Source organism: Thermobia domestica, chromosome 8, assembly GCF_964235325.1.
Source record: "Thermobia domestica chromosome 8, izTheDome1.hap1.1, whole genome shotgun sequence".
Classification (NCBI taxonomy): Eukaryota; Metazoa; Arthropoda; class Insecta; order Zygentoma; family Lepismatidae; genus Thermobia; species Thermobia domestica.
The window spans coordinates 15216728-15451975 of NC_137461.1; the positions used below are offsets into that span (position 1 = coordinate 15216728).

Consider the following 235248-nt stretch of genomic DNA (forward strand, 5'->3'; position numbering starts at 1 on the left):
ATTAAAAAAAATTCTTTAAGATTTACGCATGAGAATTTAACCCCAAACAGACCCAAAACCAGTCACAGAGGTTTGGGGAGGGGCATGAATAAGTTAGGGGGGGAATCATAGAACATACTCTTACAAATATCTGAATTGTGTGTTTTTGTATTAATAATAGAAATTTGTATTGATGTCTGAAGGGGCCACGGAAAGTTTAGGGGGCAGGCCCCCTAACCCTCTTTGGTTGGAGGCCTGACCCCAAACATGTCGTTTTGTTAAGGTCGATGAGATTTATCAACTGCTAGGCCTACACATATGCTTTATCTTTGAGCAGTATTATAAGTAAACAAAAAGTAAAATGAAATGAAATCTTCAAATTTTAACGTCCCTTGATTATGTCGTATAGGTGAAAGAGACGGTGATGATGAAAAATTAATCAAAATGGTCTAATGAATAAAGTGAGAGGAAACGGAAGAACCCCGAGAAAACCTACAAACATAGTGTTTGTCCAGCACAAAGCCCCCTTGGCGCAGGCGGAAATTGAACCAGAGACAAACGCCCTATCACTGAGCCACCGTGCCCCCAGTGTGTATCATGTGAATCACAATAATAATTTGAGTGAGATTTGGGCTGTATCTAAGTAACCGTATAAGGGTATTCTGTACAGGGGTGGACTGGCTATGTAAAAAGGGCGCGTCACATACTCTGGGAGGGCGCCGTTCATCTGAGGCTTTCGCTTGTCTGGAATACCCCCTCCTAATAAAAGGAAGTGCCGGGGGGCTTTCCCCGGAAAATTAGTACACAAAAAACAACAAAAGACTAAGTAGCTATTGCAGTTAATCACGATAGAATTATACAAATTCAATATTTTCATAAACAAACAAAGAGACTTTGAGTACTAAATACGAGGCGTGTTTTTTAAGTGAGGACCGTTTTGTTGTAGACACTAGCAGTTCGCGCGCATACCGCAACTAACGTGTGCGTCGTGTACCAGCATGCCTCGGGAACAACTGTGCTCAGTTTCAACTCTGTAGCTGACCTGTACGGTTGTGTTCTGTGCTTTCACAATGTTTAAGACTATTAAGTCGCCCGCTGCGTGTGAGGTTCGCTCAGTGATACGGTTTTTGTCAGCAAGTACACAACGAAAGGTCATTTCAAAAAAGTAAATGTATTTTCACAAAGTACATACTTTACTCTATTTACTTGTCTGCTGCAGAAATTCATCGACAGATTTGCGAAGTGTACGGTGATACTGTTATGAGTGCAAGCAAAGTGCGTAAGTGGGTACGAGAATTCAAAAATGGCCGTAACAACGTCCATGATGAAGACCGCTCCGGTCGCCCTTCTTCGATTACAGACGATTTGGTGGCTTCAGTTGAAGCGAGGGTTCGTGAGAACAGGCGCTTCACAATAACAGGTCTCTCAAACGAATTTCCTGAAGTGTCGAGATCAGTGCTTTACAAAATTGTTTCTGAACACCTAAAGTTTAGGAAACTGTGCTCCCGTTGGGTCCCGAAACTCCTAAAGAGAACAACAAAAACCAAAGATTTGAGTGTGCCATGAAGTTGTTGACTCGTTATCACGAAGAAGGTGACTGACAGCTTCTTGAGTCAGATCGCAACTGAGACGAAACATGGGTTTCGCATATCACGCCCGAATCGAAGCAACAGAGCATGGAATGGAGACACACACACTCGCCTGTAAAGGTGAAGGCCAAACAGACTCTGTCCCAGCGCAAAATCATGGCGTCGGTGTTTTGTGATAGGCATGGTGTTTTGTTGGTCGACTTCATGCAAAGAGGAATCACTAGCAATGCAGAAGCATACTGCCAAACCCTGTGAAAGCTACGCAGAGCGATTCAAAACATACGACGCGGCATGCTGACAAAGGGCATTGTTCTTCTCCATGACAATGCAAGACCTCACACTGCAGGTCAGACCCGCGATTTGTTGGACAGTTTTGGCTGGGAAGTTTGACCACTTACCCTACAGGCCTGATCTTGCGCCGAGCGATTACCATCTGTTCCTCCACCTCAAACAACACCTCAGTGGCAACCGTTACAATGTTGACGACGATGTGAAAACGGCAGTGAACTCTTGGTTTTCGGAGCAGGCGGCAAGTTTTTATGAAGAGGGTATTTTGAAATTGGTTGAGAGGTATGATAAATGTTTGAACAAACTTGGCAACTATGTCGAAAAATAGAGTAAAGTATGTACTTTGTGAAAATACATTTACTTTTTTGAAATGACCTTTCGTTGTGTACTTATGTTCAAACGGCCTTACTTAAAAAACACGCCTCGTATATTAGGCCTATATAAATCTGCACACTTTAACTGAGACTACAAAAATCACACCGGTTGTTTAAATTCTTCGGCTACATTTGTTAACAGCCTAATTATAACTGAAGATTTGAGTTAAGTTTGGGGCTTATGCTATTTTTCATACTTCTGTCCTTTTAAAGCTATGTTCATCATAACATTAACTTATTTTTCATCTATTTTTAAAACCGTTAATAAAAAGTATACACTGAAACATTTACTACAAATTAACAAAAGTAAATTTAGAATTATATACCTACCTAGCGAAAAAAGACATTCAAAAACAAAACCGGAAAATGAAAGTAAAGTCACTGCTTTATGCTTGAAGGAGCCTTCGCATCTCGTTGCTTTTTTCACACATTTTGTCAATAATAAGATTGTTTTCTATTTTTGTCAGAATGTCTCTTTCTGAGTTCATCAAGAACAATGATTCCAAATGTTCATCTGTAAGTCTTGAACGGAGTCTTGTTTTTATGAAATGCCACTAGCGCCTCTAACGGCGGGAGTGGAAGGGAGAGACATATAAAAATGATCCAAAATGACCGAGATTAAAGTCAAATCAATATATTTCGAAGTCGCTGAGATCATTAATGGTACCACCAAAGACTAAAACAGAAAGGGCAAGACCGTAGGCCGAGTAAAGACGGGATTCTGGGGGTGGAGCAGTGGGGGTGGGAGGGTTGATATATAAAAATCATCCAAAATGACCGATATTAGAGTTAAATCTATAAATTTCAGGGTCCCTAAGATCATTATAATGACATTCCCAAAGCCAAAATCAGAAAGAGCGAGGCCGCAGGCCGAGCAAATACTGGGATTTGGGGCGGAGCGTGGGATTGGTAAGGGTGATATGTAAAAATCGTCCAAAATGACCGATATTAGAGTCAAATCTATATATTTAGGGATAAATCTAATATCATTAATAGCATTCCCACGCCGAAAACAGAAAGAGCGAGGCCGCAGGCCGAGCAAATACCGGGGCCTGGGGTGGAGCCGTAGCTGGCCAAAGGCTAGCGAATTTACAAAATAATTATGTAGCTTTTTTTTTTTTAATGTGTTCAGAGAGGAAACTGTGCGCCTTCCCGAGGCTAAGACGGGTCTTAGCCCCTCCCGAGGAGGGCGCAAAGGCACTGATGTGAGGAGGGCGCAGCGGCCATCGGGCCGGTAGTTAATTATGGCCAGTCCACCCCTGATTCTGTACAGGGCAAGTCAAAATAATGGACCCTACTCAAGAATTTTTAACATATGTGAAATCTAATAAACAGATGTTATTGTGAGACATGTGCTAAGATAGGTGAACTGTTAAGTTCTTTTCAAACAGATGACAAATGTTCTACACCGTATGTGAGCACCTGGCGTAACACGGGACACATCAAACTGATAATGTCTCTCCTGCCACATCTTTTGTAGCAAACCAGTCGAATGAACCTAAATTTCCAAACCAGCAACCAAACCAGCAACCTAAATTTCCGTAATGTTCATATCACTTACGAATGACCTTCTCCATGCATGGGTCTCTCCGCTATTTGGTACGGAAATGCAGTTGCATACTAATCACAGGGTTGTTTACCTGATAATCTCGTACACAGAAAGACCTCTGTTCTCCAGTCAGCGTCATTTTCCTTAACTGCTCGCTGCTGACTCCTAGCGGTAGAAAGCGGAAACACTGAGTGGAAACTAAACTTTGAATGTTAGCCTTTCGATGTTTCGAAGCGCAGGTTTCACAATAACATATGTTTACTAGATTTCACAGAATAAATTTTGAAATCGGGTTCAACTTTTTCACTTGCCATATACTGCAGTATTAGTTTTACCTCAGTAAGTGTCACTGTTTTCCTTTAGCATAAAGTTTGAGGTTCACAAAAGTCGTTTCCCTGTATTTTCTCGCAAAGTACGCATGAGGTTTCTTTACGGTCAGGCATTAACATTTTGTTCATCTTAAGTAGTTCTGTCTATTGTTGTATGTTCAACTTCGAATATTTTTTTCTCGGTTGAACGCTAATAAGATTGTGAAAGTTCTCTAAAATATGTTTTTTTCAAATCATATTTATTATTCAACTAATAAAGTATGTAACTGTTACCTTATATCTACGAATGAGGATTTGATTTTTCTATCTGCAATTAGATGGGGATGATATTTCTATTATGACCTCTCTTAAGAAAGAGGCCCCATCACGGTGAAATTAACATACCGCTAATTTTACAGTTTCTTTTATCTCCAAATAGATAAAAAGATAATCAAAAAGTGGAACAAGAGCTCGCTAGATAATATTATTTTACATCTGATACCCTTATCACGACTCACTTATCTGTTTTCAATTTCCAGTCATTTAAAAAATCGGCATTTATTTTCGCGTTTATAAATGGCTATAAATGGAAAGTCACTAGGTGACTCGTGATAACGGAACCTCATGCAAAATAATATTATCTAGCGCGCTCTTGTTCCAAATTTTGATTATCTTTTATCTATTTGACGATATCGCATAATTACTGTAAAATTAGTGGTATTTTAATTTCGCAGAGATTTAAAATCGAATTTGTAATTGTGATTGCCCTTTATCGACAGAATTATGTTAAGAAAAACACAGACTTACCTCCAACTTATGTTTACTGTATATGTAGAAACAAGCACACTTTACAGATCTACAACACCTTGTTCACGAATTTCTTGTCGCAGCTAATTCACAGTGCCAGCCACTTGACGTAACCACTCTAATATAATTGACAACAGTTTAACACATATATTATGACGTCTCTTTTTCAAGAAGATCTAATAAGAACCATTATTTTGTGTAAACAAATTAGTTCTCCGAACTCTTCCTCAACGTAGAATCAAAGGTAAATCATTTCTTTTATATTCTATTGAATAGGTCGTTATTGCTTATGTCGTAACAACATTCTCCCAAGGTTCTTCTGGGATCCTATCTTAACTAACTTACTTCAGATGACAACAATGCAAAGATTGCGTTAATAGTTCTTAGTTAGAAATGGAATGGATAGCTCATCTATGGTGGGATTTCCCCCGATGATTCAAAACTCTTTCGGAAGATTATATTTCCTTTCTTTTACTTCACTATACATTTCATAGGTACAAAAGTTGTTCATTTAATTCACGGACTATAATAAATCAAACTCTCGGCTTACATCTATTCGTGGTTTTCTTCTTCAAAGTACTTTCCTCTTGCATTTAAGTTTACATATCAATTCTAAAGTTATCGCCTTCTTTGCAAGAAGTCTTGGAACACCTCTTGTAGAATGTACTGGAGTTTATTTGTCGAAATATCCTACAGGTGCCAAATTATTTACCTTTTGAGGTGGATTTCAGATTAGGAAACACGAAAAAGTCACATGGCGCCAAATGGTGTATGAGGAGGGTGTTTTTGGCCAAGAGATCCTACACAATTCCTGAAACGTGAGTCGAAGCATTGTCATGGTACAAACACCTCTGTACATATGTCTACTTGTTAAGGAATCGCATAAATGTAATAATACAGCTGCGTAGATCTCCTTGACAGATTATCTACGTGGAACATGTTTGTGATATACGATCCCGAATATGTCAGATAAAAGAAAAAAAAAACATCAGTATCAATTTAATCCGGGATCAGACGTGTGTGTACTTTTCAATCTCTTGTGATCCAGATGACTACCATTAAGGCAGCATTAACCTGGTTTCAGAGTCGTACCTGTAAACACATGATTCATCCTCTGTGATTATACAAACCAGAAATATCTGATTGTTAGTGGCTGCTTCCTTTCTTTTCGTGCTGATGGTGACACAAGTGTCCGTTTGGTCCTATGTGAGAACTCTAGGAGCAAATTTCGTGGCAAATCTCGTAAAATTGAAAGATTTCATTTCGAAACGCCTACAGGCGCATTGCGTACAGCGTCGCGTAATATTGTTCGACTAATATGCCATGATTTGGTAATACGGTAAAGTATTAGATACTATCCTGTATTAGCCAAAGACACACCCCTCTAACAAAATTAAATAGAAAACAGCTTAAATGTGTTTGAATTTGAATCAAATAATGTTTTCCCAGTACTTCTTAAAGGGACTCATTTCTACGATGTACTAAAATGAATAATATGGATCAAGAGAATTTTTGAACGCATTTAACTGATTTAGGGGGATACACTTCAACGCATAGAATCCAAGAATAACACTCTCGCTGCAGCGTGTAATACCGTTGAACATACGGAACCTGTATTTGTAAGTTACTTGTACTACCCATGGTACATCCATTCGTTGCTCTTCTTTGATCCACTAATATATATTAATTTAATAAACTTGAGTATAGATTCTAGCAAAAATGGCTTGTCCATGAAATATATTAGCATAACGCACTGCTCCTTAAAAGCACTGCTAGTGTTAGCTTGACTGTAACGTTTACTACAAGCTGGTTCAGTAGCAAAGTTGGGATCTCTTACGATCCAGCACTGAGGACAAAAACGAAAATGCTGTGTCGAACATCACGAACTTGTTATGTCACAGCAGAAGGGAAGCCATTTTGTTTACAATAAGCTTTGGACATCAACACAAAGCACTTTTGTGATTGAGGCATATGTTAAGAGTATTAACTGCGTGGTAGCAGTGCATTGCAGCATAAATTCCGACAACAATTGCCTTTTCCTAGTCCAACCTAGGACGCAAGAAGGACATGGAAGAATACGAAATCAGCACAAAATACGAAGATGGATAGAGTAAATTTGTCTTCTGTGAAAGTAAGGGTTCAATAGAAGGTCGATACAGGCGCTTTCGATGGTTAATTTCATTCTACCAATTTGCGAGTGTATATCACAAAATGGTGGCTATCTATCTGGTCTCGTTTTCAAGAAACAAACGAATGTATTACGTGTATAGTGTTACAAACGGCATTACATCTACTACAGTGTTACAAATGGAATTATATCAATTATCACTCGTTACTCTGTATATTGTTGTATAATGCTACTGGGGGAAATAGATTAAAACGGTCTATAAACTAGACCAGGTATAAACTAGTCACTGCAGTGATAAATATAATGAAACGTTTCAATTTGACAGTTCGAACTTCGAGCTTACATCCATCTCTGAAGAATATATTTTTAAGCTGTGAAAACTAGATATACTTTTACTGTTCCTATTATTATAACAAAATGTACAATATGTTTATATTATTTTACTATTTTCAAAACAATGTTAAATTTATGTACCTGAAGCTAATATGTTATGTACACAATGGGTAATCTTCTTTCCAAAGATCTCCTTAACAAACCCACCTTCGTACTACGATTTAACTAATCAAGCAAGTGCCATATAGGCGTGGGATTTTAACGAAGGAAAGGGGAAAGGAAAACAATAGGCCTGTCTTAAGCCTACTTACAGTGATGATGATATCGAGAACAAGTCACGCTTTTTACGCAGGCAAACGATCGTTTAATAAATACAAATTTATGAGCGGTATAATACAACAAACTTGTTTTCGTCTGGGTACATTTTTGCGACATCACCCATTAGTTTCTTTTACAACATATTTTCCCTTTTTAACAAGTAAATATTTTCCCTGTATATATATATTTAAACTTAACATGAAGACATTGGTTCAAACAATTGAATATACTTTAGCTGTATCATCACGCATTAACAATAATGTATAAACATAATTTACGAATAATTAAATCACAACAAAGTGAATAGAATATCACTTTAATATTTGTTTACAGTTGCCAAACAAGTAAATAACGGATCATAAACCTGTATGTGTAGTTATTTTATACTAAGAGGAGAAGAAGTTTTGAAATGTACTTTTTGTTTCAGAAGTTTCTTGTGGAATATCGTAAAATTTTTCTTTTCGGTTTCGGAAATTATTATAACAAAAATTCTGCTCATAGAATTAAACAATAATTTTAGGAATGATTTTTAAAAAATGAATCAAAAGATTGTGATCTTCGCCAACAATTAGTCTTTGGATCAGGGGCCACAAAACTTTTTGGACAGCCCTTAAATCTAGTTTTTTTTTTTTTTTTTTTTTTTTTACGGAATAAGCACACATCATACTGAGTTAAGTGATAGTTTGGGTTTGGCTACACTATATGTAGTTCTCCAGATATAAGGTCTACAAGAAAATTTTTGATTGAAATATATTCCAGTTTTTTGATGAGGGGCCTCAAAATTTTTGAACAGTCCCTAAATAGAGCTTTCGTATTTTCTACGGAATAAGCACATCATACTGAGTTAAGTGATAGTTTGGGTTTGGCTACACTATATGTAGTTCTCCAGATATAAGGTCTACAAGAAAATTTTTGATTGAAATATATTCCAGTTTTTTGATGAGGGGCCTCAAAATTTTTGAACAGTCCCTAAATAGAGCTTTCGTATTTTCTACGGAATAAGCACATCATACTGAGTTAAGTGATAGTTTGGGTTTGGCTACACTATATGTAGTTCTCCAGATATAAGGTCTACAAGAAATTTTTTGATTGAAATATATTCCAGTTTTTTGATGAGGGGCCTCAAAATTTTTGAACAGTCCCTAAATAGAGCTTTCGTATTTTCTACGGAATAAGCACATCATACTGAGTTAAGTGATAGTTTGGGTTTGGCTACACTATATGTAGTTCTCCAGATATAAGGTCTACAAGAAAATTTTTGATTGAAATATATTCCAGTTTTTTGATGAGGGGCCACAAAATTTTTGAACAGTCCCTAAATAGAGCTTTCGTATTTTCTACGGAATAAGCACATCATACTGAGTTAAGTGATAGTTTGGGTTTGGCTACACTATATGTAGTTCTCCAGATATAAGGTCTACAAGAAAATTTTTGATTGAAATATATTCCAGTTTTTTGATGAGGGGCCACAAAATATTTGAACAGTCCCTAAATAGAGCTTTCGTATTTTCTACGGAATAAGCACATCATACTGAGTTAAGTGATAGTTTGGGTTTGGCTGCACTATATGTAGTTCTCCAGATATAAGGTCTACAAGAAAATTTTTGATTGAAATATATTCCAGTTTTTTGATGAGGGGCCACAAAATTTTTGAACAGTCCCTAAATAGAGCTTTCGTATTTTCTACGGAATAAGCACATCATACTGAGTTAAGTGATAGTTTGGGTTTGGCTACACTATATGTAGTTCTCCAGATATAAGGTCTACAAGAAAATTTTTGATTGAAATATGTTCCAGTTTTTTGATGAGGGGCCTCAAAATTTTTGAACAGTCCCTAAATAGAGCTTTCGTATTTTCTACGGAATAAGCACATCATACTGAGTTAAGTGATAGTTTGGGTTTGGCTACACTATATGTAGTTCTCCAGATATAAGGTCTACAAGAAAATTTTTGATTGAAATATATTCCAGTTTTTTGATGAGGGGCCTCAAAATTTTTGAACAGTCCCTAAATAGAGCTTTCTTATTTTCTACGGAATAGGCACATCATACTGAGTTAAGTGATAGTTTGGGTTTGGCTACACTATATGTAGTTCTCCAGATATAAGGTCTACAAGAAAATTTTTGATTCAAATATATTACAGTTTTTTGATGAGGGGCCACAAAATTTTTGAACAGTCCCTAAATAGAGCTTTCGTATTTTCTACGGAATAAGCACATCATACTGAGTTAAGTGATAGTTTGGGTTTGGCTACACTATATGTAGTTCTCCAGATATAAGGTCTACAAGAAAATTTTTGATTGAAATATGTTCCAGTTTTTTGATGAGGGGCCACAAAATTTTTGAACAGTCCCTAAATAGAGCTTTCGTATTTTCTACGGAATAAGCACATCATACTGAGTTAAGTGATAGTTTGGGTTTGGCTACACTATATGTAGTTCTCCAGATATAAGGTCTACAAGAAAATTTTTGATTGAAATATATTCCAGTTTTTTGATGAGGGGCCTCAAAATTTTTGAACAGTCCCTAAATAGAGCTTTCTTATTTTCTACGGAATAAGCACATCATACTGAGTTAAGTGATAGTTTGGGTTTGGCTACACTATATGTACTTCTCCAGATATAAGGTCTACAAGAAAATTTTTGATTGAAATATATTCCAGTTTTTTGATGAGGGGCCACAAAATTTTGAACAGTCCCTAAATAGAACTTACGTATTTTCTACGGAATAAGCACATCATACTGAGTTAAGTGATAGTTTGGGTTTGGCTACACTATATGTAGTTCTCCAGATATAATGTCTACAAGAAAATTTTTGATTGAAATATATTCCAGTTTTTTGATGAGGGGCCACAAAATTTTTCAACAGTCCCTAAATAGAGCTTTCGTATTTTCTACGGAATAAGCACATCATACTGAGTTAAGTGATAGTTTGGGTTTTTCTACACTATATGTAGTTCTCCAGATATAAGGTCTACAAGAAAATTTTTGATTGAAATATATTCCAGTTTTTTGATGAGGGGCCACAAAATTTTTGAACAGTCCCTAAATAGAGCTTTCGTATTTTCTACGGAATAAGCACATCATACTGAGTTAAGTGATAGTTTGGGTTTGGTTACACTATATGTATTTGGTCTAGGAATTAATTCGTGCGGTTGGTACGCACACATTGAAGCTTTAGTACAAATACAAAATACATAAATACCTTAAGAAAAATATTGTCCATCGCTAGCCACCACTTTCGCCCATCTGTCAGGCAATGTACGGATTCCGTGGCGAAAGAAGTTCTCATCCTTGGAAGCGATCCAGTCAGAGTCCCATGTTTCGATATCTTCTGAAGAAGTAAACCGCTGTCCAATCAAATCGTTGTTCATGCAATCGAACAAGTAGTAGTCCGAAGGAGCAACGTCTGCTGAATACGGCGGGTGGGGTAAAACTTCCCATCCGACATTTTCTAAATAGGTTTTGACCGGTTTTGCGACATGTGGGCGAGCGTTATCATGTTGAACAATAAGTTTATCATGTCTGTTCTCCCATTCTGGTCGTGTTCTGGCCAGAGCTTGCTTCAAACGCATTAATTGTCGTCGATAACGTTCTCCATTCATAGTTTCACCCAGTTGCAGCAGCTCATAGTACACCACACCTTTCATATCCCACCATATGCACAGCATAACCTTTGCACAGTGAATATCTCGTTTTGGTTGTGATGGACCTGGTTCACCTGGTTTCACCCAGGCCTTTTTTCGTTTAGGGTTCTCGTAATGGATCCACTTCTCATCACCCGTAATAATTCGATGCAGAAACCCCTTTCTGCTCTGTCGTTGAAGCAGCAATTCGCAAATGGTTTTTCGTCTTTCAACGTCTCTGTCTTTCAATTCATGTGGAACCCAATGTGACATCTTTTGAATCATTCCCATGGCTTTCAAGCGTTTGGAGACTGTTGTTTCATCAACGCCTAATGCTGCTGCAAGTTGTTCCTGCGTTTGACACGAATCCTGCTCGAGCAATGCTGTCAATTCTTCGTCTTGAAATTTTTTTGGCTGTCCAGCTCGCTGTTGGTCTGCCAAGCCGAAATCACCACTTCTAAACCGTGCAAACCACTTCTGACACGTTCGCTCAGCTAGAGCATGGTCACCATACACTTCCACCAAAATACGATGACTTCCAGTCGAACTTTTCTGCATGTTAAAGTAATGCAGCAGGACACCCCGCAAAAACACTTTATCAGGCACAAATTGCGCCATGTTCACTTAACTACAAACTGCTGTTGTTGACGCTTTAATCCACAGCCCTATACTACGAACGATACGCGATGACAGGGGTTTGCAACACATGTGTGGATACACGGAACTGTGGGACGCTCCGTTCGTTGCGCCATCTCTTGTCCAACCGCACGAATTAATTCCTAGACCAAATAGTTCTCCAGATATAAGGTCTACAAAAAAATTTTTGATTGAAATATATTCCAGTTTTTTGATGAGGGGCCACAAAATTTTTGAACAGTCCCTAAATAGAGTTTTCGTATTTTCTACGGAATAAGCACATCATACTGAGTTAAGTGATAGTTTGGGTTTGGCTACACTATATGTAGTTCTCCAGATATAAGGTCTACAAGAAAATTTTTGATTGAAATATATTCCAGTTTTTTGATGAGGGGCCACAAAATTTTTCAACAGTCCCTAAATAGAGCTTTCTTATTTTCTACGGAATAAGCACATCATACTGAGTTAAGTGATAGTTTGGGTTTGGCTACACTATATGTAGTTCTCCAGATATAAGGTCTACAAGAAAATTTTTGATTGAAATATATTCCAGTTTTTTGATGAGGGGCCACAAAATTTTTGAACAGTCCCTAAATAGAGCTTTCGTATTTTCTACGGAATAAGCACATCATACTGAGTTAAGTGATAGTTTGGGTTTGGCTACACTATATGTACTTCTCCAGATATAAGGTCTACAAGAAAATTTTTGATTGAAATATATTCCAGTTTTTTTATGAGGGGCCACAAAATTTTTGAACAGTCCCTAAATAGAGCTTTCCTATTTTCTACGGAATAAGCTCATCATACTGAGTTAAGTGATAGTTTGGGTTTGGCTACACTATATGTAGTTCTCCAGATATAAGGTCTACAAGAAAATTTTTGATTGAAATATATTACAGTTTTTTGATGAGAGGCCACAAAATTTTTGAACAGTCCCTAAATAGAGCTTTCGTATTTTCTACGGAATAAGCTCATCATACTGAGTTAAGTGATAGTTTGGGTTTGGCTACACTATATGTAGTTCTCCAGATATAAGGTCTACAAGAAAATTTTTGATTGAAATATATTCAAGTTTTTTGATGAGGGGCCACAAAATTTTTGAACAGTCCCTAAATAGAGCTTTCGTATTTTCTACGGAATAAGCACATCATACTGAGTTAAGTGATAGTTTGGGTTTTTCTACACTATATGTAGTTCTCCAGATATAAGGTCTACAAGAAAATTTTTGATTGAAATATATTCCAGTTTTTTGATGAGGGGCCACAAAATTTTTGAACAGTCCCTAAATAGAGCTTTCGTATTTTCTACGGAATAAGCACATCATACTGAGTTAAGTGATAGTTTGGGTTTGGCTACACTATATGTAGTTCTCCAGATATAAGGTCTACAAGAAAATTTTTGATTGAAATATATTACAGTTTTTTGATGAGGGGCCACAAAATTTTTGAACAGTCCCTAAATAGAGCTTTCGTATTTTCTACGGAATAAGCACATCATACTGAGTTAAGTGATAGTTTGGGTTTGGCTACACTATATGTAGTTCTCCAGATATAAGGTCTACAAGAAAATTTTTAATTGAAATATGTTCCAGTTTTTTGATGAGGGGCCACAAAATTTTTGAACAGTCCCTAAATAGACCTTTCTTATTTTCTACGGAATAAGCACATCATACTGAGCTAAGTGATAGTTTGGGTTTGGCTGCACTATATGTAGTTCTCCAGATATAAGGTCTACAAGAAAATTTTTGATTGAAATATATTCCAGTTTTTTGATGAGGGGCCTCAAAATTTTTGAACAGTCCCTAAATAGAGCTTTCGTATTTTCTACGGAATAAGCACATCATACTGAGTTAAGTGATAGTTTGGGTTTGGCTACACTATATGTAGTTCTCCACAGGGACGTACGGAAGGGGGGGACACGGGGGTCCGGACCCCCCCCCCCGAAATTTCGACTTTTTAAAAATTTAGCCTAATTTTAGGGGCAATTTTAGCAATTTTAATATAAAATAGCTTCATATTTAGTTTGAACCCCCCCCGAAATAAATTCCTGGGTACGCTACTGGTTCTCCAGATATAATGTCTACAAGAAAATTTTTGATTGAAATATATTCCAGTTTTTTGATGAGGGGCCACAAAATTTTTCAACAGTCCCTAAATAGAGCTTTCGTATTTTCTACGGAATAAGCACATCATACTGAGTTAAGTGATAGTTTGGGTTTTTCTACACTATATGTAGTTCTCCAGATATAAGGTCTACAAGAAAATTTTTGATTGAAATATATTCCAGTTTTTTGATGAGGGGCCACAAAATTTTTGAACAGTCCCTAAATAGAGCTTTCGTATTTTCTACGGAATAAGCACATCATACTGAGTTAAGTGATAGTTTGGGTTTGGCTACACTATATGTAGTTCTCCAGATATAAGGTCTACAAGAAAATTTTTGATTGAAATATATTCCAGTTTTTTGATGAGGGGCCACAAAATTTTTGAACAGTCCCTAAATAGAGTTTTCGTATTTTCTACGGAATAAGCACATCATACTGAGTTAAGTGATAGTTTGGGTTTTTCTACACTATATGTAGTTCTCCAGATATAAGGTCTACAAGAAAATTTTTTATTGAAATATATTCCAGTTTTTTGATGAGGGGCCACAAAATTTTTGAACAGTCCCTAAATAGAGCTTTCGTATTTTCTACGGAATAAGCACATCATACTGAGTTAAGTGATAGTTTGGGTTTGGCTACACTATATGTACTTCTCCAGATATAAGGTCTACAAGAAAATTTTTGATTGAAATATATTACAGTTTTTTGATGAGGGGCCACAAAATTTTTGAACAGTCCCTAAATAGAGCTTTCCTATTTTCTACGGAATAAGCTCATCATACTGAGTTAAGTGATAGTTTGGGTTTGGCTACACTATATGTACTTCTCCAGATATAAGGTCTACAAGAAAATTTTTGATTGAAATATATTCCAGTTTTTTGATGAGGGGCCACAAAATTTTTGAACAGTCCCTAAATAGAGCTTTCTTATTTTCTACGGAATAAGCACATCATACTGAGTTAAGTGATAGTTTGGGTTTGGCTGCACTATATGTAGTTCTCCAGATATAAGGTCTAGAAGAAAATTTTTGATTGAAATATATTCCAGTTTTTTGATGAGGGGCCTCAAAATTTTTGAACAGTCCCTAAATAGAGCTTTCGTATTTTCTACGGAATAAGCACATCATACTGAGTTAAGTGATAGTTTGGGTTTGGCTACACTATATGTAGTTCTCCAGATATAAGGTCTACAAGAAAATTTTTGATTGAAATATATTCCAGTTTTTTGATGAGGGGCCACAAAATTTTTGAACAGTCCCTAAATAGAGCTTTCCTATTTTCTACTGAATAAGCACATCATACTGAGTTAAGTGATAGTTTGGGTTTGGCTACACTATATGTAGTTCTCCAGATATAAGGTCTACAAGAAAATTTTTGATTGAAATATATTCAAGTTTTTTGATGAGGGGCCACAAAATTTTTGAACAGTCCCTAAATAGAGCTTTCGTATTTTCTACGGAATAAGCACATCATACTGAGTTAAGTGATAGTTTGGGTTTGGCTACACTATATGTAGTTCTCCAGATATAAGGTCTACAAGAAAATTTTTGATTGAAATATATTCCAGTTTTTTGATGGGGGGCCTCAAAATTTTTGAACAGTCCCTAAATAGAGCTTTCTTATTTTCTACGGAATAAGCACATCATACTGAGTTAAGTGATAGTTTGGGTTTGGCTACACTATATGTACTTCTCCAGATATAAGGTCTACAAGAAAATTTTTGATTGAAATATATTCCAGTTTTTTGATGAGGGGCCACAAAATTTTTGAACAGTCCCTAAATAGAGCTTTCGTATTTTCTACGGAATAAGCACATCATACTGAGTTAAGTGATAGTTTGGGTTTGGCTACACTATATGTAGTTCTCCAGATATAAGGTCTACAAGAAAATTTTTGATTGAAATATATTCCAGTTTTTTGATGAGGAGCCACAAAATTTTTGAACAGTCCCTAAATAGAGCTTTCGTATTTTCTACGGAATAAGCACATCATACTGAGTTAAGTGATAGTTTGGGTTTGGCTGCACTATATGTAGTTCTCCAGATATAAGGTCTACAAGAAAATTTTTGATTGAAATATATTCCAGTTTTTTGATGAGGGGCCACAAAATTTTTGAACAGTCCCTAAATAGAGCTTTCGTATTTTCTACGGAATAAGCACATCATACTGAGTTAAGTGATAGTTTGGGTTTGGTTACACTATATGTATTTAGTCTAGGAATTAATTCGTGCGGTTGGTACGCACACATTGAAGCTGTAGTACAAATACAAAATACATAAATACCTTAAGAAAAATATTGTCCATCGCTAGCCACCACTTTCGCCCATCTGTCAGGCAATGTACGGATTCCGTGGCGAAAGAAGTCCTCATCCTTGGAAGCGATCCAGTCAGAGTCCCATGTTTCGATATCTTCTGAAGAAGTAAACCGCTGTCCAATCAAATCGTTGTTCATGCAATCGAACAAGTAGTAGTCCGAAGGAGTAACGTCTGCTGAATACGGCGGGTGGGGTAAAACTTTCCATCCAACATTTTCTAAATAGGTTTTGACCGGTTTTGCGACATGTGGGCGAGCGTTATCATGTTGAACAATAAGTTTATCATGTCTGTTCTCCCATTCTGGTCGTGTTCTGGCCAGAGCTTGCTTCAAACGCATTAATTGTCGTCGATAACGTTCTCCATTCATAGTTTCACCCAGTTGCAGCAGCTCATAGTACACCACACCTTTCATATCCCACCATATGCACAGCATAACCTTTGCACAGTGAATATCTCGTTTTGGTTGTGATGGACCTGGTTCACCTGGTTTCACCCAGGCCTTTTTTCGTTTAGGGTTCTCGTAATGGATCCACTTCTCATCACCCGTAATAATTCGATGCAGAAACCCCTTTCTGCTCTGTCGTTGAAGCAGCAATTCGCAAATGGTTTTTCGTCTTTCAACGTCTCTGTCTTTCAATTCATGTGGAATCCAATGTGACATCTTTTGAATCAATCCCATGGCTTTCAAGCGTTTGGAGACTGTTGTTTCATCAACGCCTAATGCTGCTGCAAGTTGTTCCTGCGTTTGACACGAATCCTGCTCGAGCAATGCTGTCAATTCTTCGTCTTGAAATTTTTTTGGCTGTCCAGCTCGCTGTTGGTCTGCCAAGCCGAAATCACCACTTCTAAACCGTGCAAACCACTTCTGACACGTTCGCTCAGCTAGAGCATGGTCACCATACACTTCCACCAAAATACGATGATTTTCAGTCGAACTTCTCTGCATGTTAAAGTAATGCAGCAGGACACCCCGCAAAAACACTTTATCAGGCACAAATTGCGCCATGTTCACTTAACTACAAACTGCTGTTGTTGACGCTTTAATCCACTGCCCTATACTACGAACGATACGCGATGACAGGGGTTTGCAACACATGTGTGGATACACGGAACTGTGGGACGCTCCGTTCGTTGCGCCATCTCTTGTCCAACCGCACGAATTAATTCCTAGACCAAATAGTTCTCCAGATATAAGGTCTACAAAAAATTTTTGATTGAAATATATTCCAGTTTTTTGATGAGGGGCCACAAAATTTTTGAACAGTCCCTAAATAGAGTTTTCGTATTTTCTACGGAATAAGCACATCATACTGAGTTAAGTGATAGTTTGGGTTTGGCTACACTATATGTAGTTCTCCAGATATAAGGTCTACAAGAAAATTTTTGATTGAAATATATTCCAGTTTTTTGATGAGGGGCCACAAAATTTTTCAACAGTCCCTAAATAGAGCTTTCTTATTTTCTACGGAATAAGCACATCATACTGAGTTAAGTAATAGTTTGGGTTTGGCTACACTATATGTAGTTCTCCAGATATAAGGTCTACAAGAAAATTTTTGATTGAAATATATTCCAGTTTTTTGATGAGGGGCCACAAAATTTTTGAACAGTCCCTAAATAGAGTTTTCGTATTTTCTACGGAATAAGCACATCATACTGAGTTAAGTGATAGTTTGGGTTTGGCTACACTATATGTAGTTCTCCAGATATAAGGTCCACAAGAAAACTTTTGATTGAAATATATTCCAGTTTTTTGATGAGGGGCCACAAAATTTTTCAACAGTCCCTAAATAGAGCTTTCTTATTTTCTACGGAATAAGCACATCATACTGAGTTAAGTGATAGTTTGGGTTTGGCTACACTATATGTAGTTCTCCAGATATAAAGTCTACAAGAAAATTTTTGATTGAAATATATTCCAGTTTTTTGATGAGGGGCCACAAAATTTTTGAACAGTCCCTAAATAGAGCTTTCGTATTTTCTACGGAATAAGCACATCATACTGAGTTAAGTGATAGTTTGGGTTTGGCTACACTATATGTACTTCTCCAGATATAAGGTCTACAAGAAAATTTTTGATTGAAATATATTCCAGTTTTTTGATGAGGGGCACAAAATTTTTGAACAGTCCCTAAATAGAGCTTTCCTATTTTCTACGGAATAAGCTCATCATACTGAGTTAAGTGATAGTTTGGGTTTGGCTACACTATATGTAGTTCTCCAGATATAAGGTCTACAAGAAAATTTTTGATTGAAATATATTCCAGTTTTTTGATGAGGGGCCACAAAATTTTTGAACAGTCCCTAAATAGAGCTTTCGTATTTTCTACGGAATAAGCACATCATACTGAGTTAAGTGATAGTTTGGGTTTGGCTACACTATATGTACTTCTCCAGATATAAGGTCTACAAGAAAATTTTTGATTGAAATATATTACAGTTTTTTGATGAGGGGCCACAAAATTTTTGAACAGTCCCTAAATAGAGCTTTCTTATTTTCTACGGAATAAGCACATCATACTGAGTTAAGTGATAGTTTGGGTTTGGCTGCACTATATGTAGTTCTCCAGATATAAGGTCTACAAGAAAATTTTTGATTGAAATATATTCCAGTTTTTTGATGAGGGGCCTCAAAATTTTTGAACAGTCCCTAAATAGAGCTTTCGTATTTTCTACGGAATAAGCACATCATACTGAGTTAAGTGATAGTTTGGGTTTGGCTACACTATATGTAGTTCTCCAGATATAAGGTCTACAAGAAAATTTTTGATTGAAATATATTCCAGTTTTTTGATGAGGGGCCACAAAATTTTTGAACAGTCCCTAAATAGAGCTTTCCTATTTTCTACTGAATAAGCACATCATACTGAGTTAAGTGATAGTTTGGGTTTGGCTACACTATATGTAGTTCTCCAGATATAAGGTCTACAAGAAAATTTTTGATTGAAATATATTCCAGTTTTTTGATGAGGGGCCACAAAATTTTTGAACAGTCCCTAAATAGAGCTTTCGTATTTTCTACGGAATAAGTACATCATACTGAGTTAAGTGATAGTTTGGGTTTGGCTACACGATATGTAGTTCTCCAGATATAAGGTCTACAAGAAAATTTTTGATTGAAATATATTCCAGTTTTTTGATGAGGGGCCTCAAAATTTTTGAACAGTCCCTAAATAGAGCTTTCTTATTTTCTACGGAATAAGCACATCATACTGAGTTAAGTGATAGTTTGGGTTTGGCTACACTATATGTACTTCTCCAGATATAAGGTCTACAAGAAAATTTTTGATTGAAATATATTCCAGTTTTTTGATGAGGGGCCACAAAATTTTTGAACAGTCCCTAAATAGAGCTTTCGTATTTTCTACGGAATAAGCACATCATACTGAGTTAAGTGATAGTTTGGGTTTGGCTACACTATATGTAGTTCTCCAGATATAAGGTCTACAAGAAAATTTTTGATTGAAATATATTCAAGTTTTTTGATGAGGGGCCACAAAATTTTTGAACAGTCCCTAAATAGAGCTTTCGTATTTTCTACGGAATAAGCACATCATACTGAGTTAAGTGATAGTTTGGGTTTGGCTGCACTATATGTAGTTCTCCAGATATAAGGTCTACAAGAAAATTTTTGATTGAAATATATTCCAGTTTTTTGATGAGGGGCCACAAAATTTTTGAACAGTCCCTAAATAGAGCTTTCGTATTTTCTACGGAATAAGCACATCATACTGAGTTAAGTGATAGTTTGGGTTTGGTTACACTATATGTATTTGGTCTAGGAATTAATTCGTGCGGTTGGTACGCACACATTGAAGCTGTAGTACAAATACAAAATACATAAATACCTTAAGAAAAATATTGTCCATCGCTAGCCACCACTTTCGCCCATCTGTCAGGCAATGTACGGATTCCGTGGCGAAAGAAGTCCTCATCCTTGGAAGCGATCCAGTCAGAGTCCCATGTTTCGATATCTTCTGAAGAAGTAAACCGCTGTCCAATCAAATCGTTGTTCATGCAATCGAACAAGTAGTAGTCCGAAGGAGTAACGTCTGCTGAATACGGCGGGTGGGGTAAAACTTCCCATCCGACATTTTCTAAATAGGTTTTGACCGGTTTTGCGACATGTGGGCGAGCGTTATCATGTTGAACAATAAGTTTATCATGTCTGTTCTCCCATTCTGGTCGTGTTCTGGCCAGAGCTTGCTTCAAACGCATTAATTGTCGTCGATAACGTTCTCCATTCATAGTTTCACCCAGTTGCAGCAGCTCATAGTACACCACACCTTTCATATCCCACCATATGCACAGCATAACCTTTGCACAGTGAATATCTCGTTTTGGTTGTGATGGACCTGGTTCACCTGGTTTCACCCAGGCCTTTTTTCGTTTAGGGTTCTCGTAATGGATCCACTTCTCATCACCCGTAATAATTCGATGCAGAAACCCCTTTCTGCTCTGTCGTTGAAGCAGCAATTCGCAAATGGTTTTTCGTCTTTCAACGTCTCTGTCTTTCAATTCATGTGGAACCCAATGTGACATCTTTTGAATCATTCCCATGGCTTTCAAGCGTTTGGAGACTGTTGTTTCATCAACGCCTAATGCTGCTGCAAGTTGTTCCTGCGTTTGACACGAATCCAGCTCGAGCAATGCTGTCAATTCTTCGTCTTGAAATTTTTTTGGCTGTCCAGCTCGCTGTTGGTCTGCCAAGCCGAAATCACCACTTCTAAACCGTGCAAACCACTTCTGACACGTTCGCTCAGCTAGAGCATGGTCACCATACACTTCCACCAAAATACGATGACTTCCAGTCGAACTTTTCTGCATGTTAAAGTAATGCAGCAGGACACCCCGCAAAAACACTTTATCAGGCACAAATTGCGCCATGTTCACTTAACTACAAACTGCTGTTGTTGACGCTTTAATCCACTGCCCTATACTACGAACGATACGCGATGACAGGGGTTTGCAACACATGTGTGGATACACGGAACTGTGGGACGCTCCGTTCGTTGCGCCATCTCTTGTCCAACCGCACGAATTAATTCCTAGACCAAATAGTTCTCCAGATATAAGGTCTACAAAAAAATTTTTGATTGAAATATATTCCAGTTTTTTGATGAGGGGCCACAAAATTTTTGAACAGTCCCTAAATAGAGTTTTCGTATTTTCTACGGAATAAGCACATCATACTGAGTTAAGTGATAGTTTGGGTTTGGCTACACTATATGTAGTTCTCCAGATATAAGGTCTACAAGAAAATTTTTGATTGAAATATATTCCAGTTTTTTGATGAGGGGCCACAAAATTTTTCAACAGTCCCTAAATAGAGCTTTCTTATTTTCTACGGAATAAGCACATCATACTGAGTTAAGTGATAGTTTGGGTTTGGCTACACTATATGTAGTTCTCCAGATATAAGGTCTACAAGAAAATTTTTGATTGAAATATATTCCAGTTTTTTGATGAGGGGCCTCAAAATTTTTGAACAGTCCCTAAATAGAGCTTTCGTATTTTCTACGGAATAAGCACATCATACTGAGTTAAGTGATAGTTTGGGTTTGGCTACACTATATGTACTTCTCCAGATATAAGGTCTACAAAAAAATTTTTGATTGAAATATATTCCAGTTTTTTGATGAGGGGCCACAAAATTTTTGAACAGTCCCTAAATAGAGTTTTCGTATTTTCTACGGAATAAGCACATCATACTGAGTTAAGTGATAGTTTGGGTTTGGCTACACTATATGTAGTTCTCCAGATATAAGGTCTACAAGAAAATTTTTGATTGAAATATATTCCAGTTTTTTGATGAGGGGCCACAAAATTTTTGAACAGTCCCTAAATAGAGCTTTCGTATTTTCTACGGAATAAGCACATCATACTGAGTTAAGTGATAGTTTGGGTTTGGCTACACTATATGTAGTTCTCCAGATATAAGGTCTACAAGAAAATTTTTGATTGAAATATATTCCAGTTTTTTGATGAGGGGCCACAAAATTTTTGAACAGTCCCTAAATAGAGCTTTCGTATTTTCTACGGAATAAGCACATCATACTGAGTTAAGTGATAGTTTGGGTTTGGCTACACTATATGTAGTTCTCCAGATATAAGGTCTACAAAAAAATTTTTGATTGAAATATGTTCCAGTTTTTTGATGAGGGGCCACAAAATTTTTGAACAGTCCCTAAATAGAGCTTTCCTATTTTCTACGGAATAAGCACATCATACTGAGTTAAGTGATAGTTTGGGTTTGGCTACACTATATGTAGTTCTCCAGATATAAGGTCTACAAGAAAATTTTTGATTGAAATATATTCAAGTTTTTTGATGAGGGGCCACAAAATTTTTGTACAGTCCCTAAATAGAGCTTTCGTATTTTCTACGGAATAAGCACATCATACTGAGTTAAGTGATAGTTTGGGTTTGGCTACACTATATGTAGTTCTCCAGATATAAGGTCTACAAGAAAATTTTTGATTGAAATATATTCCAGTTTTTTGATGAGGGGCCACAAAATTTTTGAACAGTCCCTAAATAGAGCTTTCCTATTTTCTACGGAATAAGCACTTCATACTGAGTTAAGTGATAGTTTGGGTTTGGCTGCACTATATGTAGTTCTCCAGATATAAGGTCTACAAGAAAATTTTTGATTGAAATATATTCCAGTTTTTTGATGAGGGGCCTCAAAATTTTTGAACAGTCCCTAAATAGAGCTTTCGTATTTTCTACTGAATAAGCACATCATACTGAGTTAAGTGATAGTTTGGGTTTGGCTACACTATATGTAGTTCTCCAGATATAAGGTCTACAAGAAAATTTTTGATTGAAATATATTACAGTTTTTTGATGAGGGGCCACAAAATTTTCGAACAGTCCCTAAATAGAGCTTTCGTATTTTCTACGGAATAATCACATCATACTGAGTTAAGTGATAGTTTGGGTTTGGCTACACTATATGTAGCTCTCCAGATATAAGGTCTACAAGAAAATTTTTGATTGAAATATATTCCAGTTTTTTGATGAGGGGCCACAAAATTTTTGAACAGTCCCTAAATAGAACTTTCGTATTTTCTACGGAATAAGCACATCATACTAAGTTAAGTGATAGTTTGGGTTTGGCTGCACTATATGTAGTTCTCCAGATATAAGGTCTACAAGAAAATTTTTGATTGAAATATAGGTCCAGTTTTTTGATGAGGGGCCTCAAAATTTTTGAACAGTCCCTAAATAGAGCTTTCGTATTTCTACGGAATAAGCACATCATACTGAGTTAAGTGATAGTTTGGGTTTGGCTACACTATATGTAGTTCTCCAGATACAAGAAAATTTTTGCCTGAAATATACTGGTTCTTTTGATCCAAAAATATAGGCGAATTAAAGCCCTCCAGGTGAGCTATCCATATTTTCATTCACTTTCTGACTTCTGAACAGGAAACATATTAAATACGCGTTTGAGTTTACTTAAAGAAATCTACATACAGACTTTAATATTTATAGCATTTAAATGTGGTACCACTTTAAGAAGTTAACAAACGCTATTTCAATTCCTTGTCATGTTAAATAATTGGAAAGCAAAAGAAATTAGATTACTCTAAGAGTGTATGTCGTATTTTTCTTTAATATATTATCTATGTATTCCAGTGCTAGGTTTACATGTTTGTGGTCAAGAAAAGTTTATGTTTCTCTCCAATCCTTTCGACAATATCATCTCGGAAACCACAAGTGCTATAAACGTGCCGTTTTCGCTGGTCGATTCCAAATTTTGTAGAGATCGTCCAGTTCTAATTGAATATTTAAAAAAAAAACAAAAAAAAAAAAAAAACATGGTGGTTATTTGTTTATTACATTTTTAGGGGTACACTGGAAGTGTTGAAATTTTAGAAAAGTAAAGCATCATATCCTCTAACTTATACATTCCAACACTACATATTTATATATAGGGGTTATATATCTCTCAGGCGTTTGGTTCATGGCCAAATGATAATGAAAAACACAGTATAACCATTTCTCCCGTCTAAGCCGAATCTTTATTGTTTGGAGTGTTTTGCCCAATGAACACCATATATCACTGACATCATAATTAATTGTGGGTGTAATGTATTTGCTTATTACATACTGCATGCAAGAAGAAGAAAACAGTGATCATACTTGAACTAGAAACTCCAACCGGAAGTAGACTCAAATCTTGCAAACGGTGTGAGATATTGCAGAAAGTAATCGAAAAAATCTCTCCTTTATGGTACTCCTTGCCGATTTTTATCAACACGTCTTTAACTTATGTTTGTAAAGGGACATGTACAGATGTTGTGAGGAATGACAGGGAGATTGATGCTCATATGTGAATGATGCGCTGTGTAGAGAGCGCAGGTTCAGCTAGTTATCATTTTCATTATAGACTTTCCTAAGCCCAAAAATAGAAATGAAATTAGTATTGTAATTCCGTTACTAATACTTTTCACAGATTATTGATTTGAATGCTTAGACCTTTTGGAACCTTAAATATTCCTTTTGTATCAGCACATTACTGGCTTAAGAGAGAGCCTAACATTCTTAATCCTACCCAATAGTTTAGGGAGACACTTTTAAATAACTGGGTATACAATCTTTCTTAATACAGCTAATTTATTATATCGGAACATGAAATGAAATGAAAGGAAATCTTTAAGTTTTACGTCCCACGGTTATGCCGGTTAGGCTAAAGGAGTGAAATGGTGGAATGAAGAAAGTGGGAGGAAACGGAAGAACCCCGAGAAAACCCACGAGCACGATGTTTGTCCACCACAAAATCCACACGGCGCGAGCTGGGAACGAACCAGGGACCCCAAGCACCGGAAGTGAACGCTCTACCACTGAGCCACCGCGCCCCATATCAGAACGTGTTTACAGTCACATCTAACAGACTATATACAGGCTGCGCTATATTGATGGGACATATTTATATTTTGAATACTGCGAGCAATACCAGTCATGCATAGTTTTCATATAGCTGAACAGGAAGTGTAACAATGGGAGTTAGTGATACCTGTTTCTTTCACTGTTGCAGGGAATTGTGATGTAGACCGCCGTTGAGATTTCGTACATCGTGGAAGCGTTATTCAGTAATGCAAACTCCATCATCACAGTACAACGGCGTTTCAAATAATATTTAAAGAAATGGATAGCACCATCCCAAAAGGTCATATTGTATGCTGTTCACAACTTTCGTGAGACCGCAAATGCAAACAAACAACGTTCCCCTTGGAAACTTCGATCGTCACATAGAGCAATAAACATTGAACGTGATCAATGCCATGGACCAAAGTCAAAAGAAATCAAGTCGTCAATTGTGCTGTTAAGTTCATATTCCGCATACCAGTGTGCGGCGAATCAAAAAAAAAAAAAAAAAACTTACAAATATAGCCCTGCAAGCTGCAAGTGATGCATAAATTGTTCAACCAAGATAAGCTTCAACAAACCATATTATGTGATTGGCTGATAACTTTGTACAACACTTTATCACGCCCGACGCTCATTTGCATCTCAGTGGTGGTTATGTCAATAATCAGAGCTGTCAATTCCAGGCTAGACAAAATCCGTAATTGTTGCGCAATGCACTGTGGCAAGGTTACTGTGTAATGTGCAGTGAGACATGCCTGTGTGATAGGTCCATAGGTTTATTTTATTTATTTATTTATTTATTTATTTATTTGAGAACGAACACAACGACAACGTCACAATCACCGCTGAGCGGAGACAGCTTGGCCTAAAAGAGATGTCGATTCAGCAGGCTGGTGCCACCAGTCATACTTCAGTAGTGTAAATGACAAACCTTTTTCGGAACTTCTCATCTCCAGATTCGGTGATATCCGTCAGTCATCAAGAACCCCACGATCTAACTTCAGCGGACTACCTTCTAAGGGATTACCTAAAGGAGAAGGTGTAGGCCTACATCTCAAATTCCACTGCCATCAAGGAATTAAAGAACAGTATGCAAAGAGAGATAGCGATGTCTTAATAGCATCAAGCCTGAAAATTCTAACACATCTTTCTCTACCTCTTGATGATTCATGTCATGTTTCATCTCACCTTTCTTCCAGTCTCTTGTCATTTTTCTTTCCTTCATTGTACTCTATACTTATGTTCCTTTTTCTTTTACTTTTCTTCTTTCTTGCTTCTTTAGTCTCCAGATAACTTTCTACTTATTTTCTGAACTTCCACTTTCAATAGATAACTTTTCTTCCGGGCAAACGCTTTTTCACTATTATTCCTCACTTTTTTAATTCATTTGCTAAAGTCTTTCACTGCCGGTTATAAATTTTGAAAGTTTTTGTTGTACTCACTTCACTTACCCTTTATGTCAATATGGATAATACACAACAAAATTAAATTTGCAATGCTCACGTTTACAGCGCCCAACCACTATGGATAAATGTAGCTGATTGTGAGACAGCAACGCTGTTGGTGATGCTGCAACAGCGAGAATTCGACAAATATCTAACGTTGACAGATATAAAGAATAAAAAACATGATAGAACAATGATTACACTAGTATCGAATATGTTAATTTTAGTAAAACTGTTGTTCATTGCGAGTAGAATTATTCAATAAATAAAATCTCTACTGTATTATACAAAACTAATAATGTATTGTAAATTTACATTTGAAAATAAAAAACGTAGCGTATTCGTAAGTGTTAGAGCCTATAGACAATAAAAAGTAGAGTAAAAAGTAGCGTGTCGGCCAACTTGAAATTTTTGTACCTAGGTCACTCTAAAAAAATCGCCCAATCCGGTACTTGTAGCCCAATCTGGCAACACTGGACCAGAGCAGCTTGGAGAGATAGCTTGGCTTTGAACATGGACTAGGTCTATACCAAAAATTTAACAAAATAGTGTTTTGGCTCGGAGCAACCCCTTACATCTAAACGTTACGACTTGTTCGATTACACTTTGATGATCCCTCGTAAGAAAAACTGTGATTCTCATGGGTTCATACTCTAATAAATCTTGTAGTTAACTTTAAGTGCAATTGTTTCACATATACAGACTCAAACAACAAAAGAGGAAGATAATTATAAATTTAATGAGAAGAGAGAGATACAGGAGATAATTTAATTAGTTTTTAGAAATACATTAACAGTGTCAAAAATTCTTTGCATGTACAAGAAGATATTTTTGTCTTCTCCGAATCACATCGCTTCACTGGTATATCCGAGTCACCAGGTTTGGTGGGTCATAAGTCAAGCAGCTTCAGGGTCACAGATCACGAATTTCGTGGTCGGTTTCATCTCTTATTTGTACAGTATATAAAACCAAATACACTTAATGACTACTTTGGCAATATCTTCGTAACGAACATTTTTAATCTCTAAGATAGGACTCTAGATTAAAAGCTAAAATGAATAAAATGTTGGGTATTCATTGTACCAAATTATGATACTTCTCTTCTATGAGAATGTAACACAATTACACAATCGCAGATTTAAAACAGAAATGTCAATAAATAGAAATTAATATGTATTCATGTATTTCTCATATTCTTCATAATATTTATCACACTTAAAACACACATACATTGTACATTGCAAATTACTTTTGGAACTTTTCTATTTTCTTTTTTTTTCAATTAGAAGTAAATTCATTCTTGAAATTTATATTCGGTAAGTTTTAGTTTGTTTAATGTGTTGCATTGTATTCATGGGTGACAGCAATAATTTGTTTCTAGAGGGATTTAAATAGTATTCGCGTACCCGGTGGAAGACTGTTACATGCCAGAATTGCACATTTCTGGTAACATGACTTTTAAAATTTGTTATTCTATCAAAATCGCTTCCTGGAATACTGGTATTTTTGCCATCTAAGGATTAATTTGTTTAGTTACGTTTCTGCGAAAATACCACCAGGTAGAGCTCGCTTCTCTCTCTCTCTCTCTCTTCACTTTTGAGCCATTATAACTCAAAATTTCCATTTTTTTTTTTTTTTTTTTTTTTTGAGTTGTAACAGTCTTCCACCGGGTGTACGATATGTTGTGATACTTCATACAAAAGATGAAATTTGTTTTCTACAGTTCCCTGTTACAAACTCCTGTTTCTATTGCTGCTTCGAAAATTCACAGATGATTCCATGTTTATTTGTGCTTGTTCATTTCCATTCCATGTGAATTTTTAATAGAAATAAAAGCAAATATTACGGTCAATAAGTCTTTTTTTTAATGTTTAAAAAAACGATTTTATAGTGTCACTTCACCACTTATATTTTCATTCTTATCGCGGATCAACACAAGTTTTCACACCAAACGTGTTCTTACAACATTTAAATTTCCCACGACAATCTGAGTCGTAGTTACACTTAGATGATTCATCGTCCTGTATAATACTTGGACATGATCCTGGCTTCGGTGCAGTTGGATCTATTTCTGGTCTCTCGGGTTCAGGTTGAAAGGTTGGAACAGGATCTAGAACGAACCAAAGAATCATTTATTAGATTTGTTTAAAACAGAGAAGAAATAGTCACGTATCTCTTTCAAGAAGCCTTGTTTATTTTTTTATTCATAGATGGAATTAAAAATTGTGAATCTTATTTATATATTTATGATTTTTCTGCAAATTCATAATATTCATAATTTTTTAAGTACTGTAGCGAGAACAGCCATTACAAGAGAAATAAGTGGCCTGTTTCTTTCGAACAAGACTGTCAAATGCGAAATATCTAACAAGGAACCCTAGGTATCGATCAAAGCCCGATGTTCATGAAAATTTGTGTATAGGGAGAGTGCCTCGGGAAACCCACAAAGCCAAAATTGTAGCTGCAGTGTCCAAGATATTGGGACACTAGGGCTCGCGGGATATGTTGCGGGATATGCGGACACTAGGATATGTTGCAAACTTACACATTATTTTAATAAAGTTTCTGTAACTTGATCTTCTTTGAAACTGTGCCAGCCAATGGATCCATTCAAGAACAGTTTTTTTTGGGGGGAGGGGGGAAATCAGCATCTCCATCTCACACTCTTTATCTTTCTCAATTCACAAAGAAATGATTGTAGTGTTAACTATTATAAAATTAACATTTCATATTTGGCACGCGGAAGTTAAATGTGATTTTCTGAAGCAGAATATAGATCATTCTCTTCTCAGTTTGTAATAATTCTACATAAAAAAAAGTTTGCCTAATGGGGGTGCCAAGGCACCCACGTTGCGCACGCCTGTGAGTATATCGGAAAGAACCTTTCGATTTCAAAAGGCTATGTTTTCTTAAACAAATGAACGTAGACTCCTAGAGAAAGTTTTAAAATGCATGTCTCAACAAGAAGTTTAATTTACAAATAATGTATTTACTTCCTTGCTGGTACGTGTTTCTCTTATGCGTCTGCTATTTCCGTCGGAAATCCGGAGGTGATATGTCGATTTTTTTTTTTTTACTTAAGCAACCAGCGTCATAAACTGTTTGCGATGCCGAAATAAGATGCAGCAATGTGAGAATTAAATATTTTTCCCATGGGAGATGAATTTCACCTATATACGGACCATACTTATTCTCTCTCTCAATACCTTATATTATATTATATCATATCATATCATATCAGATCTATCTACCTACCTATCTATCTATCTATCTATCTATCTATCTATCTATCTATCTATATATATATATATATATATATATATATATATATATATATATATATATATATATATATATATATATATATATATATATATATATATATGTATATATATATCAAATATTTCTGTAGTCTAAAAAAATGTTATTTTTCCCTTCCTGTTGTAAATAAATTCAAGAAAATAAAGTGTTGTTCTAACTGCTACAGAAAGATTGAGAAACGAAATTTTTCATCAACTGTTTTAACTCTTAGTTTTGTTACACAAAGTAAGTTGTTTTTTCCTTTCATCTTTATGACCATTCATAACAATTATAGAATGGGATAGTTGTTACTGCCAGGGATTAAGATTTTCTTCTCCAGAGGGAATTCTAGTCAAGGAGTAATTCCTGGTATCCGCTTCCCCTTCAATTTGCACACCAAGATGCAGCACAGTATTTGTAAATGACAATTCCCCTGTTTGTATTGAAATCACACTTTCTGTAGCGAGAACCTAAAATACTTTTTTCGTTCCTGAGTCGCCATCTTGATGCAGCACGGAAATACTTAAATGTAACAAAGTAAAACAGTATGGTGAATAAAACGTATATTCATACATGTACAATATTTTAAAATTACACTGTATGGTTCTTTGTTTACAAACTATAATCTTTGAAATCCAATTATTCCTTTGATACACCCTGTATACATACAGTACTTATACACAGTCCGAACGATTTTTTATTTCAATCGATTACTTACTTGGCTGTGGATAAAATCCAGGGATGGCATTAAAATTGTAATAAATGGGCGGCATGCATTCCGTGGTGCCACACGCGCTCTGGCAACACTTGTAGTGTTCCACACAACCAGCGTCATTCCAGCAGGTGTATGCGCAGACTCCTGGAGTGGACACGGGGGGACAGTAGCCAGGTTTCTGTGACGCTGAAAATAAAAAAAATAAAAAAATAGTGAATACAGAAATATAGATCGAAAAATTAATATATAATCTATACATACAATAATATATTCGACGTTGCCTTTTCACGTTAAAATAGTGTTTGAAATGAATACCATCTCTCACACCTTAAACGACTAAAATAATAATAATAATAATAATAATAATAATAATAATAATAATAATAATATACCAGCTATGGTTCTGAAATTTAGCATATAAGCATCTAAGACATTAGGCTACAATATCCTTTATCATCCATCCCAGTTCAAGTATTTTAAATCTGCCGGGGACAATATTTATTGAACCTCCCTGGTAATTGTTCGTAATTTTGCATGGAAGTAGTGTAATTGTGAGGAAGAAATGAATAAAACATTTAAAAAAGCTAAAAAAAAAAAAAAAAGAATGAATGCATGTGTGAGGAATGCTCCTAGAAAAGCACCAGGTCCCCGTCGTTAGTAGCGGAAACGGCTTCATAGCTGGCCAAGAATTCTTACTAAATTTATAAAATTAACGTCGCAATTGTTTTCCTTATGCAAACTATCGAATAATAATGTTTTCTCTGAAGTAGTTTTATTCCACCGTTAGGAGTTACTTTCATAATTAGTTTGTTTTGAGTAAGTGACTTGAATCGCTACGCAAAAATGCGATTTTCTATATGCTTGCCTGCATCGATCTTGAAAATTCCTTCAATAATCGATTTCTCTCGTCGAGTACTACAAGAGTCAGTTAAAATCTCGCGGGCCCTTTTTTCTTCCTCATTTTGAACTGGTACATGAAATAGCAATTTTCTCCATGTCTACCTGCGCCGATTTTGAAAATTCCTTCGCTAATCGATTTCTTTCGTCGAGTACTATAAGAATCAGTTAAAAGCTCACAGGCCCTTTTTTCTTCCCCCCAACGAATTTTTGAACGTCAGTACTTCGGTTAAGATGTACTGTATTTTAAATTTCACTTTGTTAACCAACTGTCAGCAAGTAATAATAAGTGATCATTAACACGCTAATTGCATTGCACTGAGACCACACTGACAAAAAAAAGGACTAGGATTTCCGTGTGGATACATCGTATTTACACGGGTACGCTCCTTAAGTAATGTAATTTCATGTATAAAAGTACAGCAGGTGGGAACACCATGCCAAGTCTGGAGTTCGGCGTCGATCGAGACTCGTTGTGATTGGATAATTTCATTCACATGATTGATTTCGTGTTAAAAGCTATTACCCTCGTAAGGTGGGGAGTCACAGATTTAGAAAGAACCAAGAGGGGGCACTCGTAGGAAGGTAGTAACAACATTATATACCTAAGTTACCACCGTCGGAATGGGTATGGAGTTAATTCTAGATTTGAACGGTGGTGTAGATCGTACTACTGATGAAACAACATTACTTAATGTGGTGACGCGCGTAACCTGGTAAAAACAGCATTTACATGCCGACTGGATTATGCATTTTTCTCCGTGCAATTTCCCATTATTGCGGCTGGTCACTGACACATATGCAAGGATTTTAATTTCCATAGATCTTGCACAAACATTGTTAAGAGATAATAATTATGCCAATCATTATATTTTTCATTGTTGAGATATTGCCCTATTATTTACATTTATTTTTATTTCAACTTATCTGTTATATTTTGTTTATTTTCTTAAAATTTTAAGGTTGTTTCATTTCACGTTTTCTGTAATTTTCAGTTAGTTTCTTTCCCTTCAGCAGTGGTGGATCTAGGCCAGAACCGAGTGGCTTAGCTCCCCAGTTTTTTGAGTGACAAAATAATTACACCATTATTTATATATTTTTGAAAGTTTACATATACATATCATAGTTTGGGTACTGGCTCCCCCCCCCCCGTTTTTAACTTCTAGATCCGCCATTGCCCTTCAGTTATATAGATAGAAACACACATTTGACTCGACACACTAAGGTTTGGTGGATCAAGCCCCATATTAGATTCAATTCCCAATAGGTTTACAGTCCGTAAAGAATAGACCCAAACATTATTTCGACATTATGTTATATCACCGTCTTCTTCTTTTCCAGTAAATCCAAGAAGCAGGTGTACGGACCAAAGTGGTCAAGCAGACGTAGCAGGCAAACAAATAATTTTAGTGCCAACCTCAGAAAACAAAATTACCTATTTTCGTCTTTAAAATTATCGTATATTACAAATAATATCACCATACATTATATTACAAAACATAATAAAATCATATCCATAAATAAATTAAATGTCAACTGAAAACAGGGATTTCGTGTTATTATTCAGTTCAAAATCTTTTGTAGTCGTATACTCCAAATTTTGCAATTTATCGAAACGGAATGAGGCCCCAGGTCTCCCTAACGCAATTGAATGTTACTGAAAACCAGAAAACATGTCATTCTTTCATGAATTTTCTATTTGTATTGCTAGATGGCAGTGTACTAGACATAAGAAAACTGCTTTTAGGCCTACAATGTCGACGTACACAAGTGTGCCATCTGGTACCAATCAAACAGAACTTGTTGATTAGAGCTGCCACTTCAAGAGATTTAATTGTAAATTTCAGTGCTGCGACAGTGAAAGCTTAAGAGCTTACGCCTCTCTAAAACTGGTTGAAATATTTTCATTTCAAACTTTCACCTTCTTGCACACATTTCATTTCAAACTTTCACCTTCTTGCACACATTTCATTCAAACTTTCACCTTCTTGCACACATTTCATTCAAACTTTCACCTTCTTGCACACATTTCATTCAAACTTTCACCTTCTTGCACACATTTCATTTCAAACTTTCATCTTCTTGCACACATTTCATTTCATACTGCACACACTGGATATTAATAAGCACAAACTGCATATTAATACGGATATACTGTAATTACAATAGTTATAGCCTACGTCTAATTGTTACAGTTCCAGGAAACAATAGTATTAGAGTATTCATAGTGTTCAGGGTCCACCCGCGGGTGTCCATCGTGTCCAGATACCCACGAAAACTTCCTAACTATTTGTACACTTTCTCAATAAAATGATATTAAAAAAAAAAAAACAGGGAAATGATGGATATAACATGAAAATTTGATCTGCCAGTTCATCTACGAGGCACGTCCAGAAAGTAAGTTCCGTTTGGTAATAAAATTAAATTGTGTACAGATACAGAAAAAATATTTATTGCATAAAATTCTACAACTCTTAAACTACTTTTCCACATAACTGCCGAAATTTTGCAGGCATTTGTCATAGCGTGGCACAAGGTTTTGTATACCTTCTTCATAGAAGTTTGCCGTCTGTGTCTTCAACCAGTTGGAAACAGTTTCTTTCAGCTCGTCGTCATTGTTGAAGTGTTGACTACCAAGGAAAGACGTGAGATGTAAGAACAGATGAAAGTAACCCTGCGGTTTTCCTGGATCTTGTCATCAATCGCGTGAACCAGAAAACGAATCACCGCTCTGATTTCACAAGCGGCGGGATTTTCATTCAACACCGACATTGTAAAGAAGCACAACAAAGCGTACGTGACTGACAGCGATCTCCAAATGGCGCACGTTTCTTCTCCTTGATACAGAGCGTCTACCGCGCATGTGCGGAACTGCGATCGCAGCGCTGCAGCGGAGATAAATTGAAACGGAACTTACTTTCTGGACGTATATTCTTTCTCTTATAAAAACAGTCTAGTTTTTCCCCTGGAAATATAAGTAGAAGTATTTTACAATTACTTATCCTCTATTCCGGTGCAGAATAGTACCCGTTCAATACTACATGGACGATGTGGTTTGTAGTATTGCAACTCCCCGAAACGTTGGAGCCCTGGGTGTGCCCCTGATTCTGATTGAAACTAACGAATATGAGCAGTGGCGTGCGCAGAAATTCGTGGAATGAGGTTCACCCTAGATTCTATTTCGAACCATTTCCGGTTTCATAGTTCAACACTATGGAGCAAAAACGGTGATAGGTGGCGTGAAGCGACATTCTGCCATCCATTAAGTGTCCCATGAATACATTTAATAGCCTTTCTTAACTTTCTGCTACAACCGGAAGTGGTAAAATGTTATTACAACTTCTGGTTTTACATTGATCTACAAAGAGCACAAACGATAAGATATAGCCAGAAGCGATAGTTTGAAATCAGTGTTCGTCTATCGTATAGCCGATTTGACATAAGCGAAGCACTCTACCACTGAGCCACTACACTTAACCAATGTAAGTCTAAACATAAACTGAGCTCCGATATGTCTCTGAAAAGCCGTATAATGTTATTCATAAGTAGAATTATGTCGGTAATTCAGAAAGTAAAGCCTCCAAACCCACTACTTGGCCAATAGTATTGCAAACATTCTGAACTGTTTATCATTAATGCACTGATGTTCAAGCTATAGAATATCACTTGTTTCACCTTCCTGTCTCTTCTCGTTCGAGAGTAATGGAGCAATCCATGGCATCCAGTTGAAACAGAGAGCTGTCATTGAATTTCTGATTTCGGAAGGTTATGCGCCCAAAAACAGTCATCGCCGGTAACGAGTCATGAATACACCCGGAAACGAAACGTCAGTGGATGGAATAGAGCCAGACGTTCTCTCCTCCGCCAAAAAATTCAAGGTTGACCCATCTGCTGGCAAAGTGTTGTTGACATTCTGCCTCATCCTGCCTATAGTCCGGATCTTGCGCCCTGTAACTTCTGACTCTTCCCCAAACTTAAGGATCACCTTGAGAACCAACACTACAGTTGTGACGCAGAAGTCTAAGCAACAGTTCGAGAATGGTGTAGCCAGCAGCCACCACAATTCTTCGCCGACGGCATGAAAAACCTTGTTTGGCGTTGGCACAAGTTTGTTGCCCGTAATGGGGGCTATGTTGAAAAATTATGCTACCATTTGTAGCTGACATTGCAAGCTTTTCACTGATACCTGTTCCATGCTGTCAAACACAAATAAAGGTGTATATATCACCTTAGAGACATTAGGCTACTTTCTAAATCACCCACATAAATAAAGATAAACGAATTCCCTTTGAGAAATCGAGTTACTTTTTCAGTCCAAAGGATTATAATATTCTATTTGCTGTTTTACAATATGGATTTTAAAAGTAAGATGGGTGCCTAGCGTTTCTTGGATAGACCTTGTAATTCAGTACCTACCCCTATACGCTGCTAACATAATTATCAATGGTGAGTAGATACAGGAGTTTGACTGTTGAGGAATACAATATATTCCCATATCAGGTTACGCACGATGCAGGATTTATTGTTTGTGTTGTACCTATTGTATTTACCGTAACTTATGAAACTACTTACAGATGCCGTGGAAATAAAATGTTCTGCTTACCTCCTGAAGTGAACTGCCCTTCTATTCTGACGAAGAAAGATGTCAAGATAATTGTAAAACTAAAAATTATAATTCTTGCCTGTAATAATAAGAAAAGAAAGTTGCTATTAAAAGAAACAAAACTTTTTAGACAATGAACTTTCATAAAATTATTATTATTTGATTAACTGAAATACCATTTATGACTAACAATAAAACGTAGAAATCTTGTTATGCCTTCAACGTTAATCATAAATTAATATAATCTTTTACTATGATTTTAAAAAAGAATCCTGTTGTAACAGCTCTTAGGGAACTAGAGCCTACCAGCCAGCTTGTGGCATTCATATTCTTGACGTAATATGCAATCAGACCAACAGATCCTCTCACCGTTAATGTTGGATTTCTAAATAAGAGTTCGCTATTTCTTTATTTCATATTTGATTTTCTGTTTATCGTCTCTTTCAGCAGCGGGCTATATGAGACGTGGACCTATAGCTTAACGTGGGTTCCGAACCACATGAGCTCCTGCCGAGCATTGAACCCGGGTCTCTCACTCCAAAGGCGCATTCGCTAATCGCTTAGACGTGAAAGAGATCTTCTTTCTTTTAGGAAGCTCCCCAATTGTCCTTACGACTCTGTGTGGGTTATGCAACGCCATCAGTATTTGGCGAGAACGAACGGTTAAGCATCTTTTCTTTGACCAGGTCCAACACTGCTTTGCTCCTTTGATCTTACGAGAAGCGGTACTGCACTGAAACCAGAACGTAGGCTTTTATTATTCTACAGTAGTGTTGTAAAAAAAACGTTTTTTTTTCCTGTGAAGTTTTTCTTCAATAAAAAACATCGTTCTTTTTCATGTTTTTTTTTCAAATGTCCGTTTTTTTTTTCTGGCAACTATTATTTATTGATTTACGTTGCAGATTATTGAAATAATCAACAAAACTTGACTCGAAGCCCTCGTAACTTACAAATCATTTGTTTCTTTGTACATATATACTAGCAAAATTGTGTGATTATTCCTTTCGACCCCAGGTCATTTTTGGCGTTTTCCTACATTTCCAGTTAGTGACTTATTGCTCAAAAACCATTCATTCGATTGATATGGTTAAGGCCTTGTTTTTTAGAAAATGGATGTGGCTATTTTTTGGAGTAAGTTGCATTGCAGTGTTGCCAATGGGTGGGAAATTATTGAGGGAAATGTAGGGGTGAAAATTTACAAAAAAATCCCTAACCGAATTTCAAAATTTTTGTATCTAGTACCACTGCTGCTATATGGGTTCAAGTCACCTAAAAAAAATCTTTGCTGTGTTGACAAGGTACAGTGAAATCCTGAAATCGCTGGCTTCCATTCAAAGAGGAAGAGAAAAAATTCTGTCATACACATGAAATTTGGACACTTTTTACGCCTCACAAGCAAAAATCAAATATGCCGGGGCTACAGCTTCTCTAATTATCCTTTTAAAACTTTTTATGGTGCGTTCTGTAGGGCAAGAACAAAGCTTTCAGGTAGTGGTACGTTTGTTTCAATGTAGCCAGCAGGAGGGTAAAAATAGAGGGAAAAAGGGATGAAATTTTAAAAAAAAATCTCATTCTACCTCAGAAATTCACCATTTTCTTACCATTTCCAGAACATGGTTTATTATAAACCTCAACTGTACTTTCCCTAATTATTCTAGTGAAACTTTTTATGTTGCGCTGTATAGGCTAAGGATAAGGCTGTTAGACACTGGTACGTTTGTTCGAATGTAGCCAACAAGAAGGAAATAATAGAAATAAAAAAGGGATTTTTTCCAAAATTTCCCCCTAAAATCTGGAATTAAAATTTTCTGTAGCTGGCAACACTACTATCAGACACATACAAACTATCATAAAATAAGCTTTGATATCCCTCTAATATATCCTACAAGTATTGTGACGATATCTAATAAAGTAAGCATGTCAATAAAAAAATATATCATTCTACCTTTAAAAAAATCACAGTTATCTTCCCAATTAGAGAACAAGGTCTACTTTAAACCTCAACTGTACTTTCCCTAATTATCCTATTGAAACTTTCTATAGTGCGTTGTGTACAGCAAGGACAAGACTTCCAGATACTGGTACGCTTGGTCCGATATAGCCAACAAGAGGGAAATAATAGAGACAAAACAGATAATTTTTCCAAAATTTCCCCCTAAAATCTGGAATTAAAATTTTCTGTAGCTGATAACACTGCTACTAGACAGACGCAAACTATCTTAAATTAAACATTGGTACACCGCTAATATATCCTACAAGTATTATAACGATATTTATGGAACAAAACTTGTAATAACCAAAAATATATTACGGTAAACAGAAAAGTAGGGAAAAACTAGAAAAATCAAGGGTTAGAACCTAAATACGAATTTTTTGTACGTTCCCTAATTACCCCATTTTAACGATCTGTACTTGCGTTTGTTAAGTAAGGACAAATGTTCGATTGGCGTAAGTTGACTTGCAATATTACGTATAGGTACGGATTTATAAACAAAAATTTCTAATTTTTGCCCAAATTTAGGAAAAGTTTAATTTCCCTAATTGGCAACACTGCACGCAGGCCCGTCCAATTGATGTCAACAGTTAGGTATCCATCCGAGGTATCTACCTGGCAAATCTTAAGGAGGTCTTTCTACAACGAAGGAAGCTACAGGGAAAAAAGAAGTAAAGGAAATTCGAAATTAGAAAATTCTCGAATTTTTGACTGGGGTGAAATTTGAGAAGGAAATTCGACACCAGAAGAAAAAATTAATATGATAAACTATAGTCCAACCATATTTTGCAAGAATAATATCCCGATATCTTAATTAGTGTCCACACAGGAGCGGATTAAACAAATGACACACCCGTGTGTGCCACTTTGGCCACCGAGTATACATTTGATTACATGTTTTTGACTACTAACTCGTGTTGTTGTTGTAGTTATAGTCTCGACTAATAATAATATCGTTGTTGTAAACAATAACTTTATAAGGAAAATTTTCTCTCCTTTTTACATCTTAGTTCCAACACTGTTGGTGAGAAATGCAGGGTGTTTCAAAATGAATTTTGGAGTTTTAAGTCTTCGTAGTACTTATTACATTTTACGTACAATTATAAGCAATGCATCAAGTAAAAGAGCACCTCAAACAGTCTTTGCTACAAGTGTTCAATGTGAGATTCATTCGTCACATGGCACACATTTAGTCGATAGGCGAGAAAGGCCCATAAACCTTCCGCCATATGTCACAAAACACATTCAATTTAGGGGAGTCTCGTTTCAAGTGTACCATCTCCTGAGGATTTGCTGACGGCCAGATACAAACATTATGAGTGTTCACATTAGCTCTTAGGTGAAATGTCGATTTATCACTGAAGACGACATAATCCAGAAAGTCTTAATTGTTATGCAGCAATATTTCACTTGCGAAATTGGCACGTAAACCGTAGTCTGTAGGCTTTAGACCTGTAGCAACTGCAAACGATAAGGACGTAGTTGCAAGCGTCCTTAATATTCTTCACACAGACCGTTGCACTGTACAGATTCAGTCTTTATTAAAATACAAAAAAACTTTCTGCTCTCTAGTCTCCATCTTTGCTGCTTGCTCTTTCTAACGGCAGACAGAAGAAACAATGCATGTACATGCATGCGTACAAAACTGTTTGAGTTGCTCTTTCATTTGATATAATATTTATAATTGTAAGTTAATTGTAATAGATACTACAAAGTTTCAAAACCCTAATATTAATTTTGAAACACCCTGCATTACTTCAAATTGTGTCATCCTATATTCATGTCTTTTATATACTTATCATCAGGGCCGGTCCTAGTCAATTTGTCTCCCCATGCAATGGCAGAATTTGCCGTTTCCCCCTTTCTCCAGAAAGAACAAATCTTAAAAGTCATGATTTTAAGTATGCTACTCCAGCATGAACAATAAAGGTGAGGGTAAGTGCAGTTGCACTCAGAAAGGCTGAAATATTTACTAAAAATGCAATCCCCTTTTGTCTGTTTTATATATATATATATATATATATATATATATATATATATATATATATATATATATATATATATATATATATATATTAATCTATTACGTTAGTGAAAGATAAAGCAAACACACCTGCAGAGGAAAGATGTTAATCCTCTTTATAGAATTCACTATCGAGCTTTAATCTCAATGTATCAGTTTGCGATTCCAGTGCAACTAGCTCTTTTATATTTATTTCTTAATTTCTCTTCTATATCTGTTAACATTTAAAAAAAAAAAAAAAAAAAAAAAAACTTGTTTCTATCTTCAATGATAAGGAACTTGTTTCTGACAAAAACAAGACTAGTTGTCATATCAAAACTGTGATAACTTACTAAATGGAACAGATATTCACTACTATTCGAGAATTGAATTCTTGCATTTGACAACAATCAAGCAATTTGTGCTCGGATTTATTCGACCATTTGCTTTAGCATCGTACATGTGGCCTTAAATTAATGCAACTTAAACATAATTAATGAATGTAGTATTCAAATAGAAGGTCAGCTTAGTAAATGTAACTACCATCATCATGAAGTCTGTTTCCAACAAGAAATATTTCATTTAAATAATATACTTATGAAAGATTTTGCCGGACCATCCAAACTTGCCGCTCCACGCAAATACACGTGTTGCATATATGGTAGAGCATATCATATGCAACTGATATGCATATCATATATATCTATTCGACAAATTATTTATATATGACATTTAGAAAAATACTATTAAGCAAATTAGTATTAGTTTTTACCTTTAGACAAGTTATTTGAATTTTATACTGTTCGTGACATTATTTTCGTACTTATTAAAGGCCTGCTTTCAGGAAAAAACAAAATTCCATTTCTACTTTTATTTCTCAGTTGATATTGATGAAAACTGCTGAAACCCGAATTGTTAATAGGTATGGTATTCATGTAAATTGTAAAATATTTGTAGCGTATCAGTATCTAGTGTTTAATTTATGTTGCATTTTACGGTGATTATGCCTACATAAAAATATTTAATAGTTAAATAGACGTCAGATGCATTACAAATGACTATTTACGAAAAAAAAACGAAATTTAGAAAAAGAAAAAAAAACGAGAGTCAATGTTTCTGAAAAAATACGAACGGTTTTTTTTCTATTTACAACACTACTCTACAGTATTTATTTATTTTTTGTTGTTAAATATGACCTAATATATTTTATACAGGGTGTTTCAAAACAATAAAGACAATGTTCGGGAGGTGATTGCTGATACCAAGATAAGACAATATATATATATATATATAGACCAACCTGGGTGCACAAATGCTTCCTTTCGGAGTTATAGGCTGCCGAGAACATGAAGAAATGAATTTTAGAGGTCCATAGCTCCAACACTATAAGACCTACAGTAATCGGGTCAAGACTCTACTTACGTACTAGGGGACCTATTCAAATAACCATGTTTCAGAATCCTACGTTACTTCAGCAATAATTTTTATAGAAGTTGTGGTGTGAGTACTTCAAATTATATTCCCGTAGCCAAACTGCCTCTATAAAAATTGTTGCGTGAGTACTTTACGATTCTGAAACAAGTACTTTTTCGATAGGATACATATTAGTTCCTAAGTGAAGTCTTGATCCGATTACGTTTGATCCAATAATTTTGGAGTTATGAATATTAAAAGTTCGTTTTTCATGTTTTCGGCAGAAGATAACTCTGAAACGAAGCATTTGTGCACTCAGATTGGTCTATAATTTTCGTCTTACCTTGGGGTCAGGAATCATCTCACAAACGTTGTCGGTGCTGTTTTGAAACACTCTGTATATATGAGGGATTGAGAGTTTAATTGTTCATAGTGGTATAGCTGAACAGCTAACGTGGTCTTGTTATAATCTAGTGATGAGCGCAAGAGTCTTGGTCTTGCAGTTTTTGAAAGAGTCTTGCATGCAAGAACAAGACCAAGACCAAGACCAAGACCAGGAATCCCGATGCAAGACCAAGACCAAGACCAAGGGGTGCAAGACCAAGACCAAGACCATAGCTGCAAGACTAAGACCAAGACCAAGACTCTTGCGCAAGAGTCTTGCACAAGTACGGTCCTACTTAATTTTTTGTAGAATGTAAAAAGGAAGTGGGAAAATCATTAGATCTTTCACGTGAACTTCTTGGCTCCAGTAAAAATACCGCCGGAGTGAATGTGTCCCCAGTAGTATATGCAATCCTTGTGAGTCGATATGCTCCTGTAACATATAGCTACAGTATGTCGTTTTTTTGAATCGGTTGTTCATGAGATGACCGACAGCATAATTCTATGAATTGTTACAAGCTATAATAACTTCAGTGTCTGATTTACTCTGGTCATCATTTGATCATTCACGACGGCCCATGATTGGATTTTGAGAAATCATACGAAGAACAGTTGTGTCCATAAGAAGTGGATAAGCAAAAATAAACTAGAGCATGTTATGGACACGGTAGCTCAGTGGCAGAGCATTCACCTCTGGTACATGGGGCCCTGGTTCGATCGCAGCTTGCGCTATGTGAGCTTCTTTGGTGAACAAACACCCTGTCCGTGGGTTTTCCGGTTTCCTCGTACTTTCTTCATTCCACCATTTCTCTTCATCACTGTTTCCCTTAGCTTCAGTGTAATAATCGTGGGACGTTAAAGTAGATATTTCATTCCATTTCAAAGCATATTAGTGGTGTTCTTCTTCCAAAACTAAAGAGAAATGTAGTATTGAACATCGGAAATTCCGTACACCATAGGTGCCGACTACATGGGTACGACCTTGGCTCTGAATTGGCGTGGGAGACCCGGGTTCGATTCCCGGCGGGAGCTCATGTGGTTCGGGTTCCACGTTAATCAGTAGGTCCACGTCTCATACAGCCTCGCTGCTGAACGGGACGCTAAACTAAAAATCACCTCACCTCACCTTGGCTCTGAAGTTCAAACATCCGTTGAAAATTTTTAATGTGTACTTATAAAATTAATATTGAAATAACATTTTCATGATATTGACAAAAACTTAGCGCATGTGACCGCAAGTTTGATTTCATAGGTGGATGCTTATACGTTGAATAATTGTTTATCACTATAACTTATAGCTCCCTTTGTTATACATCATATCTAAGATCCAACGATATAACATTATACAACAATAAATAATCTATATTCACAACTGAGAGTAATTTCGTACTTATTTCAAATAGCTTGAAGTTTGATGCCGTTGTTATGTATTTCTAATGTAGGTCAAAAGTATTTATATAAATTGAGTTTACACAAAAGACATAGCCAGTTGAGTCGTTTTCGGTTTTCACTCAAATTATTCTAAAATATTGGGGCCGCGGTGGCTCAGTTGTAGAGCGTTCAGCTCTGGTGTTTGGGGTCCCGCGTCCGATCCCAGCCCCCGCCAAGTGAACTTTGTGGTGGACAAATAACATGTGCGTGGGTTTCATCGGAGTTCTCCCGTTTCCTCCCACTTTCCACCATTTTCATTCATTTTTCATCATCACCGTCTCCTTTAGTCTAGCCGGCATAATCGTAGGACGTAAAACTCACAAATTTAATTTCATTTCATATTCTAAAATATTAAGAGGTTTAATTATTATTATTTTAATTTTTTCTCTCTTTTTTGGTCAATATTTCAAAACATATCATCGGCGTCATAATAATAGGTATTCTGCCATTATTGGCAGGTCACTTGCTGCAGCTGAGAAGCTTCGATGAGTATGGTCCTCAGCTAGCCTCTTCGTCTTAACGTAGCAATTTTCTGTCCTAATATCTTTCTTCAACTACAATCTCCTTCGCCCCCTCCCTCTAGCACGTCCCTCATCATACAGTTCCTCCTCAGCTAATGTCCTCCTCTTAATTACATCTAAAATTCTTCTTTTCTCCCCTACTGCTACTATTTCTAAAACCTTCGCATTCGTTTTCCATTCAACCCAGCAGATTCTCTCCCTTTTTGCTCCATGCCCACATTTCGAAAGTCTAATTATTTCATCGTTTTTGCGTAATGTCCTTGTTTCTGCCCCATGCAGTACATATTAGAATCAGTAAAACAAAATTTCAATATTTAATTGGGAGTTTGTTCAATACAAATCGTGGTTGGAAAGAAAAAAATCTGACGCCTTTAGAGTGTAAAAATAATTTTGCAATTTCTGGTATTTCAGTAATCTGTGCCGTCTTGGTTTTCTTTCATGCGTCTCACTGTCAGGGGTAGCTTCCCCAGTTTGGGAACCAGCGGAGTATTCGATCTGTTAAAACATATGAAAATATTACGAAATGTTGTGATTTATCTTATAAGTAGTGAAGCGTGATCACCCATTAAAAAAAAGTAAAGGTCATCGCCTATGTTGTACAGTATCATCACACTTACACGAAGGTAAAATATATTACATTTAGAAACATACATTGTATTTCCCTCACTATTGACGCAATGTAGGATTTATTATCCCTTACATCCAGAGTAAAATTTACTTATGAAAATCATAGATTTCTTAAAAGCAAAACTTGCAAGACTCTTGCAATCAAGACCAAGACTGAGTGTGCAAGACCAAGACCAAGACCAAGACTAGGTGTGCAAGACCAAGACCAAGACCGAGGGTTCCAGTGCAAGACCAAGACCAAGACCGCATGTGCAAGACCAAGACCAAGACCAAGACCACCCGGGTCTTGGTCTTGGTCTTGCATTTGCTCATCACTATTATAATCTAAAAAGTTCGTAGTTTGATTCATGACATGACTTCACACCTATCTGTGAAACGAAGTGATGAAGGATAAGACTCCTATTACGGTAGAACTTGAACTCGGAAATGACATTAAATGTCTAGTTTAACATTCCACGTAGGGATGCGCACGAGACAAGAGTTGTGGCTGTCTCGTCTCGAAAATGTGCTGTAAAAGTGATGTTTCGACTCGAAAAATATATATATCTCTATTGGAAGAACCGTGACGCGACTCGAATTTTGTCAGGAACATCCTGTCTCGACTCGTCTCGTGCGCATCCCTAATTCCACGTAGGCTAAAGGACACATATGAATGATAAGTGAATGATTATGAATAAATCATGTAATGAGAATGTCGGACGAACTGGTGCAACCCTAAGAGAATTCTTGAACATGTTGTTATCCACTGAAAACTCGCGTGGCCAAGAATCGAACTAGGGACACCACACATACACAAAAAAAGATGAGCGCTTAACTACTAAGCCACTGTGCTCGATAACTAGAGACGTTGTACTTCCAGCTGGATTTGAACTAGGATCCATAAGCACTGAAAAAAGAAAACTCTAGAAAGAGGCAATGTGGATCATTGGTAGAGAGCTTTCGTTTGGTGTGTGGGGTCCATGGTTCGATTCCCGGCGAAGTAAGTTTTGGTGGATAACATCGTGCTGGTGGGTTTTCTCGGGGTACTCCCGTTTCCTCCCACTTTCTCATTCCACCAATTCTTCCATCATCATTCACTTGCCTTAAAGAGTCTTCATCCCGGCGAAATTAAAATACCGCTAATTTTACAGTAATTATGTGATATCTTCAAATAGATAAAAGATAATTGAAATATGGAACAAGAGCGCCCTAGACAATATTATTTTGCATGAGGTACCGTTATCACAAGTCACCTTGTGGCTTTCCGTTTTCAGCTGTTTAGAAACGCGAAAATAAATGCCGATTTTCAAAATGGCTCGAAATCGAAAGCAGATAAGCGAGTCGTGATAACGGTTTCTCATGTAAAATAATATTGTCTAGGGCGCTCTTGTTCCACATTTCGATTATCTTTTATCTATTTGAAAATATCACATAATTGCTGTAAAATTAGCGGTATTTTAATTTCGCCGGGATGAAGACTCTTAATCATTATCTCACTTAGCCCAAAGGACATTATCCTGATACGTTAAACTTAAAGATTTTTTCTAGACATGAGACTACCTGGGGAGGGACTCAGTTTCCTCTATACAATTTCTCAATATATTTTCCTCGACGGGGGTTCCTGGTGGATTATCCGTTGAAACATTCTGACTGGAGAATTTTCAGGATTTTTTTCTGGTTCGTATTTATAAAGCTAGAGACATTAGTAGACTTCTTTGGCGGGAATGTGACTGCTGTTATCTCTTAAGATAACAAATTAAATGAAAGTTAAAGAAGTAAAACCGAGAACGAAATGGACAACGAAACCATTAACCAATAAAAATATCCGAAACTATTTCCAGGATGGTACCTAACATATAGCTGCCAGGCCGCTTCTTGCTTCGCTTCCCTCGGATAGTATGATCGAAAAGGGATTGTACTTTACCAGCACTTTACAATCACACTGAAACACTATGTAAATTTTTCATTACCAAGTATGAAACAATATTTTAAAAAATCCAGTTTTTAAAAGTTATTAGAAGCTTTGAATCTGCTTAATATTCCTATCCATGCATTCAAAATACTTGATCGTGCATATTTGTTTAGAATGGAAAATTTTCAAAAATAAAGGGGAAAGTTTTCCGGGAAAATTTTTAAATCTCACATCACTATAGTCAGAACGCTTAGTCGAAGACTGTGTAAATACTGATTTCGTAATCTTGGCCATCTGCGGGATGAACACGCATATTGATTATTTTAACGAAGAGAATTCTTTGATACCCTACGAATAGAAAATGAAATGAAATCTTTGAGTTTTACGTCCCACGCTTATGGCGGTTAGGCTAAAGGAGACGGTGATGATGAGTAATGAATGAATGAAGAAAGTGGTAGGAAACGGGAGAACCCCGAGAAAACCGAAGCGCACGGTGTTTGTCCACCACAAGGTCCACTTGGCGGGGGCTGGGATCGAACCCGGGATCCCAAGCACCAGAGGTGAACGCTCTACCACTAAGCCACCGCGGCCCCACTCTACGAATAGAATCCACGATCAGTGAACCTACTGTCCAGAAATGCATTATAAAAAGGAAATAAACAAACATCTCACTTAATTAGGTACGTACAATGTTCGGATAGTTCCACTGAGGATAAAAAAAATTCAGTCAAGAAATTCAAACCCGGGAATTCTCAATTCCTGCATGAGAAGACTACCTGCTAATTTACTATCTTGGGTCTGTTCTATTTCACTTTCTTAACATGGATCAGAGTGGCTCGGAAGCTCAGTGGTAGAGCGCTCACCTCTGGTGTTCAGGATTCTTGGTTCGATCCCAGTTCATCCAAGAGTTTGTGATGGGCAACTTCGTGATTTTAATTTGTAGGTTTCTCGTTTCCTCCTACACTATAATCCATCAATTCTTTCACAACCACTTACTCTAATTTAGCATAAACGTCGGAAGTGATAGTAAAATTTTCAATTCAGCTTTAAAGTTTGTTATGCAATTGGATTGATTATTAAGGGTGGTCGGTGAAAGGTTTGTATAAAAAAGGGAAAGAAGTGTACGGTATGTGGTATTTATTGATCTAGAAAAGGCTTTTGACCGCGTGAATTGAGAATTATTATTGGAAGTTCTAAAGAAGGTTGGATTGGAATGGAAAGATCGAAGACTCAAAAGAAACTTATATATGAACCAACAAGTAAGTATTAAAATAGGGGGAAAAACGACAGAGGAGAGTGCAATTTGAAAGGGGGCTCGACAGGGATGCTGTATCTCGACTACGTTATTTAATATCTATCTAGAAGAGATAGTGAAAAAGAGCCTACATAAGGAAGAGGGCATTTCAGTAGGAGATAGAATGATTAGGTGTATACGGTTTGCAGATGATATGGCGCTTGTTAGAGAATGTGAAGAGAAAACCAATAAGATGTTAGAAGAATTGAGGAAGGGCTGGGAAGAATGTGGAATGAAAATAAATGTTAGAAACACAAAAGCCATGATGACTGGAACGAAGCGGTTGGTGTCAAATACAGAAGTAAGAGGGAAGAGAATAAAACAGATGAGTATTTATTTTATATATATCTGTGAGTATTGTTAGTGATGATATGAAGTGTGAACGTGAAATGAAAGCAGGTATAGGAATGGCGAAATAAGTCTTTAGGAGAAAGAAAATTCTGTTTTGTGGGATCTTGAACAAAGAGTTGGGGAAAAAATTTATTAAGTGCTTCGTGTAAAGTATTATGCTGTATCGGTCAGAAATATGGCCATTACGCAAAAATGATTAAAAACGACTGGAAACTTTCGAAATGTTGGTGGTAAGAAGAACGAAAATAATTATCTGCGTCGAGCGGAAGACGGATGAGAGGGTGTTAGAAATGATAGGGGAGAAAAGAACAATTTTAGATATTATTAAGAAGAGCACGAGAAACTGGTTGGGACATTGGTTAAGAAGGAAATGTACCATGGGGGACATGCTAGAGGGTATGGTGGCAGGAAAGACAGGGAGCGGGCGAAGCAGACTACAATTAATTTAAGATATTAAAATAGAGAAAACATACGTGTAGATGAAGAGGTTAGAAGAAGACTGTGGGGCATGGAAACTTCTCAGTTGCAGCAAGTGACCTGCTTATAATGGCAGAATACCTATGATGATGATGATGATGATGATGATATAAATGCTGTTAGTGTACCTTGGCTGTAGACATAGATAAGTACTACTTCATCCTTCATCCAGATTATGTAGGTTTTCAGAACCGCAACTCATTACTAGCACACGTGTGTTTTAAATTAGAAACAATTGAAAAACAAAATAATAATGAAATTATAATAGCAAAGAAATAATTAAATCAAAACACTTACCATTTCTAAAGAAGAAAAGTGCTGAAGTACTCTTATTAGACAATTAGCAATATTAACAAATCACAAACACTAAAAAGAATATACAACGTCGCTATTCTATGAGAGACAACACACACACTGTCTGAGATGGGATGTGGATTTCCTGTGAAATTCTTTTTCTTCTTTTTAAAACAACAGAAGAAAAATGAAGGAAAACTAACTCACATATATATATATATATATATATATATATATATATATATATATATATATATATATATATATATATATATATATATAACACACAGACAGGGTCATTTCCACTAAAGAACAGCACCTGACGCCACGCCCTTGAGAGATTCTGCGAACCTTGTACTTGTACTTAAAGAAGGGTAAGCCCACTGGAAAACCAAAATCAGCATTCTTATGCAAATTTAAGCAGATTTTTTTACTTATGTTACTTTATGACTCAGCTTAGATTAAAAGATTAAAAAAGCTGCTTAAAATATTGTACAAATCATCATTGTTTGCTTTTTCTTGGAACAAACATGACAAAAAGAAAAGCTAATATTTATTTCGTTTATGTATGCATAAATGTATGAGCTAGTAGGTCATTGTTTCATAATTCTTGTCTGGAGTGAAATATGGATCTCCTTCTGTGACCTTTAGAGTGACTTTTCAATTAAGTTAAAGATGGGAAACTAAAGAGTAACAAAACACATGCTGTGAAAATATGTTAATACTATACTATTGTTTTTTAATTACTCAGTAATGTTTGTTTTCAAGTTTCTGTATTTGAAACGCCAGAGAATCGTGTTCTGATAGTTAGCACTTCATCAATTTTTAGTATCACATTTCCATTTTACGTTCTAAATAATTACGTCTTTGTTTTCAAAAAAAGTGAAAACTAACTACTAACAGATCTATGTTTATGCAATTTTGGCTTACTGAAATGGTTATGAGCAAGGACGCCGATCCTGGGGGCCGAGCCCCCCCCCCCCCCCCCCCGAAGCTCATGTGAGCCCCCTATTTTAATTATGAATATACAATATTTGGCATAATGTGAGTGCAATTTGTCTTTAAATCTTCATAAATATACCTTCTGCATCTGAATCTCCCCTTCCCCAAATTTACAGAGAAATCGGCGCCCATGGTTATGAGGCCTAATCACTGCGAAATTAAAATACCGCTAATTTTACAGCAATTATATGATATCTTCAAATAGACAATCGAAATGTGGATACAAGAGCTCGCTAGACGACATTATTTTGCGTGAGGTACCGTTATCAGGAGTCACCTAGTAGTTCTCCGTTTGCAGTTATTTATAAACGCGAAAATAAATGCCGATTTTTAGTGATTTTTAGTGAAATATGTAATTGGTAGTGGAATGAGAACGTAAGAGGAATAGAAATAAAACCATGAACAATATTGACTAGCACGAAGTCACATGACCTGGAGTCGAACCAGGGACACCAATCTTCAGAGTTGATATTACAATCACTAGTCCAACGCCTACACCTGAACTAGAGCAAAGAAGGAAATTTTGAGCTAACGTTTTCTTATTTTTTTATTTACTTATCATTTTATTCAATTTGTTTCTCTCTCTTCCTTCTATGAATAAGATGATAAATTAACAAGGAAACTACGATTAATTACTTTTCAAGCTAAGCGTTACTCATTGTGGTTCCATAACAACAACCAGGGGATGGACCGAAAACACGTATATGGTATGGAAAATCCCAGGAAACAAATGACCATGTTTCATTTTCCAAAACATTGAATTTAATGACATTTGTTAATTTCATATGCTTCGAACTCATTCCTTATACTTTGATGATTTTGCCTTACTTCTCTACATAGGGTGTCCCAAAAGTAGATATACAGTACAGTACTGATCAGCTCGTTGCGTTTTATGCCATTTCTTATTCATATCCATCAGGTAGACTTAGTTTCTTTATTATTTGTTCTTAATGTCTTTTTTTCTTATACCTTAAGCTCGGAACAGTCGAAGCAAATAAACCCATGATGTAGAATGGTATACTTCATCTTTGCAGGTGTGTATACCTACTTTTGGGTCACCCTATATATAAAGTACACCAAGAGTATAAAAGACGCACTCTAATATTAAAATTGGATCCTAACTATTCCAGTTTAGGCGTATTACTGGAATTTGTATTCGAGATACTGCATTTTTACCAAAATTAGTCACTCTAATTATGAAGCTCTGGGATAACTGCTTCTAGCACCATTGAATAAGACAATAATTAGAGATTTTTAATATTTCTCAACTTCTTCTGTGCCAACCCGGGTAATCTAATAAAGAGCGCATGTCACAAGAGATTGAGTGAGCAGAGTATCAAGTGGGTTAGGTGGGTCAAACTTTGAAGGCGAGTCAGCGGGTTGGGGCTCAACATTTTCATCACCCACTCTCACTCCCCACCAACCACCAACCACTGTAACCCCCACCTTGTCCGACAGATCCTCAATTCAACATGATCCATTGTGTTTCGTTTGTTACTTAAAAAGCCAGACCCTACTAGCATACGTAAATGGTTGATCGTGAAGTTGTCAATTGCGTATCGTTTGTTACTGGTGAAAATGAACACAAATGGTCGATTGTGAAGTTCGTGTACAATTTGTTTGATTTGTTAAGACAGTGAACTTTTCTCACATTAATGTCTAATGTCTCAGATCCCTTTTTAAACAGAATCACAACTAAAAGGGAGAAAAAGGCGGAATATAAGACATTGGCGCCGAGCTGGACAAGGCTTCAATGGAAAGAGTAATGATTTATTTATTTATTTATTTATTTATTTATTTATTTACTGATGATTTCATTTACGTGGCGAAGCAAAGCCTCTGCAGGCTTCTCGGAGCACTTAACCACGTAGTATACATAGTTTTGTTTTTCAATATCAATACACACACACATACACACAAATGAAGAAAAATCTTTCTGTTTAAAGTTCCACGTTAGTCCTTTAGGCTAAGAGAGACGATAATTAAGCTAAGTGAAAGACGATGGAAGAATTCGTGGAATGAGGATATGGGAGGAAACGGCAGTAGCACGAGAAAATCCACTAATACGATTGTACACCACAAAAAAACTTATTGACAGGGGATCGAATCAGGGACTCCACGGACCAGAGGTAAGCGCTCGACGACTGAGGAGTGAAAGGGTGACTTAACCTCCCCCAATTAAGGAAGATATATCGCCCCCAGAAAGCAGAAAGATGCTAAGAGCCACTTTCCTTAATTTCCAACTAAGTGCATATCCTGACTACCCATTTCATGTTTAATGTTGTGCAAAAAGGAGACAAGGGACAGGAGACAATATGAAAGGTCTGCAGCGAAAACTGAATTCTACAAGAAAGAAAGAAAGAAAAAATCCGAATTAATTGGTGTTTCATTCATTTTTGTTCATCTCCTGGGAAATTTGCATTTTGGCGCTTAGCATCTTTCTGCTTTCTGGGCGCGATATGTCTCACTACAATTTTCGTTAAAAACAATTTTTGATTTTGACACAATACAGCACATATATTCATTGGGGCTTAACAATCATCCCAAGTTTTAAATACGGAGAATACCAAGGATGTTATAAAATAGATGATCTGCCCATATAACAAAATGGTGAAGCCATACGTCACAGCTTCGCCACACCTACTCTGCCCACTCCGCGCCACTAAGATCACAATGTTTCGAGCCAAAAATCATGGCGGAAACGAGAGTAGCCAATCAGACGTGCTAGCTCGGACGATGCTCGTTTGTTTTTTAGCTTCACTGAATTCATATGATGAAGATACGTATGAGCAGATCCTCTATTTTTAACATCCTTGGAGAATACAATCATTGAATCTTTTCACTTATTGATCCCTTGAAAGTAATTAACTTTTCCACACAATACATACTCATTAAACAAGGTATTCTTAACCCCACTTCTAGGGGTTAAATTACATGATTGTATCTGCATTCCGCTGAAACCTATGTACAGTCAACAACAAAAGTTCTTCCCGTTTTGTAAAATTTATTTTGGAAATAACGGTGGTATGGCCGGAACGTACAAAAATACGTTCTTTTTTATTTACTGGAAACTGTAGTCAAGTTGTCGTTCCATTCAGGGATCTAAAAAAGTAGGGGGAAGCATGACGTCACGCCGTCCCCCTTGCCTATCTCTGCCTATTATAATTTTGTTAGGAAGTGGGGGACGATATAGATATTTTATGAAAGCGGAGGGACGACGTCCCCTCGCGTTTCCCCCTCCACTTTTACACCTGGTTCCATTCTGAAATTATTTGCGAAACTAATTTCATCAAACGAAAAAAAAAAACTTTTGTCGTTGACTGTACAACAAATGCAAAACACAGTACCGTAAAATTTTGTTAGGTTTCACAATATAATGAAAGCCTTTAGAAAATATGAGAAGCATTTGTTTTTATTCCCGTTCTTTGTGAGAGTTTAAATAGATTGGATGTCGGCAGATATGTCCACAGCCATTGCTACAGCATTTCTTCATCATTTCACAGTCCCTGTCTGTTTTACATGCCTCCACGCAATCCCCTGCGCCATCTTCTTTTGGACATATTCCAGGATCTAGAACCAAACATTAACAACAATATAATTATAGGAAACGTAATCAGTTGACCATAGTAGATAATTAATTTAGTACACAAAATATTAAAAAAAAAAAAAGACTTCAACAAAAGTGTGAAAAAGTAGAAAATAACAAAAACGCTAAAAGTAGATAATATAAAACGCTGAAAAGTAGAAAAAAATAAAAACTCTAAAAGTAGGTAATAATAAGAATAAAACAGTTAAAAGCACTTGATTGCTATTAGCTATATAAAAAAATTAAGATCTGTGCCAAATTGTAAAAAATTAATCCACCGGTATCTATCTATGTCTGAATAAATAAAAATGAAAGTGACCTTGTTCGTGAGTTAATAACTCTTGAACCACACAATCGATCTCAATCAAATTTTCCACATAGATGAGGTTCGGGTCTGGGATGGGTTTTGTCATTTCACTTTGACGGTGCAACTTTTGGAAGGAGGATATATATATATAAAAGATGATCGAAAATGACATATATTGTTGCCGAATCCATAGTTTTCTGCGTCTCTGAAGTGAACAGGACACTTCTGATGCCGTTTAAATCCTATTTCAGCCCTACTATATGGGAAGGGTGAGGGAAAGATATAAAAATGATCGAAATGACCTATATTAGTGGCGAATCCTTAGTTTTCTGGGTCTCTGAGATGAACAGTGACACTTCCGATACCATTTAAATCCAAATTTAGCCCCACAACTTCGACTCCTTAGTGGCGTACAATATCGCCCGTTACTATGTGAAAAAAGAGGTCATCTCCGCCCTGCCCCCAGCGGGTCAAAAGGTCACTGGCAGCTCTCATTTTTTGCTCTTTGTGAGCGTCTGTCAGCATTTTTGGCATTCACCTTGGACTATAGCCACTTAGTCACTATAGTCGATGAAAAGTAAGTTAAGTGATCTCAGTCAATCTGACTCAATCTGAATCGAAACAGAATACACTTAAATGAGAATGTTTGTGTATTTCACTACAATAGTGTTAGTCACACTTCCGGGAGTTAAATTGTCAATCTCATATGCCTATGTCTGGTACTAGTCTTGTGAACATATTACGAGTATTATTATTATTATTATTATTATTATTATTATTATTATTATTATTATTATTATTATTATTATTATTATTATTATTATTATTAAATTATTATTATTATAATGCAACTTATACTCACTCTGCATAGCTGACACCTTCACCAAGACTAGAAGTAACATCATTGCCAGAAGAATGCAACGCCTCATATTCCTATTATTAAAAGGTGGAACATCTTAAAGTACAAATAATATATTACATTCTTAATATAAATAATAATAATAATAATAATAATAATAATAATAATAATAATAATAATAATAATAATAATAATAATAATAATAATAATAATAATAATAACGAGCCCGGATTTCCATGCAAAAACCAACCCCGAGATATGCATGCAAATATGCAGGAAAAATATCAAAAATATGCATTTCAAATTTTTAAAATATACACTAAGAAAATAAAATGTCAATTTATTACAATAATAACTTATCTGAATGACCTCTGTTGCAATGAATTATGAACGTCTTCCTTAGTTTTTCTTCTGCAAATCCTCATCGATTATTATCAGTGAGAAACGTTTTGAAGATCGAAATGTTCCACTGTACATCAGTATAAGTCACTGGTGCATTTGAAAAACACTGAATGTCTTTCTGTGTTAGATCCATTCCCAATTCCATGTTTTCATCATTAAGTACATTTGTAATGTAATAGATTGTTTTGAATCCACGATTTTTGCCTAATACTTGGCAACGTTTATCTCACACTATTTTCGCAACATCGTGAATTTCACTGGACAAAGTTTGCGATAATTCGCTCAACAAGGAGAGGGAATGCTGCAAAGCATTGTTACGGCTGTCTGATAATTTCAGGTATTCTGGAGAAGTGGTTCTTTATGTATTTAATACTAGCAGCGTTCACCCCGCTTCGCTGCGGTCACCCCGGAACGCAATAAACTTTGTTACTTAGATAATTTTTACTTTTTCGCTTTCAAGTGATATGATAAAAACCATAGAAGATTGCAGTAAATCTTAACATTATATCGCCTGTCATTTATGTTAACCCGCCCCGCTTCGCTGCGGTCATCCCGGTGCTGGCATATTGTAAAAGTGTCTGTAAAAATAAGCAAATCAATTAAAAAATTTTAAACAGAAGATTCAAGCTATTTTCCGCTGTATATCGCCTGTCATTTATGTTAACCCGCCGAGTGACACGGTCATGCGGGTTGCATATAAATACGTTTATTTTTACCTATGATGAACTAATAACAAAGGATTTGTACGTTATGGACACCTGAATGGTCAATTATCTCAAGACACTGGTAATTAAAAATTAAAGTGATATGATAAAAACCATCTAGGGTCCAAATCCTAATAACCCCCCAAAAATGAAAGAAATTGGTTCAGCCGTATTAGCGTGATGAGCGGACAAAAAATTGTACGTTCTCTTTTATATATATAGATTTTTCTCAATGCCACTTGTAGAGAAACATTTTTGTGTCACATAAATAGTAACTACATCGTCGAGATTCAGTGAGTTTAAGTTATCTGCATGGGCGTCTCTGGCGGGGAGACACGTTCCCCCCAATATTTTGAAGTACAAAATATTCAATATTTTATTCTAATTTAATTTATTTACTAACGACAGAATATCATATAAATAATAATAATAATTATATTTATTTGGAATATAATATTCAGGTTGTGAAACGATTGTAATCGAGTTCTTGATATGCCTTAGGGTGTCCGTGAAGGTAAGCAGAAAGGTAACAAATGGAATCGAAGTTAATAAACAGGTTGGGCTACGTAGTACTATTTAAATCACTTTCTTTGATGTCCCCCTAAATTTTACATGTCAGAGACGCCAGTAGTTATCTGAGTTATACGACACAACTTCTAGCCACGAACCCCTTCAAGTTAGAACTCGTTGCGAAGATGCTGGAACATTTTTCGTAATTTCGCGAGATATATGTAGGCGCGATGGAACTTTCATAAATACTTTCTTTATATTTGATAGAAGCGCGTCTACTGCCGGATATTGGGATCTGCTACGCGAAGAAGACCGTGTGCAAGACAAGTCAGGTGGTCTAATTTAGGATACAACACTTTATTCTATTATTCTATACATTTTATTCGACATCTGCGTATATAAAGTGATTCAGTTTACTTTAAATATAACCTACTATCTTGTGATATACTCTGAAATATGCTAGTATGCAGCAATAAAGTTCGGAAATATGTAATTTCCTGCTAAGTTTACGAAATACGCACTTGTATGCGCTATCATATGCGTCTCAAACGAATCCTTACAGGTTCGTCGGAAAGAAACAAAATTCCATACGTTTATGCATGTTACTATAAACATGCATTTTCATATAAATCCAGGCTATAATAATAATAATAATAATAATAATAATAATAATAATAATAATAATAATAATAATAATAATAATAATAATAATAATGTGTACTTTATAACTTAACTTGAAACATAATTTTTATGATCCCCAATTCTTGCCATTAAAAAAAAATCACTTCTACGCAGAAACCTCAAGGAAGATTGTTAAAATGAGTTCAGGCCGAATATAAAGAAGAAAAGCTATTTCAAAATTATGACACATTTCATGTTAAGCACATGCTCTTCAAGAAAATATAATCGTTCTTACAGTTCATATTTTTTTTTAAAATGTATTCTTCTTCATGTAAATATGCTAGAAACACATTATTTGAGATAAAAACAAGTTGATAAATATGAAGGACATATTTAAGGTCAAGAACCTTCATTCTTTCTAAAAATAATCGTTTCATTGTCTCAAATACCGGATGAGCTGCAAAAACTTCCTGCTTTCATTTTCTAATACATATAAACAAACTTATTGTTATCTTGCTTTCCGAAACCATTACGCAACGTAAATAGCAACTGTCGTGTTGATTTGTGTTGACTGAAAGTGGTTTCTGGTTCTAGTTGATTTCAAACATTTGCTGCTTTTAAATTACTTAATCCACGAGAAGTATTATTCCACAATATATGCTCTTTAAACTAAGGGAGACGATGATTAAGACAAGTGAATGATGATGGAATAATTGGTGGAATGAACAATTGGGAGGAAACGGGAGCACCGCGAAAAAATCCACGGACAAGGTATTGTCCACTACAAATTTACTTGATCAGAGATTGAACCAGGGACCCAACACATCAGATATAAGCGTTGCATCGCTGACCCGCTGTGCCTCACCTTATCAACTTTTAATAATAATAATAATAATAATAATAATAATAATAATAATAATAATAATAATAATAATAATAATAATAATAATAATAATAATAATAATAGTAACTAACTCTATGGCCTATGGAACCCGGAGGTTCAATGCCGCGTTCACAAAAACTCTCCACTGACTTCTATCCTTAGCTAACTGCATCCAGTTTCTACTTTGTATTCCTATCTCTGTGAGATCCATCTTAATATTGTCCTCCCATCTGCGTCTAGGTCTTCCTAATGGTCGTTTTCCGATTGGTCTTCCAGTCAAGATTTTGAAAGCGTTTCTACTTTCTTCCATTCTAGCTACATGAACTGCCCACCTAAGCCTCCTAGACTTGACGACCCTAACAATGTTGGGTAAACCGTATAAATTATGTAGTTCCTCGTTATGAAGTTTCCGCCATTCCCCATTCCCGTTTCTCTTGGGTCCGAATATTCGTCTTAGGATCTTGTTCTCAAATTCTTTCAGTCTATGTTCTACCCTCAGAGTAAGCGACCATGTTTCGCAACCATACAGAACAACAGGCATGATTATAGTTTTGTACATTTTAAGCTTCAAATTCCTCGATAGGATTCACGACGGCAAAAGATTTTGAATTGAATAGTAACACGAATTCCATGCTTTTAGTCAACATTTAATTTCTTCGTGAATATGATTTTCCTCTGTTAATATTGATCCTAGATATTTGAAACTATCCACTTTATCAAAAGTATTATTTAATATTTAGACGCACCCATAATTTGCCGTATTACGGTCCCGACGCACTTCCATATATTTAGTTTTCTCTGCATTTACTTCTAAACCCATGTCCCTGCAAGCGTTTATTAAGATCTCTGCATTTCTTTCTATTGTTCTCCTATCATCCCCTATTAAATTTACATCATCAGCATATGCCATAACCTGGTGAATACCGTTCAACTCTAGGCCCTGGTTGCTATCTTTGATTTTCCTTAAAGCGTATTCCAGAACAAAGTTAAATAATAATGGCGAAAACGCATCTAATAATAATAATGATAATAATAATACGAAGAAGAAGAAGAAGAAGAAGAACTTGCAAAGCTATTTCACAGATTCCGAGAAGAAAGAACACAAACGTTAGCTATACTTCATAACTTACGACAATTCTTAGAACAGGTACCAAAACTAGACGAAGACAATCAACCCAGCAATATTGAAATAAAACAATGAGAACTAATTTCAGCTACCAATGGAAGACAATCTTCAGGTTAAATTCCGTAGAAAAACTGTGGGCGGATAAGTAATCGATAACCCAGATTTGGAAGATGAAGAACAAGAAGAATGTTCATGATTAATATGCCTTTTGCTTGAGCCTATGCAATTGTTGTCGTATCTAGCTAAGTTTTAACTAGTGACAAAATCATTTCGTGTTAGAATTATCAGAATTGAATACAATTTACACACACACATACTTGCACAGAATGTGTTAAAGAGTTTGGTGTTTCTTTGGCTTTTAAATATACACAATTTTTGTTAATAGACGTAATAGTATTGAGCAGGGGCGTACGCTGGGGGTGGGTCCTGGGGGTCTGGACCCCCCGAAATCCCTAGTTTTTTGTAAATGTAGTCGACTTTTAGGGGTAATTTTATAAATTTTCATATAATTTAGCCTCAAATTGTATTTGGACCCCCCAAAAGGCTTTAGACCCCTCCCGAAATAAATTCCTGCATACGTCCCTGGTATTGAGAGCTTCATCTTGAAAGTAGCTAATTGGCGTCGTGTAATATGTCATAATATGCTAATAACAAATTAATTGCATAGAAATGATTATCGGGTTAAGGAAATTGATTTATAAAACCTAATTTTGAATTAATAATCATAATACCCAAAACTGATCATTTTTATATTATTTGTACGGTATAATAAAAAATAAATTAGTAGATAGCTTTGGTTTACAGTTCTGCCAGTTATGGCACTAGTACTTTAACAACCTAACTTCATTTTTCCTACTCTACAGTTATTTATCATTGACTACATTAATATGAGCGCTTGGTGTTTAGCAATTTAAATGATTTGGAATGAAATCTGTAAGTTTTATGTCCCACTACGCCGGCTGGGACAAAGGGACGGTGATGATGAGAAATGAATGAAATGGTGGAATGAAGAAAGTGGGAGGAAATGGGAGAACCTAGAGAAAACACACACACACAATGTTTGTCCACCACAAAGCCCACTTGGCACGACCTGGAATCGAACCAATGACCCCATGCATCAGAAGTGAACGCTCTACCACTGAGCCACCGCGGCCATTTTTAAATGATTTGTGTAAAAATGTAAAAATTGAATGTATATTCATAAAAAATACTGTATTTGTCTTATGATTTTGTACCATAGCTATTTTACGAACAATTACAATTTCAGTCAGACAGCGACTGCATAGGCCTTGTGACTTCGGAATAAATGCCCTTATTTTTCATCTATTTTTAAAACCGTTGATAAAAAGTATACATGAAACATTTACTACAAATTAACAAAAGTAAATTTAGAATTACTGCAGAATCACATCGAAGGCGCACTTAAAGCAAGAATTGCACTTCACTCCATCACATTTTATAGACCTTAAATCCACAATATCGTCAGTCGGCCCCAAATATTCCTCCTCATCCTCCATAAAATGTTCAAAAAACTTGTCCTCTTCAATCGTACGAACCTCAACAGCTTCTTGATTCTTTTCTTGGTTCTCATAAGGGGATTTTGAAAACTCTTCCCACATTGATGAAAACGAAAGAAGCTCTTCTTTAAGTTTTCCCTCTTACGAAGCCAGACTTAAATTCTTGAACTTCTTAGGATCAAAACACTCGAAATCTAAGTATAAACTTTGATTTTCAGCAAATCTTTCCTGCATGCTCTTAGAAATTTGGTCTAGAATACAGTTGAAAGCGGTTACTTCAAATCTGTATTTACTGTCTTCAATTACTTCATTAGAAGCTGATTCCCCTGCCATTTTATTTCTTTTTGTACATCTTACCTCAGGCAATTCTCTTTCTATAACTTGTTCTAGACTAGGAACATCTGTAATGAGTCCTTCAATACTATTTGACATTTCTGTTGCAAAGTGTTCTGCTGCTTTGTAGACTTAGCCAAACTGGTCCCTATTCTCTGTACAGTGTAAGCTCTAAACTCCGATAAACAAATTATTTGTATCCTTCCGCTTGTCACAAATACGATTGGCTAGTGATGTATCGCTCCCACTCCCCACGGGGAGGAGCAAATTGTACACTTGCATTTTTACACTACTGTCTGGTGTTGTCCAGATACTTCCAGCAGCATAAAAGAAAGAACAAACTGGAAACATTAAAAAAAATATTTGAATTTCACTGGTAAACAATTGTTGCTTAGTGAGCAAAAGTTTATCTTGTTGATGTTTCACCACAACACTCGCGTAACCGGGATTCATGACAGCCGTCTTTTAGGCTTGAAACCAGAACACGAGTCAACAGTTGAATTGGCGCCATAATTACTGCGCATGCTTAGTGTTTATTGTTTCATTAGCCACACTCGATTGCAGCATTATTCGATAATCAGTATTATATTTTTATCATTTACAATAATGTAGCAGTTTTATATGGAGCTTCATAGTAAAAGTAATAATCAAATCATATTAACTATTTTGCAGAGGAGTAAAAGCGTCAGTAGGACAACAGCAAATCAACGAGATTTAGTTTCACGTGGCTTTGTTTATCGCAGTTTAGAGCTTACGCCGAAAAGGATTTAGCTTCTTTCAACTTATTTTGAGTTGAGGATATCAGGCGCCATGCTTGGACATAGTCAAAGTTTATTGTTTTCAAGTAGTCTGATTAAGGTGTGGTATGCTGAAAAATCAATAAAAACATCATAGCCACAATGATAGTCTCAAAGGAGCACAACTTTTGAATGAAAGACATTGCATCATGTCTGACTTTGGTATTGAATTCTAGTTCCCAAGTTCCATAAAACACCACTTAAAACCAACAATTACAATACATTTCTCCACTGAAATTATTTCATTTCCTAATTTCACTTCTTCTCCACAAACCCATTATTTCTCCGGTCAAGGGTCAATTTTCTAAAGTTAATGAGCTCGTTCAGCACTTCACCCCTCTTAATCATTAACTAACATGAACCTTTGCACTCCAAATTTGATAAGGTTGTATAGCCACTTATCAGCGAAAATAACAATACTACATTATACTTAACAATGTACTTACCAAGTCGTATCAAAGTCTATTAATATATTAGAAAGTTTCTTCATAAGTCACAACATATCATTTTCAAATCACACTTTGATTCGTAACTGCCTTTCAAGCCATTTGATGTGCATGTTAATCACAAACAGTATACAGTTTTTGCAGCATTCTTACTTGTCCAAAGTCATAGTACAGATTTTGCAAGTATTATATTCTATATACGTTATGTATTTGGACATCATATAATTTTGTATATGTATACTTTTTCAATGTGCATATATACGTACAATAATCTATCTACTATATTATAAATGCCACTGTATGTATGTATGTTTGTTTGTCCACATCTCCTCCTAGACGATTCAACCGATTTTGAGCAAACTTGGCATAAATATTCTTTGGTACCAGGTAATCAACACTGTCGGGGTTAGCAACCCCCAATTCTCCCCTTTGCTGAGGGGGAGGGGGTGGAAACGAACCCAATGCTATTTAAATGGGGGTTATAACAGTAGGAATGGTTTTAATGGTATAACGTAAGAGCGAGAAAAATAATTTTAACGAAATTTTGGTAACATATAGGTTATAGTGTGACATAAAACAGCCTTGGTATATAACGCCACTAGCGCCCCTAACGGCGGGAGTGGGAGGGAGAGACATGTAAAAATGACCGAGATTAGAGTCAAATCGATATATTTCGAAGTCGCTGAGATCATTAATGGTACCACCAAAGCCTAAAACAGAAAAGGCAAGGCCGTAGGCCGAGTAAAGATGGGATCTGGGGGCGGGGTAATAAAAATCAACCAAAATGACCGATATTAGTCAAATCTATAAATTTCAGGATCCCTAAGATCATTATAATGGCATTCCCAAAGCCAAAAACAGAAAGAGCGAGGCCGCAGGCCGAGCAAATACTGGGATTTGGGGCGGAGCGTAGGGTTGGTAAGGGTGATATGTAAAAATCGTCCAAAATGACCTATATTAGATTCAAATCTATATATTTAGGGTAAATCTAATATCATTAATAGCATTCCCATGCCGAAAACAGAAAGAGCGAGGCCGCAGGTCGAGCAAATATCGGGGTCTGGGGTGGAGAACTAGCTGACCAAAGGCTAATGAATTTATAAAATAATTATGTAGCCTTGTTTTTTTTAAAAAAATGTGTTCAGAGAGGAAACTGTGCTTCTTCTTGAGGTTAAGACGGGTCGTAGGCCTCCCCGAGCAGGGCGCAAAGGCACTGATGTGAGGAGGGCGTAGCGGCCATTGGGCCGGTACTTGATAATGGCCAGTCCACCCCTGTTCACGTATTAAAAGTTGTTGAGCACTCATCATCACTGCCACCGAAAACTTACTGAAGGCGCTAACGGACTGGCCATCTCCTTGTAAAATAGTTCGCTTGGTCGAAACTCTTGTGCCTTTTGACCTTATACTTAAGAGGCCTCATCCCGGTGAAATTAAGTTCCTTTCCCGGCAAAATTAATATACCGCTAATTTTACAGCAATTATTTGATATCTTCAAATAGATAAAAGATACTCAAAATATGGAACAAGAGCGTCCTAGACAATATTATTTTGCATAAGGTACCGTTATCACGAGTCAGCTAGTAGCTTTCCGTTTGCAGCCATTTGGAAACGCGAAAATAAAATGCTGAATTTTCTAAATGGATGGAAATCGAAAGCAGATAAGTGAGTCATGATAGCGGTATCTCATGTAAAATAATATTGTCTAGGAAGCACTTGTTCCACTTTTCGATTATCTTTTATCTATTTGAAGATATAACACAATTACTGCAAAATTAGAGGGATTTTAATTTCGCTGTAGTGAAGACCCTTAAGGCCTACCACAGCATATACAGGAGCATAGTGTTTGAATTGTGGAAACATTGCAAGACTTATGACACCTCTTTGTAGTTAATGGATCACAATCAATTTCGAGTAGGATGTCGAGGGTCAAAAGTTAAGAATCAAGTTCGGTGGTGGAGATGACAATTCAAACCGGAAGTGGTAAAAATAAATCATTTCCGGTTTTAATATTGATCACTCTCGGATTGAATTGGGTTTGATTGCATAGGATTTGATTGGATTGGATTGGATTGATGACGAGGGTCAATGAAAAATTGATCCATGACCCACTAACCTACCATCCACCGTGACCCACTCTGACCCATCACACAGCAAAACCCACCGTCATCAACCTGTACAATGATCTACGTCCTCCTCTCCACTGCCTAAAGAGTTTACATTTGTAATAAAACAACGCAGTGGAATTATCAGTAATCGGAGTTTGAGTTTCTAAGGTCAATCGGTAAAGCACTGTTCTGTTACAGCACCGGTGGATCTAACCTTTACGATATAAAATGGTAAAGTATTTGTCATGGACCAAATTACGATGAATTTGAATTTAATTATCATATATATATAATTATTTCTTTGTTGAATTACAGATACTTTTCAGTGGAAAATAGGATGAAATTTGAAAGTCTCCAATCAAGGAAAAGTAGGGCAATATGAAAGAAAAAAATTGTAAAATTCGACTGTATCTCAAAAGTCAAGTAGTAAGTCCTATTGCTATTATTACAATTACAAATATCAATATCCAAAAGCTCCTGAAGTTCTTTTTCCATTTAGATATACTCATCGCAGGTAAGCAAATAAAAAAAATAAAAATAAAGATAAATGGAGGCCTTGAAAGTAAAACGTAGACAAATTTATCAATCTTAAGAAGATGTTGTCTACAATGTACTGAGGAATGGATCGGTGAGTCAGAGCGAGTCAGTAAGTCAGAGTGCGTAATGGGTTACAGTGGGTCACGTCCTGTTGACCCATGACTCACTTATCCATTCATAATCTTGACCCACTTTGATCCACTCCATTTCTGGTTTGAGTTAGCGTCTCTTCCATCAGTGAGGCTATATAAGACGTTGACCTAGAAATTAACGTAGGAACCGAAGCACTTGGGCTCCCGAAGGGAATCGAACCCATATCTCCCATGCCAAAAGCACGTATGCTGCCAACTTATCCACAAGGGACCTGTAATCAGTATAAAGCAAAAGTGGTAATGGAAAGAAACCTTTTCTTGTAACCGATTAAACGTCCCAATAACAGTTTCTGTCTATACATCCCTAAGTTTATACTAGGATACGGTTTTATTATTGATCTGTATAGACTAAAATGATAAGAGAAGCTAGAAGCGGTTTTCCGGAATCGATTTATTGTTCTAGGAACAGGTACCATCTTTTCTCTTGAACCTTTATTGAAATCGACAGAAATCAACCACTTTCTACTGTAATGTCGATTAATACAGAATAAAAACCGTAATAGATGGAGAAAAGCTGTTTTTCTGCAATCAGTTAAGCGTTCCAAGAATGTATTTCAGCTCAACTTTACTCTGTCTCTATTAAAACCAAGAATTGTATAAATCTATTACCACTTCAGGTTTCAATGTTGATTTAGAAAATATATGATCTTGTAAAACAAACTCATTTACGTGGTGCACACGTGACACCGCTACTTGTTCCTTTCTTTTGACATAATTCAAAACATAACAACAACAGATATATTGTTTTATTCAAGAAAATAGGATGTATTTCGTTAAAATCAAATGAGACATTTTCACAATTATATTTATCATCCGAGGTATTTATTTTATCACTTTATGAATGCAACTGGTTAAACATATCTCTTTTAAAGGTGCTTTAGTATTGATCACGAACTAGAATAACAGAAGCAAATGTAACTTGTGTTTCGATTTTAAAGCTTATTTCGACCCAAAATATTAAATTATCACCCTTTGGTTGTGGGATTGTGACCTTAAAGGAAGAAACAAAGAAGAAAAAATGAAATCTTTGAGTTTTACTTCTCACGGTTATGCTGGCTAGGCTAAAGAAGACGGTGAGGATGAAAAATGGATAGAAATGCACGCGAGACGAGACACGAGACGAGACTGAAAATTTTATGCGAGACGCAAGACGAGACTAAACCATGCGAGACGAGACGCGAGACGAGACTCAGGTAAGTCTCGCACGAGAAGTCTCGCGAGACTTCTCGCAGTCTCGCAACATTCATGAATTACATGTAATTATATATTTAGTGATTTTACATTTATTGAATTTTCTAAGTTGAGCGTTAATGCCTCCAGGAACAAAAAAGTGATTGGGGCAATAGACATTTTATGAGATTTATTATTATTCAAGGTTGATTTTCAGAATTAAAGCCTTCTTTAGTTTCTAAACATCATTAAAAAGGAAAAGCTTTGTAAATTGGAAATTTATTACAACATCGATTTAGGACTTTATTTTGGGACACAAACACATACACGCGGGCGCGCACGAATACATGAACTTCTGTTTTTGGTCTGAAAAGCGAATAAGACTCCCTATTGCTGCAAAATGTGATATTTGTGTTGTTTCTGTCTTTTTCACATTACTACTAACGATTTATGTTGGGGATGCCGGGGAAATCCCCTCTCGTCAAAGTTTATCCCGGGTCCGGCTCGCAGAAATAACATAATATTTTTACATGGAATAAGTATTTTCTTTCTATATATTTATCAAAAACATCCCCCTCTAGTTCGGAAGTTTAATTCAAACACTGGTTTGGTAGGATGGCCCTATAGGTTTGATGCGAGATGGTAGGAATGGCCCTATATCTGTCAGTAATTTTATTTTCTAGATCTGGCAACACTATATAATTTGAAAGCGAAAGTTGATAAAATGCGATAATGCAACATTGCTACAAGCGCGAACGAACCAAAAGAATTGGGTCGTATTGTGTTGTGAGGAGTTCTTTTGTTGTCTACAAGCGCTTTTGGTGGTATAAAAACATCTTTATAATGGAAAATCACCCTTCAAGGAAACGACCAACACGTGTAAATGTTGGTAGTGGCGACGATATTTTAGAAGAGCCAAATATTGCTGGAGACCTCTAAGCTGGAAAACAATGTTGGATCCAGCAACAATTTATGCTGGATTTGCTGTAAATTATGCTATTAACCCTTTGGAGATCCCGTACAATCTGTACCATACGGGGTGTTTCATGGTACATTGCGTTATAACTCTCCTATTTGAGCTTTTTCGTCCGGTTTTTTTTTTTTCAAGTCCAGAGGCATTGTAGAAGACCTTACGTATGGTTTCACACCTTCCTGCGTCGAGACATAGGAGGTGATGACGTCATAATTCTAAAATATATATTTTCTTTTAATATTGCGGGGCCGGTCTATGTTCATTATTTTTTGGCGGGCTTATTTTTACACGTAGAAGATTGAAATTTTGCACAAACATTCAGTCCACCGAGTAGTATTTACCAGATTTTTTTCAGATTTCTGCGTTAAAACAGGGGGGGATCCAGAGGGGCAAAAAGTTGAAAAAGGGATATTTTACCAAAAAATCACTTTCTTCGCAATTTTCCCGATTTAAATACATAATGGAGACAAATGAATGGTACCGCCTGAAAGGCAGTTCTATTCTGAAGAGAATGATGTGCGATACATGACCCTAGGGTAATTAGGGAAGTGTCAGGGAACTTTTATGAAAATATACTTCTGTATAGGGGAATTTTGGACATTTTCGGTATTATTTCTGGCGGGCTTATTTTTGCACCTAGAAGATTGAAATTGTACACAAACATTCAGTCCACCGAGGAATATTTACGAGATTTTTTTCGTACTTCTGTGTTAAAACATGGGGGTACAAAGGGACTAAACGTTGAAAAAGGGAAATTTTACCAAAAAATCCCTTTCACGGGATTTTCTCGCTCCTAGATACATGATGGAGACAAGTGAATGGTACCGCCTGAAAGGCAGTTCTATTCTGAATGATCCTAGGGTAATTAGGGATGTCTCAGATAATGTTTAAAAATTTTCCTCTGTATACGGGAATATGGGACATTGTCGGTATACATTTTTTTGGCGGACTTACTTTTGCACCTGGAAAATTGGAATTCTGCATAAACATTAAGCCCACCTAGTAGTATTTATGAGATTTTTTCAGATCTCTGCGTTAAAACAGGGGGTCCAGAGGAGCTAAAAGTTAAAAAAAAAAGGTATTTGGACCCAAAAATCCTTTTTTCGGGATTTTCCCGCCTTAGATACATGATTGAGACACGTGAGTCATACCGCCTGAAAGGCAGTTCTAAGCTGAAGAGAATGATGGGCGAAACATGACTCTAGGGTAATTAGGGATGTCTCAGGAAATTTTTTACCTGAGATCATGGTGTTTTACGGTAATTTGGGGCATAGTGGGAATTCCTAATAAAATTTCTCCCGCCCTTACTATTCAAAATAGAAACTTGAAATTTGGCACACACATTTAGTATACCAAGTACTATTTGTCAGATTTTTTTAGATGGCTACGTTCACACAGGGCCGCTAAAAGACGGGCCCAAAGTGCGAGAAAAAAATCCCTCCGTAATTTCCTTTGACATCATTTTTCCCGCTCCTGGTAAATGGTATGAGCATGCAAGTGGTACCATTTGACAGCCAGCTTTATTCTGAAGAGAATGAGGTATGAACCATGATCCTAGGATAAATACTGACGATGCAGTAGCTGCTTGACTGAAAGTCTAAAAAATAGCCCAAAAAGCCGGGTACCGGAAAGGATTAATTTGACGAAAATTAATGGTCCAGGAATCAAATACCAGCACAACTTTTCTTTTAATTTGGAGCGGAGGGGACACAAGTTCGGATACCATGTTGAACTCTAGGTTCCATCTCCTTAGGTTGTTATGAACATTCATCCCATGGAAAACAATGGGAAATCACCAAGGATTCAGCTTGCCAAGAGACTTTTAGGTCAAATACCTGCCTTCGGACAGAATAGCACATCATCATTCATTAACAGCCATAGAATAACACATTGCAAAATTTTGACCAGAATATATGCGAGACTGCGAGACCATGCGAGAAAGTCTCGCGCGAGACGCGAGACGAGACTCAAAATTTTATGCGAGACGCGAGACGAGACTTCACATTTGCGAGACGAGACGAGACGCGAGACGAGACCAACATTTGAGGCTGCGAGACGAGACGAGACTTTTCCATTTCTCGTCTCGTCTCGTCTCGCGTGCATCCCTAAAAATGGATGGAATGGTCGAATAAATACAGTGGGAGAAAACGGGAGAATCCAGAGAAATCCCACGAATACACGGTGTTTGTCCACCACAAAACTCACTTGGCACGAGCTGAATTAAACCAAGGACGTACAGGGTAGGTCAGAAGTGAACATTCCACTGCTAAGCCACGGTGATCTTTTTCTCTAACAAGGCTGTATATGGGCGCACTTCCAGGCAGTATTTAAACTTATTTTTCCCATTCTAACCGATTTTATGAAACAAATGCACAAGTAAAATAGTATATTTATATACTACTAGCTGAACCTGCGCTCTCTACACAGCGCATCATTCACATATGAGCATGAACCTCCTTGTCGTTCCTTACAACGTCTGTAAATATCCCTTTACTGACGCAAGTCAAAGACGCCTTGATAAAAATCTGCAAGGGATACCGTAAAGGGAAGATTTTTCAAATATATTGCACCGTTTGCAAGATTAGAGTCTACTTCCGGTTGGGGTTCTGAATTTATGTATGATCAGTGTTTTCTTTCTTGTTACAAACACTATGTAATAAGCAAATACTTTACAGACACAATTAATTATAATGTCAGTGATACATGGTGTTCATTGGGCAAAACAATAAAGGTTCATCTTAGACTATGATTATCCTTCGTTTTTATTATCATTTGGCCATGAAATAAACGCCTGAGAGATATACTATCCCCATATACAACTAAATGGTGTTGAAATGACTCTTGGATATGATGATTTTCTATTTTTTTTTTTTTTTTAAATTTTCAACACTTCCAGTGTACCCTAAAAATGCAATAAAGAAATAACGGTCATTTTTTTTAAATACTTAATTAGAACTGAAAAATCTACACAAAATTTGCAATCGATCAGTGAAAACAGCATCTCTCTAGAGCTTGTGGTTTCCGAGATAACTTTGTCAAAATAACTGGCCACAAACATATAAACGTCCACAAACATATAAAATTTTGTTAACCAGAAATATATATAAACCTAGCATTTTAATATGCAAATATCTATATACAAGAGTATACAAGTATATTCTTAACTGTATGTTCAAAACGAATTTAATGTTGAATAAAAAAAGGCAGTGACTTTATCAGCTTCCAATAGAGAAATGATGCTCAGATGCTCTAATTTCTTTCGTTGTAAAGTTTAATATATTTCTTTATAAACAAACAAACATACTTAGACATCCTTTCTTCCTTTTAAAAAATTGAGAAACTACCCTCAAACTGCAGACTATGAATTTCACTCTGGTCGACCTTGAATAGGTCTAAAAACAGCTTTTATGTATTTCGTCATTTCTTGATTTACAATTTCTGTTTATCAGGTAAACCAGTCATTACTTTAAACTTTAAATATTTCTCACTTTCACTTCTCTCTTATCATAATTTTTGCTCGAATATTGGAAGAAAATTGCACGTGCTAAGTTTTCTAGGTCACATGTAAACGATATTTTCTAAACATGACTTATCTTTAGTTATTCTTATCATTATTGATTATTAAAAAAAAAAAAAAAAAAAACTATGAAACCTCATCAGCAACAAACATCAACAAACAGGATGTCCCATTTTAAAACGCAAGTTGGAATCAGGTATAGGCTAACTTTTGAACGGAATGAGGTACACGTATAAATGATACACCAATTTTACATTCATCCATGTAGATATTTTTAAACCTAAAAGCAGCTAATGAAATCCACGTTTGTACATGCAGGGTTGCCAAATGTAAGTGAAAGTGTAAAACAATATTTACAAAACATGGAAAATCGCATGTTATACATGTGCGTGGACATGCACTCCACAAATTGCAGCATGGATTTGTGTGTTAGATCGGTAGTTATCATACACGAAGAAGAACGGTTCATTTTAACGATTAGCTTGTCCAAAATTCTGCCATTAATGGCGTACCCGCAAAAACGCGGTTTTTGAAGGTACGCTATGCACTGCCTGAGTTTAAGTGCAACAGTATGTGTATTTAGATACTGTTTATCACATGGAACCATTGAAAACACTAAATAAAATTATTGGAAAAAGTAAAAAAAAAATAGCGTAACTTTCATACACCCTGCAACCCTGTGTGGAAGGAAGGGAAACGTAACTTCACAATAGATGTTGAAAATGCCCGCCATTTGCGTCCAAACAAAGATTTACAGATCTTAGCATATTGGGAACAACTTCACGGAGAGTTGACACGTTCACTTCTTCAATGGCTCTGTGGATGTTGGTTTTCAGATCTTGTAAAGTCCTTGGGTTATTTGTATACACGATTTGTTTTAAATATTCTCTTAAGAAAAAGTTTGGAGATGTCAAGTCCGGGGAGCAACTGGACCACAAATTTTTACTTATTACCCTGTCACCGAAAAACTCAGTCAACATAGCCATAGTTTTATTTGACGTATGACATGTAGCCATATCTTGTTGTAACCAAGAATCGCGTTCATCAGATTCAAGCATGGAAATAAATTGGGTGATTATGTCATGATACACGGTACCGTCAACTGTGAAGTTGAAAAAAATAGACCCAATTGTTCGACGTCGTGAAATTGCATACCACACACCTATCTTCTCTGGATGAAGTGGCTACTCTTGTAACACATAGGGATTATCATTTGAATAATATCGTGAATTTTGGCTATTCAGATACCCGTTTAAAAGGAACCTTGATTCATTACTAAAGAAAACTTTGTCCAAAATATCCATTCCTTGCTCTCTGACGAATGATTTAAACCAACGATACGTGCGACCTCGTCTATCTGCTTCAATTCTTGCACAGTCTGTATCTTAAATGCATGTAAGTGCAGCTTTTGTAAGGCTCTGTGTGCTGTTTTTGGCAAACTTGCTTGTGCAGGAAGTTTACTAACTGACTTTCCAGGTGATTGCGAAATGCGTACTCAACGTTCTGAATCACCTCTTCTTTAAGAACATGCGGTTATCTGTTGCGTGGTTTATCACGTACTGATCCAGTTTCGAGAAATTTTATTACTAATCACTAAATTGTTGATATCTTCGGCACACCGTTATTTGGAAATCTTTCTTGAGACAATGCTATCACATTAGCACACGACTTTGATTGCAAAAAAATGTTAAACAATAAACACCCTCTCCTCTGTGGAGTACATCATGGTAACAAACGAACCTCTCACTACGACACAACACAAAACACACCACACCCAGTAAGACGATGAACTTGCACACTGCCTGTTTACTTCTCCCTTTGCCTATATTTAGCCTCTTCTTACAGGGTTGCAGGGTGTATGTAAGTTATGCTATTTTTCCTACTTTTTTCAATGTTTTTATTTAGTGTTTTCAATGATTCCATGTGATAAACAGTACCTAAACACACATGCTGTTGCATTTAAACACAGGTAGTGTTGCATGCGATTTTCCATATTTTGTAAATATTTCTTTTTTACATTTTCACTTACATTTGGCAAGACTGCATGTACACACGATGACTTCATTAGCTGTTTTTATGTTTAAAAATATTTACATGGATCAAGATTAAAAATTATTGTATCATTTATATGTGTACCTTATTCCGTTCAAAAGTTAGCGTGTACCTGATTCCAACTTCCGTTTTAAATGGGACACCCTGTATTTGTTGTTAAGTCAACAGCAAAAATAACCCTTTTCCCTGACTGCTTTAACTTCATATTATTATTGATATTGTAGTCGCCTGAATAGCTGCAACCCAACTTACACCTAACATTTTTACCAGCCTATCAAAATTTGTTAACCTATGGAACACTGACACAAGCTTTTGTTATTCGTTTGAAGCATGAATACTTCTATAATTTAAATTTAATCTCTATTGTTAGGATCGTATTGTCCAGTTAGTGCTATGTATTACATCCATATATATAAAAATTAAAGTCGCTATGTTTGTGAGTTCGTATCTCTTGAACCCCCAACCGATCTCGATTAAATTTTGAACATATTTGAGGTTCGAGGCTGGGATAGTTTTTATTATTTTACTTTGATGATGATGGAGGGGAGGGGGATATTTAAAACTGATCAAAAATGACCGATATTTTTGTCGAATTCATAGTTTACGGGGTCACTGAGATGAACAGTGACAATTCAGATGCCGTTTAAATCCAAATTCAGCCCCACAATTTAGGGAGGGGCATATATATAAAAATGATCAAAAATGACAAATATTGGTGCCGAAACCATAGTTTTCCGGGTCACTGAGACAAACAATGACATTTCCAATGTCGTTTAAATTCAAATTCAGCTCTTTTTGTCAAAAATGAAACTATTCTCCCCGTGCGAAGAATGGGTATTCTGTTAGTCCATTATAACTCGCTGTGTGTAAAATGTAATATTAATTCATTTCATACTGCATTTGAGAAGAAAGAAAAAAATAAACTGAATATATCAAATCTGGAATAATCCAAGGAAATAAGTTGGTCTCCAATGGCGTTACTCGAATTTCCCGTGATTCTAACGTCTCTTTCTCTCTTCATATGAGAATATGTTGTTTGTCACACTGAGTATGGATTGAAATTGAAATTCAAGCATATTAAAAAGTTTGGATCTCTCGGAAATCAAACCCGGTCTGTGTAAAAATTCCAATATAGTGATGAGCAAATGCAAGACCAAGACCAAGACCCGGATGGTCTTGATCTTGGACTTGGTCTTGCACATACAGTCTTGGTCTTGGTCTTGCTCTAGCATACCCAGTCTTGGTCTTGGTCTTGGTCTTGCTTGCAAGAGTCTTGCAAATTTTGCTTTTATGAAATCTTATGCTTTTCATAGATAAATTTTACTCTAGATATAAGGGATAATAAATTCTACAATGCACCAATAGTAATGGAAACACAATGTATCTTTCTAAATGTAATATAGTTACCTGTGTAAGTATGATGATAATGCACAATATAGACGCTGACCTTTATTTTTTTTTTTCAATAAGTGCTCACGCATAACTGCTTATACAATAAATAACAACGTTTCGTAATATTTTTATATATTTTTTAAACAGATCCAATACTATACTGGTTCCCAAACTGAAGATATTACCGCTGAGACACATGAAAAAAATCAATAGGCCTACGACACAGACTACTGAAATACTACGAATTGCAAAATTATTTTTACACTCTAAAGGCGTAATATATATATATATATATTTTTTTTTTCTTTTCAACCACGATTACCTAATCTTTGTATTGAGCAAACTTCCAATTAAATATTGAGATTGTGTTTTACTGATTCCAATATGTACTCTATGGGGCAGAAACAAGGAGATTAGGCAAAAACGATTTAAAAAATTAGAGGCTTTCGAAATGTGGGCATGGAGAGAAAAGAAGAAAATTATCTAGGTTGAACGGAAAACGAATGAGAAGGTGTTAGAAATAGTAACAGTAGGGGAGAAAAGAATAATTTTAGATTTAATTAAGAGGAGGAAGAAAAACTGATTGAGACATTTTCTGTTGAGGAACTGTATTATGAGTTACGTACTAGAGAGTATGATGGAAGGAAAGAAAGGGAGGGAGCAAAGGAGACTGTAGTTGGAGGAAGGTATTAAAACAGAAAAGTGCTACGTCAAGACGAAGAGACTAGCTGAGGACCGCCGTACATTGAAGCTTCTCAGTTGCAGCAAGTGACCTGCCAATAATGGCAGAATAGCTATGATGATGATGATGACATGTTTAGCAATATTGGTCAAAAAAGAAAGAAAAAATGAAAATAATAACGATTATAATCAAACCTCTTACTATTTTAGAATAAAATAAATAAAAACTGGAAACGTCTCAACTGCCTATGTCTATTGTGTAAACTCAATTTATTTAAGTACTTTTGACCTATATTAGAAGTACAAAGTAACGGCCTCAAACTCTAAGTTATTTGAAATAACCGTACAAGATCACTCTCACTTGTGAATATGGATTATTTATTGTTGTATGATGTTTTAACGCTCAATCCTAGATATGCTGTATACCTAAGGAGGCTAAAAGTTATTTCATAAAAAAAAATATTCAACGTATAAGTATCCGGCCATGAAATCAAATTTGCGGTCACATGCACTAAGTTTTTGTCAACGTTATGAAAATGTTAATTCGATATTAATTTTATGAGCACACATTAAAAATTTCCAATGGATGCTTGAGCCTCGGAGCCAAGGCCATACTCATGTAATCGGCACCTACGGTGTACGGAATTACCGATGCTCAATACTACATTTGTATTTAGTTTTGGAAGAAGGACACAAATAATATGTTTTGAATTGAAAAGAAATATCTAGTTTAACGTCCAAGTTATGCCCCGAGGCTAGGGGAGATGGTGATGATGAGAAATGACTGAAATGGTGGAATGAAGAAAAAAATAGGAGGAAATGGAAAACTCCGAGAAAACCCACTCACACGGTGTTTGTCCATGGCGCAAGCTGGGATCGAATCAAGGGCCAGGAACCAGAGATAAATACTCTACCACTGAGCCACCGCAACCATAAAAAGTTTTAGTTTACTTTTTGTTTATCCGCTTCTTATGGACATATGGGCAGAGCGACTCACATGGATTGCATAAACTACTGGGAACACATTCACTCCAGCGGCATTGCCTAAGAAGAGATTGTATCATGAGGGACGTCCTAGAGGGTATGGTGGCGAGAAAGAGAGGGAGGGGGCGAAGAAGACTACAATTAATGGATGATATTAAAACAGAAAGATCACACGCGAAGACGAAAAGGTTAGCGGAGGACCGTGGAGCATGGAAGCTTCTCAGCTGCGGCAAGTGACCTGCCAATAAAGGCAGAATACCTATGATGATGATCAACTAATGTTCGTCTTTTCATAGGACCTTAGTGGCTTGTTATTAAAAACCATAATTCCAATCCCTATTCTTTCATAGATTCAACTTAAGAAAAAAATGAGTTGCTACTTTCAGCTGTTCACCGCAAACTCAGTCATACGGTGTATGTGCTATAAATAAAACTAGTGTGGAACAGAAAGCCACTTTATACAAAAAATTGAGGTAGCGTTCGAAATAGTCCAACGGTTCAGGTTAATAGTTTGTTAACCACTCCTATGTTGAAACCTTTCTTTCTTTATTGCGTACTCCTAACCTAACCCGGAGAATGAGAACATTTCTTTAAATAACCATTTATCAAATATTTTCTCTTGTTATTCGATTAAGAAATAATATTATAGGAATTGTAAATGTAAAATACCATAGCTGCAAACACGGTATTGGGTATCTTAACTATTCTATCATCATCTTCTCAACCGCAAGAGACCAAAGTTCGATTCGTAATAGAAGCCCAAGTGGTTCGTATCCAATGGTGAATTGTGGGTCCACGCCCCATATAGGCCTAGGTTTGCTGTTGAAGGGGGTGTTAAACATTAATTAATCAACTATTATCCTTTGAGTCTTAACACAAAATCATTCAACAAAGTTATTTTCAACAAGTGGAATAATTATTTCATTTCCCGTTATACATTTTCAATTGATGTGCACTCATGTCCAAAATGATTGTGGTATATCTATAACTGTCTTCTTGTAAAAATATAATTTTATAATGATTTTGCAGGGTACTTTTAATACTGATACTATGTGTATAATCGGGAAATGTATATTTATGATAGATTTCATAGGAAAAGAACTATAAATACGAAAATTAGAATAAGTAAAACAAAATGTTGCTAAATGGACGAGTAAGTTTTATTTTCGTTTTATTGTTCTTATTTACAGCTCTTTTGACTTGAAATTTGCCACATACATGTCTTTGCCGATTATACGCATAACAAATATCGGGCGAATTCGTTATCAAATTATATTCCTACAACAATATATTTATAGACATGCGACAATAATTTTGGATATGACTGTACATTTCTTGTTGTACATTTTCTAATTTTAACTGAAGTATCCTCAATACTATATCATTTCTAACCTTTTAAAATTGAGAATCTTTTCGACATTTCAATCTGATATTTCCCTCTAGCTTGACTCTTTACTTATGCACACTTTCGTTTCTTATAAGCAGTCAAGTATACGCCCCCGGATTGAACAAGTATAACATTCTAGTTTATGGGTTTATTTGTTTCGGCTCTTCCTAGCTTAAGATGTAAGTAAAAACACATTAAGAATAAATAATAAAGAAACATGGATAACAATAAGAAATGGTATAGAATACAATGAGATGATCAGGACAGTACTGTATACTTACTTTTGGGCCACCCTATATATCCCTTCGACTAAGGGCGCCGATTTGTCTGTAAATTTGTGGGGGCCCATTCGGATGCAGAAGGTATATATGTATGAGGATTTTAAGACAAAATGCATTCAAATTATGCCAAATATTGTATATTCATAAATACAATAGGGAGCCCACATGAGCTTTGGGGTCCCGGGCCCCCAGCCCCCCAGGATCGGCGCCCTTGCCCTCGACTCTGCAGTGAAATTATTTAATTGAATTTTCTTATGGCATCTTGGGAGTTGGTCAAATACATGTTCAACATCTTTGTAAAATCTGTCCTATAAATTGCTATCTTTAGATTCTGTTACGGCATAAACTAGATGAAATTAATCCGGCCAAATAAGTTGTGGCGGACAATATCGTGTCCATGGGTTTTCTCAGGGCACTCCCGTTTACTCTCACATCATCATTTCACCCTTTCTTCCATCATCATTCACTTGCTTTATCATCGTCTCCTTTAGCCTGTCGGACATAATAATGGGGCATGAAACAGAAAAAATTCAATTTCAATAGATGATATTAAGGAGAAAATCTGTACATTAAGTTTGAATATAAAATTGTGAGACAAAACCTAAAAATCTTTCCAAAGGAATGAAGACGAAACAAAAAAGAATTGTTCAAAAATCGAGACGAGTCAGTGTTTCTACAAATTTACGAAAAGAGGCGAGAATGTCTTACTTCTTGTCCAGTGGCGCAACCTGGATTTTATTTCCGGGGGAGACAAGACTACTTAGTACAGTAGTCTGCAAACGACGTGCTGCACCATCTAATATGGACAAAATTGAAAGTTTCAATCTCTCTATTACAACAAATTTAGTTATCTCTGTTATTAACATCCCAAAAGGCCTTAAAATAAACATTCAAATTCACAATTGTTGAGACGATATTTTACACGTGATGTGAATTTGCATATTTTAAAAGATATTATACAAATGACAAGCAGTAATGATTGTTTGGAAATTTCACCAAAATTTGTCTGCAGCGCTGCTCTATAAGATAGGTCAGGTTAGTTTCGGAGAGCTCCCCCCCCCCGAGCTCATAGCTGATTGCGCCACTCTTCTTGTCTCGTTTCGTGAGCAACTTTAGAGTTAATTAGAATCATAGAGTAATTATGTAGTATCAGAGGCTTCAGCTACTCTTCCCGCTGAAACTGTGGGGACCGTGGCGCCATCACTCAAAAAGTTTGGTTCCAGGAACTACTAAAAACAAGAATGAATCAGATCATTCAGCGCGCCTGAGTCTGATATAATTAGCCAATGATACGCTTTAGCTACTGCCGTAGCAGACGATGCAGTTAGTTACAACTCTAGCCAGTAGTGTCGCAGAATCACTTTCGTTGCATTGTGGGAAAAAAATAATTTCCATTGGTTATATAGGAAGTAGTTCATCAGGGTAAGAATAATATGAATCCGCATACGCAGACCTCAACAATTAATTCTTTTATTTATTGTTAAGTTTATTAAAATTAGCCTGATTTTTGCATGTCAACAAACAGCCAAAAGAAAATGAAATGAAATCTTTGAGTTTTACGTCCCACGGTTATGCCGGTTAGGCTAAAGGAGACGGTGATTATGAGAGATGAGTGAAATGGTGGAATGAAGAAAGTGGGAGGAAACGGGAGAACCCCGAGAAAACCCACGAGCACGGTGTTTGTCCACCACAAAGTTCACTTGGCGGGGGCTGGGATCGAACCCGGGACCCCAAGCACCAGAGGTGAACGCTCTACCACTGAGCCACCGCGCCCCCCCACAGCCAAAAGAAAGGACTGCGGAAATAAATGTCTGTATACCATATATTTTCTTTATTGAAAAATCAGGAACAGTTTACATACTATAAAAGCAGAAAACAAATCTAATGACTTTTAGCTAAAAAAGATAAGAAAAATAAAAAAAAAATAAAAACCTGATGGTTTCACTTGAATATTACTATAACGACCTTCATGAAGAAGAAACATTTAGTAATTTCAAACAAATGTTATGAAGTTTTTTTTTTATTTGCTTTTATTTGTAAAATAAGCTCTTTTCACTTTATTAAGTTCTTTATCCATAAAAAATCCCACTCACACACGTATTCCCTCCACACAACGGACGATAGCAACACTTCTTGGGCTCAGGGCAACTGTTGTCATTGGTGCAAGATTGTCCACAGGGGAAAATTGGAGAGTCATCTTCCACAGGAGGGCAATTTCCTAAGTGTCCTGAAATAGAGAAGGATTATGAAAAAAAAAATAAGGCATTTTTGTAGTAATAAAATAACTACAAGTAAAGGATTCTTTTACATTGAACAAGTTCTTTTGAGTTTTTCACGATAAGAATTCTATAAAATCTTTTTATTTTGGTTACATTTTGTATTTTTATGATTCTTTAATTGTGGTTAATAGACTAAGCTACCTCAAGGATAACAGTGTAATTTTCTTCCAGAGTTCTTATGGAGAAGAGAGATTACGACTCGATGTTGGATTAAGATTTTATTTAGGTGCAGAAGCTTAATATGCAGGGTGTTTCAAAAAACACCGACAACGTTTGAGAGGTGATTCTTCACACGAAGATAAGACAAAAAAGTATAGACCAACCTGGGTGCACAAATGCTTCCTTTCGGAATTATAGGCTGCTGAAAACACACACACACACACACACACACAAAATGAACTTTACAGGTCCATAGCTTCAATACTATGGAACCTACCGTAGTCGGATCAAGACTTCACTTAGGAATTAATATGCGCACTATCCAATAATACATGTTTCAGAATCCTGCGGTACTCAATCAACAATTTTTAAAGAGGGAGTTTGGCTAAGGGCATATAATTTGAAGTACTCACCAACTATTGCTAGATTAATTTGGATAGGACACATACCAGTTCTTAACCGAAGTTTTGACCCAACTACGGTAGCTCCCATAGTTTTGAAGTTATGAACCTTTAAAGTTCATTTTGCATGTTTTCGACAGTCTATAACTCCGAAAGGAAGTATTTATACACCCAGATTGGTCTATACTTTTTGTCTTATCTTGGTGTGAGGAATCACCTCCCAAACGTTGTCGGTATTGTTTTGAAACACCCTGTATAGGTCTGTTCGCCCTTTGAGATCTTAAAAATACGAATATATCAACACAAATAGTAAAAGATCAAATCATGACCTCAGGTTTCATCTTAACTTTCCGTGCATCACAAGCTAAAATTTTACATTATAAACTAGTCAAGCATTTATAACTATAATACTCATTATAACTTTAACCATAACCGATAACAATAAAAATATTAGACTAGCAAACAAAATTAACAAATTTAAAGTAACTTAATATAACATTAGTACTAAATATTATCGAATACAGTAAAGTCCCGAAAACTCGGCACTCTATTAAACGGCATTCCGAATAACTCGGCCACACCCTAGCAGGGCGAAAAAACCCCGCGCCCTGGCCCATTCAAGGTCATTGCTGGGTATTTTTCTGAGACCTGTCTTATCAGTTTAATTATTGTACAGTGTGTATTCATTAATTTTCATTTCCACGCATAGTAAAGGCTCTATGTCTTCATAAAGTACGTACTTCTCCTTTGTTTAAATGGTAATTTTGCAGTTTATTCTCTGTTGTATTCTCAAGTAAACAATACATACAAGCACAGTACTATATTTTCTGAGGAAACACTTATTCTTTTTTTTTTTTAATCTCATTCCCGATAACCCGACATTTTCACAAACTCGGCCACCCTTCGGTCTACATTAAGGCCGAGTTTTCGGTACTCTACTGTACTACTCCCCCCCCCCCCCAACCATGTTGCATGTATGAATACAAATATGAGCTATAAGTAGTTCTTGAAAAAAAGATAATAAAGCAAGCTCCATTATTTTTCTCCATGTTCAACCAACAGAGCCGCTCGGAGGAACATAATGGTATGTCACATTTTCTAACCTTCGAGAAAACTGAAAAAAAAAAAAAGATCAAAGTTTCCCTGCACTTCAACGCAATGACACGTAGCAGACAAACTTCTTCTAACATCTGCAGGTGTACATATGCGAAATTAAACTACCTACATACTATTCTGTGGTTCAATTCCAACCCATTCTGCCTAATAACTCAATTTCGTTAAAAAGTGGCGCTTAACATTATGTTTACCCGAGCGGCTCCTAAAATAATTTCTCTCAACAAATTTAAAGCTGGGGAAGCCGCTATATTAGCAACTCTCAGCAAAAATCATCACCAAGTTATACTTGTCATAAAAGATAATATTCCTCCATTAATTAACAATCTTCGACTTCCCAGCCGCTCATAAGAAATATTGGTAAGGCAAAATAAAACCGAAGAACATTAACCCTGTGCAATTATTAATGTTAAAACCACTTTAAAAATATTTACAAGTATAATTGAAATCATCTTATTAAATATTAGAAACATAGTGATGAGTAGTACTCAGATTTATATACACTAAAAAAAATGTCAAAGTATATAAGCAAAGGTGCACTATAAATAAAGTAATATGCAGTTAAGAAGCAATTCATCCATTTCAGATTGTTTCGTTTACAAAGGCTACACAATAAATTTCACAGTACAGTACTAGGAATTTTTGCAAGGTTTTCTCATCACTGTTAAAATAAATCCGAAAATTGTATTCCAACATCAACTGCTTTAATGAAAAGCTTCGAGTACATGTAACCTTAGTCATGTTCATAAAATATTTTACATAGTGTAAACTCTCAAAGTACATGCAACACGGGGGCTCAATGATAGAGCGCTTATCTTCAGTACATAGGCTCGCTGGTTTGATCCCCTGACAAGTAACCTTAGTAACCTTGTAGTAGACAACATCGTGTTGGTAAGTTTCCTAGGGGGGTCCGGTCGTTTCCTCCCACTTTCTCATTCCACCAATTCTTTCATCGTCATTCACTTGCCTTAATTACTGCCTCCCTTAGCCTAAATGTCATAAACGTCGGACGTTAAGTTGAAATATTTCATTTCATTATATATACAGGTGCGGATCCAATGGAACGACTACAGGGGCTATAGTTCCCCTTGATGCTCAGGTATACACGGGATAAAATGAGCTTCAATCCTACTTTACACTGGATAAAGCAGCAAACTATGGTTTAGCCCCTTCCTTGATCTTATCCTGAATCCGCCACTGTATATTTAATATATATTTATATATATTTATATATATATATATATATATATGAAGCACGCACTAAACTGAATAATTCTCAAAGGATAAAATAAACTTTAGGAAAAGCGCCCAGTGATGTTAAATTTAGTCCCTTGCTTCAACCTACTATAACGAGAATTAATTTTCGCCTTTTTCATGCCTTTTTATGCATTCATAATTTTTATGTTCTCCTCCAACCCCTTTATGTATAATTACGCCATTCAGCAGAAGGGTCTATCAACAAAAGACTGAAGAAAACCAAAAAAGGAAATCATAGGTTTCACTTAATGAGTTTAGAAAAGAAAATATTTCAACTCTACTACTCACGTCAACATTTTTTAAAGTATAAAACTTCAAACATGTAGGCCTATCATGAGTTTTATAATATGGATGAAAAAGGTTATCTCAATCGGAGTTCCAGAACCACTGGATTACTTCCCAAATCTTTTTTTGAGGGACAGTGGAAGCTCTTCCTCGTCCCAGCCAACACTGAATTCTCAATTGAGACTTTTCCCGTTCTATTTACAAGTAAATATAATTATGGAAAATGGAATTCAAGGACACTTACCTCCTTCAGCTTGGAGAACTGCCACAAGAGTCAACAGCAAAATAACACAAAACGTAGTTTTATCTGTAATTAGAAAGGCATATAATTATTTAAGAATATGCGTATCCACTCTAAGTTCTACGTATTAAGTCAAACCAATTAAGCATTCAATTTTGGACCCGTCCTGGGTTCGATTCCCAGTGGGGACCCTCGATCGAAAGAGTCTGAAAGGTTTTTTAAGACAACCATCCTAGGTGAGATTTTTCTGAGCTTTTGTCATTCGCACCAGGCAAATGCCGAGATGGTACCCCGCATACAGTTCCCAAGTCGCTTCCTTTCTTCCCTTTCCTGGGATAGTGTGATCTCCGAAGATCGTTATTCCTCATACATGACGGGTTAACATGGCCATAGATACCGAAAGCCCATAAATCGAATTGCTAATACTAATTTCTAATCAATTTTGAACCTTCATCACTTCCAGTATATAGATCGTTCAGAGCACAAGGAAGCCAAATCCAGTTATCGAAGTTGTGATAAAAAGATACCCTGAGGTACACAAGGCGCTCTTTATTCTGGCACATTCGACAACAGGGACGTGCCTATTAGTGATTTGCGGATTATCGAACGTCAATGTGATTTTAAACCAAAAATACATCACTCAAGATGAAGAAATATAAGCAGTTACACTATCTCCAAAGTGATATATAATCAACAAGACAGTGGCGGATCCAGCGGGGGGCTATCGGGGCAATGCTCCCCAGAAGAGGAAAGTTATTTTTTTTATTTTACATATAAATTAAACCAATCCCAGAGTTTGGAGCTCTTAAAAGTAGCTCTAAGTAGCAGTATTACAACCCACCGCCCCCCCAGAAGTACGTCCTGGATCCGCCCCTGCCACAAGAAAACTCTACAAAAAAGAAAACAATGAGCTAACTAAAAATGTGGTCAGCGTAGTGGCTCCACTAAGTGGCCAAGGTGAGCAATGTATCTAAATCAAACCGAAAAAAGACGCGACCGACTCGGTCAGTGTCAGATTACAAAATGTGTCAGATTAAAGAGCGCTTACTATATGTGGAAAAGTTAACATTATTTTTCACATTATGAGTCTTATTTACAATGTTTAAACCAAGGTTACTAGAAGGAAAGGTTGGGCTATACGTACAGACGCTTCGCTCCTCGTTTTCCGTGACGTCACCAGCGAGGAGCAGCAAGTAGGTACTATGGTATAGAGGTGTACGAAGTAGCCAGAATGTCTTTTTTCTTTCTTTATGTATAACATTTTCGCTGTCACAACATTCTCCTACACACAAACTACAAACAAATAAATAAATAAATAATAAATAAGCCAGCAATAAATAGAACATCTTCCTAACGCAATTTATATTATAGAAAATTAACGATGTACCTGTGTTGCATGATCATTTATTTATTTTTTGATGAAATAGATAATTGTTGAATTATAATTACATTTTAAAAGTATTTATATCTGAAATGTTACTGTGAATGTATTTAAGCAAAGTTGCAGATAAATATGTGTTTTACCAGGGCAATCTCTGAAATTTTCGGTGCCTGGAGTTAAAGTAATTGCGGAACCAATGATAAGGTGAGTTCCACCCCCGGCATAAATAGATTACTTTGTGATTACTGATAGGAATATCTCAATACATGCTTAAAACCATGGATAATAATAATAATAATAATAATAATAATAATAATAATAATAATAATAATAATAATAATAATAATAATAATAGATCGTCGATGCATTCAGTTGCGGAAGCCCTTTGATGCCTAGCAATTTATTTTGTTCAATATACGCCACACAGGCTTAAAGTTTAAAATTGCCAATTCATATCTTCTCCACATGATTATTAAAACGGAACCCATCCGTGTTAAACGTCATATCGACTATCCATCACAGATTATATTTAATGTAATCATTGTTGACGCTATAATTGCACTTCGTGACATTAATAGTACACAGTCCGGAAAAATGTATTTGGTTTATATCTAAATATTTGTATGCTAACTAGTGTTACGAATCGAGACGAGACGAGAAATTAGGTTTTCTCGTCTTGTAGAATCGATTTTCGAAAAAAAGCTCTTTTCGTCTCGCCTAGTAGTTTCTCTAGCCTCTTGTATAAATTTGTGTACAAAATTTGTCCTGACTTCCTAAAGTCACGAGAGACCCACGAAGGATGAGATATAACAACATTTAAACCACATTTATTATTGGAATATATTGTGTAATGACTTGTGTATCTTTGAATGATCTTCATTGTGTTCTTGCAATCACTTTATCAATTTATAGTTTTGTTTTTTTTTTTAAACGATGAACCATGCAACACTAAACCAGTGTTTAAGGTTTAATACTTGGGTGATCTCGTGTTGCCAATGAGACTCATGAAGTTTCTCATCTTGCCTCGAAAACGAGACGAGAACTCGCATATTTTTAAATTTAAACGAATTTAACACGTTAACTACCGGCCAAAATTAGCTGGTTGGGCACCAGGCGCCATTGATGCAGTATTATGTAACTCTCACTGAAATATTCACTGGTTACTATAATCCTCCTCCCATAAAGTTAGTAAGCAAAAAAACTTTTTCACAGGCCATTAGTTCCGGTATACTGTTGTGCGCCGTATTGGTTCCAAAGCACGGATAAGTAGCTTTAGTTGTGAGCCAACGGCTGGGAATAGAGTCATAAACTCAATATTACAATTTTGGTCCCATCGGACCAATGCGGCGCAGTAGGAAAGTTCATTGTTGGGCCCATCGGCCCAACACGGCAGCCAACAAGATTCTTCTCGTCACGAATTGCAGACGAGACAAGACATTTCTCGCCTCGGTCTTATCTCGAGGACAACACTAATCTCAAGCATGAATTAGAAATAGTTAACCTGCTAGTTTTCCTCAACGGTCAAACTCTTCCATTCTGTGGTGCAAGGCGTGGGGTAACAGCCCCACCTGTTCTACCCACACGACGTCCCGGAGTTTTACTCTGATTTCTAACTCAAATAAACATCTAGAGGACCAATAAGCAGAAAAAATATCGAAAAATAATTTTAAATTATGAACTTCATGCATACATAAAAATTTTTGAAAATGAATAAGGAAAACAAACTTACTTCATTTTACTTTGAAATCGGGAAATCGGCTCCCCCTAGAAAATTTTCTTCGGGTGCCTATGATCCTGATTGAGGACCTTTGTCTTTTCTTCACTATTTTGGCATGGAGGGATTAAAACTATCAGTTAAATATAAATGGTGCAAATCAAAGGCGTGTACATGCATAAAGAAATCGATTGATTGTACAATTGATAATAATTTAGAACAACTTTTAGCTCTAAAAGAAACCGATGAAATATAAGTGTCACTGTTAGTGAAAATAGTTTGAAAAATCTATCGGTAAATATCGGTGTTTATTTGCCAATGCCGATACCGATACTCCCAAAAGTGGCTGATATTACCGATACCGATATATCGGTACATCCCTAATTCTATAAAGTGGAACACTTGGAGATGAAAGACAAATCCACGTAAAAAATACATATGTACACACGTACTCAAATTTACACTATCTTGCAATATTGCATGTCTGTACAGCCAAGCCCACGTAAAGAAATCTTCCGAGATATTGACCCTTTCTCTATTAAATAATATTCGTTTACGTACACCACTAGAAAAGAAAGCAACACAATTCAACATAGCAAAAACCCAAAATAAATAAAGAATTATTTGTGGTCTTACTAGCAAATCTTCGCGCGCCAAGCAGACGACAAGCTCTAAGTTCCTCGCTGGTGACGTCACTGTGAAAAGAGCGTGAAAGTAGAGGTTCGGGACATAGGTTAAGAGCACCCCCTGGTTTAAACATAAATCATTTATGATCTGAAAGGAGTTTCTGATAGAGAACTTAAAGATGGAATACCTATGTCAAAAATTACGAAAAAAGTGGACTTGATTCCATTATGAACCGAACCCGCAATATATGCTAAGCGCATCTCACATTCTTGGGATATTTCGTTCATTGTAATGCGGAATCAAGTGACAAAACTATCATTTTATCCTATATAAAATGAATACATGCCACTTCCAGTTCTGTCCTCAATTTATGGGAGGACAATACATAACATCAGAGTGTACATCTATATCTACCTATCTATCTATCTACATATATATATATATATATATATATATATATATATATATATATATATATATATGTATGTATGTGTGTGTGTGTGTGTGTGTGTGTGTGTGTGTGTGTGTGTGTGTGTGTGTGTGTGTGTGTGTGTGTGTGTGTGTGTGTAATATCTGGTCATGCTCCACTAAATTTAGCTCTTCGGGTGTTCCCCGAAAGGATCTTGCATCGTTTGGCCTAATCCTCGTTTCGCCTAACCAATTATCTGACACTTTTATGACAGATAAAAGATAAGCTTTATTCCCGCCATTTTAGGCGAAATAAGGATACTCGTTTGGCCTAATCCTCGTTTTGCCTAAAATGGTGGACTATAGAAAAAATCGCGGAGATAAAACTGGAGGGAAATTTTTTGAAAAAAAAAAAAATCCCTACTATGTGAAGAACTGAGAAATACAAATTAGTTTTCCCATAACTAATTTGCAATAGGACTATTTGCTTTCGGAAAAGTGTTTCGACAATTGTGCCAGATTTCATTCCAGTTTCAACGCATTTTTGTAACTGTTAATGCATTACAAGGGATCCTATTGTGATTCTATTGTAATTACAATTCGTATGAAATTTGTAGCTATTTCGAGCTACATCTGACAAAAGATCCGTAAATTTGCTCATAACTTAACAATGGACAACTGTGATCGAAATGAGTGATTTGTGACAAATCGCTCTGCTGACAAATTGCACTTTGGATAATTCCATAATTCAAACATCTCAATGTGTCACTGACAAAGAAAGAAGAAAAATATATTTCATTTCTTATTATTACTTTTGAAATTACAACTTTTGAGTTGAATTTCCACTCGTTTCACACCCTACCGGGAATGTCCATAGCATAAGTCTCTAAGATGTACAATGAGACTGAAATCCGGGCTTCTCGGTGGTTGTTTCAGCAGGAAGAAGTTGAATGCTCCTCCAAACAGATGATGGCCAACCGAGATCTGTTACGAGGGTGGTTGTTCTGCTGGTACACTCCATTTCCACTCGTATGACAGAAATAAAGATATAGTTGACTCTGGTGATCTTCGTACTTCGATACAATACGGGTGAATAGTAGGTACCAAAGGTCCAAAACATTACTTACAGAAAAACACTCTATAAATCAACATGGTCTCCGTTATTTTGTACAATTCCAACCTGACATGATTTCGTTGGGCTGGCACCAAATTATAGATCACTATCGGCGTGATGAGATTGAAAACGAGTCTCATTGCACCAGGGTTTCCTGGTTTAAACCAGCTGTTAAAAATAAATAAATATAACTGGTTTAAAGCAAAACACGAAAAGTGTTCGTAAAAGTGTAAGTGTTCGTAAAATCTTGATGAACACACACTTATGGGTTATTACGTTTCACTCCCGTATATTATTCGTATTATATTCAGACCTAAATTTCCCATTCATTACTCAAAAAGATTATACTACAAAAGCAACTTTTGTATTTTTTTTATAAGTTTATGAATGCTTCTTTTGTCATTTTTTAATACTTTGTTATAATTGTTATGCAATTTCAATCAAAGAAAAATTCTAAATATTGTTTCGTTCTAATAATGTTTACTATTGATAAAATACATCGAAATGCTGTAGTTTTGGGGGGAGGAGGGTTCATACAAATCCCACGAGAGCCATTTATTGAAATCAGAAGTATCTTTGGTATTTATTTATGTATAAATAGGTCAGAGCCAAAGTGGACTCAAATAATTCGTATCTTTATTCACTTTTCTTACTGATATGCAAATTAAGTCTATTTCTTCTTCTTCTCGTTGTATTTCTTTACCTTGGACTAATATAAGTCGTAATGAACTAACTTGGACTAAATCAGTTCTTCTGTACTCTGCAGCATTTTGAAATTGTCCATATGTAATTCTGTATAATGGTTTCACTTGTGAAACTGGTTATCTTTTTGTCCTTCTGAAATGACTCTTGACAGTTACATTAACAAGTACCTAAAGAACAGCACAACGTATTTTTACCAGGAGTCGTTCATGAGTGAGTCGGCAGACATATCGCATTTGTGGTCAATTAGTCCCGGTTTCGAGTTCAAATGGAGGACAATTTCTCTCGGATGTAAGCCGAGAAGCGGTTTGATTCCGCTTTAAGCTTATGTGACCTCTTCCAGCATAACCCGGTTGTTGCACAATAACCCAAGATGAAACAAACTTATTTCTCTATATATAAATACATACAGCAAATTATTTAAACAAAAAACCTGGTTCAAACCCAAAAAATACCGGGTTTAAACAAAAAAATGTTTATTGTTTTGCATTTTTAAACATGTTTTTTTGCCAACCCTGCATTGCACCATGTTACTCGTTTCTATGGTCCAGTCACAGCATTCTGTTGCCAGTGTAAAACATTAACGGTAGTGACATATAATGACAAGTAGTAACCTCGTGGGTTATCGGCTTCTGACGTCCATACGATGAAGCGAACGTTGTCTACTAACTATCTGGCTGAACCCCTTATTCAGTTGGGTGTCCGTCTTGGCTAAGGTTTACTGATGTTCGGTGCAGTGAGCAAAGTTATGAAAACATTTATACCTTGTTCTCTTATATGTGAGTTTCTTTTACATTGTTAAATTACTGTAGATTTCCAAATTATGCAGATTCAATATTGAAACCGGAAATATATTTATAACTTACGGCAGGAATAGAGTGATAATGTGAGACATGCAACCTGTTTATCGGAAGCTGAATTCTCATCAAAAACGATTTATCATTATCTTTTACGATTTTAAATATTTAGGAATCAATATTGAAACCGAAAGTTGTACTAGTTCTTACTTTAATAGAAGACTCAAGCTGAGATGAAATATATTCTTAAGATTTGGAATCCATACCATAAATCGTTTGGATCATTAGAGAACGTGTCGATATATATACGATATATGAGTAGGCCAATGGCAAAACCCGTTTAATTCGCTTTAAAAAAAAAAAAAAAAAAAAAAAAAATGAGATAGTGGTTGCTCTGGAAACCTTAGTTAGAAAGCTATTATTTCCAAACAGTATTCAATAGAAAAAGCCATTTTAACTAGTTGAAAATTGAGATTGAAATATGTGCCAATTACCAAAACTTGTTAAATCCATCATGACAAAAGATGAAAAACCAGTTAAATTCCTTTTCCATATTCAGTTTCATAAACTGTTAAATCCCAAATCTGCAAATAACCTCATGAGAAAAGCAGAATCAAACCCGGTTAATTCCATATTTCAAACAATTTGAGGTTTCGTACTGTATAGGATTATCTGAATTTAGTTTAGTATATGAGTTTATGAGTTCAGATTAAACTGTATGAGTTTAGTAATCTGAATATTTATTGCAACTCTTCGTAAATCATTCGAAATTTTATTTGGCAGGATTTGAAGTGTGCGCTTTCATTTTTTTCTATTTTTGGACTGAAAATTGAAAAAAAAATGAAAATGAAATATTTAGTTTTAAGTCTCACGGTTATGCCGGTTAGGTTAAAGGAGACGGTGATGATGAGAAATGAATGAAATGGTGGAATGAAGAAAGTGGGAGGAAACGGAAGAACCCCGAGAAAACCCACGAACACGGAGATTGTCCACCACAAAGTCCACACGGCGCGAGCTGGGATCGAACCAGGAATCCCAAGCATCGGAGGTGAACGCTCTACTACTGAATCACCGCGCACCCTGGACTGAAAATGAAGACACTATATGTCTTAACCTAACTGTTCGTGAAACTTTTCTGTGCTTATATGCTTTTCTCTAATAATTACTAGACAAATGCACGCAAAATCGAAAGAAAACGATACTCTAGGCAGCGATAATCATAATTTTGTTATCAGACAACACTAAAATTGTCTAGAAAACGTACAACACACATGAAAAACTGGAAACGAAATGTAGCCTAAAAGACAAGGTGAGTGGACTATCCTATGCTTAAAAGTCGTTTGTTTTGTATTTCAGAGTAACTCTTTACTTTGAACAGAACATTGTTGGATTAGATTCTTCTCTAAACAGTCTCTTCAGCTTCAGTAGAACCGCTTTCTTAAAATGTCTCGTGCCAATTATCATTCAAAATTTTAACATGTTTCTGGTACATGTTTTTAAAAAATTGCCACTTATTTACCATTTCTGATTCTCTTTCTGCCGCTCTTTTGCTCAAACTCAACATTTGCACATTTTGTTTTGCTATATTTCAAATTCATATATTGGGATAATTGGCAAATTAATATTCACCCTATGTTAGTCCATAAAAAGTTACAAACTCTTCCAAAATATAGTCATTCAGTTTAGAAATGTATACAGATAGGTATCATTAACTCCGCTTGTAGTTACGAAGGGTTTGACGATTGAAAGCAGCTCAAAGCTCACGTTTTACAAAGAGGTTTTTGAGGAATAGAAAACCGAGAAAATGGTGATGCACCAGAGGACGACGACGATATGGATTTCCATTTAGTAGATGATGATGGAGTGGAGGTTACATAAGTCAATTTTTTGCACATTTGAGTCTATTGTTTTCAATCTAGAACAAAATTAATGTAGCATTTATGTATCCATATTCATTTGTGCCAATCTTGTGCAATGTATAGTTGATAAATACATTTCCCCCCATCCCCAATATTTTAGTAGGCATAATACTGATTTCTGACTCTGGCTCCCTTTCTTTTATCTTGAGCCTCAACAAAAATGCTAGTCCAGATGCAAAAGCTGTTATTTCCATTTACATACGCAAAAGCTGTTAAATCCAAACTATTTTCTTCAATAACGCAATTCACAGACTAATGTGATTATACAACTTTCCACAGACCAACACTCACATTATTCTTAATTGTTTAATGTTCTCTAGTTTCTAATGTCATTTTACAATTATGACGTGTTTAAACAGTTTTTCTCGATTTGTCACAAATTTTAAAATGTGAATTTAACGGGTTTTGCTATTCGCTTACTTATATATATTCGTATATATCCATGGTCCTAGTAAATACATAAACAAGTTTTGGTAATCCTAACTCCTCGAAAATAGTTAATATAATATTAATCTATATATTTTGCATTTCTTAATTCTTTATATACTAGGGAATTTTCTCTTATATAATTTCCCTGTGTTGAATTTGCACGGTTTTTTCTTATTGTCCGCCATTTTAGGCGTAACGAGGATTAGGCCAAACGAGGATCCTTATTTCGCCTAAAATGGCGGACACAAATCTTATCATTTATCTGTCATAAAAGTGTCAGATAATTGGTTAGGCGAAACGAGGATTAGGCCAAACGTGGCGACACGCCCCGAAAGTAAGCAGTACATCTTGTAAACTTTACGGCACTGTAGGCACGAACCCATTTTTTTTTGGTGCGCTCGAAGATTTTGGGGGTCGAATAATACAATACATTATGTTTATGTAGTATCGAAGGGGTGGGGTGCTATTTTGCAGCTGAAAATTAAAACAAGAAACTTTAAGTACTGTTACCTACATTCTCACGAAAAATGACAAAACTAGATTGTTTTTATCAGAAAAGCAATAGTATAGATCAGTGTTTCTCAAAGTGTGGGTCGACGGCGCGGTGGCTCAGTGGTAGAGCGTTCACCTCTGGTGCTTGGGGTTCCGGGTTCGATCCCAGCCCCCGCCAAGTGAACTTCGTGGTGGACAAACACCGTGCTCGTGGGTTTTCTCGGGGTTCTCCCGTTTCCTCCCACTTTCTTCATTCCACCATTTCACTCATCTCTCATCATCACCGTCTCCTTTAGCCTAACCGGCATAACCGTGTGACGTAAAACTTCAAGATTTCATTTCATTTTTTCAAAGTGTGGGTCGCGACCCATTGATGGATCGCGGGCCATGCTTTTGTGGGTCAGGAGAAATTAAGTATGAAAATTTTATTTTGATGCAGAAACATATGTTATAAAGCAAATATCATTCAGGAAATGAAAATTCGTAGCGTTTGTTAATGAGGTGAAGAGTAAGTGATTGCTCAGAACCCTGCCTTGTTGTACACATGGGAAAGAAAGTATTTGACAGTTGACAAATTTTCTTTTGTCAATAACTCGGGAACAAATGAATTAATTTGGATCTTTTTGTTGCTCTCTTCAGATTAGTTATAACTTAATAACTTTTCAAAGCGGAGTAGGTATATTCCGATATGTAAACATTCCAAATCTACGTGATACCATTGTTTAATGTATAGCAACGAGTTAAATGTATAGCAGATGGTCTTATGTAGCTGTCTCGTAATTTTATCATTCTGTCAATTAGAGAAATAAGGAGCTGTCACTTAAACGTGACATATGCATGTGTGAGAATAGTGTAACCGTGGGAGGCAAGAAAGAGATGTGAAATGACTATTAGAAACATTGGAAACATAAAAGAAAAGGATAGAATTTGAAATTGACAAGCTTTTTGTAACACTGTTACAATTTGAACCTTGTGTCATTAAAAGAAAGAATATATTGTTACTTAAACGTGACATATGGGTGTCTGAGAATACTTTAACTGTTGGAAGTCAGAAAAGAGTGTTTTAAACTTGTCAAATAATTTAGTTTCATGTATTTAGAAAACATGGGAAACTCTCGATAAAGAACAAATGTTAAAAGCACAGCTATATGTTAGGTTAGAATGGCGGGGGAGGGAGAAAACCCTTTGATGCGTACTAAAGAAAGAAACATAGACATAGCTGTACTGTAATTTTGGGTGGTCTAGAGTGATGGAGTTGGGGGAGCGAAGTGTACTGCCCATGGAGTAAAAGATTTTGTTTAATTGAGGGTGTAACTTGCACCCTACGGAGAGATACCGCTCATTATTTTGAGAACAGAGAATGTAAGAAAGAGATAGTTACGTGTCACTTTGTGAGAGTTATTACATTGCCCCATACTGAGGGAGAGCACATACGTTTGCATGGGAACTGTAATGTCCTTTTGAGCAAAGGACCAGTTTAAATTAACGTGGGACTTGTTAGGGAATAGTTAAGAACCTTAACACGTAAAGGGACATGTAGAAAATTACTACAATAGAAAGCGAAACATTTTTTGTGCAGATGAGAAAACGTCATGTTATTTGCGACACACCTGTATGTCTAACTCTTTTTAGAAAAGAAAGAAAGAATTGAAATAGTTGAAAAAAAGAAGATCTTTTAAGTTGTTAGGATGTAGAAAGTTATTTGAGAAAAAACGTATGTGACATTTATTGTTGACGGTTGAGACCCCCCTGTAATTTTGAGTTGAACGTAACTCTTTTTAGAAAAAAAAAGATTTTTCTGACTTGTTAGACAGAAAAATGTTCCATTTAGCATGCCCTGATAGAATGAAAAAAGAAAGAAAGAAAAAGCCCTTTTTCTGGAAAAGATTCTTGTTAACTTTAAAGAATAGTTTTTGTACTTGTTTTTGTGGAAAAACGGAAGGGTGTGTGTGAACGCTGGAAACACCCAGGTTAACCAGTATATATAAGGAAGTTGAAATGAGACCAGATTATATAGTGTGCTTTTGGCGTTGTGGAAAATTGGCTTCTGTATTTTTCTGTGAGTGTGTTGTTTGGAGAATAATTTTGGAATTACGGGAAGGGAAAAGGTAAGTTAAAATTTACCATTTATATAAATAAATATGATAAAAAATATTGAACTTGGATTTTAAATGTATTTACATGAATTAAAATGACTTGTGTTTGCTTTTATTTATTGCACAAATGTCAGATATAATCGTTGTTATGAATGAAAAAAGACAATGAGATTTGTTTGTGAAGATTGAAATACGCAAACCAGAAATGCTGTGTATTTTGTGGATATTTTAAACGAGAAGAATACCATAGTGAACGGACAGGTTATCTACCTACCTACCAATAGAAGTATGAACGGGAACATATAACAAAGCGAGAGAGAGGGAGGAAAAAAAAAGAAAAAAGTTTGCTTCATTGTAGGCTGCAGTACGGGTTGCTAGAAGGGAGCGGGGCGGAGGTGTGACGGTGGAATTTTGTGCTTGTAGTTTGAAGGAAGGAGCAATAGAGACGCGAGGGGAGTTTGACGAAAAGAGTGCGTGCGAGAGAGAGAGAGAGAAAGAATGTGTGCAAGGATGCCTAAATGCGTTAGTGTGCGTGAAAGACACAGAGACATAAAATGCGGGAAGCACACACACACACACACATATATATATATATGCGTTAGTGTGCGTGAGAGAGAGAGAAAAAAAATGCAGGAAGCAAACATATACATGCGCTGGTGAGCGGAAGAGAGGTGGAGGCGCGGAGTTAACCTGAATGCTGCCTCAGGCCCTTTTTTTATTCCTAACTGAATGGAATGGAATTTAGGTCTTTAAAAAAGAACGGAGAAAGCTTGATTTTGAACACAGAAACTGCAAAAGTTATCGTAACCCATGAGAGAACGAATACCAACTAATTGAATTAAATGAACGAAAACAAATAATTTGATTGTTGATATCAGTGGCGTATATGCGCGCGTTTATTGAGATTCTAAGTGAATATGTAAATGTTTTTCAGTGACTATTTTTTTCTTTAGCGTTACTTTAAAAATATGTGTGCCATTTGAAAGAACACAAAGGGATTTATCAGATATACCTATGTAAAACTACATTATAGTGTATGGGATAGCACATGTGAAGTATAGAAATGTTAAAATGATGATACTTACCTAACATAAAATGCCTTTTTTGATCATTGAAGCACATACGGGAACTGTATATGATGAACTAATATATGGCGGGAAAAAAAAAGACGGGAAACGACAAAATATTTTTCTCGGTAACCGTATGAGGGAATGCCGGTTGTACAAATAAGACGAGACCGATACGGTTTGATGTTAACTGCACAAAAGCATGCATGGTACTGACATGTGTTGCTATATAGGTGGCGTTGATGCAAAAAGACTAAGATTTTTTCCGTATAATAACTTTAAATGGGTGTAACTCCTAAACAATTTATCGTAGAACAAAATGGACCACAGAAATCAATTTATCAGGTTAAAATCTATATAGAAAGACACCTTACATGATAAATTTGAACAATTTTTGGGGGGGCTAACAGTGGCGGCTGGCTATGTAGGGCTTTAACATTACATTTTTGGCTTTTTAGGGCAAACTATTGGTCGTAGAAAGAAAAGAAAGATATTTTCTTAATTGTTAGGACCTAAGGAACAGTACTATACAAATTAGAACAATGTAACTTTAAAATAATTTAAATGGGCGTAACTCCTAAACGATTGATCGTAGGTGAAAATGGACTACAGAAATCGATTTATCAGGTCAAAATCTATATAGAAAGACACCCTACATGATAAACTTGAACACTTTTTATTTTTTTGAAATTTATATACAGGGTGTTCAAAAAGTACAGTTTTTTATTTTTTTGCTTTTTATGGCCAACTATTGGTCGTAGAAAGAAAAGAAAGGTATTTTCTTAATTGTTAGGACCTAAGGAACACTACTATACAGATTAGAACAATGTAACTTTAAAATAATTTTAAATGGGTGTAACTCCTAAACGGTTCATCGTAGGTGAAAATGGACAACAGAAATCGATTTATCAGGTCAAAATCTATATAGAAAGACACCCTACATGATAAACTTGAACACTTTTTATTTTTTTGAAATTTATATACAGGGTGTTCAAAAAGTACAGTTTTTTATTTTTTGGCTTTTTACGGCAAACTATTGGTCGTAGAAACAAAAGAAAGGTATTTTCTTAATCGTTAGCACCTAAGGAACACTACTATACAGATTAGAACAATGTAACTTTAAAATAAAAATTTAATGAATTTGCATAAACAATATGGCGTCGATTTTTTTGAAACTTTGGAAATATGCTTATTAAAAGATATATTTTTATATAAATAGATAAAATGAATAATATTACTAAAATAAATACCATTTTAGCACGTTTTTACCGCAACCGGTGCGCGCCGAGCGTTTTTTACCGCAACCGGTGCGCGCCGCGCGTTTTTTACTGCAACCGGTGCGCGCCGCGCGGTATTTGCGCCCGGAAAAAATTTTTGGCGACGCGGGACGCGTAAAATATTGCTGCCCGGAAACTGCGCGGGGTATTGCCGGTTATAAAAAACAAACACTCGGTAAATTGCTATGGTACATGTAGACACACGCACAGTCTTATACACACTAATGTAAATGTTATGGTACAGGTGGGGTTGTTTCAAGAAACAAACATGGCGGATGGATTTTAATGTGTTTTCTTTACATTAATGATATGTAATAACTTTAAAAATATTTAGTATACGTTATTTTTAAAACACTAATAATTAAAAATTTAAACAAGTTAACACGAACTTAACCGAAGTTTTACGAATATTGCCGAACAAACAAAAATGTATCCACAATTTTCTACATATTGGTTAATGTACCACACAAATGGTTCCGAACTTAACCGAAGTTTCCCGAACATTGCCGAACATAAACATAAGAGTTTATTTACAATTTGTGTACATGTTTATACATGTATTACACAAACGGTTCCGAACTTAACCGAACATAAACATAAAAATGTATTATGATTTACCGTACACGTTTAGTATACGTATACTTTGCATTAAATATAATTTAATTACCGTCAAAAATAATTATAATATTAACACGAAGTATAACACTATTACTTGTATAGGCTACAACACACTTTGTAATCTCGTACCCAAACGCATTTTGTTTTGTAATCTCGTACCCAAACACATTTCGTTTTGTAGTCTCGTACCCAAAAGCAAATAGTTTGTAATCTCGTACGCAGGTGCTTTAACATATTTTAAATTAGTATTAGTAATATTACACAATATGATGTAATTTGTACCTTATGTTAGTGGGTTTAAAATTTCTTTGTTAGTAATGCTAGGAATTTCCTTTGTTTGCTTTGCTGCAGGTGTTTAAACTGGTTTAAACTGGTTTTATTGTTTTTTTTTTGTTAGGCATTGTGTATATATACCCCGTTGCTAAGGAACTATTATCATATGAATGTTGGTAACCGTACCTTCAACACATTATTTTCTTACTGAATAAATTTATACAAACATATATTAAAATAAATATTAAAATATTATATTTAGAGAAGAGTATTAATATTAACTGTATTGTTACAGTTGTTGAAATTGAAAACAACATAAGAAGAAAAAAACAAAAGAAGAAAGGAAGGAAGGAAGAAATCCTGATTTTTTATCAATTTTAGAATACATACCAGATTTACTTAGAAGATCATCGTAAGTATAATTATATATTATACATATTTGAATGATAATGTTTTTATACTTTGATTAAATATAGTTATAAAAAAATATTATTTTTAAATTGTAATGTGATAAATATTTACAATGATACCCCATTTTAAAACATACGAAATTTGTTTTACCATTACACAAAAGGTGTTTTTAATAGATTTACACTTTATTTTAAGAACAAAGTTGTTGCGGAATTTAAATACGATTACATTGTATTTTAACAGCGAAGTTCTTGCAGAATTTTAAAAATGTTTACACATTATTTTAAGAACGAAGTTGTTGCATAATTTTAAAATGATCACACTCCATTTTAATAATGAAGTTCTTGCAAAATTTTAATGATGATCACACTCTATGAGTGTTCTATTAACAGAAAAAATAAGTAGAGCTTCTTAGAAGAAAACTAAATAATATTGTTAACTGAATAACACTATATTGTTGTATTTATTTTAATGTATACTAATTTTTGTTTTTATATTTTACAGATGGAATTTCTCGGTGCATCATACGTAAATGAGTTCAACGAAATTGATGAAATTTACCTGGCTGGTGTTATACAAGGCTTGCACACTAAGGAGCGCGTGTTGGAGACCTGGTGGCGTATTATGGATAAGCAACGCCAAGGATTCCGTGGCAGTGAAAGGTATGATACCTTGTTATCAGCTCTTTTTAATTTTTACCATGATAATCAAGCACTTATATTACAATATGCAATGTCTAGTGCTGACATTGTTGACTTGTTCACACACGGATTTTTCCGTGAGCAAATCATGTACCAGTGGGCACATGATAAATTCATTCATTTTAATTATTTTAATTGCGCACAAGGTGATAGGATGAATGCAGCAGAGGTAGCCGAATTTTGTAATTATGGATCGCGTTTTATTTTGGTTCATAATAATGTGTCACCATCTGTTGAAAATTCCGTAACCTCGGTCCACAAGAAAGTCAACCCTTGGAAAACATACTTCAAGAAGAAGATTTTAATTTAATTGATGAAATTATTAATGAACAAATACAAAATGAAGCAGCAGATGGTACACAAACAAATCAAAATTCCGCAGTTTTAGTAAATTCCGATGAGTTTGGAACATCTGATTATGTGGAGGCTTTATTAAACGAGTTATGTGAAAACGGACAAAATCCTGTGGATGTTGTAAATAATGAACTACAGGTATCAAGTGTAGAATGTTCACGGGATACTCGTGGTTACGGAATGGGCTCTCCACAGCCTAGTACTTCCGGTTACGTTCCTCCAAGTGAACGTAGCGGACATACAGATGTTCAAAATACAGGGGAAGGTAATTTCCAAGTGATACATGAAAGCAGAAAAAGTTTCACTAAGTTTAACTTGGTGGGACATGAAATTGCGGTAAGGCCAATGGGAAATGAAGAAATTAGAAATCCTGCGGCCTATATTGAAAACCTAATGAACTTCGCATTGGATAATGTATTGAACAATGCGAGACCTAATGATTTTGTTGGAATGTACATTGATTCCTCCAATAGTAAGGATAAGAAAGCAGTGTATGTTCCATGGAGACGCCGCAAAGACATTTCTGCTAAGTCCGTTTTAGCTTCTATTACTAGAGTGTTAAATAGTAATGAAGACTTCCTTTTAGGTAATCATGTCCTTTTTCGATTTCATATAGTAAATTCGATGTTTGGTGCTGGAAGAACACGTGATAATAATTCCACACTAAACAAATATTTACCTTTAAATGAATTTTTAGTACAACATTTGGTTGAGCTCCCGGGAACTGATAATGACAAACTTTGTTTACCTAAAAGTATTGCTTGGGGTATAGCAAAGCATAGCGAAACACGTGGAAATTTGAGTCAATTAACAAATCCAACTAGAGATACATTAAAAGGTTAGAGCAATTAAGCTTTGTACTGAGGCAGGTGTTAGCGTTAAAGATGGTTGCGATTTTAATGACGTAGAATTGTTTCAGAAACATTTAACTCCAAACTATCAAATTATTATTTATGAAAAAGTACCCGAAAGCAAACGTGAATTTAGAGTACGTTATCCGGAAACAGAAATACAAAGACCAGAGTTACAAAATGCAAAACCCATTTATATTTATTACGATGAAAGAGGAACTATTGGGCATTTCCGTCCTATTCGTACAATAACGTCATTTCTAAGAAAAAAAGTACTGCTTGCATTGTTTAAAGGGTTTTAATGGTGGCAATCGTTTCCAAAAGTGTGAGTTAATGTGTTCATCTTGCGAACATATACATAAACTTGATGTTACGATGGATAAAATGAAATGCAATGCATGCAATAGATATTTTACTAGGGGTGAATGTTTCGACAATCACTTAAAAGGTAATCAAATTGGCAAGAATGTGTGTGACTATGTGAAAGTTTGCATCAACTGTAATGCACTCTATGATTTAAGAACACGTAAATTTGATCATACATGTGGTGAATACTTTTGTAGTACGTGTCGTGAACATGTACAGGAAGGTCACTCATGTTATGTGAAGAAAGTAAAACCTACTCATATCAAGAGGTTTCTTTATTTTGTCTTTGACGTAGAAACCATGCTCAAACCGGAAAATGAGCGTGGGGAGCGGGAACACGTTGTTTGCTTGGTGTGCGTTAGACATGTATGTCATAAATGTATGAACACAGGCATTGATGAAGCCTGCAGTACATGTGGTGATGAAACCGGTAACCGCTCGTTTTCTTTTAAAACCATTGATGAATTTATTATACATATTTTATTAGATAGACCGCTATTTAGTAAAGTATGTGTCATAAGTCATAATGGTAGTCGATTTGATAACATTTTCTGTTTGAGATCTCTCATTGAGTCCCAGCATATCATTCCAAAAACTTTAATTCAGGGTCAAAAATTTTTTAGTATTTCTATTCATAATAAAATCATTTTTAGAGATAGTTATTTGTTTGTTGGTGTAAAATTATCAAAATTACCGAAAACGTTAGGCCTTTCAGAAAATTTAAAGAAGGGAGATTTCCCATACTTGTTTAATACAGTAGAGAACCAAAATTATGTAGGACCATATCCGGGAATAGAGTACTATGATCCTGAATCGCGATCTGGTGAAGAAAGAAAGCGGTTGGAGGGATGGCACCAAGAACAGGTGCAATTGGGAAAGCAATTTAATTTGCAAAAGGAAATGCTGGAGTATTGTGAAAATGATGTGAGAATTCTCACAGAAGCTGTTATTAAATTTAGTAATATCATAAAAGAGAAAACGGGTGGATTACAATGTTTTCTAGTATCGTCTACGATTGCAAGTTTAGCCATGCAAACATATCGTACATCATACCTTCCAGAAGAAAGTATTTCTGTTATACCACCTTTGGGGTACCATTATAAAACAAAAACCAGTGAAAAAGCAATGAAATGGCTAAAGTATATGGAACACCAATTGGGTATAGAAATCCAGCATGCTGGACGAAACGGAGAACAATCTTTTGGAAGGTATAATGTTGACGGATACAATACAGAGCTTAATGCCGTGTTCGAATTTATGGGATGTTACTGGCATGCCTGTAAAACGTGTTATCCAAATAACCGTAATGCCATAATAGATAATGCACATGGTCCGTACAACACATTTGAAAAAAGGTACGAACATACGGAAATCCGGCGAAAATATTTCACAGAAATTCTAAAAATGAATTTGTATGAAATATGGGAGTGCTCTTGGGATAATAAAGTACGCACAGATGTAGATTTACAAAAGTTCCTTAAAGAACAATGTGATACTACTGCCGACTTTCTTATTCCTAAGAGTTGCTTCAACGGAGGCCGTACTGAAGTATTTCGTTCATATGTGAATTGTGCGGACGATGAATCCATTCTTTATTATGATATTACATCGTTATACTCCTACGTAATGGCAAGGAAACCTCTTCCGGTGGGGGCACCTAAGGTGCATAAGGGGCCGGTTTTCCCAGATGTGGGAAAAATTCATGGGATTGTAAAATGTACTGTATTGGCTCCTAAACAACTCTTTTTTCCCATCTTACCGTATGTAGCACAAAACCGATTAATATTTGGACTTTGTAGGCTATGTATGGAAGGAGAAACTATTGATAATTGCACACATAGTGATACTGAACGTGCATTAACTGGAACTTTTTGTACACCAGAGCTTCAGCGTGCTCTTGAAAACGGATATAAAATCGTCAAAATTTATGAAATATGGGAATTTGAACTCATGGGTTCTGAAGATCGGAATTCACCTAGTTTATTCCGGGACTATGTGAATACGCTTCTTCAGATGAAGCAGGAAGCTTCAGGCTATCCTGCTTGGTGTAAAGAAGACAAAGATAAGTATATTGACGATTACTATGCTCACGAAGGCATAAAATTAAATAAAGATAATATTAGAACGAACCCTGGACTTAGACAATGCGCTAAGTTGTACCTCAATTCCTTATACGGAAAATGGGGACAGCGTACAGATATGACACAGTGTGTAATTATTGATAGTGGGACAGAGTTCCATAGGTACCTTGCTACACCGAGATATGAGGTTCAAGTGTTATTCCAGTTGGTGATGAACATCTTATTCTAACATATAAAGACTTGGAAACTGAAAATGTACCTCTGCAATTTTCCAATGTCATCCTTGCTGGTTTTATTACTTCATGGGCCAGGCTACAATTATATGATTTACTTGTGACTGTAGGACCTGAAGACGTAATTTATTGTGACACAGACAGTATTATGTTTACGTGTAAAAAAGATAGGGAACCCCCGTTAAAACTTGGAAGCTATTTGGGTGATCTCACTGATGAAATTGAAGAAGGGTGGGAGTTTGTAACGTTTATAGGATTAGGGCCAAAAAATTATAGTATGCGGCTTAAAAATGCCGCAGGGGAATTTCGAAATATTTTCAAAATTCGGGGAATTACACTAAATGATAGGACCTCTCAAAGAATAAACTTTGAGAGTTTCTATGGATTAGTGACAGGAAATATTAATTGTACAATTATAGAAAATCCAAATAGCATTGTGCGGAAACAGGGCTTCACTATCTTTTCACGTAAAGAGACAAAACACACCAAGAGGTAAACAAAAAACGTAAACGTGTTGACGATATACAAAGTGACGAACCTGTACCAAAGACAAAAAGTTTACCTCATGGATATGTACAATAATAATTTTAGCTTGGCTTATAAGTGATTGTTTTTATTTATTTATTTATTTATTTTTTTAACAGATCATTAGTAGAGTATGACTATTTATTTATTTATTTTTTCCATTGTTTGCTGTGCAAACTTATAAATTGTAAACCAAAGTATATTCATAACAACAGCTAAGCTGTGATTGTAGTCATTTCAAGCTTTAATATTTATTGTTTAACTTATTTTTAATTTATTTTTAATTTATTTTGTTAATTGTGTGAGTGAGTGAGTGTTTGAATGAATGTATATAAAGTAAAGTATCTATTGTGTGCATTCAGTTTAATACAAGATGTCAAAGTTTCAACATCCATCAACCATTTTAATTGCTGGTCCTTCACGTGCAGGTAAAACATGTTTTGTAAATCGATTATTAAATCAACGTGATCAAATGTTTACTATGAAATTTAATGAAATTGTTTGGTGTTATGGTGCAGTTATACCAAATTTAGATACAAGTTCAGAAATTCGTTTTATAGAAGGAACTCGCTAAAGCTCGCTGGGGGCTCCGCCCCCAGACCCCCGGTCATGGCTTTGCCATAAGGTGTCAAGTTCTAGAAAACTATTCCTTGAGGAATTCACTTCCCTTTACAGCACACACCTGTTACCAACACATACTTCAATTGAACCGGTATTATTTCTTCCATTTAACTTTGGACAGCAAACACACAATTTATAAGAAAGAACGCTATTACTACTTCTATTCTGGCAATCATGTGCATGGCTAATTATATAAACTTTGCGCACATCTATACATGTTAGAGACAATAACATAATTTATTTTCTGAAACATAAACAGCGGAAACTGTCTTGCAATAGCCTACCAATGAAACATTTCATTTTCCGAAAACACTCACTGTTTACAAATGTGAATTTTTCCACCCTTTTAAATATTATGTTTTGCATTGTAATTTAGTACGTACAATGTATTATAATAGTGTCCCTGTTGTTAATTGTACATATTACCTGCACTAAAAGTAATTCACATCTGTGATATAAGAGTCCGAAAATATTTCAGGCTTCCTGCATATTTATTCTTGTATTTACAATGAAGACTACAATTTACTAGGTAATTTACAAATATGAATATTGTTGGAAATTATTTAAATTTTTTTCATATCATTTGAGTGAACACTACTTTTGTACTGTAATGTAGTACAATGGATTATAATGTAAACCTTGGGCATGGTGGTACATATTACCTGCAGCAAGACTTTTTCAAATATTTCATATTTACTGGACAATTTCTTGCAGTCAACCTGTATGTCTCTTCTTGTATTTTCAATAAAGACTACAATTTGTAGGTAATTTATAAAAATGAATTTTGTTAAGGCTTTTTAAACATTAGTTCATAACATTTCATTCAACACTAGTTTTTGCAGTGTAACGTAGTGCATCTTATTATAATGATGTCCTTTGGTAAAAAATGTACTTACTGGGCAGCAAGAATTCTTGAAATGTTTATATACACTGGGCAATTACATAGAGTCTTCGTGTATCTTTACTCTCATATTTTCAATGAAGACGGATATTAACTAAGTAATTTAGAATATGAATATTATTGGAGGCTTTTGAAAATTTGTTTATAGCATTTTAAACAAACCACTTTTTACATAGTAGTATAACAGTGTATTAGAATTGTGTCTTTCTCATTTCTTATTACAATTAAATAACAAGACATCATTTCCTTAACGATAATAAAAAACGCATATATAACCCGATCACTATTCGGATTTTAGAGGTGTAACTCGCTAAAGCTCGCTGGGGGCTCCGCCCCCAGACCCCCGGTCATGGCTTTGCCATAAGGTGTCAAGTTCTAGAAAACTATTCCTTGAGGAATTCACTTCCCTTTACAGCACACACCTGTTACCAACACATACTTCAATTGAACCGGTATTATTTCTTCCATTTAACTTTGGACAGCAAACACACAATTTATAAGAAAGAACGCTATTACTACTTCTATTCTGGCAATCATGTGCATGGCTAATTATATAAACTTTGCGCACATCTATACATGTTAGAGACAATAACATAATTTATTTTCTGAAACATAAACAGCGGAAACTGTCTTGCAATAGCCTACCAATGAAACATTTCATTTTCCGAAAACACTCACTGTTTACAAATGTGAATTTTTCCACCCTTTTAAATATTATGTTTTGCATTGTAATTTAGTACGTACAATGTATTATAATAGTGTCCCTGTTGTTAATTGTACATATTACCTGCACTAAAAGTAATTCACATCTGTGATATAAGAGTCCGAAAATATTTCAGGCTTCCTGCATATTTATTCTTGTATTTACAATGAAGACTACAATTTACTAGGTAATTTACAAATATGAATATTGTTGGAAATTATTTAAATTTTTTTCATATCATTTGAGTGAACACTACTTTTGTACTGTAATGTAGTACAATGGATTATAATGTAAACCTTGGGCATGGTGGTACATATTACCTGCAGCAAGACTTTTTCAAATATTTCATATTTACTGGACAATTTCTTGCAGTCAACCTGTATGTCTCTTCTTGTATTTTCAATAAAGACTACAATTTGTAGGTAATTTATAAAAATGAATTTTGTTAAGGCTTTTTAAACATTAGTTCATAACATTTCATTCAACACTAGTTTTTGCAGTGTAACGTAGTGCATCTTATTATAATGATGTCCTTTGGTAAAAAATGTACTTACTGGGCAGCAAGAATTCTTGAAATGTTTATATACACTGGGCAATTACATAGAGTCTTCGTGTATCTTTACTCTCATATTTTCAATGAAGACGGATATTAACTAAGTAATTTAGAATATGAATATTATTGGAGGCTTTTGAAAATTTGTTTATAGCATTTTAAACAAACCACTTTTTACATAGTAGTATAACAGTGTATTAGAATTGTGTCTTTCTCATTTCTTATTACAATTAAATAACAAGACATCATTTCCTTAACGATAATAAAAAACGCATATATAACCCGATCACTATTCGGATTTTAGAGGTGTAATTCCCCACAGATGCCGGCCGCAACGTACCAGTATTATGTGAGCAGTAAGAACGAAGTCAAAAATCTAAGGAAATCGGTAGTGTAGGGTATTGATGTGAGCCTACTGGCCAGGAGACCTGGGTTCGATTCCTAATAATCTTTTCCTCACTTTTTCTTTCTTTGAAAGTTTATTTTTATAGCATATATTGTTTGCCTATAAGGTTGAGTCTATTATAAAACGCATTTCACTCCAACCGGTACTGTAAACAAACTACTGACCCGAAAGAGGTACTTTTCCACGTATCCCGTATATTATAACTATATACGCTGCCAACGAGAAAATTGTGAAAAGGTGCGTATATATATATGTGTGTGTGTGTGTCTGTGTGTGTATAAAAAGGGAGATTGTTTGCAATTATTTCCGGTTCGAAGCACACACTATCCTTGCGAGACAAAATGTATTTTTGTCTCGTCTGTATACTATATCGTGGAAATGATGCTCAAATTTTTTTTCCAAAATGTTTTTGGGGGGTACACTGCCTCCTTGGGGCTCTTAGAGTGCCCCCGCAGGAGACCAAATAATACGTGTATAATAGAATAATATGAGCAGTGCCCCTGGGAATACTAACTGTGATCCTCAGGAACATTGTTTCTGAAAGAAACACTGGTGTTGCCCCATCTCTAAAGCTACATATGTTTCTTTCTAAATAGTTGAGTATCGTCTCGAAGCTTCACACGAACATACTGCCTAGTTTCGAGACGATATCAACAGTTAGTGTAGAAATATATTTTTTTCGTCTATGTTTGTAATAACGAAAATATTTTGTTCACGCAATGCCAACAGAAACTATTTTGATAAAACGAAGCAACGTGATAAGAAAAAAAACGTAAGATAAAACAAGGTGCGGCGGGGAATCGAACCCAGACCTGCTACTTACAAGTAACACTTCACATCGTTGCTGCCGGTCTGACGCTAAACTATACATTTTCGGAAAGCACTAGTCCTAAATAGGATAACTACACAGTGCGACGGTCAGACGTTGCCGCGTTCAGGACTTATGGAGCGTCAAACATTAACATGGGGTTTATGAGAGTTACAGGAAACGAAGAAGAACACAAGGTTTGTGACGTTTGAATCGACGTTGTCTGATTGAGCACTTGTTTGCGTAAGTTAAAGGGTACAATCAATGTGCAAATCGTCGAACAGAGCATGAGAGATGCAAAGAGTGCGCTCACAGTGTGCACACTTGACGAACGGTAGTTCGCCGCACGTGAAGCACACGTCACCTTCGTCGAGGGAGTCAAAGCAGTACTCGTGCGGAGAGATCCACATTCCCGGCTCCTCGTCCAGATAGCCAGCCTTGTGGAAAGCGTACCGGATCAGGTTCTTGAATCGGGGTGCGCTGAACTGGTAGAGTGAAAACGACTGTAGTGCCAGGAATCGATCGCGATGCCAGATATCCATGACACTGTCCATGGCCAGTGTGTCGGTCACAAAGCGTACAAAGGACTTGTACTGACGGAAGAAATGCACATCTAAAGGCTGAATCTTTCCAGTGCAACCACCAGGAATCAGTCTCTTGTGCAACGCAACGTCGGCAGGCTTCAGTGCGTTCGATAGATTGTCGTCCTTGTTCAGAGTCCACGAGTCCAATAGCAAAACGATCTTCTTCCGATCATCAGGCATGCTTGGCCAGAACACTTGCTCGTAGAAGTCCTTAAGGTCGTCCCTGTTCATGTTGGACGTTTTGCCAGCAAATGATTTGATGTTCGGTGGATCTGCAGGCTTGTTTCCCGGAAACTTTCCACTTGGTTCCGACACCAGTACATACATCGGCCGCAGAATCTCTCCGGCCATGGTGATCACGGGCATGATCATGTAGCTGTGGGTTGTTGCGCTCATGGATCCCACAACCGCTCGCACGACTGTTGTTCCTTTGGTACGGAGAGTGCGAGTACTCTGCAACAACTTCTTGAAGCTACTCTGATCTGCATTGGCAACCTGCGTTGGTGGGATGCTTTCGCTTGCAATGAGCTCGCGAGTCGCTAATACGAAAGCATCAGCCTGCTGCTGCAAGTCCAACTCTTTCAGTTGCCAGGTCCTGCCGACCCTGTGGGTGATTGCACGGTCCACGATGTTGTTGCGCTTCTTGAATCTGTACACCCACGACGGTGATGCCTTGAACTTGAGACTCTTGTTAGGGTCCAGTTCATTAGCTGTTTGCCTAGCCCAAATTCGCAACGTTCGATCGTGAATGATAGCAGTGTGCTGTTTCTCCGCGAACATGCCCCGAACTGCCTCATTGATCTCTGCCATCAGCGTCTTCTTGTCATCTTTGCCTTGTGTTGCCCCAAAGTGACGTAGCACGCCAATGTTCCGAATATACCTGAACTGATTCTGCAGAGTCGAGTGGGTAGCACGACCGGTCTTTGTGTTCCAAGGCCTACCTGTTTTTGGATTTACCGTCCAGTAGGCATAGGCTTTTGCCTTGTACTCGCGCCACTGCTCTGGTGTCATTTTGGAGTCTTCTGGAGGCTGATCCTGGAACTTCGGCTTCTTCACAGGAGAGGGCAGGTATTCTGACGCTGATGAGCCAGATGCGGAAGACGTATGAGACTGCTGCGATGACGAAGGCATCTCTGCATCCTCCTGCTCTTGGTCTTCCTCGTCTCCAAAATCCATGTCTCCGTCCCCCTGGTCACCATCACTGTCACCGAAGCCGAGCGTACGAATCTCTTCAACGACTTCCATCCCTCTGGTCAAAAGAGACTTGATGTGTGCCACCATCCTTTGCTCTTCCAAATTTGGATTGCGCTCATTTGTCCCGATCTCGGCCACCAGAGCCCAAACGACCACTTTCGGATCCATCTTACAACGCATACCTAAAAAACACAAAAACAACACAAATGTTAGCACAGAGTACAAATGCAAGACGAATTAGCATGAAATAATACGACTGCTACAACACAAATGTTAGCACAGAGTTCAAATGCAAGACGAATTAGCATGAAATAATACGACTGCTATGGTTACTCTCATAAACCCCATGTTAATGTTTGACGCTCCATAAGTCCTGAACGCGGCAACGTCTGACCGTCGCACTGTGTAGTTATCCTATTTAGGACTAGTGCTTTCCGAAAATGTATAGTTTAGCGTCAGACCGGCAGCAACGATGTGAAGTGTTACTTGTTAGAAAGCAGACACTTTACCGCGGAGCTAACTTACTACGTTGAATTCTATTTGTTTATTCTCCTCAATATACCACATAAGAGTCCAAATGAAGGCAATTCAAAAATATGGCAATTTTGCATTCAAGATGGCGACTTCTCCAATGATTTGTTTCTTCACTTAAACTGAACTACGTCCTTAATAACATAGCGAAACCTGGCTTACCTACCAAGAGCACAACTTACAATTTTCATGGTTACAAATTTTTGAGCCGCCATTTTGAATCGAAGATGACGACTTTTCCAACATGTCGGAATTTTCCCCTCACATTGGCTGTAATCTACACACTTGAACGCAATTTCGTGATTCCACCATTACTACAAGTTGTGTAGAATTAGACGCCCCCTTATAATATTCCTAGCACTTTCTTACACCGAACATGACTATTTTTTTCAAGTTTAAGGGCGGATTCGCAAACTACGCATCAGAATAAACATCACCTCGAAATTTCAACGTCCTGCATACAGCCATTACAAATTTCACATTTTTTCGATTTGCGCCGCGAAACGAAAACGAATTTTAATGCCCTTTTTTCTATCATAAACTATGTTCCCAGCTTCACTGCCTGACAAAATATGACGTTTCTATGATGTGCAGAACTACTCTAAAAACCAGCATTTCGAAACGACGAAAAATTTCGACATTTCATTTACATGGAAAATATCGCCTTTTTCGTGATATCGGAATTTTCCCATTACTCACATCCCATGACGAACAAGTACGCAAAATTTGGTGTTTGTATGTTTTGTGGAAGTATGCAAACAATTAAGTGTATTTCCGATTATAGAGGTATATAATTCCCCACAGATGCCGGCCGCAACGTACCAGTACTATGTGAGCATAAGAACGAAGTCAAAAATCTAAGGAAATCGGTAGTGTAGGGTATTGATGTGAGCCTACTGGCCAGGAGACCTGGGTTCGATTCCTAACAATCTTTTCCTCACTTTTTCTTTCTTTGAAAGTTTATTTTTATAGCATATATTGTTTGCCTATAAGGTTGAGTCTATTATAAACGCATTTCACTCCAACCGGTACTGTGAACAAACTACTGACCCGAAAGAGGTACTTTTCCACGTATCCCGTATATTATAACTATATACGCTGCCAACGAGAAAATTGTGAAAAGGTGCGTATATATATATGTGTGTGTGTGTGTCTGTGTGTGTATAAAAAGGGAGATTGTTTGCAATTATTTCCGGTTCGAAGCACACACTATCCTTGCGAGACAAAATGTATTTTTGTCTCGTCTGTATACTATATCGTGGAAATGATGCTCAAATTTTTTTCCAAAATGTTTTTGGGGGGTACACTGCCTCCTTGGGGCTCTTAGAGTGCCCCCGCAGGAGACCAAATAATACGTGTATAATAGAATAATATGAGCAGTGCCCCTGGGAATACTAACTGTGATCCTCAGGAACATTGTTTCTGAAAGAAACACTGGTGTTGCCCCATCTCTAAAGCTACATATGTTTCTTTCTAAATAGTTGAGTATCGTCTCGAAGCTTCACACGAACATACTGCCTAGTTTCGAGACGATATCAACAGTTAGTGTAGAAATATATTTTTTTCGTCTATGTCTGTAATAACGAAAATATTTTGTTCACGCAATGCCAACAGAAACTATTTTGATAAAACGAAGCAACGTGATAAGAAAAAAAAACGTAAGATAAAACAAGGTGAGGCGGGGAATCGAACCCAGACCTGCTACTTAGAAAGCAGACACTTTACCGCGGAGCTAACTTACTACGTTGAATTCTATTTGTTTATTCTCCTCAATATACCACATAAGAGTCCAAATGAAGGCAATTCAAAAATATGGCAATTTTGCATTCAAGATGGCGACTTCTCCAATGATTTGTTTCTTCACTTAAACTGAACTACGTCCTTAATAACATAGCGAAACCTGGCTTACCTACCAAGAGCACAACTTACAATTTTCATGGTTACAAATTTTTGAGCCGCCATTTTGAATCGAAGATGACGACTTTTCCAACATGTCGGAATTTTCCCCTCACATTGGCTGTAATCTACACACTTGAACGCAATTTCGTGATTCCACCATTACTACAAGTTGTGTAGAATTAGACGCCCCCTTATAATATTCCTAGCACTTTCTTACACCGAACATGACTATTTTTTTCAAGTTTAAGGGCGGATTTGCAAACTACGCATCAGAATAAACATCACCTCGAAATTTCAACGTCCTGCATACAGCCATTACAAATTTCACATTTTTTCGATTTGCGCCGCGAAACGAAAACGAATTTTAATGCCCTTTTTTCTATCATAAACTATGTTCCCAGCTTCACTGCCTGACAAAATATGACGTTTCTATGATGTGCGGAACTACTCTAAAAACCAGCATTTCGAAACGACGAAAAATTTCGACATTTCATTTACATGGAAAATATCGCCTTTTTCGTGATATCGGAATTTTCCCATTACTCACATCCCATGACGAACAAGTATGCAAAATTTGGTGTTTGTATGTTTTGTGGAAGTATGCAAACAATTAAGTGTATTTCCGATTATAGAGGTATATAATTCCTCACAGATGCCGGCCGCAACGTACCAGTACTATGTGAGCATAAGAACGAAGTCAAAAATCTAATGAAATCGGTAGTGTAGGGTATTGATGTGAGCCTACTGGCCAGGAGACCTGGGTTCGATTCCTAACAATCTTTCCCTCACTTTTTCTTTCTTTGAAAGTTTATTTTTATAGCATATATTGTTTGCCTATAAGGTTGAGTCTATTATAAAACGCATTTCACTCCAACCGGTACTGTAAACAAACTACTGACCCGAAAGAGGTACTTTTCCACGTATCCCGTATATTATAACTATATACGCTGCCAACGAGAAAATTGTGAAAAGGTGCGTATATATATATGTGTGTGTGTGTGTCTGTGTGTGTATAAAAAGGGAGATTGTTTGCAATTATTTCCGGTTCGAAGCACACACTATCCTTGCGAGACAAAATGTATTTTTGTCTCGTCTGTATACTATATCGTGGAAATGATGCTCAAATTTTTTTTCCAAAATGTTTTTGGGGGGTACACTGCCTCCTTGGGGCTCTTAGAGTGCCCCCGCAGGAGACCAAATAATACGTGTATAATAGAATAATATGAGCAGTGCCCCTGGGAATACTAACTGTGATCCTCAGGAACATTGTTTCTGAAAGAAACACTGGTGTTGCCCCATCTCTAAAGCTACATATGTTTCTTTCTAAATAGTTGAGTATCGTCTCGAAGCTTCACACGAACATACTGCCTAGTTTTGAGACGATATCAACAGTTAGTGTAGAAATATATTTTTTTCGTCTATGTCTGTAATAACGAAAATATTTTGTTCACGCAATGCCAACAGAAACTATTTTGATAAAACGAAGCAACGTGATAAGAAAAAAAACGTAAGATAAAACAAGGTGAGGCGGGGAATCGAACCCAGACCTGCTACTTAGAAAGCAGACACTTTACCGCGGAGCTAACTTACTACGTTGAATTCTATTTGTTTATTCTCCTCAATATACCACATAAGAGTCCAAATGAAGGCAATTCAAAAATATGGCAATTTTGCATTCAAGATGGCGACTTCTCCAATGATTTGTTTCTTCACTTAAACTGAACTACGTCGTTAATAACATAGCGAAACCTGGCTTACCTACCAAGAGCACAACTTACAATTTTCATGGTTACAAATTTTTGAGCCGCCATTTTGAATCGAAGATGACGACTTTTCCAACATGTCGGAATTTTCCCCTCACATTGGCTGTAATCTACACACTTGAACGCAATTTCGTGATTCCACCATTACTACAAGTTGTGTAGAATTAGACGCCCCCTTATAATATTCCTAGCACTTTCTTACACCGAACATGACTATTTTTTTCAAGTTTAAGGGCGGATTCGCAAACTACGCATCAGAATAAACATCACCTCGAAATTTCAACGTCCTGCATACAGCCATTAAAAATTTCACATTTTTTCGATTTGCGCCGCGAAACGAAAACGAATTTTAATGCCCTTTTTTCTATCATAAACTATGTTCCCAGCTTCACTGCCTGACAAAATATGACGTTTCTATGATGTGCGGAACTACTCTAAAAACCAGCATTTCGAAACGACGAAAAATTTCGACATTTCATTTACATGGAAAATATCGCCTTTTTCGTGATATCGGAATTTTCCCATTACTCACATCCCATGACGAACAAGTATGCAAAATTTGGTGTTTGTATTGTTTTGTGGAAGTATGCAAACAATTAAGTGTATTTCCGATTATAGAGGTATATAAATAATTCCCCACAGATGCCGGCCGCAACGTACCAGTATTATGTGAGCAGTAAGAACGAAGTCAAAAATCTAAGGAAATCGGTAGTGTAGGGTATTGATGTGAGCCTACTGGCCAGGAGACCTGGGTTCGATTCCTAACAATCTTTTCCTCACTTTTTCTTTCTTTGAAAGTTTATTTTTATAGCATATATTGTTTGCCTATAAGGTTGAGTCTATTATAAAACGCATTTCACTCCAACCGGTACTGTAAACAAACTACTGACCCGAAAGAGGTACTTTTCCACGTATCCCGTATATTATAACTATATACGCTGCCAACGAGAAAATTGTGAAAAGGTGCGTATATATATATGTGTGTGTGTGTGTCTGTGTGTGTATAAAAAGGGAGATTGTTTGCAATTATTTCCGGTTCGAAGCACACACTATCCTTGCGAGACAAAATGTATTTTTGTCTCGTCTGTATACTATATCGTGGAAATGATGCTCAAATTTTTTTCCAAAATGTTTTTGGGGGGTACACTGCCTCCTTGGGGCTCTTAGAGTGCCCCCGCAGGAGACCAAATAATACGTGTATAATAGAATAATATGAGCAGTGCCCCTGGGAATACTAACTGTGATCCTCAGGAACATTGTTTCTGAAAGAAACACTGGTGTTGCCCCATCTCTAAAGCTACATATGTTTCTTTCTAAATAGTTGAGTATCGTCTCGAAGCTTCACACGAACATACTGCCTAGTTTCGAGACGATATCAACAGTTAGTGTAGAAATATATTTTTTTCGTCTATGTCTGTAATAACGAAAATATTTTGTTCACGCAATGCCAACAGAAACTATTTTGATAAAACGAAGCAACGTGATAAGAAAAAAAAACGTAAGATAAAACAAGGTGCGGCGGGGAATCGAACCCAGACCTGCTACTTAGAAAGCAGACACTTTACCGCGGAGCTAACTTACTACGTTGAATTCTATTTGTTTATTCTCCTCAATATACCACATAAGAGTCCAAATGAAGGCAATTCAAAAATATGGCAATTTTGCATTCAAGATGGCGACTTCTCCAATGATTTGTTTCTTCACTTAAACTGAACTACGTCCTTAATAACATAGCGAAACCTGGCTTACCTACCAAGAGCACAACTTACAATTTTCATGGTTACAAATTTTTGAGCCGCCATTTTGAATCGAAGATGACGACTTTTCCAACATGTCGGAATTTTCCCCTCACATTGGCTGTAATCTACACACTTGAACGCAATTTCGTGATTCCACCATTACTACAAGTTGTGTAGAATTAGACGCCCCCTTATAATATTCCTAGCACTTTCTTACACCGAACATGACTATTTTTTTCAAGTTTAAGGGCGGATTCGCAAACTACGCATCAGAATAAACATCACCTCGAAATTTCAACGTCCTGCATACAGCCATTACAAATTTTACATTTTTTCGATTTGCGCCGCGAAACGAAAACGAATTTTAATGCCCTTTTTTCTATCATAAACTATGTTCCCAGCTTCACTGCCTGACAAAATATGACGTTTCTATGATGTGCGGAACTACTCTAAAAACCAGCATTTCGAAACGACGAAAAATTTCGACATTTCATTTACATGGAAAATATCGCCTTTTTCGTGATATCGGAATTTTCCCATTACTCACATCCCATGACGAACAAGTATGCAAAATTTGGTGTTTGTATGTTTTGTGGAAGTATGCAAACAATTAAGTGTATTTCCGATTATAGAGGTATATAATTCCCCACAGATGCCGGCCGCAACGTACCAGTACTATGTGAGCATAAGAACGAAGTCAAAAATCTAAGGAAATCGGTAGTGTAGGGTATTGATGTGAGCCTACTGGCCAGGAGACCTGGGTTCGATTCCTAACAATCTTTTCCTCACTTTTTCTTTCTTTGAAAGTTTATTTTTATAGCATATATTGTTTGCCTATAAGGTTGAGTCTATTATAAAACGCATTTCACTCCAACCGGTACTGTAAACAAACTACTGACCCGAAAGAGGTACTTTTCCACGTATCCCGTATATTATAACTATATACGCTGCCAACGAGAAAATTGTGAAAAGGTGCGTATATATATATGTGTGTGTGTGTCTGTGTGTGTATAAAAAGGGAGATTGTTTGCAATTATTTCCGGTTCGAAGCACACACTATCCTTGCGAGACAAAATGTATTTTTGTCTCGTCTGTATACTATATCGTGGAAATGATGCTCAAATTTTTTTTCCAAAATGTTTTTGGGGGGTACACTGCCTCCTTGGGGCTCTTAGAGTGCCCCCGCAGGAGACCAAATAATACGTGTATAATAGAATAATATGAGCAGTGCCCCTGGGAATACTAACTGTGATCCTCAGGAACATTGTTTCTGAAAGAAACACTGGTGTTGCCCCATCTCTAAAGCTACAGATGTTTCTTTCTAAATAGTTGAGTATCGTCTCGAAGCTTCACACGAACATACTGCCTAGTTTCGAGACGATATCAACAGTTAGTGTAGAAATATATTTTTTTCGTCTATGTCTGTAATAACGAAAATATTTTGTTCACGCAATGCCAACAGAAACTATTTTGATAAAACGAAGCAACGTGATAAGAAAAAAAACGTAAGATAAAACAAGGTGCGGCGGGGAATCGAACCCAGACCTGCTACTTAGAAAGCAGACACTTTACCGCGGAGCTAACTTACTACGTTGAATTCTATTTGTTTATTCTCCTCAATATACCACATAAGAGTCCAAATGAAGGCAATTCAAATATATGGCAATTTTGCATTCAAGATGGCGACTTCTCCAATGATTTGTTTCTTCACTTAAACTGAACTACGTCCTTAATAACATAGCGAAACCTGGCTTACCTACCAAGAGCACAACTTACAATTTTCATGGTTACAAATTTTTGAGCCGCCATTTTGAATCGAAGATGACGACTTTTCCAACATGTCGGAATTTTCCCCTCACATTGGCTGTAATCTACACACTTGAACGCAATTTCGTGATTCCACCATTACTACAAGTTGTGTAGAATTAGACGCCCCCTTATAATATTCCTAGCACTTTCTTACACCGAACATGACTATTTTTTTCAAGTTTAAGGGCGGATTCGCAAACTACGCATCAGAATAAACATCACCTCTAAATTTCAACGTCCTGCATACAGCCATTACAAATTTCACATTTTTTCGATTTGCGCCGCGAAACGAAAACGAATTTTAATGCCCTTTTTTCTATCATAAACTATGTTCCCAGCTTCACTGCCTGACAAAATATGACGTTTCTATGATGTGCGGAACTACTCTAAAAACCAGCATTTCGAAACGACGAAAAATTTCGACATTTCATTTACATGGAAAATATCGCCTTTTTCGTGATATCGGAATTTTCCCATTACTCACATCCCATGACGAACAAGTATGCAAAATTTGGTGTTTGTATGTTTTGTGGAAGTATGCAAACAATTAAGTGTATTTCCGATTATAGAGGTATATAATTCCCCACAGATGCCGGCCGCAACGTACCAGTATTATGTGAGCAGTAAGAACGAAGTCAAAAATCTAAGGAAATCGGTAGTGTAGGGTATTGATGTGAGCCTACTGGCCAGGAGACCTGGGTTCGATTCCTAATAATCTTTTCCTCACTTTTTCTTTCTTTGAAAGTTTATTTTTATAGCATATATTGTTTGCCTATAAGGTTGAGTCTATTATAAAACGCATTTCACTCCAACCGGTACTGTAAACAAACTACTGACCCGAAAGAGGTACTTTTCCACGTATCCCGTATATTATAACTATATACGCTGCCAACGAGAAAATTGTGAAAAGGTGCGTATATATATATGTGTGTGTGTGTGTCTGTGTGTGTATAAAAAGGGAGATTGTTTGCAATTATTTCCGGTTCGAAGCACACACTATCCTTGCGAGACAAAATGTATTTTTGTCTCGTCTGTATACTATATCGTGGAAATGATGCTCAAATTTTTTTCCAAAATGTTTTTGGGGGGTACACTGCCTCCTTGGGGCTCTTAGAGTGCCCCCGCAGGAGACCAAATAATACGTGTATAATAGAATAATATGAGCAGTGCCCCTGGGAATACTAAATGTGATCCTCAGGAACATTGTTTCTGAAAGAAACACTGGTGTTGCCCCATCTCTAAAGCTACATATGTTTCTTTCTAAATAGTTGAGTATCGTCTCGAAGCTTCACACGAACATACTGCCTAGTTTCGAGACGATATCAACAGTTAGTGTAGAAATATATTTTTTTCGTCTATGTTTGTAATAACGAAAATATTTTGTTCACGCAATGCCAACAGAAACTATTTTGATAAAACGAAGCAACGTGATAAGAAAAAAAACGTAAGATAAAACAAGGTGCGGCGGGGAATCGAACCCAGACCTGCTACTTAGAAAGCAGACACTTTACCGCGGAGCTAACTTACTACGTTGAATTCTATTTGTTTATTCTCCTCAATATACCACATAAGAGTCCAAATGAAGGCAATTCAAAAATATGGCAATTTTGCATTCAAGATGGCGACTTCTCCAATGATTTGTTTCTTCACTTAAACTGAACTACGTCCTTAATAACATAGCGAAACCTGGCTTACCTACCAAGAGCACAACTTACAATTTTCATGGTTACAAATTTTTGAGCCGCCATTTTGAATCGAAGATGACGACTTTTCCAACATGTCGGAATTTTCCCCTCACATTGGCTGTAATCTACACACTTGAACGCAATTTCGTGATTCCACCATTACTACAAGTTGTGTAGAATTAGACGCCCCCTTATAATATTCCTAGCACTTTCTTACACCGAACATGACTATTTTTTTCAAGTTTAAGGGCGGATTCGCAAACTACGCATCAGAATAAACATCACCTCGAAATTTCAACGTCCTGCATACAGCCATTACAAATTTCACATTTTTTCGATTTGCGCCGCGAAACGAAAACGAATTTTAATGCCCTTTTTTCTATCATAAACTATGTTCCCAGCTTCACTGCCTGACAAAATATGACGTTTCTATGATGTGCGGAACTACTCTAAAAACCAGCATTTCGAAACGACGAAAAATTTCGACATTTCATTTACATGGAAAATATCGCCTTTTTCGTGATATCGGAATTTTCCCATTACTCACATCCCATGACGAACAAGTACGCAAAATTTGGTGTTTGTATGTTTTGTGGAAGTATGCAAACAATTAAGTGTATTTCCGATTATAGAGGTATATAATTCCCCACAGATGCCGGCCGCAACGTACCAGTACTATGTGAGCATAAGAACGAAGTCAAAAATCTAAGGAAATCGGTAGTGTAGGGTATTGATGTGAGCCTACTGGCCAGGAGACCTGGGTTCGATTCCTAACAATCTTTTCCTCACTTTTTCTTTCTTTGAAAGTTTATTTTTATAGCATATATTGTTTGCCTATAAGGTTGAGTCTATTATAAAACGCATTTCACTCCAACCGGTACTGTGAACAAACTACTGACCCGAAAGAGGTACTTTTCCACGTATCCCGTATATTATAACTATATACGCTGCCAACGAGAAAATTGTGAAAAGGTGCGTATATATATATATGTGTGTGTGTGTCTGTGTGTGTATAAAAAGGGAGATTGTTTGCAATTATTTCCGGTTCGAAGCACACACTATCCTTGCGAGACAAAATGTATTTTTGTCTCGTCTGTATACTATATCGTGGAAATGATGCTCAAATTTTTTTCCAAAATGTTTTTGGGGGGTACACTGCCTCCTTGGGGCTCTTAGAGTGCCCCCGCAGGAGACCAAATAATACGTGTATAATAGAATAATATGAGCAGTGCCCCTGGGAATACTAACTGTGATCCTCAGGAACATTGTTTCTGAAAGAAACACTGGTGTTGCCCCATCTCTAAAGCTACATATGTTTCTTTCTAAATAGTTGAGTATCGTCTCGAAGCTTCACACGAACATACTGCCTAGTTTCGAGACGATATCAACAGTTAGTGTAGAAATATATTTTTTTCGTCTATGTCTGTAATAACGAAAATATTTTGTTCACGCAATGCCAACAGAAACTATTTTGATAAAACGAAGCAACGTGATAAGAAAAAAAAACGTAAGATAAAACAAGGTGAGGCGGGGAATCGAACCCAGACCTGCTACTTAGAAAGCAGACACTTTACCGCGGAGCTAACTTACTACGTTGAATTCTATTTGTTTATTCTCCTCAATATATCACATAAGAGTCCAAATGAAGGCAATTCAAAAATATGGCAATTTTGCATTCAAGATGGCGACTTCTCCAATGATTTGTTTCTTCACTTAAACTGAACTACGTCCTTAATAACATAGCGAAACCTGGCTTACCTACCAAGAGCACAACTTACAATTTTCATGGTTACAAATTTTTGAGCCGCCATTTTGAATCGAAGATGACGACTTTTCCAACATGTCGGAATTTTCCCCTCACATTGGCTGTAATCTACACACTTGAACGCAATTTCGTGATTCCACCATTACTACAAGTTGTGTAGAATTAGACGCCCCCTTATAATATTCCTAGCACTTTCTTACACCGAACATGACTATTTTTTTCAAGTTTAAGGGCGGATTCGCAAACTACGCATCAGAATAAACATCACCTCGAAATTTCAACGTCCTGCATACAGCCATTACAAATTTCACATTTTTTCGATTTGCGCCGCGAAACGAAAACGAATTTTAATGCCCTTTTTTCTATCATAAACTATGTTCCCAGCTTCACTGCCTGACAAAATATGACGTTTCTATGATGTGCGGAACTACTCTAAAAACCAGCACTTCGAAACGACGAAAAATTTCGACATTTCATTTACATGGAAAATATCGCCTTTTTCGTGATATCGGAATTTTCCCATTACTCACATCCCATGACGAACAAGTATGCAAAATTTGGTGTTTGTATGTTTTGTGGAAGTATGCAAACAATTAAGTGTATTTCCGATTATAGAGGTATATAATTCCTCACAGATGCCGGCCGCAACGTACCAGTACTATGTGAGCATAAGAACGAAGTCAAAAATCTAAGGAAATCGGTAGTGTAGGGTATTGATGTGAGCCTACTGGCCAGGAGACCTGGGTTCGATTCCTAACAATCTTTCCCTCACTTTTTCTTTCTTTGAAAGTTTATTTTTATAGCATATATTGTTTGCCTATAAGGTTGAGTCTATTATAAAACGCATTTCACTCCAACCGGTACTGTAAACAAACTACTGACCCGAAAGAGGTACTTTTCCACGTATCCCGTATATTATAACTATATACGCTGCCAACGAGAAAATTGTGAAAAGGTGCGTATATATATATATGTGTGTGTGTGTGTCTGTGTGTGTATAAAAAGGGAGATTGTTTGCAATTATTTCCGGTTCGAAGCACACACTATCCTTGCGAGACAAAATGTATTTTTGTCTCGTCTGTATACTATATCGTGGAAATGATGCTCAAATTTTTTTTCCAAAATGTTTTTGGGGGGTACACTGCCTCCTTGGGGCTCTTAGAGTGCCCCCGCAGGAGACCAAATAATACGTGTATAATAGAATAATATGAGCAGTGCCCCTGGGAATACTAAATGTGATCCTCAGGAACATTGTTTCTGAAAGAAACACTGGTGTTGCCCATCTCTAAAGCTACATATGTTTCTTTCTAAATAGTTGAGTATCGTCTCGAAGCTTCACACGAACATACTGCCTAGTTTTGAGACGATATCAACAGTTAGTGTAGAAATATATTTTTTTCGTCTATGTCTGTAATAACGAAAATATTTTGTTCACGCAATGCCAACAGAAACTATTTTGATAAAACGAAGCAACGTGATAAGAAAAAAAACGTAAGATAAAACAAGGTGAGGCGGGGAATCGAACCCAGACCTGCTACTTAGAAAGCAGACACTTTACCGCGGAGCTAACTTACTACGTTGAATTCTATTTGTTTATTCTCCTCAATATACCACATAAGAGTCCAAATGAAGGCAATTCAAAAATATGGCAATTTTGCATTCAAGATGGCGACTTCTCCAATGATTTGTTTCTTCACTTAAACTGAACTACGTCGTTAATAACATAGCGAAACCTGGCTTACCTACCAAGAGCACAACTTACAATTTTCATGGTTACAAATTTTTGAGCCGCCATTTTGAATCGAAGATGACGACTTTTCCAACATGTCGGAATTTTCCCCTCACATTGGCTGTAATCTACACACTTGAACGCAATTTCGTGATTCCACCATTACTACAAGTTGTGTAGAATTAGACGCCCCCTTATAATATTCCTAGCACTTTCTTACACCGAACATGACTATTTTTTTCAAGTTTAAGGGCGGATTCGCAAACTACGCATCAGAATAAACATCACCTCGAAATTTCAACGTCCTGCATACAGCCATTACAAATTTCACATTTTTTCGATTTGCGCCGCGAAACGAAAACGAATTTTAATGCCCTTTTTTCTATCATAAACTATGTTCCCAGCTTCACTGCCTGACAAAATATGACGTTTCTATGATGTGCGGAACTACTCTAAAAACCAGCATTTCGAAACGACGAAAAATTTCGACATTTCATTTACATGGAAAATATCGCCTTTTTCGTGATATCGGAATTTTCCCATTACTCACATCCCATGACGAACAAGTATGCAAAATTTGGTGTTTGTATTGTTTTGTGGAAGTATGCAAACAATTAAGTGTATTTCCGATTATAGAGTTATATAAATAATTCCCCACAGATGCCGGCCGCAACGTACCAGTATTATGTGAGCAGTAAGAACGAAGTCAAAAATCTAAGGAAATCGGTAGTGTAGGGTATTGATGTGAGCCTACTGGCCAGGAGACCTGGGTTCGATTCCTAACAATCTTTTCCTCACTTTTTCTTTCTTTGAAAGTTTATTTTTATAGCATATATTGTTTGCCTATAAGGTTGAGTCTATTATAAAACGCATTTCACTCCAACCGGTACTGTAAACAAACTACTGACCCGAAAGAGGTACTTTTCCACGTATCCCGTATATTATAACTATATACGCTGCCAACGAGAAAATTGTGAAAAGGTGCGTATATATATATGTGTGTGTGTGTGTCTGTGTGTGTATAAAAAGGGAGATTGTTTGCAATTATTTCCGGTTCGAAGCACACACTATCCTTGCGAGACAAAATGTATTTTTGTCTCGTCTGTATACTATATCGTGGAAATGATGCTCAAATTTTTTTCCAAAATGTTTTTGGGGGGTACACTGCCTCCTTGGGGCTCTTAGAGTGCCCCCGCAGGAGACCAAATAATACGTGTATAATAGAATAATATGAGCAGTGCCCCTGGGAATACTAACTGTGATCCTCAGGAACATTGTTTCTGAAAGAAACACTGGTGTTGCCCCATCTCTAAAGCTACATATGTTTCTTTCTAAATAGTTGAGTATCGTCTCGAAGCTTCACACGAACATACTGCCTAGTTTCGAGACGATATCAACAGTTAGTGTAGAAATATATTTTTTTCCTCTATGTTTGTAATAACGAAAATATTTTGTTCACGCAATGCCAACAGAAACTATTTTGATAAAAAGAAGCAACGTGATAAGAAAAAAAAACGTAAGATAAAACAAGGTGCGGCGGGGAATCGAACCCAGACCTGCTACTTAGAAAGCAGACACTTTACCGCGGAGCTAACTTACTACGTTGAATTCTATTTGTTTATTCTCCTCAATATACCACATAAGAGTCCAAATGAAGGCAATTCAAAAATATGGCAATTTTGCATTCAAGATGGCGACTTCTCCAATGATTTGTTTCTTCACTTAAACTGAACTACGTCCTTAATAACATAGCGAAACCTGGCTTACCTACCAAGAGCACAACTTACAATTTTCATGGTTACAAATTTTTGAGCCGCCATTTTGAATCGAAGATGACGACTTTTCCAACATGTCGGAATTTTCCCCTCACATTGGCTGTAATCTACACACTTGAACGCAATTTCGTGATTCCACCATTACTACAAGTTGTGTAGAATTAGACGCCCCCTTATAATATTCCTAGCACTTTCTTACACCGAACATGACTATTTTTTTCAAGTTTAAGGGCGGATTCGCAAACTACGCATCAGAATAAACATCACCTCGAAATTTCAACGTCCTGCATACAGCCATTACAAATTTTACATTTTTTCGATTTGCGCCGCGAAACGAAAACGAATTTTAATGCCCTTTTTTCTATCATAAACTATGTTCCCAGCTTCACTGCCTGACAAAATATGACGTTTCTATGATGTGCGGAACTACTCTAAAAACCAGCATTTCGAAACGACGAAAAATTTCGACATTTCATTTACATGGAAAATATCGCCTTTTTCGTGATATCGGAATTTTCCCATTACTCACATCCCATGACGAACAAGTATGCAAAATTTGGTGTTTGTATGTTTTGTGGAAGTATGCAAACAATTAAGTGTATTTCCGATTATAGAGGTATATAATTCCCCACAGATGCCGGCCGCAACGTACCAGTACTATGTGAGCATAAGAACGAAGTCAAAAATCTAAGGAAATCGGTAGTGTAGGGTATTGATGTGAGCCTACTGGCCAGGAGACCTGGGTTCGATTCCTAACAATCTTTTCCTCACTTTTTCTTTCTTTGAAAGTTTATTTTTATAGCATATATTGTTTGCCTATAAGGTTGAGTCTATTATAAAACGCATTTCACTCCAACCGGTACTGTAAACAAACTACTGACCCGAAAGAGGTACTTTTCCACGTATCCCGTATATTATAACTATATACGCTGCCAACGAGAAAATTGTGAAAAGGTGCGTATATATATATGTGTGTGTGTGTGTCTGTGTGTGTATAAAAAGGTAGATTGTTTGCAATTATTTCCGGTTCGAAGCACACACTATCCTTGCGAGACAAAATGTATTTTTGTCTCGTCTGTATACTATATCGTGGAAATGATGCTCAAATTTTTTTTCCAAAATGTTTTTGGGGGGTACACTGCCTCCTTGGGGCTCTTAGAGTGCCCCCGCAGGAGACCAAATAATACGTGTATAATAGAATAATATGAGCAGTGCCCCTGGGAATACTAACTGTGATCCTCAGGAACATTGTTTCTGAAAGAAACACTGGTGTTGCCCCATCTCTAAAGCTACAGATGTTTCTTTCTAAATAGTTGAGTATCGTCTCGAAGCTTCACACGAACATACTGCCTAGTTTCGAGACGATATCAACAGTTAGTGTAGAAATATATTTTTTTCGTCTATGTCTGTAATAACGAAAATATTTTGTTCACGCAATGCCAACAGAAACTATTTTGATAAAACGAAGCAACGTGATAAGAAAAAAAACGTAAGATAAAACAAGGTGAGGCGGGGAATCGAACCCAGACCTGCTACTTAGAAAGCAGACACTTTACCGCGGAGCTAACTTACTACGTTGAATTCTATTTGTTTATTCTCCTCAATATACCACATAAGAGTCCAAATGAAGGCAATTCAAAAATATGGCAATTTTGCATTCAAGATGGCGACTTCTCCAATGATTTGTTTCTTCACTTAAACTGAACTACGTCCTTAATAACATAGCGAAACCTGGCTTACCTACCAAGAGCACAACTTACAATTTTCATGGTTACAAATTTTTGAGCCGCCATTTTGAATCGAAGATGACGACTTTTCCAACATGTCGGAATTTTCCCCTCACATTGGCTGTAATCTACACACTTGAACGCAATTTCGTGATTCCACCATTACTACAAGTTGTGTAGAATTAGACGCCCCCTTATAATATTCCTAGCACTTTCTTACACCGAACATGACTATTTTTTTCAAGTTTAAGGGCGGATTCGCAAACTACGCATCAGAATAAACATCACCTCGAAATTTCAACGTCCTGCATACAGCCATTACAAATTTCACATTTTTTCGATTTGCGCCGCGAAACGAAAACGAATTTTAATGCCCTTTTTTCTATCATAAACTATGTTCCCAGCTTCACTGCCTGACAAAATATGACGTTTCTATGATGTGCGGAACTACTCTAAAAACCAGCATTTCGAAACGACGAAAAATTTCGACATTTCATTTACATGGAAAATATCGCCTTTTTCGTGATATCGGAATTTTCCCATTACTCACATCCCATGACGAACAAGTATGCAAAATTTGGTGTTTGTATGTTTTGTGGAAGTATGCAAACAATTAAGTGTATTTCCGATTATAGAGGTATATAATTCCCCACAGATGCCGGCCGCAACGTACCAGTATTATGTGAGCAGTAAGAACGAAGTCAAAAATCTAAGGAAATCGGTAGTGTAGGGTATTGATGTGAGCCTACTGGCCAGGAGACCTGGGTTCGATTCCTAACAATCTTTTCCTCACTTTTTCTTTCTTTGAAAGTTTATTTTTATAGCATATATTGTTTGCCTATAAGGTTGAGTCTATTATAAAACGCATTTCACTCCAACCGGTACTGTAAACAAACTACTGACCCGAAAGAGGTACTTTTCCACGTATCCCGTATATTATAACTATATACGCTGCCAACGAGAAAATTGTGAAAAGGTGCGTATATATATATGTGTGTGTGTGTGTCTGTGTGTGTATAAAAAGGGAGATTGTTTGCAATTATTTCCGGTTCGAAGCACACACTATCCTTGCGAGACAAAATGTATTTTTGTCTCGTCTGTATACTATATCGTGGAAATGATGCTCAAATTTTTTTCTAAAATGTTTTTGGGGGGTACACTGCCTCCTTGGGGCTCTTAGAGTGCCCCCGCAGGAGACCAAATAATACGTGTATAATAGAATAATATGAGCAGTGCCCCTGGGAATACTAACTGTGATCCTCAGGAACATTGTTTCTGAAAGAAACACTGGTGTTGCCCCATCTCTAAAGCTACATATGTTTCTTTCTAAATAGTTGAGTATCGTCTCGAAGCTTCACACGAACATACTGCCTAGTTTCGAGACGATATCAACAGTTAGTGTAGAAATATATTTTTTTCGTCTATGTTTGTAATAACGAAAATATTTTGTTCACGCAATGCCAACAGAAACTATTTTGATAAAACGAAGCAACGTGATAAGAAAAAAAACGTAAGATAAAACAAGGTACGGCGGGGAATCGAACCCAGACCTGCTACTTAGAAAGCAGACACTTTACCGCGGAGCTAACTTACTACGTTGAATTCTATTTGTTTATTCTCCTCAATATACCACATAAGAGTCCAAATGAAGGCAATTCAAAAATATGGCAATTTTGCATTCAAGATGGCGACTTCTCCAATGATTTGTTTCTTCACTTAAACTGAACTACGTCCTTAATAACATAGCGAAACCTGGCTTACCTACCAAGAGCACAACTTACAATTTTCATGGTCACAAATTTTTGAGCCGCCATTTTGAATCGAAGATGACGACTTTTCCAACATGTCGGAATTTTCCCCTCACATTGGCTGTAATCTACACACTTGAACGCAATTTCGTGATTCCACCATTACTACAAGTTGTGTAGAATTAGACGCCCCCTTATAATATTCCTAGCACTTTCTTACACCGAACATGACTATTTTTTTCAAGTTTAAGGGCGGATTCGCAAACTACGCATCAGAATAAACATCACCTCGAAATTTCAACGTCCTGCATACAGCCATTACAAATTTCACATTTTTTCGATTTGCGCCGCGAAACGAAAACGAATTTTAATGCCCTTTTTTCTATCATAAACTATGTTCCCAGCTTCACTGCCTGACAAAATATGACGTTTCTATGATGTGCGGAACTACTCTAAAAACCAGCATTTCGAAACGACGAAAAATTTCGACATTTCATTTACATGGAAAATATCGCCTTTTTCGTGATATCGGAATTTTCCCATTACTCACATCCCATGACGAACAAGTATGCAAAATTTGGTGTTTGTATGTTTTGTGGAAGTATGCAAACAATTAAGTGTATTTCCGATTATAGAGGTATATAATTCCCCACAGATGCCGGCCGCAACGTACCAGTATTATGTGAGCAGTAAGAACGAAGTCAAAAATCTAAGGAAATCGGTAGTGTAGGGTATTGATGTGAGCCTACTGGCCAGGAGACCTGGGTTCGATTCCTAACAATCTTTTCCTCACTTTTTCTTTCTTTGAAAGTTTATTTTTATAGCATATATTGTTTGCCTATAAGGTTGAGTCTATTATAAAACGCATTTCACTCCAACCGGTACTGTAAACAAACTACTGACCCGAAAGAGGTACTTTTCCACGTATCCCGTATATTATAACTATATACGCTGCCAACGAGAAAATTGTGAAAAGGTGCGTATATATATATGTGTGTGTGTGTGTCTGTGTGTGTATAAAAAGGGAGATTGTTTGCAATTATTTCCGGTTCGAAGCACACACTATCCTTGCGAGACAAAATGTATTTTTGTCTCGTCTGTATACTATATCGTGGAAATGATGCTCAAATTTTTTTCCAAAAAGTTTTTGGGGGGTACACTGCCTCCTTGGGGCTCTTAGAGTGCCCCCGCAGGAGACCAAATAATACGTGTATAATAGAATAATATGAGCAGTGCCCCTGGGAATACTAACTGTGATCCTCAGGAACATTGTTTCTGAAAGAAACACTGGTGTTGCCCCATCTCTAAAGCTACATATGTTTGTTTCTAAATAGTGGAGTATCGTCTCGAAGCTTCACACGAACATACTGCCTAGTTTCGAGACGATATCAACAGTTAGTGTAGAAATATATTTTTTTCGTCTATGTTTGTAATAACGAAAATATTTTGTTCACGCAATGCCAACAGAAACTATTTTGATAAAACGAAGCAACGTGATAAGAAAAAAAAAACGTAAGATAAAACAAGGTGCGGCGGGGAATCGAACCCAGACCTGCTACTTAGAAAGCAGACACTTTACCGCGGAGCTAACTTACTACGTTGAATTCTATTTGTTTATTCTCCTCAATATACCACATAAGAGTCCAAATGAAGGCAATTCAAAAATATGGCAATTTTGCATTCAAGATGGCGACTTCTCCAATGATTTGTTTCTTCACTTAAACTGAACTACGTCCTTAATAACATAGCGAAACCTGGCTTACCTACCAAGAGCACAACTTACAATTTTCATGGTTACAAATTTTTGAGCCGCCATTTTGAATCGAAGATGACGACTTTTCCAACATGTCGGAATTTTCCCCTCACATTGGCTGTAATCTACACACTTGAACGCAATTTCGTGATTCCACCATTACTACAAGTTGTGTAGAATTAGACGCCCCCTTATAATATTCCTAGCACTTTCTTACACCGAACATGACTATTTTTTTCAAGTTTAAGGGCGGATTCGCAAACTACGCATCAGAATAAACATCACCTCGAAATTTCAACGTCCTGCATACAGCCATTAAAAATTTCACATTTTTTCGATTTGCGCCGCGAAACTAAAACGAATTTTAATGCCCTTTTTTCTATCATAAACTATGTTCCCAGCTTCACTGCCTGACAAAATATGACGTTTCTATGATGTGCGGAACTACTCTAAAAACCAGCATTTCGAAACGACGAAAAATTTCGACATTTCATTTACATGGAAAATATCGCCTTTTTCGTGATATCGGAATTTTCCCATTACTCACATCCCATGACGAACAAGTATGCAAAATTTGGTGTTTGTATGTTTTGTGGAAGTATGCAAACAATTAAGTGTATTTCCGATTATAGAGGTATATAATTCCCCACAGATGCCGGCCGCAACGTACCAGTACTATGTGAGCATAAGAACGAAGTCAAAAATCTAAGGAAATCGGTAGTGTAGGGTATTGATGTGAGCCTACTGGCCAGGAGACCTGGGTTCGATTCCTAACAATCTTTTCCTCACTTTTTCTTTCTTTGAAAGTTTATTTTTATAGCATATATTGTTTGCCTATAAGGTTGAGTCTATTATAAAACGCATTTCACTCCAACCGGTACTGTAAACAAACTACTGACCCGAAAGAGGTACTTTTCCACGTATCCCGTATATTATAACTATATACGCTGCCAACGAGAAAATTGTGAAAAGGTGCGTATATATATATGTGTGTGTGTGTGTCTGTGTGTGTATAAAAAGGGAGATTGTTTGCAATTATTTCCGGTTCGAAGCACACACTATCCTTGCGAGACAAAATGTATTTTTGTCTCGTCTGTATACTATATCGTGGAAATGATGCTCAAATTTTTTTTCCAAAATGTTTTTGGGGGGTACACTGCCTCCTTGGGGCTCTTAGAGTGCCCCCGCAGGAGACCAAATAATACGTGTATAATAGAATAATATGAGCAGTGCCCCTGGGAATACTAACTGTGATCCTCAGGAACATTGTTTCTGAAAGAAACACTGGTGTTGCCCCATCTCTAAAGCTACATATGTTTCTTTCTAAATAGTTGAGTATCGTCTCGAAGCTTCACACGAACATACTGCCTAGTTTTGAGACGATATCAACAGTTAGTGTAGAAATATATTTTTTTCGTCTATGTCTGTAATAACGAAAATATTTTGTTCACGCAATGCCAACAGAAACTATTTTGATAAAACGAAGCAACGTGATAAGAAAAAAAACGTAAGATAAAACAAGGTGAGACGGGGAATCGAACCCAGACCTGCTACTTAGAAAGCAGACACTTTACCGCGGAGCTAACTTACTACGTTGAATTCTATTTGTTTATTCTCCTCAATATACCCCATAAGAGTCCAAATGAAGGCAATTCAAAAATATGGCAATTTTGCATTCAAGATGGCGACTTCTCCAATGATTTGTTTCTTCACTTAAACTGAACTACGTCCTTAATAACATAGCGAAACCTGGCTTACCTACCAAGAGCACAACTTACAATTTTCATGGTTACAAATTTTTGAGCCGCCATTTTGAATCGAAGATGACGACTTTTCCAACATGTCGGAATTTTCCCCTCACATTGGCTGTAATCTACACACTTGAACGCAATTTCGTGATTCCACCATTACTACAAGTTGTGTAGAATTAGACGCCCCCTTATAATATTCCTAGCACTTTCTTACACCGAACATGACTATTTTTTTCAAGTTTAAGGGCGGATTCGCAAACTACGCATCAGAATAAACATCACCTCGAAATTTCAACGTCCTGCATACAGCCATTACAAATTTCACATTTTTTCGATTTGCGCCGCGAAACGAAAACGAATTTTAATGCCCTTTTTTCTATCATAAACTATGTTCCCAGCTTCACTGCCTGACAAAATATGACGTTTCTATGATGTGCGGAACTACTCTAAAAACCAGCATTTCGAAACGACGAAAAATTTCGACATTTCATTTACATGGAAAATATCGCCTTTTTCGTGATATCGGAATTTTCCCATTACTCACATCCCATAACGAACAAGTATGCAAAATTTGGTGTTTGTATGTTTTGTGGAAGTATGCAAACAATTAAGTGTATTTCCGATTATAGAGGTATATAATTCTTTCTTTGAAAGTTTATTTTTATAGCATATATTGTTTGCCTATAAGGTTGAGTCTATTATAAAACGCATTTCACTCCAACCGGTACTGTAAACAAACTACTGACCCGAAAGAGGTACTTTTCCACGTATCCCGTATATTATAACTATATACGCTGCCAACGAGAAAATTGTGAAAAGGTGCGTATATATATATGTGTGTGTGTGTGTCTGTGTGTGTATAAAAAGGGAGATTGTTTGCAATTATTTCCGGTTCGAAGCACACACTATCCTTGCGAGACAAAATGTATTTTTGTCTCGTCTGTATACTATATCGTGGAAATGATGCTCAAATTTTTTTTCCAAAATGTTTTTGGGGGGTACACTGCCTCCTTGGGGCTCTTAGAGTGCCCCCGCAGGAGACCAAATAATACGTGTATAATAGAATAATATGAGCAGTGCCCCTGGGAATACTAAATGTGATCCTCAGGAACATTGTTTCTGAAAGAAACACTGGTGTTGCCCCATCTCTAAAGCTACATATGTTTCTTTCTAAATAGTTGAGTATCGTCTCGAAGCTTCACACGAACATACTGCCTAGTTTCGAGACGATATCAACAGTTAGTGTAGAAATATATTTTTTTCGTCTATGTCTGTAATAACGAAAATATTTTGTTCACGCAATGCCAACAGAAACTATTTTGATAAAACGAAGCAACGTGATAAGAAAAAAAACGTAAGATAAAACAAGGTGAGGCGGGAATCGAACCCAGACCTGCTACTTAGAAAGCAGACACTTTACCGCGGAGCTAACTTACTACGTTGAATTCTATTTGTTTATTCTCCTCAATATACCACATAAGAGTCCAAATGAAGGCAATTCAAAAATATGGCAATTTTGCATTCAAGATGGCGACTTCTCCAATGATTTGTTTCTTCACTTAAACTGAACTACGTCCTTAATAACATAGCGAAACCTGGCTTACCTACCAAGAGCACAACTTACAATTTTCATGGTTACAAATTTTTGAGCCGCCATTTTGAATCGAAGATGACGACTTTTCCAACATGTCGGAATTTTCCCCTCACATTGGCTGTAATCTACACACTTGAACGCAATTTCGTGATTCCACCATTACTACAAGTTGTGTAGAATTAGACGCCCCCTTATAATATTCCTAGCACTTTCTTACACCGAACATGACTATTTTTTTCAAGTTTAAGGGCGGATTCGCAAACTACGCATCAGAATAAACATCACCTCGAAATTTCAACGTCCTGCATACAGCCATTACAAATTTCACATTTTTTCGATTTGCGCCGCGAAACGAAAACGAATTTTAATGCCCTTTTTTCTATCATAAACTATGTTCCCAGCTTCAATGCCTGACAAAATATGACGTTTCTATGATGTGCGGAACTACTCTAAAAACCAGCATTTCGAAACGACGAAAAATTTCGACATTTCATTTACATGGAAAATATCGCCTTTTTCGTGATATCGGAATTTTCCCATTACTCACATCCCATGACGAACAAGTATGCAAAATTTGGTGTTTGTATGTTTTGTGGAAGTATGCAAACAATTAAGTGTATTTCCGATTATAGAGGTATATAATTCCCCACAGATGCCGGCCGCAACGTACCAGTATTATGTGAGCAGTAAGAACGAAGTCAAAAATCTAAGGAAATCGGTAGTGTAGGGTATTGATGTGAGCCTACTGGCCAGGAGACCTGGGTTCGATTCCTAACAATCTTTTCCTCACTTTTTCTTTCTTTGAAAGTTTATTTTTATAGCATATATTGTTTGCCTATAAGGTTGAGTCTATTATAAAACGCATTTCACTCCAACCGGTACTGTAAACAAACTACTGACCCGAAAGAGGTACTTTTCCACGTATCCCGTATATTATAACTATATACGCTGCCAACGAGAAAATTGTGAAAAGGTGCGTATATATATATGTGTGTGTGTGTGTCTGTGTGTGTATAAAAAGGGAGATTGTTTGCAATTATTTCCGGTTCGAAGCACACACTATCCTTGCGAGACAAAATGTATTTTTGTCTCGTCTGTATACTATATCGTGGAAATGATGCTCAAATTTTTTTCCAAAATGTTTTTGGGGGGTACACTGCCTCCTTGGGGCTCTTAGAGTGCCCGCGCAGGAGACCAAATAATACGTGTATAATAGAATAATATGAGCAGTGCCCCTGGGAATACTAACTGTGATCCTCAGGAACATTGTTTCTGAAAGAAACACTGGTGTTGCCCCATCTCTAAAGCTACATATGTTTCTTTCTAAATAGTTGAGTATCGTCTCGAAGCTTCACACGAACATACTGCCTAGTTTCGAGACGATATCAACAGTTAGTGTAGAAATATATTTTTTTCGTCTATGTTTGTAATAACGAAAATATTTTGTTCACGCAATGCCAACAGAAACTATTTTGATAAAACGAAGCAACGTGATAAGAAAAAAAACGTAAGATAAAACAAGGTGAGGCGGGGAATCGAACCCAGACCTGCTACTTAGAAAGCAGACACTTTACCGCGGAGCTAACTTACTACGTTGAATTCTATTTGTTTATTCTCCTCAATATACCACATAAGAGTCCAAATGAAGGCAATTCAAAAATATGGCAATTTTGCATTCAAGATGGCGACTTCTCCAATGATTTGTTTCTTCACTTAAACTGAACTACGTCCTTAATAACATAGCGAAACCTGGCTTACCTACCAAGAGCACAACTTACAATTTTCATGGTTACAAATTTTTGAGCCGCCATTTTGAATCGAAGATGACGACTTTTCCAACATGTCGGAATTTTCCCCTCACATTGGCTGTAATCTACACACTTGAACGCAATTTCGTGATTCCACCATTACTACAAGTTGTGTAGAATTAGACGCCCCCTTATAATATTCCTAGCACTTTCTTACACCGAACATGACTATTTTTTTCAAGTTTAAGGGCGGATTCGCAAACTACGCATCAGAATAAACATCACCTCGAAATTTCAACGTCCTGCATACAGCCATTACAAATTTCACATTTTTTCGATTTGCGCCGCGAAACGAAAACGAATTTTGATGCCCTTTTTTCTATCATAAACTATGTTCCCAGCTTCACTGCCTGACAAAATATGACGTTTCTATGATGTGCGGAACTACTCTAAAAACCAGCATTTCGAAACGACGAAAAATTTCGACATTTCATTTACATGGAAAATATCGCCTTTTTCGTGATATCGGAATTTTCCCATTACTCACATCCCATGACGAACAAGTATGCAAAATTTGGTGTTTGTATGTTTTGTGGAAGTATGCAAACAATTAAGTGTATTTCCGATTATAGAGGTATATAATTCCCCACAGATGCCGGCCGCAACGTACCAGTATTATGTGAGCAGTAAGAACGAAGTCAAAAATCTAAGGAAATCGGTAGTGTAGGGTATTGATGTGAGCCTACTGGCCAGGAGACCTGGGTTCGATTCCTAACAATCTTTTCCTCACTTTTTCTTTCTTTGAAAGTTTATTTTTATAGCATATATTGTTTGCCTATAAGGTTGAGTCTATTATAAAACGCATTTCACTCCAACCGGTACTGTAAACAAACTACTGACCCGAAAGAGGTACTTTTCCACGTATCCCGTATATTATAACTATATACGCTGCCAACGAGAAAATTGTGAAAAGGTGCGTATATATATATGTGTGTGTGTGTGTCTGTGTGTGTATAAAAAGGGAGATTGTTTGCAATTATTTCCGGTTCGAAGCACACACTATCCTTGCGAGACAAAATGTATTTTTGTCTCGTCTGTATACTATATCGTGGAAATGATGCTCAAATTTTTTTCCAAAATGTTTTTGGGGGGTACACTGCCTCCTTGGGGCTCTTAGAGTGCCCCCGCAGGAGACCAAATAATACGTGTATAATAGAATAATATGAGCAGTGCCCCTGGGAATACTAACTGTGATCCTCAGGAACATTGTTTCTGAAAGAAACACTGGTGTTGCCCCATCTCTAAAGCTACATATGTTTCTTTCTAAATAGTTGAGTATCGTCTCGAAGCTTCACACGAACATACTGCCTAGTTTCGAGACGATATCAACAGTTAGTGTAGAAATATATTTTTTTCGTCTATGTTTGTAATAACGAAAATATTTTGTTCACGCAATGCCAACAGAAACTATTTTGATAAAACGAAGCAACGTGATAAGAAGAAAAACGTAAGACAAAACAAGGTGAGGCGGGGAATCGAACCCAGACCTGCTACTTAGAAAGCAGACACTTTACCGCGGAGCTAACTTACTACGTTGAATTCTATTTGTTTATTCTCCTCAATATACCACATAAGAGTCCAAATGAAGGCAATTCAAAAATATGGCAATTTTGCATTCAAGATGGCGACTTCTCCAATGATTTGTTTCTTCACTTAAACTGAACTACGTCCTTAATAACATAGCGAAACCTGGCTTACCTACCAAGAGCACAACTTACAATTTTCATGGTTACAAATTTTTGAGCCGCCATTTTGAATCGAAGATGACGACTTTTCCAACATGTCGGAATTTTCCCCTCACATTGGCTGTAATCTACACACTTGAACGCAATTTCGTGATTCCACCATTACTACAAGTTGTGTAGAATTAGACGCCCCCTTATAATATTCCTAGCACTTTCTTACACCGAACATGACTATTTTTTTCAAGTTTAAGGGCGGATTCGCAAACTACGCATCAGAATAAACATCACCTCGAAATTTCAACGTCCTGCATACAGCCATTACAAATTTCACATTATTTCGATTTGCGCCGCGAAACGAAAACGAATTTTAATGCCCTTTTTTCTATCATAAACTATGTTCCCAGCTTCACTGCCTGACAAAATATGACGTTTCTATGATGTGCGGAACTACTCTAAAAACCAGCATTTCGAAACGACGAAAAATTTCGACATTTCATTTACATGGAAAATATCGCCTTTTTCGTGATATCGGAATTTTCCCATTACTCACATCCCATGACGAACAAGTATGCAAAATTTGGTGTTTGTATGTTTTGTGGAAGTATGCAAACAATTAAGTGTATTTCCGATTATAGAGGTATATAATTCCCCACAGATGCCGGCCGCAACGTACCAGTATTATGTGAGCAGTAAGAACGAAGTCAAAAATCTAAGGAAATCGGTAGTGTAGGGTATTGATGTGAGCCTACTGGCCAGGAGACCTGGGTTCGATTCCTAACAATCTTTTCCTCACTTTTTCTTTCTTTGAAAGTTTATTTTTATAGCATATATTGTTTGCCTATAAGGTTGAGTCTATTATAAAACGCATTTCACTCCAACCGGTACTGTAAACAAACTACTGACCCGAAAGAGGTACTTTTCCACGTATCCCGTATATTATAACTATATACGCTGCCAACGAGAAAATTGTGAAAAGGTGCGTATATATATATGTGTGTGTGTGTGTCTGTGTGTGTATAAAAAGGGAGATTGTTTGCAATTATTTCCGGTTCGAAGCACACACTATCCTTGCGAGACAAAATGTATTTTTGTCTCGTCTGTATACTATATCGTGGAAATGATGCTCAAATTTTTTTCCAAAATGTTTTTGGGGGGTACACTGCCTCCTTGGGGCTCTTAGAGTGCCCCCGCAGGAGACCAAATAATACGTGTATAATAGAATAATATGAGCAGTGCCCCTGGGAATACTAACTGTGATCCTCAGGAACATTGTTTCTGAAAGAAACACTGGTGTTGCCCCATCTCTAAAGCTACATATGTTTCTTTCTAAATAGTTGAGTATCGTCTCGAAGCTTCACACGAACATACTGCCTAGTTTCGAGACGATATCAACAGTTAGTGTAGAAATATATTTTTTTCGTCTATGTTTGTAATAACGAAAATATTTTGTTCACGCAATGCCAACAGAAACTATTTTGATAAAACGAAGCAACGTGATAAGAAAAAAAACGTAAGATAAAACAAGGTGCGGCGGGGAATTGAACCCAGACCTGCTACTTAGAAAGCAGACACTTTACCGCGGAGCTAACTTACTACGTTGAATTCTACTTGTTTATTCTCCTCAATATACCACATAAGAGTCCAAATGAAGGCAATTCAAAAATATGGCAATTTTGCATTCAAGATGGCGACTTCTCCAATGATTTGTTTCTTCACTTAAACTGAACTACGTCCTTAATAACATAGCGAAACCTGGCTTACCTACCAAGAGCACAACTTACAATTTTCATGGTTACAAATTTTTGAGCCGCCATTTTGAATCGAAGATGACGACTTTTCCAACATGTCGGAATTTTCCCCTCACATTGGCTGTAATCTACACACTTGAACGCAATTTCGTGATTCCACCATTACTACAAGTTGTGTAGAATTAGACGCCCCCTTATAATATTCCTAGCACTTTCTTACACCGAACATGACTATTTTTTTCAAGTTTAAGGGCGGATTCGCAAACTACGCATCAGAATAAACATCACCTCGAAATTTCAACGTCCTGCATACAGCCATTACAAATTTCACATTTTTTCGATTTGCGCCGCGAAACGAAAACGAATTTTAATGCCCTTTTTTCTATCATAAACTATGTTCCCAGCTTCACTGCCTGACAAAATATGACGTTTCTATGATGTGCGGAACTACTCTAAAAACCAGCATTTCGAAACGACGAAAAATTTCGACATTTCATTTACATGGAAAATATCGCCTTTTTCGTGATATCGGAATTTTCCCATTACTCGCATCCCATGACGAACAAGTATGCAAAATTTGGTGTTTGTATGTTTTGTGGAAGTATGCAAACAATTAAGTGTATTTCCGATTATAGAGGTATATAATTCCTCACAGATGCCGGCCGCAACGTACCAGTACTATGTGAGCATAAGAACGAAGTCAAAAATCTAAGGAAATCGGTAGTGTAGGGTATTGATGTGAGCCTACTGGCCAGGAGACCTGGGTTCGATTCCTAACAATCTTTTCCTCACTTTTTCTTTCTTTGAAAGTTTATTTTTATAGCATATATTGTTTGCCTATAAGGTTGAGTCTATTATAAAACGCATTTCACTCCAACCGGTACTGTAAACAAACTACTGACCCGAAAGAGGTACTTTTCCACGTATCCCGTATATTATAACTATATACGCTGCCAACGAGAAAATTGTGAAAAGGTGCGTATATATATATATGTGTGTGTGTGTCTGTGTGTGTATAAAAAGGGAGATTGTTTGCAATTATTTCCGGTTCGAAGCACACACTATCCTTGCGAGACAAAATGTATTTTTGTCTCGTCTGTATACTATATCGTGGAAATGATGCTCAAATTTTTTTTCCAAAATGTTTTTGGGGGGTACACTGCCTCCTTGGGGCTCTTAGAGTGCCCCCGCAGGAGACCAAATAATACGTGTATAATAGAATAATATGAGCAGTGCCCCTGGGAATACTAACTGTGATCCTCAGGAACATTGTTTCTGAAAGAAACACTGGTGTTGCCCCATCTCTAAAGCTACATATGTTTCTTTCTAAATAGTTGAGTATCGTCTCGAAGCTTCACACGAACATACTGCCTAGTTTTGAGACGATATCAACAGTTAGTGTAGAAATATATTTTTTCGTCTATGTCTGTAATAACGAAAATATTTTGTTCACGCAATGCCAACAGAAACTATTTTGATAAAACGAAGCTACGTGATAAGAAAAAAACGTAAGATAAAACAAGGTGAGGCGGGGAATCGAACCCAGACCTGCTACTTAGAAAGCAGACACTTTACCGCGGAGCTAACTTACTACGTTGAATTCTATTTCTTTATTCTCCTCAATATACCACATAAGAGTCCAAATGAAGGCAATTCAAAAATATGGCAATTTTGCATTCAAGATGGCGACTTCTCCAATGATTTGTTTCTTCACTTAAACTGAACTACGTCCTTAATAACATAGCGAAACCTGGCTTACCTACCAAGAGCACAACTTACAATTTTCATGGTTACAAATTTTTGAGCCGCCATTTTGAATCGAAGATGACGACTTTTCCAACATGTCGGAATTTTCCCCTCACATTGGCTGTAATCTACACACTTGAACGCAATTTCGTGATTCCACCATTACTACAAGTTGTGTAGAATTAGACGCCCCCTTATAATATTCCTAGCACTTTCTTACACCGAACATGACTATTTTTCTCAAGTTTAAGGGCGGATTCGCAAACTACGCATCAGAATAAACATCACCTCGAAATTTCAACGTCCTGCATACAGCCATTACAAATTTCACATTTTTTCGATTTGCGCCGCGAAACGAAAACGAATTTTAATGCCCTTTTTTCTATCATAAACTATGTTCCCAGCTTCACTGCCTGACAAAATATGACGTTTCTATGATGTGCGGAACTACTCTAAAAACCAGCATTTCGAAACGACGAAAAATTTCGACATTTCATTTACATGGAAAATATCGCCTTTTTCGTGATATCGGAATTTTCCCATTACTCACATCCCATGACGAACAAGTATGCAAAATTTGGTGTTTGTATGTTTTGTGGAAGTATGCAAACAATTAAGTGTATTTCCGATTATAGAGGTATATAAATAATTCCCCACAGATGCCGGCCGCAACGTACCAGTATTATGTGAGCAGTAAGAACGAAGTCAAAAATCTAAGGAAATCGGTAGTGTAGGGTATTGATGTGAGCCTACTGGCCAGGAGACCTGGGTTCGATTCCTAACAATCTTTTCCTCACTTTTTCTTTCTTTGAAAGTTTATTTTTATAGCATATATTGTTTGCCTATAAGGTTGAGTCTATTATAAAACGCATTTCACTCCAACCGGTACTGTAAACAAACTACTGACCCGAAAGAGGTACTTTTCCACGTATCCCGTATATTATAACTATATACGCTGCCAACGAGAAAATTGTGAAAAGGTGCGTATATATATATGTGTGTGTGTGTGTCTGTGTGTGTATAAAAAGGGAGATTGTTTGCAATTATTTCCGGTTCGAAGCACACACTATCCTTGCGAGACAAAATGTATTTTTGTCTCGTCTGTATACTATATCGTGGAAATGATGCTCAAATTTTTTTCCAAAATGTTTTTGGGGGGTACACTGCCTCCTTGGGGCTCTTAGAGTGCCCCCGCAGGAGACCAAATAATACGTGTATAATAGAATAATATGAGCAGTGCCCCTGGGAATACTAACTGTGATCCTCAGGAACATTGTTTCTGAAAGAAACACTGGTGTTGCCCCATCTCTAAAGCTACATATGTTTCTTTCTAAATAGTTGAGTATCGTCTCGAAGCTTCACACGAACATACTGCCTAGTTTCGAGACGATATCAACAGTTAGTGTAGAAATATATTTTTTTTCGTCTATGTTTGTAATAACGAAAATATTTTGTTCACGCAATGCCAACAGAAACTATTTTCATAAAACGAAGCAACGTGATAAGAAAAAAAACGTAAGATAAAACAAGGTGCGGCGGGGAATCGAACCCAGACCTGCTACTTAGAAAGCAGACACTTTACCGCGGAGCTAACTTACTACGTTGAATTCTATTTGTTTATTCTCCTCAATATACCACATAAGAGTCCAAATGAAGGCAATTCAAAAATATGGCAATTTTGCATTCAAGATGGCGACTTCTCCAATGATTTGTTTCTTCACTTAAACTGAACTACGTCCTTAATAACATAGCGAAACCTGGCTTACCTACCAAGAGCACAACTTACAATTTTCATGGTTACAAATTTTTGAGCCGCCATTTTGAATCGAAGATGACGACTTTTCCAACATGTCGGAATTTTCCCCTCACATTGGCTGTAATCTACACACTTGAACGCAATTTCGTGATTCCACCATTACTACAAGTTGTGTAGAATTAGACGCCCCCTTATAATATTCCTAGCACTTTCTTACACCGAACATGACTATTTTTTTCAAGTTTAAGGGCGGATTCGCAAACTACGCATCAGAATAAACATCACCTCGAAATTTCAACGTCCTGCATACAGCCATTACAAATTTCACATTTTTTCGATTTGCGCCGCGAAACGAAAACGAATTTTAATGCCCTTTTTTCTATCATAAACTATGTTCCCAGCTTCACTGCCTGACAAAATATGACGTTTCTATGATGTGCGGAACTACTCTAAAAACCAGCATTTCGAAACGACGAAAAATTTCGACATTTCATTTACATGGAAAATATCGCCTTTTTCGTGATATCGGAATTTTCCCATTACTCACATCCCATGACGAACAAGTATGCAAAATTTGGTGTTTGTATGTTTTGTGGAAGTATGCAAACAATTAAGTGTATTTCCGATTATAGAGGTATATAATTCCCCACAGATGCCGGCCGCAACGTACCAGTACTATGTGAGCATAAGAACGAAGTCAAAAATCTAAGGAAATCGGTAGTGTAGGGTATTGATGTGAGCCTACTGGCCAGGAGACCTGGGTTCGATTCCTAACAATCTTTTCCTCACTTTTTCTTTCTTTGAAAGTTTTTTTTTATAGCATATATTGTTTTCCTATAAGGTTGAGTCTATTATAAAACGCATTTCACTCCAACCGGTACTGTGAACAAACTACTGACCCGAAAGAGGTACTTTTCCACGTATCCCGTATATTATAACTATATACGCTGCCAACGAGAAAATTGTGAAAAGGTGCGTATATATATATGTGTGTGTGTGTGTCTGTGTGTGTATAAAAAGGGAGATTGTTTGCAATTATTTCCGGTTCGAAGCACACACTATCCTTGCGAGACAAAATGTATTTTTGTCTCGTCTGTATACTATATCGTGGAAATGATGCTCAAATTTTTTTTCCAAAATGTTTTTGGGGGGTACACTGCCTCCTTGGGGCTCTTAGAGTGCCCCCGCAGGAGACCAAATAATACGTGTATAATAGAATAATATGAGCAGTGCCCCTGGGAATACTAACTGTGATCCTCAGGAACATTGTTTCTGAAAGAAACACTGGTGTTGCCCCATCTCTAAAGCTACATATGTTTCTTTCTAAATAGTTGAGTATCGTCTCGAAGCTTCACACGAACATACTGCCTAGTTTCGAGACGATATCAACAGTTAGTGTAGAAATATATTTTTTTCGTCTATGTCTGTAATAACGAAAATATTTTGTTCACGCAATGCCAACAGAAACTATTTTGATAAAACGAAGCAACGTGATAAGAAAAAAAACGTAAGATAAAACAAGGTGAGGCGGGGAATCGAACCCAGACCTGCTACTTAGAAAGCAGACACTTTACCGCGGAGCTAACTTACTACGTTGAATTCTATTTGTTTATTCTCCTCAATATACCACATAAGAGTCCAAATGAAGGCAATTCAAAAATATGGCAATTTTGCATTCAAGATGGCGACTTCTCCAATGATTTGTTTCTTCACTTAAACTGAACTACGTCCTTAATAACATAGCGAAACCTGGCTTACCTACCAAGAGCACAACTTACAATTTTCATGGTTACAAATTTTTGAGCCGCCATTTTGAATCGAAGATGACGACTTTTCCAACATGTCGGAATTTTCCCCTCACATTGGCTGTAATCTACACACTTGAACGCAATTTCGTGATTCCACCATTACTACAAGTTGTGTAGAATTAGACGCCCCCTTATAATATTCCTAGCACTTTCTTACACCGAACATGACTATTTTTTTCAAGTTTAAGGGCGGATTCGCAAACTACGCATCAGAATAAACATCACCTCGAAATTTCAACGTCCTGCATACAGCCATTAAAAATTTCACATTTTTTCGATTTGCGCCGCGAAACGTAAACGAATTTTAATGCCCTTTTTTCTATCATAAACTATGTTCCCAGCTTCACTGCCTGACAAAATATGACGTTTCTATGATGTGCGGAACTACTCTAAAAACCAGCATTTCGAAACGACGAAAAATTTCGACATTTCATTTACATGGAAAATATCGCCTTTTTCGTGATATCGGAATTTTCCCATTACTCACATCCCATGACGAACAAGTATGCAAAATTTGGTGTTTGTACGTTTTGTGGAAGTATGCAAACAATTAAGTGTATTTCCGATTATAGAGGTATATAAATAATTCCCCACAGATGCCGACCGCAACGTACCAGTATTATGTGAGCAGTAAGAACGAAGTCAAAAATCTAAGGAAATCGGTAGTGTAGGGTATTGATGTGAGCCTACTGGCCAGGAGACCTGGGTTCGATTCCTAACAATCTTTTCCTCACTTTTTCTTTCTTTGAAAGTTTATTTTTATAGCATATATTGTTTGCCTATAAGGTTGAGTCTATTATAAAACGCATTTCACTCCAACCGGTACTGTAAACAAACTACTGACCCGAAAGAGGTACTTTTCCACGTATCCCGTATATTATAACTATATACGCTGCCAACGAGAAAATTGTGAAAAGGTGCGTATATATATATGTGTGTGTGTGTGTGTCTGTGTGTGTATAAAAAGGGAGATTGTTTGCAATTATTTCCGGTTCGAAGCACACACTATCCTTGCGAGACAAAATGTATTTTTGTCTCGTCTGTATACTATATCGTGGAAATGATGCTCAAATTTTTTTCCAAAATGTTTTTGGGGGGTACACTGCCTCCTTGGGGCTCTTAGAGTGCCCCCGCAGGAGACCAAATAATACGTGTATAATAGAATAATATGAGCAGTGCCCCTGGGAATACTAACTGTGATCCTCAGGAACATTGTTTCTGAAAGAAACACTGGTGTTGCCCCATCTCTAAAGCTACATATGTTTCTTTCTAAATAGTTGAGTATCGTCTCGAAGCTTCACACGAACATACTGCCTAGTTTCGAGACGATATCAACAGTTAGTGTAGAAATATGTTTTTTTCGTCTATGTTTGTAATAACGAAAATATTTTGTTCACGCAATGCCAACAGAAACTATTTTGATAAAACGAAGCAACGTGATAAGAAAAAAAACGTAAGATAAAACAAGGTGCGGCGGGGAATCGAACCCAGACCTGCTACTTAGAAAGCAGACACTTTACCGCGGAGCTAACTTACTACGTTGAATTCTATTTGTTTATTCTCCTCAATATAGCACATAAGAGTCCAAATGAAGGCAATTCAAAAATATGGCAATTTTGCATTCAAGATGGCGACTTCTCCAATGATTTGTTTCTTCACTTAAACTGAACTACGTCCTTAATAACATAGCGAAACCTGGCTTACCTACCAAGAGCACAACTTACAATTTTCATGGTTACAAATTTTTGAGCCGCCATTTTGAATCGAAGATGACGACTTTTCCAACATGTCGGAATTTTCCCCTCACATTGGCTGTAATCTACACACTTGAACGCAATTTCGTGATTCCACCATTACTACAAGTTGTGTAGAATTAGACGCCCCCTTATAATATTCCTAGCACTTTCTTACACCGAACATGACTATTTTTTTCAAGTTTAAGGGCGGATTCGCAAACTACGCATCAGAATAAACATCACCTCGAAATTTCAACGTCCTGCATACAGCCATTACAAATTTCACATTTTTTCGATTTGCGCCGCGAAACGAAAACGAATTTTAATGCCCTTTTTTCTATCATAAACTATGTTCCCAGCTTCACTGCCTGACAAAATATGACGTTTCTATGATGTGCGGAACTACTCTAAAAACCAGCATTTCGAAACGACGAAAAATTTCGACATTTCATTTACATGGAAAATATCGCCTTTTTCGTGATATCGGAATTTTCCCATTACTCACATCCCATGACGAACAAGTATGCAAAATTTGGTGTTTGTATGTTTTGTGGAAGTATGCAAACAATTAAGTGTATTTCCGATTATAGAGGTATATAATTCCCCACAGATGCCGGCCGCAACGTACCAGTACTATGTGAGCATAAGAACGAAGTCAAAAATCTAAGGAAATCGGTAGTGTAGGGTATTGATGTGAGCCTACTGGCCAGGAGACCTGGGTTCGATTCCTAACAATCTTTTCCTCACTTTTTCTTTCTTTGAAAGTTTATTTTTATAGCATATATTGTTTGCCTATAAGGTTGAGTCTATTATAAAACGCATTTCACTCCAACCGGTACTGTAAACAAACTACTGACCCGAAAGAGGTACTTTTCCACGTATCCCGTATATTATAACTATATACGCTGCCAACGAGAAAATTGTGAAAAGGTGCGTATATATATATATGTGTGTGTGTGTGTCTGTGTGTGTATAAAAAGGGAGATTGTTTGCAATTATTTCCGGTTCGAAGCACACACTATCCTTGCGAGACAAAATGTATTTTTGTCTCGTCTGTATACTATATCGTGGAAATGATGCTCAAATTTTTTTTCCAAAATGTTTTTGGGGGGTACACTGCCTCCTTGGGGCTCTTAGAGTGCCCCCGCAGGAGACCAAATAATACGTGTATAATAGAATAATATGAGCAGTGCCCCTGGGAATACTAACTGTGATCCTCAGGAACATATTTCTGAAAGAAACACTGGTGTTGCCCCATCTCTAAAGCTACATATGTTTCTTTCTAAATAGTTGAGTATCGTCTCGAAGCTTCACACGAACATACTGCCTAGTTTCGAGACGATATCAACAGTTAGTGTAGAAATATATTTTTTTCGTCTATGTCTGTAATAACGAAAATATTTTGTTCACGCAATGCCAACAGAAACTATTTTGATAAAACGAAGCAACGTGATAAGAAAAAAAAACGTAAGATAAAACAAGGTGCGGCGGGGAATCGAACCCAGACCTGCTACTTAGAAAGCAGACACTTTACCGCGGAGCTAACTTACTACGTTGAATTCTATTTGTTTATTCTCCTCAATATACCACATAAGAGTCCAAATGAAGGCAATTCAAAAATATGGCAATTTTGCATTCAAGATGGCGACTTCTCCAATGATTTGTTTCTTCACTTAAACTGAACTACGTCCTTAATAACATAGCGAAACCTGGCTTACCTACCAAGAGCACAACTTACAATTTTCATGGTTACAAATTTTTGAGCCGCCATTTTGAATCGAAGATGACGACTTTTCCAACATGTCGGAATTTTCCCCTCACATTGGCTGTAATCTACACACTTGAACGCAATTTCGTGATTCCACCATTACTACAAGTTGTGTAGAATTAGACGCACCCTTATAATATTCCTAGCACTTTCTTACACCGAACATGACTATTTTTTTCAAGTTTAAGGGCGGATTCGCAAACTACGCATCAGAATAAACATCACCTCGAAATTTCAACGTCCTGCATACAGCCATTACAAATTTCACATTTTTTCGATTTGCGCCGCGAAACGAAAACGAATTTTAATGCCCTTTTTTCTATCATAAACTATGTTCCCAGCCTCACTGCCTGACAAAATATGACGTTTCTATGATGTGCGGAACTACTCTAAAAACCAGCATTTCGAAACGACGAAAAATTTCGACATTTCATTTACATGGAAAATATCGCCTTTTTCGTGATAATGGAATTTTCCCATTACTCACATCCCATGACGAACAAGTATGCAAAATTTGGTGTTTGTATGTTTTGTGGAAGTATGCAAACAATTAAGTGTATTTCCGATTATAGAGGTATATAAATAATTCCCCACAGATGCCGGCCGCAACGTACCAGTATTATGTGAGCAGTAAGAACGAAGTCAAAAATCTAAGGAAATCGGTAGTGTAGGGTATTGATGTGAGCCTACTGGCCAGGAGACCTGGGTTCGATTCCTAACAATCTTTTCCTCACTTTTTCTTTCTTTGAAAGTTTATTTTTATAGCATATATTGTTTGCCTATAAGGTTGAGTCTATTATAAAACGCATTTCACTCCAACCGGTACTGTAAACAAACTACTGACCCGAAAGAGGTACTTTTCCACGTATCCCGTATATTATAACTATATACGCTGCCAACGAGAAAATTGTGAAAAGGTGCGTATATATATATGTGTGTGTGTGTGTCTGTGTGTGTATAAAAAGGGAGATTGTTTGCAATTATTTCCGGTTCGAAGCACACACTATCCTTGCGAGACAAAATGTATTTTTGTCTCGTCTGTATACTATATCGTGGAAATGATGCTCAAATTTTTTTCCAAAATGTTTTTGGGGGGTACACTGCCTCCTTGGGGCTCTTAGAGTGCCCCCGCAGGAGACCAAATAATACGTGTATAATAGAATAATATGAGCAGTGCCCCTGGGAATACTAACTGTGATCCTCAGGAACATTGTTTCTGAAAGAAACACTGGTGTTGCCCCATCTCTAAAGCTACATATGTTTCTTTCTAAATAGTTGAGTATCGTCTCGAAGCTTCACACGAACATACTGCCTAGTTTCGAGACGATATCAACAGTTAGTGTAGAAATATATTTTTTTCGTCTATGTTTGTAATAACGAAAATATTTTGTTCACGCAATGCCAACAGAAACTATTTTGATAAAACGAAGCAACGTGATAAGAAAAAAAAACGTAAGATAAAACAAGGTGAGGCGGGGAATCGAACCCAGACCTGCTACTTAGAAAGCAGACACTTTACCGCGGAGCTAACTTACTACGTTGAATTCTATTTGTTTATTCTCCTCAATATACCACATAAGAGTCCAAATGAAGGCAATTCAAAAATATGGCAATTTTGCATTCAAGATGGCGACTTCTCCAATGATTTGTTTCTTCACTTAAACTGAACTACGTCCTTAATAACATAGCGAAACCTGGCTTACCTACCAAGAGCACAACTTACAATTTTCATGGTTACAAATTTTTGAGCCGCCATTTTGAATCGAAGATGACGACTTTTCCAACATGTCGGAATTTTCCCCTCACATTGGCTGTAATCTACACACTTGAACGCAATTTCGTGATTCCACCATTACTACAAGTTGTGTAGAATTAGACGCCCCCTTATAATATTCCTAGCACTTTCTTACACCGAACATGACTATTTTTTTCAAGTTTAAGGGCGGATTCGCAAACTACGCATCAGAATAAACATCACCTCGAAATTTCAACGTCCTGCATACAGCCATTAAAAATTTCACATTTTTTCGATTTGCGCCGCGAAACGAAAACGAATTTTAATGCCCTTTTTTCTATCATAAACTATGTTCCCAGCTTCACTGCCTGACAAAATATGACGTTTCTATGATGTGCGGAACTACTCTAAAAACCAGCATTTCGAAACGACGAAAAATTTCGACATTTCATTTACATGGAAAATATCGCCTTTTTCGTGATATCGGAATTTTCCCATTACTCACATCCCATGACGAACAAGTATGCAAAATTTGGTGTTTGTATGTTTTGTGGAAGTATGCAAACAATTAAGTGTATTTCCGATTATAGAGGTATATAATTCCAGATATGAATAATTTTGAAATACAAGAAAATTCATTATTAATATTAGATGACTTAATGTCTGAAACCAATGGTGATGTTGCAAACTTATTTACAAAATATGCACATCATAAAAAATTAACAGTAATATTTATTGTACAAAATTTATTTCCAAAAGGAAAACATGCTCGTGATATAAGTTTAAATTATATTGTAGTATTTAAAAATCCTTGTGATAAATTACAAATACAATATTTAGCAAGACAAATTATGCTACGATATAGTAAACAAGTTGTGAATGTGTTCGAAGATGTAACACGTGAACCTCACACTTATTTGTTATTTGACTTAACTCAAAAAACAAATGATGCATTACGATTACGTACAAATATTTTTCCTAATGAAACACTGCATGTATATGCAAATGTAAAAGACAGTAATTCAGTCGTTTACGTTTAGTTTAGTTTAAGATGTTGAAGGTGAAACAACACTTTGATACTCTCCGTGCTTTGTGCAAATGCAAAAGCGCAAAGCGAAAACAAATTATACGACATGCATCTGGTGATTTAATACGTACTATTTCACAAGTTGCTAAAAACACAATAAAAGGAAACATTCCGTTGAATTCGCGTCAGAAGCAACGTTTACGTAGACATAAAAAGATCTTGCGTGCTTTATCTGCACAACGTACAGCACTTAATAAGAAAAAGAAAATTTTATTGCAGAAAGGTGGGGCATTTTTACCATTAATTTTAGGACCATTACTTGGAGCAGTAGCAAGTAGTTTGTTTGGAAGATAAGTATGTCGGAATTTCGTAAAATGATATTAGTGCCTGAAAATGCAATGCAACAAATGCATGCAAATATAAAATCAATAGATTCACATCAATCGCGTTTAGATGAAGAAATGAATAGTATTTTACAACGTCGTAATCTTAGTATTGAAGAAAAATGGAAATTGTATCAACAAGCATTACAACAATATTTAAATTATACTTCATCAGTTTCACAAAATCCAATTACATTACCTATTATTGAAAAAGATGTTCCTCAAACATCATCATCATCAACATCATCTCAAGAAGAAGGAAAAAATAATTCTATTTTACCCTTTGTATCAGACATTTTACAATCAGTACCAAAAACACAACGAACGAAAACAGATCTATTATTAAAACAGTTAACAAGTTCTGATAAAATTCATTGGGATCAATCAGGAACAGTACGTATTCAAGGAAAAATAATACCAGGTTCTAATATTATTGATTTAATAAATGATGTTGTTCGTACACGAAAATATTCAAGAAATCCTATAGGCATTCACGAGTTTAAAAATTTATTGGATGATCTTAATGTACCACGTGAATTTATTTCTACTCCTATAGTGAAATCACATAACAAAGTTAAAAAATCACAAAGTCCAACACTAGTAACAAATATTTTTAAAAACTGGAAAGAATATAAAATGTAAATAAAAATGGGAAAATTGTCAAAATTATATTATGATTATACGAATCCTACTTCTTTATCAAGTATTAAAACATTACAAACAAAAACAAAATTATCAAAAAAGAAAATTAAAAATTGGTTAGCATCTCAAGATGCATATACATTACATGCACCAGCACGTAAAGTGTTTGAACGTAAACAATATTATGTTAGTGCACCAAATGAAACATTACAAATGGATTTAGCAGATATGCAAAATATTGCCAAGTATAACAAAAATTATAAGTATATATTATGTTGTATTGATATTTTTTCACGGTATGCGTATTGTGTTCCCTTAAAAACAAAAACAGGTCCTGAAATGGCAAAAGCAATCAAAAAAATTTTAAAAAATTTTAAAATACCCGTGTTTAATGTACAAACGGATTTAGGTACAGAATTTTATAATCGGCATGTAAAACGTTTATTTAAAGAATACGAAATTAATCATTACAGTGTACATTCAGAAATTAAATGTGCATTAGCTGAACGCTTTATAAGAACATTAAAAGAAAAATTGTATCGTTATTTTACGGCTAAAAATACATACCGTTATATAGATGTCTTAGATCAATTTGTAAAAAATTATAATCATTCCTATCATAGTAGTATTAAAATGGCACCAGCAAATGTAAATTACTCTAATGTTGATCAAGTTTTGAATACGTTGTACGGTGATAAAACGAATAAAAACAAATTAACATGTAAATTTCACCCTGGTGATTATGTGCGTGTTAGTAAATATAAACATAAGTTAGAAAAGGGATATTTACCAAAATGGTCACGAGAAATTTTTATTGTTGATAAATGTATTCCGACAAATCCTATTACATATAAATTAAAAGATTGGAATGATGAGGAAATTAAAGGAATATTTTACACAGAAGTATTACAAAAAGTAAATGTAAATTCAAACAAAACATTTTTAATGGAAAAAGTACTAAAACGAAAAAAAGATATGATGTATGTAAAGTTGTTGGGATATCCATCAAGTATGAATTCATGGATTAAAACAAATTCTGTTCAGTCTTCAAAATGAGTTCAATGATAGAACATGATTTCTATGTTACTCTTCCTTCAAATGCTAGTAGTGAAATTTTTACTAATAATACAACTTCTTCATTTATAGTAAAGTTAGCACAACCTATTCACTTAAGTGAAGGAGAATGGTATGTTGCCTTAACGCAACTTAATGTACCTTTTAGTTTTTATAATGTTGGTAAAAATGAAAAAATTACAATTGAAACCATCGTTAATGATGAACTTGAAATTGTAGATGTTGATATTACACCAGGATACTATACTTCTATTACATCCATTTTAGAAATGATTCCTGAAGAATTACGCATGTTAAAATATTATAAAAATAAAAATCAAGTTGGAATTAGACATTCTTTAAAATTAAAAGATTTTTGTGTTATTGCAATGACACGTGGGTTACAACATTTACTTGGATTTATAAATGAAAATACAACAGAGTTTACAGACGCTGTTTTTGTAAAACCAGTTAATGAAGATGTTCCAACCGTAACACGTGCAAAATTTCCATGCAATTTAGAATATAATATACCAAACGTTTTTAATGTTTGTGTTGATATTGTAAAACAACAAGAAAATATTGGACCAGTACTTCGTAAAGTTAGTGCATATAATATTGAGCACGAATATGTAAAATGTTTTCTATTTCACACACCACAATATGTTAAAGTTGTAAAATCTTATTTTAACACGATTGAAGTAAACTTAAAAGATGAGCACGGTTTAAAATTGCCATTTCAATTTGGAACTTCAAACTTAACACTTCACTTTAAACGAAAATGATTTCTGAAAGTATTGATGATAGTTTTTACATTACACTTGTATCAAACGCAAGTACTGATGTATATCCTACAAATAGTCCAACACATTTTATTAATCAACTAAAAAATAATATTCAATTATCAGAAACCGATTGGCATGTAGGAATAAGTGAATTACATGTTCCTTTAACATGTTATAATGTTAACGATGGAGAAAATGTTATGTGGTATAAAATAAAAAATGAAGAAGCACAAAAAGGTAAAATTGTAAGTGGATATTATCACTCTGCACATCATATCATTGATGAATTAAATAAAATATCAAAAGAGATAAAATTTTCTATATCAAATATTGTACAAGTAGATTGTAGTGATCGTGTTGAATCGGCCTTATTATCATCAACATTAGCAATGCAATTAGGACTTCGTCAACATAAAGATCTTGTCTTGTATAAACGTGGATTTAAACAACCATATGTTGATATTGGATATCCTCATCAAATTTTTATTTATACTGATATCATACAATATCAGTTTCTAGGTGATACAAAAGCACCTTTATTACGTATTGCAACAATATCAAATGTAAAATACGGTAAAGTGAAAACATTAACATTTCAAGATATTCATTATCTTCCACTTGCAAAGTTTTCATTTAACAGTATTGAAATACTATTAAAAGACCATGCAGGACGAAATTTGCCATTTCGTTCTGGGACACTAAGTGTTACACTTCATTTTAAGCGCTCTCCTAATAAAAAGTAATTAATTAATTATATTTTCAAAATGAAATTTAGGCGACATTACGGACATGGTATCCCATACTTTTCAGGACCTGTATATCAACGGGGACATGGTATAGGTAGTTTCTTCCAAGGATTATTTCGTTTTGCATTACCATTTCTTAAACAGGGTGCAAAAACTTTAGGTCGACAAGCATTACAAACGGGAATACAAGTAGCGGGTGATGTATTAGAAGATAAACCATTTAAAGAATCTGTTCGTGCACGTGTAAAACAAGCTGGTGAAACATTAAAGACAAAAGCTGCTAACAAAGTTGGTCAGTTATTAACTGGAAGTGGTAAGAGACGGCCACGCAAGCGTAAAGCTCCGGCAATTATTCGTTTTGGACCTCCAACTAAACGTAAGCGTACAAACAAAAGCAAAAGCAAAAGAAAAGTAAAAAGAAAAATAACTCGTGTTACAGATATATTTTCATAATGGCACTACTTAATTCGAACAGTGTGGAATGCTGTACCAACGATTTCGATTTATTTAGTACTCCAATGACACAAACTGCAATTGAATCTTGCTTTAATGCTGAATACCGTCCAATTTCAACATTAAGTTCTGATGGACCTATTGAATTTTTTATTCCCGGTGAAACAGGAGAATTTATTCATACTGCATATCTTTATCTTTACGTACGTTGTAAAATTACAAAACCTGATGATACACCATTAGCTGACACTGATGTTGTAGCACCAACAAATAATTTCCTACATTCATTATTTAGTCAAATTGACATTTCATTAAATGATAAATTAATTACTTCTTCATCAGGATTTTATCCTTATCGTGCGTACCTTGAAACATTATTAAATTATTCCCGTGATGCTTCTGATACACATTTGAAATTAGGTATGTGGTATAAAGATACTGCTAAACAATTTGATACCATAGGAAATGCTAATGTAGGTTTTCAACAACGTGCTAATTATATTAAAAATAGTAAATCATTTGAAATGTATGGTCGTCTGTATACAGATATTGCTGGATTACCAAGAGCACTTGTAAATAAAGTAGGTCTTCGTATAAAATTACATCGTAGTAAAGATGCTTTTTGTTTATTATCTCCTGTAAATACTTCTTATAAAGTAAAACTTGAAGATGTTACTCTACATATACGTCGCATTGATGTTGCACCTCATTTGGCAATGGAAATTAATACTAATATGAATCATGAAACAGCAAAATATCCCCTTACAAGAGTACAAACAAGATCATATACTATTCCTGCAAACGTTAATTCATACAATCTTGATAATATTTTTCTGGGTTACGTACCTAAATTTGTTGTTATCGGGTTTGTTTCCAATTCGGCATTTAATGGAAAATCTGAACTAAATGCATTTCATTTTCAACACTTTAACGTTAACAAACTGCAGCTACAACTTGGATCAAAATCTTTTCCTCCCAGTCCCCTCACCCCCGATTTTAAAAACAATTTGTACCTTCTAAGTTACCATTCTCTGTTTTCCGGTACTGGTTTATATTATAAAGATGATGCACATACTATTACTCCTGAAGAATATCCACACGGCTATACTCTTTATGCATTTATTCTATCACCTACAGCAACATTAGATGACTGCACTTGGGACCTTGTGCGTGATGCGCCTGTAAATGTTAAAGTTTCCTTTTCTGAAAATTTAACTGAGCCTATAACATGTATTGTTTACGCTCAGTTTGATTCTTTAATTCAAATTGATAAAGATAGAAATATATATACTGATAATACTTTTTAAAAGTATCATTTTAATAAAAGAAGTATAACTGTTCACTTCTAAGCATATGAATTACATGCGCCCTACTGGTACAAAGTGTGTTAAACATTGTATATTGTAATATTTTTGCTTGATTATTCAAAGAGTTGCAAGGTATCATACTATGAAGTTTCTCAAAAGTATTTTTTATGCGTTAGCACCATTCATCGTTATTGGAAAAGTTATAAAAAAATCTGTCATGAATATTTTAAACATATTATTTCGTTTTATGAGAATATTCCATATACTCCACTAGGTCTTCCAACATATACGCGTATAAAGTGATGTAAAGTGAAGTGAAGTGATGTAAAGTGAAGTGATGTAAATTTAAAAAGAAAAGTTATGTACACGGATGATTTAATAAAAGTGTTACTTCGTGATAAACTTACTGGTGCAAATGTGCATGGCATTTATCCTATTGATAGAATACCAAAAACTGTACAACCACCGGCTGGACTTATTATAAATTTAAGCAATTCATCTTCAGGTGGCACACATTGGGTGTGTGTATTCATTGATGAAAATCAAAGAGGATACTATTTCGATAGCTTAGCTTTACCATTTCCAAAAGAAATAAAAACTTTTTTAAATAAAAATTGTAAAATATATTTTACAAATAGTTCCGCATATCAAGATGATAATTCAATCTTGTGTGGACAATTTGTGTTGTACTTTCTGCATCATATTGTACGAAAGAAAAGCTTTCAAGAATGTTTAAATTTATTCAGAAAAAATAATCTTAAACAAAATGATAAAATTGTATTCAATCATGTATCCAATATAATGAAAAAGAAAAACAAGTAGATTAGTTTAATAAATTTTTTTATTTACAATTTAAAATCTTGTATTTTTATTTACAAGAACATATCATTTCCTTTTTACAACTTTGCAAATGCATTAGTTAATGTTATAGTACGTTGAAACTTCCACCAATAACATAACTGTTGTGCATTACGAAATGCACATCCTGATTTTTTCTCAAGTTTAATATTTTGTTCATGAAAAGCACAATAATCATTAAATACGTTTGCATGCATTGTGTTTAATGGTGGACACTGTTTACTTTCCAAATCAATAACATTAGCTAGTGCAAAAATGTTTTTAATCCAAAGTGTTTTTTCTGCACCTTTACAATAAAAGGTTGCATCTTGTTTACAAAGTTGATATATAAGGTTACGTATGTGTGATACAGTATAACCGCATTTATCATTCCAAGTTAATCCATGTAAGTTTAATGTTAACCATTCAATTTGTTTTTGACAACCTAATGGAAGTATATTGTATTCTACTGGTGATTTTATTAAACAATGCAAATTTACTGTATCATCACACGCAGTTAAACAAAATTCACGTATAATAAATTCATGATTTGAAATCTTAAAACCTTGTATGTCAATAATGTATTCATTAACACATGGTGAAATTTTATGTTTACGTTCTAAGAAAAATGGTATAATTTGTCCAACAAATTCAGTGTTCTTTAAACAATCACGCACTTTGCGTGTAAAGTTTATACTTGAAATTTCACTATGGTGTTCTTCAAACACTTCAAATAAATCAATAAGAGTTATGTCGTTGGATAAATATCCTACAGCAAAAGTTCCAATATCATCGTGAAATAAACATTGATGTTCAAGATGCAGCAAACATTGTTCACAAGAAATATTATTATTAAAACGTAAGTATGCACTTATAGTTTTTAAAACACAAACTTCACTAATATGTTCTTCACTACATGATACACAAAAATTATTTTCGAAATACATTATGTACAGTACGTTTTCTTAACACACCTCACTATACTCGTTCGATCTGTCTTTTTCAAGGAAAATACTTAAAAGTTATTTTCGTACATTCACATCCACTGATAGTTCACCAAATGTAATACTAAAATAATCTCTTGTTAATGTTGTAATAACTGTATGTGTTTCTGCATAAATATCAAATAATTCCTCCTGTACACGAGGATTCACTAACACAGACCAAACACGAATGTCTAAAACGTCTTCATTACAATAAAAACATTCATGAGACCATTCACATATATCGTACCAATAGCATGCATAGCATATTAAATAATCATTTGGTTTCCATTTTGCAATGCAGTCTCTTACACAGTTCACATCCACATAGTTAACACCACATTCACAGTTCCAACTTAATTCTGATAAATCAGGTGAACATGGGGGCGTATCCACATTTGATACCACTTCGTCATTTGATTCCGCCTCAAAATCTGACTTATCTTGCGAAAATTCATACACTTCATTATCTATTCCAGCCTCACTATCACTTGCATAAACTTTTATATTTTCGTTTTCATATCTTTCTAATTCATTTTCATCAAATGTACAATCTGGAGAATCTGGATATTCATTCTGACCGTCTAACTTATGCTTCACATCAATGTCTTCTACAAACTGACGGTTCTCCATCGCTAACAAAACTATACATGTCTATTTTTTAAAACCAATATTTAAATAAAAATTTCAAATCACGTCACGCGCTCGCGCCCGCGCACGCGGGTATTTTCCGTTCGCGCCCCCCGCGCCTTTCCGCGCCGCTTCCACGTTTCCGCCGCCGCCGGGTTAAAAACTTTTTATAACAATCAAGTATTGTTCGTTACCTAAATTATTATTCTTTAACGCATACAGCTGCAAGGTTTCTCTTTACATACACCTGCAAAGTATTCTATAGTTCTATTATTCTTTATAACAAGCTTCCCATTGTTCAACAAGTTTTCCAAGGTTTCTCTTTTATTACTCTCTTTTGTGTCACTACTATACACACAATAGTACACCATCCATTACCTGCCATCATATGTCATTTAAACAATAGTGTATTTCTATACAACTATACTTTCTACCTATTGTCTGCGGTGCAACCCGCTGGGGCTTCACTATTACGAATACAATAGGTTTCTATTGTGTTTACCTCCCCTAACAAAGGCACCCTGCGTCGAAGGAATGTTTACATATCGGAATATACCTACTAAGCGGTACTCTAATACTGTCTTTTCAAAGCGATTACTTTTGTTGAGTTATTAGGAAAAGAAATTTTGTCAACGGAAGAATACTTTCTTTCGTGATTGTACAATCAGTAGAGATGCTGGATTAGGATGGAAAGAGAATGGGTGAGTCAAAATCTGTCACGGGATAGAACATTGCGTTGGGAATATTGTTAGCTCTGAGTTATCTTAATGTGGAAAAATTAGAAAATAACTTACAAAATTTAATTGGTTTGGAATTCACCACGATATGTATTTTGAATAAAAGTAGATGGACCATAAAATAGTTTTAATATGTAATGTGGGTCGCGGTAACAAGTTTGAGAACCACTGGTATAGATTATAAGTAAGGTCAAATCTTTATCAAGTATTTCTCAGCTAAACATGTATAGATTTATTAGGAATGTGTGCAAATGTATGTCAAGTTACGAAGTTGAGGGAAGGGGGGGTTGGAGCTTGTAGACCTCTTCCGTAGGTGCGATCCTGCGCCTCTAGTATACTTCTACCCCAAATAGGCCAAAGTTAAAGCACGAATATTTTCTTTTGGTTATGCACAACGAATTCTTATACTTATAAATAGTTTGTTGCCAATTGATTTTAAATAGAAAACAATTCTACAATTTTTCACGTCTGTCTACAATTTCAATTTGACACTTTGGGCACAATAATTGATATTTTACCATTTTACCAGCTTCTTTTTTTGCTATACTTATTTATAACCCACCCTCTCTTGTGTTGCACAGTGGCTTAGTGGTACACCGCTAACCTCAAATCTCTTGTTTGATTCCCGGCCAGGTAAGTTTGAGGTGGACAACATCCTGTTCTTGAGTTTTCTCAGGATAATCTCGTTTCCTCTTACACTATTATTCCACCGATTCTTCCATCGTTATTCACTTTCCTTAGTTATCCGCCTTCCTAAGAATAATAAGCATAACGTGAGACGTCAAACTGAAAGATTTCATTTTCTCCTTTTGTGCTATCTTTGTAGTACATTTACCTTATACTGTGATTCCAATCTACCATTTTCTCATTTGAATTATTTCATTTATTCTCGGAAATGCACACACTCTTTTCTTAATGCATATAATTCTTCCACACAGAGAAAAATCCGTTCTCCGGACAGCGGTATATTGTACAAATATACGGTATCCTCTTGCTTACTATAAATATCAATACCGAGCATACGTTATCCGTATGTTACATAGGCACTGCCCTTAGATGTTACATCATGCCGTTGCAGGATGTCTGACATCTAACAGTTTACGTATATCACATGCATATACTTATGTTACCTTCGTCAGCTATATGTTATATACGTCCATTTGTATGTGAGATCCTGACCGCCTGCGTTTTCAGTTATACGTCTGCTGTACGTTAAGTCCAAAAACTACAGCAATTACGCATGTGACCTATCTTTTTAAGTACGCCAGCTACAATTTTTTTTTCTGAGTGCATACTTTCCTTACGAAAGATTACTGGTTTGCAGCAAAACACTGTTTTTGCTTTGTTGTTTTCGCATTACAGGCATTTCATAAATTGCAGGTATGTCATAGGAATGTAATTTGTTTTCTTCGTAAGTTGTTACCCGTAAACTTTTCCAAATCTTGGCAGTCTTATTCCTTATCGATATTTAAGAAAAATAAAAAAATAAAAAAATGATTAAACTTATTTTAATCAAGACATTAAACAAGGAATGTGTGAAATGTCTTACAATAAGATAATTATTTGTCAATAGATTTACTTACCCATGTGTTTCAATGAACACTTTCTCTCGTGTACAATTAAACTAAGTCTTAGTAAGCAAATAAAAGAGAAGACTATCTTTTCAAAACAGATCTGTGTAACTAAAAAAAAATAATTCTTAATAGATTTCTACCGTTTGTATATATTTATACAGAATTGGAATTCGCTACGTCAGACCTACGTTTGGGCCTTTCATTGCAACATAGTGACGGACAAAACCACCAGGGAATTTTTGATGGCAATGTTTGTCCTTCGTAACTGAAAGTTGTTTATGTCGGCTATTGTCATCAAATCTTGCAAAACAGGAAACAATATTGATAATTGAAAAATTTCTTTCTTTTCTTAGATTATTTCAACATTTTGTAAATAGCAAAGTAATAGTTACTCAGCTTTGTTCATATTTAGAACATTTTTATCATAGAATAAAGAAATCATAGGCGAATATTAAGGTCTTATGGGACTTCACTACCCTCTTCCAATCCCTTTCTTCAGTTTGGTGAAACTCAGTAACAACAAATCAATTACAATTTCGGTTGTATTTGAGCTCAGCATCTGTTTTTAAAACTGACACTATATGAGACCTGGACAATACAGGATTTCCCACGAACTAAACAAGACAAGTTAACTACGTACGCAGAACTAAGAGGAACCGAAAAAAAAAAAAAAAAAAATAAATAAAAATGAAAACTCAACACTTGGAAAAATTCATTTTTCTGAATTATTATTGTAATGTTTTTCGTTTTTTGTTACTGTTAAACAGTCTGTCTGTAAAGCAAAACTGTCGAAGATATGTTGCAACAATTTTTTTGGTGGACAGCTTATCACGGGGTGCTATAGTGTCGGGGATGAGAAACTTCCGCCAATAAACTGCTTAGGGCCGTAAGATACCTAATGCTCTATTGGTCGTGCACCTACAATGTAAGATACAATCGGAACCGCCGTAGTCTTTCCCCAATAATGTCACTTTGAAACTGTATATCTAGACTGCACGGGAGAAACGGTATAAGTCACAAATTGGGCACAATGAGATAAGTCAAAATTGGAGATCTATGTGTCATACTCCACCTCCAGTTAACTTGGTGTAAGTCAATTTTAAACGTAAATTGAATAATCGCGTTATTCAGTATAAGTGATTCACACTTATTCTTGGGAAAATAAAAAATAAATAAATAAATAAATAAAATAAAATTAAAAAAATCACTTCCTGAAAACCTATGTTTTCTAACTTAGGCCTATACTGTTTCTCTCGCGCAGTCTAGATATATGATCTAGAGTTTGATTTCCGGTTGGAGAGCCTTAAAATCTGATTACATTTCGGTGGTTAGTAGTTTAGTTCAATAGAAGTTTAGCATCCCTTTTAGTACCGAGGCTATATAAAACATGAACTTAAAATTTCAACTAGAATCCGAACGATCGTAATAAGTTCAAATATCTAGGTTGTCCAACTCCGAACCTTGAATTAAACCTGCACTGAAAGAAAATGTAGGTGGCGTACTTAAAAAGATAGGTTACATGCGTAATTGCTGTAGTTTTTAGACTTAACGTACAGCAGACGTATAACTGAAAACGCATGTTTTATAATCCTTTCTGTATAAGTGTTCGATCTGTACGTACTTTCTGTATGAAACAATATAAGCGGTCAGGATCCCACATACAAATGGACGTATATAATATATAGCTGACGAAGGTAACATAAGTTTATGCATGTGATATACGGAAAACTGTTAGATGTCAGACATCCTGCAACGGCATGATGTAACATCTAAGGGCAGTGCCTATGTAGCATACGGATAACGTATGCTCCGTACTGATTTCTATTGTAATCAAGAGGATACTGTATATTTGTACAGCGGGGGACACTTCTAAATGGTACAGCCATATGGAGATTTACAGCTAAGGTGTCCGGAGAACGAATTTTTCTCTGTGTGGGATCCCGAAACCAATGGTTTGCGCGCTAGCACAAGACCAGTTGAGAGGGCGATAATTTTGGGGAAAATAAATTGAATGAGATCAACTATTTTGGATTTTCTTGTTGTCTAGCTTTGGTTTGAATTGATGGATTGAGCGCAACAGTGGTCTAACTCATATTTTTTTAAAAAATTGAGAAAAATCAAGTTAAACACATGTGTTTTTTTGTACAATATATGTATGTACGATGTATGTCACATTCAACCACTTGTGCTTGCTTTTAGTATATTGTACAAACAACACATGTGTTTAACTTTAACTTGATTTTTTTTTTCATTTTTTTTTCAAAAAAATATGGGTTAGACCATTGTTGCACTAACCCCCTCAATTAAACTTTAACTTTCAGATTTTATTAAAAAATTTAAATATATTACAATTAACATGTAATGAAAGTAATGGAAGAATTAATTGATTAAATTAATGGTGTTTGGCTTCCATTAGTTTAAGTAATTATTGAAATTTTAAAATCTTAAAGTTTTACGTCCCACGTTTATGCCGGCTAGGCTAAAGGAGACGGTGATGATGAGAAATGAATGAAATGGTGGAATGAAGAAAATGGAAGGAAACGGGAGAACTCCGAGAAAATCCACTAACACGGTGTTTGTACACCACAAAGTTCACTTGGCGCGAGCTGGGATCGAACCAAGGGTCCCTTGCACCAGAGGTGAACGCTCTACAACTGAGCCACCACGGCCCCTCTTGAAATGATATTTGTTATAAATGATATATTTAAGTTTGTAAGATATGATATCTTGGCTGTTATCTAATAATTAAAGGTTTTTAATGAACTTCTATATCTCTTCTGCCAAAATTTTGTCCTCCATTGTAAATGAAGATCAAAGATGACTTTTTTTTTGGTGTTGTCAGATCTCTTATCCTGACTTTAAAATTGAGAAACGAAAATCGCGAAATGGCTTTGGCGAATCCTTCTAAGTTGAGTTAACTCCAAGAAAACTTGGTCAATTTTAGAAACCTGCAATGAGAGTCGATTTTCTCGATCCTGATTTTCAAAACAGATCTACTTGAATCTTACTTCAGCATACGAAATGTAACTCCTCATAGAAAATGAGTAAATTTAATGACATTCAACATTTTCTAAAGTAGAATCATTCAAAAGAAAAGAATAATGATTAATCGTATTTTCGTTATGTTCTGTGATTCTGGATAACGTTTAGGTGTGTTTGACAAAATAAATAAATAAGTAAATAAATAAAAATAAAAAGTAAATAAATATGTGGAAAGAAAAAATGCTATTTGCTATATGTTTTATTTCACTAAATAAATTTCAGAAAGAACGTCATGATAAAAGCAGAACTTCAACTATAGGATTAAAATGAAGCATTTTGAAGAAGAAACATGACAGCATTTACAATCAAACGCATTTCAAAAGGAGTATTCTGAAAGCTATCACCTAAAATGGCTGACAAAACTACACATAAATGAGTTTGTGTCCACTTTCAAATGACGTTCAAACTTCTCATCCGTAAAATATGACTTCTTCACATGTGTATCCTGGGCAGCTTGGTCGGTTGCAGCATCTCATGAAATCAGGACAGCTATCATCGTTGACGCAGGATTCTCCACATGGTCCGAAATACTTGTCATCGGCAGCCGGTGGGCAGTTTCCAGCGCGACCTAAAACAGGGAATGCGTAATATGCTAATTAGAGGAATCTCATATTCAAAGAAAAAAAAAGTATAAAAATTTTTTGATAACATTTTATTTTTCTGAGTTGTGACGGGTAACGTAATAAAGATGTGAACAGCAATTCTACAGGGTGGTCCAAAAATGTGAAAATACCCAAATAAAATCCAAACCGTTCAGAAATGGGAAAACTGATTAAAAGTGATGATAACAGACGAGAGGAAAATCTTTGAGACATATGGCACAATCGGCCACCATCTTGAAATGGCGGGAGCTTTTATAAATGGAAACCTTATCGTGTAATACATCAAATAGGGCTGAAATTTTTCAAGGAATCCCATTTAAAAAAGTTCCCGCTATTTCAGGATGGCGAATTTCAAGATGGCAGTCGATGGTGCTGTATGTCTCAAAAGATTTTTCTCTTTGTCTGGTATCATCACTTTTTCCCATTTTCCCAATTCTTAACAGTTTGGATTTTATTGGGTGTTTCCACACTTTTGGACCACCCTGTACAATATCATTAGTGTTAAAAATAAATAAATAAATAAAGTTCAAAGATATCTACAGATAAGACATATATGAATTCATATATCTCATTGAGCTGAACTAAATTATATAAGTTAGTGTAAATTTACATGTTAGCGATTTGTTAAGTAACCTCAAATTTCACGCTATGCGATAAGCACGCCACCTATCATCTATCTAATGGATTACACACCCACCATCAAGCTTTTATTTATGACACTTATAAGATGACAATAAACCTTATGGTAAATGCGACTCAAATTACGCGACTATTCGGAGCACGGGTTGATTGTTATTCCAGAACTGAAAAATAGACATCTTACCAAATAAACAATTAACAACTATAGTTAAAAGGCAGAAAGAATCAGTTGAGAATGCTCGAAGACCATTGCCAGGACTAACTTAAAAAGATTTTTTTTCCGAAATTTATATGAAATCGTATATTAAGGTTAGTGTAAAGGGACAAGTTTTGCAAATAGATGTCACTACAGTCTTCGTATCTCTCCCATGTATTTTTTTACCTTTCAAGAAACTTTACAATTTCTTTCAGAAAATTCAACTTAGGGACTTCTAATTTTTGGAGAAGGAACTTCGTAACCTATTAAAGGGAACAACCCGTGCCGATTTTTTATTTAGAATTTTCTTCATTGTTGAAACAGTTCCATTGTTAAAGGTTTGTATATCCATTTCAACAATCAAACCATTTCAACAAAGAAGAAAATTTTAAATAAAAAATCTGCATATTATTGCCTTAGATAGATTATATAGTTCCTTTTCTAAAAATCTGAAGTCTGTAGGTTGAAATTTGTAAGAGAAATTGTGAATTTTCGTGAAAGGAAGACTGTAGTGTCATCTATCGGCAAAACTTGCACTTTTAAACCAACCTTAAATTTATTTGATTAAAATCAATAGATAATACACTTACCTATTTGGGACCTGCTTATTAGGGGATCTATTGAGTTAGCTATAGTGAGCTGTCGCTTTTTATCACCGTATTTGTACTGAAAATGTAGATATAAATAGTGGCCACCGGTTAATATTTGGTACAAATACGTTCAGCATCCTCTTAGGTATTGGTCAACATCAATATCATCTCTCTATGGCTTACGGTTCCCGAGATATGGTTCCTTAAATCTCCCCAAATCGGAACTTTTCTTTGGCCAATATCTAGGGAATGGTAAGAGTGACATGAAAAATTCTATCATTTCTTTGAGATTGTTTTTGATGCTCTATCGAATGGATTGCTCGAAATTGTATAATTCGCAAATAACAGACGCACACACACAGACACACATAGAGAATTTAGTAACGAACTTTTTTAGTTCGTTAAGAGGCCTCATCCCGGCAAAATTAAAATACCGGTAATTTTATAGTAATTATGTGATATCTTCAAATAGATAAAAGATAATTGAAATATGGAACAAGAGCGCCCTAGACAATATTATTTTGCCTGAGATACCGTTATCGCAAGTCACCTTGTGGCTTTCCGTTTTCAACCGTTCAGAAACGCGAAAATAAATGCCGATTTTCAAAATGACTCGAAGTCGAAAGCAGATAAGTGAGTCGTGATAACGGTATCTCATGTAAAATGATATTGTCTAGGGCGCTCTTGTTCCACATCTCGATTATCTTTTATCTATTTGAAGACATCACATAATTACTGTAAAATTAGCGATATTTTAATTTCGCCGGGATGAGGCCTCTTAAAAATAGTCCTGCTAGGAGCAAGTGTAAAAGGCTCTTAACTATAGAAATTCAATTTTGGCCCTTAACAGGGACACTTTGGTGTAAATATATCAAACAAAATAGACAGCACTGTATCATAGCTATAGAAATCCAATACAAATGCATTATTTCTGGCTCTTAATCAGGGGCGCTGGAGGTATAAATATATCAAATAAAATAGACAGCAGTGTATCATAAATATTTGTAACATTATTTGTATCTGCAGACTCCATATAAATAAAACAAATAGCGAAAATTATCTACCAAAAGGGACAAATTGGAACACGATCATAATGAAATCGTGTCTTGTATGGCAAGTAAGAAATTGATAACGCAGTACAGGCCTGCAGCCAGTCCAAAAATCTAGGGTAGGCCCGATGCAACCATATTATAGTTCATCACCATATTATAGTTCATTTGCCAGTCTACCGTGAAAAGTTTAGGGGGCAGCCAAAATTTAGGGGGGGCGCCCCCCTAAACCCCCCTGGATACGGGGTTGCGTAGTTGTTCACCGGTAGAGCGTAAAATCAATCAATAAATGTGACTGTACGCGGTTCGAGCCCTGTACGCAGAAATGATTGTACTATTAAAGTTGTTTATTTAATTTTTTGTATATGAAAAACAATTCAACTATTACATATGTTAAAACTCATCAAGGAATAATGCCATCCTTACACCTGTATTACTATTATATTTTTCATTTTTGTTTCCAAAAGTTTCGTAAGGATTGTCAGTACGCTTAAAGAATGCTTTCCAGTAAATTCTATTTCTTAAAAGCAGTAATTTAGGGAATTTTATAATCACTTTTCACATTACGTATCATCTGGAAAATTATAGAATTGTCTCGTCTCGTGGCATCACTACTTAATTAAATGCATTATGGAACTTTCTTCTTTATCTACTTATTTCCCTTTGAGGTAAAATTTAGACTTTCACTCAAACAGCTACTGCTTCCTTACTATTTATCGTAGGATCATGGTTCATACCTAGCTTTTTTTCACAATAGAGCATACTTTCCAACGGTACCACTCGCTTGTAAGACTAGAAACGGGAAAATCACGAAAAACGGGTAGATTTTTCGAAAACAAAATTTCGAAATTTTTGCGCTCCTCTCGCCCGGGCCTAGTTTCACGTAGAGATCTGAATTCTTTAAAAATGCGTTCTTATGTACATAATGCGTGTGCAAAATTTTAATATTGTTTCTTAAAAACTGAGGTCGGGAGAAAATTTTGAAAGTCTGAATATGACTTATTTTTCATATATATATATATATATATATATATATATATATATATATATATATATATATATATATATATATATATATATAATACTTCAAAAATGTACTGCGTCATTACTATTTGACCTAGAGTCATGGTTCAAACGACATTTTCTTCAGTGTAACGAGCCTTTTCCAACGGTATCACTCACATGTCCGTATCGTACATCTGAAGCGGGAAATTAGGGAAAAACCCGGATTCTTTTAAAATCCCGCCAAGACACTTTGCCCCTCTTGTCCGGGCCTGGGTTCACGTAGGGGTCTGACTTATTTAAGAAGGAAAAAAAAAACGTTGTTATGTACATAATACGTGTGCAAAATTTCAATCTTGTATTTCGAAAACAATTCGAAAAAATTATTCAAAGACTGAATTTAGATATAATAAAAATTTACTGCGTCATTACTATTTGCCCTAGAGTCATGGTTCAAACGTAATTTTCTTCAGTATAAGAAATCCTCTCCAAGGTACTACCCACATGTCCGTATCATACACCTGAATGGTAAAATCTTGAAAACCAGGAAATTTTTCTGAAAAAGCCACCTCCTCGGAACACTTGCGCCCCTTGGACCGTGTTCCGCTTTCACAGGGATCTCAGAAAAACTTGAGAAAAATTTTCAATATGATATCTTAAAAACTACAGGTATGAAAACTTTGAAATTTGCCTTACGGAAAAATAAGAAAGAAACTCCTTTCCACTCCCACTTGGCGCCGCCAAGTTGATCATCCGGTTCCAAAAGGCATCTGGGGTGTTCTTGGTCCATTCTTGACTTGACCAATAAAAAAACCTGCTTTTAAATACCTGGCGGTCAAAGACGATACTACACCATGGTAACAAAAGTTACCAAAAATCCTAAAAGGGTTAAATGTTTAATTTTCTCTGTAAATATTTATTGAGGTGAAAGTGCTATAATGCATTTTATTAAGTAGTGATACTTCGAGACGAGACAATCATAATTTTGGAAACAGGACAGCATTTTACGAGACGAGACGAGTCGACATTTTAATTGTCTAGTCCCGTGGCAACACTAGTGACGCCACGAGACAAATTATTTCTCGTGTATCATTTCGGTAACAAGCGGAGACGGCGATACAAGACAGGCATGTAATTTTCGAGACGAGATGGCGTTCGGACGATACCATATGAGACAGCCCACAATCTAGTACCGAATCGTCTGGTACCAACACTATTACGTAAATTAGGAAACTAAATTTTGAAAGATCATTAACTGTCGAAAACTAAATTAATAAATAGTGAATTCCTGACACATATTGCATTTTGAACACCTGGGATGTAGTTACTCACCAACAATTACAGAAATGTTGCCACTAAGGTGGAAACGGGAGTATTAATTTCTATTAATTGCATGAACGCCAGCAACGAAAGGTATGAAATTCAGCATATTGCTTATATGAAGAAAATATCCAATATTTTTCTAATCTACAAAATTATGTGCCTAAGATGGTAAATAAAAGAAATTGTTTTTTTAAAAAAAGTAACAGTAATTGCCCACTTTGCTTCAGTCGAATGTATTACGAATGTTGACATCAAGCAAAAGGAAAGTGTTGTGTTCAAAGCCTCGTTTGGTTCAAGACTTGCGTCATAAAAAAAAAAGTGTTACGAATCTAACTAACCTTACGCAGTTTATTTTGGACTCCTTGAACGGAAACAGTTGTTCTATTGATGTAATATATACCGACTTTGCGAAGGCATTTGACAAATTAAATCATAACATATTGCTTAACAAATTAGCAAATTTGAGCTTATCAGAAGCGTTATTAACTCTAATTAAATCTTATTTAAGAGAACGTGTACAGTTTGTTACTTATAATGGGTTATGTTCAGATAGATACGTGATTCTTTCAGGAATACCTCAAAGGTCTAAACTGGGTCCACTCTTTTTCCTTTTGTTTATTAATGATTTGCCTGGCGTTATAAAATATTCCGAATGTCTGTTGTACGCGGATGACTTAAAAATATTTCGGGCAATAAATAATATGGAAGACGCAAAGAAATTACAAAAGGATCTTGATAGTTGTTACAAATGGAGTATTGACAATAAATTACAATTTAACGTTAAAAAATGTTCTGTTATTACTTTTTCACGACAGGGTGAACCAGCTCAATATAATTATAAAATTTGCAATGAAATATTACAAAGATCAACACAAATTAAGGATTTGGGTGTTACTTTAGATACAAAATTAAAATTTAATATACATATTGATAGAATTGTTAATGAATCCTATAAAGCTTTAGGTTTCATAATTAGAAATTCAAAGGAATTAAACAATGCAGAAGTGTTAGTTAAATTATTTAATTCATTAGTTAGAAGTAAATTAGAGTACGCTTCATTAGTATGGTCCCCCTGTTATGATAATCAAATAAGGAAAATTGAATCAATACAAAAAAGATTTTTAAGGTATTTATGGTACAAGAGATTCAAAATCTCTGCGTATGAAATGAAAGTGAACTACAGTGTTATCTAAAGGGAATTTAATTGTACGTCTCTGGTGAAAAGGAGGGAAATAATGCATCATGTTTTTCTGTTTAAAATTATCAATGGTATTATAGTTAATCAAGATTTTCTGGAAATGTTAAAATTTAGCACTAGTAGATCTTTAACAGTACGATTACCATTTGTTATACCTAAATCTAAAACAACCTCCCATAAAAATTCACCACTTGTGAGACTTTGTAAGAAACATAATGATATTATAAAATCTGGAATAATCGTGGATTTTACGATGTCTTTGGAAAAGTATATAAAATTGATTCAATTGTTTTTGAACCCTGCTTATGTAATGCAATGATTATGTTATTGCATTCAAAAAAGAAAAAAGTAGTCTGCATGAATGTTGCTATTTTAGACTTTTTTCTTTTTTCTGTTCTTTTTCTAATATTTATTTTAATCTAATAGATTATTAGTAATTTCACAATTGTATATTTGAATTTGTATTCACCTGTTGTAATTGGAGCAATTGGCTCTGTAATAGGTGTGTGTTAAATAAATAAATAAATAAATAAATAAATAAATAAATATTTTACCTACGTATTTTATCAGCTCCAATACTTTAGCTGATTTTGCGTTTGTCGATGAATATTTTGTAATTTGTAGAAAACACCTCCATTATATAAAGAAAACAAAGATTTCTACCTTAACGGGGGCTCGAACCTAGGTCCGTTAGATTATAAGCATTATGCCTTACTCTTTTTCTAACCATTTTTCTTTTCCCCGTTTTTTGTAAATGTAACTGATCACAGTAACAGATAATGTTATTCTACACTCGAAAAGACGAATAAAAAATCAGTGTGGCCATCCATAGAAATTGCAGTGTGGTCAGAATATAAATTATCCAAAAAATCTAGATTACGACAACGATTAGAAAAATGAACTCAACGGTAATTGATTACTTATCATATTGTCTTGGTATCTTGTTAACTACGTTTTAAATAATATTTATATTTATTTTGTAATAAACAGTCAAAAATAAACATTTCTTGTAATAAACAGTACGAAATAAATACACATATTATTTAAAAAGTAGTTAACATGGAACCAAGACAATATGATAAGTCATCAATTACCGTTAAGTTCAGTTTTCTAGTCTCTGCCTTAACCTAGATTTTTGGGTAATTTATTTTCTGACCGCACTGCAACTTCTATCGATGGCCACACTGAAAATTCTTTTGTTTGGTATTTTCTGGTGTAGAATAACATTGTTGATTATTGTGGTAAGTTACATTTCATTATCTCTCTTCACTTGCAAAAAAGGGACAAAAGAAACATATTTAGCTTCTGTATTACTTTCAGTAGTCTGCCCCCTTGATTCACTCTGGTTATTGTCAGTATTTTGATTGAATGTGAAATGTATTCATACATAATAAACAGTTGCCTAACTAGTAAAGAATACTTTTGTGTTTTTATTGATGTTTCTTTTCTTTTCTATATTTAATTTATGTTTCTTTTCTTTTCTACATTTATTTCCTTTCTTTCTCCAAATATGTTTATGTTTGTTGTTTGAATTTACCGTATGACTATCATCACTAGAGCAACCCAAAAGCATAAAAAGCATAATAGCAATTTAGACATACGGTTGGTACCTTGAACATGGTTGTGGTTATTTAAGGGTCCAAAAGAAACTAATTTTAAAAGCATAATAAAGCATAATTTTAGAAAATAAAGCATAAAGCATAATTTAAAATATATATGTAGCACGATTCTTTTAAAATTCTCTTTAACTGCAAGTTTAACATACTATATTAATATTTTTTAAAACCAATATTTACAAAGAAAAACCATCGAGAACATAACAACGCAACAATGAAAAGCTAATTTTTATTTCTGTAAACTTTTCGGTGTAATCCTTTGATGTGGAGAAAAAAAAAAGGAAAAGAAGAAAACTTTCCGCCAACAATGAATAGTACACAAGAACTCCACACTATATTGTTATGTGTACCTCTAGAACTTGAGCACTTTCTGTATTTTTTGGTGATATCTTTTACTTTCCCTTTCTGTATATATGCACCTCTAAGGCGCACACAAGTGAAACAAAAACTGACTCGAGTAAAGCATCTCTTTTTACAATGCATTAAGTAGAAATTTCATTAAATATGAAAGAAACTGGTTGCGTAAAATATTAATAAATAGATCAAGATATTTAGAATATTTAATGTATAGTAAATATTTTACATTATACACGATTAATATAAAACAATGACTGAAATTAAGAATAAAGCATAATGAAGCATAATTTGAAAAAAAAATACTCATTTTGGAATTATTATACTTTATCCTTACATGATATACAGCATATTCTTATGTTATTCTTCTGTAAATTTCTGCGAATTTTGATATTTAAGTGACGTGTCTCTAGTCAACCATCAAGGGTCTCTCTAATTGTAGACGTGTTATAAACATTGTATCAAGCATGGGACCCACTATTTATAATGAATTATTTGCAAACCATTCCTCTTTTATCTAGCTCTGAACCTTAGGAAGAGCGCCCAATAATGTTAGATTTAGTCCCATTCCTTCATTATACTCCACCAGAAATTAATTTTCTTTTCTTTCCATGCATTTTATGAATTTATAATTTTTATAAATTCCCCCTTTCTTTATAATTACGCTATTAAGCAAAAGGTTGTACCAGCAAAAAACTGAAAATAACCGGAAAAAGATATCATACGCTCTTCTTAATGAGTTTATGAAAGAAAATATTTCAACTTCACTACTCACACCAACATTTTTAACTATAAAACTTCAAACATGTATCATGAGTGTTATATAAATAATATGGATGAAAAAGATTGTCTCAATGGGAGTTCAAGAATCTCTGGATTTCTTTCCAAATCTTATTTTGAGGGACAAAGAAAGATCTTCCTCGTCCTAGGCATCACTGAATAATCAATTACGAATTTTCTGCTCTATTTACAAGTAGATGAGGTTAAGGAATATGGAATTCAAGAGAACTTACCTCCTTCAGTTTGAACAACTGCCAGAAGAACCAATAACAAAATAACACCAAACGTAATTTTACCTATAATTAGAAAGAGATGTAGTTATGAAGAAAATATGCGTAAACTCTATTAAGTTCTAAGTCAAGCTAATGAAGCATTCAATTTTTAACTTTGTTGTCTTCTAGCATATGGACCGTTCAGAGCACAAAAGAATCAAGTCCAGTTACCGAAGCTCTGAGAACGAGACTTAAGGGTCTTCACTACAGCGAAATTAAACTCCGTTAATTTTAGTGTTTTTCTGTAATATCTTCAAGACAAATAAAAATATTCGAAAAGCAGAAACGTAGTGAACTAAACAATACGATTTTGCATATGATACCATTATCACAACTCATCTATCTGCTTTCGATTTGCAACTGTAGCTAGTTTTAGTATTTTTTGCAGGTTCTGTAAACAGCGACATACCAAAAGCAGATAGGTGAATTGCGGTAAAGGTATCACATGCAAAATCGGGTTAAGTAGTTAACTAAGTTTTTGCTTTTCGAATATTTTTATTTGTTTTGAAGATATTACAGAAAAACTGTAAAATTAACGGTAGTTTAATTTCTCTGTAGTGAAGACCCTTAAATATCGTAGCTACGATACCCTGAAGTACACAAGACGTTGTTTATCCCTACACATTCGGAAGCACGGACGTGCTGGTTAGCGATTTTGCGAATTATCGAACGTCAATATACATAGGTAGTTTCAACGGGTATATCAAATATAATGAGCTAACTAAAATCGCTCAGTGGCTCGACCTAGTGGTAGTGTTGCCAACACTTAACGCTCAAGGAGAAGAAGTGGCTATAACCAATAGCTAAAAATGGCTAAAACAAAGTTACGCGCTGATACAAAACTAAATAAATTAGATTCCTATAATAATATAAAATTACAGCAAAACTGCTCTAACAGAAATACAGTAAATATAATAATAATCATAATAATTTTCTTCTTCAGTTTATTATTTTTATTTTATTTTGTCTCGATTGCTTGTACCGGGCTCTGTAAACCTGTGGCCTAAATTCCGTATGGAAAATGACACTTTCGCACACGTGCAATCCTAATTTCACTCTTAAAATTGAAGAAAGTGTTTTTGTTTTCAACCTCTTCCTGAGTCTGTTTTTGACTATATTTTTCACTTGATTGAATACCGTACACGCTTCACTTCCACGTTCGAATGTGGAACCGTTAATACAGGGATGCAAATAACCTCGCCCACTCTCCCGGGGCGAGTAGTTCATCCGTGCGGGCGAGTATGTAATATCATACCGAAGGTAAATAAATGATTTCTATTGTGAGATGTTCTCTTGGGCTAGTAAAATTTTGTTGCTTATTTGCATCCCTGCGTTAATATGAAAAATTCCAACAAAACTAATTCTGAAAACAGACTATCTCCTCCAGCATCTGTATGCTAATTTACCTCTTGCAAAAATTCTTCAGTTGAAGACTTACGTACCATATCATGAAATTTATGTTCGCCACTGATTACCATTTTTTTTTCGATATTATATTCAATTTTCAGACTGAAAGCTATAGCTTAGCCACCAAAAGCCTCTTCACTGGTTTCAAAAACTCATTGACACGGAAAAGCGACATTGTCTGAAGGGTGTCTATATTATCAGGAAGTCTATTCTGAATTTCTTTAACCATTTTTCCCTACTAAGACTTACACGTCTTCTCCGAAGATTTTTCTTAACACTTACTAGTAACTTACAGGTTTCGAGCTCCTCTACTGTGTAACGAAGATATGGGGAGCGATCAATAAAACCATCAATACAATCTTTTAGGGAATTAATTATCGCACTAGATGTTCGAATCTACCACATAGAGAACGAATCAACCTTTAGGAAATACATAGCAAAATGACGCGGAAAATATATCAAAAAGTGGCTAACGTAAAAAAAAAAGGCTAGAAATGGCTAAAAGCATAAGGCTAGAAAAGCCACTAGAAGCTTTTTCGAAAATTTGTAGCTGGTCAGATTCTCAAAATGGTCACATTTAGCCACAAAATGGCTAAATTGGCAATCCTACCTAGTGATCAAAGTCAACAAATGCTTGAATTCACCCGAAAAAAAAAAAAAAAAAAAAAAACGAGATGGACTCGGTCGGTGCCGGATTAATGAGCGCGTACTGTACATGGAAAGGAGCTTCAAGTGGAGATCTTAAAGATGGAGTACCTATGTCCAAAATGACCGAAGGGTGGACTTGATTCCCTTGTGTATCAAACGCGCAATATATACTAAGCGCATCTCAAATCTATGACATTGTAAAGCCGAATCAAGTGACAAAACTTTCATTTTATCCTACATGATATGGAATTGAAAAGGATTAAAGCACTCTTGGATCCGACGTCGTATATACATATCTGTTCCATGTCACTCACAGTTCTGTTCTGAATTTATGATGAAAGGACAGTACATAACATTCGTATACATATATTAATAATAATAATATCTGGGCATGCTTCATGACGCACTCACTAAATGTAGACTAGAAGATTTCTTTCATGTTCCCCGAACGTGGAAATATTTCAGTTTGACGTTCGAAGATTATACCCTTTTAGGCTAAGAGATGGCGATTAAGGCGAGTGAATTATGATGCAAGAATTAATGGAATGAGAAACTGGGATGAAACAAGAGTGCACTGGGAAAACCCAAGGATACGGTGTTGTCCACCACAAACTTACTTGATCAAGGATAGGACCAGGGATTCCACCCACCAGAGCCTCTCAACCACTGAGTCACCGTGCCCCATATTCATCGAAAATAAGCAGTACATCTATTAAACAGCAACGGTTTTCGCCTCTAATATACTTCCCCGAATTTGCCAAAGTCAAAGCATCTATAAGAACTCGTCTGTAGTTATGCATGACGAGTTCTTAGATATCTTATTGCTAATTGATTTAAACTAATTTTACAATTTTTCACGTCCGTTTAAAATTTCAATTTCCCTCTTTGGGCACAATAGTTGATATGAACCATTTTATCCTGGAAATCTTTTCTGCTATCCACATTTTCAATTCTCCTTTTATACTATCTTAGTAGTACACTTACTTTGCACTATGGTTCTACTCTACCATTTACTCATTTGAATGATTTAATTCATTCTCGGAAATACACACACTTTTTAAAAATGCATATTATGTGTTCTATGCTTTTCTTACAAAGGATTACTGGTTTGTAGCGCCTCTCTTGGTTTTGTTATTTTTTTTTTTTACATTATTTTCTAAATTTCATGTGTAACATATGAGTGTAATTTATTTTCCTCTGAAATTGTTACCCATAAATATTTCCAAATCTTGGCAATCTTATTCCTTACTAACATTTTAAAAATTGATTAAGCTTGCTTCAATCAATACATTAAACGAAGAATGTCTGAAATGTCTTATAATAGAACTATCAATTTTCAATAGATCTACTTACCCATATCGTCTAAAGGACACTTTCACTCGTGTGCTATTCAACTAATTTTTAGTAATTATATGAAAGACAAACTATCTTATCAAAACAGAACTCTGCAACTAGGAAATAATTCTATATGTTTCTACCATTTGTAAGTATTTATATAGAACTGGAATTCGCTACGTCAGGCCTATATTATGATTTTTTATCCTAACATAACATAATTACGGACAAAAACACCAGTGAATATTTGATAGTAATCTTTGTCCTTGGCAACTGGAAAACAGAAAAAAAAATAATGATAATAGAAACATTTTCTCTAATTTTTAGATTACTTAAAGATTTCATAAGACGACATTTGTAAATAGCAAAGTAATAGTTTTTCAAATTAAAAAAAAAAAAAAAAAAAAAAAACTTCAAAGATACAATATTGACGTAGAGTTGTTTGTCTTATTGATAATTAAAAACTTCAATGAATATTATAATATTGTTTGTTATTACTTATGAATATTATAATTAATATTATGACTATTATAATTAATTATGAATATTATAATTAATGAATATTATAATTAATTATTTGTTATCCTTGGAAAATTTCTATGACAGGAAATATTTCCCCAGGTGAAAATAATCTATATTCCTAATTGCATTCGACATTTAGACACACATATACACTTAAGATGACAACCACGCTCATAAACTATCTCGGATCTCCTTAGTATTTCACAGAACGAGGCGAGACGAACCTATAAATAAGGTTGTCTTGTCTCGTCTCGATACTTGAAGAATTATTTCTAATCTTGTTTTAATTCTCAGAAAACAGTTTCTCGTCTTATCTCGAATATTTCTCGTTTCCTTTAGTAAATTTTTGAACAAAATTCATGTTCTGATATTTTTTTGCGTTTCGCCTAGAAGTTGTCAGAAATCTTTTGCGCCATGACAGGTACACAAAGACTATTTAACCCATATTTATAATTCGAATATATAATGCACTAACTTGCGTATATTTAAAAGTTTAAAAAAATGGCCTTCACTATGTTCGTACATTTACTTTATCGCTTCATAGCTTATATAATATGAATCATGTAATAATAAATCTGTGTCTCGTACCTAAGTCGAGGGTGAACTTGTTTTCTCCACGAGACTAGACAAACTTCTGGCCTTGTTTCGATTCTCGTCTCGAGAACTAATAGGAAATTATCGTATTTCTCGTCTCGCCTCGACTTTAAAGACGCTCTTCTCGTCTCTTTTTCGAGACCAAAACCGTTTTCTCATCTCGAGGACAAGTGTATTGTCCAATACTGTTTGAAACTAGTTTCACGCCTTAACAATAATTGTCTATATATTAAAATTCTAGGTTTACGTTTTTGTCTCGCAAGAAATGTTTATATGTTTGTCCCCAATCCTTTCGACAATGAGATCTCATAAACCACAAGTGTTAGAAACGTGCCGTTTACGCTGGTCTATTCTATAAAGTTTTGTTGAGTTGACTTAAGTTTAGTTTAGCGTCCCTTTCAGCAGCGAGGCTATATGAGACGTGGACCTACTGATTAACGTGGAATCCGAACCACATGAGCTCCGGCCGGGAATCGAACGCGGGTCTCCCACGCCAAAGGTGCGTATGCTAACCGCTTAGCCACGAAGGAGCTCAATATAAAGTTTTGTGTAGACTGTCCAGTTCTAATTGAATATTTTTTTTAAAAAATCTGGCCGTTATTTCTTTATTATATTTTTCAGGAGTACATTGGAAGTGTTGAAATTAAAAAAAAAGTAAAGCATCATATCCTCAGGAGTTTTTTTTTTTTTTTTCATGGCCATGTGATAATGAAAAGCGAAGGATAACCAGTTCTACCTTCTAAGATGAATATCGTTTGGAGTGTTTTGCCTAATGAACATCATATATCACTGACATTATCATTAATTGTGTATGTAATGTATTTCCTTATTACATACTGCATGCAAGACGAAATGAAACACTGATCATACATGAATTAGAAACGCCAACCGGAAGTAGGCTCAAATCTTGCAAAACGTTGCGAGATATTGAAAAAATAATTGAAAAAATCTTCCCTTTATGATACCCTATGCCGATTTTTATCAAGACGTCTTTCACTTGTGTTTGTAAAGGGACATGTATAGATGTTGTGAGCAATGACAAGGAGATTCATGCTCATATTTGAATGATGTGCTGTGCAGAGAGCGCAGGTTCATCTAGTTTCACTAAGCTCACCTCTTTTACGCTCACCACTGTCTTCTTTATGCAAGGGGCACGATGGCTGACTGGTAGAACGCTTATCTCTGGTACGTGGAGTTTCTGGTTCAATCCCCGACCAAGTAATCTTGTGGTTAACAACATTGTATCCCTGGGTTTTCTTTGAATATTCCTATTTCCTCCCACTGTCTCATTCCATCAATTCTTCGATCATCATTCTCTTGTCTTAATAATTATCCGTCTCCTTTAGCCTTGCTGACATAATAGTGGGACGTTAAACTGTAAGGAGCCTATGCAGAGTCGTCCTGACTCGTGATTAGTGCCGTACTAAAGAGTTCGACTAACATATGCTTCCTGCAGTAGTCAGGGCTTTAAGATGGCGCTAATCATACGTCAAAACGACTCTGCATAAGGCGGAAAGATTTCGGTTTTACTTCTTTATACAATATAGCATGCTCGTGAGCTGTTTATATTAGTTCCATGAAATATATACATATATAATTGGTATAATTCGCAGAGTTTTGTAAGTGCCTGTTTTGTAAGTCCGTGTGATAACTTTCAGATTGACTGTACTGCAGCGTGCCCCACAAAAAAGCAGGAAATTTGGATTTTCTACAATAAGAGCGATTGTATGTGAAATAATGTGTGTTATGTGCAGTTGTATAGTTTTGTGCTGTTCCATTGTGTATATTATGTATGTGCACCCAGATGTTCCAAGACATTAACACAGTTATGGGTGATCACGAATGAACATGGCAACAAGACAGTGCGAAGGCCCATACCGCAATCGATACTGTGACATGGATAAGAATTAATACTCCTGACCTCATCGAACCTAACGACTGGCCGTCTAAAGTCCAGATCTCAACGTGATGGATTATAGCATTTGGAATATACTGCTACAGAAGGTTCAAGAACACAGGAGGCACACCACAAATATTGATGGCCTGAAAGTTGTACTGACAGACGCTAGGAACAACGTTACACTTTAAACTATCCAGAATGCCACCGAAATTGGTTACAACGTCTACGCCGCTGTGTGGAAGCCAAAGGGAATCATTTTGAACATTCAAGTGCCAGTGTCAGTAAAATATAAATCAAAATATGTGTGTCCACCTCATATTACAGAATCTACAATAAATTTCGTGCTTTTTTGTGGGGCACCCTGTATTTTGAATGTATGAGTTAATATAGCAACAAATAAACCGAGATGATGATAATACAGTAATGATGTCAAACTAGTTACAATTGATTGGTTAGTGAATTAAATGAAACTTGTAGTTTTGTAGTTTTACTTTCCACGATTGTGTCCAGTCGGATAATGGTTAATAATAGTGAATGATTATGAAAAATTTGGTGAAATGATTATGTGGGAGGAAAGGAGAGAACCTAGAGACAATCCACACGAACACTATGTCTTCCAACACAAATTAATATAGTTTGGGATCGAAACAGAGGTGATCCCTCTACCACTAAGTCACACTGTTTCTTGATTCCTACATAAATACAAACGTTTCTGATATGTAATATCTTGTAATATACGCAATATTTTTTTCAAGTGAACGAAGCAATTATAAGTGAAACAAACCTTCAGTTTCAAACATAAGCAAAGCGTAAGTTTTTGAAACTATGCTCAATTGCTCATGTCATTTTTTTCTTGTGGGCCTCACAAATAATCGAAACGCAATATTTTTAATCTTTCATAAATAATCTTTAATAAGTAAGTGCAATCTTTCATAAGTATAGCACCACATACAAGGGCACAGTCACTGGAGGTAGGGATTAACCGATATCGGACCCTTCCTGAAATTTTGTAACTTGACTAACATTTGCAGATTTTCACAACAGAATTATATTTGTTTGACAGATAAATAATTGATATAGCCTAAAAATTTCATTTTACTCATCGTACGCTTTCTTTTCTTATAAAAATAATCTACTTCTATCATTTTCTCTAAAAATATCTTCTCTTCTTGTTTACTTCAACCATAGGTTGGTGGGCAACGTGGAAATTTTAAAATCTTTTCTCTCACTTGGGAGAACTGTTTTATACTTTGATAAGGTTTCTTCTTCGTAACTGCATCTAGATTAGGGTGACCAAATCGTAAACTAGAAAAAATGGGACACCTTTTATTTCTGGATAGATTGCTCCCCTAAATATATATTTTTGCCTTTCCGTTCCCTATCTCTCTCTCTCTCTCTGTATCCCCCACAAAAAATGGTAAATTTACACTTTTTAGTTTTAAAATCTATTTTTAAAAAAAAAGGTTTTGGAATTAATTAAATAACAAGTAACTATCAGCAACTAACAAAAAAATATATATTTGAAAACATTACTAAAAATATATGAGCGCTCAAATCTGTCTCCGACAGGATTTATAATTACTCTCAGCATCGGATTCCAACTCCTTTTATTTGCATTTTGTTACTTTTAAACATTAATTCACTTACAATTGATTTTCTTTTTACTTTTACTTTTATATTTCTATACTTTTGTTACCCTTTCGTAGTATGTTACATCTTAGTCAAATCACGGAAACACTGATGACAGCGCCTCAATGCACCCAAACAGAGAGTAAAAACAGGTTACATTGTTCTTCATAAGACTTTTAGCCCCTTGCACTGTCGTCTGCGGAGTGGGGAGGCCTAGGAAGGAAAACAGTGCAGCCACCACATCTAATATCGCAAATGTCGTAATGACGTTGCTCAGTAATTAGACATATTCCAATATAATCACATAGCTTAGAAAAATCATATAAATTAGGAAATTTTAGCGATTTGAAAGGTTTTTTGTACCGAATGTACGTAAATACGGGACATTTTGGCGTCCCGGGAGAATTTTTCGGGACACCGGGAATGGTAGTGAAAAAACGGGACAATCCCGTTTTTACGGGACGGTTGGTCACTCTAATCTAGATATTCTATTCTTAGTCTTCCTCTTCCTGGTTTTCCTTCTGCCTTTCCCTCTGTCAATACGATGATCCAATCGGAGTGCCGAAACAGATGGCCAAGCATGCTGTTTCTTCTTTTTCCTATTATCTTCATGATCTGTCGTCCTTCATTAGAGCTTTCTTTAGTACGTCTTCATTGAGTTTCCTTTCGGTCCATGATACGAGCAGCATTCTGCGCCAACACCACATTTCAAATGCTTCGAACTTGGATATTTCAGCTTTTGTCAATGTCCACGTCTCTGATCTATAAAGTGCCACGCTCCATACCAATGTCTTAATAAATTGTCCAGCGACATATTTCTTGATGTTACTAGTTCTCTTTACCTATTGAATGCTTGTTTAGCCTGCGCTATTCTGGAACTTACGTCTTTTTCACTTCTTCCGGCCGAGGATATTAGAGTTCCTAAGTAGGGGAACGTCTTAACGCCTTCGAATTTCTCTTCATCTAGCCATACGTTTGCGTCTTCCTGTCATGCTCTTGTACACTTTATCACTTTGATTTTCTTCTTATTTATCTTCATTTTGCATGTTTTATCCAGTTGGTCGTTCAAGTTTAAAAGTATTTCCTGCAAGTCCTCATCGTTCTCCCCTATCAATGCTATGTCATCAGTAGGGCAACTGACTTTATGCTTTATACAATTGAATATTAAGCTTTATTTATTTTTTTTTACATTATGCTTTTCCTAAATTATGCCTTAATATGCTGTTTCTTGAATTACACTTCATTTTTATCCATTTTAATTACATATTTGTTTCATTTTACTCGTTTTTATTACACAAGCATTAAAAATGTATATGAAACTATTCATTTTTCCCACTAAAAATTACTTCAGTACAACATATTACCTCATTTTGTGCAGTTTTCTTTAAGCGGTGTTTCGAAAAAGAAACATGTTCCTGCACAGTAGACGTTTCATATTTAATGAATTCATATGAATTCGATACATTAATGAATTTAATTTAATTTAATCTATGTACAAAATAGATTATCGTCTTCTACTTTGGGATCGTCAGTTGGGATAGGTGCTGATTGCCACGGGTGCTGACTGCCACAGCCAATTATTGGTGCTGACTGCCACGACTGTCGCTGATTGCAAATATGAAGGTGCTGACTGCCACGACGGCGTGCTGACTGCCACGAGCCTGGGAGAAACTATTTGGAAAGAGAGGAATTAATCCCTCATACTAAATTTATGATTATTAATTAATTTAGTAGGGATTAATTTAGTAATCATCACAGCAAATCTATGTGGCATCCTATAAGTTACAAAGTTGCTCACTAAGTGGAACGACATACACTTGGATGTTTATAAAGGGATTGTCTTTTCTGTTATATGTACAATTTGCACATTTCATTGTTTATATTAATTGTTTTATTGTATTTTAAATGGATATGATGGTCTGAAGCCATCTGACAAGGGAAGTTTGGGAGAAGCACTCGCCTGCAGAGAAATAAGCATGTCATTTGAAGGACCAATTCATGCTGATTACAACAGGTAATAAAACTCCTGTATGTTGAGAACTGTTCGAGATATTCAGCTTGGAAATTTACATGAGAAAATGAGTGGATGCACGTTTCAATGCGTTAAGTATTCTCACCCATGGCGAAGCCTGATGGTTTGAACTTGCTATTGCTTGATCACTCGGGTCCATTCACAGACAAATTGTCCATTACAAGTTGCATGACGGATGGCAAAGACCTAATGGTTGAGAAGATACCAAAGAATTGCACACGATTTGTGCAACCATTTGATGTGTTTTGATTCCGATCAATCAAAGATTATGGCAGGAGATTTGTACATAGTATGAATCTTCTTTATCTGGACGTTATAATGTACTAACGAAACAATCAAACAAAATTCGTGTCCATACGAATCACTTCTGATCACCGCGATACATTGGATTGTTTCAGTTTGGGTTCTGCAAGGCAGGTTACGAACAAATTATAGGCCTATAACTTTTGAATCACTTGTCGAATTTGCTTTTTGCTTTGGTTCTGCGAACTGTTCTCTTGACGGATGCAACACAATTGCACATATAAAATGTTCATGGTGCAAGGGAGTATTTTGCCTGCGTCATTTCTTCATAAAACAGAAGAACAACGGTGATCAATTTCATCTCTAACTTACGATTATTGTGAACAATGTAATGACTAATTGTATCTAACAAACCCATTAGTTATTGCGAAACACTTTTTTTCTGTTACTTTCGATAGCTTTCGATTCGTATGTCAATATTCGTTACTAATTATGTTGTATTTAACGCGTATAAATGCGTATATCCTCATTTTCTCATATAAATTTCCAAGTTGAATATCTCGAACCGTTCTCAACCGTACAGGAATTTTATTAGCTTGTTATAATCAGCATGAATTGGGACTTCAAATGGCTTAGTTTCTCTGCAGGCGAGTGCTTTCTCCTGAACTTCCCTTGTGAGGTACAGCGAGCAGTGCTTTTTGATGGAACTTTCAAGAGCTGCTCGAAACAATTTGCACAGCTGTACACAGTTCATGCTGACATAGGGAGTTCAAGTGAGAATACATAAATCGTACCAATTTTGTACGCACTGCTCCCTGACAAAACTGAAAGTACACTCATGTCCAAAATTATTGTCGCATATCTATAACTGTCTTCTTGTAAGAATATAATTCAGTATTTTGCAGAATACTTATATTATGTGTATAATCAGGAAATTTATATTTGTGATAAATTTCATAGGAAAAGAATTATAAATACGAAAATCATAATGAGTAAAATAAAATGTAACTACATGGACAAGAAAATTTTATTTTCGTTTTATTGTTCTTATTTACTGCTCTTTTGACATGAAATTTACCACATATTTGTCTTTGCCGATTATACACATACTAACATTATAAGAAATATCGGGCGAATTCGTTATCAAATTATATTACTAGAAAAACATATTTATAATCATGTGACAATAATTTTGGACATGAGTGTACATACAGAGTCCTGTTTACCTTTGTTAGGTGTTGGTCTGAACAACACGATCCTAAGGATCATCTAGTTTCTTTCATGCTTCTTGGCGCCCGGTAATGTAACGTCTAGCAACTTTCTCTCAGGCTCGTGGCAGTCAGCACGCCATCGTGGCAGTCAACACCTTGCTATTGGCAATCAGCGCCAGTCGTGGATGTCAGCACCAATAATTGGCTGTGGCAGTCAGCACCCCACCGTCAGTTGGTTGTAGATTCTCTTCAGTGTTTCCTCCAAACCTGGTTTTGGGGGGAACTGCCCCCCGAGCTCTGAGAGTGACCCCGGAGCTCTGAGAGTGCCCCCCGGAGAACAAAATAATACATCTATAATATAATAATAAATAGAATATTATCAGCAGCCTTCCCCCCGGAATACCAAGTATGCCCTCCCCGGAACATTGTTTCTGCAAGAAACACTGATTGTCTTACTCTCAGATTGCATATACTTTTGATTTTGGCATCATGGAATAAGTACAACCAGTCTTGCATGACTTTTAACACAAAGTGAGGGGGGAAAAATCCTTCTGAGCGGAAGGTGCAGAGAGAGGAGGAATCCGAACTTTCCATTGTTACGTAGGCAATTGGCAGTTGATTTCTATTGTTTGCGGCATTAATAAGAACCTTTGTTGATTTTTTTTTCTTTGGACAAAATATATTAACAATTTTCCTTTATTGTACACATACACAAAGTTCTAGAATAAAAAGCATTAAGCATTATGCTTTATTTCTGTAAATTATGCTTCTAAGATTAGCAAATTTGGATATGTAAAGTGGTCAAAATCACAGATATGGTACCAACCATAGGTGAAAAATTAAATTATGCTTTATGGTTGCTCTAGTCATCAGCAAATGTTATTGTGCTGAAAACCTGACCATTTGCTTTTATGCCTTTCTCGTCTTTCTCAAAGAATTCTTTCATAGCCTCCTCTTCTATATTGTGAAGTATCTGTGTAATTACAATGATGTGACAGTGACAAACTATTAACTCAATTTGTTAAATCCTATTTCATTATTTTTACGATTATTTTCGACAGTATCATGAACTCTTTAAAACCCAAAGGAATAAAAACTTTTATTAAGATTGTACATTTCCAGACAGCTTCTGTAATCACATATTTGTTAATAAACACGACTAGTTTCCTTCTTGTTTTTCTGCATACCTTTCCGCACAGCCTGATACTTCCCAATTCATTTAACTCCAGACTCATCATTTTGCAACAAAACAAAACCAGGGAGGACACATCGACAGGGGGTATTCGACACACGGTTAGAACAGGTTTAGGATCGACGAGAGAAGCGAATCGCACCATTGGAGAACAACCAGCTCCATAACTCAAGAATACCATTCTGTTGGTTTATCACCGCAGATACATCGAGCTTAAGTTAAGACTAGTGGAATGAAGGTGTAGGAGAACATCATCGTAAAGATGCGTTGTCAAGAAAGAACTCGACGCACCTTGCAGATCAACAGGATAGAGATCCACATGTTGACTGACTCCAGTTTATCCAGGTTTCTCCAGAGAAAGACATTCATTGTTCCAGATGACCAGGACGACGCCATCTCGTTGGATCTATCAGGCTAGTGCTCATTCCTTTATCTTAGTTAAAACCTTTCTCTTACTCTCACCTTTCCCACAACTAGTAATTTTTCAAAATAGAAACATTTGAATTTCATTTAAATTCAACCATAATTTTACAGTTAAGTACCGTGTTGTGCATCAGTTTCATCCCCATTTTGTTGCGTTCATTTAATAAGTATTCTAAGCTACAACTGATGGCACAGCATCGGCACAATGTAGACTTTGAACAGGAGAGGTGAAAGTCCATATCTCTTCCTATAACAGATGTCTGGTTCCTATAAAATTGGAATATTATTCTTCTGTCTCTGTTATCCACTTTCAGATTCTTCAGCGCTCTGAACAAGATGTTCCAATATACGTTTTCAAAGGCTTTCTCTGTGTCTACAAATGCTATCACAATTGGTTTGTTTATTCTGATGTGCTGTTTCATGATTAGCCGTAGACTCAGTATTGCTTCCCTTGTTCCTTTTATCTTCCTGAATCCAAACTGGTCCTCCGATAGTCGTTCTTCCATTTTCTCTTCTATTCGTTGTGTGTTAATTACTTTTAAAAATATAGCTGGTAGTAATTAACAATTACTTATCTTTTGCGATGCAGAATAAGACAGGATCAATATCATATAGATGTAATGGACCCCCTTCCAAATAATAATAATAATAATAATAATAATAATAATAATAATAATAATAATAATAATAATAATAATAATAATAATAATAATAATAATAATACATTGGACCTCTACCAGCAAACATTTCAGTGCGCGCCTGGTCACGTACCAACACTACACCAGTAATTTATATTTACACAGTCAGAGCTGATGAAAGAAAAATTACAAATTTGTTCGTCTGCTCGGAACATCTGTATTTCATGTGAGAGCGTTTAAAAGTAAAAGCTAGTTTGAACACAATGACATTCAGTACACGTTGATTTTCTGCTTACATTCCTCTTGTTCATGCTCTTTCGACAGCCTAAATATCTGTGCTTTCTTGAACTCTTGCCACTGCAGTTGTCATGACAACATTTCCTCTTCTGGAAGCATAGGAAAATCCGTGGGCCCCATTCTGCATCGGTTTGACCCACCATGACCCACTGCGACCCACCGACTCAGTCTGACCTACCGATTCACTCTGCTCACTGCATTGTAGACAGTGTCTTCTGAAGACTGGTAAATTTGTCTGAGTTTTACTTTCAAGACCTTCATTTCCCTTCCTTTTCCATTTCTTTCTGTCTACTTATCTGGGGTGAGTATATTTAAGTAAAGAAAGAACTTCAGGCACATTTGGATATTGATTGATATTTATAATTGTAATAATAGCAATAGGACTTATACTACTACTTGGCTTTCGAGACCTGTGAGTTTTTAGAGAAGCTGACTACTGGAAGAAAATATATTTTTGAATCACTGTAATATATAAATTATTATATTAAAAAATGAATGTAACTAGGCTTATGTATGGCTGACCATCACGTCCAAATTGGAAAGTCAAACGAAATGACTTTTGGTATATAGTTAGGCCTTAATCCAGACCAGGATGTTATATTGCTTTCATTATAATACACATCCTAAAGAGGTAGTGAGGATCCCAATTTTTGCGGAAAAAAAAAAATTGAGTATCTCGCAAGCCGTTAAACTTGCGGAGCTGAAATTCAGTGTATTAATTCTTTATTAAAAATAAATAGTATGTGCCCTAACATCTTTAAAAATTCTCCTAGATGGGGGGAGGGGAACTTTCTATATATGGAAAATTGGTAGTGAGTTGGTTTGCAAAAATGATCGAAAACGATCGATATTAGTTAAGAAAAAGTTCAGCCACAAAAAATACAGTGCTACGCTTCATATATCCATTGCTTTCTACTGTAATGATTGCTGAAGCTGATGTTTATTACATGGAGCGCTTACAGCACAGGGCAATCAACTCATAAAGTTGTGACTAAAATAGACGTGAAATTTATACTGTAAGCTTAATTACACGGAAATTTTAAGTATGGATTGTACGCATAATCATAAGGAAAATTTTTCACTTTTTTTCCTGTACGTTGGTCTACTTACCTTGATTTGGGACTTTCAAATTTCATAATTTTTTCCACTGAAAAGTATCAATAATTCAACAAGGAAATAATAATAATAATAATAATAATAATAATAATAATAATAATAATAATAATAATAATAATAATAATAATAATAATAATAATAATAATAATAATAATAATAAATATATCGTAATTTGGCCCGTGACAAACAGCAGTGTGGTTATTGAAGAGGAAGAAGGAGGGAAATTCCCATTCACCTCTGAACACTTTCCCTTTTGCTTTCTGGGGTGGGAAGGGAACATGGTAATGACATCAAACCTTCATGTCGTGACATGAGAATCAGAGGAACGTAACTCCATTTTCGTAGGTTTACAGGCGAGAGGACAAAAATAGTATTTTCTTAGAAAGATGTGTTTTTAATAAGATGGTAATTGAGCTACATTACAACAGATTGTCTACAAGGAGAACAGATTGTGTTACGTTCCATTTACTCCAAGTGGGGCTTTCAAAATTGTGTTCAAACATGAAGGAAAAGAAATTTTTGGAGTTACGTTCCTCTTGTTCTCATGCAGAGAACAGAACGATGTGTAATTACAAAAATTAAATTTATAAACAAATAATAAATCATCAAGCTTTAATTGATAATTTATGCACAAGATTCTCTATCGAAGGTGTGGTAGATGAAATTTGTTCTCCATGAGTTGACATTGCCACCTGACTTGGTCGATATGGAAAAGATATTGTATGGTGATAGAGAGGTGATACTTCTTGCTGAGTATTTCAAAACTGACCAAGAAAAATCGTTAACAGAATTAAGTCTAACAAGCAGATTGTCGATGAGGAGTTGCAGATATCGGGTAGAAGTATTATAAATTCCCACGACAGAGTGCGAACGGGGATTTCCCCTTATGAATTCACAGATGACTGATATTAGAAATAGACCAAGTGCTCACACATTGTCATTCATCAATGTTAATGGCCCACCGCTAGACAAGCTCAAAGTAGACAAGCTAGTTATTTCTTGGCTGAAGGATGGACATCATTCCGCTGCCGCTGATTTACAACGAAAAAGTTTTGGAGACCAATAGGAAATAAACTCGATTTCAGATTTGTTTTAAAGTAGCAAATTACGAGTAATGGAAAATGTATACTTGAATTACTAATAGCTTATTTGTGTTTTCAACTTTTGTACCGAATTTTAATAAGTCTCTTCTTTGCTTTTTATAAACTAGATGGTAAACTACTTTGAATAAATATTCATAATAATTGCAATTATGCATATTTGTAACTTAAATTTAACATGGTGTTTTAGTGATTACACAAATTACAATTATGAGCATACTTTATGGAGATACTCTCACAGAGGGTACCCGAGCACCTTTATACGCTACAAAAACTGATTTTTCAAGTCTTTAGTGAGAAAAATACTGTGAATTGAGAAATCATAACCTTTTCCATATTGTACAGAGGTATTTTCCCGCGGTTATATCTTTCTTTTGGAATGCGTTGAGAAATTAGCTTGCAATAATATTCTCGTAGTATAAGTATTAGGCACACACTAATTTCCTCCCCACCTTGAAGTGCTTCAATTTCCTCACTGACAAACACTTGACCATTTGCAGATCCACCGTTATTATAACAGAGTGGTGCTTGAGCGATTGACCGTAGAACTTTAAACTCCGATTAGTGACAATTTCACAGTCTTGTTTTATTACAAATATAAACTCTTTAGTCAGTAGAGAAGAGGCCGTGGATTATGTGCCAGAGTTGATGACGATGAATTTTGGTGAATCAGAGTAGGTCACAGTGGATGAGAGTAGTTCATGGTGAGTAGTGGGTCCCGGTGGGTCATGGTGGTCTACAGTTGGTCATGGTGGGTCATAGTGGGTCACGGTGGGTCATAGTGGGTCACGGTGGGTGGTGAGTCATTTCGGGTCGCGGTCAGAGTGAGTCATGGTGGGTCGTGGGTCACGATGGGTGGTAGGTCAGTGGGTCATGCGTCAAGTTTTCATTGACCCACGCCAACTCTGGCACGGGATATGAAAACCTCTTTCTCAACAGCACAAAATAAGCCTATTTTCATTTTTTACATTTTCTCCTTTATAACTTTTGTACAATTACACATTATACCGTGAGGATACTGCTTATTACATCCAAGTTTCGAAAAATACGTCTGTATGTAACAATTGTGAGATGCTAATTTCATGGATTGGAGTTTTTACGATACCGTATTATTTTTTTCTCCTTCTTTTATAAATCACGAGGCTCCCCATAACTTCTTATTGTTAAGTATACCTGGGGACACATGGTTCAGTGGTAGAGCTCTTACTTCTGGTGTATGGGGTATCTGGTTCGACCCCGGCCAAGTAAGTTTGTGGTGGATAACATCGTGTCCGCGAGTTTGTTTCCTTTTATATTCTCATTCCACCAATTCTTCTATCATCATTCAGTTGCCTTAATCACTAGTGATAGCCACAAAGTTCCTGTTCTTGGAGATCCGGTTTTCAGAACCGGTGCCGGTACCGGTTCCAGACCTGGATCCAAAAATCCGGTTCCGGAACCGGATCTTGGAAACCGGTTCCAGACCTGGATCCGAAAAACCGGTTCCGGAATTAGATATTCTAGAACCGGATCCGTTCAGAGCCAAAACCGGGTGGCTCAGTTGCTCAGTTGTAGAGCGTTCACCTCTGGTGCATGGGGTAGCGGGTTCAAACCCTGCTTCCGCCAAGTGAACTTTGTGGTGGACAAAACCGTGTGCGTGGGTTTCTTCGGGGTTCTCCAGTTTCTTCCCACTTTCTTCATTCCACCATTTCATTCATTCCTCATAATCACCGTCTCCTTTAGCATAACGGGCATAAACGTGGGACGTAAAACTCAAAAATTTTATTTCATTTCAAAGAGATATCCATTGCTCAAAGCGATCGGCGTTCACGCTGCTTATTACAATTACTAATATATAAGGTGAATTGGTAGAAACAGTGTAAAGGGGGTAATACGATTTGTTTTATGGCACAAAGACAGTTGTTGGTGCAGAAATTATTACATTTGCAGCCGTAGTTAGTATAATAACATAGAGACTGACTACATTTGTAATATGTTAGCCTGCACATTGCTAAGGTGTATGATTAGGCATGGGACAGGTCTATACCGGCCAATAGGACATGACCGTAGGTACTGGGAGCCGAGTTTTGAAACCAAAGGAAGACCATGTTTTAATGTGTAGGCCCTACTATTTTAGCTTCACACGGACGTAATAGCTGTAGCTTTACATTATAGGACCGAATCTAAAAATAAATTAATAAAATAAAGCAATAAAGTGTAAAAATTCCCTACAGGGACTCGTTATGAGGCAGAATTATTATTATTATTATTATTATTATTATTATTATTATTATTATTATTATTATTATTATTATTATTATTATTATTGTTGTTATTAAGTATATATTTTGTTTTCACCCATGTAATTATTGTTATGGATTACACATTTTTTTTTCAAGACCATTCGCTAACCACTAACAACTATATAATGGTTCATCGTGCTTTTGTTATGTTTGGTGATTCTGGATAGCGATTAGAAATACGTGTGCTTGATAAAGATTTTAAAATGATCAAAAGATTGTGATCTTCACTAAGAATTTTAGGAATGGTCCAAAAAATACATCAAAAGATTGCGATCTTGGCCAATAATTAGTTTTTTGACGAGGGACCACAAAATCTTTGAACCGCCCCTAAATCGAGTTTTCGTATTTTGTACGGAATAAGCTCATCATACTGAGTTAAGTGATAATTTGGGTTTGGCTACACTATATGTAGTTCTCCGGATATAAGGGGTACAAGAAAATTTTTGATTGAAATATATTGAATCTTGGATCAGGGGCCACAAAATCTTTGAACAGCCCCTAAATCGAGTTTTCGTATTTTCTACGGAATAAGCGCATTATACTGAGTTAACTGGTAGTTTGGGTTCGGCTACACTACTATATGCAGTTCTGCAGATATAAGATTTACAAGAAAATTTTTGGTTGAAGTATATTGGATCTTTTGATCCAAAAATAAATATTCTGCAAAGAAAAATATTATTTATTGTATGCTTTATTTCACTACATAGATTTCGGAGATGGTGCCATGGTAAGGGCAGAACTTCAACTAGAGGATTAAGATAAAGTATTCTGAAGAAGGAACATAACAGTATTTACAACAAAACGTATTTCGAAACGACTACTATGAAGGTTGTTCAATGTAGAAAATTATGACCTAAAATGGCTGACAAAACAACAACATAACTGAGTTTGTGTCTACTTTTTAATGATGTTCAATTCCTCATCCATAGTGTATCGCATGTTCACACGTGTACCCGGGGCAGCTTGGTCGATTGCAGCATTTCTTCAAACCAGGACAGCTGTTATCGTTGGTGCAGGGTTCTCCACACTCTCCAAAATGGGCGTCATCGGCCGTCGGCGGGCAGCTTCCAGGGCGACCTATAACAGGGTACAAGTAATATGGTAATTAGAGAGATCTTATATTCCATCTCAAGTACAGTTATCGACAAAAGTTCTTTTCGTTTGATGCAATTAGTTTCGTAAATAACTTCCTAATGGAAGAACAATTTGAATACAGTTTTCAGGAAATTAAAAAGAATGTAATTTTCTATACGTTACAGCCATACTACCGTTGTACGTTCCAGCTATACCACGGTTATTCCCAACATAAATTTTACCAAAGGTAAAGAACTTTTATTGCTGACTGTACAAGAATTTTCATCATAACATTTTATTTGCCTGAACTGTACGAACGATAACATCCTAAAGCCGTCAACAGCAATCTACAAATCATTGGCGTTAATAAATAAAGAAGTAAATAAACAGAAGTTTAAAGATGTCCAAATATAAGACATATATAAATTGATAGTTACTATTGAGCAGAAGAAAATGATACAAGGTAGTCTAAACACTTATGCGTAGTTTTCGAGAAGACGGTTTGTTAAGTAAACCTGAATGCAATAAACACGCCACCTACGAAGATGAAACATATACTAAGAACGGGATACGGACAAAATATCGCAGCCGAAACATCGCAGCCCAAAACCTCGCTTGGCCAAAACCTCGTCGCCCAAAATCTCGCGTGGCCAAAAGCTCGCCGCCCAAAACCTCGCGGGCCAAAATCTCTCCGGGCCAAAATCTCGCCGGGCCAAAACCTCGCGTGCAGCTTAATAAAAATTCACTGTAGTATAACAATATCTGCTGCTTTTCTTATAAGTAAAAAGACAAGAAAGAAGGAAGAGCTTGGTGTGGTGAGGGTAGGGGCGCCGAAATCTCTAGCTACGGCTCTCTCTCTCTCTCTCTCTCTCTCTCTTATATATATATATATATATATATATATATATATATATATATATATATATATATATATATATATATATATATATATCCCACTCCCCCTCCCTTTTGTTGTGCCGACAAAGTGAAATTATAAAAGACATCCTAGGCTCGAACCTCATCTATGTTGAAAATTTGATTGAGATCGGTAGGATGGCTCCAGAGGTATAATGTAACAAACATAGTCATTTAATTTTTATATATATAGATTTCCAAAGCATGCATTAGAATTTTTCTTGTCATTATTTTAATGTAATTATGTGTTATTACTAAATATATACATACAGTATAGTAATATATAGAACATTCTACATTGAAGAAATCGTCGTGAAGAGGTTTTATCCTGACGACATTTCTTCCCAGGCAACACTACGTCTCGCTTAATTTAGACCAGGCGAGGTTCTGTGTCGCGAGATCATTACAACGAGGTTTTGTTCAGGCAAGATTTTGGGTATGGCGATATTTTGAGGCGCAAGGTTTTGGAAGACGAGGTTTTGGCAAGGCGAGATTTTGGCCCGCGAGGTTTTGGGTGGCGAGGTTTCGGCCCCGCGAGATTTTGGGCGGCGAGGTTTTGGCCAGGCGAGATTTTGTCCCGCGAGGTTTTGGACGGCGAGGTTTAGGCCAGGCGAGGTTTCGACCTGGCGAGATTTTGGGCCGCGAAGTTTTGTACCCAAACCACTAAGAACACCCTCATCAAGCTTAATGTCACATCAGAAGGCCTTGGAAAAAAGGTCAGAACAGAAAGACCCAAGTCATCTGAAAAGCCTCGCGTCAAGAAAGCTCAGGTCAAATGGAGCCGAGTCAAAAGAGTCCAGCAACAAAACGGGTTCTTTTGACCCGGACCCCATTTTACCCGGGCTCTTTTCACGCGAGGCCGTTTTAACTCGGGCTCTTTTGTCGCGGGGCCGTTTTTACTCGGGCTCTTTTGACGCGGATCCGTTTTGACTTCCGTTCTTTTGACACGTGGTCGTTGTGACTCGGACCTTTCAATCCTCGCCCTTTTGTGTGGACACACAGAGCTATAGCCATCAAGCTTATGACTCTTGTGAGTTGGCAATATAAATTCTAGTAAATGCGACTCAAATTAAATTTAACTCTTAAGCATTAATATTCTTTAACTCGAACACTGTCAAACTACGTAGCTACGTAATAATTACAAATTTTGGAGCTAAATGATCGACCTTTACTGTTTCCTCATAGAATTTTTTAGTGGATCAATTGTTTTTGTGGACGAACACGACATGCAAATAGTTGAATTTGGCAATCAGCTTAAAGCATAATAGTTCAAGAAAAATTGTGTTCGGAGAACAAAGCGGAAGGATTTCGCTCTATTTCTAATGCTGAAAATTCTAGTTTTCATTGTTTACAATAAGAATTCGCCCGCCAAATGTTGTGTATGGACATATCGTTTTTCGGTGATTATTCCTCAATGGTATGTCCGATGTGAACATGGCGACTCCTTACGACACTCAGCGCGTGCTCTCGAATCACTATGTCACGAGGGCATGGTGGGTCAATGATAGAGTGCTTACCTCTGGGGTCCGTGGCTCGATCCCCGGTCAAGTAAGTTTGTGGTGGACAGCATCTTGTCTGTGGGTTTTCTCAGGGTACTCCCGTTTCCTCCCACATTCTCATTCCATTAATTGTTCCATCATCATTCATTTGCTTTAATTATCGTCTTTTGTTAGTCCATAGGGCATAATCGTGGGACGTTACACCGAAAGATTTCATTTCATTCGAATCACCATGTCAAATTTGGTTAAGGATGGTTCAGAGATCTCGGAGAAGTATGCGGACAAACGAACGCTTAAGAGTCTTCATCCCAGCGAAAGTAAAATACCGCTAATTTTACAGTAATTATGTGATATCTTCAAATAGATAAAAGATAATTGAAATATGGAACAAGAGCGCCCTAGACAATATTATTTTACATGAGGTACCGTTACCACAAGTCACCTAGTAGCTTTACGTTTTCAGCCGTTTAGAAACGCGAAAATAAATGCCGATTTTCAAAATGGCTCGAAATCGAAAGCAGATAAGTGAGTCGTAATAACGGTTTCTCATGTAAAATAATATTATCTAGGGCGCTCTTGTTCCACATTTCGATTATCTTTTATCTATTTGAAGATATCACATAATTACTGTAAAATTAGCGGTATTTTAATTTCGCCGCGATGAAGACTCTTAAGTCGAGCAAAAAGGGGCTTCGTTCCGATCATGTGACTTTTGTATATGTGAGTGGATCATATTGAGTGGAACAAACGATATGTTTGTAGGCAAGCTCTCATAGGTAGGTTTCGAAAAATAGAAATAGAATAAAAAATTGTCACTGAAAAGTATCAAGTCCGTTACCAATAATAATAATTCATATTTTATTCTCTTGGTCCTGATGTTGTGTATTTGTTTTCAACACATTGCGTCTACTTTTATGTGACTTCTCACGTAACAGTAACACACATATTTCTAAGAGTCACGCACATAGTCCATATGCTTTTGTGTAATTTGACCCTGATGCGGTCACCTCCATAATAGAAGCGGGTCTGCCTTTTTGCTCACGAAATCAGATCTGAAAAATGGATTTCGGACGTCGAAGTTCTGGTTACGCGAGATTTTAGCTAACCAAGGGTTTGGGAGCGGTGAGATTGTGGCCCACGGGGTTATTTGCGCAATGGTTCGGCGGCAAAATTAAGCACAAATACTGTAGATTGGAAGTCAAACGGCCTTTTATGTTTCTTATTATGCATATTTATGCGTTATTGTACTTGCCAATCTGTTATACTATACATGTATTGTTATAATTGTAGCCTTTATAATCAGTTACATTTTCTGGAGAAACATACGTATGTCGTGTACGGTTGCCCACAGAAGTGAACCTACCCCGTTAAAAACCTGAATTCCCTTCTTTCTCTAGGGTTCTCCACCTGAGATTGTAATGCTGTGAGATGTCTAATTTCTGGACACAGCTTTCATTCGACAATTCATTCTCTTTACGCGGTTTTCTCTTTAATATATATATGCAGGGTGTGCATAAAGTCCGTTGCCATACAGTATATCTTCGAAATGACTGCGAATATGGGAACACAAAAACACGTCCGTCATTATTGTAAGGGGCTTGAATTTTCAGATCCATTCCAGACACCCCTATATAGGGGCACGAGGGGTCAACTTGAAAATTTGAAGTCGCAAAAGGGGTCGAGTAATAATTATATCGTTGAAAAAGTTTCAACAATAAAACTATTTTGTGGAAAGTATCAAGTCTCTATGGTGAACCCATCCAAAATGGTGGGGTTTTACATTTCGTGTCCATAAAGTGTCACCCTGTGTTACAGGTCTGCATGGACCGGAACTTTTAGGACTGGCCCAGCCTGGCCCGTGAATTTATATTGTGAAGCCCGACCCGAGTCTGAAATAGACTATGTATTGCATTTAAGCCAGAGCTCATATTATAATCAAATGAGCCCGAAATAAACCCGAATTACAGAAACTTAATAAGCAACAAAAAATTGTAGTTTTTATTTACAGCAATTAAAGCTTCTTTAATTTTGCAGTTGTGCTTTAAAAGTTCTCAAAAAAGAACGGTTACATAAAGCCCGAAAAGGCCCGAAAAATATGGTTGTATATAACGGCTCGAGCTCGGCCCGGGCCCTAAGTGATATATGCTTTGTAGGCCCGAGTTCGGCCCGCAGGCTCAGCCCGAACCCCTTGCAGACCTCTACACTGTGTATCTGCGAAATGACCGAGAATATGAGAAAACGCAAAAACATGTCCGTCATTATTTTAAGGGGTTGCAATTGTGTATTGTAAAAGTTCCACCTCAGCCACTCCCCCAAATCAGGGTAGGGGGTAAACTTGAACATTTCAAATGGCAAAGGGGTTGAGTAATTTGAATAGGCTTGACAAAAGACCTTTTGCTGTAAGTTCTAAATTTGCTAGGTTGCCGAGATCAAAATTGGCGGTGAAATCAAATTTCAGGGTGAAGCCCTTTGATGACTTTTAGATATCTATGGCTTATGAATGTGGTCTTTCTACGTTTTTGTGATTTGTAGGGAGGGTGTAAAAATCGCAAATACGTTTGTAAAACGAGAAAATGATGGATTATTGTGTGGATACTTTGGTTCTGTGCATGTTGTCCCTAGTTTGGGAAACGGAGGCCCATTTTGCTATTATACTATATTGCCATGAGAGTAAGCATTTACAAAATGGTTATGTCAAAAGTGGGAATAAAGAGTTGCGAAAATATCGACATCAGAAAAAGGGATTAGTACTACCGCAGTGTAGAGAAGTTTACACCCGTACTCTTATTTGGGGGGTCGGAGATGGAACTTTTATAGCACATAATTGCAACTCCTTAAAATAATGACAGACATGTTTTTGCGTTTTCTCATATTCGCACTCGTTTCTCAGATGCATGGGGTGGTAGCGGACTTTATGGACATCCTCTCTCTCTCTCTCTCTCTCTCTCTCTATATATATATATATATATATATATATATATATATATATATATATATATATATATATATATATATATATATATATATATATATATATATATATATATATGTATAGAAAATACATTCAGGATGCAATCATTTTTACCATCTCTACATGTGGAAATACTAACAATTATTTACAATTAAAGCAACATCAGGTGCCAAATCATTCTGAATGCGCCAAATAAAACATGTATCATTTTTAAAATATGAGAAAACTTGATTGAGAAATTAAAATTAAAATTAGGATGTGAACAGTACAAGAGTTGGCAGCAACAGCCGTATGGACTGGAACATTGGAGTATGTGAAGTGAACGCGTAGCGATTTATTGAAATGGCTGCGTCCAACAAACTGACGTAGCTAAACTGTTCAAACTGTTACATTATTTCCTCTACAAATATCACAATATGCCCTGCACGGCGTATTAGAATTGGCACGGATTTTAATATCAGACAGGAAACCTTTTGGAAATACCTTCGTGAGTTTGGAAGAAAAACTGCAAGAATACGAAAAGATATTTCCAAAATTCAAAATATAGGCAGTAAAGGTGAGATTTAGCCGAAAATTAAAGAGATATAAAAGATTTATAGAAGTGAATTGAAACATCTTACCTGAAGCTTGGCGAGACTGACTCTGGACTACTGCCAGAATAGTCAACAATACAATACCAGCTACTGTTAATTTCCCTAGAAAAAATAGATAAGAATCGCTATTAAAATGAAATGAAATTATATAGAAATTTGTAACTGAATCTTATATTTTATGGGATAATTGTGATTATGCATCCTACATCTTACATCAATGAAATGCTCGCTCTCCGCACGGTAAGAATAGATTTATGAAAAGTATGAAATTATATTTGACATCTTATACTCCCTTCTTGTGATGACTATTGCAATAAAATTGAAATGAGGGCACTTCTGCTTGATCCGAATGCTATAGTCAAAAAATGTAATTCAGACAGTGTACCCGTTACTTTTTCCAACGACTTGAAACCGCTTTCTCATAATAGATATACAAATTTGAATCAAAGTAAGATGATAAATGCTAGTGCACACAGAGTGTGCCATTCCCATGCCAAGGTCCACAATGTTTCTTTTTAGGCTTTCACATCGAAAATTCATTGGATTGTCTTTATTTTAATTTTCAGATTATATTACGCTCCCCTGCCACGCTCCGACAGAGCTGCCTTGAAGAGAAACCACGTAACTCGACGGCCGCGATGCTTTGGCTTTTCACGTAGTACTCGACAGGCCTGTAGCCAGCCCAAAAATGTAGGGGGGGGGGCGGATGAAGTTAGGGGGGGTGATCCAACCATATTATAGTTCATTTGCCAGCCTACCGTGAAAATTTTAGCGGGGTCAGCCGAAATTTAGGGGGCCGGTCCCCCTAGACCACCCTGGATAAGGCCCGGTACTCGATGCAACACGAAGTTGACCAGAACCAATAAGAATATATTCCTTCTTTATACCCTTCTTTATACCTATCTTCGAATTTTTTTTTTTTTTTTTTTTTTTTTTTTTTTTTGAAGGCAGTAGCAGCTTAATATGGGAACGGTATGTGTGAATGTGCGCGGCCATGTGACGGATAAGCATGCCAGTGGCACAGCACGAACACGGCACTATATGTGTGAACAAGGCTTAAAAATTCAAGCTTGGGGTCCCTGGGTCGATCCCAGCTCGCGCCGTGTGGGCTTTGTGGTGGAGAAACACCGTGCTCGTGGGTTTTCTTGGGGTTCTCCCGTTTCCTCCCACTTTCTTCATTCCACCATTTCATTCATTTCCCATCAATCACCGTCTCCTATAGCCTACTCGGCATAACCGTGGGACGTAAAACTTAACGATTTCATTCCATTTTTTTATATTTTTCAATCTCCTGCTTTAGTGATAAAAAAAAAAAGTATTTCTTCGAAATTTCACGTTTCTATATATAGCCTGGAGAATGATGGACCAGTTATTTCTACATCCCTCGTTTACAGAGACGAAAAGAAGCTAAAGTATATTCGGCTTTGCCGATTGTTCGTAAGTTCCGATACTATAGTGCAGTGTGTAATATCCATAGGGTTGCCACATTACCCGATTTTAGCGGGTACCACCCGATTTTCAGGTTCTATATTCGTTCCCCTGCCTAATGATCTTTAATCACGAAATACCACCCGCTTTTTTGGATTGGAGAAAAATCTAAGACAACTTTGTTGATAAAGTCATAGAGTAATGATATAGAGTAATCAGTGGATAAAGTGTTGTTGCATTCGACGTAAACCGCTACATCTCTGTGCCAATCTCAACTGCGATTGTGTTAAATTTGGAATTGCGCCACTGTAGCCAATACTTATTGGAGAAATGGCGCTAAATTTAGCTCCTAAAGTTCCTGAAATAGTTATTTGTCAAATTTAAGCCTAAAATAAACGATATTTCCTTTTCTTTATTTTTATCTTTCTTTTTTTTCTTTCTTTTTTTTGTTTTCGAATAAACATGTATATGTAAACATAATCAATAAAATCAGAAACTAAGTAAAATTATTTACTTATTCGCAAAAGAACACTGTTTTCTCCTCCATCTTTGGGGTTTACCCATACTTATAATAATAATAATAATAATAATAATAATAATAATAATAATAATAATAATAATAATAATAATAATAATAATAATAATAATAATAATAATAATAATAATGAAAAACACGACATGCTTAATAGAAACATACGGTACTTGAATTATTCATAACTTCATAAACTACAAGAATACCGAAGGACACTTTCAAGTGTAAGTTTAACCCTTGGACTACCAACAGAGACAAGGGGGTAATTTGTGGCCACCAGAGTATACTTTTGTAACTACTCTTGTGATGGTTTCTTGAAAATTGTAAGACAACATGTTATTGTCTAACGTGTTCAACTAAAGCGAATACCTTACGGTAGTTCAAATTAAACGTTACTGTGTCTCATAAAATTTGTTATTTTAAGTTAGTGGGCACAAAGTACCCCAATCCTCGTTGGTAAGAGATGTGACTGACATTTATAAGTGTCACTCCTAGATGGCAGCATAATAAATAGTTGTTAGTCTTATCTTATGTACTATTCACTTTAGCCTCTGTAGATTTTTCGTTTGCGAGTTATGTTTAATCTTAACAGGTGGGTACAAAATACTCCCCTCCCCCCTTGGTAGTCCGCGTTACACAAAATACCTAGGTAGTGCAAGGGTTAAAGACTTACAATTACACATACCTTACTCTAATACTTACTGTACAATTCGAGACTCACATTTGTTAAACTTAATAAAACATTAAAGGTCAAAAACTAAATTTGCTTTACTTTTGTTTCGTTAGAAAAGTACATTGCAAGTGTCTCTTAACAAAGAAATCACTAAGAAAATGGTCCGAAGGATCGCAGGTCAGTATTTGTAACATACAAGTTCACATCAGTACTTACGGTTTAGAATCCCCTGCTTTTCTAATTTTAAAACATGGCAACCATAAATATCCACAATAACATGACGAAAGGAAGAATAATAATACAATACTGTAACTTTGATCAAACATACTGTTCAATCTAACACTGTAAAGATGCCTAATACACTGTAAATATACACTATAATACAGTAAGTTGATCATTTCTGGTTTAATATCAGGACTTTCAAACTTTATCGGCGGTTCGAGATTTGCTTCCGATATCTTTTGAAAATGAAATGAAATGAAATCTTTGAGTTTTACGTCCCACGGTTATGCCGGTTAGGCTAAAGGAGACGGTGATGATGAGTGAAATGAATGAAGTGGGGGGAAACGGGAGAACCCCGAGAAAACCCACGCACACGGTGTTTGTCCACCACAAAGTTAACTTTGAAACAATTTTTGAAATCACTTATGAAAATTTGTTAGGGAAGAGAATGTACTGCATTTTCAGAAAACACTGTGGATTTTTGTGGATAGTGAATTTAGAAATACTCATTGCAGAACGCGATGCATTCTTCTGTCAAAAGTAGAGCTATGTTTAGGTTTGATAAACCCCTAAGATATTGAAAGCAAATTTTGTCCTTTGTCAACTGACAATTTGGGAGCAATAGTTTATTTATTTTTAGAATCTTACTTTTGAAGTGTATATCCAATTTTTTCTTTAAATTTTTTGGATCCCTCAAGAGAGTACGGTCCTACGCTCTAGCTTGTTTAACTTGTATGTAAATCCGGCACTGATCAAAATTTAGGACTGTGGACAAAAATTATTCAGCTCTTGTAACCAATACAGCTTCAACTTCAACCCAAGTATAAGTTAAGTTGTTTTCAAATATGTATTCCCGTATAATACCCGTTCTTCCCACAGACAGAGTACGTTTCATTTCGGACAAAGTTGTAAATTTGGATTTAAATGACTTCGGAAGTGTTACTATTCATCTCAGCAACCCCAAAAACTATGGATTCGACACAAGTAGCCCTATTAGTCACTTTAAATCACTTTTATACATCTCCCCCCCCCCTTCAAGTTGTGATGCTGAATTGGGATTTAAAGGCATCAGAAGTGTCACTGGTCATTTCAGAGACCCCAAAAACTCTGAATTCGACACTAATATCGTCCAATTTGGATTATTTTTAAATATTTCTTCTCCTCCTTCCATAGGTTGCACCATCAAGGTGAAATGATAAAAGCCTTCTCAAGCACGAACCTCATCTAACGTATGTTGAAAATTTGATTGAGATCGGTCAGGTGGTTCAAGAGTCACAAACCTAGTCACTTTCACTTTTATGTATTTTTTATACAACTTCCCCTCCCCTAAGGTGCACCTTCAAAGTGAAATGATAATAACCATCCAGATCCGAACTTCATCTATGTTGACAATTTGATCGAGATCGGTTGGGTGGCCCAAGAGTTATTAAGTTTTATTTAGTTTTATATATCTACCCTCTTCTACGTTCAACTATCAAAGTGAAATGGTAACCATCCTAGACCTAGTCAACCATCCTAGACCCGAGCCTCATCTATGTTGAAAATCTGATTGAAATCAGTAGGCTGGTTTAAGAGGTATAAGGTTACAAACATAGTCACTTTTATTTTTACATATATTACCTAAACTTGTGCTCCCTACGCAGTGCATGATTCACGTATGAGCATAAATCTCCTTGTCATTTTCTCATAACATATGTACATGTCCCTTTACAGGCACAAATGAAAGACGTCTTGATAAAAATCGGCAAGGGGTACCATAAAGGGAAAGTTTTTTCAGTATGTCGCACCGTTTGAAAGATTTGAGCCTACTTCCGGTTGGAGTTTCTAATTCATGTATGATCAATGTATTCTTTCTTCTTGCATGCAGTATGCAATAAGAACATACATTACATACACAATTAATTATAATGGCAGTGATATACGGTGTTCATTAGGCATAGCACTCCAAACAATAAAGATTCGTCTTAAACTGGGGTAATGGTTATGCTTTGTTTTTCATTATCATTCGGCCATAAAACGAGCGCCTGAGAGATATGCAACCCCTGTATACTATTATATGGTGTGGGGATGCATAACTCGTAGGATATGATAATTTTCTTTTTTGAAATTTCAACACTTGCAGTGTATCCCTAAAAATGTAATAAAGAACTAACGGCCATGCTTTTTAAAAAAATATTCAATTAAAACTGGACAATCTACACAAAATTTGGAATCGATCAGCTAAAACGACACTTGTAGTTTTCGAGATCTCATTGTCAAAAGGGTTGGGGACAAACATATAAACTTTTCTTGACCACAAACATATAAACCTAATAGTTAAATATAGGTTATATAGATAGATAAAAGGAAGTAGTGTTTTTTAAATGAAAAGTCCGATTATTCTGAAAGAATGTTCTGTATGTAACCCTTAATCACTTAATAAGAAACCTAAAATGTGGTATACAGTGATATTAGAAGTTAGACTTTAGTGAGGAATTGATAAATATTAAGTTACTCACCCATTTTGTTTCTGTAACTGAATCTTGTTTCGATATCTGGAGGTTATTTAAAGAGAAAATCACCGTGACCTCTGGGGTCAAGAGAGGGAAGGAACCGTAGTACCTTTCTCAGCCTCCTGAGACAAAACACTTATCGTTTGAAGGTTATTGGAGAGAAGCAGCTTGTATTGACACGAGGCAGAATTGTCTCGTGGAAATCATAAAGTTCCTTTTGTATGTTTTGACTGTAAGAGCACACACTACGTACTCATTCCAATATATACACCTATACACAAGCGTTGAATAGAGTTATGTAATTTTGTATTTAATAAAAGAAAAATAAAAAAAATAATGCTTCACTACGTAATGTTAACACGCTATGACAACTCTGGCTGAATATTTGATGGATGGCTTCCGACTTAGTATTCACACCTGTGCTGGAAGTGTTTCCTGGTGATGTAATCCTCTCAAAAAGCAAGGACAGAATTATTTAATTTCAACAATTAAAATGTACAGCGGGGGACACTTCTAAATGGTACAGCCATATGGAGATTTACGGCTAAGGTGTACCATTTAGAAGTGTCCCCCGCTGTACAAAGGAATACAATTAGTAAATTTGTAGAAAAGCATTTTAGAAACGCTAATTGTAAGAACTAAAGTAACTACATTACTCAAATGAAAGAAAGAAAAATAAAATAATAATGCCATTTGTTATTGCTCGTTTTCTAGACTAGGGTTTCTCAACTTGGGGGTCGCGAAGATAAGCGGAAGAGATAAATATGATTAGAATCTAATACTCGAAAATATTTATAAAAATTATTTTGAATTTTGTTCTGATAGACATATTTTTATTTTTGTAATACTGTTAAGAACAACAAAAAATAGGTCTACTAAACATTTTCAACAGGTGCGGAATTGCTTAAATATCAATTTAAATGCAAAAGGTATGATATGAAACTAATGAGAACTGCATATTGAAATACCAGAAAAATACAAATGCATCAAGACCTACATATTGAAATACAATTCAAATTGAAAGCTAATGAGATACCTGACGTGAGTATGGTGTGGATTTATTAGTGCGGCAATGTGGGTTCAAACCTCGTGATGCACATTAATATACTTAGTGACGCACTGGCAACATACCTATGTTGGTTTGTTAGGAAATAAAATGAGGATATGTTAGTAAGTATTTTAATAACAAACTATAAAGAAATCTCCAGTAAAAGAATATATAAAAAAAATATTGAAAAAGATATAATCTTTCAAGATCTTTCGAAAACGAATTTTTTTGTTTTCTTTCTCTTATCTTCGTTTAATGTCGTCAAGGATAGCAACGAGATCTCTTTTTGCAGTAAAGACATCTTATAAAACGGATTAGTGTTCCTGTGAAATTGAAAATTTCTTCAACAAGTGTAACTGGAATCTATGTTACTAGGCTCATATTATTGGCGATTGTCGGCATTTCTTAAGTTCTACCTCGGAGTCTCTCTGATCGAACCGGTTTATCGATCGTCATTTGTAGTCCATAGGATTGGCATGGAGCTAGATAGAATTCGGAATGCTCCGTTACCATAATATCAAGTTTTAACTTGCTCCACACAAAACTCCTCATAAGAAAGAGTAACCAAACGCTTGCTGTAGCATTATATTTTTAATGCTGATTTTTTTCTCTCGTTTCTTTTTGTTTCATCTAGTGGCGTATTTATGATTTTGTTTCGGGTGGGGCTTTGCTAACTTTATAAATAACTGTCCAAGTTTAGATTTTTTTTAAAAATTAGAAATCACTTTATATTTTTATCATATGACCGAAAACTAAGGGAGTTATGAAGTTTTAAAATTTTCAAACGGTCTCCATTTTGAAACAGTATGACGAATTGGATTCATACTTTTAATATGAATGAACTGACCAAATTTGGTTTCAATATATTCGGTTTTAGGGAAGTAACTTTATATATTAGGTTATATTAAAGAAATGATTTGTACTTTTATAGAAATAGATTGATATAGTGAGATATTCGCAATAGGTATATTAAAAATCCCACACAAGCTTATTACAGAAACTATAGGGGGGTCGCTGGCCAGAGGATGTGATAGAAATGGGAGTCGTGATAGAAATTAGGTTGAGAACCACTGTTGTAAACCACATATTGATACCACTTTATTCGAGTAAATCTCCAACTATTTCACACCACTGTGTTAACGCCAAAATTTGAGTGTGTTTTTCCATATCGTTGTTCATAGTTCGACGAAAGTTTTCCTAATTTAGGGAAATGTAGGTAAAGTTAGCAGAAAGTGAAAAAAGGGATTTTCCCTCAAAATTGTAAAATCAAAGGAAATTCTCACGTAGGCTGATTGACCAGTATAAATCCTAAAATGTATACACAAAGTAGCATGATTTGCATCCGTTATTGGCTAGGAGTTTTTAAGGAAAAACTATAAAAATAGAAGAAAAAACAAATGAACAAACCAAATGTAGTTGGCATTTCGTTTAATATAATTAAATTAATCTTATCACTAGGGACGGTCTTAGGGGGTTGCACCGGTGAACGTGCAAACCAGCTTCGTTGTAAATGTACACTATCTAAAATGAGAAGCTAGCCGTGAAAATAGCAACACTTTCAAACAGATTCTGTACGATACAAGTATCAATCACATTTCAAGTGTCCATAATTAAAGTAATTCCTGATTTAAAGCAGTAAGCTAATTATATTTATGTGCCCGTGGCTCAGTTACTAAAGCGTTGGCTTTGCACTCGGAAAGTCGTGGGTTCGATTCTCGAGACAAGACATTGTGAGCTTTGCAGGGCAATTCCTCATTCACATCACAGATACTTAAAGTCATTTTTTAAAAATCACATCTAATTCAAATGTATTGGTAGTTATTGGCAGAGCTGGATTAACTCATCTTTAGTCCCGGGGCTAGAAAAAAAGTATGTGATCACTGCTCACTTTGCGAGATACATTTCTGTGAAAGTACAGTAGGAAAGTTACGCGGTCATATCTTTGGTCATAGCTTACCTTATGATGATGATTGTATTTTGTATGATGCTTTTTAGACAGTCAATTGAAATTTTGATGATAGTGGAGGCCCTAGTACACCTGGAGGTAAGGGCGCCGATCCTGGGGGGCCGAGAGGGCCCGGACCCCCCCCAAAGTTCATGTGGGTACCCTCATTGTATTTGTAAATTTATAATATTTTGCATAATTTGAATGCAATTTTTCTTAAAAATCCTCATATATGCTTTCTGCATCTGACTGGGCCCTCCAAATTTGCAGAAAAATCGGCGCCCTTGCCTGGAGGCCTTGAGCTACAGCACCCCCTAAGCTCTCTTTAATCCGGCCCTGGTTACTGGTGCACTCCCCATCAGAAAACCTTAGATTCGGCCCTGCTTATCACATAAGTTCTGTCGTAGCAATCGGACACTCAACAACCTAGGAAAAATTTGTTTTAAAAAAGAGGAAATTTGTGTCTATCGAGGGAAATGGTCTTAAGGAAACATAGGAACATTGCTCCAGAGTCACGCACACACCAAACTGAGTGAAGATTGGCTGTACTCTTCTTTCTCATACAACACCGAAAGTAAAGGACAGTACCTAACATTAAAGCGGAATTGTAACAACCTAAGGTGTGGTGGACAACATCGTGTCGGTGAGTTTTCTCACACATTCTCATTCCACGAATTCTTCTATCATCATCGTTCACTTGCCTTAATCATCCGTATCCCTTAGTCTCAAGGGTATCGATGGTCTTTAACCTAAAAGATTTCATTTCATTTCATTTGTATAACAACCTAAAGTCAGAATTCCAAACGGTTGTAAATTTGCAATCACATAAACCGATAATGAATGATTTTGCTGTGAATGAGATGTTTGGAGAAAATACACAAGGTGGCCCAAAAGTAGGTATACAGTACCGTACTGATCAACTTATTGCTTTTAATATAATTTCTTATTGTTACCCATCAGGTAGACTTAGTTTCTTTATAATTTATTCTTAATGTATTTTTACTTATCTCTTAAGCTCGGAACAACCGAAGCAAATAAACTTATAAGCTAGAATGTTATACTTGATCAATGTAGGGGTGTATACCTACTTTTGGGCCACCCTGTATAACGTTATTCATTTAATTCTTACTTCTATCTAGAAAAGCTCATTCTAAACAGAAATGGACAAGTTATTAATTTCGCTAATTTGGCTAATAGCGTTGTCCACTTTTATATATTACTTACTACATAACTAACTCTATGGCCTATATAGAACACGGAGGTTCAATGCTGGGTTCACAAAAGCTCTCCATTGACTTCTGTCCTTAGCCAACTAGCTCCAGTTTCTATTTTGTATTCTTATTTCTGCAAGATCCATCTTCATATTCTCTTCCCATCTGCGCCTAGGTCTTCTTAATGGTCTTTCTTAATGGTCTATTGGACTCCCAGTTAAAGCTTTTACAGCTCTCCTATTTCCTTTCATTTTGGCTACCTGGCCTGCCCACCTGAGCCTGCAAGCTTTGATGACCCTAACAATGTTTGGTAAACAGTATAAATTATGCAATTCCTCGTTATGAAGTTTCATCCATTCTCCATTCCCGTTCCCCTTGGGTTCGAATATTCGTCTCAAGATCTTGTTCTCAAATACTTTCAGTCTACGTTCTTCCCTCAGAGTAAGCGATCATATTTTGCAACCATACAGCACAACAGGCATGATTATCATTTTATATATTTTGTCTTCATCCCGGCGAAATTGAAATACCGCTAATTTTACAGTAATTATGTGATATCTTCAAATAGATAAAAGATAATTGAAATATGGAACAAGAGCGCCCTAGACAATATTATTTTGCGTGAGGTACCGTTATCACAAGTCACCTAGTGGCTTTCCGTTTTCAGCTGTTTAGAAACGCGAAAATAAATGCCAATTTTGAAAATGACTCGAAATCGAAAGCAGATAAGTGAGTCGTGATAACGGTTTCTCATGTAAAATAATATTGTCTAGGGCGCTCTTGTTCCACATTTCGATTATCTTTTATCTATTTGAAGATATCACATAATTTCTGTAAAATTAGCGGTATTTTAATTTCGCCGGGATGAAGACACTTAAGCTCAAATTCCTTGACAAAATTCGTTAGCTGATTGATTGTATTTACATTAATTGCAATAAAAAATAATTTGGTATTACGAACACTGTTACGAAACGAATTAATTTCCTAATCCGATAGTGCATTGTGTTACACCAGACAAAAGAAGTAGAATACAAATACATTTACTACTAAAATAAAACAGTTTAAAAATAATAATAAAAAAGTGGTGTATATTATATTTATTTATTTAGTTTTATTTTACTTTTACAAACTGATTTACTTGCAGAAATAGCAAGATTGAATACTTAGAATAGTCTAAGACCCTATTGGAAGGTAATTATGTTGAAACTAGACATTTCAAGCTTGGAAAGAAGTATCTGGGACAAAAATGATTATGTAATTACTTCTATTGTAATATGCATAAGGGTTTGAAGAATTTGAATGTTATTTCAATATGGTGAATGGTAGTGTAAATTTTAAATAAATCTGTATCCTATGGGTTCGACACAAGTGAAACCCTGGCAGCTGGGACGGCTGCAGCACTTCGAAATTCCTGGGCAATGTTGGTCCATAGTGCAGCCATCACCACAAGATCCAAGATGACGATCACCGCCTGCGGGAGGACAGTTACCAGGTTTACCTGCAATAGATATATGGAGTCAATACACAGTAAAAATAATTAACATGTTAACATATCATTATTTACTCTAAAACCTCGTCTCACTAGGAAGTTAAATATACAAGGTTGACAATTTAATATTAAAATTTCCTAATTGATTAATCGATTTTGAGTTTAACGTCCGTTTCAGCAGCGAGACTATATGAGACGTGAACCTACTGATTAACGTGGAATCCCAACCACGTGGGCTCCCGCCGGAAATCAAACCCGGGTCTCCCACGATTAAAATTTCGTATATACTGTTAGGACGATAGAACCTTTCATAGAGAAATGGATAGAATTTGTAGAACCATAAAGGCTGTTTCACAAATATTGTGCCGTGCGCATGCCATTCCTCTCCCATGGTTCGCCCGTGCTAAGGTCTCGAGTATTCCCATATACCATACCGTACCGTGCCGTACCGCTACTACTTTCTACACTATTCTTAAGGGGTCAACTTCGTGTCGCTTCGATTACTCCGAGGAAAGCCGAAGAATCACGACCATCGAGCCGCGACCGAGGTGGTTTCTCTGCAAGGCGGCACTGTCAGAGCGTGGCAGGCAAACGGTGCGTCATGCGAGAATTAAAAAAGACAACCAAATAAATTTTCAATGTGAAAGTTTGAAAGAAAACTTTATGGACTACAGCACGGCATGGAAACAGTACACTATGTGTGAATTAACCTTAAGGGTAAAAATGCCTGTAACTTGTGCAGAAAATGAATACTTAGTATTTACTTTTACCTATTATTTACTAAGAGGGATACTGCGGGATTAATTGAATCACTGAATGTAGAAAGGGTCTAAGTCTCTTTTTTTTTTTATTTATTTATTTGCTTTGAGATAGCTACTAAAGAAAAACTGTTTAAACCCAGGACTACAAACTTTTCATGTGCTCAATATAAAGTTCAGTGTTACGTTTACACCGTTGTAGCACAATCTGCGTTTTCCCTTCCTGTATACAAAGTTTCATTGCACATCTAGAGAAATGGAAAAGTTCATAAAACAAATTTCAGAAAAGTATGACTTAAGCTCTTTCTGTAATCATCTATTAAATTATTTTTTTAGCTTAATTTTTTCGTTCTTCGTTCTTATGCAACACCAACTATTTTTATGAAGAATATGACTTATTATAAATATGGATGGACTCTGGATCACGACCGGGACTTGAACCCGGTACAGTTGCTAGTGGCACAAAAAAGATTAATCTACATAGTGTATAGACTATTCTCCATATCAATGCATTGCCTTTAAGACAACTGGAATACGGGACTATACAAGTTGCCCTTAAATCAATTCTTGTGATGTATACATATAATAAATGGGACAAAGAGGTTTAGTGGTGAAAACGCTCACCTTTGGTACGAGGGTACCTTGATTCAATCCCAAACGACGTGTTTCTGTCCAAGAACATCGTGTGCTAGATTTTTCGGAGTTCTTTCAGTTTGTCCCACATACTCATCCCACCAATTATCTCATATGGTTCATTCAGACTATATAGTGCTTAACCATAGAAGGTAAATATCTCTTTTCATTCTGTATGACCGCTTGCATTGACTTTCTTCTAAGGAACAAATTAAGGTGGATCACCAGGTGTTCCTAGTGCTATACTAAACGCTGCTTGAATAGTGTGGCGTTGCCAAATAGTGTCGAGTGTTTACTGATGCCAGATAATAAAGGGAGTAATCATGGAATTCTGCTTAGATACTTACTGGAAAAATTAGTTTTCGACCCTTACCGCGATTCCGCTTCTCCAACTGCAACACTAGAATCCGGAAATTTTCTTATTGTGACTACTACAGTAAACCTACAAATTTGGCAACAACGCATTATGGTATTCTGCGGAAGTTTCGTCTTAAAATCTATTTCCTTAAATGTAAATTAACATTTAAATAAAATGTGAAACATAACATGAAAAACGGTTAAACAATATATCTATTTCGTAATAAAATCGTTACTTTAAAATACTTTCCACACGCAAATGATCATTTTATAAAACTGAGCACTTCTAATAAGATCTAACAGCAAGTTCCATCTTGTGCGCTGATTGTAAAACGAATCAAAGATTTTATTTTATTTGTTATATTTTTCGATATCAGGAGAGACAACCAAATGAATCAGTGTCTTGTGCTGTAGCTGAAACAATACTCTATCTTATAGTACAATATTTATAAAATGTAACGTTTCATTGCGCAGTAGTTAAGGCAATGAACTAAAATATGTACTGACTTCCGGGCGGTGATCCACCTTAAATAAATCTTTGAGTTTAACGTCCCTCGATTATGCAGTTTAGGCTAAGGGAGACGGATGATTAAGGCAAGTGAATGGTGATGGAATAATTTGTGGGATTAAAATGTGGAAGGAAACAGGAGTACTCCGAGAAAATCCACGGACACGATGTTGTCTACCATAAGCTTACTTCGCCTGGTATTGAACCAGGGAACCCACGCAACAAAGGTAAGCGCTCTACTACTGAGCTACCTTGCCCTCCTGTATAGAAAACAACAACACTGATGTGTTTCTAAAATTATTCAACGTTACTAGTCGCTATGTCAAGAAGTTGATAGAAGTACTACCATTTTAACAATTGACTATAGAAATCGATAAAGTTGAAGTAGCGCAGACGTGTGTCAAAATTTAACATAATTCGGTCAACACAGAGCATTGTGTTGAATTAACATAGTTATTGTTTCACTGTGTATTCACTTCACTTATTTGTATATCTCTTCTTGGAAATATACAGATCTCCGTTTCTTCGGGAGGGGAAGAAAGGAGAATCTTTTCCATGTGTTTCATCCACCACGAACTATGAAAACATAGTGTTCCTCTTGCAATTTACGTAATGGAGATCAGGGATTACAATAGTATTTGAATTATATTTTTCGTAATATACTATTTTTCAAGAAAGCTAGTGAACTCTAAGTAATTCTAAAATCTTGGGGGATTTCCTCAAATACTATTGTTCAGAGTAAATCACTATTGTCTATTAGCCTATTTATAGTTGTATTTGTAAAATTTGAATTTAAAATAAACTTGAAAGAAATGTAGTGAGCCATTTTCCCTCTATAATTTGCGCCATCTTGACTGCTATGTGGGACAAGATGATTACTTTAACTTGTGAATTATTATTCCCTGATCTTTGATGGTCTATTGGATTATAATGATAGTTATAAAGGGTGACTCATAAACAACGCAACTTTTGAAACGCCCGATATTTCTGTTCTAGTAAGTTGGCAGCACTGAACGTTTCATGATTTTTATCTGTTGCCTTTGTGGTGAATAGCAGTCACGGAACGCCGAATAGCACATGATCATCATCTGTTTTCTATACGAGTAGGAATGGAGCGCTTCACGATATTTGTATTAAGTTTTTAATATGACAACACGCTGTTCCGTCGTGAAGCGCTCCATTCCTACTCGTATAGAAAACAGATGATGATCATGTGCTATTCGGCGTTCCGTGACTGCTATTCACCACAAAGACAACAGATAAAAATTATGTAACGTTCAGTGTTTCCAACTTACTAGAACGGAAATGACAACGGTTGCGTTGTTTATGAAATACTTTTTATACAGCAGAAATGTTAGATTTTACGTCGCTAATAAATCATTATTCTACGTTTATTTATCTCTTAGAAAAGGGCTTAAACCTTAAGTCGGTTAGCTTGCTCCACATTCCTCTATACTATGGAGGTTGTCAGTTCACTTATTACGTGCACGGAGTTGAAACTCCGATACTAGTTCGGAGCTGACAATAATAGTAATTTCTGTCTGCAGAACCTTAAGTATTGCATAAGGCCCAAAACACAAAACCTCAAACCCAGCTTCCGAGAAGTATTTAAAAAAAAAAGCCATAATTTAAAATACAAAATTATGTAATCTGCATTGAAAGAAAATAAAGATCTACTTCTTACCTGTGACTTCAATACTCTCGGGACTCAATGCCCTCAACTGGCAATGGATTAAAGTGACAACAGCCAGGAACGTTACAATGCTCAGTAAAAGTTTTCCTGAAAATAAAATAAACAAAAGACTCTAAATCATAGAGAAAATACATTTTATGACAAGTTCAGTGAAGGAGTTACATTTTACCCTTTATTACCTTGGAGCAGGACAAAATAAAATATTTCAGTTCAACGTCCCACGATCACTGTTTCTTCCAGACCTGTTTTATTTTGGGGGGGCACTGCCCCTCCGGAGCTCTAACAGTGCCTTCCCGGAGGAGACCAAAATAATGCGTCTATAATATAATAATAAATAGAATAGTATCAGCAGTGCCCCCGGAATACTAAGTGTGCCCCCCAGAACATTGTTTCTGAAAGGGGATTATGTCCTTTACGCTGAAGGAGATGGATGACGATAGAGGATTCGGTGGAATGAAAATGTGGGAGGAAACGGAAGTACCCTGATAAAACCTACGGACACAATGTGGTCCATAACAAACTTACTTCTCTGGGGACAGAATCAGAAACCCCCACGCACCAGAGGCAAGCGTTCCACCACCGAGCCACTGTGCTTTCCTTGGAGCAGCAGACTCGGATTCAATATTGTTGGCAGGAGCTGTGGTTCGGATCCCACTTCAACTGATAATTACACGTCTCATATAGCTTCGATGTTAAAATAAGACGTTATACTACAAAGAACCAACTGAATTAATCAGAAATTGTACATGTCTTAGCATTTAAAAATTCGTTAAAACCTAGGCAGTATTTAACTGAAGGAGAAATTCGAAATCCAAGAATGGCGTTTAAGAAACAACAGTAATTTACACGATGACCCAAAACAACGTCTAACAATTTAAAGGCTAATAAAACAAGAACTACTGGAGATAGAGATTTGTTTATTTGAAAATGTAAAATGGCATTCGTTATGAAGTTTCCGCCATTCTTCATTCCCGTTCCTCTTGTGTCCGAATATTCGTCTCAGGATCTTGTTCTCAAATATTTTAATCTACGTTCTTTTTTCATAGTAAGCGGCCATGTTTCGCAAAATACAGGACAACAGTCATGATTATCGTTTTATGCATTTTTAAGCATCAAATTTCTCAACCGAATTCGCAATTTCAAAAGATTTTGAACTGAATAATAACACGAATTCTCTGTTTGTAGTTGACATTCGTAAATATGGTTTTGGTCTGTTAATATTGATCCTAGATATTTGAAAGTATCCACTTTGTCCAGAGTAGTGTGTGATATTTTAACGCATCCATGCAGTATTACGATCCTGCTGAACTTCCATGTATTTAGTTTTCTCTGCATTTACTTCTAAACCCATGTCCCTGCAAGCGTTTAATAAGATCTCTGCATTTCTCTCTATTGTTCTCCTATCATTCCCTATTAAATTACATCATCAGCATATGCCATAACCTGGTGAATACCATTCAACTCTAGGCCCTGGTTGCTATCTTTGATTTTCCTTATAACGTATTCCAGAACAAAGTTAAATAATAATGGCTATAACGCATCTCTTTGTTTCATTCCATTCTAGACGTGAAAGTTCGTGGACAAGAATTTTCCTATTCGGACTTTACTTTGGGATTCATTTAAACATATTTTAATTAATTTAACTAGCTATATCGGTATTCCCAGTTCTGGTAAGAATGTTGTACAATGTTTATGTAAGTCTAAATATTTCAGAAATACATGAAAAATGCCATTTTGTAACATTATTTTCAAAACAAAAATATTGAGTTTATTGACTTAACACAACATGTTTTTAACGATTAACATTTTTCGGCTGTTTTGCTCTATTAGGAGTATTGTGATGTGTAAATCACAGTTGTAGTAATTGATGACGCTGTAGGACATTACTGCAGTCCTATTTCGTAATAGAGCAGGAACACCAGATACTTCCAAATATTATTTGAAAAATGTTAGCAAGTAATGTCTTAATATTCTTTACACACCAAATATTTTTTTTTATTTGTTCTTGACTATTTCTAATAGGCTATATTTCATAACAGATTGTATCTAGTATAGCATATAAACTATTACATAAACGAATAAAATATTACATATACAGTCTTGTCAAAAAAAGATCGCTACCCACCTCTGTGTAAATTGCCATATACTTGCAAACTAGGTTGGAAACGTTAATGTTTTGACGGCAAATAAACAAGTTAATTAATGGAATGATTTTCGTGTGAACTTAATTTCATCTATGGATAGGAACAGGCCAAGAAATGAGTATTCATTGTTCTTTCTTCCTTTATAAGACAGTATAATGTCACATTTATCTCAGATTTTGAAAGTTTTTTTTTTTTTTTTATTGCGCTTACGGAAATGAAATCGTTCCGGTTAATGTTCCACAATTGTGTCCTTCAGGCTAAGAGAGACGGACGATTAACAAAAGCGAATGATGAGATGAGAATGGCTGGAATGATAATGTGGGAGGAAACAGCAGTACCCCGAGAAAACCATAAACACGATGTTGTCCACCTCAAACTTACTTGACAGGGATCGAATCAGGACCCCACGCAATAGAAGTAAATACTCTACCACAAAACTCCAAAGGGGCACTAATCTCCAAATCAACCATTCAAAATTATGAGCCCAGTGACTCTACGCTAAACCTTCTCCCACATTACCTTTTTCTTTAATATTAAAACTTTTTTTTTTAAAAAAAATCCTATAAATAGAAATATTCTGATTTTATTTTCCCTTCAATGGACATGCTTTATTAAACAGTATAAAATGTGATATGACTTACTCGCCGAGAATAACTTCTGTTCTACTACGAGACATGAGTTTTAAAAGTCTAAATATAACATAATAGGTTGGTTAATTTCAGAGGCGGATCTAGCCTGGGGCCGGGGGGCCTAGGACCCCAGTTTTTTAAGTAACAAAAATAATTTAAGCTATTATTTATATATTTTTGAAAGTTTATAGTAAATTCATGATATGCCTATCATAGTCTCGGTTCTGGGTGGGACCCCAGTTTTTACCTTCTAGACACGTCTCTGGTTACTTTGGAATTCAGCACTAAGGCTATGTGTGACGTGGACCTATAGCTTAATTTGAGCTTGGAATTACATAAGCCGTCACCAAAAATCAAACCTGGTTCTCCTGTGGTGAAGGTTCTAACCATATGGGCACGGAGGTTCAAAAATTAAAGTTGCCTTCTCTAATACTTATTACTAAAGAAAAAAAAATGAAAAATATGTTTTGTTTTATGAATTGAATTATTGTTAACTGAGGCTCAATTATAAATCAATGTCTGTGATAAAAATTGAGCAATTTACTTTTAAATTGGAACAATATTGAGCAAATTTACTTCATTTTTTAAATACAAAATTTACATCTCAATAAAAATATTATAGGTTTGAGTAAACCTACTTCTAAGCTCAAATTAGATTGAGAAAATTTACTCGCAACTGGAAACAAAAGCGAGGAAATTTAACTTCTAAAAAAAATTAAGACTAAAATTCAACAAATTAATATATTTCTAAATTGAAACAACTTAGAACAAATTTACTTCTAAATTAACACGAAACTGAGAAATTTTACTTGAAACTAAAACAATCTCGGAAAATACTAATAAATGAAAACAGAATGGAGGACATTTACTTTCAAATTGAAGCAAAGCTAAGTTAATTTATTTGTGAATTAAAAATAAATAAAATAAATATTTACTGTGTTTCTTAATTGACAAAAGTTGAGGAATTTTAGTTTGAAATTACAACAAAATTCAGAAAATGGGTTTCTAAATAAAAAGAAAGTTGAAAAAAAAATGTTTCTAAATGAGAAACAAAGTTCAGATACTTTATTTCAAAATTAGAAAAAAAGTAAAACAATTTATTTCTAAGTTGATGCAGAATTGTCCCGTAAGTTTAAAATAATATAAAGGTTTTCATTCACTTTAGGGTATCATTACTTTCACGTATTTGAGTTAAATTTAGCAAAACCTAAATTGATTTTTTTTTAAATGTCAGTTTCAATAATCTTTTGAGAAATGCTTAAACGTTAGAAATTTACAAGTTTAATTAATTTATTTCCCAATTTAAACGAATTTTTGAAAACGTTTTTGAAGATCTATGCTTTCTTTTACTTCTGCCTTCTGCTCAATTTAATGTGAGAGATTCAGGAAGCATTTTCCTTCGTTTTTTTTCAGTATTTTAGCACTGGTAAGAGTAAATAATTTTTATCCACAGAAAAACAGGACTCTCAGCAGCAAGTTTCTTATTTCTTTCTTTCTTTTAACATAGTATTCAAAAATTAAAAGTAACATTTAAGTGTATAGTTGTCAATCTTGTCAATCTTTTCTAAATATTAGCAAAATGGAAGTTGAAATTTTCCTCTTTTTTGATTGTAGATATTGTGCAATGATGGAAAATTCAACAAAGATATCCCAATTTTATCTTGATCTTGTCAGTATGAGGCATGGAAAATTGTACTTAAATTCTTCTTTCCCATATCTTCAACTAGCAGAATACCCGTTCTTCTAACGGGGGAGAATACGTTTCATTTTGGACATAAAGGAGTGAATTTGGATTTAACTGCATCGGAAGTGTCACAGTTTGTCTCATCGACTCCGAAAACTATAATTCGACATTATATATGTATGCACAGAAAAAAGTAAAACAATTTATGACTTTACAGTAAAACAGTTTATACTTTGCTTTCCCTAATTTGCCCGTCAAAGCAGAATGGGGAAAAGCATCCCAGGCCCAAACCTCATCTGCGTTGACAATTTGATCGAGATCGGACGGATGGTTTAAAGGTCTCTTTCATTTTTATTTATATAAATTAAATCATGCTATTTCTCGGAGTTATTACTCAAATGTGTCTTTATAAAATATGAAGAAAATTTCAATAATGGCCATTTTTCTGAAACTTCATTCTAACAAAACTCATCCTATTAATAAAATACATTCTATGGGTTTCAAATGTATAAGATTAATACAGTTAAATCACAAAATATTCAGAAAATAATTCCATATACTGTATTTTTGAGAAACTCGTCAGAAGAAAATAGACTCTCACCAGTAAAAATGTTCATTTAGAAATTTTGTGAGAAAAAAATTAATGTTTTGTTATGTGAGTAAGATTGTTTGGCTCAGAAGCTGTTAAAGATTTGAAATCAAACACTCTCTGATGCGAGGAGACCCTTGGTTCAATCCCCGGCCAAGTAAGTTTGTAATGGACAACATCGTGTCCGTGGGTTTTTTTTCGGAGTACTCCCGTTTTCTCCTAATTTTTCATTCCACCAATTCTTCCATCATTATTCGCTTGCCTTAATCATTTGTCTTCTTTAGCCTAGAGAGTAGAAACGTGGGACGTTAAACTAAAATCGAACTCTGAAAGGAAATAAGAAGCAGCGCCGTGCACGACATTGCAGAGTGTCTCATCACCAAGGGAAATAAGGTATGAATTAATTTCAAATACTTCACACACTCAGCACTTCCTGTAGCAGAAAAGTAAATATATGCATTTCTTTCGTGCCCCAATTTAAAAAAAAAAAATAAATAAAATAAAATAAAATTCAGAGTGAATCTGAGGAAAAACGTGGATTTTAATTTTCGTTCTCCGATAAACCATTGTTTTATTTTGTTGAAGGGGGAAATTTGAAACACATCCTTGTAGAACGTTATTGAAATATGTTACAAAACTCGATTTTTTTAAAGATTTAATATTTTTTTAAATTTTTTTTCAGGTCCCTGCGTTAGTACAGGGAATCCAGAATGGGTAAAATGTTTTAAAAAGGGATATTTTAACCAAAAATCCCTTTCTTTGGGATTTTCCCGCCTCAGATACATGATGGAGACATGTAAATAGTACCAATTCAAAGGTTGCTCTGTTATGAAAAAAGGGGTATGAACCATGATCCTACAATAAATAGGAATGATGTAGCCGCTTAACTGAAATAAAGGCCGGTATTTAAAAGGAATACTCATGTGGTACGCTGTTAATATGCTATTTATTTATAAAATGAACAAAATCACCTGGGTAACTTTTGAGAAACTATTTTATTAGAAACTAATCCGAAGAATAACTTATCCTTTGTGGATTTTTCGAAAACTACGCTATCTAGTATAATATTTTATTGAAATATTTATTTATGAAACATGTACAAAATTACCTCTAGGTATGTATAAATACATTCAAATGTACGGATGACATCTAACAGCAACTTGCTCGACAATTAGGAAAACCACGAAACCTGAAAATCCGTTCAAATCTCGAATTCGATTTATTTCGCGACCAAACGAATCGTGAAGAAAGTGTTTAATTTTTCCTGACGATGTGATTTAAATAAGCTCTCTCGACAGAGGTACACCCAAGGGGAGGATTCACCGGGTCGGACCCCTCCCCACTCCAAATCTTCCTAACTCAACATACATTTGTACATTTTCGGAATAAAACTATCATTGTTTAACAGAGAAATGACTGATGTAGCATAAAAATTGGAAAGAAGAAAATTGAAGAAAAAGGCAGAACCTAGGAAAAAAAAATTACCCACACGGTGTTTGTCTACCACAAACTTAACTTGTCAGGAGGTGGGATCACATTCGCTTACTAAGCTCAAGGTCGACTGATCCCAAGAGCTACTAATTTTAATATTTTCATGCATTTCACAGTTGTTTTTTTAAAATCCTTTCTTGTGAGTCTAATAGATGGCTTTGCTACTTAGGAGCTGACTACATGGGTGCTTCGGGACTCAAACAACAATTGATGTTTTGCGTTGGAATCAACTTTTAAATTAACACTTTCATTCAATAAATAATAATAATAATAATAATAATAATAATAATAATAATAATAATAATAATAATAATAATAATAATAATAATAATAATAACTATCTGAGCCTGGGTTATTTATACAGCGCACAGTTCTAATATGAACGTGAATCTCCTTCCTACTTATTATTATATCTGTAGGAATCCCTTTACGAATACAAGTAAAGGACAGGAAGACTCTCAAAGGGAGTGAATTGCTGTAGTCAACATATAAATCTAGTATTTTAACACGTAAAATGTTGGGGTGAGGTTGTTGCAAACTTGGATAAGTAATAGATGATAGCAAATGTAATTTTTTCCGCTTATAATTCCATATCCGAGTACGGCTCATTGTGAGTCAACAAGCCTACGTGGGTTTTGTCATTCAGATTAAAGCAAAGCGCTTGAAATGTCCACCAACCCGCTATACTTAGCTCCTCCACTGGTTGTCTTACACAAGGGTATCAATTTTAACGTCCTACAGGCAATATTAAACTAATAGGGTCAAAATGACGTCTAAAATGTGGAATAGAAAAATCAAGACAAGCTTTTTGAACATTTGAATCATAACTGGAAAATCTACAGAAATTTGGAATCGACCAGCGGCACGTCTCTAGCATTTCTGGTTTCCGAAATCTCGTTGTCGAAATGCATTGGCAACAAACGTAAAAACTTATCTTGGCCACAAACATATAAACTTAGGATTTTAATATATAGGTATTAATAACAGAAGCAATATGGGACGTTAGTGCCAAAGCCTGACCACTCATTGACAAACTTAAAGTTGTCTCCTATGTTTTGCTGAATAAGGTCCTGAGTTCGATTCCCAGTGGGAGAGCATCGATCGTATTAACAACGATTCAGACCTTACTTCTAACTATGTGTCTTGTCCTATATAGCATTATCGCTGATTGGAGATGTAAATACAAATTATTTCGAAGAAGAAAAGAGAGATTGAAACAGTTTTGAATAGTTCTTGATGGTATATGATAGACAAATAAATCAGAGAAATTTAGTACTCACCCATTTTGTTTGTTATTTAGCACGGTGTACAGGAATCTACTAAAATAACCAGGAGATGATTTTATATTTAAAGGAGAAAGTTGACCACGTGATACGTCAGAGGCTATAGACGAAAGAGTGGAGTTTTCACCCTTCGGAGAGGGCAGGCGGTAATGTGTGATCTGTATCACAAAAGGATTTGCATGTTTACTCCAAACAACTGAAAACTCGATCCTTATGTGTCAATAGTTCTCCTATCTTTAGCATTCAGGAGTGTATTGCAAAACAAAAACGTTCACACAAGTACACTCTCTTTTGCAATTTTGAAGCTTTCTGACAAAATTGTTTGTTAATTTTCGCAGTTTTCCCCTCTACGTAAGTGAAATGTAATGGGACTTGTTGTCAGTGTTATATTTTGATGTGTGTATGTTTGTGTGACGAAATACGAAAGAAATTTCACTTTGTTCTGTAATACTAAACGCATATTTTTGCTTTAATGAAATGTTAATATTGATCAATCCCAGGCGCGCACCCAGGAGGCACGGTGTCTCAGTGGTGGAGCAAGCCTCTGGTGGGTATAGGGTCCCTGGTTCGATCCCCTACCAAGTATGTTTGTGGTGGACAATATCGGTTTTCTGGGGCTTATGGGTTTTCTTGAGGTATTCCCGTTTCCTCCTACTTTCTCATTCCACCAATTGTTCCATCATTATTCACTTGTTTTAATCATCGTCTTCTTTAGCTTAAAGACAGTAAAAAACGTGGGATGTTAATCTCAAAGATTTCATTTTTAGAATTTTTTTTTTTTTTTTTTTTTGGAGGGGTCCAATTTCTGGCTCGGAAGTCCAATGCTACAAGCCAGTACTTTTATGCAGTATTGCACGGGTATTACTCTGCACTGAGAAAAAAAAAAACATTCTCCGGACAGTGGTGTATTGTACAAATATACAGTATCCTCTTGCTCACTACAGAAATCAGTATGGAGCATACGTTATTCATACGTTATATACGCACTGGTCTTACTGCTGATGTTACATCATGTCGTTGCAGGATGTCTGACATCTAACAGTTTTCCGTATATCACATGCATATACTTATGTTACATGCCTCAGCTATATGTTATATACGTCCATTTGTATGTGAGATCCTGACCGCCTACATTCTTTCATACGGAAGTAGGTGTAGATGGAACACTTATACGGAAAGTATTATAAAACATGCGTTTTCAGTTATATGTCTGCTGTATGTTAAGTCCAAAAACTATAGGAATTACGCATGTAACCTACCTTTTTACGAACGCAAACTACAATCTTTTTCCTCAAAGTGCACCCGAAAAGACAATAAGTAATTATAAAATATTTCCACCTATAGTTATGGAATAAAATGATAGAAATAGATTGTTTTTATAAGAGAAAGAGTGCAGATAAAATATAGTATCAAATTTTCATGCTACATTAGTCATTTCCCTGTAAAAAGAATTATATTTTTTTATTGAGACCGTCTGTTTCACAATGAGTCTCGTAAAACTTATCCAATTTTTATGAAATTTGGTAGAGGTCCTCGTTCATCTTGGAGATACAATCCTGTTGTTTGAGATTCCCAATCTATCATTAATAAGAGGGTTATACGTGTAAGGCAATTTTCCAATATAAACCATATAAAACTTATCTTATTTTCTAAAAAGAATTGGTTCTGTATATGCCTACCTTCTAGGGGTGCGCGCGAGACAAGATTTGAGGCTGTCTCGTCTCGAAAATGTGCTGTAAAAGTGATGTCTCGACTCGAAAAATATATATTTTTCTATTGGAAGAGCTGTGTCTCGACTCGAATTTTGTCAGGAAAATTATGTCGTCTCGTGCGCATCTCTACTTCCTTCAGCTTCCAGAAATAACTTTTATTTTGAGCTTTAATCTACCAAGAATAAGAGGGTTTAAATTGGGCAAAATCAATTCCCGCCATTGTAAGTCTGAGCATACGTATACATTCTAGACAAACTTGCAATATAAAGCATGTAAAAAAAATGATTACAACAAAACATAATGTACAGTTTCTTTAAATCATTCTAATCATCCTCACAGCTTAGGAATGAATCTGCCAAGAATAAAAGGGTGATTTAACCCTTCTCGCTATTTAGAATTATGATCCACGATAACTTTCGTAAAGAAGTAATAATAATAATAAAATTTAAAAACTTATATGAAGGGTACAAGGGAAAATCACGCTAAGTCCCAATTACGTGATTTTGAGATATTTTTTCCTTCAGACAGCTAAAGGTGGCATCTTACCAATACTATAACAACACTGCGAAAGTAACAGTTTGATCCCATTTTCTAAACGATAAAGGAAATCCCATATAAGGAAGAACCCACCTTGTCCATGCTTTAAACCGCTCTCCTGAAAAATTTACGAAATGTGACTTAGGGTGTTTTTCCTCTGTACCCTTCAATTGTTTTGGAGTATATTACGTTGTACATTTTCTATCAGTATCTCAAGTCATTCCCTATGCATGAAGTTAAAATATGTATCATTTCCAAGATAAATTACAATATTATAAATGAAATAAAATAAAAGTTGTAGTTTAATGTCCCACATTATGCACCGGGGGAACGATGGCTCAGTGGTAGAGCGCTCAGGGGTCCCTGGTTCAATTTCAGCTCGCGACGTGTGGATTTTGTGGTGGACAAACACCGTGCTTGTAGGTTTTCTCGGGGTTCTCCCGTTTCCTCCCACTTTCTTCATTCCACCATTTCACTCATCTCTCATCATCATCATCTCCTTTACCCTAGCCGTCATAACCGCGAGACGTAAAACTTAAAGATTTCATTTCATATTATGCACCGAGGCAAAAGGAGACAGTGCTAATGAGATGGAGTAAAGGAAGTTAGAAAAACCGTAAGAAAATTCATGCACGCCTTGTTTGTCTACCACAAAATCTATACTATTTGTCGAGAGCTGGGATTGAATCTGGGAGCCCAAGCACCAGAGATGAGTGCTTTACCACTTTTTCTAGTAGCCTCTTTATTTTCAAAATATTACATCAATACACACACAGAAAGATAAGTGAAATACACATACAAGAGGATAAGTAGAATACATTTCTTAGTGCTATGAGTGGTAATGAGAAGAAAAGTAATCATAAAATGTGTTATTTTACTAAATTTTGCACAAAATATAGGGGGTTATAGGACTTTCGATATTTTGACTTCAAAATTAATGTTATTCGATTCTACAGGCCTTACTTAGTCTACACAACAAATTTCAACTTGCGCAAACGAAGAGATCCAAAGTTATGAGGGGTCAAAATTTTGCCAAAAATATAGGGGGTTTTAGGACTTTTGATCTTTTCCACTTGAAATATTCAACTGCGCAAATTAAACACGGTCATAAGTTAAGAGGAAGTCATTTTGGAAACTGGATATTTAGCTTATAAATTTGAATAGAAAATGAGTTCACGATTTGGCAACGCCGCTTTGATAATGCATAGAAAAGTGGAGTATGTGTAGATTAGCCAACACAATTGTTCAGAGCTATTGTTGTTCACGTGATCGTAGAAAAATAAAACTCTTCTGAGAGAAATCATATACCAACCACGCTCTATTTTCATTATACCTAGTTCATTTTTTCAATAATGGAAAGGTGGCCAGAACTACAAGACATTGATGAAACCAATTTCAATTATTAATTCAAGAATGAAGAAGATGCAGTTGCATTAATTGCAAAATATAATCTTATTCCGACAAGAGAGAACACTGAAAAAGTGAAATCAGTGGTCGAAGTGAGACGGTATGCGGTGGTATGCCATACCGCCTCTGGTTTTTCAGTGAAGGCATACCATCTCTGGTTTTTCAATGATTAAAACATACCGTCACTGGAAAGTAGATGCTAAATACCTTTAATAAATCAATTTTTATACACTGTAATTGACAAATAGCTTTGCACGTAAAGAGATTTTTATTTCTTATGTAAAAGTAATTTCTAAGTTGACAACACCGATATTATTATTATCTTTTTCCTGTCTTTTGTTTTCAAAATGAAGGATCTTCAAAGAAGTTCACCTTGTTTAAATATTGATGTACCATATTTAATTGTTTCTTTGTTACGTATGAGTGTCTGTCTTCTTGTCTTAATGGATATAAATGCCGTGTTTTTAGCATGGACAGGGTTGTCTGTTGTGGGGGTGGACCTTCCGGGGGTTTGGAATACCCTACAATTGAGTGGGGGGACCGGGAGTTTACCCGCAGGAAATTGTTAATATTCTCATTTGATTTTTGAACATTTTCGTGTATATTTCTCTATTAGGGATGTGCACGAGACTAGTCGAGACAGGATTTTCCTGACAAAATTCGAGTCGAGACACGGCTCTTCCAATAGAGAATATACATTTTTCGAGTCGATACATCACTTTTACAGCACATTTTGGAACGAGACAGCCAAAAATCTTGTCTCGTGCGCATCCATATTCTCTATAATACAGGGAATCAAAGTCTTTCCATATCCACCTCCCCCCGTTACTACACTGAGGCTCTCCATTGGTTTTCAGTCCTTAGGCCCTACGTAAAAACTGGTAGAACTTTAATCTTTTACTCAACATACCCTCACTGCATTTCAGCAATTAGATAGCGGTATGTCGAGTCAGAATCGTAAACAAACATGCCGTCTCTGCTTTTTTTCCCACTTCGAACACTGAGTGAAATTTAGGCCAATATATGTGGATCCGATACGTACTCAAAAGAAAGATAATTACAAAATTGGTTTTGTTTTCATCTGTAGGAAAGGAAATTTCCTCAAGAGATAAAAGATGTAAATCGTGCAACAAAACAGCAGCAAAACGCTACACTGAAGACTGTAATAATTTAATCAATCCGCTCTCGAACACTATTTTCCTAAAAACCCCAATATTTTTGCCAATATCACAGGGGCCGTGGTGGCCCAGTGGTAGAACGTTCAATTCTGGTGCATGGGTTCTTTGGTTCGATCACAGCTCGCGTCAAATGAGCTTTGTGGTGAACAAACACTATGACCGTGGGTTTTCTCGGACTTCTCCCGTTTCCTCCCACTTTCTTCATTGTAATATTTTATTCATTTCTCATCATTACCGTATCCTTAGGCCTAGACGACATAAACATGGGACGTAAAACTTAAAGATTTAATTTAATTTTTGGCAAAATTTTGACCCCTCATAACTTTGGATCCTTTCATTTGCCTAAGTTGAAATTTGTTGTGTAAACTAAGTAAGACGTGTCGAATCGAATGACATCAATTTTGAAGTCAAAAAATAAATTTTAAAAGTCCTATGGGAGAGGAGAATGGAGAGAAATAGCCATGTCAAGAGGAAAACCTTTTTAAAAATACAATATTAACAAACTTCATCAAAATCTCTAACAAGTAAAAAATTACAAAAGCGTTTGAAACCAGAAAATAATAAGCGCTTAAAGTTGAAACAATTCATTACCATTATATATATATATAATATATATATAATTTTTGTCAAGCCAACTAAATTAGTGCCTCAGAAAATATCCATTTAAACTAATTTTATATTAGGCAAGAAAAAAAAACACATAATTTAACTGTTCATAGCAGAATGGTACTGTTAATACTATAGGATGAAAGTAATTACATTCCTCTTTCCACTGTTAGCATGATATTCAGGCTTTAGTTACATTAAAAGAGCATTTTTTTTTTAAAGAAGACAACACATATACCTCATCGCTGGTCTAGTGGTCAGCTGGTGTGCTTTCGGTGCATGAGGTCTCAAGTTCGATTCCCAGTAAACCAAAAACTTTAAATTCACATTTATTCACTTTCATTATTGATCTATCTCCGTTATTTTATTTATTTATTTATTTGTATATTGAACACAAGTGCATACTCATTGACAGTGTTCAGTAGTATACATAAATGGTTACATTACATAATATTTGTTCTACATACTAACCTGTACATCAATTGTAGAGCATTTTATTTGGACACTATTATATATTGTGCACATTCTCCTAATAGGCGATATACTTAATGCATTAGTACGCTGGGGAGGTTCATGAAATGTTTGTAGCTTGGAGCGCATTTTCTTGTTTGGAACCTGGAGGAACATTTTGTACAATAATATTGGCGAATCTATCTTATTATGTATAAGTTTATGCAAAAAAAAAAATCTTCTTGCTTCAGGAGAATACATTGAATATCTTGGCAAGAGTTCAAGATATTTTTCATATCGAGGATAGATCCCTGTGTCTTTATATATTAAATAGTTTACAAATTTTGATTGAATTACTTCTAATTGGTATGTATAGTTTTGCGCAAATTCCAGTTGCGCGAATTCCATATCTTGGACGCACATTCCAGTTTGGTATGTACATATGCAGCATTTAACTTAAAAAGCATAACCCTGAGACGTTAAACTAAAAAATATTTGTCTCATATTAATGACATTTCTTGTTGAGATTCTTGTAATTTGTAAGCTTTTATATTTTAGTAGTCACACGCTAAAAAGAACGCTGGACACCAACACAACCGATCAACCAACAAACATCGTAAGTTACCGCCCCCCCCAAAAAAAAAGTTGAACGATAAAATCTATACATGTATTTCACACTTTGTTTTTTTCATATTAAAATCACAGAAGAAATATTTTTCTGAGAAGAATTTGCGTCGTTGTAATTTGAAATATTTTTTCATGCTTCGTCGCTTTTAATTTTGATCTCTGAAAGAATATGCTAGTATTATATACAAGTATCCAACTTATTTCATATGTGACAGCGTCTTTGAAAATTTAAAACCTGTTACAAAACTTCTGTTGACAGAGATTTACCCTCAATTCATTTTATCTGCTTCCGTTATTCGATACTTTTCCAAGAAATACTATTCAAGATTGAGGACCTGAAGTGAAAAGCATCCAAGTCCATACCATAAAGAGGTATACACAAGGGCGCCCATGTTGTGCTTTCCAGAGGGGGCAAATATAAGAGGCATTTCAAATATAGTTGCAAATTTTGCTGTAATTATTCTAAAAATTCTATTGGGTTTTCGATCTTCTGACTCTAGGGGGGGGGGGGGCGAGCACACCCTCTTGCCCCAATGATGGGCGCCCTTGGGTATACATATTTTTTACGTTGGTATCTCTGTTTCACGAAGTTGGAACTTTAAAGAGGGCGAAAAGGAGTTGAGTTGATTTTAACATCCCTTTTCAGCAGCGAGGCTATATGAGACGTGGACCTACTGATTAACGTGGAATCTGAATCACATGAGCTACCGCCGGGAATCGAACCCGGGTCTCCCGAGATAAAGGCGCGTACGCTAACTGCTTAGCCACGGAGGAGCTCAGGGCAAAAAGGACAAAATAATACAAAACCACAAACAAAATCATTCAATATTATAATGTTTTTTCTTTCTTCTGAAAACAATACTCCGGTGGACTAGGGATGTTGAATCCATGTCTTCAATTAAAGGAGAGTATTATATACTGTACATGAATGATAAGAAATACCTACATCTGAAAGCACAGCAACATTTACATCGTTCATACGAACTTCATTTGAAACCACTGTTTTTAGTCAGAAATTTTGCAGAAATGAAAAGAAATGTTCAAGTTTTACGTCCCATGGTTATGCCGGTTAGGCTAAAGGAGATGGTGGTGATGAGAGATGAGTGAAATGGGGAATGAAGAAATTGCGAAGAAACGAGAGAGCCCCGAGAATACCCACGAGAACGGTGTTTGTCCATCAGAAAGTCCACACGGAGCGACCTGGGATCGAACCAGGGACCCTAAGCATTGGAGGTGAACGCTCTATCACTGAGTCACCGCGCCCCCACAGAAGTTTTGCATTTGCACGACTTTTCATTTGACGCATTTTTGTTACATTTATAATACTTGTATGCTAAATAACCGTAAGAAAAATTGTAACAGTCTATACATTCTTACTTCCTTGTCAGTGGTGTATTTAGGATTTTGTTTCGGGGGGATGTGTATATATATACTCGGTCTATGTAGGTATACAGTTATTATGTATACTATGTATAAATTTATCTATTTCGGGGGTCTTGAGCCACCCCTAAATAAGCCACTGTTCTTTGTAAATCATTTATGAATTGCTTACAATGTCACTTTTAATTTTTTTTAGTACTTTCAAACACAGCGACAACCCTTTCAACAATTAAAACAATAACGTAATTGTTCAACAGCTTCAAATACGAAGAGTTGCGGGTGATGTCGACAAAGACAAGAGCATCATTTAGTATTTATTTTCGGCACTGTTGATAACAATATAAAAAAAGCCTACATTACATAGTTTGAAGCTGATTAGGGGTCGATTGATAACGGGCTGTTGTTTCTTGTTTCAACACTATCGCTATTGTACTTGTGAATAATAAGCATAATGCAGACTAAGTCTGCAGTATTGAAACCATTTACGACCTTTTCTTCGTTTAATTCATTTTTCAGGCCGGTGTTCTGATCAAAGATCTGATCTGTTATTTTGGGTGTTATAAATGTTTGTGTTATCTTTGCAATTTCTCGTTTGTTTCTTCTCGTTTGTTCGTGTGTGTAGGGGGGGGGGGTGAAGTAAAATAGCAGCTTTCAGTTCAAACAGAAGATTGTATAGTGAAGATTTCATGAGGCATGATTTTATATTCATTGAAAAGAAATGGTAATTCAAGTACTATAGTGTATTGCGTGAAAAGGAATCACTGGCAATGATTCTCTCCGACCCGTCCGAGATTTGAACATTTATCAACAGTACGCTCAGCCCTCAAAAACAATTCTAAAGATTTTTTAAAAATATTAATGTGGAAAGAAACTCGCTGGAACGTATGAAGTTGGACTCTTCTGGAATCTTTCACGAGCAGAATGAGAAGGTACTGGAAGCATGGTATAAACTTTCTCTTCTGCTAACCAAAGATAAAAAGCCTCATACTATTGGTAATACTCTTACAAAAGTTTGCATACTTAAACAAACAAAAATTGTATTTGGGGAAGAAAACCAGAAACAAATTGACTAAATAACACTTTCAGACAATACTGTGAAACGTAGAATTAATGAAATGGTCTTGAATTTAAAAGATCAGATAATTGAAAGGGATTTATTTATTTATTTTTTGCCATGCAGTGTGATGATTCCACGGACGCATTGGTATTTAACAGTGTATTGTTGATTCGTAAATTAAAAGAGGTTAATGGAAGAAATATTGTTTCCAAAAAGTTTGGAGACATCATCCAAAGGTTCTGTTATTTTTTCTATCAGCTTTTTTTTTCTGCAGGGGGTGCTTTGTTTTAAAACAGAGTTGTAGGAAAATGTACTGATGAAACTCCAGCAATGTTAAGCTCATGAGGTCTTTGTCTTGACTCATATCACAATTGCTATTACATGTATCAGAGTAGAATTTCTTATCCAAACCACTTTCTAATTCTTAGGTAATAGACGACCAAACTAATTTTCCCCCTTCTTCTCCACACTCATATTGCAATAAAACTCTAGCTGTTTATTGAAGTTCTGGCGTATAGTGTTTATGGTTCTGTCTTGTCGAGGTCAGTACTTCTTACTAACCATTTGATGAGTATTGCTCTTAGCTCTCTCTTAAAAGACCAACAAAATATTCCTTTTTATAATAATAATTATTATTATTCCAAAATACTTCGCTTATTAATTTTACTTATGTCGTTCGTACTTCATAGACCCTATAGTCAGTAACAATACTACCCAGGCACTGCGGTTCTTGTCCTACCTTTCCATCTCCTACTTGGTACAGTACAAACAACTTCTTTTCAACTACTGAAGTAACGATGATTAAAATCACTAGATCGTTGCAAAGTCAAATTTTGCTATTGCCGTTCCCTTTTCTGTTGTTGAAACAAAATTCAACTAAAATAACAAACGCTCATACATCTCTTAAGACACATGAATGCTTGATCATCAGTGGACAACGTGGCGCAGTGGACAACGCACGGGGCTCGAGTTTGTTTCCGGGGGGCGCGATGGCTCAGTGGTAGAGCGTCCACCTCCGGTGCTTGGGGTCCCTGGTTTGATCCCAACTTGCGCAGTGTGGACTTTGTGGTGGACAAACACCGTGCTCGTGGGTTTTCTCGGGGTTCTCCCGTTTCCTCCCACTTTCTTCATTCCACCATTTCATTCATTTCTCATCATCACCGTCTCCTTCAGCCTAACCGGCATAACCCTGGGACGTAAAACCTAAAGACTTCATTTCATTTTCGAGTTTGTTTCCAGATCGGATACTTTCCTATGTATTAGTCCATAAGAACTTCCGATCTAGTACTAAAGATATACCACATTGACTTGACACTTAGTCTTCCGTTCCAGGCGCTGCTATCGGCTGAAGGAATTTCAATCCCTTTCGCTAAAGTTCTCTCGCTTAGCAACAGCGGGACCCTTATTGGCTCAACGCGTGGGTGTGTCGAGGTGTGAGCTTTAGTTCACATTTTTGCCACGGCTCAAGACATTTTGGCAGCACAATACAAACCTTTCTCTTACAGGTTTCTGAATCCATGTTGAATGAGTGCGACAGTTAATCAAGCCCATAATGTAACTCAAGTTTAAGTTTCCGATGTTATTGGTCATGTCCAGAATTCCAAATTTGGTCTATTCTTAACCAGGTAATTAGATCAAGATACCTTAAATGGGTGGCACGTATCATGAGGGATGTGTATTGCGAATCCCGGTGTCTGTAAACATAAAACTTCAGATCCAAATTGAAAGTGACTGTATTTGTGATTCTTAATCTCTTGAACCACCTGACCGATCTCGATCAAATTTTTGACGTAGATGCTGTTCTGGCCTGGGAGTGTTTTTAGCTATTCATTTTGACGGTAGAGCTTACGAGAGGGGGAGGAGGTGGAATTATAAAAAAACTAATAAAATTTAATAACTTTTGAACCAAACGACCAATCTCGATCAAATTTTCAACATCGGTGAAGTTCGTGCCTAAAATGAATTTTACCATTTCACTTTGACGGAACAACGTAAGGCAAGGGGAGGAGGCGGAGATATGCAAAACTCAATAAATATAAAAATTAAAGCGACAATGTTAGTGAATTACTAACTCTTGAACCACAAAATCGATCTCAAACAAATTTTCAATATAAATGAAGTTCAAACCTGGGAAGTTTTTTTATTATTTCATTTTGATGGTAGAACTTAGGGGAAAGGCGAGGAGGGTAAATGTATGAAAATGAATAAAACTTAATAACAAACCACCCGACCGATCTTGATCAAATTTTTAACATAGATAAGGTTTCGATCATCAGTTTCAGGATGTTTTCATCATTTTACTTTGATGGCACAATGTAGGGGATTGAAAGGAGGACATATGTAAATAAATAAATAAATAAATAAATAAAAATAAAAGTGACTGTCTTCGTGACTTCATCACGCTTAAATGACCGAACCGATCTTATCAATATATCAAATATATCAAATTATCAATATAGATGAGGTTCGGACCTGGGGTGGATTTTATCATATCCCTTTGAGGGTAGAATTTAGAGCAGGAGGAGGGGATGGGAGAGATATATAAAAATAAATAAAACTTAATCTCTTGAACCATCTGACCGATCTCGATCAAATTTTGAACATACATGACGTTCGGGCTTGGGGTAATTTTTATCATTTAACTTTGACGATGCAACGTGGTTGCGGGGGAGGAGGAGATGATCAAATTTTCAACCATCTGATCGATCTTGATAAAATTTTCATCAACCTAGATAAAGTTCGAATCTGAGATGTTTTTTTTGTCATATCACTTTGACATGTAACTTAAGGGAGTGGGAGAGACATTTGAAAATGATCGAAAATGAGCGATATTAGTGTCGAATCTATAGTTTTTCGGGTCGCTGAGATGAACAGTGACACTTCTGTTTTTAGTGTCGCTGAGATGAACAATGATACTTCCGATGCTGTGCCCCGCAACATGGGGAGAAAAGAGGGATTTATAAAAAATCACCGAAAATGAATAATATCAAAGAACGCTTTAGTAATAGTAAAAACCGAACATATTACTATTTTTGCTTAATTTAACCCAGCAAAATCAGGGTGCGTTTTAGATTCGAGGAGTCTTAAATTCGCATAAATATCGAGAAATTATTAATTAAAGATATTATTAACGTGTTATTAAAACTACTTTGCTAGCCATAATTATTATTTAATTTTGTATCATATCCAATCATTCAGGCAACAATAGTGTCCTGCGCTTGCGCAGAACGTGCGGGTTTGCTAGTTAGTGTGATCAGGCACGTAGCCAAGGGGGGGTCCGGATCCCCCCCCCCCTTCGAGACCAGAAATGAAAAAATTAAGGAAGGATGAAACAAAATGAAATGAAAAAAAGAAGGATCAGCGTTAAAAATAAGCTACAGGAAGCTTTTGGTTACTCTTTCTTATGAGGAAATTTGTATTACTTGCAATACATGGTTGCGAGGTGAGCGATATATCCTGGAAGAGTCAGGGAATTTGAAATTTCTAGAAAAGTTGCGGAATTCTCAGAATTTCTGCTACTAGTCGGGTAGAATTTAAGGTTCCGAAAGCATAGTGTCGTTGTGTAACAGCGTGGTGGACCTTTTTTATCGTAATTTTTTGTCATCGCATTCTTGCAATATCAAACATGTTATTTCAAAAACAATTTTCTAGTGTTCCTTTAACCTGTCGTTTGAAACAGACAGTAGTTGACGGAATAATAAAAACAAAAATATATATGGAAAGAAAGTTCTGTTAACATTTGATTCAACAGAAAAAGGAACGCAGATATTGTAAAATATTTTACAAAACATTATTAAGTATGTACTTTTTATAATAGGGAATATGTACTTTTTATAATAGTTGAGGTCATAATGAAAGGAAAATTGTTATATTTGAATAAACAGAGGAAGGATGTAAATATTGTATAATCTTTTTCAATACTTTTTTTTACTCGAGATTTCTTCATAGTTTATTAAAATACTTACCAACATATCCTCACAAACCAATATATGTTGATAGTAAAGTAGTTTAGATTGATTGAGCTCCTGGGCCTTCATAACTTCATGTCACGCCCCCCCCCGTTACGAAATCCCGGCTAAACGAACCAATATGTCCCAGGAAAATTGTTTAGAATGATCGAGTCCCTGGTGTGATGACCACAGTATTTCATGTGACGGACCCCTCCCCTTCACGAAATCCTGGCTACGTGCCTGGTGTGATTATACACTTGTATAAGACAGAGAGTTTGATTCTCTTTCCATCCTGTCTGTCTACCAACAAGTTTCTTGTCCAAAGGTTGCTTGCCAAATTGATTTTATTTCACGTTCTTTATAAAGCTATAAAACACGGAGAAACTATTCATATGGGCTATCTCACGGAGAGACTTGAATCATGTACACACAGAGCAAGAAGTAAAAGGTATGGCATAAAAACATATGTCAAACTTGTCCGTAATAGGGCACACACACATTCGTAATGATACTAAACACACTGCCAACAACGTAAATAATACTGTCACTAAACACACTGCAAGAAGACGCTAGAAATATTAATTTTAGTGGAAATAATGCTAGTTAAGTCACTAGATAACATTTAAAAGGTGCTTAATTTCTATTCTAACAATATAAATGAACCAATTGTTTTTGATAAAAAAAAATATCCTCAAAAATTCTAGATCAAGCGACAAATTGCTACATGGTAACACTGATAACAAGGGACAAACGACAACCGCCTCATGTTTCCGCGCATGAGTTTAAATTTTTGACGTACAAGTATATCATCTCAAACATTGACTCAATAATCAAAACATAACATACTAATCCGTCAAAACTAATGAAAACAAGGCAGTAGATCATTTTGACATGCTATATTTGCTCACATTTTTTTTATGTTAATGGCGGACATATCTGTAATGTCAAAAAATCAACATATTTCCTCATGTCCACCATTGGAAGGCAATGCATTTGTACACATTAAAGTGTGTCCAAATTTGAAGACATTCACTTTCGTGTCGTTTTGAGTCGTTTCGGGCTCCGTGTGTAGAGTTTGCACGTAAAGGGTGTCCCATAAACAACGCAGCTTTTGAATTTCCCGCCATTTCTGTTCTAGTAAGTTGGCAGCACTGAACGTTACACGATTTTCATCTGTTGTCTTTGTGGTTAGTCACGGAGCGCCGAATAGCGCATGATCGTCGTCTTGTTTTCTCCACAGGTAGGTATGGAGCGCTTCACGACGGAACAGCGTGTTGTCTCAGTGATTAACCACAAAGACAATATGTGACAATCCTGTAACGTTCAGTGCTGCCAACTTACTAGAACAGAAATGAAGCGCTTCACGACGGAACAGAGTGTTGTCACAGTGAAAACTTACTACAAATGAACTGAATATTGTGAATTCCTACCCGTACAGAAAACAAGATGGTCATGCGCTATTCGGTGCTCAGTGACTAACCACAAAGACAAGAGATGAAAATCCTGTAACGTTCAGTGCTGCCAACTTACTAGAACAGAACTATCGAACATTTCAAAAGTTGAGTTCTGTATGGGACACCCTTTAGAAAGACCATCACAGAAACAGAAAATCTTCACAATTCAGTACATCCCTGTCACATTTGTTTCCTATCACAGTATTTTGCCTTCAAGGAATGTGTTTCAGCGGTGATAAACCTTTTAGCCACAAAATAAGTCAAGTGTATTATGTAGTTTACTCAGAATAGAGCAAGGCGCACTGAATCGTGAAAACTAATGAATCGTGCTTTACACCCTTATGCAACAACTAGGCTATATGAGATATGACCTATTTACTAAAATGGAATTGAAACCACCATTAATTGCACAGATGCTTTAAACTTCTTTGAGAGTTTGAATTCGC

The 235248-nt window shown here is 35.9% G+C and overlaps 5 protein-coding genes and 2 long non-coding RNA genes across 8 annotated transcripts in view; all 7 read right to left on the reverse strand.

Moving 5' to 3' along the window:
• LOC145691562 (uncharacterized) overlaps nt 1–5218 on the reverse strand; it is a 24178-nt gene extending 18960 nt beyond the window's left edge. Inside the window, exon 1 of the long non-coding RNA XR_014132412.1 lies at nt 4895–5218. This is a non-coding gene — a long non-coding RNA (uncharacterized LOC145691562). The remainder of the gene's footprint in view (nt 1–4894) is intronic.
• Nucleotides 5219–27438: 22220 nt separating this feature from the next.
• On the reverse strand, nt 27439–49005 carry LOC145691563 (WAP four-disulfide core domain protein 2-like). Its single transcript, XM_081766966.1, has 4 exons — nt 48875–49005; nt 36194–36272; nt 30697–30879; nt 27439–28788 (listed from the first exon to the last, which is right to left on the reverse strand). The coding sequence occupies exons 1-4, from the start codon at nt 48875–48877 to the stop codon at nt 28598–28600; spliced, it is 456 nt and encodes a 151-aa protein (XP_081623092.1). The 5' UTR covers nt 48878–49005; the 3' UTR covers nt 27439–28597.
• A 4216-nt stretch (nt 49006–53221) lies between these two features.
• On the reverse strand, nt 53222–54704 carry LOC145691564 (WAP four-disulfide core domain protein 18-like). Its single transcript, XM_081766967.1, has 2 exons — nt 54629–54704; nt 53222–53443 (listed from the first exon to the last, which is right to left on the reverse strand). Exons 1-2 carry the CDS (start codon nt 54693–54695, stop codon nt 53286–53288), a joined length of 225 nt encoding a protein of 74 aa, XP_081623093.1. The 5' UTR covers nt 54696–54704; the 3' UTR covers nt 53222–53285.
• A 24307-nt stretch (nt 54705–79011) lies between these two features.
• On the reverse strand, nt 79012–159455 carry LOC145692703 (waprin-Phi2-like). 2 transcript variants are annotated; one of them, XM_081768113.1, is made up of 3 exons: nt 159361–159455; nt 82934–82996; nt 79012–79422 (listed from the first exon to the last, which is right to left on the reverse strand). In XM_081768113.1, the coding sequence occupies exons 1-3, from the start codon at nt 159362–159364 to the stop codon at nt 79265–79267; spliced, it is 225 nt and encodes a 74-aa protein (XP_081624239.1). In that variant the 5' UTR covers nt 159365–159455; the 3' UTR covers nt 79012–79264. The 2 variants fall into 2 exon arrangements, with proteins under 2 accessions (XP_081624239.1, XP_081624238.1); XM_081768112.1 differs by lacking the exon at nt 159361–159455 and adding an exon at nt 84075–84312.
• A 3119-nt stretch (nt 159456–162574) lies between these two features.
• Nucleotides 162575–175575, reverse strand: LOC145692704 (omwaprin-a-like). Its single transcript, XM_081768114.1, has 3 exons — nt 175423–175575; nt 171976–172038; nt 162575–162961 (listed from the first exon to the last, which is right to left on the reverse strand). The coding sequence occupies exons 1-3, from the start codon at nt 175424–175426 to the stop codon at nt 162804–162806; spliced, it is 225 nt and encodes a 74-aa protein (XP_081624240.1). The 5' UTR covers nt 175427–175575; the 3' UTR covers nt 162575–162803.
• A 15666-nt stretch (nt 175576–191241) lies between these two features.
• Nucleotides 191242–203183, reverse strand: LOC145691565 (uncharacterized). Its single transcript, XR_014132413.1, has 3 exons — nt 202989–203183; nt 197663–197737; nt 191242–191660 (listed from the first exon to the last, which is right to left on the reverse strand). It is a non-coding gene; the product is annotated as an uncharacterized LOC145691565 (long non-coding RNA).
• A 5090-nt stretch (nt 203184–208273) lies between these two features.
• On the reverse strand, nt 208274–220581 carry LOC145692705 (WAP four-disulfide core domain protein 18-like). Its single transcript, XM_081768115.1, has 3 exons — nt 220442–220581; nt 212616–212711; nt 208274–208684 (listed from the first exon to the last, which is right to left on the reverse strand). Exons 1-3 carry the CDS (start codon nt 220443–220445, stop codon nt 208521–208523), a joined length of 264 nt encoding a protein of 87 aa, XP_081624241.1. The 5' UTR covers nt 220446–220581; the 3' UTR covers nt 208274–208520.
• Between the last annotated feature and the right edge of the window lie 14667 nt (nt 220582–235248).

Coding starts and splice junctions, on each gene's coding strand:
- LOC145691564 (XM_081766967.1), bottom strand. CDS start 54,695: ATGAGGCGTTGCATTCTTCTGGCAATGATGTTACTTCTAGTCTTGGTG. Junction 53,444..54,628: donor GAAGGTGTCAGCTATGCAGA/GTGAGTATAAGT, acceptor GTTTGGTTCTAG/ATCCTGGAATATGTCCAAAA.
- LOC145692705 (XM_081768115.1), bottom strand. Junction 208,685..212,615: donor CGAGAGTATTGAAGTCACAG/GTAAGAAGTAGA, acceptor TATCTATTGCAG/GTAAACCTGGTAACTGTCCT.
- LOC145691563 (XM_081766966.1), bottom strand. Junction 30,880..36,193: donor AGGGCAGTTCACTTCAGGAG/GTAAGCAGAACA, acceptor TTTTATTTTCAG/CGTCACAGAAACCTGGCTAC. Junction 28,789..30,696: donor TGGATTTTATCCACAGCCAA/GTAAGTAATCGA, acceptor GGTTCGTTCTAG/ATCCTGTTCCAACCTTTCAA.
- LOC145692703 (XM_081768112.1), bottom strand. CDS start 84,276: ATGTTCTATTTATTGCTGGCTTATTTATTATTTATTTATTTATTTGTT. Junction 82,997..84,074: donor AAACGAGGAGCGAAGCGTCT/GTACGTATAGCC, acceptor TTCTAATTACAG/ATAAAACTACGTTTTGTGTT. Junction 79,423..82,933: donor AGTTCTCCAAGCTGAAGGAG/GTAAGTGTCCTT, acceptor TCTCTATTTCAG/GACACTTAGGAAATTGCCCT.
- LOC145692704 (XM_081768114.1), bottom strand. Junction 162,962..171,975: donor AGTTGTTCAAACTGAAGGAG/GTAAGTTCTCTT, acceptor TCCCTGTTTTAG/GTCGCGCTGGAAACTGCCCA.